At 40.1% G+C, this 251003-nt stretch overlaps 1 protein-coding gene and 1 long non-coding RNA gene across 8 annotated transcripts; one reads left to right on the top strand and one right to left on the bottom strand.

The window, feature by feature from the left end:
- Positions 1-20628: 20628 nt before the first annotated feature.
- Positions 20629-29053, bottom strand: LOC135175512 (uncharacterized). 2 transcript variants are annotated; one of them, XR_010302376.1, is made up of 3 exons: positions 28916-29053; positions 24183-24259; positions 20629-22203 (listed from the first exon to the last, which is right to left on the bottom strand). It is a non-coding gene; the product is annotated as an uncharacterized LOC135175512 (long non-coding RNA). The 2 variants fall into 2 exon arrangements; XR_010302375.1 differs by lacking the exon at positions 28916-29053 and adding an exon at positions 26097-27152.
- Positions 29054-45299: 16246 nt separating this feature from the next.
- On the top strand, positions 45300-184732 carry ATP11A (ATPase phospholipid transporting 11A). Of its 6 annotated transcripts, none has more exons than XM_064143728.1 (31): positions 45300-45975; positions 114613-114735; positions 125653-125742; positions 126807-126887; positions 130246-130353; positions 133330-133458; positions 133904-134007; positions 135340-135390; positions 138065-138129; positions 141235-141316; positions 142595-142745; positions 144398-144595; positions 145785-145958; positions 148040-148203; positions 148468-148539; positions 150175-150248; positions 150469-150572; positions 153555-153736; positions 154382-154633; positions 157098-157272; positions 158984-159086; positions 159849-159994; positions 160917-160976; positions 162276-162403; positions 164600-164735; positions 166167-166190; positions 171203-171268; positions 171586-171689; positions 173513-173678; positions 180517-180623; positions 181264-184732. In XM_064143728.1, exons 1-31 carry the CDS (start codon positions 45937-45939, stop codon positions 181313-181315), a joined length of 3510 nt encoding a protein of 1169 aa, XP_063999798.1. In that variant the 5' UTR covers positions 45300-45936; the 3' UTR covers positions 181316-184732. The 6 variants fall into 6 exon arrangements, with proteins under 6 accessions (XP_063999798.1, XP_063999800.1, XP_063999799.1 ...); XM_064143730.1 differs by lacking the exon at positions 181264-184732 and adding an exon at positions 175446-175534 and having other exon boundaries at positions 180517-180593; XM_064143729.1 differs by lacking the exon at positions 181264-184732 and adding an exon at positions 178103-178207 and having other exon boundaries at positions 180517-180592.
- The last annotated feature ends 66271 nt before the right edge of the window (positions 184733-251003 follow it).

Raw genomic sequence — 251003 nt, 5'->3', positions numbered from 1 at the left:
CTAACACAGACACCAACTTTCCCCAGGTATCTGTTTTATGTTTCTTTTATTCAATAAATTTATGGCTGGGTTCTTCCCAAAATACACAATTGAGGAGTAAGTCTTCCCCCTGTTCTGCAGGAGCTCTTCCTAACCCACCACTGCCCCGTTCCTTAATAATCATAGAATCATAGAATCATAGAATCAAACAGGTTGGAAGAGACCTCCAAGATCATCCAGGCCAACCTAGCACCCAGCCCTAACCAATCAACTAGACCATGGCACTAAGTGCCTCATCCAGGCTTTTCTTGAAGACCCCCAGGGACGGTGCCTCCACCACCTCCCTGGGCAGCCCATTCCAATGCCAATCACTCTCTCTGGGAAGAACTTCTTCCTAACATCCAGCCTATACCTACCCTGGCACAACTTGAGACTGTGTCCCCTTGTTCTATTGCTGGTTGCCTGGGAGAAGAGGCCACCCCCCACCTGGCTACAATGTCCCTTCAGGTAGTTGTAGACAGTAATAAGATCACCCCTGAGCCTTCTCTTCTCCAGGCTAAACAGGCCCAGCTCCCTCAACCTCTCCTCATAGGATTTGTGCTCCAGGCCCCTCACCAGCTTTGTTGAGGTGTTTTGAAACCATGTAGCAGCTAGGTGAGCGTAGCACACTGCTGGTTGTAGGCAAATTTGTGATGTGTAACACACTTCTTTCTGGTGTCATAAATAACAGGCATAAACTTGCGTTCATGCAAAATAAGGCTTTAATAGAGTTGCAGGAATCGAGCAATGTACAGGCCTGGGTGCGCAGGGGAGGCTCTGCTCTACCCTAACACACACCTTTTGTTTTCATTTTTCTCCTTTTATATCCTATTCTATTACATAGAATCATAGAATCAACCAGGTTGGAAGCGACCTCCAAGATCATCCAGTCCAACCTAGCACGTCAACTAGACCATAGTACCGAGTGCCTCATTGAGTCTTTTCTTGAAGACCTCCAGGCATGTTCATTACTAATTCTAAGAAAAGGTTGGGGTTTCCTTATCAGTTCTAAGAATGGGAGGTGTCTCTTCCACACATGTCTCTTTTTATCCAGTGGTCCCTCTGGTGGTCTTCAGGAATGAAGTAAGGGGTCTTCCTCAAGTGTCCTTTCTGTGAACTCCAAACTAGTCCTCGGTTTGATCATGTGCAAAGGCTGTCTCTTCCACCTGCCTCACTCCTCCACCAATCTTTCTAGCTTCTAATTATTTATTGCTGTTATCTTAAGCCAAGTGTATGCTTTTGTGATGGTTGTGCAAGGAGGAGTGCAGCTCCATTCAAAACCCCCCTTCCTCCCTGTCTGTGGCCTCTTGCCATGAATTGATCGGATCAAACATATATTTCTCACACTGGCAGCTGTTGTTTGCTTCATTATCTCTGTGTGGCCGAGATTTTGCATATATGCATTACGTGGACACGCGGATGCAGGCCTTTCGTTATGAGAACATTAGATATCAACAATGTCATGTTACTGGTAGAAGCTAACCATGACAGCAAGCCAAAAACAATAGGTCATTGAGGATGTATGTGTTTTTGTTGCTTGGAATGGGGTCGGAGTGGCTGGAGAGCAGCCAGACAGAGAGGGATCTGGGGGTACTGATTGATACCCGCCTGAACATGAGCCAGCAGTGTGCCCAGGTGGCCAAGAGAGCCAGTGGCATCCTGGCCTGCATCAGGAATGGTGTGGTGAGCAGGAGCAGGGAGGTCATTCTGCCCCTGTACTCTGCACTGGTCAGACCACACCTCAAGTACTGCGTTCAGTTCTGGGCCCCCCAGTTTAGGAAGGACACTGAGATGCTTGAGCGTGTCCAGAGAAGGGCGACGAGGATGGTGAGAGGCCTCGAGCACAAGCCCTACGAGGTGAGGCTGAGGGAGCTGGGATTGTTTAGCCTGGAGAAGAGGAGGCTCAGGGGTGACCTTATTACTGTCTACAACTACCTGAGGGGTGGTTGTGGCCAGGAGGAGGTTGCTCTCTTCTCTCAGGTGGCCAGCTCCAGAACAAGAGGACACAGCCTCAGGCTGCGCCAGGGGAAATTTCGGCTCGAGGTGAGGAGAAAGTTCTTCACTGAGAGAGTCATTGGGCACTGGAATGGGCTGCCTGGGGAGGTGGTGGAGTCGTCATCCCTGGGGCAGTTCAAGGCAAGGTTGGATGTGGCACTTGGTGCCATGGTCTAGCCTTGGGCACTGTGGTAAAGGGTTGGACTTGATGATCTGTGAGGTCTCTTCCAACCTTGGTGATACTGTGATACTGTGATACTGTGATAGTCTCACCACTCACATTATGTCTTCAAATCTTAGTGATGCTTTCTTTAGTCTCTTTTGAAAATTAAAAAAGTTATCAGAATTTTGTCTCATGTTGATTCTATGATTCTATGTTGACTGGATAGGGCTGGGTGATAGGTTGGAATGGATGATCTTGGAGGTCTCTTCCAACCTGGTTGATTCTATGTGAATAAGTGGAGGTTGGAAGCTTCACCTTCTATATTTATGAAAGACTTAAAAGAAGATCACAGTATCACAGTATCACCAAGGTTGGAAGAGACCTCACAGATCATCAAGTCCAACCTGCTACCACAGAGCTCAAGGCTAGACCATGGCACCAAGTGCCACGTCCAATCCTGCCTTGAACAGCCCCAGGGACAGCAACTCCACCACCTCCTCGGGCAGCCCATTCCAGTGTCCAATGACTCTCTCAGTGAAGAACTTTCTCCTCACCTCGAGCCTGAATTTCCCCTGGCGTAGCTTGAGGCTGTGTTCTCTTGTTCTGGTGCTGGCCACCTGAGAGAAGAGAGCAACCTCCTCCTGGCTACAACCTCCCCTCAGGTAGTTGTAGACAGCAATAAGGTCTCCCCTGAGCCTCCTCTTTTCCAGGCTAAACAATCCCAGCTCCCTCAGCCACTCCTCGTAGGGCCTGTGCTCAAGGCCTCTCACCAGCCTCATCACCCTTCTCTGGACACACTCAAGCATCTCAATGTGTGACCTTTTTCATACCAAGCAATAGAAGAATCTGTTGCAGTCTTCACTCACTGTTGCTGATGGTGACTTCAGATGGGGAAGGTGTTAATCTATCAAGTAACAAATATTGTTATTTGCAGGTGTGGGAAGGCAGCAGAGGTGGGATCAGGGTACTCCCGAGATGACTCAGTCTGAGTTAGCTACAAGCAGTACACTTTATTGAGGCAGTACAGCAGCTTATATAATACTTGAAAGAGGTGTGCATAACTAACTTAGTTTGTGATTGGTACATATGGAAAGTACAGACTGGCTCAAGGTTATGTGTGTGATACAGATAGGTTAACTTAATCAACAACAACCTGTAAAGTCCGTCCCCTGCAGCTGGTAGGCTTTGCCTCCTGCAGCTGCGTGGGGGGGGTGTCAGCCACCTCCTGGTTTCCTGCCTCCGAGATGGACTCAAGGACACTTTGCAGCACGGGTTTGCTTATTTCTTATCAGCTCATGTCCTGTTAGCAAGAAATTCTTCCACAGTTGTTCACATGGGAGGGGAACAAAACAAACAAAACCAAACCCAAAACAAAACAACCCCCCCAAATTTTGACAATAATGTGATTAAGTGGTGCTCCTTTACAAAACCTTTATGTTGCAGAGGAATACAGTCGCTTATAAATAGCCTGTTACTGTAGATATTACTAATTCTTTCTAGTTGTGCTGGCTGTTTTACCTATGGCAATTGTGTCGCCATGCTGAAACCAGAGTACATTGTGTAGCAGCACAATAAGAACATACCATTAAAATGGGCTCACTTAGTGTGTGCCTGCAAACAACTAGCCTAAACTTTTCAACATCAGCAAAACCACATCCTACATTATGCTTCTGAAGTACTGCAACAGCCAACCATTCTATTACATTACTGGGCAGGGAAGGAAATTAGGTTTATGTAGTTATCCTGTGTGTCAGATCCGCCTCAAGACTATTGAATCTCTTCACCAATTTTTAATAATTTTTGTAGAGGGATTGAGTTATTAAAGGATATTAACTTAAAAACTCTGTGGAATTCGGTGGCCAGGGGTCCAGGTTAGTGCGCCCTTGAAGAGAAAGATAAGGAGAACTTAGTTCTATTGTTTGCTTAACAAGCCAAATGATTGGTAGGCACACTCTGGACAGCTATATATACCTTGCTCTGGAACAAATAAAGTGTCAGCTACTTCTTGTCCAGCCTGGTAAATAGATGATACTGGAACTGAAGGTATAAGGGACAGAGAAGTCTTGAAATAATGTGAAAAGTAGTCAGAAAGAGGCAGGAGAGATGTAAGTTGCTGTAAAATAGAGGAAACTAAGCTTTATTATCTCTGCTGCTCACAGAACTCCTTGCTTTTTTACTTAATTAAACAAACAAACAAAAAAAAAGTAATCCTATAATCTTATCTAAGAAATACTAATTCTCATGAGGCATATGCCAGTTATTGTGGCTCTACCAATTTCAGTACAGCTATGATCACATTAATCAGGTTAGGATATCACATTTTTTTATGGACATGCAGGATCACATCTGAATTTATTTCATTTTTGAAAAGCAAGCAAGAAAAAAAGTGCCACTCAGATTTTTCATAATGCATAAAATCCATTAGCACAATTAAATGCATACTTCAAAGAATGTGAGAATATTGCGGTTTAACCCCAGCAAGCAATTTAAGCCCCACACAGCTGCTCAATCACTCTCATCCAGGTATTCAGCCAACTCCAAGAATCAAAGATTCCATGACCCATACTGCTTACTTAGAAAGGTAAAATTCTGTAACTTCAGATGTCCCCTCCTTTCCTTTTTCTCTCAGGGTTGTATCCTGTCATTTGGTACAGAATATTCTTTGGTCAGTTGGGGTCAGCACTCCCAGCTGTGTTGCCTCTCATTTTCTTGTGAACCCTCAGCTTACTTGCTGGTGGGGTGGTGCTGGTGGGGAGAAGCAGAAAGGCTTTGATTCTGTGTAAGCACTGCTCAGCAATAACTAAATCATCCCTGTATTATCAACACTGTTTCTAACACAAATCAAAAACTTATCCCCGTACAAGCTCTACCTCAACCAAACACAATACAAACAGTAACTTACATTGCCTTACAATACCTTCTAGCTGCTGGTGGGCCATACCAAAATCAGTAGAGCATCATGCTGACATCTCCAGCATTTCAGTGAGGCAGACAAATCCTTTTTCTTTTTCATGTCTTATAACCAATATCAAGAATTATAGCAGCTGTAGACAGTCACAATGTACTGAGCTCTCTCAGCCTTCTATATTTCAAAACTTCATCTCTTCCATCCTCCTACACCTTTACAGATAACTTTTCTTGTACCAGTTTCAGGAAGCAGACTGAGATGTATCTTTATGAAGTGGTCCAGCAAAAAGGAGGGGGCCAGAAAGGTGGCCTGGGAGCCATCCTCCTAATGTGGCCCAGGGAGTGTGTGTGTAGGGTGTTGTCAGTACCACCACAAGGAGCAGCAGATGGGTCTCTTCTGGCTCCAGCAGCAGCTGGCTTTAAGCATGTATTTTCCATGTAGGCAGCACTAGAAGGGCCTAGAGTCCTGCTATGCTGAGCCTGCAGTCCTATATTCTAGGATGAGGTGCTGTGACTTGATCCCTGTGCACAAGCAGGGCTCAAATGAAGAGAGAATTTGATCCAAACAGTGTAACCATCTTGAGTGTGTTAGTTCAGCATTGCAGACTATTTCCTGTAACTTTTACAATACTGCTACCAGTTTCAAAAACTCTTAATTTAATCTGTTTTTCTATTGACTGAGAAGCCTAAAGTGAGTTCCATAATACCATAGACCTATCTATGTTGAATTGGCATGTATATCAAGAAAGAAAACTTAGTTTTTAAATACTTGAGAGATGCCAGATGCTATGATTTGAGATATTTAAGAGCAAAACTAATGATGTTTTTTCCCCCCACTACTTACAGTAAAATAACAATTTTAGATTAATAATATCAGCTATTCTATAAACTGGAAGTATCACAGAATCACAGAAGGTTAGGGACTGGAAGGGACCTCAAAAGATTATCTAGATCATCTAGTCCAACTAATGTTTCACTTCTTTAAACAGTTGAGCTTTTTTTTGTGCCCCTTTCTTTTTCCTGGTGTTGCCTCCACTATCTCGTAAGTTTAATTTATATTACTCCAGTGCTTCTTAGCCATAAACAGAATTTCTTTCCAATATGAAAATATACAGTATCACAGTATCACCAAGGTTGGAAGAGACCTCACAGATCATCAAGTCCAACCTGCTACCACAGAGCTCAAGGCTAGACCATGGCACCAAGTGCCACGTCCAATCCTGCCTTGAACAGCTCCAGGGACGGCGACTCCACCACCTCCCCGGGCAGCCCATTCCAGTGTCCAATGACTCTCTCAGTGAAGAACTTTCTCCTCACCTCCAGCCTAAATTTCCCCTGGCGCAGCTTGAGGCTGTGTCCTCTCGTTCTGGTGCTGGCCACCTGAGAGAAGAGAGCAACCTCCTCCTGGCCACAACCACCCCTCAGGTAGCTGTAGACAGCAATAAGATCACCCCTGAGTCTCCTCCAGGCTAAACAATCCCAGCTCCCTCAGCCTCTCCTCGTAGGGCTGTGCTCAAGGCCTCTCACCAGCCTCGTCGCCCTTCTCTGGACATGCTCAAGCATCTCAATGTCCCTCCTAAACTGGGGGGCCCAGAACTGAACACAGCACTCAAGGTGAGGTCTAACCAGTGCAGAGTACAGGGGCAGAATGACCTCCCTGCTCCTGCTGACCACACCATTCCTGATGCAGGCCAGGATGCCATTGGCCCTCTGGCACAGCAAGTATACAGACACATGCTCATTGAAGCCCACTCATTATTAAGTGTTATTGGTCACATAGGGGTGCACAGCATTAGATATCTTTCTAATGACTGTTGTAACTGCAGACAGCTAACAGGCATTCCAATAAACTTCATAAAACTACCTGATATTTTCTAAGTTCCTGTAACCTTTTCTAAGATCCTGTAGTATCTCAATCATGTTACATACATGGTGCTGCAGTAATGAAATCACATTAGATTGTCTTCTACCAAAAATAGAAGACTTTGCAAGACTGCTTCTATTTTGTCAAAATCCCTCAAAACTCTGTCAAAATATTTTTGGAAGTTGAAGTCACATTGTGACAACTGCTTAATTTTAAGAAGCAGAACAATAATTTTGGAAGGGATCCTGGAGAATGAAGCTCTGTACCAAAACTGAATTAATATTAGGAGGAAGTTCTTCACAGAGAGAGTGGTTTGCCATTGGAATGGGCTGCCCAGGGAGGTGGTGGAGGCACCGTCCGTGAGATGTTCAAGAAAAGCCTGGATGAGGCACTCGGTGCCATGGTCTAGTTGACTGGATAGGGCTGGGTGATAGGTTGGACTGGATGATCTTGGAGGTCTCTTCCAACCTGGTTGATTCTATGAAATATATGTTTCAACATGTATACAACATCAGCTTTTCAGTAGGAGTTTTAACTGTATATCTGGTTTCAGTACTTCAGAGCAAAGGCTTTTGATCTTTTGCAAACCTAGAAAAAAGAGGGAGTGATGAACTATCAAGACACTGAATACAAAAATGGTGTGTAGCAGATCAATCAAAAAAGATGTATTCATGTATTTGTGAGGCAGTTATTTCTATGAATGTGAAAGAATCACTAGGCAAAAGTAACGCATTAAACATAGCATAAGTCAACAACAAAGTTCTACGTATCATTGCAGTACTGTGCAAGGAGGAATGACAATGTAATTGGAGTTTTTTTGCCTTTGTGTGTGTGCAGTGTTGTTTCAGCTTATTTCACTGTAAAGCAAGAAGGTCAGAGATTCTTAATTTTTTAAAAAAGTATTAAATTTGCATTGTTTATTTACTTCCCCAGGTATGTATTTCTCATGCCAATAGAAACGCTCACATCTGTGTGAGCTGAAAGCCTGAAAGTTAAGATTTGGGGGTTTCCTTACATCACAGGGCAGAAGAGACAGCAACCAGTTGGCAAAGGAGGAACTAAGTCTTTCTGTGCTACCAAGTCTTTCCATGCTTCTGTTTTAAATGCCAAAAATATTCATACACTGATAAGCAAATGTCATCTTGTCATTACATTTGGACTAGCTGTATTTAGGTAGTTTTCTGACAGTGTACTCTTTAAGGAGTCAGTCTGAAGATTTCACTCTTTAAAGGTTTTTAAAGTGTTTATTGATTATTCTGTTCTCCTATCAGTGGAGAGTTTTTCTGATGCTGATTTCTTTTCTTCCCATTGAACTAGTCAAAAAAAAAAAAAAAAAAAGAAAGAAAAAAAAGGAAGAAAAAAAAAGATGAACCCTGCTATATCTTCAGTGGTGTATAGGCTAAACAATTTTAAAAATAGAGCCAGATGTTTCCTTTTTTTTTTCCTGCAGTTTTTTTGTTTGTTTTGTTTTGTGGTTTGTTCATTTGTTTTTTCAAGTATTGCTATTAGTCATTTTGTAACAGTATGTACCATACTTCCAGACAAAAGTGACTGTCGAGGTAACAATATCTCTTGCAGAATACATTTTGAGCCTCATCTTCCTATAAATATTGAAACAAAAATTGCCATTCACTTTAGCGAACCATTCATATTCCTGAAGCTATTCATCCATCTCGTAAAGTCCACTTGATACCAGCCTAAGATTTTTTTTCCATTGCAGTTCTCAAATATTACTGTCTTTATTCAAAGTATTAGGAGGCATCTTTCACAGTATCACAGTATCATCAGGGTTGGAAGAGACCTCACAGATCATCAAGTCCAACCCTTTACCACAGAGCTCAAGGCTAGACCATGGCATCAAGTCTTTGTATATTACTATATATTTGTAAGGAAATACATAAACAAACTCCAATTTATAGCCTTCTTAGGAGAATAAGAACAGCTCCTAATGTTCCTGCCTGCCACATTCTAGCCTGATGATTAATATCCCCTGTAACTAAATCTGTGAATACAGCATTGTTCTTTGCTTCCTCCATTAAACTAGTGAATACTTATGCTATGCCTAGTTAAAAAGTTACCACATTCTATGAAGAAGCACAATAAATCTGTTTAACAAAGTGGTGTTTCAGTCCTGAATTTACAAAGACATGTAGGAATGCATGTCCCCATGGCTGTTACAACATTGGTGGGTTTTAAGCTTGTAAACACCTCTGTGTATCTAAGTCTACATTACATGCTCCCAGATGCACAGATTAGAGGATACTATAGAATTTCAAAGTATAGCTGATTGTTACCACTGTTGAACTGGTAGCAACAGAGAAGCTAGAGACAAAAAATGAGAGTTACAAAGACTTGACAGCTTTTAGATGTACAGTTTAACAGGGGCATCATGTTTGGTTCCAAACTGCAGGAAAATTTCTTTGTCCTGTATCAGGGTAGGTTTTCTGTAAGTAACTTCTATCATGTTATATTGTTCAAAGATTTCTTAAATGTGCTAGCTGGTGGATTGGAAACTGATCTCAACACGTCCTCTCTCCTGAAAATCTGTGGCAGTTAAAAGCATATTCTAGGAGAGTCAGGCTCCCAGAAACAGACATAAATACATGAGAAATACAATCAAATAGTAACTGGAGCCTTTGAGAATGAGGTTTGTTGGCTGTATTTCTCGGGTTTCGTCTGTATGATTAGATCAGCTCTTAACTGAGAGCCTATGTAGGCATATCCTGTGTTTCCATTTATAATAGCAGTCAGATAACACCTTCTATCTCAGGATATCCATCACTGCAAAAACATTTTTAGTATTCTCTGAGGCAGAAAAGGGTTAGCATTCCCATTTTATAAAGAACAAAGTATGGAAATGTAGACAGGAACATATTAAATATTTTGTCCAAGGTTTTAAAGGAAATATCTACCCAGCCTAGGAATATCACCCATATAGACTCTTTTTTCTTATGCTCTAAACACAGAACCACGTTGCCTTCCCACTTAGAATGCTTTCAATGTTTTTAAATACTGCAATTATCCTTTGACTGCTTTCTGTTTAGAGACAGGGATGTGTACTTGGCACGTCTCTGGAAGACACACCAGCAACCTGTTCATTTGTTATGAACAGATTGTTCAGGCTTCCTAAACTTGAAGAAAATTATTATCTTTCTAATGCTGAAAGCATTTTAAAAGTCAGAAATCCCTTTTATTGTCCTCAAGAAAAAGTAAGAAACGCTATATTCCAAATAATTTTAAAGTAATAGTTTTCTCATGAAAATTGGAATTCACTGGATTATTATTACAGTCATTGTTTTATCAAGAAATTTATTATAATGGTGGCATATTTTTTGTGTAAAAATATTCTAATAATCTTGCTCAGAAATGTCTTTTCTCCAAGATGAGTTGCTGTTAATTTGAACAATGGAGATTTGGCAAACCGAATAGCAAGGACTATTGTCCTGGATTATACAGACACAATGAAAACATATGTGATCAAATAATCAGAAAAAGCAGAGTCTAGTCCAGGATACCATGCAGGTTTATTTCATTTCCCAGTCCAGCTTCCTCTGCTGGACAGAAACACAATATAAACCAGACAGGGGTGTTTATCAGTTAAGATGAAAAACATGACACTGAGTAATTCCAACACAGTCTACTTTACTGCATGGAGAAAGAATTTCCACAACAAACTTTACATGAGCTAATGCTCGATAAATCAGCTGGAAATCACAAACTCTTCTGAATTGTCTAACATAACATGAGCATCTAAATTTATTTGTGGGCACCACATGCCTAGTTATGTCTGCCTGAAAGAAAGGTAGTCATGTTTATTGTGGGAGGATGTCACAGCATCTGAAGCTGTTGGGGGAAAAAAGCAATTTTGTGGCTGTGTAATTATAGACTACCCTGCATTTGTGAGGCAGGAGTTAGTGCCACACACTCAGCCTCGAAGAGTTCTCAATTTCTCATTGGCAGTTAGTATGTAATGTTATAGGGAGCTACAGCAAAGCTGTCAACAAAGACAATACAATACCACCACCGCATTCATCTACCCCACATTTATTACCTGTGCTGCACTGGTGTTGACTCCTTAAAATGTTAGGCAAGTAGGAGAAGAAACCTGTTCCTTTATGATGTACCACAATATTACATTGGGGTGGCGTTCAATAGCTCCAAGTGCCGGGTGCTGCACTTTGGCCACAACAACCCCATGCAGAGATACAGGCTGGGGTTGGAGTGGCTGGAGAGCAGCCAAACAGAAAGGGATCTGGGGGTGCTGATCAATACCCACCTGAGCATGAGCCAGCAGTGTGCCCAGGTGGCCAAGAGAGCCAGTGGCATATTGGCTTGCATCAGGAATGATGTGGTCAGCAGGAGCAGGGAGGTCATTCTGCCCCTGTACTCTGCACTGGTTAGACCACACCTTGATTATTGTGTTCAGTTCTGGGCCCCCCAGTTTAGGAGGGACATTGAGGTGCTTGAGCGTGTCCAGAGAAGGGCAACGAGGCTGGCGAGAGGCCTTGAGCACAGCCCTATGAGGAGAGGCTGAGGGAGCTGGGATTGTTTAGCCTGGAGAAGAGGAGGCTCAGGGGAGACCTTATTGCTGTCTACAACTACCTGAGGGGTGGCTGTGGCCAGGAGGAGGTTGCTCTCTTCTCTCAGGTGGCCAGCACCAGAACAAGAGGACACAGCTTCAAGCTACGTCAGGGGAAATTCAGGCTTGAGGTGAGGGGAAAGTTCTTCACTGAGAGAGTCATTGGACACTGGAATGGGCTGCCTGGGGAGGTGGTGGAGTCGCCGTCCCTGGAGCAGTTCAAGGCAAGGTTGGATGTGGCACTTGGTGCCATGGTCTAGCCTTGAGCTCTGTGGTAGCAGGTTGGACTTGATGATCTATGAGGTCTCTTCCAACCTTGGTGATACTGTGATATTGTGATACTGTGATATATACTGTGGGTAGGAGGAGGTGCACCCAGGGCTTGCTGCAGTGTGGAGCTGGGAACCTGGAAACTTATTCTTGTGAGAAGTGACTCTAGGTTTTGTATGTTAATGTAGTTCTAACTCCAGATTGCCTTCCAGAGAAGGGCAACAAAGCTGGTGAGGGGCCTGGAGCACAAACCCTATGAGGAGAGGTTGAGGGAGCTGGGCCTGTTTAGCCTGGAGAAGAGGAGGCTCAGGGGTGATCTTATTACTGTCTACATCTACCTGAAGGGGCATTGTAGCCAGGTGGGGGGTGGCCTCTTCTCCCAGGCAACCAGCAATAGAACAAGGGGACACAGTCTCAAGTTGTGCCAGGGTAGGTATAGGCTGGATATTAGGAAGAAGTTCTTCCCAGAGAGAGTGATTTCCCATTGGAATGGGCTGCCCAGGGAGGTGGTGGAGGCACCGTCCCTGGGGGTCTTCAAGAAAAGACTGGCTGAGGCACTCAGTGCCATGGTCTGGTTGACTGGCTAGGGCTGGGTGCTAGGTTGGACTGGATGATCTTGGAGGTCTCTTCCAACCTGGTTGATTCTATGATTCTATGATTATAGACTTCACATATTTTCTTGTAGAGGTGTGGAAAGAAGTTCTGAGCAAGGCTGTTTGAAAAAAAAAATGTAGTGAGAAAATTTCCTATATTAATAAGTATTGGGTCAGTTTTGTGTGCATCTGCTAATTATAATTTTTCTCTCATTTTAATCACCTGTTACACTTTAAGGACAAGCAAATCATTGTTTGGAAACAGGCAGGTTTGTGTAGTGAAAGCTAACATATTTTAAACTACAAATTTCAGCTGGCAATTATGAGAAAAACAACAAATAATCATCAAACTCTGGGTTTCTGATGTCTTCTTTAATGTGATCCAATAAAAACATGAGCCCATTTGGCTGCATGATAAGAACAAGTTATAGATTGCTGGGAGAGGACTGTCCTGATGAGCTCTCCAGATTATATTTCTATCCAAGCTAGTTTCAGAAGATGCAGCTGAACAACTGCAACCTGAGATCGCAAGAGTGCCAGGGCAGAGAGGAAATGGGACAAGTAAAACACGAACACTGAGACAGGATATTTGATAGAACCAGCACAAGGATCTGAATGTAATATTCTCCCACTTTAGGAAACAGAACAACACTAAAACAGATCAGAGCTCACGTCTGCATCAAACCCTTTTTTCTGCTTGACACAGCAACTTAGAGTAATCTGTGTTACAAACTGCTGCTACTTATAAGCATGAAACAGTAAGATCTGTAACATTAATATTAGAAAGTTTTGTAGTAAGGGGGATGGTTTAAGAACCTGAAAGCAGATTTATTTGGAATAGCCAGAGGAAGTTACCTGTCTGTCAAAAAGAAGCAGAACCACGTGCTTTTCCCTCAAACACTGGGAATCGCTAGTTAGCTGTGTGTCTGCAATAACAGTGGGAAACGATGCTTGCATCGCAAGGCCCAGGAGGGTGCCCTCAAAAATCCGCATACTAAAGATCAGAGGGCCTTGTGAGAGGAGTTTGAAATGCGTGCCCGTTGAAGGAAGGGACGCCAGGTGGCACTGCAGAAGGCAAACAACGTAGCAGTCGGCGACGCACAGTTGCCTACTCGGGCACCGGTGCCTGTGGCGGCAGCACAGGAAGCCTCCGGCAGATGCAGGGGCGTCAGCTCAGTGGTACTGCCCAGCTGGTGGCCACCATCAGTGACATCATTTATCTCAAACAGCTGTTGCACATAAACAGAGATTAAGAGCACATAGCATTTACTTAACAAAAGGGTCGGTATGATTTTAGTTTAGTTGTGGGGGTTTTGTTTGTTTGGGGTTTTGTGATTTTTTTTTTAGTTTGTTTTAGGGTTTTTTTTTGGGGGGGTTGGTTTGGTTTTGGTTGGGTTTGTTTTGTTCTGTTTGGTTTGGGTTCGTTGGTTTTGTTTTTAAGCAGACTGCATCTCTCGTGTGGAAGAGGGCTGCTCAGTATTGCTTTGCTGTTACAGGGTGCATCAACTGTTCACCACACATTCCTGGTTTCTGTCCACTGTCGGAGGCTGCTACTCTTTGTTGCCTACTCTAGAGAGAGTTCAGACTCGTCCAGACTAACCTCCCTACGTATACTGCACGGCAAGGGCTCTTTCCACAGCTTTTCTGCTTCTGCTTGGGCAAACACCACAGCAGCAGCAGCTTAGCTTTGCAGGCTCACATTTAATCATCTCAGCTGTTAATAAAACAAACAAACAAACAAACAACCCACACCCCCCCCCCAAAGCATTTTTGAAATATCAATCCCAAAAGAAACCCCAAAAGCCCACATGTAGAGCAGCAGACAGATGCCTTTCCTTTCAGCTCTTTTTCATCTGAGGGAGGAATACATGTGATCCCTTCATGGCTGGCCCAAAAGCTAAGTCCTTTGCTTTTCTTCTACCAAGTGAAGCTATCCAGGCAGAGCAGATTAAAAACCCTGCAAAAGTTCTATTTACTGTGAGACTGCTTTGAAAGTTGGAGAAGAGTATATTGGAAGAGGAAAAGGTTTTCCATCTGTACAGCTTGCTCAGGGTTCTGCATTACACTGTTGCACCAGCCAAATCACTGCTTTTAAGGGAAAAGACAGATGTTGTGCTGATGACTAAACAATGCAGCTAGGGACAAGCGATATATGAACAAAACAAAGCAGATCGTTATACAAATTGTGCAACTCTCAGGATCTCTGTAAATAAGTACATAGATTACATTGAATTGCAGCTTCAAAAAGTCAATATAACCATGATCTAGTTTATGTATTGTTAGTGTCCATCAACTGTATGACCTCCCAGCATGGGATAAACAGGGATATGATGGTATCCCTCTTCACATGCTTGGCCTTTCAAATCTTCCTCAGCCTTCTGAGCAAAATCTCTGAATCACAAAACATCAGATTAAATACTTCATAAGCTCATTACAGAATAGTGAGATTTCTTGCACCAGAAGTCTGGTTCTTTAAGCTGTTCTATTTGACTCTCCCCATTGGGGTACCAGCTTGCCACGGTTCTCAGGATTTGACTTGACAGACCACTGTTGGAGCACACATGTGCTCTGCATGCTCTTGCATTCTTTTTCTCCCCAAAGGCAAAAAAATACAGAGAGGTCCCATCTGCCATTTTGTTCTTAATACAGACTAACAGGATTCCATAGCAGTGAGGGGAGGAGAACAGGCTATGAAAAGAGAATGAGCACAAAAACAAAATTTGAAGGATTAAAATTTGTTCAAGGTCCAATAGTCAGTGCCATTTCAGGAGGTATCTGAGATTTCAGTCTGTGACATCAGTGCTGATCAGGAGACACAAAACATTCAGACTTTAAATAGAAAGAAGAGGCTCACTTTTAGACACAAAGAAAGGGTTTGCAGAAGTCAGAGCTAACTATAGAAAATGGAAAACTGTACATCTACATCTGTTTCCTTAGGTGTCTGATAAAATGACATATTGCTTGGACTGGGTTTATCTGTTGAACTTAACACGTCATGTCCCAGCCCTTTGGGGATATTCAGGGGTGCTATGGACAATAAATGTTTCACATTTTTTTATTTGTCCTGGATAAAAAAAAATGCTCAACTTAACGAGAAGACAGTGTCAGACATGTCAAAGGAACGATGCCAAATTAAAAAGGCACAATGTCATATTAGACTGACCAAGACAAGGTGCTCAGAGAACCTGCTTTCACGGCTCTGGTGCACAAGAGCCTGAGGTTGAGGTGATAACCTTCAGGGCACTCTACAAGATTCAGCTGCTTAATCAACTCTTTTCTGCAGGTGTAAAGAAGAGTTGTATGATTTATTGCATATGTTTTGTTGAAGTTGGTAGTTTTTTGGTGTGTGTAACTCACTCACAGGACAGAAATAGGTCTATGAAAAGGCAAAGTGCACTGCTGCATGCACAGTTGTAATGAGTTCCATGTTGTAATTTGTAGGAATTTTTTTTCCTCCTAAAGGTAAAGATATAAGCCAGAAATTCCTTTTGTAACTTCTGGGATGTTATTCAAAAACTTATTTTTGTTTTTTGTGGGTTTGTACATACTTCTTACAAACATGAATACAGCTATGGAAAACTCTTGATAATATATTGGAATAGAATTTGCAGGGTCATACTTAAGTAAATACCTTTATAGTTTTACTAATAATAGAGGAGATATTAAATAAAAGCAGATAATTCAGTTGGCTGCTGTTACTTACACTAATCTATAAGTTTCCAAGAGTGGTCATAAATTCCAGAAAAATCATAAAGCTCGATACAAGGAAGGAAATTAATACAGGAATCTAATGTGAATATGCATTATTTATGATGCACTTTATTGTTTCCTTTTTTGAAAGTGTATCATCTGGTCAGGAGGCAAAGCACATCGCTTAGACGATTAACCACGTATGTCAAAGAATGGACATCAAGATATAGAGTATAAGAATATTCATATACTAATGCCTATTTGGTAGGGAGTCTAAAGCACCAATATTAAAACCTTTGGTATTATAGGAGGATGATTGTGAGCTTCCAGAGCTCATTGCAGAAAAGCACTAAGCAACAGTTAGCTTCATTAACAACAATATGGATAATTAACATTCATTTTGGACAGGTCTATTTTGCCATTATTCACTCAACCACATAATAGATATATTTGAATTCAGAAGCGCATTTAACTGTGACATTTCACACAGAACTAAATGCATATGTCCATTAAACAGTCTTTTAAAACATCTTATGCCAGCATAATTGAGATTAATTTTAGGTATAGCTGTCAGCTAAATAAAGGAATCGAATTTATTGACAGTTTTTACTTTGTAGTTCATGCAAGTTCATTTTCCAATGACTTTCCTGTCATCTGTGCATCATTGCTGCTTTTCTTTTCCAGAAGAGGCCTGTTTTGTTGCAACATCTTTTGTGCTGTAAGACGTCATCATAGCACCTCAGTATTCCTTCTAGTAAACAGATTCCTCCAACTCAATAACACTTTTCTCTTGGTTTGTTTGATGGGGCCGAGGTCAGGAAACAAAAGGATTTTGTTCTCCTGATACTGGATATTGCATTGCTAGAGTTGCTTTCAGCAGTCTACACTGCTCTCCTATTTCAGAGTTGGACGAAATAAAAACACTCCCACTGTCATTCACAGGCACATTCTCCTCAACAATACTCTATAGCATTTCTCCACGTAAATTATGTTCTTTCCTGGTATCAATTTGCAGAAGTTCAGCAGGACTTTTAATAATAAATGAAATAAGATCTATCTGGCCTGTACCAGAGGGGAAATGAAGGCTGTTCAGACCTTGTTTGGTTTTCATTTGCTTCTTTGCTTTTGTCTAGTGACACACATTTCACAAAGGAACATAGACACCTCAGCTGTCTTTAGCCCATGCAACTTTAAAGGCACTTTCAGGCCTTTTACCTTTCCTTATCATGGAAATATAAGCTTTCAGGAAACAAATAGGACACAGAGACGCAGAAACTGTTTAACTGTTTTACCATAATCCTCCCCACATTCAATAGTATCTCAATTCAGAGTTCTGTATTGTGGGCACATGCTTCTGACACAGCTCAGACCATAACACACAGACTCCAGTGAGTGCTTAAAATCTGACTCCCTGTGATATCTGATTTGCCAAGTACTTTTGAAAACTGATGCAATATTTTCCACACCCTGAATCTTTAATAACAAATGGACTATTAGGAGAGGTAGAACCAGATTTTCACCAGGGTGATGCACAAAATGAAACCTGTAATAGCTTTGAACATTTTAATTACATTTCCTGTACTTTTGTAGCTTAATGCTAACTAAAAAAAAGTCAAAGGCAACACCACCAACCACAGCATTTTTATGTTGCTTGCTTTAATTTTTTATACATGTGAGAACACTCACCAGGTGATACTTCATTTCTCTTCACAAATACTGTCTTCTTTTCCCATTACAGTTTGACAGTAATGTGCTCTCTGTTGCAAGTAATCACTGATTATAGCCTTTTATCAGCTAATAGCAAGCAAACCCTTGCTTAAAATTCTTTCCAGGAATTCTGCCCAGGGAAGCTGTTGTAGCAACCGTGCCAGGTTTAGCTGCCTGCTAACAGAATTGTTCAAGGCAGAGTATGTATCACTGTATGTGCTGACAAACAGCTACATGCATCTCAGTAGAGATCACAAATCTAGACAGCACAGACATTGTCACAGTGAGCTCCAGGAGCAATTCTCATGCTTCCTGCAGGCTAACTGGTGGTCATGTCCCAAACTGTTGATACAGTGAGGTACTCTGACAGCACATTTCCTTTACATTCAACAAGCTTGCTACACACTTGGAAATCTGCCAGGTATGCATTTCTGCAGAAACATTCTACTGTTTGTGATGTGATGTGATCAGGAGAAAACAAACTTAAGCAAACAATCACAGTAATTCATTACCATTTTTCAGAACTTTTAGGAATGATACTTTCCCATAAGTTTTTCAAAACAAAACAGTCACTGCCCTGTGGGCAAAGAAATTTTGGCTGAAAAACAGCCCTGGCTTTCAACTGGGGAAGCAAACAGGAAATAAAGGAACATTTTAGTTCCCTTTTGTAACATACCATGTCTTTGTGCCAGTCTTGAGTTGGAGAATGTGTCCTTTCATACCATCATCAGCTTCTCCATCACAAGGTTTGTGGTCTTCACCCCCAGTCTCTGCAGCTGAAGCAGTGTTAACCTTTCATCTACATCAGTGTGTAAATATGGTGCACAATTGGCTAAAAATAATTTCTTGGAAATCTAACAGCACAAGAGGAGCCTTTTGGTTTTCTCAGCCCTTTACTCTGTTATGTATGCTTACCCATAGTATAAGCATCTCAGTATTCAGCATAGCCAGAAATGTGCTTCTTATATGAGTTTTCAGAGTGCTGTGCTGAATAACATAGGTGAAATGTTATTTTAAGATCTGAAATGATTGTGTTGTGAAGAGCAGTTGTGTGCACACGTGAGGAAAAGTAAAAAGCTGACCAATAACAATATCATTGCAGATAAAATCTCAGAAGGGATTCTTTTGTCAGATTCTCCCTGTAAAAATAGGAATTATTTATGTATGTCACATTTCACTAAACGGAATGTAGGTGAGAACAAGGACAGAGGGTTACATGTCCTTTAACTAGAGGGCACTGACAAGTTTTGATGACTCAGAAACAAAATAAGCAAGTTTATTTACTGCTAGGAAGAGGTTCTCATCTGTTTTGCGTAGTCGAGAGATGTCCTTACAAAGTCCTTGGCCATTTTCCTGGGATGTATAGCTGCTGCCATAAAGACTCTAGGTACACCACACATAAGTCTGTTCTAACTTTTTATGGTACTGGTACTCTACTTTTACATTCTACGTTTAACCCTGAACCAAGTACATGGACTTCAGCATAGTTTTTCTCACTTATGTACAGGACAGACATAGGTCATTCTGTTTGGTTAAAATGCTGCTGTGACATATTCCTCCTGTAAGGACACCTCATGTGTCCTGGAGTCTCAACCTGCATTCTGGCCCCTCTGCAGTCTGGCATTTGCTGCTCCCAGATGGTACTGCTTAAGGACTAGTCACTAGTAGAACACTGTAGTTACTCTAAGGACAGTGAAAATGCTTGCAAAACTCATTCTGAATAATACATTGCTGGGAACCCTTCCAAAACCAGCCTTATAATGGTTGTAAAGACACTGCCATCCTCCCTAGCATTATGAAAGCATCACACAATGTCAAGCAAAGACTGAATTTCTGCTGTCCCTACACACTGCTCATCTGATAAAGTGTGGTCATACTTTCTTCTTGTCAGAGCTAAGAAAAGGCTGGGAGAGGTATCATAGACTGGCCTTTAACAAAATTAAGAGTGTTTTGAACAAATAACAAGGCATTGTTATGTGTAGGCTTTAACTGTCATGATGGGAGAAACATTGTACAGGTATTTTTTTCACCATCATAATGAAGGTTGATAGTGCTAATGGGGTAGACTGAGGAGAGAATAAAGAAATTAAATGTACTTTGGCCCATCCCAACAAATCTGGTTTTGACAGATGATGAACAAACAATCTCTAACTTAAAGACTTAATAAAGTACACTGTGAAAATGCTTATGTATTTACAATATGCCATGCTTGCAGCTGCAAGCTTTGTAAAGTCAAATAATTATTCAAACTGCTAACAGAAGAACCTTTGCTCAATCTCATTTTTGAAACACATCTGAAAATGCTCAGTACCAGCTAGGATTCCTTAACTGCAGAGGTGACAGGTATTTATCATTTATGGAAAAGGTGACCTGTGGCAAAACCTTCTCTTAATATGGAATGTCAATCTGTATTCCATTCACTTAGAAGGAGAATTGCTCATTCAAAATGAAAATGTCCTGCTCCAGCTGCTACAAGTCTGAAACTAGTAAGAAAGAGTTGGCATTAAATTAATTCTGAATGTCTTCCCATTACTATGATGATAGGATTTTGAAGGAGCATGTATTTGGTTTATATATTTTGGAAGAACACGTTAAGTCCACATGCCACACACACACACAAATCAGAAATTGTGATCTCAGCCTGAAAATGCATGAAAGAAAGCCTATCAGTGAGAAAACCTTATTTTATGATTAAAATATAGAAAAAAATATGTAACATGCCTCATACAGTTCTTCCTATATGTCAATCTAGTAGAGATTTTTATCTTTCTATCATTCAATGTGAAAATATAAGTAACAAAATAGTTGTATTTTGAAAATTTTATTATAGCAATACATCAGAATCATAGAATCACAAAAACATTCAGGTTGAAAAAGACCCTCAGGATCATCAAGTTCAAGTGAGAACCCTAGTCTACAAAGTTCACCTCTAAACCATATCCCTGAGCACCACATCTAAATGACAGAGCTGGTGACTCAACCACCTCCCTGGGCAGCCATTCCAATGCCTGACCACTCTTTCTGTTGCAGCTTGAGGCCATTCCCTCTTATACTATTGTTAATTACCTGTGAGAAGAGACCAGCACCAACCTCTTCACTACGTCCTTTCATGTGGCTGTAGACAGTGAGGAGGTCTCCCCTCAGCCTCCTCTTTTTCAAACGAAACAGCCCCAGCTCTCCCAGTTGTTTTTCATAACATTTACTCTCCAGGCTCTTCTCCAAGCTTCACTGCCCTCCTCTGCACTCACTCCTGCACCTCAATGTCTCTCTTGTATTGAGGTGCCCAAAACTGAGCACAATACTTGAGGTGTGGCCTCACCAGAGCAGAGTACAAGGGGACAATCACCTCCCTACTTCTGCTGCACACAGCATTTCTAATACAAGCCAGGATGCCATTGGCTTTCTTGGCCACCTGGCCACACTACTTGCTCATATTCAGCTGCTTGTCAATTAGAACTCCCAGGTTCTTTTCACCAGACAGCTTTCCAGACATACTTCCCCAAGCCTGTAGTGTTGATGGGGGTTGTTGTGGCCCAAGTTTAGGACTTTGTGTTTGGCCTTATTGGAGGTCATCCCATTAACACTGGCCCATTGATCCAATCTATCCAAGGCCCTCTGTAGGGCCTCCCTACCCTCACACAGATCAACAATGCCACCTAACTTGGTGTCCTCTGTGAACTTACTGATGACATACTCTATGTCTTCATCAAGATCATCAATAAAGATGTTAAACAGAAGTGGTCCCAATACTGAGCTGTAGGGGACTCAACTTGTGACCAGCTGCCAGCTGAATTAACACTGACCACCACTCTTTGAGCCCCTTCATCCAGCCAGTGCTTTATCCAGTAGACACATGCTCATCCCAGCCAGGAGCAGCCAGTTTTTCCATGAGAATTCTATGGAAAATAGTGTCAAAAGCTCTTCAAAAGCCTAGGTAGACAATATCCAGCCTTTCCCTCACCCAATAGTTGGGTCATCTTGTCATAGAAGGAGATCACATGAGCCAGGCCTTCAAGGCAAGCACATCTGCCAACTCCTTCAGCACACTTGGGTGCAGTCCATCCAGCCCTACAGACTTGTGTTAACTTACCTTAACACCAGTTCAGTTGAGAACCATATCATGTTAACATTAATATCTTCACACAAAGCCAATGTGAATTTCAGTTGAGATGCTTCTTTGACATGTTGTGTATAAAATAATTATGCTACTGCAACTCTAACATAATTTGTATTCCATTTGCAATCAAGATTTTAATGACTTGTATTTAAAAGATGTATAGATTTGGTACTCAGTGACACAGTTCAGTGTTGGACTTGGTAGTGTTAGGTTGTGGCTGCCAGGAGTCTGGCAGATGCAACAAACACACATTGGGTTGAAGCAGGTGCTCTTTATTCCAGGCCAGAGTAAGCGTCAAACCTGTTCAGGACAGAAAACCAAAAGCATAAGACCAAAAGAGCCCCAAAAAGGCCTTCATCATTCTCATGGTGACTCCTTTTATCCCATCATACAAACAACACATTAGCATAATTTAGGCAAGTACAGCCCAGTCTTTTACATACATCATGTCTGGTTTTCCCTCCAGGCCAGATGTCTGACTATCTTTTCCTCCCCTGTGAGAGGCAACCTGAAGCTGTGGGGACAAGGTCAAGTGTTCATACACTGCTCGTTGTTTTTCTTTCTTATATCGGATTCCCACACTAGGTTAAAAGTTAGACTTGATGATTTAAGGGTCTTTTCCAACCCAAATGTTCCTGTGACTCTATGATTTGATTACAGTTAGTACAATTTCAGGGATGCTCAGCCTTACCTCTAGGAGTTACAAAGATTTACAGAAATATTCTTTGATTGCGTTAGTCTTTAAGCTAACCAAGATTTGAAGAGTTTCTTCATGCAAAGAAATAAATGTTGCCTGAAACATCATGCAGGAGCACTAACCAGGGCAAGAGTGTATCATAAAGTGGAACCAAGACAATAACTTAAAGCTATTTGATCTGTAAACCAATGTCTTGATCATAAATCTGTATGATCATATGCAGCTCAGTGATATAGAACACAAATCTTGATGATACACAGGGAAACAAGATAAGTTGAGAGGCCTTGAGCACAAGCCCTACGAGGAGAGGCTGAGGGAGCTGGGATTGTTTAGCCTGGAGAAGAGGAGGCTCAGGGGAGACCTTATTGCTGTCTACAACTACCTGAGGGGTGGTTGTGGCCAGGAGGAGGTTGCTGTCTTCTCTCAGGTGGCCAGCACCAGAACAAGAGGACACAGCCTCAGGCTGCGCCAGGGGAAATTTAGGCTGGAGGTGAGGAGAAAGTTCTTCACTGAGAGAGTCATTGGACACTGGAATGGGCTGCCTGGGGAGGTGGTGGAGTCGCCGTCCCTGGAGCTGTTCAAGGCAGGATTGGACGTGGCACTTGGTGCCATGGTCTAGCCTTGAGCTCTGTGGTAAAGAGTTGGACTTGATGATCTATGAGGTCTCTTCCAACCTTGGTGATACTGTGATATTAGGAAAAAGGCTAAAGTAGCAAAGATCAGATAAAATACCACATAGTAGACTGGCATTTAGCATGAAATAAAATGCAAGATAAAAAATTCTCCTTGAAATATAGTTACAGCAGAGCAAATATTTTAAAGGCTGTTTTACTTCTATAAACACCTGAACATATAGTCATATGAAATTCCAAGTAAAAAATGAGCACTCAGTTAAAATGCATAGTCAAATTGTCACTTGTCATTACATTATTACATAAAATGAATTAAGACTCCACAAGTTTCACCATTTTGGCATAACTTCCATAATTCTTAGATTTTTTTTAACTTATACAGATGTCTGTAGAATATTATTCATGCTAAGCAGCTGCATATCACCTGCACAGGACAAAAAACTTTAATAATTGTCCTGCATTGTTAATTTTGTTGCAGTTTTCACCTCCAGGGACAGTGACTCCACCACCTCCCTGGGCAGCCCATTCCAAAGGCAAATCACTCTCTCTGGGAAGAACTTCCTCCTGACATCCAGTCTATACTTCCCCCAGCACAACTTGAGACTGTGTCCCCTTGTTCTGTTGCTGGTTGCCTGGGAGAAGAGACCAACCCCCACCTGGCTACAACCTCCCTTCAGGTAGTTGTAGACAGCAGTGAGATCACCCCTGAGCCTCCTCTTCTCCAGGCTAAACAACCCCAGCTCCCCCAACCTCTCATCATGGGGCTCAATCTCAAATGTCAGTATATATTTGATAGTACAAAACTATGCTGATTTTAATGGAGAACTACATTTTACATTAGATACAAAACTAATTTTACATTACATAATAATAGATGTGGTTCTTTCCTACTCTGTTACATACCACAGCTCAAATATAATCCTTTTCAAATATTAGAAAAATAAGCTTACCCATCTGTAACATGCTTGGTCTCAGTCTTTACAATGGCTCAGATGACACATTTCTTTAGCAACAATATAAATGTTTTCTACCAAAAAAAAAAAAAAAAAAGTGATTCATATAGCAAATAAAATCCAGATGCTTTGGTCCCAGACTCTATGGAAATACTTTGTTATGCATATTATAGAGCTTCTATCACATTAAACTGATTTTAAACACAGTCTCTCTTGGTCTAAATAACTGGTGACTCTTGACATAAACAGAAAACTTAACACTGACAGCATGAAGTTACTTTGAAAATGAATTTAACCCAAACTTGCTCTAAAGGTTTATACCTCTTTGGGATTTAGCCCTTTCCAAAATAATGCAGAGCAAATATGATAGCCTCAGTCTTCTAATTATAACCAGACAAGCAACCCACGAAATAATAGTTTCCACACTTATCCCCACATCTTATCCATCTGTAACTGGAGACTGGGAACTCGGTGTTCTTAGTACTAAGTGAAGACAATATTTCCTCTTCTGCAAAAATCAATTAGCCTTGATTGTGAGAGTAAGGATGCATCTATGTAGGAAAAAACCCACAAATATTATGAGTGGTTTAAGATCTCTCAATAATTAGGGCATTAATACATGATTAAAATAATTTACCAAAGATAAAGATGAAGACTGTAAGAATGTTGACCTAAAATGCCTTTAAACTGACAAAGATTGAGTTTGTTAAATAGAGGATGATGAGACAGGTTCACACACAGAGTGTTATTAGCAAGGGCAGCTGATGGCATAAACTATCTCTCGTGTTGAATGCTACTTCTGGGGAAAGAGAGAGTGGAGAAGAGGGAGAAAAAGAGCTCCCAGTTGCCAGCTAAGGATGCAAGGTATGTCAGACCCTCTGAAAAGCATTCTCTGATGAGCAGGGACCGCCTACTCACTTTCCCTGCAATAACACTCCAGGTGACCTCAGGACCAGCTTTAAGCTGTGTTGGTTATTTCTGCATACAATGTCATCATTGATTAGAGCCTGCACTGAGTGCAGTGTGATGAACAGTTGGTAAGCTGTGTGCAGTCAGTCATGGGTCTCTTCAGGTCAGTTAGCCACTACAACTAAGAGGTAGGAGACAGAGATGTGAAAGGGTCCATTTCGGATAGTGCTGGTCACTCCCCAGGAGCATCTGCTACCATCACAGCAGCAAGTTCACTGGATGAGGCTCAGGGAATAAAAGCAGTGGAACAACCATGTGGGGACATCAAGGGAAAAGAATGAAGGCTGTGGAGAAGCTTGGAGGCAGGAACACCTGGGAGGAAAAGGTAGGATCCAGAAAGGCCAGCAGGAGACAGCTGGTGAAACAGAACAAGAAAGGTATCTAAGGCACTACGCTAGAGAAAAAAGATCACATGAAATAACACAAATCACTTCCAAGATCTCTCTCCACATTGCTGCATATTTTAACTCTAAGACCGTGAAACTTTTTTTACATCTGCCTTACATTATATAATGCATATGAAATAAACTTTACAAACCACACATGTCATCTTCTTCTGCACTGAATTCACACATCCCATTCACAGGCTTCTTTCCATGCCCCTCCCATGCTAAGCTGGGGGCATACCCTTTTTCTGCCTACCTATGTTACAACCAGGATATAATATGTTGCTTATTTTATCTAGATTGAGCAGAATTAGCACGTTTACTTAGAGGCATAAAGAACACGTAACGCTCATTTGTCTCTTCTAATTATATCTCCTGGAAGCATTAAAATGCAATGCAATTTTTTACTCAATTTAAACTCAAGCAACATCTTTGATGCAAACACCATGGTGTCCACAGCAAACATATGGCAAGTATCTTACCCTGTACTTCAGATTAGAGTCTTAGGTACTTCATACATCAGAGGTAAGGTTAGGTTAGGTAAGGTACCTCTTACCTGCATCTTTTTGTTTAGGAGATCTTGATGATTTTTCATCAATTATTTTCATATGCTTTTTAAATCCTTCTTGAATCAGTTTTTCAATCTAAATTTTTGGTCTCTGCATCAGCCTGTGAAGATGATTTCCTTTGGTACATTATACACTTTGTGAAAAGGTGAGCTTTGAACTTACTGTTGGGTACCATCATCTGCTGTCACTTGGCTCTTGTATCATGAGGAGGTAAGTACAAAATTACTGTTGTCATGCATGGTACTTAGAAAAATTTACTACTGAGTCATCTGTCATGCAAGCTGAGGTGTCCTGAAAGCAGAGGTGTCCTGCTCTGTTTTCACAGTTTCTTCCATGTGGTGGATCAATCTTGCCACTCTTCTTCATGTCTTTTCTAATACTCTTTCTGAAATGCAGGAACTAGAAATGCTGAAGTATTCAAGCCCATTAAAACACACTTCCAGACTTGTTCAGATAAGTAAGAAAATCACACAACACTGAGAATAAATCAGCAATTCCACCTTTCTTAACCTCTTCTAAAGTTTCAGGTATATCCTAATAGTCTTCTGTTTAGGCACAATATAAGATACTTTCCCAGTAGAAATTAAGCTGAAATTGCCAATAATTTTGTCTCTCTTCCCTCTCCTTTATCCAGTATTTTCTTTTTGGCAGATCAGAGCTTCTAAATAAACAGTAGAACTGGTTCAATGAAAACAGAAATAAACAGTTAACAGCCAGTTCAAGTTTTGTTTCGTTTTCTCATGTTGGTTTATTAAATTAATGTTCTTCAGGGAATGAAAAAAGTATTCATGTGACACTTCAACATGGATGATCTAGCTGCCAAAACATTAGACCAAGATTTGTCAGGGCAGTTAAATCACTGAGCCAGTTCGGTCAAAAACATGTACAGATTTTATCTCATAGTAAACACATTCGGCCAGCTGAAGACTCCTGTGTTCCCTGCCTGCACTGAGTAGCAGCTCTCCCTTGACTATAGGAGGAGTTCAGAAAACATTGTTCAGGTGGAGACACTTACAATTAGAGCAAATCAAACTTCACTCCTAGATTTCGTGCCATGGTGTACACTTGCATTTAAATAATACGGAAAGTCTGAGCTAAAATCAAGACGTAGAATAACACAGGAAATGCACCATGGATGTTTGTTCCCAGTTTTCTTAATCAAGTGAGGAGAAAATATTTTCTCTGCCTCATGGAGATATTCTGAGACAAAATATATTACAATTAGTGGTACAAAAAAACCCCACACCAAAATTATGATCCATTAAAATACTTCTTTATAGACAATAAAGGTAAGTATTTCAGGAAGCCATTGAAATTTCCAGTATATGTTCCTGGTCTTTGCATGTTAAATAAAAGCTCCTATAATGTCTATTTGGATGAACACTTACTGGTTACCATTTGTCAGTTTGTCCGTTAAAAGTCTAATCTCATGCAGCTAGCACAGAACATAGTATTAAAGTGATCTTGCTTGTCACTGCAGAGACAAAGTCAGCAATCTAGTAAATTTCAGTGCATTCCTGAAAGTATTTTTAGCATAATATCCTGCATTAGGGCTGTTTAAACCCTTATTTATGTTCTTTAGCCCACGTTGTTGCAACATGATACTGAACAATGAGCACTATTTTTTGTCTACTGCATTCTTGTCTAATGCCACGTGGGACACACCACAGTTTAGCATCCAAGATTTTAAGGTTTAATGTTTTAAAGTCTAATCCTGTTGAAAATCGAGTGCAGTTTCAACCCTGAAACTGTTGTACTTGTGAATCCAAACTACAAGAAAAGAATTCAAATGCTTTGTTCAAGAGAATGTTTATAAAGACTGTTAGCTTAGAAGAAAGAGTAAACCAAATATACCTATTATAAGCTCCATAACAATTGAATAGCTCAATCAAAATGTTGGTAATTTCTAATACAAAAACATTTGTCTTATTTCCCTGTGTGTCTCTCTTGGTGGTCTCTCAACCCTATTTTTTTAAGGTAGCTTTCAGACTTAATATTGTAATTGCCTAGGACATGTAGTACCAACTAAAAGAAAGAGCCTATGGAATCCAAAGACCCTTATATCCCAATCCTTTATCTTCTGTGAATAATTTCCAAGACGACGTTGTGAGGGACCTCTTCACCATATCAAATAAGTCAGTATTTCATAAATGCAATGTCAAATAAGAAATATACTTTGATTGAAGAAAAAGGAGTCTTTTTTTATTATTACTGTGTCCTTTGGATTCTTGTCTATTTCTGCTCAGGGTCCTCTCTAACCTTCTGTAAGCTCTGGGCAACTTTTTCAATTTCCCCTCAATAAAATCAAAGGTTTTAGAGGCTTCTTTGATCTTGCCTGAACCTGGCTAAGCATAAAAGAGCAAACATTTTGGATCCTGATTTGCATGTCAGCTATTCCAGCCTGACATATCAAACAGTATCAAGCTCATTCTGCCTTTGAAGCAATAGGATTTGAAATTTTTTCATACTGTAACTAGATATAAGCTGACAGACTAAAGTCTATCTGTCACAGCAGGGCAATGGTTAGGATATAAATGCTTTAGACCTCCACTTCTTTGTGCTTGGACAGTGTGGCCTGATTGACTTTAAGAATTCCTTCCAGCTGGGCCTTACCTGCATTAGAATGCAGAGGTGTGCCTTAATTCTTTGTGTTAGTCTGCAGTTTTGCAAGGAAAAGCAGTTCTTGGTCCTGCTTTTTCAGGCAGTCCTTTACAGAATTACAAATCGTCTATGTCAGAGGATAAAGGTCAAGAAAACAAGAGACTCTGGTTCACAAATACCAAACTAATTACAAGCTTGACCCCACCTGATTTCCTGCAGCTTTCACTGGCTACAGTCCATGATTCTTGCTCCCTCTCTCTCTCTCTCTCTGGGCTTTTAGGCTGCTGTGTTCCATGCTCAACTCTAGCATCTTCAGCCTTTCTAACATGCATTTGGTTCCTCCAGCTTGCTTTTCACTGGAAGATAAGACAGCAGTAAACATTATATTTAGCATTTATAAGTAATGGAGCATGGTGAGGAAAGAACTGTGTAAGAAAAAAGATTTTACACTAATGAAAATTTTGCACAGGTCATAGGTATCTTCCCACATGAAGAGGCTTCTGGGCTCTGTCTTTCCTGCATCTTTCAGACCCTCCCCCTGGTCAGACCCCTAAAGGTCTGGGCAGCATAATCAGTTCTCTTAGCACATAAACTAATTACCTCTCTATCTATGTAGACCTACAAGGCACTGAAAGAGCATTAACCCACAACAAAGTTAGTAATTGCCTTAGTAGCTCTTCTGTTTTTCTTTACTAAAACTAGGCATATTTAGTAATGACAAAGACTACTTGTAAAATTGTTACTTGTTTAAGCCAAAGTGGAAAAATACATAAATACCCAAGGATTTTTACTCTGAGTTTCCTGAAGCATCTCTGTGTTGTATGACATCAATTTAATCCTGGCAAACATACAAAATTATACCCAGCTGAAAGAGGCATGACGTGGGAAAGTAAAAAAAAGTTTGAATTACAGCCAAAAAAAATACAAGTGAAGAGCCTCAGCAGTATCCAGAGCAGTAAAGATACTCTGATTTTGCTGGCAGTAGAATCATAATTTAAAGTCAGTTTCTCTGTGCTCTAGTTTGGCTGCAAAAGCAGAAAATTCTGAATTTAATTCAGTGATCTATGTTGAGTCAAATGTGGTTGAAACTGAGTCACATATATTAAACAACCAAAATTTGTGGGTTTGCTACATCTGGACTCATGGATTCAATATGAGACACTACAAAATAAATTACCTCAAAGTAATGGTCCCCTAATAATCATAGAATAATAAAATCATTTAGGTCAGAAAAGACCCTTAATATAATTGAGTTCAACTATTAACCTACCATTGTCAAGTACATCACTAAACTATGTCCCCATGTGCCACATCTATGTGTCTTTTACATACCTGCCTGGGAAACCTGTTCCAATGCTTTACAGCTCATTTGGTGAAGAATTTTTATCTCCTACCCAGTCTAAACCTCCCTGTTATGGATTGAATTGAACCTGCTGTTGTTATTCATACCATGCCACAGTCATGCCAGCTTCAGAAATGGAAGTGCTAAGTGGAGCAAAGTATTACAGGGCTTGAAGTTCAGATTGCAACATGGGAGGCTTCCTGATCCAGTTGCTGCTTCTGAGTTCCACATTCCTGGGTGTGGGCTTTTTGTTTTTCTGCATACATGACAGTGTAATGGGTGGGAGTTGGGCAGCTGCTGTTTTATGCTGGTTTTTTTCCCCCCTGTATTTCACTGCACTTCTTCCACAAATAGGCTAAGCTAAAGTAATTGCGCATTGTATTACTCAATTAATTAGATTATTAATAGCTAGGGTAATTATGCATGTTGATTATGTTATCTTACGTTATATTCAACTCTTATCCCTTTATCTCAACCCTGAGTTGTGTGAATCACTCTTCCCCTCACTTTTGTGTTGGGGGAGCACGCAGGTCAGCCCTTGGGCTAAACCACTACACTCTCCTAGCACAACTTTGAGATGTTTCCTCTTGTCCTGTCACTTGTTACTTGGGAAAAGAAACCAACATCCACCTCACTACAACCTCCTTTCAGGTAGTTGTAGGGAGTGATAAGGTTTCCCTTCATCCTGCATTTCTCTGTTCTTTGAGGGAACTCCAGTTCCCTCAGCTGCTCCTTGTAAGACTTGTGCTCTAGACCCTTCGCTAGCTTCATTGTCCTTTGGGCACTTTCCAGCACATCAATCTCTTTCTTGTAGTGAGGGGCCCAAAACTGGACACAGTATTTATGGTAGAAGTTCACCAGCGCTGAGTACAGGGGCACAATCACTTCCCTACTCCTAATCTACACCTAATTACTACCCTAATGGCCATGCTATTTCTAATACAACCCAGAATGCTCTTGGCTTTCTTGGCCACCTGAGCACACTCATGGCTCATATTCAGCCAGCTGTCATCAACACTTTCAGGTCTTTCTCTGCCAGGTATCTTTTCAGCCACTCTTCCCCAGGATTATAACATTGCATGGGGTTGTTTTAACTCAAGTGCGGCACATGGTATTTGGCCTTGTTGAACCTCGTACCATTGGCCTTGGCCCATCTGTTCAGCCTATCCAGATACCTCCATAGCTCCTACTCTCAAGCACATCAACACTCCCATCCAGCTTAGCATCATCTGCAAGTTCACTCGATCCCTTCATACAGATCATTGATAGATATTAAACGATACTGGCCCAAGTACTGAGCCCACCTGTGACTGTCCACCACCTGGAATTAATTCCACTGGCCACCACTCTTTGAGTTCAGCCACCCAAACATATTTTTACCCTATTTTTAACACTTTAATATCTAAGGTATCAGAGAATACAGAGAATGTGAAAGTTACAGTTATGTACTTAGTCTGAAATCTACAGAAACAGGAGTAAAACTGGGTACAAATATTTCTAAACCAATGGAATCACTGACATACAAACTAATTTGAGCAGACACAGGCATGTTTCCTAAAGCTGCACAGAAAGGAAAAGAACTGTCTTTTATATTTATAAATTTGTTGTGTTTTTATGTAGAACAGTTACTTTTAAAACCTATTTCTTATGGAAAATAATTGGTTTTATGGTTGCCTTCTCTAATCTCTACATTTTTCCTTGATCTGGAGGTTTTCATAAGGGAAAGAACCTCAAATAAGATGAAAGACAAAAAGTGAAACTGAATTCAAAGGTTGAAAAATTATGTATATTCCTTATCCTCTGTCTTCTTCAGGAAGACTCACAACCTCCACTCTTCAGAAAGCAAGTTACTTTCAGGTTTTTGTACCTCCAGCTTTGATCGCTGACAAAGCCTTGATAACATCACATATGGGAAGCAAAGTAAAAGCAAGGAAATTTTGTCTCTTCACTGCATGCTATAATATTCTTATCAGACAGCCAACATGCTATTTAACCACTTATGATTACACCTGCCTCTTTCTTCTAAACAGAACTAGAGTGTTCATTCTGGACAAAGCACAGTAGCATTTTCCAGTGATCTTTTTGCACAAGATTAATCAAAATGTACTTGTATTTCTAGAATATTGTTATACAATCAACTCTTTTCTGTTTATTGACCTAAATATATGGATGCATTTTTAATCTGCCTTTCGACTCTTCCTGTCACATCACAACTTTATCATCAGATTTTCTAGCATACAGTAGCAGTCTTGATGGCATTCTACAAAATGTATTACCACAAAAAAATTTCCAAGGATTGTAGTGCCTACTAGATGCCAGGAGACTGATTTTGCTGCCTTGGCGTTTCCTTCCATTAGAAATTTACTTTCAGTAAGTGATTCTGGCCAAGCTCTTTGATGTTTCATTGAGCTGGTATTCCTGGCTCTCTAATGCTTCCCAAGTCTATGATCTCAAACTAAAAGCATCCTAGAAAGTCACTGCATTCCTTTGTCTACTCTGGAGACATACTCTGTTTATAATCCTTTTTCACAAATAGCATCAAAATAGTCCTTTTGAAGTATTTCTGGTGTCTCTTTTCTTGTTACCTAACAATTCAGATGATTTTGCTAACACAAAACTTTTACTGGACAGATTTAGGGAAGTCATTTTCATATATTTGATTGCCCTTACTGCCCCTTCCATTTCAGTTTACCACTGTAGATTAGGACACAGGCTATCTTCACCTCTTGAATGGAAGCTAAGAAATAATGCAGCATGCTATCTGACATACTCTGCAGCTGCTACAAGCGGAGTACTCTATCTCTGCCTTGTCAGGTTGGTGCTGAATTCTGCCCCAAAGCTGATTATTAAAAAAGTAATCTGAGTGTAATCAGCATGAAAATATGGTATTGTTGATATCTACCTAGGCAGAAACAGTAAGTGTTCAGAGTCTTAAGTACAGCAAATAAATTAGAAGAGTGTTACTCTTCTCTTTACCTGTAATCTGCTTTAACACTTTTTGCCCCTTATCATTAAACCCATACTAAGTAACTGAAGTCTGCAGGGTAACACCTCCTTTTTTACAACCAAATGCTGTGCAATTCCAAGTTGTTTGTATTTTAAGATATAATTGTCAAGGACACAAAAAACTTAAGCATGTTACATTAGTTGCCTCCTATGTGCCTGCATCAGACATATGAACAATCCACTCAGATCTGAGGGGAAGCCATGAGAATTTTTCAAGTTTTTAATAAAAATCCTTGGCAACCTATCAGTGTAGGAAGAGTAACATGCAAGCTTATTGAAAAAGGAAAGGATATTTCCTCAGAAAGCACTTATTTTTTGCCTTAGTCATGGAGGAAATGTCATTGTCTTCACTTTTCCCTGGCAAACTTAGTAGACTACATTAAAAAAAAAAATTGACATGTTTTGTCAGTAGTGGCTGGAATACCTGGAAACCATTTACAGTGCAGGATGTTTTGCAGAATAGAATAGAACAGAATCAACCAGGTTGGAAGAGATCATCCAGTCCAACCTATCACCCAGCCCTATCCAATCAACTAGATCACGGCACTAAGTGCCTCATCTAGGCTTTTCTAAAACCATATCACTGTACCACAAAAGAAGGAAAATTACTGGGCAAAAAGGAAGCATAGTTATGCTTTTCTTGGTCAAAATAATACTTAAATAAAACCAGAAGTAAGTATGGTTTATTTAAAGTATATCATAAAAGTATTGTAGTTTCAATCCATATTTACCTGATCTTTGCTAATTTTTGTACACTAATTAACATTTAAAAAAAAAATCTGGACTTCTAGACTAGGATTTCTAAGTGCATTTGTATAACACTAAAGGCATATATACTACCTCAATACTTCTTTTGGCCTTTGACCATGACTATAGTTTTATTATTAAATATTATTCAGTAAAACTACTTTTATAGTATTTTGGGGTTTGTGATGGGCACAAGAATAAACCAACTCAATGCTCATATTTCTAGCAGTTTCCAATCTCATGCACTAAAAATGCCCAATCATTCTTTCATGTTTCTTTAAAAAACATCCCATCAGAGTACTTCACTGATTCTTGCTGAAGTCAAATTACCTGTTTACTTTCTGCATAAACACAGCTAAATGTCCTGCTGATAGCAGCAGACACACAGCCGTGAGATAAAATTCTGTTTGTTTGCTTTTTAGAAGTTTCTGAGTGTAACATAGTATTCCCACAGCCTTCTTTTGCCTGCTGAGTATGAGACTGAATAGAGAGTACTATGACTTAACAAATGCTTTTATTATCCAGGGTTTCAGTGCCATTAAGGGCTTGTCTAAATACTACAGAGCTGTAATGGAGCCATTCAAATTCTCTTTACACTCACTAGCTTGGGTACCGGCAACAGTCTAGCCATGGAACTCAGACAACATATACAGCTTCTTGACTAAAATTAGCTTATATGTCCCATAACTCCAATACTTAAAAGAAATAATAAACCTGTTGTAACACAATATACAGTAACATAATGTAGTGATGCAGTTTCAGCTACTGTATTCCAAATTTCCTTTTAGCAACAAGTGCTTTTATGGACACTGTGTAATGCCTATGTATATACATTACATTATGCTCTATATGTGCTATACATGCATCTATGTAATGCATCAACCATTGGGTTAAGCATTATTAGTAAGGTGCTGTGATTTTGTATCTCCACACGAGTGTACATAAACTGACCAGTACTAAAGGGCCTCACTGTAATCAAAATGTTAAATAGAAACAAATACTCTCTACGCATGTGGCTGTACACATTTATAAATGATTAGGTCAGGAATCAATTGATAAAATAAAGAGCTATCAAATACTCTTTCCTCTTGTGTTCATGTCCTCCCTTCCTCTCATCTGTCTTCTCTCTAGCTAAGTTACCCATTTTTTTGACAACTCTTTTCCTAAGACTTTGTTTCATTCTCTACCATCACCACCCTTTGCTCTTGAAGTGGCTCCTCAGAAATCCAAGAAGCCATTCTGACTGATAACGTGCTAAACTGCAGGAGCAAATTAATTCCAGTTACACTCATGCCATACCACTGATGTCAGTGGGGCTACACAGTAGCAGGCAAAGGATGGGAAGGGAGCCTAAGGGCTAAGTATTTCAAGGAAGGAATTCCTGACTTGTGACCTTAAAGCACAGAAGCCTTCATAAATTATTTCTGAGTAGCCACCTTCTTTTTCCAAAGCAAGAGGAAGGGAAGAGTGGAACAAGTCCTTCCTTTCCCTTCCTCCCTTCTTTAAGCAACATGCAAAACTAAGGTAAAAATTTGAAATTGCTCTTTGCTCATGTACTTCTCAGTATAGATGAGGCAAAATGGTGGCTAATTGATAGAATTCAATTTCAACATCAGAATGAAACCCTCCCACGTCCAGTTACAAATCAATACCCATTATACAACTCATTCTGCCAGGATAATTAGTTCTGGAAATGTCACACTTGCACATACACTTCCCAGCTTAGGCACGTCAAGGCAGGTCTGTGTGATCCAGGATAGCACTGATACTCCACATAGGTTTGAATCACAGTGTTAACTTCATGTATAGGAAATTCATCTTTTTGCAGTAACACTGAAGAACATTCATGATCGTGGCATAATTCGAGGCAATAAACTGCCTGTAAATTATTTCAGGAAGCAAAAGAAAGAGGCATACTTAAGAAGCAAAATATTTTGTATTCTCTCCTTTCACCTGAGGATGTTACAGCACTAGTTGTGGAGGATATAAATCATTAACTTGTTACAGCTTGGCCCTTCCTTGTTACAGTTGGCCCTTCCAACTGTGCAGAAGCAGATCAAAATGGGGCAAAGCAACAGCAGCCTTGACTGTCACAGTGAATGGCTGCTGCAGGACTGCCCTAGAACACACGTCTATTTATAGAGCATCAAATACCATTGGTGGCACTTAATCATAGTATTTAGCTTACTAATCATAGTATTTAGCTTACTACTACATATACTCCTCTTAAATGGTTTCAGGTAGTATTATCCACCTCCATTGGGAGTTCACTATTACGCACCAGTTCCCCTAAAACAATTTCCAGCTAAGGATTATTTTATTGTGTCCCACACTTCTGGAAATTGGAAAGTCAAATTCCCTCTTTTAGCAGTCTCTATCTGGGTCCAGCAGAGACTTTTACCTGCTGACAGGGAGATAACTCATTTCCCTTGACAGGACAGCCTACTCCAGCAGATCTCACAGGCTAGAATTAGTATAAACACCAAGTCAGACAAAATGTGGTTTGCCTAACCAGAACTTAAGGCCAGTTACACAGAAACTTGAGCTCCCTCAGAACAAGTAATCTGAGTCTGCACAGGCTTAACACCTCAGAAGAAACGGGTACTTTGCAAACCACAGCTTCTTGATAATATCTGTCCCTTGCCAGGCTTTTCACACTGTGTAGATGTTGACTGTTTCTCCTTCCTGCACAGCTGTAGAGGATTTCCTGCTTTCAGAACTGACAGCTTTGGGAAGTATCATGACAAAGCATGGAAGTTGTCACCATGGTTTACCAATACTTTTCTAGATAGCATGGAATCCATACTTTCATTACGTGAAATAATGGTATGGAATAAATCAAACTTCCAGTACAACAAAAGCACACATGCATAGAAGCAAGCTATTTCCATAGTCAACAAATCTACCTCTGCACTCTCAGCAAGCTACACAAATTTCCTACTGTTTATGAAACTTGTGAAGAGACCAGAAGATCTCTCACATTTGCTAGATTTGCCAGTTAATACTTCAGTCCACAAACAATACCAGCCCCTGTACCAGCCTGGCTCCCATTCCCACTCCTCTCCACAGGATTTAAGCTTCTGTAATTCTCTATAAAACAGAGATATTTTACAAGCCAACATGCCTTGCTCTTGAAAGGAAAGATGAGACAATGAAAATGCTGATATAATTTTTATTTTTAGCTTTCATGCAACTCTTTCATTTTTATAAGCTCTTTTATAAGGATGTAAAGGCTTGTTTTAGTACACCTCTGTCAGTAGGAAACGTTCTTCCCAGAATTACTGCCCACTTAACTAAAATAATTTCTAGTAACACACAAATAACAAGTAGGAACAAACTTGTAACAGCAACTGTACTGAAATTAAAGTCAAACTCCCACAGGAAAAAAAAAGCAGTGGCTGTAGCCATTACACATTTCACAGCAAGCGACGTGATGGAATTGAATGTTGTCATGGTTGAAAGCTTCAGGGATCTCATACATTTCATTGAGTCTGTATACAAAATGCTAAGTCTCACCATGTTCCCTCACAGCAAGATTCCCAGTCCACACAATGCTCATCATGCCAAGCCTCTGCAGTGCTCAAGACGGTGAGCCAGACAGAGCTGCAGCAAGAGAAAACATAGCAGCATCTTAAATAAACACTTTTCAAGCCAGTAAGCTGTGGCCATAGAAGCAGGTTTAAATACTTGCTACATGCAGATGAAAAAGGCATGTATAAAGCAGTCATATAGAAAGCATTGTCAAAAAATTATTTTGACAAGAAATTATTGGAATACTGCTAGCTTTACCAATCTGAGAGAAAATGCTCATGTCTTTTGGACAAAAGAAATTAAAGAGGTGCAGTATGTCTCACTCTCATCTGAGATTTACCTACAGGAAAGAAAAGAATATGATCTGCATTCTCTATGTTTCCATCCCTACTGGATGTGGGGGTCACCAGGAAACCCAGAGGGGTGTAGAAAGGACCTCCTCCCAGACACCATCCTCCCACCATCACTCCACCCCCTGAAAGTGTCCACTTTCAGTAGATGAGAATGCAGATTCTAAGAATAACCACGAGGGAGGGGAAGAGCAGAGCTATGCAAAGGTATGTGGGACGTTTTCTATGGGACAAGACAGACTGCCCTGGACTGCAATGCTGAATCCCTCTCTTAGGAATTTGTCCTCCATCTGGTCATAACTTTCAAACTGGAGAATCTGATGACTGTATCACTGCATCATTTTTTAAGCACAAGATTAGTGTTTAATATTTCTGGTACTTAATGTATTGATTTGTAACTACCCACACTTCCTAAATAAACAGCTCTCAAACAAATGGAACACAGGAGAAAAAGCAGATATTCTTGAGAAACCTGAACCATGGCTTTTTTGAAGCCCAGAATGCTGATAGTGCTATATTTAGTGTCTTATTTGCTGGGAAAGAACAAACCACTAAAAGATTTCTTCTATCTTTGATTGAATAGTACATCAGAACAAGAGTATTTTACAGATGACATTAAAGTAGCCAGAAAGTTATATCCTTTTTATTTACTGTCCATTTGAAGGATCAGCTGCTTGCTTTTATTGCTAGAAAATGTTGCTGAAAAGCTTTTCCTAACCTGGAAACAGATTATAATGAACACTAGTTGTAATAACTAGTCCATCTGATTATTATGGAAGATGATAAGAATTTTTGTGTGCTTAAAAAAATGAATCTGTTTTTTCTTGGTATTTTGGAGGGGGAAAAGTAGCCCCAAGCCATGTAATGTACTTGGAATTTGACAATTTTACAGTGTAGAACTGTTACATAGACTGATCAGAAAAATGAAAAAGACTGAAACCAAAATGTAAAGGTTTGAATCAGATCTGTGAAGTGCTACCAAAACAAAAATTAAATAGGAAAACACAATTCTGTTCCTTTAAGATATAAAAAATAAACTAGAATAATGCCCTCATCTAGATCCTGATACTGCACTCAACTCTACAGTCACACGAGTCTGACTGTGGGGAGTTCATTGCTGAATTGAGGCACTGAAGTGTAAAATAGAGACATAAGGCAAGACAAACATTAATGCAAATCCAAAGTGAAGAGAACACAAAGTTCAAACAGCAGAAAGGACAGAATATTATTTGCAATACCTATAGATTACAGCACTTTTCTTTCTTCTGCTTATTCACTGCTCATTTTTATCTTTTTCCACATCCCCCTCTTTGGTTATGCATAGCTAGCACTAATGAGGTTTGTCACTATTCCAGCAACAAATATCTCTGAAGGTACTTGTGTGTGGTGTTTGAATGAGCAAGCAGGTAAGTTAACAAGGGAGTAAATGGAAGACCAGGTTAGTAACCATAGCAGCCAACAGCATTCCATCCCAGGAAAAGCTTTTTCTGGTGGATGCGAGCTTCCTTTTAATGAGTTTAATAACCTGCTTCACAAGTGTTCTAAATGGTCCACCTGACAGGACCTTCTAATGTTTTGTGTCACCAGAAAGACCTTCCTGAATGCTGTGCCTTTCCTGATGAAAAGGATTACTTTGCAGCAGCCAGGGACTGGGATTTCTTGCAAAGATGTATTATGCTAGTGGCCAAAATTTCCCTGTGATTCATTAAGTTACATACACAGAGGTAATGCAGATGAACAAATCCTTGTTGTAATTGCAGGGAAATGTCTGATATGACAGATTAGGACACATTATTTTAACTGATGTGCATTTTTTTTTATCATGTCAGATACTTGAAAATCAAACTCTGTTCTTTCAGAGGATTTTGTTAAGAAACTAGATAACTGGCTCACTAGAGAGGTCCCCAGAGACTGGAAGCTGGCCAATGTGATGCCCATCCACAAGAGAGGCTGGAAGGAGGAACTGGGAAATTATAGACCTGTCAGCCTGACCTCAGGGCCAGGCAAGGTGATGGAACAGGTCATCCTGAGTGCCATCGCAAAGCACCTACGGGATGGCCAAGGGGTCAGGCCCAGCCAGCATGGGCTTAGGAAGGGCAGATCCTGCCTGAGCAACCTGACCTCCTTTTATGATCAGGTTACCTGCCTGGTGAATGTGGGGAAGGCTGTGGATGTAGTCTGCCTGGACTTCAGCAAAGCCTTTGACACTGACTGACAGAACAAGCTCCTGGCCAAGCTGGCAGCTTGTGGCTTGGACAGATTCACTCTAACATCGCTCAACAATCGGCTGGAGGGCCAGACCCAGAGAGTGGTGGTGAATGGTGCCACATCCAGTTGGCAGCTGTCACTAGTGAGGTCCCCCAGGGACCTGTGCTGGTCCCAGTCCTGTTCAATACCTTTGTTGAGAATCTGGGCCAGGAGATCGAGTCTATCATCAGTAAGTTTGCAGACGACACCAGCTAGGAACAGGTAGGTGTTGACCTGTTGGAGGGTAGGAGAGCCCTGCAGAGGGACCTGGACAGGCTGGATGGGTGGGCAGAGGCCAATGGGATGAGATTTAACAAGGCCAAGTGCAAGGTTCTACACTTTGGCCACAACAACCCCAAGCAGCACTACAGGCTGGGGACAGAGTGTCTGCAGAGCAGCCAGGAAGAAAGGGACCTGGGGGTACTGGTAGATAGCAGGCTGAAGATGAGCCAGCAGTGTGCCCAGGTGGCCAAGAGAGCCAATGGCATCCTGGCCTGGGTCAGGAACAGTGTGGCCAGTAGGACAAGGGAGGTTATTCTTCCCCTGTACTTAACACTGGTCAGGCCACACCTTGAGTACTGTGTCCAGTTCTGAGCCCCTTAATTTAAGAGAGATGTTGAGGTGCTGGAATATGTCCAGAGAAGAGCAATGAAGCTGGTGAGAGGCTGAGAGAGCTGGGGTTGTTTAGCTTGGAAAAGAGGCTCAGGGGTGACCTCACTGCTCTCTACAACTACCTGAAGGGAGACTGTAGCCAGGTGGGAGGCAGTCTCTTCTCCCAGGCAACCAGCAACAGAACAAGGGGACACTCGAGTTGTGCTGGGAGTGGTATATGCTGGATTTTAGGAGGAAGTTCTTCCCAGAGAGAGTGATTTGGCATTGGAATGGGCTGCCCAGGCAGGTGGTGGAGTCATCGTCCCTGGAAGTGTTCAAGAAAAGTCTGGATGAGGCACTTAGTACCATGGTCTGGTTGACTGGATAGGGCTGGGTGCTAGGTTGGACTGGATGTTCTTGGAGGTCTCTTCCAACCTGGTTGACTCTATGATTCTATTCGATGAAAGGTGACCTTTGTCAGCAAGGAAGTAGGAATTACATTTTGTCATAATGACAGTGCATTTAGCTTTTGAGTATAACAGAAATCATGCGTTATTGCCAGAGGTTAGAAACAGAGAGGTCAAAGCATCAGAAATATGTCTCATTTTCACATGTAATTTCTGGAGAAAATAGAACTAGACTAAGAAATGTCAAGCAAGAGTGATCTTCAATCCTCAGTGCTTAATCCTCTGTCGTTTGGGGCACTCTGCATCTAATGTGATCATCATCACAGCAGTTTAATGCTGGCCATTTTACTTCAGCTTCATGCTTTGGCTTCACTTTCTAATTGTTAACTCTCCTGGGTAGGTAAATCTGCAGAGTAAATCTACAATAACCATAAATGACATTATTTTTCAAATGAAGTACATCTATCACAAACACCAGGCAGTGAATGTTTTTGACATAAAGAAAAAGACTTCAAAATTAGTGTTGGCATCTCTTTTCACAAACAATAATCAGAAGGATCTGAGAAACTACTATTTGCAATAGATAAAAGCACAGACATCTGTTCCACTGAAGGAATAATTTCCCTTGTTAACACAAATTAAACAGTTTAGCTACATGGTATAGATGGAAGAAAGAGAAGTTGCTCTTTTGATTAGCTTTTCAGTAATGTAATAGAGGGAGGGATGCAATTAAGGAGTTTTATATTAGTAGGGGGAAAGCTAAGAACACTGCAGGATAAGCTATTTCACTCAAAGCATACACTAGTTTCTCAAGCAGATGAGATGTATATAATTAATAGCTTTTCAGTCTCTGTCACTCCCTTCTCCTTGTACTATTTTCCTATGTCCCCAAGTCAACTGTTACCACTTAAAAGAGTTTTTTCAAGAAGTATTCAGTCACTTTGGCCAAACTACTATAAGTAAGTAGCTCTAAGTTATAGGAAGCAGGAATCTAAACGGATGTGAAACACCTTAAAATTTATAGCTCTAATGACTCGGATGTCTACCGTATTATCAATGTAGACTACAACAGCACTGTGGAACTTTATTGAACTCAGCTTTAAATCTCACCTTTCCACCTTCCAAAGCTGAGGTGAACTAAGCTACAGAGTAGCACTGCCTCAAGGAAGAAAACGTAGAATGAAGTGAGCTTCAGCCTGTGGACCAGTCTCTCAGCATGTTGAATGCAATTATAAAACAAGGTAACTCAATAAGGATTGCAAAGAAGCAAAACCCACAGCTGTACGTAAATCTTTTGCACATTATGTATTCACCTTGATGTTTAATGTTAAACAAGGAGCAGGATGTTTCAAACAGAGCTGTACTGACATGGTAGGTAAATGAGAAGGGATGTGATACTTTGTAAGAAGTAGCATTTGGTAATTTGGGCAGGTACAAGTACCGAATCAGAAGGAATCATTCAGTAAGCATGGGAAAGAGAAATGGAGAGAAATAGAACAGGAGGTCTAATCTAGAGTCTGAAAAGGAGCAATGAATTTAGAAATGACAGCATACAGGTGATTTAAAGACAAAGACAATTAGTTCAATAAATTGCTTAAAAGTGAAACACTGCATAATAGGCAGAACATATCAGTGACTGATATGATCAAGGTTCCTCTCAGTTCTCACAAACTGACCTTTAGCAAAGGCTAGTGGGAATAAAAGACTTAGGCACCCTAAGCCTGACTTCAACAGATTTGAGGTACCTAAGTCTAAAAGTATGACCTAAACATCCTGCTCAGTTGCATACTGACCCTAGAGAAGCTTGCCACCTCAAAAAAGGTATCCATATTTGCTGTTCAGACCTCTGCACAAATGCTGCTCAGTCAGCAAGGGTATACTGTGGTAACTTTCAGTGGTCTACTGGTGCTCTTTCATGGGTCTTTTTTGGGTGGAAACAGGGGAACAAAGTACAACTAACTTAGGCTGGATTTTCACCTCATTATCTGCATGGAATCTTGCTGTGCTCCTTTTCTTTTTCTTGGCAGCATAGTACCACAAGTTCAATGGCAAGGGCAGAAAAATGGCTCAGTTTAGCTTGAGCAGTAGCCTAGAAATAGCGAGTATGTGTCTGAGTGTGTGTGTCACTTTCCCCTGCCCTTGACTGAGCAAGTCAGTGAGAGTTGTGGTCCCCTTTTCACTTTGGAGAATACAGACAGCTTTTTCACCCATGTGAGACCCACACCCATAAGTAGGCTCCAGCCTCTGGATCAAAGGAAAATGTGTCTTGCTGCCTTGTCTGTTACCCAAGCTCAGGAGACATCAAGGAGGTCAGAAATATTCCAGTCAAGGTCACAATCTGCACTGAGCTGTCTTTAACACGTTCTGGCTCACCAGTCAAACATCCTTCCCTTTGGAAGCACTCTGTGTGCTCTAGTGGAAAGAGCATACAGATATGGCAGGTTTCAACCTCCCGTAGGAGGTTCTATGCCTCTATGAAAAAATTACACTTTACTATGTGGAAAAGATACTGCAGTACTGGAATGAAAGAAACTACTGAAGGTATTAAAGAAAACTATAAAAAGCAGTTGTTTGCATAACTTGAAAATCTGCTTTCATTCAAAATCTGGGTATGAAGCAATGGCATTAAAGACACTGGAATAACTAAATAGCACACTTTGACTGAAAGTGGGATAACCTAAAGTATGACTATTCCACAGATACAGAGAAGTATCCTAAAAAAAACAACTGAAATAATTTCCTGTTTCAGTTTCACAATCTGTGTATCATGAATTAAATCCTACCTTTTTTTTTTTTTTGCTGGTAATAAACTAGTTTCTTAAAGACTGATGATATACATGATATTTTGACATGCAATAATGAAAATAAACGGGTAAGAAAGTAGTTTTGCGTTAACCTATGCAGAATTAGTGATCTGAAGAAAAATTCCTGTCATTTCATAGCTCTTTTAATTCCTTTCCCCAATCAATTTCAGTGATAATTTCCTGAAAGTGAAATACAAGGATTAAACTTCTTATGTTAGGCCTGTAAACAGGAGCACGAAAGTGGGAGGTGCTGCAAAATAAACTATTAGTAGTAACCAAGACAAAGAAAACTGGGGTCTAGACCAATATCACTTTAGACTCTGAATAGCAACATTAGCTTGACCACACTGCACTTACTGTGCATTACACATTTTGCAATCTAACCAGTAATAAAAAATGCTGAACGTATATAATACATCCAAATTAAAGGTGACCTGTACAGATCAGTCATATGTCCTTCCTCTTAGTATTTATGTGGTAGATCAAAAATAGTGCAATCTCTGTTTCCCCCTGCACGTTAGATGCATTAGAAACTTAAGTATTCTGTGGGATAGATTTCATGCTGAACAACTGAGTTGTGACAACAGAAAAAACAGAGCTATGATTGCCCACTTTCAGCCAGGAGCTATGCGATAAAAGGCAACTTACATGATTGGTGCTTAAGATGAGACTGGATTTTTGCAGGTATAAAATGCTTTTGATTTTGCTTGCTTTTGGTTTTGTTTGCTTTTGGTTTTGTTATTTTCCTCAGTAAAATGTGGAATTTCACAGAATGAGCAAGTTCCAGGTTATTTTGGAGAAAGTATTTAACTTTTTAGTTCTATGTTAAGTTGTACAGAGTAACACACGAATGATTTGAGACTACCTACAAGACTGCACACTTTGAGTCCTTCATCATGAATGGCATGAAAACACAACAGCTGAAAACAAAGGCCTTTAGAAGTGTTCCTTCCGACGGAAAGTAATTTCTATTGCTTACAGGCTTATTGAGGCTGTAAAATGACATTCTTTCAACTGCTTTTGCTGCGCTGTACAAATGAAGATGTTTCCACCTATTGTATCCAGACCCTATGCTGCGCCTCTCCACCGCCGTCCCTTAAGCAATGCCCGGCCTCAGATACCTGGGCGTGAACGCATACGCGCCGGGCTACGCCAAAGACTTGACCTCTAATACAATTTAGACCCGCAGGGTGGTTTCCATGACAGTTATTTAAACGTATTTAAAGTCTAACAAGAAGTGCATGACACTCAGGCGGCAGCTGGGCTGCCACAGCAGGGAGAGCCTCCCCTCAACTCCGACCACGGACGGGAGGGCACCTCGCGCCTCGGTAGTGCTCAACGCCGGCGGGCCGCCAACACCTGGGCCTTGGCGGTGTCCGGAAGGGCGCGGCGGCCGTTCCTTGTTACTCTCTGCTACCTCACTTTTCCCCTTGCCCTGGCGTGGTGCGCCTGCCGCGCTTCTCCCACCTGGCCTCTCGCTCTGCCGCGATCCGCGCCAGGCAGCGCTGCCGGGAAGGGGAATCAGTGGGGCAGTCGAATGCACAGAGGAGATTTGTTACAGATTTCTTCCTCTCGGAAGGCTTCGCGCTGACCCCCGGGCCAAGCGCCGGCGCGGGCAGTCCCCCAGCAAGCGGATGTCAACGGCAGACACCAAAGCTCACCGCCGCCGCGCGCCGCACCGTGTGTAGAAGCGGGGGCGGAGGGGGAGGGGTCGCCAGCGCGCGCATGCCCGCCCGCCCGCCCCGCGTGACGTGCGCCGCCGGGGCCGCCCGACGAGATCAAAGTGGGAGCGGCGCGAGGCGGGTCGGGTCGGTACCGGTCGGTGTGCGCGAGAGGCAGGGGCGCGGGGGTGGCCTCCTCCCGCCCACGGGGTAGAGATCTGGGCGGCTCGCGCCGGAGGTTGTTGGCCAGGCGGCTCGGCGGCTGTTGGTGGCAGTTTATCTTGCCCGCTTCCCTTCCGTCAGAGTGTTGTGGCAGCAGCGTGGGGCATGAGGGGCCGTGGGTCGCCGCGCCGCAGTGGCGGTGGCCAGCACGTGGCATAGCCGGGGACGGCGGCAAGCTCCGGGCCGGGATAACAGCGGTGTGGCCGGCCGAGCGCGGCTCCCTGCATGTGGAAAGTGAGGCGAGCCAGGGAGCCCGGTGGCACCGGCGAGCACCCGGCCGCGCGGTCCTGACTGCCCGGGCAGCGGCGGCCGCCCGCCATGGATTGCAGCCTTCTCCGGACCCTCGTGAGCAGATACGTGAGTACCGCTGGCCGACCCCGTCCCGGCGGGGCCCCGCCAGCCCCAGAGCTCTCTCTCTAGGGCTTGTTCTGAAAGTGCAGCTCGTACACCTGGCGTATGGCAGAGCCCTCGCTGAGGCGGAGCTGTGAGGCTGGAAACACCGCCGAGGCGTGCGAATGTCGGTGGGGTAGCTGCGTCGCGCTTTGGCCCCAGGCTTGCAGAAAGGGCTGGGTCAGGAGTTTGGCGGTCCCATGACTTGCAAAGCGGCTGGGGGAGCCTCAGGGGTTACCGCACATGATTCCCTCTGTAAACGGAGGGTGCAACGGTGGTTGATGGGTTCCCTGTCGTCCTCTCCCCGGATAGCCGGCTGCGGGGCTGGCTTTCTCTAAACCAGAACGGACTGACCTAAGTTCAGAACAATGTAGTTTACAGCATGCTGAGATACGTAGTTATCAGGACAGATAAAAACTCTAAGATAAAGCTTCCCCCCCCCCCCCCCCTTTCAATTCTGTCACTTCCCTGTTTAGATTGATTCAAGCTATGTTTTGTATCTAGATACACTGACGAGTAGTGAGAACAGTCCCAAGTTCTTTGTAATTGTGCGTGGTAAGATTCAAACACGCTGAACTTGCTGTATTTTGAGGAAAGCGAGCAGAGCTGGTCAGTATGTTTCTCACAACCCATGCCATCTGAAAGAGCAGATCAGTAAGTAGTACATTAGAGTGGGTCCAAGTGTAACTTTAGGTCTGTCAGTGAGTGTGAATGTGGTTTTAATTAACCCTTAATTCAGGGAAATGTTTTTAGTAATCTGATGGTTTGTCAGAAAGTTTGGGGTTATACATTTCTTAGGAACCACCAGTACGAGGAAACTGCAGATGTCTGCTCTTGAGTGTAGAAGAAACGGAAGATTGGGACACATAATTGACATTTACAAATACGTTTATCTTCTTAAGCAAGAAGTACTGTGAGAAAACTTTTGTACTCTGACCAAGCAAAAATATATACTCAATTTTGTGCATGTCAGGAGGTATCTATCTCCACATTGTATAGGCCGAAGTCTTCTTTCAGAGAAAGAATAGCAGAGGTAAAAGAAACAACTGTGAATTACTCTCCTCCCTCTCCGCCTCCTCTTTACAACTGGGTATTATGTGTAATGAGGTGAGAATGGAGAGGTGAACATTGGAAGCAGCTATGTGTATATGGATCCTTAGAAAGTGTCCCTTGAGGAATGAGGAGAATTCTCAAAATATGATGAGGTATAAGAGAAGCAGTAGTCTCTGGGGATACGCAAAACTCAGGTGAGCTGTGCTGAAGTCTGTTTGGAAGCGTGCAGGATCAGTTTGGGTGTAGTGATCTGTCAGTGCCGATTAACGGTCAGATTCAAGATGTTTGCACGTGCTCCCATCTGGAGCCTGTACAAATAGTGCATTCATTGTGCACAGAGCATACTGGAGCCTATCTTCTGTGTAATGTTGAAAACTTCCCTTCCAAAATAGGCTTAAGCATCAATCGTGAAAGAAGCAGGCTTGAGAGTATCTACAGTAGTTCTTTTAAGAGATAAAGATGTAAATGAGAAAACAGTATCTTGAAAATAAGGCACTTAAAAGCTCAAGCTGGGGACTGTCATCACCCTCTGGCGCTGCTGTTGAGAGTATTCAGCAGTCTAAGAGCTAGATGAAACATTCTGTCCCATGCATGGAAGCATTTCTGCTTCCTAGATCAGAGTTTTCTATATCATATGTGTGCTGGTGGGCTACATCTAGTTAATTGCCTAGCTGTTCCTGGCTGCCTTGTATATTTTCACCTGTTGCTTCTTGTACTTCTGCATTCCTTCAGTTTCTTAATTTTAAATCCTTTCTTTCAAGGAAAGACAATTTTGAAGAAAAGTTTCTGTGAGTAAATGTGTTCATCATTTCAGTAAACCCATCAAAATCTGGCAAGCTGTTGCACATGTGTTGTAGGATTTTTTCTTTTTTAAATTTAAGTGTCCATGGTTTGAGTACTTTTGTACGACTACAGCAGTGAAAAAGGATGCTGAGCCTGAAATTGACTACCATACGTGAGCAGCGGGTGCATGTGTCAGCAGTATTGCTCCGTAGTTGTTCCCCCAAGCTCCGTATGCTCCAGCCAGGCTTCACATGTGTAGATGTGCTTGTCTCTTGCTAAATTGCTTTCAAATAAGGGAAATGAGGCTGTGATGCATCTATAGAACAGTCAGAGAGGATAGGTATATCTTATGCTTATATCAAAGGAAATGTAGGCTTGGGTTTAATGAAAACCTGTACAGAAACTTTTTAAGGGTAGATGTCCTAGAACAGTGAACTTTTGTTTTGCAAATTGTGTCCAGAGCAGGCTGGTCCCTGGATTATTCTGAGAACCCTAGCTGGTACAGGCTGGAGATGAAGTATCTGGGAGATCTTATGGTGGTATGGTATGATCTTGGGATAACAAACAGTTGCTATGTGATTTCTAATAGGGTGGTTTCTAAGAGTGATGCATAGTTATTCTTACTCCATCCTCTATGTTGTAGGACATAAAGGCCTAAGTTAAATAGCAGAGCCCTTGTCCTAACTGTGAAGGTCCTCCCATTCCCATTTCCCTTACTGTTGCAGTTGTACTTAACACAAAATAGAGGTGTCTCGAAGGCCCTGTGGAAACGTAACAATGACCAAGTGCTGTCAGTTCAAGTTGAAGTCAGATTCCTGGTTAGCATTTTCCATTATTTGTCTTCTGTTTTACCTACACTGAGTGTTGTCACTGAACTGTTCCAATGCCTGGAAGATAAAAAGACATGGCTTGAATAAGATACACACTAGTGATGCTATAGTTCCTGTCTCTTCAAGAGATAGTGTAGCTTCTTGGAAAGACAGAGGCAATGATGTGTCTTTCTTACTAAATTTATAAATTGGAGTTCTGTTTTTCTGGCTTTATCCTGCAAATTTTATTTATTTGTTTTTACTTCAGCTCTTATTTCCCCTTACCATTACTGCAGCTGTACACAATTTATAAGACTGTTGGTGAAAAATAACTTTCTATATAAAAGGTGTTTGTTTCATTGAAGTTCAGTGTAGTTTTCAAAAAGCTTCTTTATCTTGCAAGCTGAAATAGAGCAGTATAACTTTTCTTAATTGAATATAATGAGATTCTTTTGTACATTTTACTGGTTCAAGGTGTGTGAGCTACCTTAAGCGGCAAAATAAAAACATCCCTATAGATGGCCTTTACTGCTAGTGAAACCACAGAATCTGAAAAAACTTTCTACGATAAGTTAAATTTTAGCAACTATATTGTTTAATTTCCATAGCCAAATAATGGAAAAAATGGTTATGTGCAGGTAGTATGAAAATTGCCTTTGGGAGGGTATGCTGTTTGTCACATACTCTAGAACGTAACCTCTTTTTCTGGACGTTGCTTCTCCATCAGCCAACAAGTTTCTCTGTCGTCTTCTTGGATTACTTGTGCATTCCTCAGAGGTTGTGTGCAACCCTGGGGAGGGCCCAAGAATAGCAAACTGATGCGTACTGTGTCGTGCAAAGCCTGCCCTGTGCTCAGTAGTGAGAGAAACTTGTTAGATTAATATTAAACAGTACACTAGTTTGGGGAAAAAGCATACAATGGTAATTAAAACCATGTCCATACATGGTTTTATAGTTAGATTATATGGGACACTGTGTATTAAGCAGTGTGTTCTGCATGTATAATTGCATCTGCATTAGTTTCCTCCAGTAACTTATTTCTTGCAAGTCTTGGGACATCTGAAGTTCTTCCTCATTATAGTTAAGAGATGGCTGGTAGTCTTAAAAAAAATCTTGATGGCATCTTACCTTTCATAAACTGACTATTTACTTACTGTAGAATGTATGTCTTCTGTATGTTCATGATAACTGTTTCTGGCTGATTGTGAGTTTGTGTATTCCTGAATATTGTGACTATTTTGAATTTGGATATATATGGGCAATCTGGAAAAAACGTCACTCTTCAGCATATGTGTGTTTGGGCAGTAAATGGTTGGTAAACATCTTGGAGCCTATGGTGACAGTCTGTTACGTATTTATAAGGCAGCTGGCCCTAGTCAGTAAATGCTCCTGCTCAGGTTAATGGCTTTGGGCTGTGCAATAAATACTACCAGATCAGAGGTCTGTATTACTGAACAGTTTTGCATGTATTATATAGTATATTTACAGATCCTGCCACTTCATTGCTTCTCCTCTTTCAGATTTATCTATTACTTCAGGATAACAAATTTGGATGCTAAGTATTTGTTGCTTGTGTAATGGTCTATAAATGCATGTAACAACAGATAAGATTTACATCCAGAAGGAACAGTAATTTAATAAAGGTATAGACTACTAGTTCTGCAGATATTTCTGAAAACAAACAAGTTTTGAGGAGTTGAAATACACAAGCTCACAAATAAATGCTTTATTTTTCATTTTTGTAGAAGTGGGCCAACTTGAATAATAGCTTGTGTTTGACATTTTTAGCAAGTTCTCCACTAAAATTCAAAGCAGCCTGTGGCTTTCGATCATTGCTTTAGATAATTTTATGGTTGTCATTGGCAGGACAACTCTGAAACTTTTCTGATTAGATTTCCTTATGTATTTTACTTGTATATGTTGCCTTGTATATGAATAGTGAGCTTCAAAAGTTTTTTTCTACTGATCTTGCTTTGATACAGCAAAATTTGATAACTTCTTTGACCCGAAAGTTGGCAAAATTGTTTCGGTACTCTGGAATTGTTTGTGTCTGAAAGGACCATCTCTCAGGTTGCAGCTGAGGGTACCTTTGTATTCCACTTCTTGCTTTTGCTCACAGTTAGCTTTCTCTCCACCCTTGTGGAGTTTTCTGGTGGTTTGCTGTGTTTGGTTTGTGTGGGTTTTGTTAGTTAGCTTGTTTGTTTTTAATTCCAAGGATAAAATTTGACAAAACCTTAAGGTCTTTTAAAAGTCATGTAAACATGGTTATATACAGACTTTGTCTACAAACCATCCTGATTATACATAGCATGTTCTTCATAGAAGCTATGTGTGTATCCACAGGTCAGTAGTTAGTATCTTGCGTTTTTAAGTGTTTGTTTCTGTCCCAGGTGCGTTTTTGTCCTTTCCTGTGGAAGTTAGCGTGTCACAACTTTTCTTTTTTTTTTCTTTTGGAAACCTGAGATGCCTCTCATCTCGCCCTTGCTGTGGGCACCTGGGCACCAGTTCTTCCCGGTGTGGAAGATGTGACAGACTTCCTCTACCAGGAAGAGTGACTTCTGAATTCCTTTCCTTCCCTAAGCGCCTTTGCTTTGTTGTTCTCCTAATTGCCTTTTTTTGTCTTTATTTTGGGGGGAAGAGTCTGTATGAAGTGCTGCCTGCATACTTTTCAGCCTTTTACTTAAAAAAGCAAAGTTTGAAAGCTTTAGTTACCTCAGAAGTTAATTCTCCTGAACATTCAATGTGGCTGACAGGATTTAGCCCTCCTGTAAATCTACCTCTTGCATACTGGTAGTGAATCGTGTTCACTCTTATTTTGTAATGTACTATTAAGAAGTTTCATTATAATCCGAGACTCTAAAAACCCCCAGACACTCGCTCTTTTCCTCATAAATTATTTATTGCTGAGGGGGAAATAAACATGGAGAATTGCATGGTCTTTGTTTTTCCCCCCTCTCCATCAATTAGATAATTTACTATTTCCTTTTTCTTTTGAGAATAAGCAAATGAAAACAGGACATCATGTATGTAAAATAGCTCACTCGCAGGAAGCCAGAGTGCATATTACAAGCTGGTTGCTATTGACTACAAAATATTGCTCATCTGCACTCGTGAAATGGTTTCTGATAGTAGAAAACATCACTTTTGGAGCATTTAAATAGTGAAGTATGTTAGTGACTTAAAATAGATCAGGAACTTCTAACCTTGCCATTTTTAGCATGGATGATACATGTCTTTTCTGAGATGAGAACTGCATAGTTACTTTTGTCTTTCAAAAGCAATTTTAAAATTATATAAATATGTTTCTGCTTTTATGCCTTTCTTAAAGCACTACAATAGCAATACTGAAAGTGGAAGGCCTCACTTTTTTGGGGAATGGAAGTGGGCAACTTAGTATTTTTATAGCTTAATATCTCTGATGACTGATTCTTTGCTCCTGTCACACAATAGAATTTGAGACATGTTAAGTGGCAAGTAGGAGTGGGATTTTCTAATGAGGACTTTAAAACCTAAACCACATAGAAAACAGTAACTACGCTGACAGGTAAAATGCTCCGTAAACACTATAGCTGGCTACTGGTCGTGCTGTCTAGATGGGTTTAATGAATTTGCTAACTAGGTGTAAGTGTGACTCACACAGTTCTGTGGTTTTTTTTTTGAGGAGCTGCAACCTAATTAATAGTGAGATACTACCTTCCTGTCACTTGCAGGTGTGGCAGGGAGTGGAAACTAACAGAAAATCATGCCACAGAAAAGACTGAGCAGATGTTTTAGCACCTGTTACTCAACTGGATTTAAATTCACTGTTTGTCTTTTTGTGTGTGTTTGTTCTGAGCAAAACTGCCTGCCTCTCCTCATGTAAATATTCAGGCAGATGAAACTTTTCCAGAAAAATGTTTCTTATTCTACTATTTTACCGTTTTACAGAATAATGTAGTATTTCTATTTGCATAGTTGTCAAGGGACATTTCAGTTGAGGTTCATCCTGAGCTGTGAGACAGACTGGCGCTGGAATGCTGTTATCTGCTCTGCTGTAATTGCCATGGCAACAGCTTCAGGTAGACAAGGCAAACCAAGGTTTCTTTTCCTATATTACACAAACACTTGAGCTTGTGGTACAAATGTCCCCTGAGTCATGAGAAGTGTTTCAGGGTTGGGGTGTTTGTGTGGTGTGGGTTTTTGTGTTTGGTGGTGGGTGTGGGTGTTGTTGTTGTTTTTTTTTTTTTTTTTTTTTTTTTTTTTTCTTGGTGTGGGTTTTTTTTTTTTTCAGTTTAACTTGGATTTTGATTTTGTGAGTATTTGTGATTAAAAACACCACTTCTAAGAGGAAACTGGCAGCCTAGGCTGAATTGTTCTAGGAGACTGAGATGAGCCCAGTGGCTGGGTAGCTTGCTTAGAGCATTGCTGAAGACCACAGACTGGTAAAACATGTAAATACCTTTGCAGATCAGGATGTGATTTCTGTGCACGTTCAACTTTTCTTAAGACAAAGATGAAAGTATTACCAGAAAGGATTAAACTACCCTTACAACTTTTCTCTATGGAAGGGCTGGATAATAAAGTTACTATGTTGCAAGAAAACGAGGTGTGAACATAAGCCTATAATGACTGTGTCTTAGGTTTGGATTTTTTTGCTATCGCTCCAGTGCTCTGCAATGCTTTTCCTGCTAATCATGGTTGCCTCCCTTTATTCTTTCTGTAAACATGCATGCACAATTACATGCAGATGTGCATGTATACTGCCTGAAATTTTATGCAGTTAACTGGCAATGTCAAGAGTTGTGCCAAGATTCACCAAGCTTCTCTGTCTGGTAGCTGAGATACTGTGAAACTGTTCTTAGTTGTTTGTTCTTACTTATATTTATCATGGCAGTTACTATAAGCATGAAAACTTAAGAGTTTGGAGTTTTTGTAGAGGTGCATTTCCATTTATTCTGTGCTTCCCTGTAGATTATTTTTTCTTTTTGAAATAGGAGTCTGGTTAATTTGTTTCCATCATTAAATTCATTTAGATATGAGGCATGGTGAGGGGGGAATAGTGTTTCTTTTTCCTGGTGGCACCGACTAATCTCTTTGCTTCAGTCGAAAGAGGATTTCATCTAACCTATTTTACATAGAGGATTAAGGACAATTAGGCTCTTCCTCTATTTCACCACTAAGATAGGATGTTGTGAAATCCTCTGAAAAGCACATCTGTTGATGCTCTAGTGAAGTTATGTACAGAAAAAGAAACTTGTGTGTGAGGTGCTTGTCTGGAGAGAATTACATGGATGAACTGGGGACAGAGAGTTAAACTATTTCTCCAGTAGTTTTCTTTATCTAATGCTTGTAATTTATGTTTTGAAGTAGACATGTAGATGAACTGAAATAGATTCCTTTGTCTGAATTGCATTAGCAATTTCAGTTCATGCTTAATATTTTACATAGCCCTTTACATCTTTTCATCAGGAAAAAGCTTTTCACCTAAAAGGCCATCAAGGATTGGAACAGGCTTCCCGAAGAAGCAGAATCACCATCTCTGGATACATTTAGGACACACTGATGTAGCAGCATTAGCTTAACAGTTGAACTTGGTGATCTTGAGGGTCTTTTCCAACCCTAATATTTCTGATTCAAAGTACTATTAATTAGTTGCTTGCAGAAATTGTTGTAATAGGTAATGTGTAGCATTTGTACTTTGTGTTCATGTAACTATTTTATGTCACTGTAATGAATATGTGGCCTCTCTTAAAGTGGTGTAGAATCGGTAGTGGCATTTGATGTAGAGCAGTTTAGTGCTAGCTGTTTTGAGAGGTCATTCCGAACTAAACCTATGAAAAATAACTGCTGTTGGAATGTTTGATGTGTAATGTATATCATATGTATGTATATATATATATACATATGTATAATAATTAGTATGAGGGGGAGGAAAAGTGGCTGTGTGCATTTGTAAATGGTAGAACTGGCTGACTTCCATGAATTGTGGATAGTATACTGTGAAGCTACAAAGACAATTGTTGAATGACACTTGCTTCAGAAACTGCTCTTGCAGTCTTAAGTTTATTACTAGTGGTTACTGGTAATCGTAGTTTCTTTTGTTTCCTGCAGAATGCTAGTCTGGAGAGTTAAAACTAATCTTAGTTTTGGATTATAATACTCCTGAAGTATGGTTGTCCAGAAAAAGGTGTAGTCTATCTCATCTTATTCATGTGTTGACTTGAAGTTAAATAAACTTGGATTTCTCAGGCATAAACAGAGTTTCCTGAATGAGCAGTGTCCAGCTCCAGGATTGTGAAGACCATTTCAAGGAGAGTTGTGGTCTTCATTTGTAGTATCCCTGATGTCTTGGTGCCTTTTGCTTGATGCTCTGCCTTTGCACACCTATCTTCAGGTGTTTTAATCCTTGTACCTCTTAGGCTATCATTATGACTTTAGCTGCATAAATGGGCCAAGTACCAAATTCTACTGGTGAGCAACTGAAATGGCATACCAAACACTGGATGCATTTTGAGGAAAGTGATAACAAACGTGGAAAAAATGTTATTTGGAAGGTTGATGTCCTTATGCTGTAGGAGGTTTTTTTTTTCAATCCCCTCCCTAGAGGGGGAGGACATTTAAAATATAATTGCCATGAAGGCTCCTAGAAACAAGGCTGCTGTTTAATCTTACTACAAAATGTGCCTCTGTAGAAAGGCCTACATTATGTGAAATATATGTATGAGAGAGGATACTGCAAAGGTAGGCTAAAAACAGTTTATTGATTCTGACAAAACTGAAATTATTAACTTTTATGGTGATGTTAGCAGGAACACATTTTAAGTGAGTTCAGGATGAACTTTCTGCTTTGGTTAAAAAGGCTCTTTACATGATAAGCAGATTTTGATTGATTAATGTTAGTGCTTTTCTTCAGTTTAATGCTTTGCATTTTCTTCATGGAATATACTTAATGTTACTGTTGTGTGTATGTTCCAACTCCTTTCTAGTAAATTCTGTAGTTTATTTTTCCTTCAATTTTCAGTGGAATTACCTTAACAGTGTGATTTTCAAGAGTTATCTTAATCTTTCAAATTCTAGCCTCCTGACCTCCAGTATGGAATCTGGAAAGCTTAACTCTAAAAATCTACCGTTCATCTATGCTTAATACACATATCAAAGATTTCTCAGATAACCACAGCTATTACAAACTATATGAAGTTAATGTTTAAAAAACAATATATGGATGTTTTAAAATTTCTTGTAGTATCTAATCTATTTATTCTTTTGTATCAGATTCTGAATACCTCACTACCTTAAACAATTATAGGTCTTCTAATGAAATCCAGTCTTTCGTGTTGACTTTCAAGTTCTGTGCAGGAATTTCTCCTTTGTACAACAGATATGTAGCCACTTAGATACATAGATGGTCTTAAATATCTTAGTGGGCTGAGTGAGGGCAGAACTGTTAAAATTCTTAGCTTTAGTGACAGTCGCTTTCTAAGATTTATAAAAAAACCCACTGACAACAAAATCCCAACCAAACAAAAAACAACCCATCACAAACCTAACCTGCAGGATTGGCATAATTTAGCCTAAGAATGCTGTGGTACAGTTAATTGCTTAAACAGTGTTAACTGACTGATTACTATTTACAGTTGTCAGATGACCAGATGTCCTAATTTGGGAGGAGGGGCTTGTGCATTGGCACTGAGAGGAGAGATGAAGGGAAAATTTAAAAAGACACACATCCCCAAAACCCAACAACAAAACAAACAAAATCCTGCATGATCACTTTAACATGATTCATGACTTCTTGATTATGTGAGCTTTTGTCTGACATAAGGAGGTTAAGCTTCTGTATTTAATGAATAGAAGCAATAGGAAAGTTTCATATGCTTTTTTGAACTAGTGCACCATGAACAGTCTTTTCTAAAACTCTGTTTATCTCTTCCTACTACACTGTGGTTTTATATCTCCTCTCTTGTCTGCCCAAGAAGTTTCAAATCTGAAAGGCTTTTTTCCTTAAAAGAAGGTTCTTAAACTGCTGACTTCTTTCCTAAGTGAAACTCCTAACCTTGACCATTTTTGTTCTGTTAATGGTTTCTATTGTAACCTCTTCAAAGAGCTTTTGTTAGCATATATATAATTAAAAAAAAAAAAGTCTTGATGATAGATTTCTGATGGAAATGTTGAATTGTCAGTATTAATTTGCTATTTTCTTCCACATAACTGAAAATATTGCTTTTTCATGCATTAAAAATGATGACAAAACCCAAAGTTTGGTTGACTAAGTGATAGAAGTGCAAATACTTGCAAATCTTTAAGGCTAGTAAGACTATGGCATTGTTTTTTCTTGTCTTCTCCCTCTGCTTTCAGTCACACCACTTAATTTTACTTGTAATGACTTTTTTTGCCACAGAATAGCAGCTCCTTGGTTAAGTGGCTTTTAGCTGATATTAGAGTATTGCAATGAAGGGGAAAGTGCCACTGCATTCTTTGCTGCAGATTTGTATTAATGTCTCGGATACACAGGGGAAAAGCAAAAACGTGGTCTTTACAGCTCCCAGACTTGAGCACAGAGCTTCCCACCTGGCACTGGACAGTTAGGCCAGTGTGGAAGCATAAAGACATCTCGTGGTGCTGCTGCTGCTGCTGGTCATAGGCAGCCATATCTTGTCACATCTTACTTAAACCGATTAAAGGTGTCATGCTCTTAAGTTTCTTGTAGTATGTGGAAAAGACCAGAGCAGATATATTAAGCAGGCTGATGCAGTGGTGTGTATTTGTGGCATATATATGTCATAGTGTTAGTTTGAAGCTAGCTAGGATTCTGACAGTACAGACAGATTTACTTACTGTTTTTCCTTCTCTTTTGGACCTGTGGTTGGCTTGTTGATGGAGACAGCTGTTTTACTTCACTCTGAGTGACAAACCATTGGACAATGAGTATAAGTGAGTGCATTCCTGGAAGTCAGCTGCTCCTTTTGGTTTGAAGTTGAAATGGAGCAAATAGTAGCAAGTTTCACTGTGAGGGAAAGAGCTGCCAAGTGCTGAGATTCTACATAGTGGTTCTAACTGGGATGCAGTGATGTTCCAGGGTGATGACTGAGTCAGAGCTGATTTGACAAGTTGCAGACGTGCCTAGAACACTGACTTGTTTTGTGGGTAGCATCTGGCATCAGAGAAGGAGTTACTGGGAGAGGAGTGGGATGTAACACTTTTATATAAATGTCAAGAGACTTTAAGATTTATAGAATGAGAAGAAGCCTTTAGGGGACTACATACTGGAGGGAACGTAACCAAGCAGCCAGGCAGTAACTGCAGCCTTTCCTCTGTGAAGTAACCCTGAGATGTGCTCGTTGTTGTAGCACTCGAGTGTCCTTCTCTAAGTTCTAACTGATCACAGCATAATGACTTGGGAGAAAATGGAACAGCCATTATATGCTTAACACATTCTCCCATGTCTATATTAGAACATGTTTTATTGAAATAATGATATTAGCCATCACAGGTGTCTTTTTGTTCAAATTGTAAAAGCCTATAGCACCTTTAATTCTTTCACATGTGTCTGTGGAAGACTACAGGAAGCTTTCTTCAGTGAAGTGCAATGGTCAGTGTCAAATGCATAAAAATTAAGATTTTTATCTGCATGAAGACAAGGTGTACATGTGTCACCAAGTGTATTTGGAATTAGTTTATTCTGAAAATAATTATTTAAACTTGATGTTTCTAAAACAGGTAACAAATCCAATTTATTATCAGACTAGTCTGAAAATGCTTCACGGTTTTCAGCTCTAGAAAAAGTGAATAGATGATCTGGTGAGATCTTTTCTAGTTTGTATTTTTTTTTCAATTCTAAAATAAGAAATATTTTCTGTTAAATGTTAATTTAATGGAGAAAACATTCTCTTGCCTCTTCTGCAAGCATCTAGATTTTAATCTCCAAGCAGGTGGTAATGAGACACTGTAAGTTAAAAACAGGCTCTGTGGATAAAGCTGCATGACATCTTAAAGTGATAACCTTGGAATTTCACAGGTTGTTACACTCTGCAGTAATTATACTGCATTTGTGCATTCATGCTTTAAGATTGCCATAATAGAGGTTCACAGCAAATTCCCTGTGTTTGTCTGCTCGTTAAAAACTACTGACCAGGTTCAAGTATTTCCCCTAGCTGTTCCCAGTTCAAATTATTGCAGTCAACCTATACCCAGTTGTTGTCATTACTCCTTATGGGCTTTAATTGTTCACGTGTCTATTCTGAAACCTTTTTCCATTATTTTTTTCAAGCTGAGTAATTTGTTGATCTGATTCATGCTCTTTAATTCTGATTTTGATATATGAGGAAGCCCTAGCCTTTATGGAAGAGGATGCTAATGAGTAGCTAATTGAGCAGGGAGCTGTGAATGGGACACTCTTGGAGCCTAAAGTGGCTACATGTTTATAACTTAATTTGGAAGCTGCTCATGTGTGACTTGAAAGGCTGGAAAAGAAAAGCTGCTGGACTTGAGCAAAAAATAGTGTGCAAATGCATGTGCCCTTGAGACTTAAGCTGGCCTACCTTAGCTTTGGTAACCAAATAGGTGTGTCGCCATGGAGCACTGACTGTGGGTGCGGGTGCATATGCTCTGAGAAGTTATTCTGAAACTGCATTTGGGTATTGAAACTACACAGGTGTTCAGTTTGGGGCATATGGGAACAGTAGAAAAATCAAAAATAGCATCTGTCTCTATAAACTTGCTTTAAGACTGACTTAGTGCCATTACTGCAGAAAAAAATCTGGATTGTGATAATGGACTGTAAGCTGCTCTAGAAAGACTTCTTACTCTGTTATGAGCCGACTAGCTCTGGAAAGGTTCTGAGGCCATAAGTTGAGTAAAAATTAGTGAAGTTTATGTAACTGGAAGGAAAGTATGGAAGTAAAATGTCCTTGATTTCATCATACATGACTTAGGTTTTCTTAAAATAGTTTGTAACATGTTAATGCAATGGGTTTCTATCTCTGTTTAAAATATCAAAGAGAGAAGGAAGGTGAAAGAATATTCCATAGAAGAGAGGGAGTCCTTGGCTGAAAGACGAGCTGGAGCACTTGATAGCATGTGTTTGAAGTCATGTGTTGTATTGTGTCCTGTGGTTTGTGAGCTGGTGGCTGATGGAGATCAAGCTATAAATACTTCACTGTTTTCCAGTTATGTGGTCAGTTGAAGCTTGCTGGAACTTTTACTTAGAGTTTAACCACCAAATTGATAAATTAGACCAGAATTCCTGCTTCTCATTGAAGCTTGCTCTTAAAAAGGCAAAGTGAATCTGTTAGCTTAAGTGGTTTAAACTGTGGGATATACTCTCTTAAAAGGCTTTTTCAAAAAGAGGATCTGGCAGCTTGGACCGTCTGCCCCACGAGGATGATTTGAAGCATAATTCTGCAGAAGAAGGTTGAAAGAATTCCTTCCATGCTAGGCTCAGCCTATCAGTGTACATAAAACAAGTGAGTTGTGGTTCTTCAATAAAAATGTTTATCTTCATTATCAAATGTGTTAAAACATCTGATCTCACCTTGCCAGGTTCATGGGTGTGCAGTCTGTTAACAGCAGCCTTTCAAACACCGGAGGCATTCCTGAAAAGGCTTAAATTCTGAGTCTGGGCTCTTGCTGTAATCAGTACCAGAAAACATAATACTGGAACTTCATCCTGCTACTATAGTGAAAAAATTATGATAAAATGTTTCCATAAATACACAATGGAACAAAAGGAGAGCTAAGGAGAGCCTCCATGCTTTATTTGATGCAGGATCTCCATAGTAGCAAAGGATGAGGAAAAGACGAGGTACTCAATATCTTCTTCGCTTCAGTCTGTAATAGCAATCATAGAATCAACCAGATTGGAAGACACCTTCAAGATCATTCAGCCCAACGTATCACCCAGCCCTGTCCAATCAACTGGACCATGGCACTAAGTGCCAAGCGAGATCCTTAAGCTGGAAGACAGGGAGCAGTATGAAACCCCCATAATGCAAGGGTCAGCCTGACCTCTTTGCTAGGGAAGGTTATAGAACAGTTGCATCTTGAATGCCATCACATGACATGTAAAGGACAACCAGGCATTCAGGCCCAGTCACCATGAGTTTGAGGCAGGTCCTGCTTGACTAGCTTAATATTCTTCCATAACAAGGTGACCTGCTTAGTGGATGAGGGAAAGGCTGCAGGTGTCTTCTTGGACTTCAGTAGAGCACAAGACTCTTTCTCACAGCATTCCACTTGAAAAACTGTCTGCTTATGGCTTGCATAGGCGTATATTGGGTAGAAAACTGGCTGGGTTGCCTATGCCAAGGAGTTGTGGTAATAGAGTTGAGTCCAGTTGTCAACCAGTCACAAATGGTGTTCCTCAGGGCTCAGTATGGGGGTAGGTTCTGTCAGTCATTTGGGTGAGGAGATTGAGTGCACCCTCAGTAGACTTGCAGGTGATGCCAAATTAGATGGGAGTGTTGATCTGCTTGAGGATAGGGAGGCTCTGCAGAGGGATCTGGACAGGTTGGATTGATGGGCTGAGTCTGGTGATAAGGGGTTCAGCAAGGCTGGGTGCCAAGTCATGCTATTGGGTTGCAACAATCCCATGCAGTGCTACAAACTTCTAGCCATGAGTGGTTTAAAAGTTGCCAGACAGAAATGGTCCTGAGGGTGTTGATTGACTGTTGGCTAAATATGACCCATTAGTATACTCTGGTAGCCAGGAAACTCAACAGCATCCTGGCCTGTGTCAGGAGTATGGAAGGGTGCTTGGCACTTGTGCGGCTGTGCCTTGAGTACTATGTTCAGTTTTGTGTCCTGACTACAAGAAAGATACTGAGATGCTGGAGTGTCTGAAGATTTGCAGTGAAGCTAGTGAAGGATCTGGAGAATGAGTCCTATGAGAAGTGGCTGAGGGAGTTGGGGTTGCTTAGTCTGGAGAAAAGGAGGCTGAGAGGAGACCTTATTGTTCTTTTCAACTACCTGAAAGGTTGTAGGAATGTGGGTGTCAGTCTCTTCTTCCCAGTATCAAGTGATAGGACAAGGGGAAAAGGTTTCAAGTTGTGCCAGGGGAGATTTAGACAGGATATGTGGAAATATTTCTTCACCAAAAGGATTGTCAAACATTGGAACAGGCTGCCTAGGGAAGTAATTGCATCATTATTCCTAGAGAGGACATATTGATATGGCAAACAGTGATGTGGTTTAGTGGCAGACTTCACAGTGCTAGGTTAATGGTTGGACGTAGTGATATTGAAGGTCTTTATCTCAGTATAATATACTGGTATTTGTCTGGACACATCCAATTCCACTGCCGTGGTTTTCCTTAGTGCCCCTTCAGCTAATTCTACTATGGCTCCCATCTCTCTGGAAAGCCTTTCTGATGGGTCTTTTTCTTACCAGGCCTCCTGGTTCATTGCTCCTCAGCTATCCTCCTCAAACCTGTGTTCTTACCCTACCAGGGTTTCTCTGTGGTTATCTACTCCTAGGTTATCTGTTTTCTCAAATGTCTGCCTTTTAAGAAGTTACAGGGAAAAATGTAACTCCAAATGAATTCTCTTGCCTGATAGAAATTGCTTACCTCCTTCCCACAGTCTGATGTGGATCATCTGATTTCCAGCTGATCAAATCAGTTGCTGTGTGGTTGGCTCTTTTGCAGGAGGGACAAATTGACCCTTATTTTCTTTGAAGATCCAACTGCCTTTGGAAAACTACAGCCATAAAAACATGCTCTTGTTATCCACCTCAAACTAAACTGAACCATATGATTGAAAGCATCATGCCATGCTACTAGGTTACTAAATATATTTTTGCATGATTCTGTAGTACTAAAATCACCATGATCACAATCTCCTGTAGTGTTGGGAATACCTTCTCTCTTGGTGGACATCAGTGCCAAAACTTTATTTTAGTGCCTTCTCAAGTTATTACAGAAAACAATCCAGCTGTCTTGGCATGCTGTGCTAGGAAGAAGTGCAGTTCTTAACTTAGTGGGTATCTGATTGATGCATGTGAAAGTAGCAGTTCAGACTGGCAGCAAAAGAGGATTGAAAGCTGGCGCTGAGCACAGTAGCAATTAGCCTACAGTAGCTCAGGGTTATTTCATTCTTAAGAGTGAGGAAATATTAGTGTGTTCACCCTATGTTCTCCTAGAAACAGATTGCAGAATGGTAGGTATTGCAGCCTGGTTGCTTGTTACTAGGAGTGCTCTTAGAATGTAAAGGTATCTTTTGAAATGGGTGTCTTACTGTCCTAATGCTGAAGGCCTTAAAACTTTGACCTGGCCTGCTAGCCAGAAAGTAAGCTTTAACTCTGAGAATCACCTCAAGACACTCCCTCTCAACGTTGTTTTGGTCTTGTCCAGGTCTGTTTTGGAAGATTTTCCTTTATTTAAATAATGGTCTGCTGGTAAGGTTGGGAAGCTTTTGTGAGTGCAGTGGTTGTGACTACTTCACTTGAAGCAAATCTTAATCTAAGAGTTTATCCACTAGCATGTGGTTTTCAGAAGTCTGCAGTAGTTCATGTTTTCTTTTATTAGTTTTGTAGAGAGATCAGATGGCTATGGAAGGCATGTTCCTTTGGCCTTCTGCTGGAGCTTCTCTGGGAAAAAATCTTTGTGTTAGTGCATGCTGAGTCCTGTCTGAAACCAGTGATTGTGGTGGTTATTGCTGCAGTGCAAGCTGTAGATCTGTTAATTGGAGTAGGCAATTGTGCTTTTGAACCCAAAAATTTCAATGAGATTGCTGTGTCTGTTGCTTTGAGATATGGTTATATATGGGTACTGCCAGGACAGCTACGTAAAAGCATGGTGGAAAAAAAAACAGATTTAAAATAAGGTTGAAACTTTCCCTTGGTGACAGTGGTTGGAATACAGAAGACAGTGTGGTACTGCAGACTTAATTGCACCTTAATAATTTTATAGGTTGCCTTGTGGAAATCACAACCCAGATTAAATTCATTAGGTTTGCTGTTCTGAAGGTAGAAATGCTGTTGTCAGAGTGGGATGGTTGTAATCAGTGCATACATGAAGTTAGTGAAGACCTGTGACCTTTCTAGGTTTGTAGCATACTCTGTATGGAGGAGCAAGTTGATTGTCTCATTGCTTTTTTTTTTTTCCAGGTAGTGACAAATGTTCACTCAATGGAAAACTGTGTGTTGACCTTAAAGAAAAGGATTAAGCTGTCTTGTGTGGCTGTTTTTTGTCCTGGATAGAATCAGCAGTGAAAGTCAGGCTGTTTTGTTAGTGTTTCCCAGGTGTTGTCTGCTTGCCAGCATCTTCTAAATGTTTTAAATGTAGCTTTTGTAGTTTTATAATGCATAACATTTGTATGCAGTAATTCTTGTGATGATGCCAAAACAGCCATATAGTAAATATTTAATAAGAGTAATAAAGATTTCTTGTTCTCAAAAGGCTAAAGTCCTCCTGATCCAAAGGAAATGAATTTGCCATTCTAAATTATTTATGGAATGCTGCACATAAGATTTGGCTTGCTTGGTTTATGATACATAGATAGCAGAGAGTAATGGCCTCCATTTAGTTAAGACATAAATTGTGAAGGTGAGTTTTAAAGCATGATAAAAATCTAAGTAATCCCACTATTATGGCAGAGGATCTTTACCCAAGATGGTACTTGTAGTACCAGTTAGATGTTGGAAATTCTGTTGCTTTGTAGTTCAGCTGACTCAATTTTAAGAGTTTCCTTTGTATTTCTTTTTCTGAAAAGCATGAATTGCTTCCTTAAGTTTTAACAATGTAACAATCACTTCTTAAAACTTTTAAGATGGCAGGTATGACTAGCAACTCTCATGGGAGCATGAATTTCCCTTGTGCCTTACCAGTATTTAAATATGACAGTGATTACTGGTATAGCTACTACTTCAGCATAAGGGAAAGTGTGTGAAGCCACTGTGATTGCTGCTTTGAATATCTTAGCATCACATGAAAAGTAGCTTTCCTTCTTGTTGCTCAAATGTAAAAGAAAAGTATTTAGACTGGGTGGAACCATGGAAGGAATGGACAGAAGTAGTGAGCTGTGTAAGGTAAAAGTCACCAAAGTTGCTATAGAAGGAAAAAAAGACCTGTGTGAGTACCCCTCTGCTCCAAGGCAAAGCATGAAGAGCAAGTCCCTTGGATGTTTGATTGGTTAAGACACCCTGTACCTGGCTCCTCTGTCCTTACTGTTACTATTCCACTTCTATTGAATACAGTAAAGAGTGATAAAATTGAGAAATGTGGAGACTGCTGAAGAAGATAGGAACTTACACTTCTCACATCAACAGCTAGCCAGTTGAAGAGGCAGCTGTATGCTGAGAAAATACTTCCTTTCAACATCACTGTTTTTTTTTTTTCTTTTGCCTCCCTGGGGATAACAGTTCCCTTTAGGGATAGTAAAATCAATTAAAAGATTTCAGAGCCTTGGGGCAACTGGTACAGGGAACAGGAGCTCAAGTTGCGTTCTCCATCCTTCTGACATCATTGATGGACAAGGAAATAATATATCGAAAGAGCTAATAGGTCAATTCCTGACTCCAGAACTTGTGCCATTGACAGGGATTTGGATTTTACAGTCACAGCTTGGTGTACAAAGCTCCAGAGCTTGCAAGCAACAAATGGGTTACACTTGTCCCAGAGGGGGATAAGGAATTTAGGGCAGGAGTTGGCAGGGCTCATTGATAAGGGTTTAAACTAGATTTGAAGGGCAAAGAGGTTAATAATCTCAGGCCTGCCTGTGACACACAGTAGGGCAGTACAACACGGGCAGAGGGATGATGTACTAGTAAGGATTCTCAACTTGTTGCCCTGAGGTGAGCTAGGGACAATGCACCAGGACCTCCCAAGGTAATCAAGGAGGATTTGCCTAAGAGAGTGACAAGGCCAGCCCAGCTGAAGCACCTCTATGCAAATGCATGCAGCTTGGGCAGAAAGCAGAACTAATTAAGGGCTACTGTGCAGCAGGAAAGCCATGACATAGTGGCTGTTACTGAGACTTGGTGGGATGATTCCCATGACTGGAAGGCAGAGATAGATTGGTACAAGCTCTTTAGAAAGGACAAGAAGAGTAGGAGGGGAAGAGTTTTTGCCCTCTAAATCAGTGACCAGCCTGAATCAGTGGAGCTTCACATGGGGAAGGATGATGAGCTGATTGAGAGCACATGGGTTAAGATTAAAGGGAAGACAGGGGAAGGTGATGTTACAGTACACCTGACCAACAGAACCAAGCAGATAAGGCCCTATGTAAGCAGAGAGAAGTGGCTTTGTGTTCACAGGCCCTGATCCTCATGGGGCTTTCAGTCGCTCTGACATCTGCTGGAGGGACACCACAGCAAGGCACCAGCTATCCAGGATGATCCTGGAATGCTTAGATGACAGCTTCCTCCTCCAAATTGTAGAAGAACCAACAAGAAAAGGTGCTATGCTGGAATTTGTTCTCACTAACAGGGAAGGGCTTGTGACGAGTATGAGACTCTGGGACAGCCTTGGATGCAGTGACCACAATGCACTACAATTTCAGATCCTCAGGGCATCTAGGAGGATGTATTCCAAGTCTATGACCCTGGACTTCAAGCATGCAGGGATCTGCTGGCCAAAGCACCATAGGACAAAGCCCTAGAGGGAAGGTGGGGCAAGACATCTGATCCATATTCAAAGGTCACCTCTGTGCATACCAACGAAGAGGAAGGCAGAAAAGGGTGTTGGGACACCTGCCTGGATGAGCAAGATGCTCCTAGACACACTGTCATGCAAAAACAAATAGAATTGGGGGGGGAGGGGGGGGGTGTGACAAAACACAGATAAGGAAGCTACAAGCAGCAGGAGACCTGGTTAGAAAAGCTAAAGCTCAGTTAGATTTAAATCTGGCCAGGGAGATCAAGTGGAATAGCAGAAGTTTCTATAGGTAAATTAATGGCAAAAAGAAGAGCAGAGAAGCTGTGGACCCCCTCAGAAAGGAAACAGGAGAACTGGTGACAAGTGATGTGGAGAATGCTCCACCAGTCTTCACCGGCAAGAGCTCCAGCCACACTGCTGAAATCACAGAAGATAATGAAGAAGGAACTGCCCATTGTAAGTGAAGATCAGGTTCATCACCATCTGAATAACCTGAGAGTGTTTAAGTCCATGGGACCCAACAGGATGCATCCATGTGTACTGAGGGAATTGGCAGATGAGGTCACTAAACCACTGTATTGTATTCCAAAAGACATGGCAGTCCAGTGAAGTCCCCACTGACTGGAAAAGGGGGAACAATTCCCATTTTCAAAAAGAGAAAGGATGATCACGGAACTGTAGGCCATCAGTCTCACCTCTGTGCCTGGTAAGATCATGAAGCAGATCCTCCTGGGGACACTGCTGAGGCAGAAGAATAATGAAGAGGTGATTTCCTACAATCAACACAGCTTCAAGTGTATACTTGCGGTCCACAAAGCCAACTGTATCCTGGGCAGTATCCAGAGAAGTGTGGGCAGCAGGTTGGCAGAGGTGATTCTCCCCCTCTGCACCTCTCTCATGAGACTCACACCTGGAGTACTGTGTCCAGTTCAGCAGCCCCTTTTACAGGAAACATTTGGGTGTGCTGGAATGTGTCCAGAGAAGGGCCACAAGAATGATTAGAGGGCTGGAGCACTTCTCCTGTGAGGACAGGTTGAGAAAGGAGTTCTTCAATTTGGAGAAGAGAAGGCTTTGGGGAGACCTTATTGCGGCCTTCCAGTACCTGAAGGGGGCCTACAGGAAAGCTGGCAAAGGACTTTCTCGGTAGCGGTAAGACTAGAGGCAATGGATCCAAGATAGACGAGGGTAGATTTAGATAAGATGTTAGAAAGAAGTTCTTCACCATGAGGGTGAGATGCTGAAGAGGTTGCCCAGGGAGGTGGTGGAAACCCCATCTCTGGATGTTTTTAAAGCTAGGCAGAATGTGGGTCTGGGCAGCCTGATTTAGTGGTAAATGTCCCTGCAACTTTTAACCTGAGTTACGCAAATCACTTTTTTTTTGCAAATGGGGGAAGACAGATACAAAACACACCATGAGAGTTAAGCTCCATAAAAATGAAGTCCCTGCTTTATATTGCATGTCAGTGGGATTACAGTACCATCTTCATTTTCCTTTCAAATAAATCCATTCTAAAGCCATTACGGTGTGTGTATATCTGGCTGTTTTCCACTTTTGTAGAAGGGAGTGCTCAAAACAGTAGTTCAAGGCACAGACACATTGCTCTTCAAGTAATAACATTTCTGAAAATGCTGGCAATAACTTTCATGAGCCTGTTGTATTTCTGTTTTGGGTAAGACAGGAAGAAAATCATTGTTATTGAGTTGTTTGGGTTTTTAAAAAAATTAGAGGCTAACTTGTTCTTAATATATACATATCAATACTATGAAGCATGTTACAGAAATATTGAAGAGGTTTTATGATTTCTTTTTATAATCATTGGCCATTAAATTTGACTGAAACCTACTGTTATTTGCTTCAGAATGTGGTGGTGAGATGTATTTAAGGGGTAGATGTTACTAGATGCAAGAAATATGATGAAATCAAATTAACCTTTTTCATGGTGATTAATCCTTCAACAGAAGAGGCATGAAAACAGCTTTTGCCAGTAGCAGGCAGCCTTTCTACCAACTGTTGATGTTTACAGGTGGACTGCTAGGTAGCATTCTAACAGTTGTGCTTCTTGTATCCTTAGTGAAAGAAGCGATACCAAATGTGTGCATGTTAGTATTGCCAAAACTGGAAAAAGTTAGAGGACTCTTTCATCTTTTGAAACATCTTAGGGAACAGACTTTATAATTTTAGGCTGCCTTTTCTTAGAGGAATAAAGATGTAGCTCTATACTTCATGTGTGTTTACTTGCACAAACACATAAAACCAGTTTTGGGAAACCAGTTGTCTTCTGCGAATACCAAGGATATAATGTTCAGAGGAGGAAGTGACATGTGACCAAAAAGAATGTTGCTGCATCTCTCAAGTCTCCACATTCCTTCTCTGAGTAGACCTTCCCATCTCCTTTATTTGAATGCACCAATTCTTTTGCTTCTGGAATAATTAGTCCTTCTGTCAAGTAACAAAATGTGTGGTTTTGTGTGGTGGGTTTCTTCTAATGCCACCTTCCATGGCTACTGCAGAAAAAGCAAATATCTTAAAACAAACAGCCAATTCACATCTGGCTGATTCCAGACTTGGGTTTTCCTGCTTCTGAGAAATGTGTTTCTTTTTATAAGAAAACATTTGCAGTTCTTTTCTGTCTTTTCCTGTCTGCATTTTGAGATCTCCTGGTTCTTTTAGCAAACTGTACTATTAGTTTGCTCTTTTGTACTGTTGTTGCTATGTTTAATTCCATGAAATGAGGAAAAAGACAAAAATAAGAGGGATGAATTACTGGCTTGGGTAGCTTTCTGATTAAGCATTATCTTTGAGAAAGAGTAACAAAGCAGATTCTTCCAAAATAGTTAATGATCAGCAAGTTAAGCTCTCAGTAGAAAGACAGGCTTGAAACATGTTGTCCATTGAGCAGTTACTTTCCTTTTAGAAGGTTTTAATAATCTTAAATTTCTGGTTGATTAGTTGACAGTGACTTCAGACTTCTGTGCTATTCTTGAACTCTACATGCTTTTAGTGGTCATGCAGTTTTCTAATTCTGGTACTATAAAGATAATTCTCGTGGGAAAGTGGTAGGCAAGTGAAGAACTGCAGTTTGATGTAGAGGAGAAGCAGGGAAAGAGTAAAACTTCCAAAATTACATTAAACAAAGTATATCATATTGTGGACTGGGACGCTAGTTTCATACTAAAGTAATTTAAGATGTTTGAAAAAATAAACATCTGTCAGTGTTAATCAGTTTAAGTGGAAAATGAAAAAATTGAATGCCAGTGAATTCTTAGACCCAGTTCCACAGGTTGTTAGGATGCTGTTCCCTGCATGAAAAGAATTCTCTCTAATATGTAGGTATCTGGAAAATATCAGGAGTTGTGAAGCACGCAAAACTTCAGTAAGCATTGGTTTTTTTTTGGTTGTTTCTAAAGAAGTCTCTTAAGGTTTCTATTGCAGCACAGTTTGTTTGAAAGACAGCTCCCTGGTGAATACAGTCTAAAGTATGCTTTGTTCTCTTGATTAGCAATATTACTGTGTATCGTAGTGCTAACATTAGACTCATCTACTATTACAGAGATGTTGATAAGTCTAATTGGTAGAGGCAACTGCTCAGGTCCGACAGTGCCATATTTATAACATTGACTACGTAGAGTAATGTGACTCTTGGTCTGTTGCTGCTGCAGAAGTTGACTGCACAAAGTTACAAAATGTTTTCTAAAATTGATTTAAGGTTTCCTTCTCTTTGTATTTTCTGAACCTGCTGCTATTGCATACTACCGCACCATTTAGTAAAAAGTAACTTCATTTAAGTATGGTTAACTAAATTGTTTGGACTTGGAATGAAGCTTCATTAATTTGGTTAACAATTACTGCTCTTTTTTCATTGTTGCACTCTTAAAGTTGTGTTTTAATCTTAGAGGATAAATCTTTCACGGTGTGCCCTGGTGGTTCATATAGATGATACACTACTACAGTGTCTTTTAACAAAAAATCCCATTTTCACAGTCGCAGAACGTTAGGGGTCAGAAGCGACCTCAAAAGATAATCTAATCCAACTCCTGCCAGAGCAGAGATCACCTAGAGTAGATCACACAGGAAGACATCCATCCAGGATGGTTTTTAATGGGAGAGAGGGAAACTCCACACCACCTCCACCCCGGGCAGCCTGGTCCAGTGTTTTGTCACCCTCACAGAGGAAAATTTACACATTTCCTATGCCTCAGCTTCCACCCGTTGCCCCATGTTCTTGTCATTGGGCATCATGAACAGAAGCATGACTCCATCCTCTTGACACTTAACTCTTTCATATTTATAAACACTAAAGAGGTCACCTCTTAGTCTCCTCCAAGCTAAAGAACCACAGCTCCCTTAGTCTCTCCTTGTAGGGAAGATGTTCCACTCCCTTAATCATTTTTGTGGCTCTGCTGGACTCTCTCAAGCAGTTCCCTGTCTTTGAGCTGAGGGACCCAGAACTGGACACAATATTCTAGATGCAGCCTCACCAGAGCAGAGTAGAGGGGAAGGAGAACCTCTCTCAACATACTAACCACAGCCCTTCTAATACACACCAAAATGACATTGACCTTCTTGGCCACCAGAGTTCATTGCTGCCTAATGGTCAACTTTTTGCTCACTAGGACCCTCACACCCTTTTCCCCTTCACTGCTCTCCAGCAGGTCAGTCCCAAACCTATACTGGCACCTGGGGTTGTTCTTTCCCAGCTGCAAGACTCTAACGTGTCCTAAATTTCTCCCCACCCAGCCCTCCAGTCTGTCCAAGTCTCACTGAATGGCAGCACAACCTTCTAGTGTGTCAGCCACTCCAAGTTCAGTGTCATCAGCAAACTTAATGACAGTGCACTCTGTGCCCTCATCCAGCTTGTTGGTGAGTATATTGACCAGAACTGGTCCTGATACTGACCCCTGAGAGGCTCCAGTAGTTATAGGCCTCCAGCTAGACTCCATCCCTCTGACCACAGCTCTCTGACTTCTTTCCTTCAACCATGTCACAGTCCACCTCACTACCTGATCATCCAGACCACACTGCTTCAGTTTAGCTGTGAAGATACTGTGGGAGACAGTGTCAAATGCTTTATTGACATCAAGATAAACTACATCCATTGCTCTACTATCATCTATCTACCTGGTTATGTTCTCATAAAAGGCTATCAGGCTGGCCAAACATGACTTCCCTTTGATAGAATCAATGTTGATTGCTCCTAGTGACCCTCTTGTCCTTGATATGCCAAAGGATATCACTGGGAACAGGCTGGAGATGAGGCTGACTGGTCTATAGTTACCCGAGTCATCCTCCTTAGCCTTTTTGAAGACTGAAGTGACGTTTGGCCTCCTCCAGGGCTCAGGCACCTCTCATGTCTGCCATGACTTACCAAAGACATTGGAGAGTGGACTGGCAATGACCTCCACCAGCTCCTTCATTACCTGCAGGTGTATCCCATCAGGACTCATGGATTTATGGATGTTCAAATTCCTTAACAGTTCCCTAGCACAGTCCTCAGCCAAGGAAAACTCCTCCGTTGTCTTCCTCTGGGGTCTGGGGCTTCTGAGGACAGTCTCCATCAGTATAGATGGAGACAAAGGCAGCATTTGGTAACTCTGCCTTCTTTGTATCATCTGTTGCCAGGGCACCCACCTCATTCAGCAGTGGGCCTACACTGGCCGTGCTTTTCTTGCAATGTATTTGAAGAAGCCCTTTCTCTTGTCCTTGGCCTCCCTTCAAGGTTGAGGCAAGGAGGCCTTAGCTTTCCTAGTTGTCTCCCTCCATCCTCTGACAGCTGGCCTATACTCCTCCCAAGTGGCCAGCCCCTCCTTCTATGAGCTGTGGACTCTCTTCTTCCACTTGAGCTTGTTCAGCAGTTGCCTACTTAACCATGCAAGTCTCCTGTTTCTCTTTCTCAATTTCCTACTCACTGGAATGCTCTGATCTTGAGCTTGGAACAAGACACTTGGTCCTTGAATATTGGCTGACTATTCTGGGCCTCTTTGCCTGCTAGTATCCTGTCCCATGAGATTTCTACTAGCAATTGCTTGAAAAGGCCAAAGTTGTCCCTGCTGAAGTCCAAGGTTGTGGTACTGATACTCTTCATACCGCGCAAGATCCTGAACTCCACCACTTAATGATTACTACAGTCAAGACTGCCCTCGACCTTTGCTGCTTCAACCAGACTCTCCTTGTTAGTGAGTATCAGGTCCAGTAGTGCTCCTCTCCTACTTGGCTCATCTACCGTTTGCATCAAGAAGTTATCATCAGTGCACTGGAGAGAAATTTCAGGCTGTGCTTCTAATGTAATTTCTGCTCCTTGTGTGTGCACAATGTAGTGCATCCTATACACTACTCTTCCTTGCAACTAATCTAAATCTGCCTTCTTTCAGTTGAAAGTGTTTACGCCTTCTCCTATTACTATGTGCCCTTGCCAAAAGTCCTCCTCCAGCTTTCTATAGGCCCCCTTTTAAGTACTGGTAGGCTCTCCCCAGAACCTTCTCTTCTCTAGGCTGACCAATCCCCCACTCTCAGTCAGCCTTCACAAGAGGGGTGTTCCAGCCCTCTTATTGTCTTTGTGGCCCTTCTGAAGACTCACTCTAATAGATCCCTGTACTTTTTATGTTGGGGACCGCAAGGCTGGATGCAGTACTCCAAGTGGGTTTTCATGAGAGTGGCATAGAGGGACATAATCACCTCCCTCAAACTGCTGGTAACACTTCTCCTGATGCAGTCAGACTATGGTTGTCTTTCCAGCATCCAGGTGCACATTGCCAGGTCATGTTCAGCATCCTTCCTTCTGACTAGTAGTATACACTGAGTATGCTCTAAGGGAAAAAATGTTGCTTTAAATTTTCTGGCTGTTTTTGTTATAAGGCAAGGAAAGTTATTAATCTTCTTCAGTTTGGTATTTTGGTTGTGTCACAGTTGATGGATTCATACAATCAACCAGGTTGGAGACACCTCCAAGATCATCCAGTCCAACCTAGCACCCAGTCCCATCCAGTCAACTAGACCATGGCACTAAGGGCCTCATCCGGACTTTTCTTGAACACCTCCAGGGATGGTGACTCCACCTTCCTGGGCAGCCAATTCCAATGGCAAATAGCTCTCTCTGTGAAGACTTTCCTCCTAACATCCAGCCTACACCTTCCCCCAGCAAAACTTGAGTCTCTGTCCCCTTGTTCTATTGCTGATTGCCTGGCAGAAGAGACCAACCCCACCTGGCTACAACCTCCCTTCAGGTAGTTGTAGGCAGCAATGAGGTTCCCCCCTGAGCCTCCTCTTCTCCAGGGTAAACAAACCCAGCTCCCACAACTTCTCCTCATAGGGCTGTGTTCCAGGCCCCTCACCAGCTTTGTCACCCTTCTCTGGACATGTTCCAGTATCTCAACATCTCAGTTGAATTGTAAGAAGGCAGATATTAATGTATGCAATTACAATCAGATTAGTTCAAGTTTTTTTTAGAAACAAACACTCCTCCTCAAATACATTCTCATTCAATACATTCAACAATTACTGTAGTTTTGTCTTTGGGAGATTAGTGAGGTCAGTACTGGCCATGCTTGAGGACTTAAGAGTTATGTGCTGTTGACTTGCTGTTTCCAGATCTGGGTAAGGTAGACAAGTTTGTTTCATTCACAATGTGAATACTGAGTTCTAAACACAGTGTGTCCCAAATTTAGTGGTGACAGTGGAAACTGGAGTTTGCCTAGTTAAGTGGTTTCTTGAGACTGAGCTTTCTGATAAAACCTCCATTTTAGCTGACCAATTTTAATTTTTCATCACCATGTGTTCAGCAGGGCACCAGCAGTTGGTCTGTTCACAGAGGGCCAAAAGTGGCTTCTTGTGCTGCAGGTTAGGTGAAACAAATAGGTAGTTCCACAGTGCTTTCATTGACATGTAATCACTTTGTTTCCATTTAGCCATTAGGCTGGCATTAGCACTGTGATTTCTGTACTTCAAAGACAAGTTAAGAGAAAGCATGCATCTGCCTAATGTTTTAAAGTAATTTGTGTTCAACCTGAGATTTCACATCAACAGTAGGTAACTTAATTTTTCCCTGTTTACCTCTGTTTGCTTGCTCTAAAAGGGGAACTAAATCATATAGCTCAAGCTTAGGATGCCTGGATTTAAATTGCAAGATTTAAACAAACTATGTGATATCCTAATCACTTTGCACTTGCATGAATGTACCAAAACTCTTACACGGTTCTAATCTGACACATCCTTTCAGTTTCTAAGTGCTCAAAGGTGAGCAAAGAGTTAGTTTATGTGATAAAAACTTGTCTGCACACTCATGGAGAAGTGCAGAGAAGCAATGCTAGTTGGAGACATTCCTGAATAAATACTTTGGTTGTATTTAGAGACCCATTTCAGAAGGCATCAGCCACTCGAAGGCTTATCTCTGAAAGCCAGTGGAGGATCACAGTCATGTAAAGATTTTAAAAGAGAAACAAAATTAGGGACTTGGAGGAAAGGAAAAGCTTGCCCTGGCTGCCCTGTTCAGGTCTATCCCAGAAGACATTTGGTTATGTTGTCCAAGATAGAAACAAAAAAACATGGATCACTGCTTTTCAGGATAGCACAGGACTTGCTGTGTTACGTTTAGGGCTCTGGGTCTTTTGGGGAGGAGCAAGTGTGAGGATAATAGAGGGATAAAGGGATACATAAGATTCTTATTTGTATGCTTATCTGTTCATGCCCTTCACCTGTTCAGTGAAGCTATCTCTTCCTTAAATTACACATCCATGAAAAGCAAAAACAATGTGGGTTTGAGTGTAGTAACTAGAGTTGGGATCACAGGTGGAAAGGCTTTGTATGCCTGTGGAGTCAGCAACTACAGACAATGCAATGACTAGAAAGTGCCAGCGAGCGGAGTGGAACCTCAGGTCACAGGTTCTATGTCTATGCTGCTAGTAGCTGCAGTGTGTGGGATTACTGGTGCATGGGTGAGCACTAGCTAAGGTCAAGCCTGGAAAACAGGAGAGTGTGTGTATATATCTAAGAATGATATGATGGGAGAAGCTGACTATCAGGGGAGGCTTTCCAGCTGCAGAGTAAGTGGGGTCTGAGTGTCTTTAAGAACAAGGCATACATGTATGCTTATTTTTTAAGGTTGAGGCAGTGGGGATTTGGCTACTGAGGAACTGGCCATGTTTGCATTTGTTCTGGGCATGCTTTTGTTTAAAAAGACATTTGCCTTTTGTGATCTTGGTATTTTATCTAACTGTTGCAGAGATAGGTACCTATAATGCTGACTTTGGCAAAAAGCCTGTAGTATTGATTGGAGAAAAAAATATAGCAAGAGATAACAAATCATACCTACCCTTTCAAAAAGCTGATTTTCCTGGTGTTGCTGAGTTACACTGGATAAAGTGAAACCCAAAGTGCCACCATCCAAGATGATATATTTCAAGCCAAAGATTATTCAGATTTGGCCTCCTGCCTAATGGGTATGCTGCTCCAAGTGCACTTTATTTCCTAAATGTCCTTTTAACATCTGTCTGGAACTTTGTATTTTAATTTATATTCATGCCAGTGACTAGCACGTTATAAGAAGAAGAAAAAAACAGACGTGGGTTATGTTGCCTCAGTGGCAAGGAGAAAAGATGTGCTGGCAAGACATACACCTTGGACCTTCCCAGTTTGTCTGCCTACTTAAACGGTATTTCAAAACTGCTGAGCATTTACTCTCAGCATCTCAGCTGTAGCTTTATGCTATGCAGCTGTATTTTTGAGAGAATCATAAGTTTTTGATAACTTAGAATCATTTAAGATCATCAAGTCCAGTTGTAACCTACTACTAAACCATGTCTCAGCACCATGCCTACACATCTTTTAAATATGTCCAGGGGTCACAGGATCACACAATGTTAAGAGTTGGAAGGGACCCAAGGAGATTGAGTACAGCCCCTCTACCAGAGCAGGACAACACAATCTAGCACAGATCACAGAGAAACACATCCAGACAGGATTTGAAAGTCTCCAGAGAAGGATGGTGCGTATCTTTGGTTTTATTGGTTTCCTTAGGAGACCTTGCTGATGGGTGCACGCCTAGAAGGCCAGTCACATCCTGGGCTGCATCAAAAGACGTGTGGCCAGCAGATTGATTGAGGTGATTCTGCCGCTTTGCTCTGGTGTAGTGCATCCGGGTCTGGAGCCCTTATTATAGGAAAGACATGGACCTGATAGAGCGGGTTCAGAGAAGGGCCACAATAGTAATCGGGGGTTGGAGCACCTCTGCTGTGAAGATAGGCTGAGGGAGCTGGGGTTGTTCAATCTGGAGAAGAGAAGGCTCCAGGGAGACCTAATAGCAACCTTACAGCACCTGAAAGAGGCCTCTAGGTAGCATGGAGAGAGGCTGTTTATGAAGGCCTGCAGTGATAAAATCAAGGGCAATGGCTTCAAACTAGAGAAGAGTAGTTTTAGATTGGATTTTAGGAACAAGTTCTTCAATATGAGGGTGGTGGAATGCTGGAACAGGTTACCCAGGGAGGTGGTTGATATTCAAGGTGACACTCAACAGGGCTTTCGGCAGCCTGCTCTATTGGAAGATGCCCCTGCTCACTGCAAACGGGGTTGGACTAGATGACCTTTGGAGATCCCTTCCAACCTAGACCATTCTATGATTCCAAGGTTCATTTGATTGTGGTTTTAATATCTACAATAGAGGAGCCTGTGTGGATGAGAGGGCAGTCCTCTGCTACAGTCACTATGCAGAGTTTGTGAGCAGTCCTTGACATTATTCAATTACTAGGTAGTTGAATTTGGTCTTTGCCTTTTCTCTTGTGACAGTTCATGATTTCTCACACTCAGATTTTATATGTTAACATATGCCAAAGTGTGTGTGTCACCATCCATGCATGCAAAGGTATTTTTTCCCTAAAAGGGGGAGGAGAGATGGTGCAGAAACTGGTGGGATTGAGCACTGTGACAAGAATAGTGGAACTCTTCTAATTTTGAATTTGAGAGTTCTGTTTGACTACTTTCTAGGCCTTTTAATAATTTCTTCTAGTCATAATAGTAGGTTGCAACAGAATGAGAATAAAAAATTGTGATTAAACAGTTTAGTTCTGGTTTAATTTTATCATGCTTAAAAAGTGAGACAAAAATTCTAATTCTCTGTCCTCTTAGAAGCAATGTCTATATAATCTGACAAAAAAATGAGCATACGGTAATTTAATATGTCATTGTTAGTGTAATAAGAAAGCTATTCCATGCTCTACTTGCTTTCATGCTGTTAATAAAAGGCTGCCACTTTTTATTACTTAGTTTCATGTAACTTAAATTTTTCACCCTTTAAGCAGGCCAGTTTGGCATCTGATGCTCTCTACGTTATTGCATATATAAAGTCAGGCAATGTGACAGAGCAGCTGCAGTTATCTTCGTTTCAGGAAGCTTCAACAAAAGGCATCAAGAGACTTTTGATAGCTGCTGAGCTACCTCAGAAATACCTGAAGGAATTGAAATGTTGCACTATAGTTCAGTTTGATGTGGTGATAAATGAAACATCACTGCTCTGCTGTATGCTAATATTTTTTTTAATAGAAGCGTACATCTAAATATGTAGAGGCCATACTCAGAGTATCTGAGCTGAAATTAGTTGAAGACTGTAATTAAGGATTGTTGTTTGTCATATTCTTGCCCAACCTTATGCATTTGCTAGCACTTGTTGTTAGCATAGCAAGTTACTTGTCTATTGATTTGTTTCAACCAAGTCTAGTTTTCTCTGGACTGTTATGGTATCTGCTGTGGAAACTTTCCAGTTGGCAAAGACCATAGAGTCTAGCTGTTGACACTGCCAAGTTGACTGCTAAACAGTAGTATGTGTGGATGTAGTAATGCCACACTCTTAGTAACTTCAAGCACCAACAAAGTTTATACAGATCTTAAAACTGACTAGTCTCAGCTGGCTAATGAGAAAGGCCAAACAGTGATGACCAAAAAGGGAAATTAAAAGACAAATCTTTAAACAGGAGCAAAAATAAAACAAGGCATTCTTCACTCTAGTTTCCTATTCTGTTTTTTGACTTGCTTGGGTGTAGCATGCTGGTGGAAATGCTAAAATGGTGAATAAAAAGGAGTGGCTGAGAAGGAGCTCTGTCATAAGCCAGTACCTGAGAGGCAGTGTTACTAAAGGAAAGTGTGCTGAGCTGTTAGACATCCCAGGAACTTCCAAAGGGGCTAAATGTGGTGTGGGGTGGTGGTGTGTTGTTTTTTTTTTTTTTTTGTCCTTCCAGTTGAGAACTACAGGGAAGTGTTGGAGGGGCAGTGAAAGTGAGCAAGTCAATGAAAAATGCAATGATTCCTTTTTAGATCCTGGGACTGGAAGCACACTTTACCTGCTCTCAAAATGTGCTCTAATAAATTATAAAAATAACAGTAGCAAATTTTTATAATTCCTTGAACTGAAAATGGAAGACTGAAAGCTATAGAAGAAAGGTTTATTTGGATAATATTTCACTGGCTGATGAGTGCCCACAGGAAAACCTTTTTGTCATTCTCTCTTGTTGTCCCTTTCTTGAATTATATCAGCAAGTTATGTCCTCTTAAATGATGTGTGTAAAAATAGACAAGCTGATTAAGCACAGTCTTTTGTGCCTCTATTAAAATGTTGTGTACCTTTTAAAACAGGTAGTAGACAGAAATAACTGTTTAAATATGAACATAGTGATGCTGTAAGTGTTTTCAGAAACGTGATAACAAGATTGCAGTATTTAGGTGCAGTTATGTAGGAATTGGGTTATAGATGAGTTGCTTTAGTAGAAAGGTGCCACATGATTAAGGAGAATGAGACAAAGTAAGATGTGTTAATTGATAAGAATTGAGATACACCTTAAAGGGAGATGGAGGAGTTCAATAATGTAGCTAGGCTACTGACCACATAATCAGAAGACTGATAATTTTGTAAAACCCCAGAAGATGTGAAAGAATGTAAGGAAAGTTTCAGACACCAAACTTATTTTGCTCTTGAGAGGGAGGAGGAACAACAAATCTCACAACTGAATGTGAAGCCTATTTTGTCAATTGTCAAGGATGTTCTCTGATCATCTGCCTCAATGTGTATAGAGGAAATGTTAATGTTAATCAATGCAGGAGGCTATCGTCTTATGAATGTTACCTGGTTTGTACTTTTGTTTGACATTGCTGTATGAATACCCCTCCCCCACCCCTTAAACTTAAAGACTTATCTTCCCCTTTCGTTTTAATTAAGCCACATAGACTCTGTGAAGCCACATAAGAAGCAGTGAAGAGATGTAGCTGTGAAGGTGAGTCTTGTGTATGTCACAGAGGCCAGAGAGAGAGAGCAAATTGGAGACTTAGAAGTAACATATATCAAAAAGAGATTTTTAAAAAACCCAGCAGAATCTGCTGTTTAAGTAGAGCGAAGAAAGCCCATCACAGTAGTGCTTCAGAGAGCAGAACTCCTACATTGGAAAATAGCAGGAAGAAGAGAGTGGCGAACTTAAAATCCTAAGATAATAACTTTGTGTGAATTGTGTGAGAGGCTGTAATCTGTTAAGTGATCAGCATGCCAGGGAGTTGTCAAGAAAGGTGCTGCTACAGCAGACAAGGCACAGGAGTTCTTTGTAGTACTGTACACTGCAGAGGACTGTAGAGAAATTATCAGAGAAACTGTCTCTTAATTATTCAGAGTGGTCAGTAAAATGGAGGGTGTCATGCAGACCAGGTGATACTCACTCAGGTTTTAAAATGTACTGGATATGGAAGTGTCAGATTTTTTTTATCATAAGTATGTAATCCATCCCTTACATCAAACTGTGTGTCTCTGAGTGCAGGTGTGATAAGGGCTGAGAAGTTGAACTGGGAGTTTCAAGGCAGTAAGGCATCTGGAAAATTCTGTGGATGCATACATACTGTAAAAAGATTATGGCTTTTCTTAGCTAGAAGTTGTGCTCCACAAAGCAGTTAAATCCTTTGAAGGGGGAACAAGAATATGGCCAGTATAATGCACTTCGATTTATAAAAAGCATTTGACAAGACGTCCTGCCAAAAGCTTTTAAAGGAAGTCAGCTGTTGTGGATTAAGAACAATCACTTCCTGATGTATTAATAACTGACCAGAGGATGAGGGTAAATGAGCAGTTTCCACAAAGGTCTTTCCAGTGGAATATTCAAGGATACGTGCCCTCAGCAGATTCGTGCATGTTCAAGACAAAGGAACAAAGTATGCTGGTATTTAGCAAGGAATAAGAAATCACATAATCCAGGAATTAATTGTTTGAGAAGAATTAGAAATAGGAACTGGACAATGAGCAGCTGCTGAGATTCAGCATTGCCAGATGAAAGATAATGCATACAGCAGGAAGAGAATGAAAACAGCTCTACTTAAACAGCTGCCTTAGCAGAGTCCAAGTTATGGTCCTTTGGGAGAAATTTTGTTACTATGGGTAATTCTTTCAAGGCATAAACTTTGGCTTAGCTGTGAGGGAGAGAGGTAAAAATAAAGGAAACAGAGACAGAAGTGTTTAGGAAAAGAGCAGAAGATGAAACAAAGCATCATTTCTGCTTGATATATGTGGTATGCATCTTTAGTCACTGCCTCAGACCTTGAGCAATTCTAGTAGTGATGGCTGAGATTATCACTATGGTGTGACTCCCATTTGAAGGAAAGCTACGTATGATTGAGTGGTGAGAGTAAAGTTTGTGGATAAAATCTAAGGAGATTTTTCTAGAAAAGGGAACCAAAGGATGTCCTCCCATGCTTTTTTTTTTTCCTAATGAGTCCCACCACTTTATGCCAAGGGAATTAATATTACACAGATTCCTGTGTGAGTACAGAACTATACTTCATTGGGTGGGTTTTATGGTGTGGGTTACAGAAGGTCTTAGAGGAAGAGTCCTCATCAGTTGATGCTAAATACAGGACTATAGAACTAGCTATATAGAAAAGAGCTAATTTTTCAAGGCAGTCATGTAAAATACCAGTAATTCTTCTGTCTGTGAATGATTGCCTCCTTTGTAAAATTGTAGTTTCCATTGTCTACCTGTAGGAATACAAATGTGGGTTAACTTGAGCACAACTTCACTTATAGGAATTTTTTCTCTGTCACGTTGAAAGACTCATCAAATGGACAAGCTGAATATTCTCCTCCCTGTAGGTTATGTTGGTTGATAAGCACCTATCATAAATTGCTGTCAGATATTATGAGTAGAAGTGAAAGCTGATCAACTGCTGTAAGCTGCCAGAAACTAACTTTGAATGAAAACTGGATGTAAGGAAGTGAGGGTATGAACCCTTCCTTTGACTTCCCCAGACATTAGCAAAAAACTAACACGATTTCTTGGGTATTTTCCCCACTGTCACTACAAGATGAGTAAAAAAAAAAATTAGGTAACTTCTTCCATGGACAGGATAGGCCTGAGAAACAGTTCTCTTTAAAGGTCTGTATGTAATGCTGTCTCCACTTGCGTTTAAGTGCCATGCCACATAGAAAAAATGTAGTTTATGCATTGAAAAAATAGGGCAAGTGGAACTTGCAAATATTGTTTTGTGTTATTCTGAACGGAATAGATAAAATATAAAGCATCTTGGCTTGTAACCAACTAAGCAGATGGTTCAAGGTAGCAACAAAATTCTCAAAGCTTTCAGACAAGGAGCAATGGGTCTAAGTTTCACAAGAAGTTCCAGCTCAACACAAGGGGGAACTTCTTTAATGTAAGGGTCATAGAGCACTGGAACAGGCTCCCCAGAGAGGTTGTTGAGTCTCCTTCCCTGGAGACTTTTCAAGGCCTGTCTGGATATGTTCTGTAGTCTGTGCTAGGTTGTGTGGTCCTGCTCTGGCAGAGGGGTTGGACTCAATGATCTCCTTGGGTCCGTTCCAACCCTTAACATCCTGTGATTGACTTCTTTATTTTAATAACATCAGTATCTCATTCAAATGCAAACTTTTTTTTCCCCTGAGCTGTATGTGAGCATTAATCTTTTTTTTCTCTTTACTCCTACGTGATACTTTATAATCAAAATGTGAAGCCCACTAACAGCATGTAACTCCATAATATAACAAGATACTGTGAGTTTTGAAATGGAGTGGGCTAGTTATCACAAATGTCAAAAAACAGTGCTGTCCTGTGTTTTGTTTCATGGTTTTATCAGCTCATCTCCTCCACTTTTATGTGATTTACTCCATTTTGGATGTCATTTAACTGAGCCTTTCTTCTTCCTTTGTCTGATTTTTTTTCTTGTCACATACACAAGCAGTTCTTTATGTCATCTTCTTCCCAAAACTCAGCTGGGGTCTGAAGTGGTGGTAAAAGTTGTAAAATAACTCTGAATGTAAGTACTAACTGTGAGAAGAGAGCTGTTTTTTTGCATGTAATATGAAAAGTGTGTATGCTCACTGTTGCTGGTCTAGGAATAGGACTTTTCTGATGCGCTTTTTACTTCACTATATTGTTTCCTGATTGCATTTTACTCTTTCTGATAAGTATGACAACCTGAGAATAATAAGTATATATGTAGATGGCTTCCACTGCATCTCTCACTACATTTTGATTGATATAGGTTTGTCAAACAAAACCCACCACAATAGAAAAACACCCAACCAAAACATTTTGGAGACTGACAAGTGCAAGGAGGAACACTTTGTAAAGCAGGAGGCTATAGTTACTGAGTAATATCAACAAGACAGTAGTTACCCAGTAGCTATAGTACATAAACATCAAAACAATATGGATAGTGACTGAAAGCTTAAAAATGTCCTACTGCAAGCTGCTACAGAGACAGCTGAAAACAACTGTCTTTAGTCTCCATGGTTTGGTATTACTTCTCTTTGCTTTTTGCTGATGTCTTTTGAGGGAGCTTTTTAGGGTAGCTTTGTTTGCTATCAATTTAGTACTTCTTTTTGCAGGTCTTACAGTTACATTTAGAGTAAAAGTTCTGTTTGAAAATAAAAAAGTCAGATCTTTCAGAATCTTACTCTGGTTTTTTAGGCCCTGCTTTTAGGAGAGAGGAGCAGCAGAGAGGGCAGCAAACAATGAAGTCAGTTACATTTTTAATTTATATAACCTTAATGGCTTGAAAATGTGTGGAAGTTGTCTTTATTTTCAATGTTTTGTGCAGCTGATTATTTAAAGCAGATGCCATTAAGTAACTAATATACTGGAAAAGATTTCTGAGCAGTCTTTACTGCAGTGTATGAAGTGAGGTAAAATGGAGATAAATTTTAGCTAAGTTTAAAACCTAACTTTAGTGGGGATAGTCTGTTTAAAACAATTATATATTTAGAGCCACATGCTGCAAACTAAGGCAAAATGATAGAGACAGGATTTTTTGAATGAAAATGAGTTTTTTCAGACTTCATATCAATTGTGTTTTCTGCAGAAGTGATCTGCAAATGTTTCTGATCTTCAGTTCAAATACCTTATTGCTATCCTGCTGTTACAAATTTAAAAGAAATTTTAAAAAGCAAAGATTCTATTAGTTTGTATAAGAATTCATGTGGAAATTAGCTATGACAGGATTAAGATTGCGGAGGGTTTGAACAAATTTTCTTTTGGGGACTATCAACTGTTGGAAATCCTTTTATTTAAGGGCAGAAATGTTTGGCTCTATAGTTTATTTGCACCAGTCTTATCTGTAGGCAAAATGCTTCATGAAATCAACCTCCGATACTTTGGCATTTGAAAGAAATTAGGAATTATTTGTTTAATCAGGAATGAAATTATTTATTTTGTTTGCCAAGTCTGACACTATACTGAAACATGACCACTAAACTGCTTTTTTTTGTGGTTTAAAATTCACAGGGTAAACCTACTTAATCCCTTTTCCTACTTAAGTATTATTAAAGCAGCTAATGCTATGTAATGTGGGCCACTGGCTAAGTGGTAAAGGGTTGAACTTGATGATCTGTGAGGTCTCTTCCAACCCTGATGATACTGTGATACAAGTTTGTTATCTGAACAGAAGAAACAGCATATGAAGAGGGGAAGATGTATATACTTCATGAAAAGTAGGTTTTCAAAAGTTCCTCCATTCTTCATGCTTGGATTTCTTTTCTTTGTCTTAAGGCACTAGATGCATTGACGAGGTGATTTTTAAACTAAAAACGTTTTCCTGTAAGCACAAGGTTCAGACTGTTCTCTTTTTTTCAACTCAGAATAAATGTTGGTGATTCTGTCACTTTTTATGTAGCTGTATTATTATTAGCAAAAATATTTCTGCATAGTTTCTACTGCACTGGCATGAGCAGAAAGTCATCTGGAGAACTGTGTGGCTCACAGAAGGGTGTTTCACAGTCAGAAAACATCCTCTCAAAGCTGAAGTCATCACTCTTCTGTCATTAATGTGTGGAAAAAATGTGGATTTGTACTATTCTGATGTAGCTTCTAGGGCCCCTTTTCAAAATCAATATACAGAAACATCAGTGCAAATGGCTTGCAGTATTTGTAGCAGCACTTATAAAAGGAAAACCTCTTCAGTTGAGACAGATGTTGCTCTCTGTTTACTGCCATAATAAAAAAAGTCCTTGGAAAAGGATAATTTTATTGATGCTTATAGAATATGAATACCTTTATCCACGTGTTGAGTGTCAGTGTCACTTAGAAATTTACTAGTAGAGCAGATCTTTCTTAAATGGATTCCTGTCAAGATTAGAAGAGCTTCTGTATTTGTGTTGTGTGTCTATTAAGGTTTTAATGTTGCATCATATTTACCATGAACTTTATTTCACTTTATTTCCGTTATATTTAAATTTGTGCCAGATTTCAATTAGAAGAAACACATTTTCTTGAAGAATTTCTAATAATTTTCTGGTTTCCCTTCTTGGCTCTTCCTTTCAGCAATTTTTGCCCTTCATTCCAGCCTCTCTTGCTGTTGGGATTTAGTAATATGGTGCTATTTCACAGATTATTACTGTTGCCTGGAAGGGCACAGGAATTGCATAGAGAATATGGATGCTGGGCCTATTGATCTTCATATGTTCACAGTGCATTTCATCTCTTGATGATTCCCTTTGTGACGTTAGTTCTTTGGCTCACTCTGTGCGTGACATATTGTTGTGCCTATGCCCATGCTAACCTGCTTTCTTTGTTCAGAATGTATTTTGTTGAAGCTTGATTTGAATGTCACATTTCATCTTGTTTCAGATATGCAAACCTCTTCTCTCTGACAGCCATATAGTTATATGCCAATAAAACTAAATTAACAAGAAATCAACTGTGCTGATAAAGTTAGGTAGTGTTTCATAAACTTTGTCTTATTTGACAGATTATAGGATGTTAGGAGTTGGAAGAGGAGATCTGGAGATTGTCAATTCCAAGCTCCCATTGATTACTAAATCTTTGGTGGAAATCTTTAATTTTTGTATTTATTACCCCGTTCTCACAGTGAACTTCCCAGATGTTCATACTATCTTCCCAGCTCCCTTTGTGATACGTGCTGGTATTGTGCCTGGACGTTGGGTGTATTTTGTGCACCTATTTGTGTGTGTGGTTAAGACACAGTTTAAAGCCTTATTTACACTTCAGGGCAAGTTCTGACCAGGCTATTTTGCAGAGCAGGTGTGTAGTCAGCCTCATGTTAGGTAATCCTTTGGTGTAAACCCACTTTTCTTAATCTTCTGGCCTTCTTGTCCACTCACTTTCTATGACCCAAGAGTTACCTGCCTTCCAGTGTTGAACACAGTTCAAACCCCAGCAGAGGCTTGTGGCAGGTTGATTCTGTTAATCTTGATCTGACAGCTCTCCAGAATGTTACCTGTGGTATAGAATCACAGAATGTAAGGGGTTGGAAGGAACCTTGAAATATTATCTGGTCTAGCCCCCTTGCCAGAGCAGGATCACCCAGAGCAGATCACACCGGAACACATCCAGACAGTTCTTGAATATCTCCAGAGACGAAGACTCCACAACCTCCCTGGGTACCCTGTTCCAGTGCTCTATCACACTCACAGGGAAAAAATTCTTCCTCAGGTTCACATGGAACCTCCTATGCCTCAACTTGCCCCTTATCCTGTCACTGAGCATCACTGAGAAGAGGATGGATCCATCCTCCTGGCACTCACTCCTTACTGACAAAGTAGGCAGCTTTCTGTTAGCCACAACTTAGCAAGTTTAGACAGGTATGCCATTTTTTGCTCCCATTTGCTTTACCAGAACAATCTGCTATACTTGCAAAATGCAGTGACTACCTCATGCACAAAATATCTCCTCCAAGAGGCACCATCACCTTCTGAGGTATAAGAAATGTGTGGAGTTACCTTTGGCTTCTCATTCCTTTCTCTGTGTCTTGCAGCTGTGTAGTCGGAAGCAGAAGCACTTTGTGTATTTATACTGACTCCATGACACAATGTTGCCTTGATCATATATGAGCAAGAAAAGAGCTTCATTTATCTGTGTTGTAGGCTGTAAATGCTAGTAACAGGGAGTTGGGAGGGAATGTCAGATTGCCTTACAGGTAGTGATGAATAATTTCAGAGTGCTTCTCATTCATTGCCTTCGTAACTGAAAATATTTGGTAGAAATCCTATTACAAAACCAAGGTAATTACAGTGTAAGTCTAATTACAGGAAGATATTTATGAGACTTGTGACATCATCCCCATGCGATACTGTGGAGATGCTCTCAGTCACTGTTTTCTTGGGCAGGAATCCATGGATAGCTTTTTATTTAAGCAAAGAAAAGCCATGTAATTTGCACTTGATTTTAACTCCAGGCCTTGCTGTTACAGTTGAATATTGCCACTCATCCAGGAATGCAGAAATAATTTCTAGAAAATGATACATTTTGCTGTGGTGGCTCTCATTACAAGGGAGTATCCTCACTGTTATCCAGTGATATTCTAGTAACTGTACTTACTGTTCTGCAGCTTAAATTCTGAGACTGTGGTATTCCCTTCCTTTATTTTGCTTTTGTGGGGGATTTTTGTAGTGTTCAAGACTGTGCTATAGCAGCTTGAAGAGGCTGTGCTACTACTTAGTGTGGAGGTGATGTTGATTAAGTGTTCTGAGCTTGAGCTCTGATACTACACCCTGCTAACTTATTTCAGTTACTGTAGATAACAGTTACATTTCAGTTTCATGTAACCAAAATAAGCAAAATTTGAACTACTTCCTTTTGAGGAGTATGTTCATTTTCAGTTCTGACTCGCTGCCAGTTCTGTTGACTGCAAGATAAGTATATATGTGATAAATATAGATGTGATGGTTTGGATGTTACCTGCCACCACTACACTTAAGAAAATCACCCAGACTAGACTCAGCTGATCTGGAAATTGAATGAAACTTTATATTTACAGCTTAGCACATTATACAAGCAGATATTTACAATACATACAACTATATACAGAAATATACAAGTTAAAATGGTAACACAGAAACACAACACCCCTCCCAAAACCAGAGTTCCCAGGAGGGCTCTCAACCACCCTTCCACCTTCTCACCCCTCTACCTTACCCCAGACTTTGCCTTACATTTAAGGTGAGTTTGGAGGGTTAGCCAGGGTAGTTAGGAAGCAGAAGGATTAGTCACACAGATGGCAGGTTAGAGAGAGAGAGAGAAAAGTGCAGCTCAAAAGCCGGAGAGAGACTTGGTTATCTATGTTTGTGTTCTTGTTCTTATACATCTCAGCAAGCCTATGAGTGAAGCAGGCATCACCATTGTTTCCTTTTCACAGCCTATAATCTAATTCTTCTCACCAACATATTCTAGCTAGCACAATAGGTTTATAGGTGAAGTCATCTGTGGACTCTCATTTCATAAAGTGTTACATTATTTCAAGTAAAAATATTTCTATAATTAAAAATATTTTGAAAGTGTAATATTTTTCTAGTATCTGCTTTTGGCTTTTACTCTTCCAGAATAAAGATTTTATTTCAGGCAGCCACCATTTGTTTGTGAGTCTCCCAGGCATTTATCAAGTTCAAAAACTGCTAAATTGCTAGACCTCTATTTCCTTGTTGGAAAGAGTAGGTTTTTTTAACCACTCCCCATGCCAGCCCTGACAAACAAACAAAGCAACACAAAAACAACAGAAAAAATGCAACCAACCAACTTTGGAAGCCTTCTTTTAACTGCCAGTCAAACTTTACAGACCGTTTATATACATCTCTTCATAAAATCAGTTTTTGCTTAGTATTGATGCCTTCTTATTTCAATGTATTTTAGAGGATAACCACACTTTTTTCCATGCTTTCCTAGGTTCACTAGATTTTCCTAGACTAGGATGGTTTAGTTTCTCCTCACCAAAAAGGCTCTCTGATAGCTGATACAGACTCATCTGTCATTATTGCTGTAATCTCCATCAATAATGAGCTGATTTTTTTAATAAAAAGAGTCAGTATTATAAATGTTGTTTTTTTTAACCCACTCATACCTTGTATATAGTTGTCAGTGCATGACTTCCTCTGCTGGCAGCATCTCATTCTCTAACCTTTTCCCAACTGATGAACTGCCAGTTGATAGCCATAACTCTTGCTGTTAGTCCTTTAAAGTGCTTCAGCTTGTACTGTGTACAACTAAATTTTACTACTTTTTTACTGTGGTTGTTGAGGTGTTCTAGTACAATATTCCAGTCCTCATTTGGTTCCCAACTTTGTGTCATCATAAAAATTCAACAGTACTCTGTAAAACATCTCTGTAATCCCTTGTGAGCAGTGGTGTTGGATGGCTTTCATTTCACTCAGGCCCTAGCCCTATTTTATAGATTCATAAGAACGTTTGGGTTGGAAGGACCTTAAAGATCATCTAGTCCAAGGACCCCTGCTGTGGGTGGGGACACCTTCCACTAGACCAGATTTGCTTAAGGCCTGTTTTGTCTGCTGCTATAGGCACAGTCTTTGTTTTACTGACTGTTCTGCCTGCTTGCCATGCTGAATGTCCACCAGTTACATCACAGCTTCCAGACTTTCATTATCAGCCAGTTCTCCACAGAAAACTGAATTTGTTGTTCTATTCTGAATTTCATTTTGTCTGCTGTATTAAAATGCAGGGCAATAGGCTGTAATTCTCTTCTTGCTCTGATTCAGAAGAAGAGACAATAGATTTGAGTGTCTGTATTTATAGAATTGAAAAAATCTCACATACACAAAACAGTTCCTGCAGCACCCTTAAGTTTTTGGAGGCTGATAGAAAAATAATATAATATTACAGTATAATATGTAGTCTGATCTTGGAATTAGTTTGTGGTTCTGTTAATCTTTATTAAATGATACCATAAATGCCTGTTTGAGAACATGGGTTTCTGCCTTTTTATCTGTGAATAAACTGGCTGAAGGAATGCTACATGGGCACCAAGTCCTATGAGTAAAGGATGGATTTATGTAGCTTGTGTAGACTCATTCAATTCTTTAATGGGAAGAGTCGCAAGAGAAACCTCTTGTTGTGGTCAGGTTTTTTGACCTTCTGGTAGTCACATCAGCAAAGAACAGGATGAGCTCAGTTTCAAGAACACTGTGACGGAGTTTTTGGTAGAAGCTTTTTGTCAATATGTTTGCAGAGAAGTGGTTTCACAATAGAAATATTTAGTAACTCAAACGAGTAATGTAAATAGTGGAAAACTGAGGAAGATTTTATTAAAACACTGGTGCTCTTTATGTTAAAAGACTCCACGTGTGGCAGCCTTGAGAAAAAACCTGTAGAGATTAAAGTGCAAGTAATGTTTAGAGATCTTTTCATATGTCTTACAAAGAAACCTTTTCTGTTTAGATTGTGCTGTATGTTTTATTTCCCTTTCCAGGTATCTAGGTTTTGGCAATTTAAACTTTATTATAGATTGAGCAAGTGACACACTGCATAAGAGGATGCTGCTTATTGTATCTGTGCTTAACAGCTTTTGCTATGGCTTTCTTTTCCTTCACAGAAGAGGAACCAGTTTTGTTAATAAAAGCTTTCTTCTAGAGTAATCCTGAGTAATTCCCACTGCAGCTACTTAGATCGTGCTGCTTTGAATGCAGTCAGGAATGAAACTGTACAGGAAACTTAAACCCCTGTTTGTTTTTGGTTTTGTTTTTTTTAACTTGACACTGTGTAGCACTATATTTAGCATGCTGATCTGATTCAGAAGTTTTAATTACTAATACCTAAAGTAAAACCTGCAGTATTTGCAGTTTGTTTTTGCAGACATTGTTTTTTCTCGTTCTGCAAATGTTTGTCACATGTTTGTGCGTTAACAGTAGTAGGTAAATTGTTTATTCCAATAAGTCTTACTGTACGTAACAGTTGGCGCATTGTTAACTTCTAATCTCTTATGTGATTACTAGCAGAGCACAAAAACTGAAGTTTAAAATTCCAAGGGCTTTGCTTTCCCAAGAAGAAAAAAGCCAGCATAGTCCTGTCGCAAAGCATTTTAATGGAATGAAGGGATAGAAAAATTCCTTTAGGTCTCTAGATAGAACAATATCTAGAAAATAGTCTGTACACAAGAAAATAAGACTGCCAGTATCTTGAAATTGAGAGTATAGACTCTTGCTGTTTTATCTAAAAAGAAACTAGCTGAAGAAGTGTTATGTGGACACTAAGTCTTATGAATGAAGGATGGATTTACATAGCTTTGTGTCAAAGCCTCCCAGGAAAAAAAAACCCATGGCTTTTTCTATAATATCATCATATACATAAAAATAAGGTGCTGCATTGTAAAAATAATTATGAATGAAATCTTTACTGCTTCACTCTTAGTAATTTAACTGTTGAGTGAGGGGATTAAAACCAGAAATCTGAGCTGCAGGTAGCATTCCATCAATACAGGTAAGGTTGGGCACACTGAGAGTGTCACTTACTGTTCTGGAATGATTTTGTTTTTTTCATGACATGTTTACATGAAGACAGTTACAACTGGGAGTGATAACATGTTACAGAGAAAGAAGTTATGATGAGGGTGGAAAAGTTGATGTGCTCTTTTTTATTCTATATAATTCAATTGAGATATGTAAGATTCTGAAGTTCTTGCATACCTGACCTTGAGAGTGAAGTATTTTTCTAGTTGCTGTGTGTCTCATGAGGAAATAAGGTTTTGCTGATAAAGAAAGTGGTTTCCAAGTCATTCTTCATCCTAAAATTACTTGGTTTTCTGTCTCTTTAGCTTATAGACTTAGATATGATGTGGTATGAAAATCATGTCAGTTATATTGCCTATTTTTTGCCTGGGTGATGTGCAGTGAAAAGCTGTCTATGCTGATTTGATTTGTGGAAATGGCATTGCATAGGTAAGTTGTTCTGGTCCAGTAAGGAGTTAATATTGTGTCATTGACTGTTTTTACAGTAAAGTGAAGAGTATTGGACTAAGTTTTGTCCAGTGATATCTAGATCCCTATTAGAAAATAGAAGCCATGCTGATGAGCATGAGGAAACCTCAGAAACATTTGTCTGTGCTTGATGCTACTTTTATTTTGGTCTTTTCTTTGTTGTTTTCTCCTATTTTGTGGTAATACGTCCAATACAAGGACCTTGTGGAAGCATGAACTAAAACATCCTTCTGTCTGTGTATGCAAAGTCTTTATTCTTGATATGTAGTGAAAGTTGCCTGTGTTTTGTCATCCATGAATGTGTTCATGTTACTGTGCCTAACATGAACTTTAAAACCTGGAGCAGAAATAGTCGCTGAGCAGAGAGGTTTCATGTGACTGCATAGCATTTAGTTCAGCAAAGTCTGACAACCTGCTACATTTATAAGGTTAGCTGTGTTTTTGTAAAATGTCTGTGGCTAAACAACCTTTTCCCCAGATATGATTCCCTTTCCTGTTTCCTGCTGGTCTTCTGTTTGTTTGAAGATTGGATATTGAATGTCCTCTAACCTTGGAAATTCATCCACTTGAATTCTGCAGGGGCTTAGCTAGGTAACCTTTACATCCTACTCTGAGGTTTGCTAGCTCAGGATGCATAATTCTTTTTGGGTTTTGTTTTGACTTAATTTCTCTTTAGTTGTCTGTCTTTTTTGTATTGGATATAGTTAAGGAAATATATTTAAGCTGATTACAGTAAATACTCTCTACAGAAATGGAATATGCCGTGTTTGTACTTGGCTGTGTCTGATAGTGGGAGAAACACAGAAAAATATCTTTAGCCAAATGTGGTGTTGAAATGGAAGGATTTTTTTCGTAGAGCAAAACAGATATCATATGTTTGCCTCAGTTGCAGTAATTACTAAAGCTCAGAAATCTTACTGGTGTTTAAATGATCAGTAGAAAACACTTGTAAAACTTAATTTGGATATCTCTGAAATGAAGAAGCAGCAATAGAGACCTTGTGTGTGTAAACATGTCTAAGTATTGTATTTGGACTACAAGACAGTGGTGGCCTGTAATCTTGGTGTATTGATACTGAATGTTCACCTAGGGAAATTTGAACCTTACTAGAGGACTTGAGCAGGGAGAGGAAGTATGTGGAGAAAGAGGGTGTAAGTTTTGAAATGTCCCAATAGACATCTCTTAGTCAATTTTTCAATTCTGAGGCTTAGACAACTAGTAATAATCTATTTAAAGCAGCATCACAGAAGTTTAGATTGCTCTTCTTTTCATAAGGAAAATAAATGTAGTCAGAACTAATTTTGAAAAGCTGTGATATGTTATTTCAGTACCAAAGAAAGAGAAAAAATAAAGACAATAATAGATTTAGTGGGTATTGTTCCTTACTTCTTGCATATTTATTAATTCTAAGGAATTGCCAAGGTGATTTCTTTTCTTAGTCTAACCTAGAGAATTTTTGCACTAAGATGATGGGACAATCCAATAAATGTAATCATTTGTCTGAATTTAATGTGAGTTCCCTGGAGCACAACATCGCAAATCAATAGGTTTTAGTGCTACTTATTTTTGAAGGAAATTGGCACCAGCCAATAATGACAAGCTAGCAATAAAAGAAGAACAGCCTTTTTGGAGAGTTTTCAAAAGAATAAGTATGTTCCTAAATCTTGGTGTGTGATCATTTCAGAAACACTGTAACTAATTAACTCATGTCAAGCAGACCAAAACAGAATGCTGGCTAAATGTTTGCTTTCTGCAAAATGGGAGAGATGTAAATTTTTTTGCAAGATGATCACAGATACTATCTGCAGTTAGGGCTACAGTACTTTAAAATACAGTATTAGAACACTTCCAAACTTCAATTTAGGGAGCTCATTAACTTGTGGCAATGTAAGTACCAGCATAAAGGACAAAGTTAATGCAGAAACAGTGAGTTTTGCATGACTATGAATACTGGTTAATTTTTTTAAAACCATTTTGGTTGAAAAATACCTTTGAAGTTGAGGCCAACCATTATCTCTTAAGTCTGGTGCTAAACCATGCCCACTTCTATGCATCTTTAAACACCTTCAGGGAAGAGGATTCAACCACCTTCATGGAGAGCAGTGAAGAAATTTCTTCTAATACCCATTTTAAATGTCCTCTGATGCAACTTGAGGCCATTTCCTCATATCCTGTCATTTTTTACTAAGAAGAAACTGACCCTATAGTGATTTGGGCCCAGCTGGGGGCCAGATGCCCACCAAAGCCACTCTAATCACTCTCCTTCTTAGATGGGCAGGAGGGAGGGAAAATAAAACCATAGGCCCGTGAGTCAAGATAGAAGCAATTTAATAGGATGAAAAGTGATGGTCATATTTGGAAGCAGGAGTCATAGAATCATAGAATGTAAGGGGATGGAAGGGACCTCAAAAGATGATCAGGTCCAGCTGCCCTGCCAGAGAAGGATGACCTAGAACAGATCACACTCGAATGCATCCAGATGGTTCTTGAATATCTCCAGAGAGGGAGACTCCATAGCCTTCCTGGGCAGCCTCTTCCAGTGCTCTGTCACCCTCATAGTGGGAAAAAAAAATTCCTCAGGTTCACATGGAACCTCCTATGCCTCACCTTCCACCCATTGCCCCTTGTCTGGTCACTGAGCATCACTGAGAAGATGCTGGCTCCATCCTCCTGGCACTCGCCCCTTACATCTTTATAAACATTAATCAAGTTACCCTTTAGTCTTCTCCAAGCTAAAAAGTCCCAGCTCCCTCAGTGTCTCCTGATAGTCAAATTCCTTAATAACTTTTGTGGCTCTATGCTGGCCTCTCTCAAGTATCTCCCTGTCCTCCTTGAACTGGGGGGCCCAGAACTGGACACAATATTTCAGATGAGGCCTCTGCAGGGCACAGTAAAGGGGAAAGAGAACCTCCCTTGACCTTCTAACCACAGCTTTTCTAACACACCCCAGAATGGCATTGGCCTTCCTGGCCACAAGAGCACATTGCTGGTTCATGACCATCCTTCCATCCACCAGGACTCTCAAGTCCCTCCCCCCTTCATTGCTCTCTAGCAGGTCAGTCCCCAACCTATACTGATACATGGGATTGTTCTTTCCTAGATGCTTGACTCTCTATTTGCCCCTGTTGAACTTCATTCAATTTCTCCCTGCCTGTTTAAGTCTCTCTGAATGGCAGCACAGCTCCCTGGTGTGTCAGCCACTCCACCCAGCTTGGTGTCATCAGCAGGCTTGCTGACAGTGCATTCCATGCCCTCATCTAGGTCGTTAATGAATACATTGAATAATGCTGGTCCCAGTATCAACCACTGAGGAACTCCACTAATTACAGGCCTCCAGCTAGACTCTGTCCCATTGACCACAACTTTCTGACTTCTTTCCTTTAGTTCCTAATCCACCTCACTAATCCATCACCCAGACCACACTTCCTCAGTTTAGCTATGAGGATGCTGTGAGAGACAGTGTCAAATGCTTTACTGAAATCAAAGTAAAGCACATCCACCACTCTTCCATCATCTATCTACCTGGTGATGCCAGAACAAAAAAAAAGATGTTATTCTCTACTTCACATCAGCAGACAATATTCAGAGCTTCAGTACACGCAGTGATTGCTCCAGAGGACAGACACCATCAGTGACTGTCCCCATGCTTACTGCTTTTTGCTTAGCTTTTACGTCTTTAGTTGACATCATATGGCATGGAATATCCCTTTGCCCAACTGTGTTCCTTCTCAGGATCTTGGCTATCTCTCAGCCTACTGTCAGGAGGAAAATCTGGATAAGCACAACCTTGGGGCTTGGCTCAGCTGTAGCCAAAACACTAGTGTGTTGTCAACATCCAGCTACAGCACTGCAAAAACATGGCACTAGAAGATGCTCTGGGGAGGATTAACTTTCGCTCAGGTAAACCAAATACAGAACTCCACTTCAGTACAACCCCCTATCAGGTGGTTATTTTAAGATCTAAGACCAAATTATCCAGTTGTCACTTAACTGTGAACAGAGTTAAACCCAGTTGGTATCTGTTCACAAGTGGTGTTCTGCAGGGCTCAGTTTTGGGGCCAGTCTTGTTTAATCTTCATCAATGATCTGGGTGAGGGGTTTGAGTGCACCCTCAGTAAGTTTGCAGATGACAGGAAGTTGCAAGGGAGGTTTGATCTGCTTAAAGGTAGAAAGGCTTTGCATGGGCTGGATTGATGGGCTGAGGTCAATTGTATAAGTTTTAACAAGGCTGAGTGGCCAGGCCTGCACTTAGGTCACAATGACCCGTAGCAACGCTACAGGCTTGGGGAAGAGTGTCTGGAAAGCTGCCCAACAGAGAAGGACCTAGAGGGTGCTGATTGGCAGCCGTCTGAATATGAGCCAGCAGTGTGCTCAGGTAGCAAAGAAGGCCAACAGCATCCTGGCCTGCCTCAGGAATTAGTGAGGCCAGCAGGAGTAGGGACGTGATCTTGCCTTTGTATTTGGCACTGGTGAGGCTGCACCACAAATACTGTTTGGTTTTGGGCCACTCACTCCCAAGTGTTCCTGGAGCATGTCTGGAGATGCACAACAAAGCTGGTGAGGAATGTGGAGAGCAAATCTTATGAGGAGGGTCTGAGGGAACTGGGATTGTTTAGTTTGGAGGCTGAGGGAAAGCCTTGCTGCTCTCTGCAACTCCCTGAAAGAAGGTTGTATTGAGGTGGCTGTTGGACTCTTCTCACTATTATGAAGTGATAAGACAAGAGGAAATTACCTCAAGTTGTGCCAGGGGATTATGGATTGGATATTAGGAAAATTTCTTTACTGAAAGAGTGGCCATGCATTGAAACAGGCTGCCTGGTGAAGTGGTGGAGTCATTAACCTTGAAGGTGTTTAAAGTGTGTAGACATGGCACTTTCTGACGTGGTTTGATGGCCATGGTGGTGTGATTTTGATAGTTGGCCTCAATGACTTTGGAGATCTTTACCAGCTGAAAGCAGTAGTTACTGATTTATTTATCCTCTCCTCGTTCCAGGGTACTACATGAAATAGAAAGTGAGGGAATCAGTGCAACATCTCTTACTGGCATCCTCTTTTTCAGATGCTGAGAGGGAATGCACTGTTTCCTGTTACAGTGTAACTGTTCAGTGCTAGGAAGTGATCCACAGTATTGAGAAAGTTTAGAACTGAAAACACTAGTAGAAGTTTGAGAGATTAAGAGTAGCAACATAAGACTGTTTAACATATACCTGAGGTATACTAAAACTCTACCTCAGAAGACATCAATAAAAAACTTTGTATTTGTCATGAGTATTCTTAACTATAGAGTATTTGGCAAATCAAATGCTTTATTTACAACATTTAAAAATGCCCAGGCTTTTCAGAGTGGCAATGTCAGTAGAGAGGTTGGTATTAAAGTGAGGGGTTAACAGGGAAAAATACTCACTTTCATCTTAAAACCAAAATATTTATGAACAGATGGAATTTGGCTTGCTTTTGTTTTACCCATAATGTTTCCAACTAGCATCACATTTGAGGAAAATTCTTTCCCATCTGTCCAGTTTTTCTATCTGTGTAGACATATAAACAAAGCACAAAAATATTTCTAAATATTTTCCTTTATGTACCATTGAACATTAGGAGAATGTAGATTTCTGTACATTAAGAGCGAGGTTGTGCTCTTTATTCTCTGTCCTGGTGTCTGCATTGCAAGAAATCTGCTTACATGTTGGAAGACTGCATCAAAAAGCCAAAGATAACATCTGAGAATTAGAAGGATTACCTTACACTGATGAAACTGAGAGAATCGTAGAAACTATTATTTCATGGCTTGGAACCACAGACTGCTGAGACACTGTATGTTCGTTATGATGGTTAATAGCATAAAGCAAATAGCATCACAGTTATGACACTACTAAAATTCACATGCCATTTTAAAATCCAGACCTGATCATTTTTTTAGACTTATTCTGTGTACTGCATCATGATATGAAATTTAAATACCTTGAAGAGTTAAAAGCAATCTTCACAATATTTGTTCTTTAAGATTAAAAAAAAGAAAAAATCCTGAAATCCCGAAATTTTTTTCTGAAGTCATAACACATTAGCATAAAAATGCATGGCTTTCAGTGCATTGAGTCTTCCTATTTTGAAATGAAAGTTTATATGCTTACTATTTGTTTTATTGTGTGTATGCATGAAGAGAAAGCTTTCTTCTCAAGTTCATTCGATTTCAGCTTGCTGAGCAAATGCACGAGAGGTCTCTGAGGGTGACACTGTGGGGTGGGTTTGTGCTGTGAACCTAAAAAGAAAATAGAAAACACATTTCTAACCTATGTACACGCTTTCAATAGATGTGAAGCAATCACCTTCATTGTTTGGACATAAATAACACTGTCGGTATTGAGTCAAATCCAGGAGTTGTTTCACAAGTACTCAAATTTAGACGTTTCCTACATCAACTAATGTTGATACTAAATTTACAAATTTGCAGTGAAGTGACTTGTAAGAATAATTACTACTACAGAAATCTAAGCAGCTTTTAAAGAATAATTCCACACCTTTTTACAGAGCTGCTAGACCATTGCAACTCATATTTGGGACATGGGACATAGCAAGCCTATCTCTTCACAATATTTCCAAGTCTTTCAGTTGTAACCCTGGAATAAATAAAAGCAGATAGTTTGTTATTTTGCTTTCAACAATATTAGCAGTTACTTCCACAGACAAACCTTCTATCTAATGCTATAGCTTCATGATTTTCAAAAGAGTGTATTGAGAGTTAAGATCTAATAGAGGTGATTTAACATGTTTTACGTTTTCTGCTTTGTTGTCTCTGAAAGTGTTTTAACTCTACTTCACAGGTACAGTGACTCAAAGGCTGCTTTGTATGTGGTATGATGTATGTGCCTTGCAAACAATGTCTGTCTAGGATTTGTCTCCAGGAAGTGTTTTTGTACCATCTTAAGATTATGTAGAGGTACAGTTTTTTTGACAAGACTTTTTGGTAGGACTTCGACATTTTTCCTGTGGAAGGATCCATTAAGTGCAAATGTGTTTTAGCTAATTTCTATACTTCTTTTATTGTTTTTGTAAATGAAAAAAATTACCCTGCAGATGAACCTATTATCTGCTTAATAGTTTTCTGTCAGCGTCCTCACAAAAAAGTCTAGAGATCTTGTTTCCAGAAGTTTGCAGATGAAGTAAGCTTTCTTCGTTCTGTAGTGTTACATCCTCACTGGAGGAAAAACAAAACAAAACAAAACAAAACAAAGGTCAACCAAAAAAAAACACCACAAAACAATGTTCTCAACTATTTGAATCTTGTCCCTAACACATCTTTCTTTTTATTCCAAACAATAGCACATTTAGCTTACTTCTGATAGAACTTGCCAGGTAATATCCTTATTCCTTGTATGTGCCAGAACTTGTCAAACTGGTGTGAACATGACTTAACAGAGAGAAGGAAAGTCCAGTGCCATTTCCACCTCACAGTGCCTCATTGACTAGAGGCAGTGGCTCAGCTGAAGGAAAATGTTCCAGCTGCCACCAGACAACCTCTTGCATAAGTACATAATCAACTTACATTGAGAAACTAATTATCACTTACAGTCAGAATACTTACTCCATTTGAACTCAACTTACAGCCCCTATATGTACCAGGAAAAAAAACAAACCAAACAACAAGACAGGATAGCTGTTAGAATCATGATAATTCTCTGCCCTAGAATTAGAGCAGCTGTCCTCTTCCCAGAGCATGGTTGTTGGATGTGGTAACTGATGCTACTACTGTGGAATACACCTCAGTCAGATTGCTAAAAGTAAAATTAGTGTGAAAATATTTTCTGTTTTCCTTAGTTTTACTCATAGCTGCCTATTTATAAGCCAAAACAATGAGTTTCCTATTTTTGTTTATACTATGCCTCCAATTCAAGGTTGGGGCTGTGCCTGTGATTCCTATATGCTTTTACTGAACATAATTGTGTTCTATTTCCAAACAATCATCCAATAGAATGATTCCTGAAACTAAGTTTTCTAGTGTTTCTAGAAGGCAAAAGTAAATTACTTTCCCCATCTGAAATTACCTCTCTTATTTATGGATTAAATCTTCTTATATCTAGAGGGGTGGGGGAGGAAAGTATTAGGAAGTAGACAGAAATAACTCCAGTAAGATATTGTACTATGGGCCAGGGCACTGCCAAGGATTAGTTATCTCATTACCTAAAGCTTTGTTTTTTGGTATCTTGCCCAATCTTTGCCTGCAGGAGAGTTGATCCTGCCTGTAAGACAAATGTTCTAATGTGTGCAGTATGGAATGGGAAAAGTGTCTCCATTTAGAAACATGTAGATTTTACAAAACTGTTGATATGCACTTCTGTATGAGCTAAACATATGGCATTCATTGTGTATTTGTGATATGGCTGAAGTAGGGTTTGTGGAATCTTGTCGTTTAACTGCATTTTTGGGGGAATAAAGAAGTTTATAACAGTGATTTGTGACTTGATTTAGGTTTTGTATTTGGCTTTCATTGTTCTTAAAGGCTTATGTTTAAAAAAAAAAGGTACCTTAGAGAATAAATGTCTTAAATGGTCAGGCTTGTGTTTACAGACACAGTTGTTAACTGAAATTAGCCTGGTAGTCAATAAACTCGTGTTAGCTGGGTTCAGTTGTAGCATAAAATTACCTCTCCTAAAGTCACTAAATTTGAAGGCATTTGTTTGGCAGTTCTACACAGTCAATTAAATGTGTCTGTGGAAGTTGTTTGTTTGTATTCTGAGTGAAGATTTGGAAAAAATGTATAATTTGATAGACCTGTAAATTGCATCGTATTGCTCATTATATATCTTTTGAGATGGTTATGAATAAGGAAGTGTGAATTGTAAGTACAAATTATTTGCAGCTACATCTTTTCCAAATAAGCAATATTTGTAATGTGTGTTGCAGTATAAGACTATTGAATATTCACTTTAGACTTAATTTCTACAGGGATGCAAAAAAAAAAAAAGGAAAAAAAAAGGCATGGCAGGCTAGTTCATAATTCCTCATTGCTTTTGCTAATTCAATTTTGCAACAATTGAGTATTTACAGTTGGGTGTTTTCTTCCTTTGTCTGGTGCTGGGATTTTCTAGCCAAAGGGTTTGGAGGGCACAGTGTTTCCTGTCTGTAGTATTGCTTTGAAAAACATCACACTAAGGAAGGAAAAACAATTCTTTAAAGTATTTTCTTTGCTGCTGTTGTAACTCAATTTCTTAAGTATATAAACTTTAAGTAAAATGTTAAAGGAACAAATAGAAGTATTTCCCCCTCTTCATGATTACATACCCATTTCAGTTTGTAAGTTATTTAGCCTGTTATGCACAGCAAATCAATTTAAGTAATCACAATGTTTTCTGGTTTAAAGATTTTTGTGGGGGTTTTGGGGAGTTTTTTTTTTGTTAATGATTTTGTAGTTGAAGTAACACGTCTTGGGTGCCTTTCTTCTAATTAAGATACATTGTTGGTGGCTTGTGGTTTTTTTTCCAAGATAACCTACCATACAGGCTATACACAAGCTTGTTTCTTGTTTCTATTCTCAAATGGTTCTTGAAGGGCCTGTGAGGTCCTCAACTACATATATGTTTTTTAAAGTTTGCTAAATAAAGGTGCTTCCTTCTAGCACATACTTTCTACTGAGAGTTCATTTATGGTAGGGGTTCCAAATATGTCTCTAGTATATGGGAGAATGTCAACCTGTAAGCTTCTCTTGGTTGAATGCTGGTTTTCTTTGTGATCTTCTCTTGAGCCGTGTATTTAGTGTGTGGATTTTTGTTTGTTTGTTTTTTCTTATTTATTCTTTGCATATTGTCAACAAAGGGAAGGGATAGCAGATCACCTTTCAAAGTCTGAGAAATATTTCTCTAGGGAGCAGTTCAGCAACATGTAGAAGATATGAGTTAATGCTGTGGAGTATGTTTATCCATGGAGGAAAGGGAAAAATTTTTTTGATTGGTAAGAGTCTCCAAGTTTTCTATGGCAAAGAGACTGTCCCATCACATGTTCATTTTAGGAGGCAATGCATGTTAGCTTACATCTTTCTCCATATCAAAGAGATCATAGCAGTAAATCAAAGACAGAGACCAGGCACCTTATCTTGTGCTTTTTTATGCTTCTGCTTCTGAATGGAAATGCATGTCAAAACATTGTTTAACCTTTTCTGTATCAGTGACTGGCAGGCATGTGGAGGTTGAGATTACACTTATTGTATCATCCCAGACAAATCTACATAACCTCCTCTGCCTTTTATTATCAAAATCTTTCTTTTAAAATACCTCTTTTCCTGCATGAAGGACACAGAAAAAAATGGAAGATGGACCTTTTTTCTTCTATGTATAAATAATAGGAGATACATGGAGCATATTCCACATGTTCTATAGTTACAATGACACTGGCCTCATAGTGTTATTCAGGACCTTGCTTGTGGAGCTACAGATAAATTCTGGAGTGTGTGATTTATATTTTAAAGTGGTGAGTAGATATAGTTTTTACTGAAGTAAAATAATTGTTACCTTCTCTACTTTTGATTAAGAAATGGTCGTTGATGAATTGCTGAGTAAACAGGAACTGTACTAGTAGTATTTTACAAGTATGCAATGCTTATTCACAGTGGCCAGTCATTTGGGGGATCAACTTCTAGTATTTCACAGGTCATCAAATACATCTTGGGGAACAGTGTTTAAGTGTTCCTCAACTTTATTTCATCAGAGGAAGTTCCCTTTGAGTTATTAGTGGTATTTTGGTTTAAACTTCACTCAGTCTTAACTGAACTATTTGAGATGGGGGAAAAAAAGTCTGTCCTTGATTTCGATGCCTTGTCTTGTCCAGTGAGTAATTAAGTATTGGAGTTTGAATTTACTTACCAAAGAGTTTAGTTACAGAACTTTCTTTTCACAGATCTGACTACTAATCATTGGCTATTTTGATTTCTGAAGCTTGCCTGTACAATGTATGTTCTGGACTTGAGCTGGTTTTGGATAGCTACTGGCATTAGCATCTAACTTACTGGTCAACCTAACTTCATTTATTCTGTGTTGCAGTGTTGTCTTTTTATCTTGTTTGTTTTTCTGAGACAATATATGATGAAGGAAATAGCTGTGATGTAGAGTACAGCTAATAGTAGCAAATAGTGTTAAGAGTTTACTTTTAATGAATATTTGACTAGTTACTGCAGAAGTGTTCTTGAAGTAAATCGTTTGATGTTTGTAAAAGCAGGAAGTTGTGAAATATCTACTGTTTTTCATACTATTCAGTAGCAAATCTGTGAATCTTTGAGAATAAAAGTAAATACCAAAAAGCTCATTGCTTCAAAGGAATAGTCAATATTTAATTTTGGTGGAATTCATGTTCCTCAAGCAGTGGGTTCTGAAATGTGGATGTGGATGTTGTTGTCACAAAAGGTTTTTGTGTATCATGAGTAAGGTTTACTCATGCTCCTAACATAAGTGCTCTAGGGTAATGAATGTTCTTCATGCCATTTTCTAAGTTTAAAGTTCTTGGTTTTTTTTCAACCACTATAGACTTTATCTGGAATCAGATATATGATTTGATACCTGTTACTTTTGGAAAATTTAAAAGATGTTAACCATCATGCATGGGGATTGAATGTGGTATTTCATCAGCAACACCTATATGATAATAGGTAAAACCATAAAATAAGAGTTTGTTAGCTGTTACTTGAATTTGTGTCTGCCCTTTTCCTTCAAATACTTCAACACATGGCATTGCTTTGCAGTGTTGGAAGAAGTAATAGGTGTATTTTATATTCCTTTAATGTGCCATACCTGTACTGGAATACTGTTGTATAAGATTTTGAAGTTGTTTGAAAGTAAGTTATTTGAATAGCTCCAAATAAATGATATATTAACCTGTAGTTAAGGTACTTCCATGTATCAAAGTGCATATGTGTCTGTGTGTTGGTGTATTTGCATAACATGGGATTTGGTGCTGGTGTGCAGTAACAGTTAGGATGAAGGAAAATGCTAGATAGCTTGTAATGTTATGTAGTTAATCAGCTATCTGAAACAGCCATGTTTATTTTCTAAATACAATGTTTCTTCAAGATAAGGTACAGATACACTATGACTTTTAAAGTAGTTTTCAAAACCAGTTACATAGTGAGAAAGGTACAGTGAAGGGTATATAGCAAAATACAAATGCGCATAGTGGAAATTTGGTTATTAATGTTGTAACTTTGAATAATGCTAGAGCTTCCAGGCTGTGGGTAAATTTACCACATTGTCATTTATAGCTTACCTTTTTGCTTTTCCTGACTAGCAGTCAGGCATTGGGGGATATAAGTTGCAGACTGGAATAGGTGAGCAAGATTTTAATATAAAAATTAGTCAAAACATAATACCTGTGGGAGACATAACAGCTATTAACTACCTTTTTTATCACTTTCAGCAACACACATGATACCTTTTTCCCTCTCATTTTTCTTAAGATATTTGTTTCTTGATAAATTTGTAGCCAGAGCGCAAGCATAACTACAGGCACAAATTGGGAAGTTGGTTTGTTGTTTTCTAATTAGTCTTTTTGTAGCAACCCCCTCTGCAAAGAGGTGTTAAATAGTAGGTCATTTGTAAACTGTACTTGTAAAATATAAATAAGTAGATATGTAAAGGTGTCTAGGGATAGGAGTTAACAATAAATATTGTGATTAATCGGAATTACAAGTTTAGCCTAGATCTTTAGTCTTTAGATTACTGTTACAGGAACTCTTCCATGCAGGTTTGGATGTTCTTGGCCACTTAGGTGATAGCCAGCAAGATCAACATTCTACACATTGATAGACTTTTTAGAATATATGATGATAACATGAGAAAGCCCCATCTTTCTGCCAGAATCATAGTTTTGCCAGCTCTGTATGCACTTGGGAATGAAAATCTTTTTAAACCACAACAAGAACTGGCCATCAACACAGTTCACCTAGAGTAAACCCATGTTTGAACATATAATGTGATGACAATGGTTATCAAAGGAAGATGTTTTCTTGGTGGGAAAACTACATTATATTTCCCTACTGAAAGTACAAATGGAGAGGTCTCCTGCACAGCTGTGGGTCAGTAGGTTGCTGAGTGCAAGAGGTATTTATTTAGTCAATAGCTAATCTGAGACATTTTGACAGCCCTTGTATTAAGTGTAAACAAGCATATGGATACTCACGTCTTAATTATCTTTGTTCTGGAATGCAGGCCAGAAATATTACTCTTACCCTTGTTTTAGGCATAGCCATAGCATAATTTGGGCCTGGAGGTTCAACAAAATGGCACTGTTGCAGGTAGGGTAGGTATAGTACAAACCAGGTTTTGTGCTTACTTGAAGAAACACAGCACTTAGGAGAGTGAATCAAAGATATGGAAATAAAATGAATGTTGAGTTAATTTGCAAAATCCTTGTATAAAGTGTTGTCACTCTGTCCAGTTCTGATCATGTCTACATGAAGACTGATGGTAGAGCAATTTACTGTTCTGAATTTGAAGTGTAGTATAAAAGTATATCCCTGTTTGAACAACTTGAAGCTTCTCTAAGTAAACAGCTTTTAGAAATAACTTTGTTGCATCTGCTCTTGTCAGTCTTGCCCATGCGTGTTTTCTCCGTGTGAATTAACTTGTGTTTTTGAAAAGGTTGACAGCAGGTGGTTTTGGGTTTAATTTTTGGTAATAATTTAGGAGCTTCATACAAAAACAAACAAAACACTACCAAAAGAGAAGAATTATTTCCTGGTAAACTAAGAGGGTAAAAAACTCCTGAAATCTGAAGTATATGTAGAGCTCTCTTTTGAAAATCATCTCCTGAAAGGTATCCTCATCAGACTCCTGAGTTTGGCAATGCGTGCAAATCTTAGAGGTGTTTAGTTGCCTTACAGGAAGTAGAATTTCTGTTGGTATTATGTATCTTTTGTTAGCACCTAAGGAAGCTGTAAGTTTTCTACACAAACCTTAATTTCAGCTGTTGGTCTGAAGCTACTTAGATATAAACTTGATTTATAATTAATTAAAGGGCTTAAGACACATGATATTTCACAGCCTATTGTGATACTCTCCTTCCAGCATCTCTTATCACTTCTATTGCAGTATAGGTTATTTCTCATTTGCCTTTCTAATTGCAAATGAGACACTCCTGAAAGGATTTCCATACAGCAATTCCTGACTGGGGCTGGAGAGACACTAAGGGAGGCACATTCAGTCACACAGGCACCAAGAAGCAAAATAGTCAGAACTTCTACAGTGGAAGGAAGGAAAAGAAATGAAGCCAAAGTGTGTTTCCAGCTGTCCAGTAATTCACATATTCCACAGACTGACCTTTTTACTGTCATCCCAGTGATTACTTTAAATTGATTGAAGATAACATGTGTGAAAGGAATAGATTTTTCTCTGTATCACTTTTATCACTAATCATAGAAATTAAAAAAGGAAGTTAAACAAGATTCTTTAAGAGGAAGCTCAGACATCACAAATAGCACATTGGTCCATTTGGTATAGCTAGCAGTATCTTGTGCTATTCAGCATCTTCATTGGTGACATAAATGAGGGTACAGTGTATCTGCTCAGCAAGTTTTCTGATGACACCAAACTGGGAGGCTTGACTGATACAGCTGAAGGCTGTGTGGCCATCCAGTGAGACTTGGACAGATTGGAGAGCAGGGCACAGAGGAACCAGATGAAGTTCAACAAGAACAAGTGCAGAGTCTGCGCCTGGGGACTGGGAGCACCAGTACAGGCTGGGAGGTGATCTGCTGGAGAGCAGCCCTGTGGAAAGGGACCTGGGAGTGCTGGTGGGTAACAAGGTATCCATGGGACAGCGATGTGCCCTTGTGGCTAAGAAGGCCAATGGGATCCTGGGGTGTGTTAAGAACAGCGTGTCCAGCAGATCAAGGGAGATTTTCCTCCCCCTCTACTCTGCTCTGGTGAGAACTCATCTTGAGTACTGCCTTCAGTTTTGAGCTCCCCAGTTGAAGAGGGACAAGGATCTGCTTGGAGAGGGTCCAGCAGAGGGCTGCAAAGATTAGGGGACCGTAGCACATGGCATATAAGGAGAGGCTGAGGGACCTGGGGCTTTTTAGTCTGGAGAGGAGAAGACTGAGAGGGGATTTAATAAATGTCCCAAAATAGCTGAGGGCTGAGGGTCAAGAAGGGGGGATGACAGGCTCTTCTCATTTCCTCTCTGTGATAGGACAAGGAGCAGTGGATGCAAATTGCAGCACAAGAGGTTCCACCTCAACACAAGGGGGAACTTCTTTACTGTAAGACTCACAGAGCACAGGAAAAGGCTCCCCAGAGTGGCTGTGGAGTCCCCTTCTCTAGAGACTTTCAAGACCCATCTGGATGCATTCCGCTGTGACCTGAGCTAGATTGTATGGTCCTGCTCTGGCAGGGGGGTTGGACTCAAATGATCTCTTTGGGTCCCTTCCAACTCCTCACATTCTGTAATCCTGTAGTAGTTGGAGTTTAAATTGACCATTTATGGAAGATCTTGATCTTACTTGAATAACTTGGGTTATATTTTTATGTATTTGAAACAAAAAAATATGTAACTCATCTAGGAGGAGAACAAATCACTGACTTTGTTGTCAGTGAAGTTGAATAATTCACTCAAGTGCAGTGTATGTGGAATTCAATTAAAGGTGATGCTCTAAACTGAAAACCAGAAAGAAAAATTGGACTACCCACTGAGTGTAATATTAGAATGTTCTGTGCAAGGTAATGTGACATGGTTGGAATGAAACTGTACTAGGATAGGTTCAGAAACCTTTTATTCTAAGTGTACTGCTCAGTAAGGCATGAAATGGAAGGCTGACATAAATTTCTATTAAGTACTCCTATAGAAATGTTAGGTATTTTACAGAAACTGGAATTCATGTCACGTCAGAACATTTGTTCTGGTGTGGACTGTGGCACTTGGTGATTCCATTGCTGTATTTCTCCATTTCCTCTTTCCAGCTTCAAGCCACAATATTTTATGTAGCCTGTTGCTAGAGGGCCACTTCCTCTTCTGTCTACATGTACAAGGCTTTTACAAGAGATAGAAAGAAGGACCAGAAAATTAGGATACAGCAGATCGTATAGGAATGGTTTGGTCAGGAAATTTTCTGGACTTAGCACCATTTTCTGTAGTAAGGATGCACCTGGCTCTGCTTCTAAATTGTATGCCTTGAGTTTATAAATAAATGCTATTTTTGGTGAAAATATGTGTTCAGAGATTTGTGTGTGTGTTTACTAAAAAGAAAGACAATAGTAAATACTGTGTAGCAACATTGAGGCAAGAGATCTCATGACAGTGACATCTCTCATAGGAAATGTGTTAATTAGTCATTAGAACTACTGGGAGAGCATTCTGGGTGGTTTTTGTTGCCTCTGAAGTGCTGCATTTTGCTAGTCCATTAAATTAGTGACTTAATGGCATCTGTCCATATAGTTTATAGATGCATGAAATAGTTTACTTTCTGGCACCTAAAATGGATGTAGTCCTTTTTCAGATTATAAAACATGGTAGAGAATTTATCATTTTAAAATTTCTTTCAAAGGATTCTGCATTTTATGGTCAGATCTACCTTTAAAAGGACATTGGATTGGATTTGGAGAGATTAGGTAAAGATTTGCACACTGCGCCACTGTTTGTATAGGGAGGTGGCTGCAAGATCACTTGCAGAATGGTGCTGAGTCAAGTATAAAAGAACAGGTACTCACTACATTAGACAAATAAAGACAAAGATGAGCTTATATGATCTTGTGGTTTGGAAAATAATGATAGCTTGGTTAAGACATTGGAAAGAAGATGTTTTAAGTTCTGTTCTTGTTTTCATCACTTCAGTAAATTACAGGTTTCTGAGATGAGATAAAGAAACATTCTCTCCATGGAATGGAGCAATAGAAACTGACATTGCTTTAGCATAGAGCTGTTGTAAGGTATTTAACTGGATATGAGCAAAATACTCTGCATGTGAAAGTTTTTCACACTGTGCACCATTAGTTATTCATGCAGATTTTGAGTGATAATAGCTTCTCAATTATCATGAAACTCTAAAGTGATTGAGCAGCTGTGTATTCACTGGGAAATTTCAAGAGTGGCTAGTTGTTAAAAAGCAATTTTAGCAATTGCTCTACTGAGGTCAAGTTGTAGTGTTCTATCGAAACACCAGGCTGTTGCCAAAGCCTGCCTCTAGGAGCATAAAGTATTTCTGTGTGGAAAGAATATGAGTTACAACCTGGGAAAGTGAGGCTGTCAGATCGATGTTTAATGTGTACTATACGCTTATGACTCTCTTTTCACTCAGAGCTTTCTCAAAAGTAGGAGAGACTGTTGTTCAGCAAAACATACAGCCTGACCATGGATGATTTTACCTGAGTTTTTTCAGCTCTATTTAATTCACAGTATCACCAAGGTTGGAAGAGACCTCACAGATCATCAAGTCCAACCCCAATTCATATTGATTTATTTCAGTACTGTATGTATACATTATTTGGAGAGAGAATATAATTTTGAACCAAAGATCGTTGCTGCTAATTATGCCCAAATTACTAGTTTAAATGGAGAATCAGGAAATGTCATACAATGTTTCCACTGATTTCCAAATTAAAAAAACTCTTTACTTAGACTTACAATCTTTCAAGGTCAGTCACTTTTTCAAGACCTACCACAAGAATCTGCCTATCATCCTTTTGCTGCCACCTGTTGAATACTAAACTCTTTGTCTTTATAGTTAATATATTAGCAGAGTAATATGAAGGTGAATCTAAAGCTAATTTCAGTTTGCCTTTTTTATATCAGAAAAAATAAGCTGCATTATTGTTTGAACTCATACATGCATTAAAGTATAATCCTGTTAACTGGCAGTACTTAGTGTTACATAAAACTGACTTAGTCTTTCGTTCGTCTTTGCTTTCCATATTACTCATCCTGCTTTAAAGGGTAAAAGCTAAGCAATGCATCTTCATTTATGTGCTAATGAAACTAGGTCTCATTACATTGACCTTAATATTATTAATAGAAAGTTTGCTAAGATTTATGGTTTCTTGGACATATCCTTAATGTGCTTAGTTATAGCTTAAAATATTAATAACAAAAAAAAAGTTAATAGACTTAATTATTCTGTCAGCAGCAGCAGGTGTCTTCAGCAGGTGTCCATGGGACCAGATGGGATCCATCCCAGGGTGCTGAGAGAGCTGGCAGCTGAGCTGGCCAAGCCACTCTCCATCATTTTCCAGCAGTCCTGGCTCACCGGAGAGGTCCCAGGAGACTGGAAAATGGTCAACGTGGTCCCCATCCACAAGAAGGGTCGGATGGAGGAACCTGGGAACTACAGACACGTCAGCCTGACCTCAGTGCCAGGGAAACTGATGGAACAGGTTATCTTGGGGGTAATAAGAGCGCACCTAAGGGATGGCAAAGAGCTCAGGTCCAGCCAGCATGGGTTTAGGAAGGGCAGATCCTGCCTTTCTAACCTGATCTCCTTCTATGATCAGGTGACCCGCTTGGTGGATGTGGGGAGGCCTGTGGATGTGGTCTATCTGGACTTCAGCAAGGCAAGGCCTTTGACACTGTCCCCCACAGCAAACTGCTGGCTAAGCTGTCAGCCCATGGCTTGGATGGTAACACTCTGTGCTGGGTTAGGAACTGGCTGGAGGGCCGGACCCAGAGAGTGGTGGTGAATGGTGCCACATCCAGCTGGCAGCTGTCACTAGTGGTGTCCCTCAGGGATCTGTGCTGGGCCCCATCCTCTTTAACATCTTCATAGATGATCTGGATGAGGGCATGGAGTCAGTCATCAGCAAGTTTGCAGATGACACCAAGCTGGGGGCAGATGTGACTGATTTGGAAGGCAGAAGGGCTCTGCAGCGGGACCTTGACCACCTGGACAGATGGGCAGAGTCCAATGGGATGGAGTTCAATAGCTCCAAGTGCAGGGTGCTGCACTTTGGCTACAACAATCCCATGGAGAGATACAGGCTGGGGTCGGAGTGGCTGGAGAGCAGCCAGACAGAGAGGGATCTGGGGGTGCTGATTGATACCCGCCTGAACATGAGCCAGCAGTGTGCCCAGGTGGCCAGGAGAGCCAGTGGCATCCTGGCCTGCATCAGGAATGGTGTGGTCAGCAGGAGCAGGGAGGTCATTCTGCCCCTGTACTCTGCACTGGTTAGACCACACCTTGAGTATTGTGTTCGGTTCTGGGCCCCCCAGTTTAAAAGGGACGCTGAGATGCTTGAGCGTGTCCAGAGAAGGGCAACGAGGCTGGTGAGAGGCCTTGAGCACAAGCCCTATGAGGAGAGGCTGAGGGAGCTGGGATTGTTTAGCTTGGAGAAGAAGAGGCTCAGGGGTGACCTTATTGCTGTCTACAACTACCTGAGGGGTGGTTGTGGCCAGGAGGAGGTTGCTCTCTTCTCTCAGGTGGCCAGCACCAGAACGAGAGGACACAGCCTCAGGCTGCGCCAGGGGAGATTTAGGCTGGAGGTGAGGAGAAAGTTCTTTACTGAGAGAGTCATTGGACACTGGAATGGGTTGCCCGAGGAGGTGGTGGAGTCGCCGTCTCTGGGGCACTTCAAGGCAAGGTTGGACGTGGCACTTGGTGCCATGGTCTAGCCTTGAGCTCTGTGGTAAAGGGTTGGACTTGATGATCTGTGAGGTCTCTTCCAACCCTAATGATACTGTGATACAGTTACCTTCCGTTACCATTTTGCAAATGATCTCTCAAGTGCAGTACCTGAACATTAAAATAGTTGTTGGATGAATGTGTTTGACTTTGCAGATGAGCCTTAGAAGCTACTCGGTGTGTTGTGATTTAAGTGGCACACACCTTTGCTTCGGCTATTCTGATAGCATCTACTTTATTTTCTGGTTTTCATGCAAGTCAGTGTGTCCTTGTGGTTGTGCTGAATAATACATGGTACTTTTAGTATTGTACTTTTACCTCACTGAAAAAATTGACCTTACTTTTCCCTACTTAAATTTTCATACATTTAAGTTTAAAAAAAAAAAAAAGAAGAAAGCAAACACAAACTGTGCTAGCAGGTAGTTAAATTAGAAGTGCCTTTGTGCCATTGTGTTGAATTTATCAATTCATGGTAAAAAACAGATCCAGTTAAGCTAATAGAGTTTGTCTTGATTTTTATATCCCTGCTTAAAGTAAATTTTATAGAACCTTTTTTTAGAGAAACAAATGTCAGATTGTGACATTAAGTTGGCTTGCTTAGTGTTAACGCAATACTCCAGGGCTGTCAGACCTTTGAAGACTAATAGTAATACAGGAGAATTCCTTTTAGAGCTCTTGTCATTTCTACTTCCTAGCTTGATGGGTGATTTCAGAGAGGACTGTTTTAACTGAACATCAGTTTGTACTGTTTTTGTAATGTTCTTTTGAACTGTAATAATATGCTTGTCAAGCTGTCTTCAGTCAGCACAAAAAAAATGAGTTTTGAGGCTGGGCCTGTGCAGAGGGAAAGAGAAGCAGAGGGATTTCTTTTTGATGTTTGAAAGTTTGTGTGTTTAATTATACTGGTCAAGAATATCTCATGCTCTTGTGTTTTGAGAAGTATCACTTGACGGAAGTATCAAAAAATCATTTGTGTATTGTACATTCAAATATACTTGACAAGGTAAAATATATTGTGTTCCAACAAAATATACATTTTGTTCTTAGCAGGGAAGGAAGGTAGAAAGAATATGGAAGTACTTTCATTGCTTTACCTTCCTATCAAAATATTTCAGCTTGCTGAAAGAATCCTGCCTGATCTTCAAAAGTGAGCTGAATGATAGCCTTTTTTTTTTGACTTTTGGCAAGTCCAGTAAGTGATGTGGGGTTGTCTGGCTGGAAAATCAGTGTAAGTCTTAAACTAATCCACATAATAATTTTAGGTTGGAGGGATCTGATGTGTGAGGAATGTTGTATGTGCACTAACACTGAGTCAAGGGCAGTTATGGAGATTAGCATGTAATGTTGTCTAGGCCATTGTTATGTCTTCAGAACTATTGGCACTTCTATTTCCTTATATGAAGACAGTGATTCTTTCAAATTATTGAATATTAAATACAGTTTTAAAATAGCTAAGAAAAAAATGCTTTTACCTTTAGTTTTAAATTTGTTTTACCTTTAGCTTAGAATTGTTATTTTGGCCTTTTTTAGTGTCCTAGTTTTTAAAGAGAGCTGACAGAGATTAAACTCTCAAGTCAAATTGGAGAGAAAATACAGAATTATATTTAGAGAGAGAGAGAAATACAGCGATAGACACTACAAAGCAATTACTATGGCAAACCCCCTTGAAGTTCTCCCCATCCCCAAAAAAACCTAAATCTGCACTCCCCAGTGCTCTAATCCTCCCCCTGCCAACGCCTCTGCCATCCAAGAGGCCTACTGCTTACATGGTCTTCCGCATAAATTGGCTCCCGCCACACACACAGGGCAGTAGGAGGAGGAAAGGAGAACGAACTGTCCTTGTTGTGAGTCTGTAAAGAGATAGCAGAATTATGGGATTAAATAACAATCTTCTAGTCCCCTGAAAATTTTTTTAACCCTATAGGCTCAACCTGGGACATTTAGTTTCGAAATAGATCGCCTTATTTTTTCTGTGATGTGGTAGAATTAGTATCGAATTAGATCCTTTTTAAATAGTTTTAGGATAAACATCTGGGACAGCCAAAATTGCTTTTCTTTAAGCCTCCTCTTTATGTTTTACTGCATGACTACTCAGCTATTCTGTATGTAATAATCTGAGTTAATTAGGTTTTCTATCCATATTTTTGATGGTCTCTCCCACTCTCAAGAAAGTTATGTGCATCACAGATAATTGTTTTATAAGCATAACTGTTCCAAATTTTCAGAATATTGCAAAATTTTATAGACTCCAGTTTCTGTTGAAAACTTGTTTTTGTGCATACGTTGCAAAGCAGTGGAATAATGCTAATGAACCAGTGAGGGAGATGCTGGGTGTTTAAGTTTGAGAATTGAATTTTATTTTAGATGTATCTTCTGTATTGCTGAAGCAAATGGTCCCTGTACAATTGACATTGAGATGAACCTAGAAAAGAAAGATACCATGTCTATGGGATGAAACTTTCTTCCAGTGTCCATAAGTGCATGACTACATCAGTCTGCTTTGGGTGGTGATGCTTTGCTGGGTTAACTATTAAACTGTTCCCGATACTTGCCTGGTGGTAGTTTGATAAGTAGTAGCCTGCCAGTTCACTCTTAAAGACAGACAATTGAGCATCAGTGCCCAGGTGTACTTTTGGGATGTATTTAATACACTAAATAGATGTAGGAGGTGCAGGAAAAAAGCTTCCTTCTAATATGCACAGTGAAGATGTGTGTAAATGCATCATTGCAGCATAAATGGAGTTTTTCAGTTGAAATTTATTACATATTTTGATATTACACCAAATTTAACCTAGTGATGTTAAAAGAGCTGCTGATAGAGCTTCTCTGGGAATGTATTCTGTAGTTGAGATACTATTTTTCATCTACCACATGAAAAATCTATAAAACTACCAACTCAGGGATGAGCCCTTGGTAATCCAAATCTTTAACAAAATACATACTTCTGAAAAAAACAGAAGATTGTTTGTATGTCAATACTTGTATCCAACAATATGCACTTTTTAAAAAACAGTGAACAATAAGCGTAGACCTTCTAATGTTGGACAAGCTTTAAGTGTGGTGAGGTTTCATGATGTAAATATACGAACATACTTTTGGTCACCTACTTTTTTGTTTTTCTAGACAGAGCTTTTATTAAAGCACAAGGGATATGAATTGACATGCTGAGGTCTTTTCCTGACAATTTAGGAATCCATAAGTTCATTTATGGTTGGGGAAATGGAGAATGCCACAAACAAAAGGCCAAGTTTTGGCTGGCTAGTCTTAAAAATGAGCTATGCTTATAGTTTAACTACATTTTATCAGTGATAAAATTAGTAGTAACCACAAAAACTCTCAGTCAAATTTGATATTTAGTGACTCTATTTTTTGTCACAGTTCTAAAACTGAGAAGTCAGAATAGTGATTTTCATGGATTCTCTTTTATTGCCTTAAGGGTGGGCACAGTTTTGACTATTGATTTCGATTTATATGTTTCAGTGGTCTTGAGATTATACAGAAAAGTGAGGGTCACCAACCAGTGTCTAAGTGTGTGTTCAAGATCAGATGCATCATTAGTTAATTCAATATGTGCTTTGTCTTACCACAATAATACTGAGCCAACTGTGACACAATCACTTTTTTCCTCCATAGTGTGCTGGAGAAGAGAATTGGGTGGACAGTCGGACTGTTTATGTTGGGCATCGTGAACCACCTCCAGGCACCGAAGCGTACATTCCACAGAGATTTCCAGATAACCGAATAGTCTCATCAAAGGTAGTAGCATTTTCTTTCATTCATTTACATAAATCAACTTCAGTTATTCGTTGTGTATTTATCTATTTCCTCCCAAGATGGTCTTACTACACTTCTCCTTTACTGGCTGGCAAAGGGGAAAAAGAAGGTATCTCAAATTTCTTCCACAGAAACAAATTTCTAAATTACCTCTTACATGGAGAGGAATATAGTGACTTCTTCAGCATTTACCTTAGTACACAGTAAAGTCTTAAAATGACACTGTGAGTGAGAAAGCAATTTTCATTTGGGGCAAACCTGGAATAAAGAAAAACTTCCCAAGGAAAGACCACATCCCTTGTAGTCTAAGGGAATACCTCAAATGCTTACATTGATCCATTTCAAGTAATCAACAGTTGAAGCTGTCTCCACAGTAATAGTGCCATTCCCCTCAAAATCTTACCTTGACAAATTAAAGTAATTCTTAAACTCTTAATATTGTGATACATTTGTGCCCTTCAAAAACCTACCAGTTGCCCCTCGCTGTTACTAGCAAATCCTTTTGTAAGCTTCAGCATCACTGAGCAGTTGGGTTGTTGGTACTTTCCATCTGGCCTGCTTCAGCCAAAGGTCTGTACTGCAGTGACATGGAAAACTGAATGTTGATGGTTTATTGTATGGCTAACAGCTCAAGAACTTAAAAGTTTAATATACTTAGGCTTCAGTCATCACATGCCACACACTTTCAACCACTTGTGAAATAATGACTTCAGTAGCATTGTCAGCTCAAGGAACCAAGTACTTGCTTTCACGGATCTGAACACTTGCCATCCAGTAATGTAATGGCAAAGCTGCAATAAACCCCACTTTTCTCAAACTGTATCTCGTTTCTTACATGAAATTTTATGTTTTACTACCTCCCTTCCCTGCTGTTTTTACTACCTGCTTTCTATGCTTCTTTCAATGACAGTATAATAAAAAACAGTATAGCATCTAGGCATCTTTATTTAGGTAGAAAAGGTACTGCAGTAAGTAGTCCAAATGGAATAGAGTCAGACTAGCACAATGAGAAATCCTGTGCTCTACACATTAATTTATATTGCCTTTTGGATTGTTAGAGTAATGTATAGAAAGTTTTTGTGTCACTTCTGTGACAGTTGTGTTGTAGTTTTTTATCTTGTACATCTCATCCTGGAAATACGTAAATAAAACCATTAGAAGTTAGTGCTGATGCTTTTTGAAATGAAAACATCCTCGACTCTGCAAGATGTTGGACATCTTTTTTGTAATGGTGAAGTTAGTGGAAGTTTCAAGTTGCTGTGCTTCTCAGAGTAAGATTTTTAAGTGGCACTTAAGCCTGGACTGAGATGAGGATACCTGTCAGCGATACATATGTATGTTTTCAACTAGTTGAAAGAGACTTCACTGTGGTTTTATTTGGTGGCCACAACAACCCCATGCAGCGCTATAGGCTGGGGACTGAGTGGCTGGAGAGCAGCCAGGAGGAAAGGAACCTGGGGGTACTGATAGATAACATCAGGAGCAGTGTGGCCAGTAGGACAAGGGAGGTTATTCTTTCCCTGTACTCAGCACTGGTCAGACCACACCTTGAGTACTGTGTCCAGTTCTAGGCCCCTCAGTTCATGGAAGATGTTGAGGTGCTGGAGCATGTCCAGAGAAGGGCAACAAAGCTGGTGAAGGGCCTGGAACACAAACCCTATGAGGAGAGGCTGAGGGAGCTGGGGTTGTTTAGCCTGGACAAGAGGAGGCTCAAGGGTGATCTTATTACTGTCTACAACTACCTGAAGGGATATTGTAGCCAAGTGGGGGGTTGCCTCTTCTCCCAGGCAACCAGCAATAGAACAAGGAGACACAGTCTCAAGGTGTGCCGGGGTAGGTATAGGCTGGATGTTAGGAGGAAGTTCTTCCCAGAGAGAGTGATTTCCCATTGGAATGGGCTGCCCAGGGAGGTGGTGGAGGCACTGTCCCTGGGGGTGTTCAGAAAAAGCCTGGCTGAGGCACTTAGTGCCATGGTCTAGTTGATTGGGTAGGGCTGGGTGCTAGGTTGGACTGGATGATCTTGGAGGTCTCTTCCAACGTGGTTGATTCTGTGATTCTATGTATCTGTCTATATTTTTACATGAATGAAACACTGGAAATGTTTTTTATATATATGCAGTGTTTCTGAAGTTTTCTGTTTATTGATTAAACTTTTCACACTTTTACCAAGTAGTTTTTGTGAAAGTAAATACAGTGTAGGTGTTTCAGGAGGGAATACAATGCACATAAATGCTTTCTAGTATTAAACAGTTCCTTAGACTGTGTTAAGTTCAGTACTAATGACAGCTGTCTTTACATGAGATCTTTCCATGCTTTCTTACCAGTACTATCCCTTTTAAATAAAGTATTATTCACATGCTGCATCTCAAACAGCCCAAGCAAAGTGCCATCATGACTTGCATTCATTCTGGTTCTGTGAGCTAGCTAACCAGTAACCTTTTGCTCTGTCCTTGTCACTTCACTCCTTTATGAATGCTTTGGAAGGGCCACCTTGCATGTCTTAGGAAACACAAACCTAAGCTACCTGACAAATGGTGTACCAAATGAAGATGGGAAATCCATAGTTCTCAGAGTAAAATAAAAATAATGTGTGTCCAAGCACACTGTATAATGTTACCTCAGCCATGAAGGATATTTAACCTCGTGTTTCATCAGTAAAACCGACAGTAACTTTCAGCTGTGATTTCATAGTTCTTTAGTGCTTATGTAAGTACATGATTGCTCTTCAAGGGTGAAGAACTCTGAACTTGCAAGTACATTTTACCAATTTAAGACAAAACGAATTTCTAAAAAGGGTGGCTTAAAATCACAAGGAAAGCTTATAAATTAAACTGTACCTGAGTGCTGCTATGCTAACAAATATCTTTTTGTAAGCCCTAAAAAAATATTGTAGCTTTAAATAACTAGGAAAATCTAATGTTATTGCTTCCGAAGGTAAACTTTATTGTGTGTCACCAAAGATTTCATGGTGCTAGCAAGATGATAATTTGATTCTGGAACAGAGGAATATTTCTTTTATATTGCAGTGTCACTGTAAAATGTGGTTAATGCTCTGTCCGCCTAATGATATGTTCCTGGTCATGAAAAATATCTAGGTGGACAAAAATGCCTTTGGATTTTTTTGGTGTTAATTCAATAATTGTTTTTAACAATGCATCATAATAATGCAAAAAAAATGTTGTTTGGATTGGACATGCAGTTTGCTTATGTTCTGGAGATAGTGACCTTTGTAAGGTGGGTGCTTATGTTGACCTTACTTTTAGCTACTTCAGCTACTTTGGGTGTTAGCTATTGTGTAGCCTCTGAATTTATCATATGACAATGACGTAGCATGGCAAAGTATCAGCTAGTGGAAAATCCTGATGTGTCAAAGTAGTAGTAATTGAATTGGCAGGGAGTTTGCTGCCTATTTTTTTTTTTCTCATGAGTTAAGACATGCAGCAATAGCATTTATCAGAACATGGTGGGAAACAAATTTGTTTTTCCTTCTTCTGAAACAGGGTAACAAAAGCTTTTTGTTGTAGTGTTATTGTCTTGGGTTTTGTTGGGTTTTGATTGGTTTTGCTTGTGTTGGGGGTTTATTTGTTTTTAAGACTGAATTACAACCATAACTTCTTAATATGAGACTTCCTTAAAGTCCAAACTTTGCATTTTTATGCTGGCAGTATCCCAAGCAGTATGCTAAACAGATTCTCCTTACCTGAGTAGTACTGTGTGGGTGTGCCTGACCAGCTAAGGTATGTCAGATGTCCACCTGGCACAATATGTTGTCATCAGCAGTAGATGCCTAGGGAAGAATGCAAGAACAAATAAGCATGGAGTGATAGCTTCCCAAAATACTCTTAGTATTTGCTTGCTTATGACTTAGACATTTATGGGTCAAAAGTGATGTTTTTTGTATATAATAATTCTTTCACTGATTTCTCCTTTGAATTTTTTTGAATACTTTCTGGGACCATGTACATTTTCTGATTGCATATCTAAGGCTCAGTTAAACTCTAGAACTATTTGCTGAAAGAAACAATGAACCATCATTTTGAAACTTGCAAATTTTCATTTTTCAAGTCCTTGACTGAATCTGAGAACTGTTTGTCTCCTTGTTTCTGTTAGTGATCTTCCTCCACATTGTTCATCAGGCTGAATAACTGTAGTCTGTTCAATAGCTGCTTATGTGGAAGCTAGTTTTAAATTTTCCAAAGCCAGATAGGGGTTTAAGATGGAGAACTGCACAAAGCATTCATTGTATAAAACGATGGATTTAAATAATGGCATCATGATGTTTTTAGTGCTTTAATAATTTGTGAATAATTTCTAATATTCAAATTCGGTTTTGCTGGTGCTAAGAAGATATCTATACAGAACTGCTATACTTCAGGGGTCTTATTAGTAGAAAAGGAGAGAGTTGCATCTGCTGTTCTAGCTGAATTGGTCAACTGAAGACTAATTGAATGTGTATTTCTCTTGAGCAAAGAGGAATGTCCTATAGAAAACAAAATCTATTTTGAAGCAACAATATGGAGTTCTGTAAGAGCATGTTTAATCATAGCTGCTTACTGCTTTTGACAGACCCTAAAGAATGAACCATATGAAAAAAAAATCAGAGGTGCCAGGATAGCAACAGCCTCTCAAATGAGAGATCAGAGACTTGTTAATGTGACAGAGACAACTGTCATCGTCAGAAGCTCCAGGATCATTCTGCACGAGGACTGACATTTTTGTGTACCACTGAGAGAAAGCTGGATTAGAGAGACTTACCAAGTCTTTTATTCTTTCTTTTAGTCTGTGGGTAATCAATACATATTATTTTGCCTTGATGATCCTGCCTAGCTGCAAACTTTTACTGTCTTAGATCCATAAAGAGAATTTTTTCTGCTAAAAAGCTGCTTGTGCCTGGGCCACTAATATAACTGGAGCCAGTAAGGTCTAAACTCCCAGAAGATGGTACTGAAGAGTTGCAAGATTGAATCTACTGTGAATGCAGAACTGTTGCTTGAACTTGCTCTAGAGAGATTTCATTCAAACTAATTCATGATATGAAATTATGAAATACTGACTTGCACTGTAGCTTTATTTCTGTTTTTCTTAGGAAGAAGCAGTAGAGTGAGCTTGGATGGGATAACAGTGCTATTATTAACTTCTGCTTTGAAATGCTGAATGAATATATTCATGGACCAGAACAGTTCCTATGTTTTTTTCACAAGTAATATGATGTTCTGTTGTCTGCATGTTTCTGTAGAATTTCTTATCAAATACTGATTCAAACATTGATTTGTATGAAAATGGCCTGAAACAATAATGCTGCATGTTGAGAAGCCCTATAAATTGTAAGGGAAACCCTGTCTATCTTCACTGCTAATCTAATTAACTGTGAGTCATTTCAGTCACAGTGACTAATAGTTGTTGAAGCATTCTTCCCTCAGAAGTTCATGCTGTTGTGCTATACCTCTTCCCTTCAGTACTCACTCTTAGTGTTATTATAACAATACAAGGATGGAGAGGGCTCTGATTTATCATTTTGTTGCCATATTTAGAAGAAATGTTAACACTGAAACTTAAGGAAGTATTAAAATACCCCTACTAAGATGAGCTACTTTGAAATCCCACACCTCTCCAATGTGGTGCTTTGTAGATGGTGGGATTTCTCTAGCCTCTCATGGACCGTGATATAGCAGTTTGAGGAGTTCAAACACAGCCTCAAGCAATGGCATTTGAAAGTCAGAAAAGCATCCAAAGCCCAGAAGCAGATGGCGTGCTCATGTGTTTGTGAAGCTGATAAGTAGATAGGTGTAGCATGCTATGTGGGGGCAGTGAGGATGAGTAGACACAAATGTGTATGGGACAGGTACCAGTACACAGTAAGATGTGTGTGCCTCTTAGTGTGCACATGCAATCTGCTCTAAAAGCAGTTGTAACACAGAGCTCCTAATTTGTGCCCAGGTAACCCACTTACCCTCATCCACACTGGCTGAAGCAGAAAGTCAGATCTGATGCTATGAATGTTAAATAGTCTGATTTGCTCAGCCATGCCAAGGGGGCAGGAGTTGTTCGTGATGGAGAGTAAATGGGTTTAATAGTCTCTGTCTGGTGCCAGCTCAGGGACTGCAATACCTGTGATGGTATGGAAATGCATGGGCATGCAATTCTCCTTCCAGGCATGATAATACAGTTTCATTCTGTGGACAACTGCCAGTGCCTAGAGAGAGCAAAGAGTTGTTAGATCTTGATTCTGCCTGGCATGGAATTTCCTGGGCAAAAGCTTTCTACAGCATCCCCTACGTTCACAGAAGAAGCCATCTACTCTTTACCTGACTCAGCCTGGGATTAACAGCAATATTCTATTATCTGCTGGTACTGCCTTGGACACCATTTAAGTCAAGTTGGTATGGAGGCTGCATGCAGTAAGAAAGAAGCAAAAGAAAGGAATAAAAGCAAGCTAGTTCAGACCCCACACTAGGGAGGGACAGGTTGCTCTCTCACACTCTTTCTTCTGTTTTCCTAATGGTCTCTATGACTTCTGTCTTTATTCATCCTAGCAATAAGTTGATTTATCTTTTAAATTGTAATTAGATTATCTTCCAGATGCTAGGGCATGTCTTTGTCAGAGCTGTTCCTGGAGCTATAGCCCTTGTTAGCTATCAGACTTGCTGAACAATGCTGCAGATAAAGTTCTCACTTTGCAGCTGCAATCCAGTTTTACCAATGACTATTATTAGGGAAGCATATGACAAAATATATATGCTTGTATATCCATTTGCATTATCTGAACTGATTTCAACATATTGGTTTCATTTTTGCACTCTGAGTGTGCAAGTGGCTTTTAGTCACATGCAAAAGCCTTTACACATTAGAGCTTACAGTGATTCCTGTGTTGTGAAACCACCTCATTTCATGTGGTGTGGAGAAAGTAGTCTCTCACTCGGTGGATTGATAAATGCTGTGTGGGTTACAAGTGTGTGAATACTTTCATTAAAATATATGTATTTCTAAATTCATCCTAAACTGTCCTAAATGCTATAGAGTGCTTTTCGAAATTTCATGGATATTACTATTCCAGTCATAAATAAGCACAGAAGTTCAGAGTTTTTTGTTGGAAGAAGTTAGACTTGAAACTGATTTAATACATCAAAAACACAGAGTAGTTCTGCTACAAGCTTCCTATGTGGTCATAAGGAAGTTACTTACACTGGACAAACCACACTCTCACTTCAGGTGTTAGGATTTTAGCTAATTGTTTATTTCTTTTACACAGGCTTTACTGTAGTTTCTCAACTGTTATTAGAGTTCAACAAATTGTTTCAGTGAAGTGGCTTTTTCACAAGTAGAGCTAATCTTAAAGAAATTGCTAAGCTTTTGATTGGACCTTTTCAGCTATTCTGTTGGAGGGGAATAACTATGTAGTATCTGTAACTCATCAATTGTTTCACTAGCATAATAATATATAAGGATTTCTTATATCTGTTACATGCATGCATATACCTACACTCCAGTTGTTAAGCTGGTAACTTTGTATTGCCTTTTGGTAATTTATTGGAGCTTTTATATGTTTTTCAGGGCAGAACGGATGATATTATCCTCAAGAAGGATTCTGTTTTGTAGAAAGGATGAGAATCAGCGTAGCAAGATGTCTACAAACCAGGGCTGATGTAGTAGATATTTTTGTTGGAATGTTTTTGAGCATTTACAAGAAACAGCTGAAAATCTTGAGGGAAAGGAGTGAAATCAGAGCAGAGAGATGGTGACTGCTGTAAGAAACTGAGATGTTGACAGAGCTCAGTAATGCAATGTGAAGTGCTTTTTTCTTACACTTTCAGCTTTTGAAGTCAAGTGATTACTTAAGGTCTCCTGTTACTTAAGAAAATATCTGCCTTTTAAGACAGAAAGAGGCACTTGAAACATGAGCCAGAATTCTGGCTTACAGGTATCAAATGAAAAGGTCACAGTACAGTGCTTAGAAAAAATGACTGTTGTTAAGAACACTTTTTTTTTTAAGTTCATGAGATTGGCTCTAGCAAGTGTTGGAGCTGGAAGCAGACCAGCGTTAGCAAACAGTATGCAAGAACTGGTGAGATGGAGTCAGGGTCATGAGGGGAAATATGGCAGAGGTGTGTATAAGTTGTCCAAGTAAACGATTACAGAAACACCAGCACTGCAGATACTGTGATACTGTGAAAATCTAGTTCAATTATGCGGTTTTGAGTTGAGGCAGGCTGATTTTACAGTCCTTTGTTTCACAGTGCTTCCAGTGCACCTCTTCACACTGTGTTCATCTCTTGAATGAACATATAACTCTGCTGCTAGCTGTCTGACATAGGCTGTATGCAAAAGGCATGTCTGTGCTCTGGCCTCCAAGTCTTTTATGGCAGTTGAAAAAGATGCATTAAGCTTTCCCCAACTTAAGCTTAAGTTGTGTAACTATTTGGACATCCTTATTTCATTCAAGTGAGTTACAGTGAAAAATGAAGGTCAAATATACATATACTGCTTTTCAAGGTTCTCAAAGACTGATAAGAAATTATTTGAATAAAAGAAATGGTATTAACTCTATATGGGCACTCTTGCATTCAATATCTTAATTTGTAATGTCTTTTCTTCAAAGACTTTTTGTTCTTGTGTAAGTAGAACAGAGAAACTGCCTTAAATACAGTCATGAGATAAATCTTGAGAGGTAGCCACTGTTTTTCCTCCTGGGAGTAATTATGTTGGTTAAACATTAGTCATCAATTTGTAGATACTGCTGTGAGCAACTGATGGCTGGGGAAGGTCTGTCTAGACACTTTAGTAATCTGTCTGTCTTGCCTAAACTCCTTCAAAAATTATTGCTTTACCTTTGATGTATATCCAAAGATGTACTTTGTATGTCCCACGCCCAGTGTAACAAAGTGCTAAAAGTCTGTCAGGCTGATTGAAAACAAAGTCTTAAAGTCTCTGTGTTAAAGCATCCATTTTAAGTTAATATCTCTCAGACCATTTAAAAAGAATTTTAAAATTTACCTCCTTCCAGGTTATTTACATGGGTCAGCATTTGCCTTACCTGAGTAAAAGGTGGAGTTGCAGGAAGGATTGCTGCTTGATAGGGCATGCAGTGAACTGAGGTTGGAATGCGATGAGGGTAAAGGCAAATGTTTAGCCTTTTAATCGTTTGCTTTAAGTAATTTAACCTCCTTATTCAGGTGTTCTAAATATCTAATCTGACAACAGTGTGCTGTTGTCACACATTGAGTCAGTCCTTTAGGAGATTTTAATGGGAAGTTGCTGTTGTTGTTTATTTATGAATTATCATTGAAGGAGCTTGTAAAAATCAACTTTAACAGTCACAAAACCCCTTTACCATCGGAAAAAACCTCATGCTGTCAAAATAGCCAACCAAAAATGTTAACAAAAGTGTTTCACTAGAACTTCTATTATTTTTTTCCTTTTTTCTTGTGGAGATTCACAAAAAACATGGGATTAGAAAATGTCATGTCGTTGATAATTATTGTCACTCTCATCAATATCATGTGCATTGTTACATAGCACAACAGCAGCTTTGGATGATTTGGGCTGTTGTGCAAGGAAAAGTAATCAAGCCTAACCAGTTCTGTTTTGAAATTCCAAGATAAGTAGCTGGGTAGTGGGCAGTGCAAGCAACATTCCATCCTGATGAAAAGTATTCTGATTGCAGGATGAGAGCACTTGACTTTCGAGCTGTTGCATATATGCCTGCCTGAGTTTTGAGTTGCTCACAAGTGGTTTAATATTGAGAATTCTTAAGCAGGATGAGTATTTAAGACATATTTAGAATAGGTACTGATGTTGAGTACCTGATAGCAAAAGAATGTTTTGTTCCCATACCTTAAACATGTACGAGCTTTAACCTCTAACAAGTGAAAAAAAATACGTAAGAGTTTCACATACAGCTCAGGTGTGCACCTTGGGGATCCTTTTCATCTGCAAATAGAGGTATTTTCCTTCTACAGCTGTCTGTCTTTGCTTTCAGAGCTAAATTCAGAAGACGTTTTACTCATGGCATAATTTGCGTATCAGTATGTATCAGTGCAGTCTGCCAGGAAGAGACAAAGCACATTTGCAGCAGGGCAAATCAAGAGAAACTTCCTAACTCATCTCCTTTGAAATGGAAGTTACACTGGAGTTGTCATTTTATGTGTCAAATGATAATTTAGATAATAAGGTGATACAGTGTTAGTTTTCTGAAGGCATTTTTCACAACTTTCCAGTTTCAGCTGACATTTTTAGCTGCTTTGGTAAGCAGTTTTTAGTTATAGAGTGAGCTGTGTTAAGTGAGTATGGTTAAACCTGCTGCAGGGCAGGGGGAACGACTAGATGATGCAAGCTCCTTTTTCTCTCACCTTTATATGATTCATTTTTTCCTTTGAGTGTTTTACATTTTCTGTTTGTAGTTTGATATGCTGTTTCTCACTGGTATGGTTTGAGAAGTGGGTTTATGTCTAAGCAAAGTAAAAGAAGATGGACTGGCAGCCTTTAGTTAGCTTGCTATGACTGCATTAGTTCTCAAAGTGCCACCTACCTTTTCAAGTCATACATACAAAGTGGAATTAATTAAAACTGCTCTTTGAAGTGACTAGGATGTTTTTAAAATCTATTAATGGCTTGAAATAAATTGTTGTGTAACTGAATCTCTGACTGAGACTTATTGCTAGTAAAAAACTATTTCATTCCCTGCTACCAAGATTATTACAATTCAGAAGATTAATATGATTCCAAGAATATATCCTTGCCAATTTAAGGTTCAGTAAATTATTAAACAAAGTAACAAAATATTACTGCTCCTTGTTTAATCTTGAATTGTAAATCAGGAGTATGTTGAATCTTTAGGTTATGGAATCCAAATAATATGTCTGTGATAACCACTCATACTCTGTGGTGTTTTTTTTTCCCCAGTACACCTTTTGGAACTTTGTACCAAAAAATTTGTTTGAACAATTCAGAAGAATAGCTAACTTCTATTTTCTCATCATTTTCCTTGTTCAGGTAAGCTATCCATGCTTCAATGAATTTCTAGACTTTTCCTAAAAAATCCCAAGGATTTGAAAAATGTTTGAACAGAGCACTAGTTTTGATGACTATTGGTTGAGCCTGGACAGCCTTTTTCACTGATGATGTGACAAAAGGTTTTTCATATCACTTCCAGGTTGTAACTCTGAAACTAAGCTAAAGAGAAATTTACACCATCACTGGTTTGATGGCAAGATATCTCTTGATAAAGTTGACAAGAACAAGTATATTTTTTTGTATAATAAGCATCCTGATTAGTAAAACCATTGTTATAAATTACATTGATTAAAAAACTTTTGTTCATTTTGCTAAATATTATACTTTCATAGCAGAGTGGTACATCAGCAGAAATTTTCCAACTACACTGACATCAAAGCCTATAGAGAACCCAAAATAGCACAATGCTTACTTTGGGCAGTACATGAATAGTTGGTTTTATCATAATGAGCTTGCTGCTTTCTAGGTGTCTTTGTTCTGAACCTTTTAAAGTCACTTAAGTTAAAAAATAGAAGTGTCACTAGATGAAGTGAAAAGCTGTACAACTTTGCTTACTAGGTTGCATAGAAAGAAAAGCTGCTTATTTCCAGGACAGTTAAGATTTTCTCCTTGTTTGAATTCCTTCTCTGAGTTTTCTACATCTTTGTTTATAATTGCAGAAGCCACAGTTCAGTATTTCAGGATTACTCTTTCAGTTCATAAGAACAGCTGTGTTGTACGATTCATTAAACCAGTGACATGCTAATTTATAATGCTGCTTAGTAATTTTTCTGCAAAGCTGAAGCTTTCCAGTCTGGCACTTAAACTCTTGCATCTGAATATAAATGTGATCTAAACAGAGTATTATCACATGTAGTTATCTTTAGATTTCACTGTCATGGTATATGTTAATCAAACTGTGTAAAAGTACTGTTACTTAATTAAAATTCCATAGCATATTGTAGTGCATTGATGAAATATTAACTTGAAACACTTTGCTTGAAAAACTGAATGCTTAGACTCATGAAAATAAAACCAGTAAATATTTGTTCTTTTTGTTTCAGTTAATTATTGATACACCAACTAGTCCAGTTACAAGTGGACTTCCACTTTTATTTGTCATCACTGTAACAGCTATCAAACAGGTGAGTAAATCAATGAGGAAAAAATGGAACTAAAAAGAATATTGTTATTTGGCTTGCATTTCATTTTTCCCTGCCTTTTTTTGTGCTAGACATACAGAGTAATTACAGTGAATTTTGACAGACTCATTTTATCTTTGCTTCTGTGGTTAAAGTAGAATGAGTTGCTGTATGGTATGTCCCAGTAATTCAACACAAGCTTCTAAATTTTCATAAGTCCGATGATCATGTGTTCTAAGGAATCATTTATGTTCTTGTGTTAACTCAGCACACTTTGACTTCTGTTCATTTTTAAACAGCAGTCTACATTCTATTATGGTTTTTTTTCACAGAAACTCAAAAAATAAAAATTCACTCCTACTGTTGAGATAGCCTTAGCCTTTACAGTATGGACAGATAATAATTATTTTACTTCAAGTCTTCAGTATATGCCAATTACTGTTTACAGCTCATAATGACAGTTGCAGTACCTTTTAATGTGAAAATGAACACATGAAACAGAACTGTATTTTAGAAATCAGTTCTTACCCCATCACAGAGCATAAAAGATCCAAAGAAAAGTTGCTCTGTTGAAAAAGAATGACTTAATACAAGTAAGAAATTGTGAACACTTAGGAAAGTACTAAGATAGTTTTTCACCTACCTCCTTCATGCTGTAGTGGTTCAGCTAGCATGAGCACTTTAGTGTAGATGAGATCTTACTGAAATTAGTGGGATCACAGGTGAATATAGAATTTTTTTGACTCATGTGGAGATACTTTGATCAGATTTGCTTGTTACCGCAGTATCTGATATTACAAATTTGATGTGGATCAGGAATGAGCTTCTGATTGCTCTTTTGTTGATTTAGCCAGAGCTGAATTTGTTGACTGTTGAAGTTCTGGCCAGCTGCAGGATGACAGAAAGTACCTGATCTGGCACAAATGTTGCTAGTGCAAATTTTGCTAAATTTGAACTAGGACATGAGTTTATGAAGAACTTTGCATGTAGTTCATGCAACACTATTCTGTATTTGCTGTACCATCTTAAACATAGCCACAGAGTAGCTTCTAAATATATGGGCTCCTAAAGTAATAGTCACAAATTACAGTCTTCTCAAGGATTCAGTTGTGGTTTGACTTTTTGCCTTCAGCTCCTGTAGGACGGCAGTCAGCATAGAACTGAGCAGCAGAGGGTTGCCGTTCGTGGTTCAGTTGTTCTTAGGTCTGGGCACCAGCTATTTCTTCTCTTTGTTTTAGTGGGTGGGCTGCCAGTGTGAAAGAATTTTGTGCAAGCAGCTTGATGTTCAGCACCTTTTCCTGGCTACTTTTCGGGATTGTAAGAGTGCTCTCTCACATTCTTTTTGGGGGAAAACAAGCGTTCATCAGATAGTTGAACATCAAGAAAGTGTCTAAGTCAGAATGCTTACTTCAGCTCAAAACTTGTTGGGAAAGTGTCTGTATTTCTTATGTGAGTATGGTGATTAAATCAGTGATTGACTAAAGTGAAGATATGGTGGATTGACCAGCAACCAAACACCCATCCAGCCTCTCACCTCTCTTTTGGGATGGAGAGAAAATAGACAGAAGGTTAAAAGACTCACATGTCATGTTAGTAACACTTTGATAGGCAACACAACAGCCACTTACACAAGCTAAGCAAAAAGAGAAATTCATTCACTACTTCCATCGGAAGGCGGATGTCCAGCCACTTCCTGGGAAGCAGAGCCTCAGCACATGCTAATGCTTGCTTAGGAGGACCCATCACCACAAATAACCCCCATCTGCCTGCCTTGCATTGAACTTTTCTGCTAAGCACCACATCGTACTGTATGGAGTATCTCCTGGATCAGTTTGGGCCCCTTCCAGCCTCTTGCCTATGCAGAGTCTACAGGTCTCTTGGGTTATATTGATTATGAGGGGAGGTTGGAGAGAAAGTCTTCATGCTGGTCCAGCACTCTTCATCAATAGCCAAAACACTGGAGGGTAACTATGATTGTTTTAGCCCCAAGTACAAAACACAGCAGCAGCCCCGTTTCAGCAAGACCCATAACAAAGCATAATTTTTTAATAGATATACGATCACTTTCAAAGTCTTTATATTAAATATAGCCTTTTCTTTCATTAATTGTCAAAGAAGCTATGGACAACAGTGTTTCCATTTCTTTAGAGTGCTAACTATACACAGTTGGGTATATTGTATAATAGAATTCAGCTAGTATTTAAGCTGTGTTTTTTCCACTCTAAAATATTACACTTTAGAATCTTACTGTGGTTTAGTAGTGATGCACCAAAGCCAGGATTATGAAATACTTTGTCTAGTTCTGCAGTTCTATCTCCCTGAGTCATTTTCCCAACATCTAATATAGATTTTGGGATCTCCTTGAGCTGCTGTACCAGTCCCTGAAACCATACTACACTAAAGTTACAAAGACCAAATTCCCAGATTATCCAAGGTGGTGATACTAGTGTTCTGCACTTTTTATCAAGTGAGTTGATTAAAAATGCTATGGAATGCAAGTGATATTTTCCACCTTTTAACCACTGGTGTCATTGTCAGTCGCAATCTTCATCCCACATCAGGATCTTTTGAATAGGAAGTTGCAAATTTTCCTGTCCTTTACTTCGTGTAGAACAGATTTGCAGGATAATTGAACAGTCAAAATAGGTTATTCCACAGAGTCTCTTGAAACAAAATTCTTAATAGTTATATATTTTGTGTGGTTGAAACGTTTGATACAGTTGTATTATAATCAGGAGATATAACCACCTTCAGTCATGTTGTCACTTTATCATCTTTCGATATGTAGTCCCAGTCTTCTGGAATACATTTTCTATGTTTCCATCTTCTCAGCAACTACTTTTCTAAGTACCTTGCACATACTCAAGAGCCAACAGAGCATGAGCAAGAGATGGTCACTTAAATAGCAGAAATTGTTTTGCATATTGTAAACATCCCTATTCATTAAAATATTTTCACCAAAATTTTGTTGACTAACTGTAACTTTAATGCTCTCTTTTGTATGTGTCCAACATGTCCGTATTACTGGCATGTATCACAGTTTCCTTTGTTCTATTGAGAATATTTTTTTCCCTATCCTCATCAATAGTGATTTGCCATTGAGATGGGCTGACCAGGGAGGTGGTGGAGTCGCTGTCCCTGGAAGTGTTCAAGAAAAGCCTGGATGAGGCACTTACTGCCATGGTCTAGTTGACTGGACAGGGCTGGGTGCCAGGTTGGACTGGATGATCTTGGAGGTCTCTTCCAACCTGGTTGATTCTAGGAGTAGAAATTATTTAAAATTATCCTTGTAAGCTAGAGCTTCTTCTGTCTTTATAGTCAAATGTGCATCACTTCATCATGCCATATCTCTGTTTTCCAGGGTTATGAAGATTGGCTTCGGCATAAAGCTGACAATGCAATGAACCAATGCCCTGTTCATTTCATTCAACATGGTAAACTGGTTAGAAAGCAAAGTCGAAAATTGAGAGTAAGTAACTATGTCTTGATGGATTTTTAGGACTTCATAAATCAATGGATTTTTAGACTTCATTTCAAATTATACCAAAATGTGGTGCAGTAGTGTAGCATTTATTATATTTAACAGAGGTTAGAAATTTGTAATTGAACAACTGAGAAAAATTTTAGAAGCTAGATATGTACTACTTCAACTCCTCATAACTGTGCCTTTCATTTTCCATTTTTTAACTTGGAATTTCACCTATATTTGTCTTTTGTGTTTTCTCCATTTTCAGTCCTTTATGGCTATGCACATTAATAATTTATTTGAGCCTGATTATGGTAGTCAGTGCTATTGATTTATTCCATGTACGCAATGTGTATGCATACACATCTATACAACACATGTTCCATTATTACCCAACAAATCACAGCCTCTTTATTTGCCTGCTGCATGCTGCTACATCTTCTTCCTGTTTTGAAGATTATTTTCACAAATTAATTTCTACTAGTTGCTTTTCTTTTGGTTTTTGGAGTGGTTTTTATGGGTTTTCATATTCTCTTAAGAACTCAGCAAAGTTAACAGATACTTCTTTTGAATGCCTTCAGAAACTACACAAGCTCCCTGAGCAACCTGTGCTCAGTGAAAAAATGCTTCCTGATGTTCAGAGGGAACTGTCTGTGTTTTGGGTTGTTTCTAGTCCTGTCACTGGGCATCTCTTAAAAGATCCTGGCTCTGTTCTGTTTGCACCTTTAGGTGACACAGTGGCAAATGTTATCAGAACATCTTTTACATTTTACTTAAAAGATGCTCCTTGCTAGTATTTTGAATTGGTTTGTTGGGATTTTAGAGTTTTGGTCAGTTGATTTGCTTTTCCTCGCTCTCATTCCTGCCTTCTGTTCTTTTGCAAATTGTTTTAGATTATTAACTTCTACTTTAACAGACTATTGTATTACTCCTGGCTTGCAGGATGACTTGTGTGCAATGTCTTACAGAGAGAATCTTGCTAGATTTATTTAATAAATGTTAAAAGATGATTCAATGCTATGATCTGTGAAAATCAAAAGTAATAGGACTCTTCTGTATTCATGAGTTGGACCTAAAAACTCTCTTTCTGATGTGTAGATGTTTTCATTGGCAGCTTGAGCTCCAGATGCAGGAGACACTATTTTTTTTCTCAGATTTGTTTTTGTAGTAGCACTTCACTGTCAGGAGAGGTTCATTTGCTAAACTGGCCTCCCAACTTTGTCTGGCCCAAGTCAATGTTATGAAGAATTCTGATTTTTTAATTTTTATGGCATCTGTAGATTAAATTTGCAGTAGTATTGCTGGTGGCTGGTAATTAAATTAATTTTGTTTTCAGTGGTAAAGAGAGCTAGTAAAATATTTATATGGTGTTCTTAGAGTACTAGGAATAGGTTGGTTTTCTGTCACGTCCCAGTTTATTCAAGATGATTCCCTAATAGTATTGTCTGCTTTTGGTAATAATATTACTGTGAGGACATTATTGTGATTTATCATATCACTGTTCTTTGTAATTAATGGTTTCATGCAAAAAAGGCATGTCCTTTTAAAAACACATTCTGGAAGGATAATGCAACTTGAGTAATAGTCTTGTCTGTTGGTCTTCACTGTTCTTCAAGACAAAGTCTCCATATTGTTCAGGCTTGCTTCTTCCAGTACGTTCACAGCCACAGGTTCCAAACTTACCTGTTCACTCTTTTGGTATGTATCTTGACTTCCCTGTGTCTGCACAGTGAAACATGAGTAGTCTTAATCCAGAGAAAATGTGTAAGGAAATTCAGGTTAAAATTCTTTAGTAGTTTGAAATATAGTGTGGTTTTTTTTCTTCCCTATAAATGGAATAGCCAATTGTCGTTATGTTGTGGGGTTTTTAATGTCTCTAATTTTTGTTTGGAGACTGAAAATTAGTAAAACTGTACAGGTCCACTACTACACTGGAAGTCATGATCTATGTAATCTGCAATTTTTCATTGCTGTCGTTTAAAAAAAAAAAAGCCTAAAAACCTTTTTCATATCTACAATAAGTTGTTTCATTTATTATCATTATCAGTGGCATCCTGGCCTGCATCAGGAATGGTGTGCTCAGCAGGAGCAGGGAGGTCATTCTGCCCCTGTACTCTGCACTGGTTAGACCACACCTTGAGTACTGTGTTCAGTTCTGGGCCCCCCAGTTTAGGAGGGACATTGAGATGCTTGAGCGTGTCCAGAGAAGGGCGACGAGGCTGGTGAGAGGCCTTGAGCACAGCCCTACGAGGAGAGGCTGAGGGAGCTGGGATTGGTTAGCCTGGAGAAGAGGAGGCTCAGGGGTGACCTTATTGCTGTCTACAACTACCTGAGGGGAGGTTGTGGCCAGGAGGAGGTTGCTCTCTTCTCTCAGGTGGCCAGCGCCAGAACAAGAGGACACAGCCTTAGGCTGCGCCAGGGGAAATTTAGGCTTGAGGTGAGGAGAAAGTTCTTCATTGAGAGAGTCATTGGACACTGGAATGGGCTGCCCGGGGAGGTGGTGGAGTCGCCGTCCCTGGAGCTGTTCAAGGCAAGGTTGGATGTGGCACTTGGTGCCATGGTCTAGCCTTGAGCTCTGTGGTAAAGGGTTGGACTTGATGAGGTCTCTTCCAACCTTGGTGATACTGTGATATTATCCTAGTTCTGCAGTACATACTAGTAAATCCTAGCTAGGCTGTCAAAATTTTATTTTGAACTTAAATCATGTAGTACTTGCAAAATTATTATTCTGAGAGGAAAAATACTACACAGTAGGCCTCAGTCATTCTGCAGGATGTTACTCCATTTTTCTGGTATTTTTGTAGTTCTTTACTCCAGTGATAAAATCCTGGTGTAAATAAAATGTGATAAACTTTCAACATACTTGAGTTTTTGTTTTCAAGTTGGAAATTTGGGATGCTACATAAATCATGAATATGTTTTATCTTGTTGTGTGTTTCTGTTGTTGAGATTTTTTGTTTTTTTTTTTTTTTTTTGTAGGTTGGAGATATTGTGATGGTAAAAGAAGATGAAACATTCCCGTGTGACTTAATATTTTTGTCAAGTAGCAGAGGAGATGGAACTTGTTTTGTTACGACAGCTAGTTTGGATGGTGAATCCAGTCATAAAGTAATAAAATGTTGCACATTTTCTTTTTAAAGCAAAGTTTGCATGTAGATCACCATTGTGACTTCATGTTCACATGTGCGAGCAAATAGAGGAAGTTGTGTAACCTACATTTTTACCAGTTGACTCTAATATATCTTAAAGTATGATTATTTTATGGAAAGGTTTTAAATGTATTTATGATTTTGTCTGTGGCCAGCGTAGGCATGCAGATTACAGAGATAATGCAGAAACATATTTAAATGCATTCACAGTGTTCTGATTTGTGAGGACACTGGGAGGTAGTTGCATACGGTGTAAGAAGATGCCCAGTTAGGAGCTTCTTCTTTAAACTGGGAGTTCTTAAGTAAAAGCTAGTAAATTTAGTTTGTACTCAAGTGTGTGTGCAGGTTAGTGTCTTTTATATCTGTCCTTAACTGCTTTTTTAACACGTTTTTATTCATTTCAGACGTACTATGCTGTTCAAGATACGAAGGCATTTCACAGTGAACAAGAAATCGATGCACTGCATGCTACCATTGAATGTGAACAACCTCAGCCTGACCTTTATAAGTAAGAAAATAATTCTTACCCATTTTATCTAAAGTATCAAACCAGTAAAGTCTAGGAATATCATAATGAAAAGATAATGGCTGCATCTGCCTGGTGAGTGTGGGCCCCAGGGTGAGCCTGAAGTCAGGTTAGTCTTCCATCCATGCTGTTTTCTTGCAGACAGATCACTCCAGGGAGTGGTCTCCAGAGAGGGGTGCACAAGGTGATCTGTTGGAATGCATGACAAAAATTGCAGAACTTCTATTTACTTTTATATTTTTAAAACTTAAGAGGAAAAAAAAATTTACTAATGTCCAACATTGATGCTAATCATCTCTAATAATTTGAAATTGTCAAGACTTTTGGAAATGGGAATTTACATCTGCTGTCATTAATGATTAACTTCACTTAACATGCTTTGAGATATTAGCTAATGATAGTATGAAACCATCATGTTCAGCAAGATGCATCTCATTCTGCCCCTCCAGCAAGTAGGCTGGAAGTGAATGCAGTCAGAATGGCTGACCTCAGCTGACTCAAAGGATACTCTATGCCATATAATGTCATGCTCAGCAGTAAAGTTTAAGGAGGGTAGTCTTTCCAAAGTAGCTGTTGCTTGGAGACTGGCTGGGCATTGATCTGCTTGGAGGAGGTGGAGAGTGGTTGCTTTTGAGTCTCTTGAGTTTTTGGTTTTTTTTTTCCCATTGCTTATTAAACTTTCATTATCTCACTTCCACCTTTCCAATTGTCTCTCCTATCCTGCATCAGAGGGAACAAGCAGGAGGCTAGGGGATGCCTAGTCGCTTTCCAGGATCCCAACTCACCACCTAGAGAAACTGTATTGAGGATATCCAGAGGGAAAGTTGATTACTGACTTGATGCTTTTATTTTGCTTTGAGCTCAGTTGTAGGTTTTAGGTTGTGTAAAGGATAGTTGTTACACTGGCTAATTTCAGGCAGTTTAGGGAAAGAGATTTCCTGTTATTTCCTGATAATAGGTCTGCTTAGAAGGATTTAATCCTGGTTTATAGTATCCTTTTTTTGATGCAAATTTTACATTTACTTCTGTGTATTTTTGCATTTATGTATTTTAAATATATCTATATGTTTCTTGTTTATGTTCAGCTGGAAACTCATCACTAGTCACTGCAATAAATGCTTTCTAGAAAGTATTTCTTACCTATTATCATATATATTTTTAGAAGTGAGAGTAGTGTGTTTGTAAACATGTGTATATATATGTGAGAATATTATGCCCTTATAATGTTCATTAAAATAACTGGCTTTTGTGCCCATATATGCATGTATCCTTACACAAATTAGCAGAACTATTTTTTTTATGTTTCCCTTGCAGATTTGTTGGTCGAATAAATGTTTACCATGACAGGAATGAGCCTATTGCAAGGTAGGGATAATACTTGTGTATTTCTCTCGTGTTCTTCTTTAAAGTTTAGGAGTTTGAATGTGCCAAATAATGTGTTTAATTTTACTAAAGGAGTTTGTACATTTGTCTAAAATGTTCTCAATGCTGTGTGTCTTCAGGAAAGCAACATCCAGGGATGGGGTGTAGGAGACAGTATCTTGTTACCCTGGGTCTGGAACCTATGAGGGTCTGCCTCTTGTACAAGTAGGTAGGCTGCATTTTGGAGGGGGAGTATGGTGCTTTCTGCTTGGGAAGCACTTTGTAGCCCAGGATGTTTTGTCCAGCAAAGAGGGAAGAAAAATGAAGCAGTACAATAGAGGGATGAGTCTTTTGCCCTTTCTGCCTAGGAACTTATGTCTACCAGCAAGGAAGAAGCTTGCAGTACCTGCTTTTGTCCAGGTCCTTGCCACAAAGAGGACAAAGCATTAGAATGGAAAACTTCTCACTTGGGTGATATCCTAGACCTCAGCATGTAGGGAGGTGCTCTGTTCTGGCTGAGACCCTTCCTAATCTCATTGTGACTGTTAGATACATGATTTTCTATCAGTCTGCTATGAAAAACTTCTTTTGCCTTTTTACTTAAAAGATTCTTTTTGTCAATAAATAATCTGATAGCCTTCTATGATACCATGACCAGACAGGTAGACAAAGGAAGAGCTGTGGATGTCATATACCTTGTCTTCAGCAAGGCTTTTCATACTGTCTCACATCTTCCTAGAAAAGCTCAGGAGATGTGGCATAGACAGTTGGTCTGTGAGGTGGATCAAAAACTGGTTCCACAATAGAGTTCAGAGGGTTGTCATCAGTGGCACAGAATCAAATTGGAGGCCTGCAGCCAGTGGTGTTCCCCAGGGATCAGTACTGTGTCCAGTTTTGTTCGATATCTTTATTAGCTACCTGGATGAGGGCATTGAGTGCACTCTCAGCAAATTCCCTGATGGTACTGGTGGAGTCACTGATGGCTTATCAGGCTGTGCTGCCATCCAGTGAGATCTGGAGTGCTGGACCAAGGCTAACCACATGAAATTCAATAAGGACAAGTGCAAGGTCCTCCAACTGAGGAGGAATGACAACAGGCACCAGTACAGGCTGGGGGCTGCCCTGCTGGAAAGCAACTCCATGGAGAAAGACCTTGGAGTCAGGGTGGACAGCAAGTTCTGCATGGGCCAGCAATGTGCCCTTATGGCCAAGACAGCCAATGCCATCCTGGAGTGCATCAAGAAAAGTGTGTCCAGCAGGTCTAGGGAGGCTCTTCTTCCCCTCTACTCTGCCCTGGTGAGACCACATCTAGAATACTGTGTCAAGTGTTGGGCTCGTCAGTTCAAGAGAGATGGGCACCTGCTGGAGAGACTCCATCAGAGAGCCATGAGGATGAGTGGGGAACTTGAGCATCTCTCCTACAGAGAGACAGTGAGAAACATGAAGCTGTTTAGTCTGGAGATGAGAAGGCTGAGAGGAGATCTTATCTATGTGTACAATATCTGAGGGGTGAGTGTCAAGTGGATGGGGCCAATCTCAATGGCTACAAACTGGAACTAGAAGGTTTCACCTCAACATGAGGAGGAACTTCTTTACAGTGAGAGTGACAGAGCACTGGAACAGGCTGCCCAGAGAGGTTGTGGTGTCTCCTTCTCTGAAGAATTTCAAAACCCACCTGGATGCATTGCTATGCAGACTACCCTAGGTAATCCTGCTTTGGCAGGGAGGTTGGACTGGATGATCTCTGGAGGTCCCATCCAACCTCTAATGTTCTGTGATAAAGTTGGTTGGACATGAACTTGTGTGGGAGAGGAGAATAATCAGAAAATAATTTTAATCTTAACAGCAATAGATCTGTTTATAAGATGAGAAGAAAATCTGTGGCATTAAGTCTCAGGTTCCACATGCAGCACTCTGAATCATGTAACATTGTTCTACTGGTTTAAATGAAACTAATTTAATGTTTTGCAGCAGAGTTAGGGCCCTGAGATTTTCATTTGTTCACAGTTTACTGGTTTTGAGGAGTTTCATACCACAAAGACAATTTGAAAAACACTCAAATATATTGAGGTTGCTTCTTGTTTTGTTTTTTTTCCATTGCTGTATAGAAAGTCTGACAATTCTGCATGCTGCCTGTCAGTAAAGTAGTCTTTGTTTTACAGGATTTGTGTTACATATGCTGCAAAATATTATTTTCAGCTGCATGGGGATCTTCACATTAATCCTTAATAAATTATTTTACCTACATTCGTTTTCATGCTTTGAAGTGTATGAAGTATTAAGCAATGCTTGTATGCCTTCTGTACTTAAAATAGAAGAGTATATTGTCCTTAAAGTAATTTGAATGTTCAGAATGCTATAGTTTAGATAAGGCTGAAAAAGACTTCAATCAGTATTTTAAAAGATAAGAACCTTTTAACTAGAATGATAAATATTTGGGTACCTACATAAGTAGTTTTTAGGTTTGTTGGTTTAAGACTTGATTGATGAAGTTATGAGCTTAAAAAGGCATCTTTTTTTTTTTAAAGTCCCTGTAAAGCTTTAAATGTGCTTAGTAATTTTGCTACATGAAATTAAAATGCTGTAGTAAAACTAATGTCCTGTTTTATGTGGCTTCCACTGGTGTCTGCTCTTTTCTTTCTAAATATTTATGTTTTGTCATGCTTGTGTTTTGCAGGCCATTAGGATCTGAAAATCTGCTTCTTAGAGGAGCCACTTTAAAGAATACAGAAAAAATATTTGGTAAATATTTATATTTGTTATTTAGGTGGACACTGAGGTAAGAAGCAAACATACAACAAAGGTTATAACGTACATTTATTACTGAGCATATGATTTCTATTGATCACTTGACAACTTTCTAGGAAGATGTACTGTTGCTATAATTGCAGCAAGTAACTATTACATACAATAACTATAGTAATTTTTGATAGTGGGATTTTATACTTTAGTCTTGGAAGATGAGTGAAGATGACTCATCTTATAAAAGTAAATATATGCATTTTGAGCAAGCACTGTGAATTAATATTGTTGTCCCAAAGCAGTTAATGAGCCCATTGAAAAATGTTAAATCTGCTTTGTTCGTTCGCTAAAACTGATACTCCAAACAGATATAAATATGCCTGATGAACCAAACCTCAAACACTTAAAACAGTTCCTGATAGAAATTAGAGATTCTTTTGGACTTTGACCGCTATGGTTTTGTGTGTTTGATTAGTTTAGCTGGAACAGGAAGTACAAACTGAGATGCATGTTTTTGAACATTCTTCAAGAGAAGGCCAACAAAGCTGGCGAAAGGCCTGGAACACAAACCCTGTGTGGAGAGGCTGAGGGAGCTGGGGTTGTTTAGCCTGGAGAAGAGGAGGCTCAGGGCTGACCTCATTGCTGTCTACAACTACCTGAAGGGAGGTTGTAGCCAGGTGGGGGGTGGTCTCTCCTCCCAGGCAACCAGCAACAGAACAAGGGGACACAGTCTCAAGTTGTGCCGGGGGAAGTGTAGGCTGGATGTTAGGAGGAAGTTCTTCCCAGAGAGAGTGATTGGCATTGGAATGGGCTGCCCAGGGAGGTGGTGGAGTCACCATCCCTGGAGGTGTTCAAGAAAAGCCTGGATGAGGCACTTAGTGCCATGGTCTAGATGACTGGCTAAGGCTGGGTGCTAGGTTGGACTGGATGATCTTGGAGGTCTCTTCCAACCTGGTTGATTCTATGAAAACATAGGAGGAGTTATATATACTTGTATAATTCACAGTTTCACAGTATTTCACAGTATCACCAGGGTTGGAAGAGACCTCATAGGTCATCAAGTCCAACCCTTTACCACAGAGCTCAAGGCTAGACCATGGCACCAAGTGCCACGTCCAATCCTGCCTTGAACAGCCCCAGGGACGGTGACTCCACCACCTTCCCGGGCAGCCCATTCCAGTGTCCAATGACTCTCTCAATGAAGAACTTTCTCCTCACCTCAAGCCTAAATTTCCCCTGGCATAGCTTGAGGCTGTGTCCTCTCGTTCTGGTGCTGGCTGCCTGAGAGAGGAGAGCAACCTCCTCCTGGCGACAACCACCCCTCAGGCAGTTGTAGACAGCAATGAGGTCACCCCTGAGCCTCCTCTTCTCCGGGCTAACCAATCCCAGCTCCCTCAGCCTCTCCTTGTAAGCTTTTTTCCAAAAAGAATGTAAGAATGCATGTTAGTTTAAACTTGCTGTCTGTACTTCTAATTGTGATCTAAACCAGGTGAACTAATAGAATTATTATGTAATAAGTATTTCTGTACTTCCCAAGATGGGTTTAGTATTTCTGTGAACTTGTGTATCGAACTAGTGGTGTTCCTAACATGAGTGGTTGTTTTTGATCTGCCTGACGCATGCAGTGTTTGCCATTAGCTCAGCACAATCCATATCCTACTCAGTTCTTTTTTTTAACACTGTACGAGTATGCTGGTTTCAAAAGCACTTTAAATCCATCTTCTCAGAATCACTGAATCACAGAATTCTGTGTCTGGGAGAAGAGACCAACTCCCACCTGGCTACAATGTCCCTTCAGGTAGTTGTAGACAGCAGTGAGGACACCCCTGAGCCTCCTCTTCTCCAGGCTAAACAGCCCCAACTCCCTCAGCCTCTCCTCATAGGGTTTGTGTTCCAGGCCCCTCACCAGCTTTGCCACCCTTCTCTGGGCACCTTCCAGCACCTCAACATCTCTCTTGAATTGAAGAGCCCAAAACTGGACACAGTACTCAAGGTGTGCCCTGACCAGTGTTGAGTACAGGGTCTGAATAACCTCCCTTGTCCTACTGTCCACACTGTTCCTGATGCAGGCCAGGATGCCATTGGCTCTCTTGGCCTCCTGGGCACACTGCTGGCTCATCTTTAGCCTACTCTCTACCAGTACCCCCAGGTCCCTTTCTTCCTGGCTGCTCTCCATCCACTCTGTTCCCAGCCTGTAGTGCTGCTTGGGGTTGTTGTGGCCAAAGTGCAGAACCCTGCACTTGGTCTTGTTAAATCTCATCCCATTGGCCTCTGCCCACCCATCCAGCCTGTCCAGGTCCCTCTGCAGGGCTCTTCTACCTTCCAACAGATCAACACCTGCTCCTAGTTTGGTGTCATCTGCAAACTTACTAATGCTGGACTCAATCCCCTTGTCCAGATCATCAATAAAGATATTGAACAGGACTGGGCCCAGCACTGACCCCTGGGGAACACCACTAGTGACAGCTGCCAACTGGATGTGGCACCATTCACCACCACTCGCTGGGCTCTGCCATCCAGCCAGTTCTTGATCCAGCACAGAGTGAATCTGTCTAAGCCATGAGCTGCCAGCTTGGCTTGGAGCTTCTTGTTTACGGCTTCTCTAATTGTTGTATTTAACCTTCTGAAGCTTAGTCTCTCAATTTGTGTTATCAACCACAAATTGTTAATATCAAAACATCAGCCCTTTTAATTTTCCTGAAGTGAGCAAAATTAATGTATGCCTTACATTCTTCTTAGATGTATCCCATAGGATAACCCTATACAACTTAGGATGTAGATTTTTGAAACTGAAGCAAAGAAAAATTTTGAAAACACAAGGGAATTTATTCATAACTCAGCTCTGGTTTGGCTTTGATACATAGCAACATTTTAGCAATTGGGAATTACAGTTCTGGAATGGTTTGTAAATGCTGACTATCAAGCTTTACCTCCAGGTACCAATATATTGAAGTAATTTCCAGTTTTTTAATATCATCCAAATATTTGTTCTTTTTCTTCAGCCTACAGAGAATTAAAGGAATGACAAGAGTAATGTAACAAATTGTGCTGTTTTGAAATTACTGTACTGTGCGATCTTTAGTAAAACAGGTTGTCTAATTACAGGTGTTGCTATCTACACTGGCATGGAGACTAAAATGGCATTAAATTACCAGTCAAAATCACAGAAGCGATCTGCTGTAGAAAAGTAAACTTTATAATACTTATTTTGGGGGTGGGCATTTTTGAGATGGAAATTTGCAGGTTTTAATGTTGAACAAAAGGGAACTTCTTTCAAGTCAATTAAATACACGCTCTGAGAATTTTAAACAGGGGTAGAGCAACTTTAAATTTTCCCTTCTTAATTATTTTATTTACAAAATCAGTCATGTACTGAGATAAAAGCCATCTTAATGCAATGCTTACCTTTTCAACATACATTGTTTTGCTCTTCTGTAAGATATTTTTTTTCTTGCACTGGTTAGAGTACCCTACTGACAGTTTTCTGAGGCTATGTGCTTCAATATCCTAACAGCACTTTTCATTGCAGTTAAGACTTGAATTCAGCAAAAGTAACTTTTTTGATGCACTTTACTTTTGGATCTACAGTAACTACAGTAACACAAAGTCTGCCTGTCTGTAGGTTTTCCATAGTTTAGGTAAAGACATTCCATACAGGCATATATGATGGGAAAAGAAGACAGCTATCCTCAGTGGATGAGCTGACACTTGCTTATTTGGTAAAAATAGATTAATTTCCAGTCCTACTCTGCTATCTGAAATTATCAGCACTGTGTAAGGTGTCCAACTTTGTCAAAAACAAGGAGAGTGTCACTGGTTAAGATGAGATTGGTTAGTGACCAGCAGAGACCCTTATGCAGTGACTGAGCAACGATGATGCATTGTTTTCTATTGTTATTGGTGTAAGACACATGGCTTCTGGCTTAGGCCTATCATTACTGAAGGTGTTATCTTTCATGTAAAGTGTTCTTGTTCTTGTATTTCATATTTTCTAGAGATTACACTTACACTGTAATGTTTTTTACATATATTATAAATGTTTTAAGTTTATAAAATGATATACATTGAAAAACTAACAGCTATGTGGCAAAATGGTTTGGATTGATTTATATTTCTATAAAAGTAGTTAGGTGAGTGTTTTTTGTATTGCCTCAGAGATGGCATCAAAAAGTCTGCAGATATAAGCCCATTTATTCTCTTATGATTCCATCTGTGCTGTTATTAAATTAATATGCTAGATTTGGTAGTGTATTTCATATAGTTTGGATACAATTATAGCAGTTACCATTTTAAATAGAAAATTGTCCTCATTTTTCTTCATTAGGAAAACACTGTAGAAAATTGATTAACATCATAGCATTGGTAGACTTGCAGTAAATGTTGGATTGAAGCACAAGTCTAACGTTTTTTATTAAACTGTAGTTTATATGCTAATGAAATTCTTATTTTGACTTTCCTTTCATAGATCTATGAATGTATTCCTTATTGTATACCTCTGTATACTCATCAGTAAAGCACTAATAAATACTGTCCTGAAGTATGTCTGGCAGAGTGAACCATTTCGTGATGAACCATGGTATAATCAGAAAACAGAACCAGAAAGGAAAAGAAATTTGGTATGAAAATAAATCAAAAATACCACAGAAATATCACTAAACCCTTAATTTATAACAATCCTACTGAAAACAGTATACAGCCTGCTTACTTATCAACAATAAATTGTTGCCTTTTTTTATGCTAAGAGTGGTGACAGTATATTTTTAGAAAGCTCATATGTTAAATGTTTGTACTGAAATTGTATGTGTGAATTTAATGAGGAAAAGGTCTGGTTTAGTATGAAAAGCCTCATGAAAGTGTTTGGGAGTTTCCTGTCATTTATGTGAATTGCTGGAGAACTGCCCTCTTGCAGACCAAAAGGAATCCCACGACTGTTGTCAATATGTTCAAAAGAATCCTCTGTAGGAGTCTCTGTAAAAATACACCTGAAAAGCTTCATTTTTTACAGTTATGTAACTCTGCCATGAGTGCTAGAGACCAGTAACAGCTGTCAGTGTCAGATACCCTTATGGGAGCAAGGACATAGCCCAGAACAAACACCCAAGGTGATCCAAAGTAGCGAACTGAACATAGGACCAAAGAAAGCATAACATTGTATCATTGAGTCTTCCTGATCAGACATGAGGGACACTTCCTTTTTTTACCTTAAATGAATCATGAGCACACAATAGCCAGGCGTGTTCTAGATACCTCATTGTCACCAGTAACACTATCTCAACCTGCTCAGCAGGCTGACTATACCTCCAACAGTCTCCATCACTGAAAAAAAGTTAGGCCAGGTTACTCTCCTTGTGTTGAGAGAAGAAAGGGAAGCTTTGTATTTGTTAATGAAATGCTGCCTGAAAGTTATTGTGATGGTTTGGGTGTTCCCCGCACTCCCACACTTTGAAAATCACCCAGACTAGACTTAGCCAGCTCTGGAAATTGAATGAAGCTATTTATTTACAGCTTAGTACAATATACAAGCAGATATTAACAGTATATACAGTTATAGACAGAAATATACAAGGTAAAAAGGTAATACAGAAACACAACTCCCCTCCCAGAAACCTGAGTCCTCAGGAGGGGCTCCCAACCACCCTTCCACCTTCTCCCACCCCTCTCAACCTCACCCCAGTCCCAAGGAAGAATGGAGGTTTGGCCAGGAGGTTAGGAAGCAAAGTGGATTAGTCAAAGAAATGGCAGAGAGGTGAGGTTAGAGATACAACTCAGCCAGTTCCCCAGCAGAAGTGCTGAGTGTGTTATCTATGTTTTGATTTTTGTTTTCATAGATGTCAGCAAGCCTATGAGGGAAGTAGACTTCACCAATGTTTTCCTTTCACAGCCTGTAATCTAGTTCTTCTCACCAAAACATTCTAGCTAGCTTCAAACTAGCACAGTTATGTAATTTGGTAATCCTTGAAAGAGTAACTGTAGTTTTGTGGTATTTCTCTGTTAAATTAAGAATGCACATCTTATCATTTTCCATGTTACATCCAGTACTACTTGCTCTAGAACTTTGTGACAATATAAATTTAAAACAAGTTTATTTTTCTTCATGCCACGTTAGTTGTTACAAATCAGGAAGGTGTACATCCTGTGCTGAGCTGTGAAAGGTGTTGCTTCCTGTTTGAAAGTTATTAGAAAAAATTGGTATACAAATGTATGTAGTCATATTTTGGGGGTTGATAGTACATGAAAAATCATTATGTTCATCTTGTTCCTTTGGCAGTTCCTTCGAGCTTTTACAGACTTCCTTGCATTCATGGTTCTTTTCAACTACATTATTCCTGTATCCATGTATGTCACTGTGGAAATGCAGAAATTTCTAGGTTCTTATTTCCTTACATGGGATGAGGAAATGTTTGATGAGGACACAGGTGAAGGACCACTGGTGAATACTTCTGATCTCAATGAAGAGTTGGGACAGGTAAATTTTGTCAATTGCTTTTTGGTTTTTTTTTTCCCCTACCATATTTTTTTTTTTTTAGTGCTGATTAATTTTTAAATTTGAGATCTTGGGATTTTCAGAATTAAAAATTCTCATTTCTCAACCAGTCAGAGGAATTCAATTACTATTACTGTATTCGTAAAGGATAAATGCTTTAAGACAGTAGTGATTTCTCTCAATTGACCATAGAGGGAGAATTTACAAGGATCTAACTTCCTGAGAATTAAAAGTCAGATAAAAAGAAAAAAGCACACACAAAAAAAATCCTCAAAAAGACAACCAAAACAAATCAACCAAACAAAAAAGCCCAACTTGTAATCTGGCTATATTGACACCAAATCTTCAGACACAAGTTTGTTTTGTCCTGTAAAATGGTTAACTGTCAGTCTAATTTTAAAAAGATAAAATTCTTTAGTGTTCTGTGTTGAGAAAATCATCACTGACACAGATACTTATGCATGTTTTCAGAAGATTTTTGTAGGTTTTCAAGTAAACTAATATGATGGTGGCTTTCTTTATTATTCCACATCCAAACTTGGTAATTAAGCTTTCAGGGACATACATCTATTTGGATAAGTGGGATGAAGTTCTTACTAGCACTGTCTCACGTAAGATCCTCGTAGAGAAATGGATGAATTATGGGCTGGATGGGCAAAACAAAAGCTGCTTGAACAGACATGTACAGAGTGTGGTGCTCAGCAGAGCAAAAGTCTAGTGGTGTACATTAAGAGATCAATGCAATCAATCAATACAATCCAGTCTTGAGGGTCATTCTGACAGTAACTCTAGCCAAATCCAAGCATATATATAAAATAAAGATCCCTGGGAAATGGAATTTGTGTGGATTGTTTCAATATCTGTCTTGCAGCAAGACAGACATTATAAAAGAGCTTAAGAGAAGAATGAAAGTAGATTAAAGACAAAATTTAGATGTGTCATAAGGCAAAAGATAGTTTTGCTAATACTCTGTATGATAAAAATATTTCAGAACCCAAATATCTGTGGAAGATGTCTCCCAAAAGAAATATTTGTCTTCCTTTTCTGAAAGAGCCTGCCTAAGTATCTTTGTGGGAAGGTGCAAACCAGTAATCATTTTTAGTTATGTTAAGAGATCTTGGAATAATCTCTGTTCATCTTCCTGCTGTTTTTAATTTGTGCTCATTTGCAGATTGAGTATGTCTTCACAGATAAAACAGGAACATTAACTGAGAACAACATGGAATTTGTAGAATGTTGCATTGAAGGGCACATTTATATACCACATGTTATCTGCAATGGCCAAATTCTCCATGACTGTACAGGCATTGATATGATCGATTCTTCTCCAGGAGGAAGCGGAAAGGTATGATCATAGAATCAGCCAGGTTGGAAGAGACCCCTAAGATCATGATGTCTCTTTCTGTGTTCTTGGTCTTTATAGTGAAACATGAAAATTGAACTGTGCTGATGAAGGGAATACTAGAAATAAAACATCTCTGAATTTCACTAATCAAAGTAGATAACTGCTGAAAATGCATCACAACACTGACATTTTCCTTTCCTAGTTTAGAGTAAGATTTACAGACCTTTTTCTGGTTAATAGCTAAAGAAGGATAATACATGGTTTCTGTTTAGTAATAGCCACAATAGGGAAATGAAGGCAGGAAACTCCTCAAGGGGAAAAATGAGTGCTCAATGCACTTACTTAGTCATTGCTAAGTGAAGATATGACCAAAGAATGATTTATGGTCAAATTAAATTGCTTTTAAATGTCACTTAATATAGCCGTATCTGAAGTGTGCTACACACAGCATTTATGTGCTGTGGCTTTTTTCTGTGTGTAAAGCAAAGTTAGCTGAAAGTTAAGACTTCAACCATCAACTGATGAGCAGAGAAATGATAGCCATAGGACATTATATTTTCTACTATATCAGTCCATTCTTAAATCATACTTTGGCAAGACCCTTCACTATGGCAAAACAAGGCCTCTTAAGATACATTGGTGTAATTCCATGGCCTCGCTGCTCTCACTTGTGGCTCTCAGAATGTGGTCCCAAGGTACATTGTGTTTTTATCTTGCAATTACAATGACACAGTTTGCCTTGAACAGTACAGAAGAGTAAGGTTCAGACACAAAGAAACAAGTAGAACACATCTGGGTATCTACAAAATAGAAATCTCTTTCTGATGTCAGAAGCTATCTTTGTAAGCTGTCTGAAACTTTATAGAAATTATTGGTCTCAGCTGCCAAAATGTCCACACTTGTTTTAAACACATCTGAGAGGTGTTTAAGGAACTGAAATGTGTGAACGCTGTTAACCTTTTGCTCCAGGTGCTGTGCCCTTCTCTCTGAACTTAAAACTCCTGAAATTGTCCTTGGCTAGTATTTAATACAGGTTGTTCAAGTTTAATCAAAGTAGAAAAAAAAAAACCAACAACCCTTCAGCCACATCTAGACAGTCAGGAAGCAAAAGATACATGCTGACTTTTCTGGGCATCAGAAGTGTGCTAGTTTGAAGCAAGAAATAACCAATTTGATCTTTGATCCAATTGTACACAAAAAACCAGAAAACAGGCCACACAGCAATCCCCACCAAGTACAATAGCTGCTTGATTAGCTTCATCTTAATTCCCAGAGCTAATTTCCACTCACTCAAAAATCTCTAGCCCCACGTTGGGAAAGCCAATTGAAAAATGTGATGGTTTGGGGGTTACCCCGCCCCCCCACACTTTTGTATTTGCCCCAGCTAACTCAGATGGCCTCTGGGAATATAGATGAAGCAATTTATTTACAGCTAGCAGAATTTACAAGCAGCTATTTACAATATTTACAGTTATATACAATTATATACAGAAATATACAAAGGATAAACAATACAAAAGCACAACTCCCCTCCCAGAAACCTGAGTCCCCAGGAGGGGCTCTCAAACCACCCCAACACCTCCCCCGGCCCTCTCAACCTTATCCCAGTTCTCAGGAAGAAAAGAGGTGCAGCCAAGAGGTTAGGGAGCAAGGTTAGTAGGAGTAGGGTTAATGAGATGTGACCAGGTCTAAGGCAAAAGCAAGAGTGAGAAACAAAATGGAGAAAAAGTCTTTCTTCTTCCCAGAGTTCTCAGTGAGACTGTGAGAGAAGTTGACATCAATTGTTTTCATTTCACTGCCCGTTATCTAGTTCTGTTACCAAAACATTCCAGCTTGCTTCAAACTAGCACAAGAAGCTTGACCTGCATGGTAATACCAGTAAGAGTAGCAGCTATTAGGCACTTGTGTAGATACAACAGGGAAAGTCTTGGCTCCCCTTAAGAGGCAGGTGACCTGTGACACTGCTTTTATTTGATAACAAATAGTAGTAATCAGTGCCTTTGATAACCTTCCAAAAGAGAAGTTTTCAGAGGGATACTTGGAACTGATGGTGTGATGACAACCATTCTCTTTATTTTCAGGAGAGAGAGGAACTGTTTTTCCGAGCTCTTTGTCTCTGCCATACTGTTCAGGTAAAAGATGATGACAGCGTTGATGGAGTGAAGAAAAACCATCTCTCAAGAAGGTCTTGTATATATATTTCATCATCACCTGATGAAGTTGCTTTGGTTGAGGGAATACAGAGGTATGTGTGTAATTTACGCTTTTTTAACCTAGAGATCTAATCACTGAAGTCTGAAATAGTTTTCAGCACAAAAAGTCATAGTAACAAACAACCGAATCATCTAGAGCTGCTGACTTTAACATAGTCAAGGTATTTTATATTCATAAATCAAGGTAAAACAGTGGTTTGGGGTTTTTCAGAAGATACACTTGGTCTTAAATCCATATGATACACTTCAGATGGGTAATGATGTATTTGTTGTGTTCGTTCTCTTTCGTTTTACAGACTTGGTTACACTTATCTAAGGCTGAAGGACAATTTTATGGAGATCTTAAATCGGGAAAATAACATAGAGAAGTGAGTGGTTTAAATACAACAAAATAGAATGATGAGAAGTTTCTACTGATGTGTTTATTAATAAATCATCATTTCCCTATACATTAATTTTTAATTCAGAAAAGTCCAAAATAGTACATTATAGTAGAAAAGTAAATGGTCTGCTGATATTTATAATTTGCATCAACCTTATACTTCAGTATTTTCACTAAGTCTGTTAGTTTGACAGTATATGCAATATGAAACATTAATAGAAAAACAAAGTACTGTGGGTTTCATGACCTTATCTAATGGTTCCTAAGAGCTTTGGGAACTACAGATATTTTTTCTTTTGTTATATGTTAAATAACATTTTCTTAATTGAAGAAGGTATGTACACCATTTGTTGTTCACCAGTAATCCATATAATTTACATGAGAGTAATACCTATAGAATGTTTTTTTTTATAGTGGATTCAAAGAAAATTTTAAATGATGCCTTTTTTGGTCATTTTGCTTTGACATATAGAGTAAGTCTTTCAGTCCACAATATGAGAAAAGAAGTCATTAAAATTTAACTAGTATAGCTGTTTAATGGATGTACATACTTCTGAAAATCTAATCCTACACTTCTGTAGATGTCTAATGATTAAGGGCATTGTGTATCTGTGTTTTCCTGCATGTGAAGTAACCCAAAGGTTACTTCTGACTTTTGTAGCTCAACTCACAAGAACTGGAGTCAGTATTGGTCATTTATGAGAGCATTGTAATTACTAGGAATTTTCTCCAAAATGCATCACAGTCTGTAGACAAAGGCTTCATCCAGCTCCTTGTTAGAATCTGTTGTAGGTCTTAATGAAATAAATATTGTGACCTTGCACAGGTTTGAACCTCAGGCTGTTGTGAGGCCTTGGAACTGAATGATCTAATTAAATAAGCAGGTATATTTTATAAACAAAATATTAACAGAGATGAATCCTGAGGAGATGGAAATTAGTGAGTGAGATATGCTTGTGTCTGTACTGGAAAAGGGAATCTTTCTTAGATAAAAATATGTAGGTAAGACAGTAAATAATAAAAGTATGCAAGCTGATGAGTTATCCAGAAACAGTACAACAGAAGCTTGTGCTCATTTTTCCTCCTAGAGAGGAAAGGAATGTAGGATAAAGTCAAATCATAAAACCAATCACAACTGTAAACCCAGTAAAAAGCTGTTTTTTTTCACTTGAAAAACTTGTTAGTCAGCACTTGAGCAAGCTTCATGAAAATAGGTGAGCACTTCTGTAAGACAGGAATAATCAAAATAAGAGTTTTAAATAAAGACTTCTGGGTAAACACCTACTCATTTCAAGTTCCAAGGCTATGCCTAGCTATTATAGGTAGGAATTTACCTGTTTCATAAGCAGTATAATGTCCTATTGCAAGATTTCTGGTCTTGTGATTATATTGCCTATATTTCCAAAATTCTTGGGAGCATCACACAAACAAATTCTGCTGCAAGTAGTTAGGAGCTGTGGGCTTCATAATTATTGTTTGTAACCTGTTATTTCATTCTTTACTAGTTCCATATTCTGTAGTACCTAATTTGCCATGTTAGAAGTTTTAACTGATATATCTGAAGTTGTTCAGGGATCTGGAAAAGCAGAGTTGTTTAGAAAATATTTTGTCTCTGTTTCAGGTTTGAATTATTAGAGGTTTTGAGTTTTGATTCTGTGCGACGACGCATGAGTGTAATTGTTAAATCTTCAACAGGTAGGGATGCCACATTCTGTTTCCTCTCATGATGTTTTGTTTCACTTGGATTTATTTTGGATTTATCAGAGAGTTAATTATTGATCACAGCTTCTGTGCCTTTCCAAATGAAAAAAGGGGACCGTGCAGTAGTGTAAATATCATAAAGCAGCCGGAAGAAGTCTTTTTGAAGACTCATATTTGGTGATTTTTAATTTCCTATGTTGTCTCTCTTTTTTAGGTGATATATTTCTGTTTTGTAAGGGAGCAGATTCTTCCATATTTCCTAGAGTTAAAGAAGGCAAAATTGAACAAATACGATCCAGAGTTGAACGCAATGCAGTGGTAAGATTTTGTTTTATCTGTTTACGTGATGTGAGAGTGCTGGTGGACAAAAAATTCTCCATGAACCGCTAATGTGCCCTCATATCCAAGAAGGCAAAGAGTATTCTGGAGTGCATAAAAACGATGTGGTTAGCATGTTGAGGGAGGTTCTTCCCTACTCTGCTCCCGTAAAGCTGCACCTGGAGTATTGTGTCCAGTTCTGGGCTCCCCAGTTTAAGAGGGACAGAGAGTTACTGGAAAGAGTACAACAGAGGGCCACAAGAATGATGAGAGGACTGGAACATCTCTGAGAAGGAAAGGCTGAAAGAACTGTGGCTTTTCATTCTGGAAGAGAAGACTGAGAGGGGATATTATAAATGCATATAAATATCTAAAGGGAGGAAGACATGAGGATGAGGCAATGGAACAAGGGGACACAGTCTCAAGTTATGCCAGGGGAGGTATAGGCTGGATGTTAGGAGAAAGTTCTTCATAGAGCAAGTGACATGCCATTGGAATGGGCTGCCCAGTGAGGTGGTGGAGTCACTGTCCTGGAGGCATTCAAGAAGAGACTGACTGAGGCACTTAGTGCCATGGTCTAGTTGATTGGATAGGGCTGGGTGATAGGCTGGGCTGGATAATCTTGGAAGTCTCTTCCAACCTGCTTGATTCTTCTTAGCAGTGGCCAGTGATAGGACAAGGACAAAAAGGCACAGAAGGTTTCACTTGAACTTATGGAGAACCTTCTTTATTTAGAGGGTGATGGAGCACTGGAAGAGGCTGCCCAGAGAGGTTGTGGAATCACCTTCTCTGGAGACTTCAAAACTCTCCCAGACACATTGCTGTGCAGCCTGGTATCAAGCAGGGTTGGACTCGGTGATCTCTGGAGGTCCCTTCCAACTCCTACTATTGCGTGATTCTATGATATCAGTGTCAAAAACACCCACTAAGTGTTCTAACCTCCTGCTTAATATAGTAACAGACTTGTCTTCTCAGGCACCAAGATACTGTATGCCAAAGTGCACAGCCTGTCCATATAGCAGACTGTGTTACTCCCTTGTTTGAATCTCATCTTGCAGATGGCAGTTGTGGTGAGATGAAGGCATTAGATGAGCACAACTGTCTGTTATAGCAGAAGTAATCAATTAGCTTTTTAGTATGGCACTGTGGGGCTTTGAATTAACTTGAGTAAAAGAAAAGTGAAAAAATTCACTGAAAATATAATCTCTGCTTTCAGTCCCTAGCCTTAACAGTTTTACAAACTGTTAAAGAGAAAATCCATTGGAACAGTAAGGCAACAAATACACTTGTTATATGGAAACAGTGCAGTGATCATCTTTATACTTACATTTTTGCCTGCTAAAAATTAGCCTTGAACTGCATCATCACCTTTAAAAGAAATTCAGAATGATTTTTGTGTTTAGAGTTGTAAAATACTGAGATTTGGTCTAAAAATACGCAGACACTTTGCAGTGGAATATGAGTACCAGTTTTATAAACAGGGTAACATTTGCTTACAGACAGTACTTGAACCGAAACCAAATTATTATTAACAGGCATGTGAAAAAGTATCTGCAATACTTTCATGAGAGAGCTTTGCAAAGTTTTACTATATGAAACAGCTGTCTGATAGTTACAAGTCAAGGAGGCTAATGAAACTGAAACAAGTGTTTGCATAGTATATCTATCCAATGTCTGTCAAGAGGGAGATCCAGATCAACAGCGAATTCTTCATCCTGCATAACTTCAGAATAGGGCTGGCTTCTTAAAGAAGACACAGACAGACACCTGGCACGTGTCCCTATCAATAGCAAGACTGAAGGAACTTTCCACAGAATCACAAAATACTAGGGGTTGGAAGAGACCTCCAGAGATCAAGTCCAACCCCTCTGCCAAAGCAAGATCACCTTGGCCAGGCTGCACAGGAAAGCATCCAGGCGGGTCTTATAATTCTCCAGAAAAGGAAACTCCACAACCTCTCTGGGCAGCCTGTTCCAGTGCTCTGTCTCCCTCACTGTAGTTTTCCTTTGTGTTGAGGTGGAACCTCCTGTATTCTAGCTCCTGTGTTCTAGCTTGTACCTGTTCCTTGTCCTGTCACTGGGCACCACCAAAAGGAGATGATCACCTTCATTCTGACACTCAACCCTCAGATATTTATAAATGTTGATAAAATTCACTCTCAGCCTTCTCTTCACAAGACTTAAACAGTCTCCCTTTGTAGGAGAGACTCTCAGTCTCTCTTTGTAGGAGAGAATTTCAAGTCCTGCAATCATCCTCATAGCTCTTTTTTAATACTTCTTCTTGGACAGATAATAAATAACTATACTTTCTGGATTAAAGTTTATGAGGGTAAAGTGCCAGTTAAATGGTATTATGAGAGGTGATATATTTGAGATGACAAGACTTCTTTTTAGTGTTACAGCAGCTTTTCCCTTCCTTGCACAGACTATACATTCCCTTATTTTACTGATCACATAGTCCAAAAGTCCGGTCTGAAATGCCCACAGCTAAGCTCTAGTTTTCAGCTGACTGAAATGACACAGTTAAGATTTTCACTTTCACTACTCTATGATGTTTTATCCCTTTTTCTAGTACAAGAAGACAGCAAAATTAGACTCTGCAGAACTACTGTTTGTATTATTGGCATTTATTCTGACTCACCTTGCCTAAGTACACACATAGGAAAGGGAAACTTTACCTTCACTCTTCTTTCTCTAGTGATCTCATACAACCAATTCGGTCACTGGGCTGTTTCTGTTCTGGAGGATGTAGTCTTGTTCATGTTGTAACTGCTTCCAGGCCAGCACAGAATCAATCTGACTCATATTCTAATCTATAGTCTACTGTACTATACTAGCTTCATAATAAAAGTGAGTAATGATAATCTTCGTTTTAATAGTAAATTCATTCAGTTTTTCCAAATCTTCCAGCATAAAACACCAGCAAGAAATCTGAGAAGAGTTTTGTAAGCAGCATTTTGTTTCTTTTGATTACATTCTTTAGGAGGGACTGCGAACATTGTGTGTGGCGTATAAAAAGCTCACAGCAGAAGAATATAGCTATGCACAGAAGCTGCTTCAGAACGCAAAGTTGGCTCTTCAAGACAGGGAAAAGAAATTGGCAGAGGCGTATGAGAAGATAGAAAGAGATTTTATTTTACTTGGTGCTACAGCTGTTGAAGATAGGTTAGTACTTTTCTGAGTTTCCTATGTATAGTGATGTTACCAAAGTAGATGAAGGCTCTCTTGTAACTTTTTATGGATTAGAGATTGATTTGAAAAGGCCTTTGTTTGAATCAGGTCCATACCTTTGGCTTACTATAGTTACAAAACTTTAGCATGTAGTAAGCTAACAACAATAGTGAAGTGTACAAAAATCAGTATATTCAAGCTATTTGCATGCAATTCATGTTATTGATCAAATTGTAGGGAAATGTTTTTGAGGAGAGGACTACAAAATGATAATTAGTGTGTTAAAACTAAAAAATGGTGTGTTAAGATTGGGAAGTAACTTTAAGTCATCAGTACTTCAGTGTTTGATGGCATTAGCTGGAAACACTGAAATTGAAATGCTTCTCTGAGGATTGAAGCATCTTGTCTTGTAGGTGATACACATAAAAGGTGAAACTGAGCACTTCAGAGGTGTTAAATTTAGTTCCTGATAATGTACTACTCCCTTAAGCATGTTTAGATTTACACCTTGGGAAGATTCTTATATCTGATAACTTCTAGTGAATTTTTTTAATTTGGTTGTGGAAGTGTTTCTCTAAGGAGCTCTAAATTTCTCATTTCCGAGCAATCTCAATGCATGTTGTCCCTTGACTTCCACAGATTACAAGAAAAAGCTGCTGACACAATTGAATCTCTCCAGAAAGCTGGGATTAAAGTTTGGGTTCTCACAGGAGACAAAATGGAGACTGCTGCAGCTACTTGCTATGCTTGCAAGCTATTCCGGAGAAATACGCAAATACTTGAGCTAACCACGAAGAAAATTGAGGAACAGAGTTTACATGATGTGCTTTTTGACTTAAGCAAAACTGTTCTAAGACACAATGGCAGCTTAACCAGGGATACTTTCTCAGGGTAAGGAAAAAAGTTGCAAGCCAGGAATGGGGTTCTATGCATTTCATAATCAATTAAATGACTGATCGATTACCTTCAGAGGAGCAACATATCATGTTTCAGTTTCTGTTAGTGTAAGCTATTGTATGATAACTAATTATAAGCTTGTTTTTCATATAACTTGAAAATTTCACAGTCACATGTTTTTCTCTAACTTCTGGTACTGTTTTTTCATGTTAAAAGAAAAGTCAAAACTGACATTGTAAATAGGTATGTTTTTCTGCTGAGAAAAAAACTTATTGTTGGGGAAAGTGATGATAAAGCAAAATAGTGTTTCTGACTTTTAAAAGGAAGCAGATATGGTATACTCCTGTAATCAGAGTTAGTATGTGATTTGATTTTCTTGTTAATTCTGAGACCACAGAGTGTAACAATGTATGACCCTTTTTCTAGTGAAGATTATGCTACATTTACAGACAAGTGATAAGCAACAGCATAGCACCAAATCTTCTGGTGGGCATAAAAGTACTTTAAGTGCCCTAAATTATAAATCCTTGACTCGTGTGCATTTCCAGAATCTTTACAAGTATCATGTATGCAGAAGTAACATAACATGGAACAGTATACAAATTACAGAAGAAATTTAACATGGAATACGATGCAAAATAGCACTAGAAAGGTGTAAGTTACACCTCATACATGCATTAAATTAGGCTATTCATTCAAAGCTTCATAGCTGGTACACATTACTCTGTTTTTCCACTGTAAAAATGGAAGAGTTGGACTAAAACATTTTTACTATCTCAAGATATCAAGAAGTTACTGGTCTTCTGGGCGTAATGGTGCCCACTTGTTATGGAGCAAGGTAGCAAGTATATTTTATCTGCATTTGTAATATGTTTCCAGTAAAGGAACAACAAGCTAACAAGCATTTGTGATACTAGTGTTGCAGCTTGAAACACTGTGCCAGAGTGCTTTTCTTAGCTCTCCTTACACTTTAAACCCCACTGGTCTGATCAGGAACATTTGTGTATTTAGTTAAATTATATTTCTATATCTCATCTGTACCATGTTTAGCTTAGGTCCCACTAGTCTTACGTGGTATGTTTAAACATATTTGGTTAACTCCTTGTGCAACGGACATTGAGACTCATCAGAAGTTTTTGTTGTTGACTCTAGAGTTGTGCTAAGGAAGTAATAGCCAGATTCTGGCTGAATGTTCAAATTCAGGCTAAAAATCTTTCATTAGAATTCATCAAACATTCAATATACTGCCTGAACCTAATAATACGTTTTTGGTTGGTGTTATGGTATGTGAATGGCACTGTTCTATTTGTGCCAATGGCAGCAAAGTGCTGAAAATGCTTGTGAAGCATTTGCTAAGTGTAGCTTACAGTACTTCATATTATCTGTCAAAACCACCTTGTATTCTAACAATGATGATAGAGATGCTTAAAATACATTAATATTATAAAATATAGTGTTTGCCTCACAAACATTAGTCCTGGTGAAACCATGTTTATTGAAAACAGGTATAATCTTGGAACACAGAAACCGGAGTGCAAATGAACCTCAGTGTATGTTTATGCAACACTTATTACTGAATTGGAGCCTGAGGCTGCTATGTAATGAAAGGGTGCTCTGAAATAACTGGTTCAGATGCCCCAGAAAACTACTCTTGTAGTGCAGACCATTTCCTCCATTGCACAGCATATGTCGTTGTGGTAAACTGTGCTTCATGTGCCCATGTCTGTGCTTTAAGTGATGCCCAAACTATTACAAGTATGCCAGTACCTTGATAGTGTATATAATAGTATTTTCAGGTATCAAATATAAGATAGATAATTATTACATCTTTATATTATAATTGCAAGTATACCTGTATCAGTTGTGGCTGCCACAGTAAATGCAAAGTATACATACTGTACGTGTAGGTGGTGGCCTTATCTCTTCAAGCCAAAAAGGGCACTTCCTTCAAAGCATTACTTACTTAGATATAGACTTTTAGAAGGAAAAAAAAACGTAACAACAAAAAACCCTCACAGAAAATCCCACAAAACTCAGTCTCCTCATCAAAGTAGATTTCAGCATGCCAAAGGCCTTTTCCATCCTCTTTTTTCTGTTCTATGAAATGTGCTACAAAATGAACTGTACTCCTGCAACTCAATTTACCTCACTTGCAGAGTTTTGGGAGGCATTTCTAACCACACTGAAAGGTCATTAATAATACTCTCTCACTCACTGCTGAAGTCTCCAAAGTTATAAGTATTTTGTGTTTGAAATGGTGGAGCACTAAATATTCTCAAGAATGCTGAATCTTAAAATGTCATTAGGAGCGATACTATATAAGGAATCCCCCACAGAAGTATATTATTTCTGCAGTCTTGCACACTCATTCTTTTATTCGTTAATTTTCACTGTTGCCAAATTCAAAATATGTCTGAGAATGTTACACTGACTCAGTTTATATTTTATCTCTGAGCAGACTTTCAACTGATATGCAAGATTACGGATTAATTATTGATGGAGCAGCTTTATCATTAATAATGAAACCAAGACAAGATGGGAGCTCTGGTAACTATAGAGAGCTCTTCCTTGAAATTTGCAGGAATTGCAGTGCAGTGTTGTGCTGTCGAATGGCACCTCTGCAAAAAGCACAGGTTTGTATTTCATTGTGCTCGTTAGATGTGTACACCTGTAAATATTGAAAGTTCATATTCTGTATGACTTACTGTGATAGCTTGAAATAGTAGAATTACCATTCCCTTTTGTCAAAAAGAGAGGCACATGGGAAAAATTTCTACTGGCAAGCAATTTAGATAATGGCATGTTAAAATAGCACCCAGCTGTGCACCTGAATTTGAGTTATGTACATATTGTGCAAATTTTATGGTTGGTACATGCTGATAAATGAACATATTTAATGAACTGAACTAATTGTGTCCTTTTTAATCTAATGTGCTTTGAATGGTCTACTATCTCTTGATACTACAAGAACCTACATAATTCATTATTTCTGTGTTTTTAACGTAAGTGGGGAAGCCAAGAAAGAGTAATTCCAACAGAAAAATCTGTGCATTCTAATTTTAAGTACTTCTTGACTATGATAGTTTGTATCAAGTGAAAACATATCCTTCCGTTAATGAAACATCTCAGTCTAGCTGATGAACTTTTAATGGAAACAAACATTGGAATATATACTTAATTTGTTTTCCTTTCAAATTAGTCATGTCTTTCTCAGGGCTGAGCTATAGCATACTGTGTTGGGCTGAAGTTACCCTCAAAATAGATCACCAGACTTAGCTCAGAGGCAAAATAAAGCTGTATTTACAAAAGCAAGTTAAAAATCTGAAAGTATAAAATACAGTTAATATGTACATCATATATATCTTTTTTATAATTCAGAAACGACACAAGGACTCCCTTGAATTGTTCCTCACCCCTTCTGGACAAGCCCAGAGGGGGCTACCAGCAGCCTACTCCCTTTCCTTCCCTTCCCAGTACTTCACAGACACAATATGCCAACCAGGTTAGGAAAGAGAGCAGGGAGTAATGCAGAGCAAATTGACAGAGAGAAGAAACTAAAAGGAGGAGAAACAGCTAGAATAGTTTATGCAGCAAACTTTGTCCTTATCAGCAAGCAAATGGAATGATGAAGACTCATTATTCTTTTGTATCCAATCCCCTGTTTTATTTACTTTTACTATTTTCCACTCAACAGCTCTGGAATTTTCCTATTGTTTATAATTAATGACTGGAATTTAGTGTTAGTTCTAAACTACCACACATGTAACTCTTAATCATTTTAATGAATGTATTTAGCTGGCACTTAACTGTTAAGAAGTTTGTAGAAGTTTGGTACTGTGTCAGCTGCAAATACAAAATTGTGGAGTGGTCATTTATAACAGATTTGAAGTCTCATTATTGGACAGTTTCAATGTCAGTGGTGTTTAGATATATGCAGAATCCTATTATCTTCTTAAATAGTAAGAAAAATAAGTTAGCACAGTTAAAGCAGAATCTTTCAGTTTTTAGTTTCAGTATTTCTTTGAAATTGTATGCTCTGAACCATTTTAATTTACTAATGAACTTGCACAGCATTAAGCAATCTCAACATCTTCCTTTCTTCTGCTCTTCCTTCCTCCTCTCAGTCTCTCTCAACATAGTTTAGAAGCATTTGAAAAAGTACTATTTTGTATTTGGAACAATGTGAAGAAACTACTGTGATTTTTGTGTATAGTAGTTGCATTAGTTAACAGATTTGTGTCCTTTCACAGACTGACATGATTGTGGTTGATAGTTCTTAATTGCATATTAATGCAAAAGAAGCAAACCGTTCCAGTTAAGAGTTTTTAACATTTTTTTTTCCAGGTTGTAAAACTGATTAAGTTATCAAAGGAGCATCCTATCACATTAGCAATTGGTGATGGAGCAAATGATGTCAGTATGATACTAGAAGCACATGTTGGTATAGGTAAGTGTGCTTTTCATAATGATAATTCAAGTGAAATGACAAAAAAAAGATTTCCTTTTTAAGAACTGGAGGTCTCAGAGAACCAGGTTATATGTGTGTAGACCAAATTTAGTGAATATATCACAGTATCACAGTATCATCAGGGTTGGAAGAGACCTCACAGATCATCAAGTCCAACCCTTTACCACAGAGCTCAAGGCTAGACCATGGCACCAAGTGCCATGTCCAAACCTGCCTTGAAGTGCCTCAGGGACGGCGACTCCACCACCTCCCCGGGCAGCCCATTCCAGTGTCCAATGACTCTCTCAGTAAAGAACTTTCTCCTCACCTCAAGCCTAAATCTCCCCTGGCACAGCCTGAGGTTGTGTCCTCTTGTTCTGGTGCTGGCCACCTGAGAGAAGAGAGCAACCTCCTCCTGGCTACAACCACCCCTCAGGTAGTTGTAGACAGCAATAAGGTCACCCCTGAGCCTCCTCTTCTCCAGGCTAAACAATCCCAGCTCCCTCAGCCTCTCCTCGTAGGGCTGTGCTCAAGGCCTCTCACCAGCCTTGTCGCCCTTCTCTGGACATGCTCAAGCATCTCAACGTCCCTTCTAAACTGGGGGGCCCAGAACTGAACACAATATCCCAGGAATTTTATGAGATACAGTGGTGCTCTCTTCTTAGATCTCTTATATTATTACTATTTTTTTTTTTTCAAATAGTTGTGCCTTTGAAATAGTTTTTCAATTATTAAACAGCTTTGTCACCGTTTTTTTAATAGGAATTATTGGTAAAGAAGGTCGTCAAGCAGCAAGAAACAGTGACTATGCAATACCTAAATTTAAACATTTGAAAAAAATGTTACTTGTTCATGGGCACTTTTATTACATTAGGATATCTGAACTTGTGCAATACTTCTTTTATAAGGTAAGAGAATATTTATTCTAATTATGTAAATCTGAAAAACTTGCACAGTAATATCTGATTGTGTACAATGGTACAAAATAAAGCAATAATTCCATAAAGAGATCTTGTTGAGTGTCAGATGCAATGCTAAAAAGGGATTATTGTTTTGTTTTTTTCCAGACCATGAAGTGAAATAGCTTTTGCATAGTTATATTGCATAATCTATACCTATTTAGAAGTAAAATCTGTTTTGTCTTTGTTTTCCTCTTCTCTCTTAAAAATTCCAGCACAGACTGTTCTACTTACTTGCAATACTTTCTGGGTCCTCTCTGTAGTTAGAAAAATTACTTGAAAACTTATAACTAAATGTACTTGAGTTTCTAAATTCTCTAGGATAGTGTAGGTGGAGGAATTTCATTATGCTTATACAGTTTTATGTTCAAATGTTGGGATCCAAAGTTCTTTCAGTGAGTAATGGAGATTACTGAAGGCAATGTTTGAAAGAGAATTCAAGGTCTTAGTGTTTGACTTCATGTAGCTAGGATGAAATCTGGGGCTACAGCTACAACTGTCTTAAAAATACTATGGTGGGAAACAAGCTAACTGAAGTATCTATGCTTGGTTTTCATAGTGTTTGTCCTACTGCGGATTGTACCTTATTTAGCTTGCTTTAACTTAGCTGTGCTCCTAGATTGCAAGATTCATTGTGCTTGAATTTTGAGCGATAGCCTTTTAAATTTGCTTAAAAAATATTTTGTATACTTTTTCATAAGAGTTCTACTGAAAGATGAGACTGTTTACATTTATTGTATGCAGCTCTTTCTACTGTTCCCTCAATGTTTAGTACTACTAGTATTATAAAACTATATGTAGCTGTAGTACTTTGCAGCATATAAATCAGTGCTTGTGTTTCACTTGACAGCTATATCTCTTTGTCTTTCAGAATGTCTGCTTCATTTTTCCTCAGTTTTTATATCAGTTCTTCTGTGGATTTTCACAACAGGTTAGTTTTCCTTTTTATCCTCACTGCCACATTTCCTCTTTGGCACTTCTTGTTGAAAAAATGGAACCTTTAATACTGTACCAGAAAATATCTAGATGATAATAAAAAGAAGAGCATCACTTCTGGTTCATACAATTTGCTGTGGCAATTCGTTTTGCTCAATTGTCATAAAAGCTATGTTATTTTCTAAGTCAGGAACCCAAAATTTTGAAATAGCAGTAGAAAGTGAATTGTCTGTGGAAAATGTGGATTTTGTTAGGCTTAAGGTAATATGGACAGAAACAATTGTGAAGGATAAGTCATTGAACTAACTATTCATTACAGAATGTAGAATGAAAGTGGAAGAGTGAAGTAGTCACCCCTGATGTGCACCAGTATGAATTGCAAACTTCAGTCAAATAACAGCATTCAATTAGTTGAAAAGAAAAAATATACACAAAGTGAACTGCTATACATCAGAAAAATGTCATCATTCAAGAGAAGATCCAGAATTCCCCTTCCTACATTTTTGTTTATTTAGTTTTTTCCTCTTGTTCTCATCTACTTTGTGCAGAAAAATCTCTTCTTTCTTCTGATGGAAGGAGATAAAAACAAAGAAATAGATTATCAAACTTAGACAAAAAGAGGATTAAGCCTTCAGGATAAAATTGGGCAAGGGGAGGATTTGATTGGGATAAAATAGTACTACTGCTTTGAATTTTTGGAGCATCTCAAAAGAAAGCTCCAGAATGGGTAAAATCAACATTTTGATTTCAAATGACTGCTGAAAACTTCTTAGGTTTTTATCAAACATTATTAGGATTTAGATATGAAGGCATGTGTTGGTAAAAATTGTACTTTAGTTTCCCATTCTTTTAAATGCTAAGTGTAATTCTGAACCAAAAAGGAAGTTTAGAGAACAATTTTTATGGCATGAAGGATCAGGATCACCAAATCAGTTTTGGGAAGAAAACTACTTCTTTTATGGAAGTTGTTATGATGTGGTAAGTATGAGTGCCAGTTACAATGATGGAAAAGTACTTTAGAGGGAAGAAGGATCAAAGACATGTTGATCTTAGAGTGGAAGTGATAATAGGAGGGGCTGATACATGTATTAAATTAATCTTTAGTTGACCTTTTGTCTTCCAGATGAACAGAAATGCTGAATTTTGGCTTATATCAGTTAGCAGCTGTTCAAGGATATTTGCCTCCATTATGAAGTTGATATAGCTTTGTTTAATTTTGAAGTTGACTCCTTTTAAAATCAAGTGTCATGTAGTGGTTTTAAATTAAAACTGATTTTAATTTTTTCATCTACAGACTTTATATGATACTGCGTATCTAACACTGTACAATATCAGCTTCACTTCTCTTCCTATCCTCTTGTATGGTCTAATGGAACAACATGTCAGTGCAGACACACTCAAAAGAGAGCCTTCCCTGTACAGGTAAAATTGATATATTATGCCCAAAGTCTGACTGTTCAGTGACAAAATACATCTATGTTTGTGATGGTTTGGGTGTTCCCCACCACACTTTAGAAATTGGCCAGACTAGGCTCAGTCAGCTCTGGAAATGTGAATGAAGCTTGTATTTACAGCTGGCACAATGTACAAGCAGATATTTACAGTATATACAGTTATAGACAGAAATACACAAGGTAAAAGGTAATACAGAAACACAACTCCCCTCCCAGAAACCTGAGTCCCCAGGAGGGGCTCTCAAGCAACCCTGCACCTTCCCCCTGCCCCTCTCAACCTTACCTCAGTCCCAAGGAAGAATAGAGGTTTGGCCAAGAGGTTAAGAAGCAAAGTGGGTTAGGCCAAATGGAAGGTGAGGTTAGGGAGTAAGATGTTGCTCAGTCAGCAGCCCAGCCAGAGAGTGAGACAAAATGGTGAGAGTGTTATCTAATGTTTTTGTTTCTTCTTCAGCAAGACTCTGAGGGAAGTTGACATCACCATTATTTTCCTTTCACAGCCTATAATCTAGTTCTTCTCACCAAAACATTCTAGCTAGCTTCAAACTAGCACAATGTTATAACCAAAGTCTTAAGGATTTCTATGCAGGGTTGCAGTAGAAAATCAGGTGCAATGCATCAGAGGTTGATGGCCAGGTGCAGTTTCTAGAACCGCAGTAGGTGCATGTGTATTTTTGTATGTGTATTTACAGACTGCAATGCACACCATTCGTTTGCTACATTAATGAGTGAGAGCTAAATATAAATTACTGTTTTTCAAATCAAAATGTGATTTATTTTAGTAGTCTCTGTTTCCTCCAGCTATGGAGAAAAAAGTCACTTAAAAAACTTGAAAGCATACTGTTTCAGAATAAAACATGTATATAGAAGAAAGAAAAGTGGAGTGTCACATCATATAGGATGTGTTCTGTACGGTGTTCACTCCTGTTATCTGCATGGTGTTGACTCACTTCTGTACACCAAAATGGTGATTAGTTCAGATTCTTAGCCGCTTGAAATGCGATTCCTGCCTATTAAAGGATGTGACCATCTAAATTGGGAACAATGCCCAGTTTTGATTCTTAAACAAAACTAGGCAGTGGAAGCAGTAGTAGTTAGTGTGAAAATGTTTTTTGAGATATAATGCAAAGTGCTCAAAGGTTAATCAATACAGTGATATGTTTTTAACCTATGAAATTAAAATGGAATGTGAGGTATTACTGTTGAAGCCCAAATACACTTCTGTATTTTAAATATTTTTTTGTTTAGAAGTGGTCATTCACTTTTTGCTTTTTGAAAACTAGCAGAGGTTGGTTGTTCAGAAACATTTGATTTTTGATATCCAACAGAGTTTATTGCTAAGCCGTTTTGGGCAGTAGTGCAGTTCTGGGATAGACAAGGTTATTGTTAGCCATATATGGGCTTGCACTGTATATTGCTTATCTGTGGGAAGATGTATGTCGTCATCAGATGGTTTTTAAAGTACATATGGTGAAAGTACTGGTGGTAGTAAAAGTTTCTATCATTCAAGGTTTTCATTTAACTGTGTTCTGATTTACTCTGGTATGTATTATGATATATGCCTTGTTATATACTCATGATGTAGGCAAGAACTGAATCAGTAATATTTTAATTTTATTGTAGTCAGAAAATGCACAGGTCTGTTGTTGACCAGCCCTTGCTTTTGTGGGAAAACATTGAAGAAATACAATTCAGTTTCAACTCAACTGCAAAATCCATATTCACATGTTCCACGTAAATTTGTTATTTTGTTTTGTTACAATATTCTGTATAAAACTACCTCATGAGAAATGAAGCAAAGTCTCCAGAGACCTCTAGTGTTACCATTTAAAATCTGCAGTGGATCATTACATGCACAGCAAATGCTGGAAAACAGATATCTTCTCTAAAATAAGTGAAAAATAAATGGGAGCAAGACAGAGGAGTTTTCTATACAGTTGAAATAACTAGAGTTACAGTCAGCAGTTAAAAAGACTTAGTGAAAATCAAATAAGGTAAAAAAGAAAGAGGGCAGATGTTCAGGAAGGACACAGTTGTCATGTGGAAATGCAATGGGTTTCCATGCAATCTCTTAATTGTTTTTTCCTTCAAAAAACCATGTAAGTGACATCATTTGTCTGTTTTATAAATATGCTGATATCAAATGCACGTATCTTGTTTTACACAGAGATGTTGCCAAGAATGCTTTGCTGCGCTGGCGTGTATTTATTTATTGGACATTCCTAGGAGTGTTTGATGCTGTGGTATTTTTCTTTGGTGCCTATTTCCTGTTTGAAAACTCAATTGTGACCAGCAATGGACAGGTTAGTGTCAGATTTGATCAGTCATTCAAAGGTAATTGTTTTGTTTTTTTTAATGTTGATTCTGCTGTGAACAGAATTTTAATTGTTTTCTTCAAAATTTCCAGCAGAGATGAGAAGTGTTTTATGAGTTACAGTGAGATAGATGGGTTATCTGTTACAGCAAAGTCTGCATGCTGTAAGAATTCAGTATCAGTACACAAAGGTACAGGGGTAGAGACAAGTTAGGAGATGAAAAAAAGGTACTGCAAATTCCAAACATTTCTTCATAGAATCAACCAGGTTGGAAGAGACCTCCAAGATCATCCAGTCCAACCTAGCACCCAGCCCTAGCCAGTCAACTAGACCATGGCACTAAGTGCCTCAGCCAGGCTTTTCTTGAACACCTCCAGGGACGGTGCCTCCACCACCTCCCTGGGCAGCCCATTCCAATGCCAATCACTCTCTCTGGGAAGAACTTCCTCCTAACATCCAGCCTAGACCTACCCCGGCACAACTTGAGACTGTGTCCCCTTGTTCTGTTGCTGGTTGCCTGGGAGAAGAGGCCACTCCCCACCTGGCTACAGTGTGCTTTCAGGTAGTTGTAGACAGTAATAAGATCACCCCTGAGCCTCCTCTTCTCCAGGCTAAACAGGCCCAGCTCCCTCAGCCTCTCCTCACAGGGTTTGTGTTCCAGGCCCTTCACCAGCTTTATTGCCCTTCTCTGGACACGCTCCAGCACCTCAACATCTCTCTTGAATTGAGGGGCCCAGAACTGGACACAGGACTCAAGGTGTGGTCTGACCAGTGCTGAGCACAGGGGAAGAATAACCTCCCTTGTCCTACTGGCCACACTGTTCCTGATGCAGGCCAGGATGCCATTGGCTCTCTTGGCCACCTGGGCACACTGCTGGCTCATCTTCACCCTACTATCTATCAGTACTCCCAGGTCCCTTTCCTCCTGGCTGCTCTCCAGCCACTCAGTCCCCAGTCTGTAGCGCTGCTTGGGGTTGTTGTGGCCAAAGTACAGAACCCTGCACTTGGCCTTGTTAAATCTCATCCCATTGGCCTCTGCCCACCCATCCAGCCTGTCCAGCTCCCTCTGCAGGGCTCTCCTACCTTCCAACAGATCAACACCTGCTCCCAGCTTGTTGTCAGAATTTACATAGTAACTCTGTTTCATGCTTAACATGCATCCAGTGAGTCTCTGATTAGTATATCAAGAGTCTTGGTAGAATAGTTGTAAATGATCATTTTTAAAAATTACATATTACAAGCTTCTTACTTTTTACCTATAGCAGCTTAAAATAATCTATGTCTACTTGCTTTGCAGTCATATGAATGCAAATTTTTAGAACTTTTGCATTTTATTTATTTTACCCATTGATATTTTGGTCTGTTTTATTTGTGTGCCTTTTTTTTCCTTTTGCTACTTGCTTCTCTTCCTATCCTCAGCTAATGACAACCAGCACTCACATGGTAAGACTATTGTGGATTTGTCATTATATCCATTTCATCTTTCACTGTTCTTTAATGAAGCTGTTAAAGAGCAGTTAAGTGCTTCCTATAGTTATTTCAAAATACCAGTTAAACCTGTAGATAGAAATGTTTTTTAGTGCTACTTTATACATACTTTAATATACTTGGAACTTTATGTAGGGTATAAGGTATTTGAGGTGTGATAAAGAGCCAAGAAATTTTAAAAATAAGTGAGCTTTTTGCTTCTTTGCATTTTGTTATTTTGTTTTATGTTTTTCTGTAGCCTGTGTTTTGTTGCTGCCTCTTCTCTGCTATAGAAGATTTATTACAGTATACACTGTGAAGTGCTTGAATGGCTTTAAACAAAACCATTGAAATGAGAGAGAAAATAAACTGCACAGTTCTGTTGCCTGCATATAACCTACATGTTTGCTAGATTGCAGTATTCAAATATCATTCAATGCTGTCTTTGTGACACCTGTCAAGGAGATGAACTTCTATAGTGTGAGAGAACACTTGTTAGAGCTTTTCTAAGGGCAGAATGCCTTGGGCTTAACTGTACAGTGCAGCACTTCTTTTCCTGGTATCATTATGGTCTTTGTTAGGATGTTTGCATCAGGATATTAGACTTCTCATAACTGCACACATTTTGTAAAAGGTTTGTATTGCAGATATTCTTACTGGGTCCCTTTCTGGAATTTGAATCTACTTTTCTTGCAAACATTCAATCAAATTCTTCTTGCTAAAGCTCTGAAGCCAGGCTAGTGCCTAATTTCCACATTTTGAATGTTTATGTCTACACATAGCCATGTTAATGTCTCATGTTAAAATGTGTTGTTTGAGGCATTCTGAATCTGACTGTCAGTGTGGATGTGAAAATTAATCATTATTCACCATGCATGGTTGTGTGTATGAATAAAACACATATTGAGTTGCAATTTTAAATTGAAAGGCTTGAAAGTGCTAGAGTTCAGGAATAGTCAGAAAGATGTATGTGGGTTCATAGGTATGTGAATACTAGTTGGTGCACTTAGTGCACATACGTATGTGAATGCTAGTTGGTGCTGATGGTTATTGCCAAGTACTTAAATTATGGTCACATCTGGAAAAAGTCAGGGAAGGCTTTGAAGATTGGAAAGGTTTACTGCAGCAGCATGGATTTGTGGAACAGGGAAAAGGTAGAAAGCTGGAAAGGGGATAAAAGGGCTGAAGGTAACACTGATATCATAAATGATGTAAAATGATGAAGGTCAGGTGCTAGTTTGGTAAAATGGGTGCTGAAGCAGAAAATATTTCTGTCTTTTCTTGAATGAACTAATAGCCAATGTTGCAAAACTAGTAAGAAATTAAGAGAATAAATCTGTTTAGCTTAGACTGATGCCTATGTCAGACTAAAATTTGCATACCATTAAGCTTGCTTCTCTCAAGATTCTTCTCAGTATTTAAAGAATTGGTTGAAACATTTTACATGCTATAGGGTGATGTTACCAGAATAATGGGGAAGTGTACTTCTAATCACTGAGTTTTACTTCATAAATGCCTACATCAGTCATTTCTTGGTAAATAAAACTAAGATGCCAAGAATTTATCTGTAATTGTTATTAATTTGTGATATTACTTGTGCATGGTGTTGTTCTACTTTTGGTATGACATCATGACCAGTGTTGTGAAAACATAGATATATAAGGAAGGCAAGAAGAAGAGAAGGCATTGTAGAAGTAATTGCAGATTGTAAATGTCATCTTTGTTTACCCATATAATGTATTTCCTGTGTGTTGTGGTTTTTTTTTCCTTTAACATTTAGTGTGGAGTGGATTAATATAATTAAGGTGTGTTCAGAGATAGGTGGGAGAAACTGAGTTAAAAGGAATAACAGAATGAGAAAACCAAAATAGCAGAATGGAAGATGAGTGAATAGAATGGTCAATTGAAACATGGAAGAGATCACTAAGTGAATTTGTACAAGGAAGGAGGCAAGTCTCAGGTAGACTGGGAGCAGAGCACATGAAAATACTTCTTAATAAACTGGATGATGACAGACTTTCAAAATCACAGCTGGCAGACAGGAGTAGTACCTTGAGATACTGAGTACTGAAAATAAATTGTGGGGGTCTATAATTCACACCATCCGTTATTGCTCTGCTTAACTTCCTCTGTACCAAATCAGCAGTCTGTGCTATGGCTTTGTTTTCTGAGCCAGAAAGACAGGTAGGTGAAGGATTTGGTTGAAGCTGATGCTTTGTATCTAGCCTAAAAAACAGGGACAGAGGAAGGTTGTTTCAACATGTATATTTAATCTATCTGCTTTGATTGGAAATACATCAGAAACATCTGTTCAGTACACAGAAAGGGACAGTAGGCTCTGTGGCAGATACCAGATAGGACTTGAGTGTCGTAAAGTGCACCTGCAAGAATAAAGTCAGTAAACAACATAATCTGAAGTTCTAGAACCAAATTCCTGCACTGATTTCGTTTTAAGGTACACAAAATATTGTAGCAAAAGCATGATCCTGTAATATTATTACATTACATATCAAAGTAAAAGGTCAAAATGCTGAAGGCTTTCTTGTACACTTCTTGTATTCTCTGCATTTGGTCACACATGGAATACTTCTAAAATAATGAAATGGTTGCTCAGAATAATGAAATTTTGGTTTTGTTTGCTTTTTAAAATGATTCTCCATTCACAGTCAATCATATATTTCAGCCTAGTTTCCTGCACATTTCTGTCTTGTGGCTGGCTATGGTCTCAATTCAGAGGTTTTCCCACATTTGGGTCATCACTTCTCCTTGTGAATCCTCTGTCATCTAATACTAGGCAAGCTCACAGAGTAATGTAGATGGAAAGGGAACCAGGAGGTCATCCAGTTGAACTCACGGCTTTGTGCAGGGCCAGTTAAAATCAAGTTGCTAGGCTTCATCCAGGTGTGTTGTGGTTTGGGGTTTTTTTTTTGATGTTTTAATATGCCTGAGGATGGAGATTCCATAACCTTTCTGGGCAAGCTATTCCAATGTTTTTCTGCCTTCATGGTTAAAAATGTTCTAATACCTAAGCATATTTTTTTTCCTTGATGCTGAAGAGAGATCTTCATCTTTGTTACTGTTCTTCAGATGTTTGCAGGCAACTACTAGGTTGTTCCTTAACATGCCCCTCAACCAACAAAATCATTCCTTCCACCACTCTTCCAGGAGAGCTATAGATTGCTAACCACCTCAGGGTGGGTGGTTGCCTCCCACTTGATCTCTTCCAATCTTTTTCACATCCCTCTTGAGCTGAGAGGCTTAAAACTAGACACGGTGTTCCATGTTCAGTCTCACTACGGATGAGTAGATGAGAGTAATAACCTTTCTCCAGAGGCCGTGTTCCTCCTAATACATGCCAGATTGCAGTTTGTCATATGCAGAGAGCACAGTGTTAGGCTTTTAAGTGCTTGGAGTCGCTAACCCCACTGCAGCTTCCTTTTGAGCGGGGCTGTTGTTCAGCCAGTCAGTTCCAATATGTGGTGTTACTTCTCCGTAAGTGTAAAACTTTGTGCTTTTCCTTATCTTCATAAGATGTCTTATCTCACCTCTGAAATTAATAGAGGTCCTTCTGGATGCAACTCTGCCATTCATTATGTCAGCTATTATTTATTTTTGTGTCACCTGACAATTTGCTCTAGATGTTCTTGATGTCATCACCTAGGGCACTGACAGATACTCAGCAATGTCAGCTCCAGTATCAGTCCCTGGTGTAGCTCACTGATTAACACTCTTGAGTTCAGTGTTCAGACAGTTTTCAACTCAGGTAATAGTCTAACTACCCTTGGCTTCTTTCCCAATGAGAATCCTGTCTGAGTTAAAGATCAAGTGCCTTGCTAAGTTAAAAATAGACTGCATCTCCCTCCTTAACCTGTTGCTCTCATGTATTTGTCTGCTCCTTCTCTTCCCAAACTTTGTTAAATGTAAGGAGCTGGGTTTGCTCATGAAGATTAGTATCCAGAATATTCAATATTTCAGCATTTCCTTGAACACTTTCTGCTAAGCTGCCTTACCAGTCTATTAGTAGACTCATATTTTTTGCTTTGAAACTAGGATACCAGTAAATATTCTTTTTGTTAGCTTCAGCATCTCCCACTACTTTTAGTTTGAACAGCCTGTTCCCAAGTATCCATTTGCTGCTAGTCCATATTGTCATCTCTTGTATGTTCCCATTTTTGTCTTTTTATTTGTTGAGGAATGTCCTGGTTGGCCACTGGGTCTTCTGTTTTAATTTCATGTCTTTTCTCTTTCAAAGTCATTAATTTCTTGGGCACCCTTCTCCTTCATGGATGCAATGCTCTGAATAAACCAAAATATTTTCTCTTACAATGCAGTGCCCTAACTGCTGCTTATTTCCAAATATTTCTTTGGATGCAGAACTTGCTAACCTCATCGTTGTGGCAGTCCACACAAACTTTACGATCGTGTTCACCACCAGTTCTTCCTTTCATCAGCATTAATCATCATTTCTGCTCATTTGAGAAGCTGAAGTGTTCTTTAATTCATTATGGAAGAAAATCAACCACAACTTAAGTGTTTTTATCTTAAAATGTTTGTAGAACATTTACATGGCTTTGAGTACCACATTCTTCCTTCTACTGTTACTCATCTGTATAACATGCTGTTGATCCTATAAGAAATTGTGGAGTGCCAAGGACAGCAGAGAAGGGAGATCAGGGAAAAGGTGATGTCCAAGAAGACTGCTGAAAATACTTCAGTTTGTTTATAAACCTCAGTGACTTGTCAACTATGCCAAACTTGATTTTTATTAGTAGACATGCCTCTGAGCTTCAGTTTGCGTGCATTGTTTGCAGTTTTCTTCCTGTGCATATCAAATCTGAGGTGAAACTAAATCACTTTGTACTGAACAGATCATGTGAGAATAGAGCAGTTTTGCTTATGTGTCAGTTCCTCATATGAAATAATGCATAGCTTTAAGAGGTTTACTCTGGACAATTTTATCTATAACTGCTTTGGACCATTTTTTATAGATGTTTGGAAACTGGACTTTTGGAACACTGGTGTTTACTGTGCTTGTATTCACGGTTACACTGAAGGTAAGATACGCTGTATTCTATCCATTGAACCTTTCTTGGAGCTGGCATTCTAAATGATGTTTACTTGTATCACTTTATGACCACACACTCTCATATTAAATTAGTTTAAATATGGATGTAAATTAATTTATATACAGATTTTGTTATATATGTTCCTTGTATTCAAAATTGAAAAAATGGTGTAAATTAATTCTGTGTAGAATCCTCCTCCATTTTCAAAGGCTGTCATTTTATTTCCTCTCCTGCTGAGTATTCTGTTGTTGCTAGATAGTAATAACACCATATAATCTCATTTGGCTTTTTTTTTGTTGTTGCAGCTTGCACTAGATACACACTATTGGACATGGATAAATCACTTCATGATCTGGGGGTCACTGGTATTCTACATTATCTTTTCTCTGCTCTGGGGAGGAATTATTTGGTATGAATCCTAATATGAATTGCATCACAAATATTACTTCAGAAATAGTTTTTATAAAGTAGTTACTTATTTCACTTTTTATCTCAAACAGAACTAAATTTAGCTTTTTTGTATTGCAGAACTCCCAACCACAGTCATATTTTAAGTACATCAGTGATGGTAATCACAGAGTGCTCAGCTCTTCTTTCACTGACGGTTGCTAAAATATTGTTGGAGAAGGCTGTGAAGAACTGTCAGACCTCAGACCACCACTGAGGCTATTTCAGTAGTATTGGTCAAAAAGCAATCCAAGGATTAGTTCAAGGAGATGAGGCTGCATGTCTGAGGCAAAACCACACCCATGCATCTTGAGGCTAGTCACCTACCTGCAAGATTTGTTTTAGGGAAATCTAGCTTGTAGCAGTCTAAACTGGAGCTGGAGAGTGGAACTCACATTGAAGTTGTGTGGGTGACCATGAGTCCTGTGTTTAAGCTCATTATTTCCCCCCTTATTTAGCAAAGTAGATTTACTGTAGATACCTGAGCATCTGTTTGTTCCACTGGTGGTAAGAAGCTTTATAAGAATTAGTATAACTCTTGTACGTAGCTGACAGGAAGCATTGGGTCGTTGTGGGTTTTTTTGGTTGCTTCGTTGTTTGTTTTTTTCAGCTAAAAAATCTGCTTATATGAAACTGAAAGTTTTGGGAAGGAGATAATTTGAAACAGGTTCCAGTTCTTACTATGCCTCTTTTCCATCTGGAACCTGAAATTTGTGTTTCTTCCCTTCAGAGTGCTCAGTTACAAGGTTATCTTTACTAACCTCTTCAGCTGGAACTGTTCTATATATATGTAAACATTTGGAGATACCAGAGAAAAAGCAGAGGCTAAGTGTTGCATGGCGATTAAGGTGACATTTGGGGTAAGGCTTTGGATTTCAGTGTGTCCTTTGCAAATGAGTACCTGCCTGGCAACATCTTGGATATTCAGTAGCCTCTTCTTTTCAGTAAGATCAGATCTCCCTTTCTGCAGCATTGGCACTGAAAACAGTTTGCAGAAGTGTCATTTTCCCTGCTAATGTTTTACAGGCAGCCAGCACTGCTGTGTGTCAGAGACATAACTATTTAGATACAGCAATGGAGTTTTTTCAGATTACATTATTAGATTGCAAAAACTTCTGCCCAACTTTGGATACATTGCAGTGTTACTACTAACTGTCCTTTGACCTTCGCTCTTGGTGTACATGATCTCTGGTTGAGGTTATCATACGGTGATGACATTTCAACAACCAGACAACTGCCATGGAGGTATAGGGAAATGCAGAAACAAAAGCAGTGAAATTGGTGGCAGATAATGTAGTGAATGGGTTAGGGTGAATAATGTGGAACCATCAGAAGCTTAGAGGAGCTTGAGAGGTATGATGAAAGGTGTGCTGAGTGAGCTCTAGTTTGAGGAAACATACAAGCAAGTGTGTGATAAAGAAGAGGAGGAAAGTAATAGGTGGGACACTGAGAAGAAAGGTGGAAAATATCTGGGGTGAGATAAGGAAGAGATGGAAGAACATGAATAGAATAAGAGTGTAACTTAGTTTATCTTTGCAAGGGAAAGACAGCTTGGGAGAAAGGACAGCATGGTATTTCCTGCAGCCTGGAAGGCAAATGTAAAGCAATTCTCTCTACTTAGCAAACGTTTAGATCTTTAGAGAAAACTGAGCTCAATGAACTCCCACAAACTGAGAAGCTGAACATGCAACAATTCATCTGTGTCACCATTTTTGTACTTAACATTGCCAGTCTTTCTTTTGTGTATTTGTGTGCAATATCTGTTGTTTATTTTTTTTCTACTAGGCCTTTTTTCAATTATCAGAGGATGTATTACGTGTTCATGCAAATGCTGACTAGTGGTCCTGCATGGCTGGGTATAATTCTGCTCATAACTGTCAGCCTTCTTCCTGATGTTCTCAAGAAGGTCTTATGCAGACAGTTGTGGCCTACAGCAACAGAAAGAATCCAGGTAACAATATTTTTTGTGAAATTAGTTTGTGTATCACAAGGGTCTAACAATTATACCTCTTTCAAGCTTGGAGACAAGATTAGAACAGGGGTTCCCAATCTGTGGTGTATATCACTGGTTTTAAAACAGCCACTTCTGGGTACTGTGGTGAAAGAAGTTGCCTGTTACTTACATGGTGGTATTTACCTGAACCCTGGGGCAAACTCTGTGCCTCCTTACCAGCAACCAAGAGGAGATAGCTGCTGAGGATGGTGGGAGACAAGTACAGAGTTCAACCTGATTGCTGATTTGAGAAAATAAGAATGATTACAGAGGATTGGGATTTTGGTGAGGGGGTAGATAGGAGGCATTTACAGTGGCCTGGACAACAGATGTTCTGCTGTTGTGGAGTATTCAGAGGCACTGAATTGTGGTCATTACCTTTCATTCAGAGTCCACTCTATAGTGTGAATGTTTTAGCATGTACTGTGTAAGCTGAGTATAGTTGCAGAGCACCAGCTAAACTAATCTAAACTCAAAATAAGACCAGTAGGAAAGAAGCATACATTGCCATCCTATACCAAGAGACTCTACAGCTCTCTGTGTGTTCATTATTGAGTAAATCCTGAATTTCTACATACAGAATAAATGTGAATATTACATCGTTTTTGGTAAATTCATGCCAACATTTATTATACATGATCTATGCTATTGAATGCTTCCTTAGCAACCTGTGCCTATTACTACAAAAATGTGTATTAAAACTAATAAATTTTTCCCCTTTTATATTTCAACTTATATTTTGCCTGTTCTGATACATTATCTCTTCTAATGTGCCTTGCTGTGCCAGTGGGAAGAGTATTTGAAAAATCTATTGTTGCCTCTCTACTGATAAGCCCAAAAGGAGAAACTATTGTGTAAATAAAGACTTGTTCTGATGAGGCTGAAAGCAAAGTCAGGTTCTGTGGGATGCTTGGTACTGTTCTGAGGTCAACAAACCAGTCCCAGTAGATAATTTTACCTATATTTTTGACACCAACAAACTTTCATATATGTGTTTGAAGGTGAAGGGCAGTACTTTCACCTTCAGCCTTGAACCTGAAACTTAAATGTTACTGCTCTTGCCTTTTTCAGCCCAAGTGCCACTGGTGGGCTAAACTAATGAGTTACCAGTGACCATGTTAGCATTTTGTTAGCATTCTGATGTTTATTCAAGAAGATACTTTGCATTAAGAGGAAAGAAATAAAGGAACTTTACTTTGTCCTTTGGCAAAGGTAAAACATTCTTTTCTCATACTTGCCAAAGTAAAAGGCTTTGCCGTTGTTTTATATTGAGTGTACAGCTGTGAACGTGCCCTGCTTCAGGAAGACAGTTAAAAATAAAGAAGGGCAGAAAAGCATTCCTAGGCAGCTCAGCATTTAGAATCTTTCTATTTAAATGTCTTTAATGGATGTCTCTCACATTATATGTTACTTGAAGAAGTTGCTCTCAATACAGGTTCTGCTGTATGGAAAGAAACAAGCTAGGAAACAAAAGCCTCAATCAGACATTGTATGTTAGTGCTGGAAAATGAATCAGTTGTAGAGCAGACTTTGGGCTTAACAGTGGCAATACTCATTTTTAACAGATCATAGAAAACCTGACTTTTAACCAGATATATTCCTTGTGTTTCTTCTTCTCTCTCTTTGTTTCTTCCTGTCTTCCAATCTGCTTTGTCTAAATAACTGCTACCTTGCTTTACACATAACCGTGCACGGTTACATCCTACCATCTTCTGGGGAAATCAGACTAAACATCAGTGCCTTTCTGTTGAGCAGTCCACCATCTTTATGCTTTCTCAGACTTCAAGCAGTCTAAGTTTCTAATGGAACAAAAGGTGACTCTTTTTCTGCCTTTCTGCATGCTTGGCCATTTCATTCAAAGGACAGTACAAGTCAGAAGTTATTTAACATACTCATCTCCATTTCCAATTCATGCCAATGCTTTTTAACATACTTTTTTCCATCTGTTATCCCAAAGATTTTGTGAATCGTTGTCACAGTCCATCACTTTCATTTTTGTCACTGCTGATACTGAATTTTACATGATGTTTCTGTCTCAAGAGTCTAGGATACTTCGATCCTCATTTTAATCATTGATCTTTCTGTAGATGGATGCATGTCATGCTTGTGTTATACCCGAGTAAATGGAATACACTTTGCCACACAAAGGAGTACCAACTCTGATTATGCTGATTTTTCTAGTGTAATACAGAAAAATGCAGTACTGGAAGCCATTTCAGTAATCTTTGGAATATATTCATACTTCTGCTCTGCCGTAATGGAAGAAAATCCAACTTTTTCATTAAGAAGTTACTTCCAGCATGCATTCTGAAACTGAGCATTCCTTATATTCCTTATATTATATTTTACAAAATGCTGTGTTGCATAAGAAATGCTAGTAAATCTTGGCTTCCCTACAGTCTGCAAGAAAGGTCCTTTTGACTTACTTAATACTAGGAGAATGTTTCTGTTGTAGATTGTCTATCTTTATTTCTTAACTGGGCAAGATAAAAAAATACACTTCCTCTTTCTTTCCTCCCTTCATGGTCTAGTTGACTGGTTAGGGCTGGGTGCTAGGTTGGACTGGATGATCTTGGAGGTCTCTTCCAACCTGGTTGATTCTTTGATTCTATGTACAGTCAATACAAATCACTGTAATTATGTAAGTCACAGAGAAAACACACCAAGTTGTTTTCATTACTGAGAATTCTGTCTAAAACTGGCTTTTAAGCGCTTTAGGATTGGTTGGAACTGAGCTTGAACCAATCACTTTGTAAACTTACTGCATTCCTGTAAGCTATGTTGCCTTCTTTATATTAAAAGGACTTCTGGAACAGTTTAAAAGCTTAACACAGGGCTTGTTGCCACTTCCCAAGGTGACTGAATTCTCTTCAGGCAGTAATCATGTAAAGCCTTGGAAGCAACTCTTATGGTTCTAAATTTTTCAGTTGTCTGAGTCACTCCATTGTGTGGTGGGTGATTGTTTACAGCATCATTATTCAGAGGTTTTTACATATGCCAGATCCAGTTCTGAGTTTTTCTGAAAGCACTTTTCAGTGATATATATATATATATATATATATATATACACACACAAGTGTATATACATACATAGAAGTATATGTATGTATATTTATATATATACACACATATCTGAACTGTTGTCTTGGGCTAAAAATGCTAATTCTGCAAAAGCTTTGGAGGAATCTGTTGCCTTTTGGTAATTTCAATCAAATTCTGCTCAGATATGCCAGTGACTCTTCGGCTCAATGAAACAAGCTGAATTTCATGCTTTAAATGGAAATTGTGCAGCTGTGAGGTTTCTTTCAGCCTTTACTGTAAAAAGAAATGGGATTTTTTAAAAATATATTCAATCTACATTAATTCATTATGTTTCCTTTTTCTTTATTCTTTCATTAATAGCAGAAGCTCAGTAGCTCTGTTATGGAAAATACAAATTAACTTCAAATTATCCTCTTTTCGTTTCTGTAATTTTCCCTTTGATTGGCAGTGTTTCATCAATCCCAAATATTTCACAACTGAAAATCAGGTGTTTTGATTCTGAGCTGTAAATAACTTATGTGCCTTCATCCCTTTTTAAGAAGTATTTTTCTTTTTCTCTTTGCTTCTGACTGATGTTTTTCACTTCGCTTTCACTTCAGTCACAAGATGGGCCCATCAACCTCATTATGAGATCTCTACCTTTTGCTGCGCTTGGGGAAACCCAAAGTGGTACTTTTGCCTGGGGAAGCTTCTCTGGGGATTCATCATTCCTCTCTTCCTTAATGGGCTTAGCTGCTATTGAAAAACTGCACAAGGCTCTTAGAAGACTTGTCACCAGCAAACCATTTCCTTTGTCATGTGCTGGGAACGTCTTCCATCGAAAACAAAGAAATGGATCTTGCTGTTACAATATTTGAATCTCATGGAAGAAGTTACACTGCCTTTTGTCCCCATGGTGCAAAGACTAAGCTGTAAGTGCCCCATCGTCTCCATGTGTAGCACTCCTTTCAGGGTGTCTGCTCCTTAATATGGAATCAATTTGTCCTTATATCACGGGGACCTCTCCCATTCAGTATGGGTTATTGTCAGAGGAGCGGGACACAAAGCCCACAGTACTTAGTCATGGTACAACTAAGTGCTTGTGAGAGTAATTAAGTATTTTTAACAAGTTTGAAATAGAATTAAAAACATTCACAGATTGAGTGAAAGGATTAACCTCAGGACCAAGAAATAGAAGCCTTGCCCTACACTGGATAGTCTTTCTTTTTTCCAATCCATCAAAATTTCCGTCACTGTAGGAGGACTTTGCTAAAATAGTTGTTTGTGCCGAATGGTGCAATTCATTCACATTTCCCTCATGTATTCAGCAAGAGTCTCACTGTTTTTCCTCATCCTTGCAGAAGAGTTTGAGACATAAAACAGCCCTAAATACACTGGTGAGCAGCGATGGGCCGCTTCTTGAAGGAAATGTTTCAGCTTCCGAGCCGTAATTAGATCAAAGCTAGGTAACAGTACTATACATGTTGGCAGTTTGGATTGATTTCTCTTTGTGAACTGTGCTATTTACAAATCAGCTGTTTCCTCCAGAGTTTTTGGTGTGCTTTGTCAGTATTGACACAAAATTATTATGTTTCACTTGGAGAGCATAGTCTTGGCAAGAGATGTTCCGTGCCACAGGTAAGATCTTTTTTGTCTCAGACCCTTACTCATGTAAGGCAAAATAATGACTCTAACACCCATATTAAAGCACTATAAATATGTTATAGGTGTCATTTCTTGTATAAGACTTGCAGTAGTTGTTGTAGAGTCCACAAATTACACCATGGCGTAGCATAATTCTCACAAGCAGTTTATCCGTCACTTCTCATGTTCTTGAATACATGCACAGGCCAAATACAAGCAGTAACAGAGGAAGATAACCATATGAAAAGAATTAACTACATTCATAAGTAGCCACTTAGGAATAGGACCTTGGGTCAGGAGACTGGGGCTGTCTGACAGTGTGTACCACAGTAGTGCCTGTATAGACCAGTGCATTGCTGCATCATTGGCTTGCCAAATACCTGAGACAGCAGCATGAATGGTGAGCTCCTAAATCCTCTAAATGTTAGGGCAGCAGAATGAAGTTTTCTGCTTCACATCATTTCCTTGCCACGCCACTGATTACATGAACAAGTATGAGTAAGAAGTACACTTTTTACTTGGATACATTCCCACATGGATGCTGCATAGTCTTCTGACCCCAAGAACAGCACATGAAGAGTTAAGTGAAGGTACAAAGTACCAGTATGTGAAGAGGACAGATGCAGTGTGATGTGCTGGTGTGGGCTGTAGGGCATCAAAGTAGTTGAGAAGTGCTTTTGATTTGTTCTGACTACTAAAGAAATAGTAGAACCTCCAGATTTCTTGAGTAGCTTCAGGCGTGGCAGACTGAAAGAGTTTGCCTTGGAACTGTGTGTAGAAAAAAAGCATTTTTATTTTTAGAAATACATATGTTAATTAAAATGCTTCACTTTCTAGTTAGAACAATAGGCAAATAGTTATTGTGTGGTGTATGGCTACTCCCTGGGAGATTTTCAAAGCAAAGTGCTAATTTGTTAGCTGCTTATCTACATTCTTCTGTGTGAATGTTTGTATTTGGCCTATATGTATATTGAAGGGAATCCAGGCCTCCATGTCAGTCAGCACTTTGGTGAAGCTTGCTGACTTACCCAAATTTAATTCCTGGAAGAGAGCTTTCTGATTGCTGTTAGGCAAGAGCAGTGTTTCACACTTGTGACTGTCACTGAAAATGTAATACTAAATCTCAACCAAGCTTTTATAAGCTGCATCATCAACATTGTACCTTTTGCCTGGGGAAGGAGCAAGGGAATGATTAAAAATAGAGGCTCATATACTGTTTGTGGATAGAGCAATTGATACCACTGACTTGAAGCATGCTTATAAAGCATTTGTATCTTAAGTACCATCACAGAGCCTCCATACCTCTATACCTGGAAATTATATGTGTGTGTAGTAAGAATAATTAGATAAACTCCTCAAGGAAAGTCCTGTGCTAATTTTCTTCCGGTTTGAATGTTCCAGGGTCTTGTCATACCACAGGGTCTTGTGATCTTACAGTAGTCCTGTGTGTTTCCTGAGTGCAAGTGCTGATTCTGCCAGACTGTGGAGTTATTACATAGTACAGATAAATTTTAATGGACAGGTAGATCAAGATAGTGTTGTGATGGGTAGTATAAATAGCCCATACAGCTGCTACATGTAACCTACACAAGTACAAAATCAGGTCCTGCTTAGAAGTACGAAGCAAGTGCATTAAACCCCTGGAACTTTAATCTATTAGCACAAACCTACTGTAAAGAATTTCCTGTCTTTGAGAGTACAGGGCAAAGTACTTGAATCTGTTCTGTGTTGAAATTCCCCATAAGTCTTGACTAAAGAAGTTCAGAGATAGACATGTACAAGGAGAGATTGCAAACTGAAATGTAAATAAACTTGTTTTAAAACAATTCAACTTGAAAACAATACTCAGTGTCTTCATCTGTTCTCTAAAGAACCTGCAGTGAAGGTTTAGGTATTATGTATAAAATTATGCCTGGTTCTGTGAGTCTTAGTATAAGACTAATCATGTTGAAAGAGGTTGAGTGCTGAACAACATGAGGGGTTATACCTTTACATGAAGCAAACAGGCAGAGTGGTGATCTAGTGAAAAGCTTTGTTGCACCAAGGGTAGAAAAGCCTCATGAAAGAACACAATTGCACACTTGGAGCATCATCTGTTTACTGTGTATTTTGTGTTTTTCCCCTTTAACAGAATGCATCGAGGCACTGTCGGGAGCACATCTCAGAATTCACACCTCTTGCCTGTCTGAAAAGCCCAAGATACAGGAGTAGTGACTGCAGCAATTCCCCGGCAAGAAGGTCTAATTCTCGTTCTAAAAAAATGCTGTTTACGCACTGGAGGGGCATTGATTATTCCGTACTTCCATCTGTCTTTGGCAGTTCAAGTAAGAATTGCCGTTCCAGTGCAGGCTACGGCTACAGTGGGTCAGGTTTGGAGACGTCTGTATGACAGAACACCGAGTCAAGCCTTTAAAAACTGTAATTTTGTTTATTTCCTTTTTCAGTAAATGAAACATGTCACAGAATAGACTGAACTGTACTTGGGTTTTACCGTCTGAGGTAGCGTTCAGGCAAACAGGATCCAGAGCTAGAAGTATGAACCCTTCCAGGCTGATAGGTCTCTTTTTATGTTTTGAACTGTTGGAGCAATGAACAAAATCTGCACAGTCTGGTACTGTGAGACTGGTAGCACTAAAAATTATCTTCATCCTGTGTCAAGACTTCTGTGCATTTACTGCTTGTGTCATCTTTAGTCATTTTCTTTATTACTTGAAGTGTATAGTTTCAGTCGGTGACCGACATCTTGATATCAATGGTTTTAATTTCAGCCAGGAGTAGTGACCTCAGTTATCTCCCATGAAAGTCTCCTACAGCATATTTAACACATCCTTTTCCTGATGTTTATTCTGTCCTTTTTCTTTCTTTGCTCTTTCTGTAGAACAAACTGGTGTTTCCTCTGTGCAAATCTGCTTTCAAGAAATACTCTCTAATGTTCACCTCCTTGTAAGTGGCCAAATCAGGGCAATGTCTGGTTTCCAGTTAGTTTTCTGGTGTAGAAGGAAAGGCAAAACAATCCTTGAGTACAGTACATACAGGCTGTGTGAAGTCAAGTTGGCTGTCAAATAGGTATCTACTCAAACTGAATGTAAGCATTTTGCCTACAAAGTCTTTCTGAGTTGTTCAAGTTGCAGATACCTGGTGTTTCCATTTCCTATCTCTCTGAATGTAAAATATGCATAGCTGAAAGTATTGCACATTACACTTTTTGGACTCTCTTCTTTTTCCCCTTAGCAGAAAAAAACACTGGTTTCCCAAATAAGTGTCAGATACTGTCTGAATTAATTTCCTTGATTTTGATTTTCCTGTGTGCATGGTTACTACTGGCTTGGCAGATGTGTTGCAAAGCACACAACTGGTGACTTTTGCAATCAAACCACGAGGTGGCACATGGCAGTTTACTAACAGTTGGACCTTTGTTGTGATACAGAAACTAGTCTGACTGCAAGGATTCTGTTCAAATCACTTCAGGAGTGACAGCCAACTTGCACTTCTCTCTTCTCTGCTACATTTGTGTTTCCTTGCACTGATTCAGCTATTAGCTGTGTCCTTGTCCTGTTTCTTTAGTCCAGTGTTTTATTTTGGGGTACAAAATTATCTGAAGGAGTAATCCGATTCCAGTCAAGTTTAGCCTGCTATTTAGAACTGGTTTATAACCTCAGTCATTAAATACCTCTGAGGAGGACATCAGCTAAAAAATTATTTCAATGTGAAAACACAATGTTTGGAATCAGAGCTGCAGATGTTACTGGAAGGTGGGGCCAAGACACTGTTAGTTGCCTTTTGAAAGCACGAGGGTGGCACAGGAAAAACTTGCGTTAAAAACCCAAAGAACAAAAAAAAAAACCCAAACAAAAAACATAACAGAGGCAAAACAGTTTAGTTGCTGATTTACTTTTTAATAAAAGAAAAACTAACATAGCAGGAAATATTCTTCATAATCCAAGTAAATTTCACAGTAAACAGTGAAATGATATTAAAATGCCCTAGGACAAAGAGACTGTAAAGAGAGTGTTGCATTTTCAGTATACCAAAGATAAGAGAGTTGTATAAAGTCTATGGGTGAGCACCACCAATGAAGGTATCTTAGACATTTCCCATGTAGCACTTTTAAGTTTCAAAGAATGTCTGCATACCAGTAACATTTTGAGATCCATACCTGTGGGGGTGTGCACATATACTTGCCATTACAGACTTGAATGTTGGTCAGTTGGAACCGTCCCCTACATAAAACACTGGTGTATATATTTTTAAAGAGTTAATATGGGTATAAATTTTATACCAGTAGCAGTGACAAATTTCTTGTGTGTAGTTAACAAATTATTTGTAATGTATTTTTTAGAAATCTTTAAAATTGCCTTTGCACTGAAATATTTTTCATACTGTAGCTATTTATAACTCTGGTTTACGCATACATTTGTTAACACACCATTTCTATTTAAGTATATGTTTTGAAGGCTTTTTTTTTTATACCTATGAGTTTTGGCCACTTGAATTTAGCTTCCAGTGGAGTTGTGGCTGAATGTGAAAATCCTGATGAATGTCAGATTAGAGATACAGGTCTATTGCTCTGTCAGTCTCACCCAGACTTGATACTTTGTTGGTATTTGTGATAGCGGTGGTTAGGGCGCTGTATTTTCAGTGCTAAACCATTCTTGCTAGCTTTTTTACTCTGTAAAGCCTCCTGCTTTTTTACTTTTCTGATTTCCATCTTTTAGCCTTAAATAAGGAAATTTTTGCTTGATGTTTTTGAAAATGCTGCATTCCTGTTCTGCCTACTAACAAAGCAGTTCACTGCAAATTTTGTGTAGCCCTGCACCTAGAAATTGACACTTTTATTCAGGCTGAAACATCTACGTAAGTGCTTGAGAAATTTTAGTTGAACATGTCAAATTTTGGAGGAGAAGGAATGCTTGTATTTAGATGGGAGTTTCTGCTTTGATTTAGCAATACTTTTCTCTTTAAAAGTTGGTACTGTTTGTTAAAATAGACTGTTTAATGGAGGAAAAAAAAACCAAACAAACCATAAACCATGAACTCAAGTTTCACTTGATGTGCTTTTGCTTCAGTCTTTGTTACTGTTGCCATGCAAACCTAGTCCACTGCAGCAGGGTTAACTTGAAGTTTCATTGTTAATGGATCAGACTATATAAAGACTATAAAAAGTAGAAATTAGATCAAAACGCAGTAGAATGCTTTATTATGGATGGGACATGGAAAGGAGACAGATTACTGTGTCCTAAAAATAAGAAGAAATTAAAGGGGGAAAGTATAAAGATCTATACAACTTCCTAACTTGCCTTGTTTGAATTGTTGCAGCTTTAACAGCATAGTGTCTCCATAACTGCTTCTATAAATGTCTTGAAACTGGTAAGCACTAACCAAATGTATGTGAAGACTTAGAAAGTATTTCAAGCTTTTCAGCCACTGAAGTTCATATATTCCTGCAGTGGCTTGTGGCAAAAGATCTCTTTTGGTTTACCGCGTACAATATTTGTTTGTCCAGCCACTTAATGTAAAAGCTTACAGTTTACTTTCTCGCTTGCTTTAGCCTGTTTGTCTTGACCCAACTGGCTTGCAAATATAAAAACGAGTTTCACTGAGCAACTGCACTACTTTTCTTTTGGAAGCCAGTGGGATCATTGTGCTCATGCTACTGTCTCTGTTAAAGAAAGCTTTAATGGAAATTTGTGCAAGTATTCTGAAGGTGAAGAAGTGTGTGGTTCTACTTTACAGAGTAATCAAAATATCAGTTCATACAGCTTTAAATTTTTGTACCTTCTGAAAATCCACAGAATTTTAATCTGCACTGTGGCTGACGTCGATTCCGTGCTAGGTACAGACTGCATTTTAAATTCCCTTGCAGGAGCTCCTCATGTAAAGTAGAATCCGTGAACGCTGGTGTATGGGGGCTGGGGGTAGTTATCTGTGCATTACACATTAAAGATGTCTGTAGCCATCAGCACCAAATACCAACGCTGCTTTCTCATTGTACAACTAGAGGTGCATTTATTTGAAAATAAATCAGCCTTCAACTCTAACGTTTAGATTATCCTATACCACTTCACTTATTTGATTTGAAGAGTCATTGTGTGAATACATTACTGTAAGGTTTCTTTTCAGTGCTATTTTTAAACTTTCGTTTCTGTAGATAAGCAAATGTTACTTGTTTATATTCAGTCACTTTTTGGATCCTTAGGTAGAATATATAAGCAGGATACATGAATCTGCTTGCAATAAATATAAACAAACAAGACTGGTTTAAGTTTGCTCACGAGTAATTAAAATAATTCTACTGTTAATATGGTTTCATATTAGTCTGTAATAAAATGTAAGTAGACAACAGAAAATGGTATTTGATTCTGTTATTGAACATGCTTGTAGTCACATTTATTTTCAGCGAGTCTATGTAAGCCAGCCAAAGGAGCAAGCTAACACAGAGGGAAATTCAGAGAAAGCTGGGACATGAGCAGCGTGTGGGGCTTGTTGGAAAGTGAATAGAAATTGGTACCAGTCTAGGAGAGCTTTGTCCCTCCTGCACAGATTGGGTAAGTGCTATAGTTCTTTCCAAACTAAACTTGCAAGCTGCAAGAGAGAAGACCTATGTTTGCTCATGGTTCTGCTGTGCAAGGGAAATTTCTCCTCTCTTTTTCGTGGTGTTGGCCATTTAAAGAAAATGAATGAAAGGTGAACACTGTGTTTGGACATCTGAGTTGGTAGCAACGTTCACAGATCTTACAGAAGAGGCAGAGTACACAAGAATACGTATCATCTTTTATGGTTAGGGAGTTTCTCCCCGCCCTCTACTCTGCCCTGGAGAGACCACGTCTGTCTAGTACTAGGCTCCCCATTTCTACAGAGGAAGGAAAATACCAGAGAGGGTCCAATAGGGGGCTCTGAGGATAATGAAGGGACTGAGACATTTGTATTATGAGAAAAGGCTGAGAGACCTGGGACTGTTTAACCTGGAGAAGACTGAGAGGGAATCTTATTAATGTTTACAAATATCTGAATGGTGTCAAGAAGGGGACAGTCTCATTTCAGTGGCACCCTCTGATATGACATGGGGCAGTGGATACAAACAAATGCAGGAAGTTCCACCTCAACGTCAGGGAAAGCTTCCTTACTTTGAGGGTGACGGAGCACTGGAGCAGGCTCCCTAGAGAGATTGTGGAGTGACCTTCTCTGGAGACTTTCAAAACCCATCTGAATGTATTCCTATGTGGCCTGCCCTGGGTGATCCTGCTTTGGCAAGGGGTTGGACTTGATGATCTCCAGAGGTCCCTTCCAACCCCTACTATTCTAAGATTTTCTTTCACTTGATGCTACAATATTACAGGACTGTGCATAGCTTCAAAACCATTTCAGACTATAGAGTACATCAGTGCAGTCATCAGACCGAAGGTACCCTAGACACCCTCCACAAAACAATTCCAAGCATTAAGTTGGGAGCCTTCCTCTTTCACTCCAAGGCTGCACAGAATGACTAAGCACTTTGTTTTGATTTTGCACTTTCCATAATAAAGATTTTAGTAATGGAGGTTTGTTTATATGAACATCTTATCCAAACAATACAAGCATATTGTACCAGTCTCCCTTTTGTACGTTAAGAAATCTTTTTCTACTGAATGAGCTTCTGAAGAAGGTACTTTGAAGTGAAAAGGTAAATATGGAAGATGGTTTTCTTTTGTTCACACAATGAAGAAAAAAAGCATAAATTGCAATCAATAGAAACACTATATTGAAACTTTGTTGAAAGAAATGTGATGGTATATCTGGATTTCAGAAGGAACGCTGTAACAAGAGGAACAAACTACCTCATAACGAGACAACTTTTATTTTGCATGCAAAAGTATGTTTACTTAAAGGAAAAAATGATGGAAATTCAGTGGTTTCTGAACAACAGTCTAAATGAATACTTCATTTTAGAATCATAGAATTTTGCTCTTTAAATTCTGCTGCCTTGGGAAGTTTCATTGTAGAATGGAAACTATTTCTTCCATTCTGCAATGAGGCTACGTTATTTTTCTGCAATATATGTGATACTGCTGTGTGAAATCTTCCCTGATGAAGGCTATTTTGATGAGGTGAAAGAGGTTGAAGACTGAAATTTTCTACATATTCCTGTTTCCTCAGGTGATAGTCTACAGAAATTTTAAAATAGTATTTGATCATTCTATTAAAGCTTTGTTATGTGTTTCCATTACACATGCTTACAGGTCTTCTCATTTGAATTTCATTCAAAGCTAAAGCAAAATCTATAGCCATTCAAAGGCTTCACTTGCACCCTGAAGTGATAGGACAGGCATGAAAATATAGCTATCAACCCCTTCCAATATATGGAACCATTTATCAGATGCCTAATGTGGCCCATCCGTGGTTTAGATGTGTTTATCAGGAAATTACAGTGTGTGATCAGTACTTCGAACTGGTGAGTCTGCAGTAAAGTAATAGTGATTCTTAATAATGTGTTTATTTTCCATTGGAAAGAGACAAATAGGAGTAGTATCAATTTTAAGCTACCAAAAGACTTGTTGTTTTCAATTATTCATTTCAATTAAGAAATCTCATGGTGCACTAAGCTTTTAAAAAGACATATGATGCAGTGTCCTGCTAGGCTGCCTATTTAGATTATATCAGGAAGAACTGTTAACATCCAGTGCCCGTGTTTAATGTGGGAAAAACTGAAGTGGTGCTTGTTCTTAACAAGGAAAGCAACGTTAATAGCTGTTCCAAAAGCACATCAATACTTGCCTTGAGGTTTTAAACATATTATGTGAAAATACAACATACTGCAACGTTAATGGGTTTGGAAAGCTACATCTTGCAATCTAATAAGCACTGTGTTTTAGAAAAGAAGGGAAACAAATCCTGGCCAATGGTTGAAGACCAGCAGGTGGTGTTAGGCTGACTTTTATTTCAGAAAATATTTCAAGTAGCTAGTCTGGGAATATTCTTCTAGGAAGTGCTAAGCAGCATACTCCTAAAATGATTATAAATTTCATAGCTAGAGAAAGTTGTCAATAATTAGGTTGAAGTTTAATAGTTTATTCCCAGCTAAGAAGACTCTGCTGTGCTTCCTTTGATGAAACTCTAGCCCAGAGAAATACCTCACCTGCTAAGCTTAACACTGGTGGCAGTGATACAGCTCAGTTAACGCTTGACTTTTAAGTGAACTCTTAGAAAATCCAGATTGTGTGCTAGTGCAACCAAAAAGCAGTGTTTGTGCATCATTATGCTAAAAGAACCATAGAATCAACCAGGTTGGAAGAGACCTCCAAGATCAGTCCAACCTATCCCCCAGCCCTATCCAGTCAACTAGACCATGGCACTAAGTGCCTCATCCAGTCTTTTCTTGAACACCTCCAGGGACAGTGACTCCACCTCCCTGGGCAGCCCATTCCAATGGCAAATCACTCTCTCTGTGAAGAGAAACTATGGTCCAGGTTGGTGCATCATTATGCTAAAAGAAACTATGGTCCAGGTTGGGGGGTGGGGTGGTGGAGATTAAAACAAAATACACCCTGAGGGTCCTCACTTTGTACTACACCACAAGTCAGGCTTCTTTCAGTTGTACTGGGTAAGGCCCACAGCAGATGCTTTGGAATCCACCTTCCTTGGAGGCTCTGGACTTCTGCATGCTGACAGAAAATGTTCAGCTACCTCACACACTATAGTCTCACCAGGTGGTTATTAAAGCAACATCTCAGAAAGTGCATTTCTCTCTGGTGTAATGTGTGTGCAAGAAAACATTCCTACCATTAACAGGCTTGAGTCCGAGATTGTCTTACTATAAGTAGTGTATGTTGGTTAATGTATAAAATAGTGCTTGCTGCAAACGCTGAGCTGTTGGAGGTTTGGGACTTCATTTAAAATCTACTTTTCTGGGGGTAAGTTTACAGGTCTGTTGCCAGCCTAGAAATAGGAGGTTTCATTTATCTAAACAAGTAATCTACTTTCCTGGGGGTAAGTTTACAGGTCTGTTGCCAGCCTAGAAATAGGAGGTTTCATTTATCTAAACAAGTATTCTATTCAGTTACTTCTGTTTTCCATTCTGACAATAGCAAACCAAGGAACCAAAAAGCCACAACATTACCACTTTACCCTATAATAAAATGAAATCTATCAGTTTAACTCCCTGCCCTGCCACGTTGCTCACTGCCTTAAAATTATTTTAATCTTTCGATTACATGTTATACTAAGACTTTCCACTAGCAGCTCCTGTGCTCTGTACAACCTTCAGGTAAAACTTTGGAGAACATAATGTTTATTAACATGTGGTTTTACTTCTAAAGCTGACTGTTTAGTTGAAATCTTTGTAATTGTACTCACCTCACAGTCTTCTGCTGCCATCTGCACACTGAAGTGGAATTCATGACGTTGCAGCAAATAGCTTTTAGTATGCAGCAATTAGAAAGATGATTCTGTAACTTGTAGCACCAGTGTTGGCTGAAGCAGCTGACTTAAATCTATAGTGAGTCAGACTACAGCCCTTTCCAGAGTATTCAGGAGGTTGGGCTTTGTGTGTTGTTTGGTTTTTAATGTTTCTGACCTTGTTTTGTTTTCATAAAACTAAGTGAATGTGACCCCAGTCTGTCATGTACAATGAGCTATCTGTGGAATCATAGAATATCCTGAGCTGGAAGGGACCCACAAGGATCACCAAGTCCAGCTCCTGACTCCAGGCAGAGTAACCTAAGAGTTATTAACATAGAGCTAAAAGTGTTCCTAAGAAGCCTGGGGCCATGGCTGCTTCCCTGGGGAGCTTGTTCCAGTTCCTTTGACTAACCTCTCCACAAAGAACTTTTTTCTAATGTACAACTGCAACTTCCACTAATACAACTTTAAGGCATTCCCCTCTGCTGCACCAGACAGCAGAGAGATCAGCACTGCCTCCTCTGCTCCTCCTTGTGAGGTATTGGTAGACAGCAGTGAGGTTACTCTTCAAAGAGGAGGCTCCTCTAAGCTTTAAAAAAAAAGTCTCCTCAGATGCTGTTCAGAAGTCATGCCCTCTAATCATCTCACCACCTTCACTGCCCTCCTCTAGGCACATTCTAGGATTTTCACATCATTCTTGTGCCATGAGGCCCAAAACTCTACACAGTGCTTTAGGGAGGCCACAGCAGTGTTGCACTGTATGCAGTCTGATGTGCTGAGGGATAGCAAGGAGCTTGAGGGAATTTGGAGAACAGCAGTTACTTTGACCAACAGGAAGAACGAAACTGTGCACATTCCCTTCTGTTTATTTTTTTAAGAGATGGCTAATTGGGCACACACATTTGGGTAAGTAAAAAATGTGTACATGCAAAAAACCAAAATATGAATTGAAAATTGTCCATCTCCTGCTCAACTCTTGTTCTTCCTCTAGGTAGGAAATGAGATACCTACATTTGTATCTCCTCTTTCATGCCTCTCTTCTACTACCTGACATGCTGGGGTACCATCCTTTCCTGAAGAACTCTATTTAAGCACTCCATGCTTCATTCTGAAGGCAAGCAACAATTCCTTCCACTTTCAAGCAAATTATACCATGTAAAGAGATCTCTCATGCTGCCTAAGAGGACCACTCAGCAGACCTGGAGCAATATGGTCACCACCTCAACGGTAACTGCCCTGGTCACTTCTATACAAGAAATACTTGAGCGTGTGCACGAATACACCACAAGCCTGCTCTGTCAGAGTTTCACATGGTGAATAATCTCTCGCACACCTTCCTCATGCATACAGCTCTGTTGCTTTTCCCAGTTTCCTTTGTAAGTAAGGCACAAGCTTATCTGTTTTGTTGGGTTTTTTTTTCCTCCACTAAAATTGTGCTTATTTGGGAAATTAACCCTCTCCCTCTTGAGACCGTTTATGCTGGTTGCTCCAAATGGGTATATAGTGTCATGGGACTTCTTCCAATCAGTTAGTTTGGGGTTTTTTTCTTATAAAAATTGTGATTTGAAAGTATTGGGGGGAAAGTATTTTGTCTAGAGTGACACATTACTTAGCCACTCATATTTGAGTGGGTTGTGGTTTGGTTTGGGTTTTTTTTGGTTTTTTTTTTTTTTTTTTTTTTTTGGGGGGGGGGGGGGGGAGGGATTTAAGGGAAAATATTTGTAAGACAAAATATTTGTTTTCATATATACCCAAAACTGTGAAGGTAACAGAAAGCAAATGGCCATTTGAATAAATTCTAACATGTACCCACCCCTACTCCCCAGGGAAATTCTTACCCATACCTGAAAGGTACATTTCCCTCATACTTGATCCAGTTCTGCATCAATCATTATATCCTTCAAGTGACTGTGGGCAGTATGCCACTATCTTGAGCCCATGAATCTTTCCATCGTAGCCTATATGAATAATACTTGTGCTTTGGCGTCTCGTATTTCCAGCTGTATCACTTGCTAATCCCTTGTTTTTAATTATGTGTGAACACTGAAATATAGAAAGCTGAGAGATTATCTTAATTTCACTGATAATCTGCTTATTTGAGAAGTCTCCACCCTTGCTCATTGTTTAAGAGCTGTTGCTGGTTTAGAACAGTAAATAATCAGGTTCTAGAAGGTACTCTTCTTTTTCATGAGGTCAATCTACAACCACTCTATTAATTTAACTGCTACAGTTTATTAAGATTCACTTTCCCCCTTACATTTCAGAGATGCACACTCACCAATTCTGATTTATTATAATTAATTTTATATCCAGGTGTTGAGCCAAGATGGAATTCTGCTGATTTGGAGAGGAAAGTGCATGTCTGGCAAAAAAAACCCACACTACTGCTGCTAGGCACTATAGGTTCCATGACACTCTTGTCACTGATCTGCTTTCTCATCTATTTGTGGACACTACAGATGTTATATTAAAATATATGGGCTTGAGAGCTAGGAAAGTATTTGAGTAGCATTAAAAAAAATTGTCGCTGCTCCCCAGCAGAGTTCAGGCATCCTTTCAGATGGAATGATTTGTCAATCTGATGAATGTCCATTTTGAATATTTGCCTCATCCTGCACATTACTGTTTCACAGACATTTCACCTTACTGCACCTTACACCACTTTTCTAACAGGATTGATGGGTTGCAGATTCATTTATTCTGTGCCACCACATTGGATGTAGTCAAAACTAACATGTTCTTCATTAAATATCTTTTTAAGTTTAGTCCCAAGCAGTTTACTTCCTTAGCTACTAGCCTTCATCATTACATTTCAGCCCCACACCCTGACCTGCAGTTAGTGCTTCCCCCAGAAAAAGTTAGCATGTCAGCAGTGTGCCCAGGTGGCCAAGAGAGCCAGTGGCATTCCTGGCCTGCATCAGGAATGGTGTGGTCAGCAGGAGCAGGGAGGTCATTCTGCCCCTGTACTCTGCACTGCTTAGACCACACCTTGAGTCCTGTGTTCAGTTCTGGGACCCCCAGTTTAGGAGGGACATTGAGATGCTTGAGCGTGTCCAGAGAAGGGCGACGAGGCTGGTGAGAGGCCTTGAGCACAGCCCTACGAGGAGAGGCTGAGGGAGCTGGGATTGTTTAGCCTGGAGAAGAGGAGGCTCAGGGGAGACCTTATTGCTGTCTACAACTACCTGAGGGGTGGTTGTGGCCAGGAGGAGGTTGCTCTCTTCTCTCAGGTGGCCAGCACCAGGCTGTGCCAGGGGAGATTTAGGCTGGAGGTGAGGAGAAAGTTCTTCACTGAGAGAGTCATTGGACACTGGAATGGGCTGCCCGGGGAGGTGGTGGAGTTGCCTTCCCTGGAGCTGTTCAAGGCAGGATTGGACGTGGCACTTGGTGCCATGGTCTAGCCTTGGGCTCTGTGCTAAAGGGTTGGACTTGATGATCTGTGAGGTCTCTTCCAACCTTGGTGATACTGTGATACTGTGTGATACTTTGAAATCTCTTCCTTACACACTGTAGACCAAAGTGCACTATGTTTCTAGTTTCAGGAACTTTTCTACTCTCCCTCTCTTCCTCTGAGTCTCTGCCTAAGCCAAGGCAGGAATTAAGTGGGAGCTCTGTATCTGAAAAATTCAACATCAAAGTAAGATCTGAGAATCCAAGTGTGAGGTTCCGCCGCAGGCACCTACAGCTATGTGCGTACAGTGCTGGTGTGTAAGTTCCCGTTACAGCCAGCAGAAGATTCTCTGTTGCATAGTACACTGAACAAGAAGAAGAAATAGTACCTACAACAACTTCTGAATCGTGCCATTTATCTCATGTCCTTTAGCACATACTGTGTGTGTCTGTCAGATGTAAAAATGTATTTACTCTAATGGTACCAGATGTAATAACCACAGTGAACTCTATTAGCAGTTCCAGTTCTTTTTTAAACTCTTCGGACAGCCAGGAATAAAGCTGATGAGGATGGAAAGAAAATGTATGGCAAAGGATGTTTTGTACCATCCCCCAGAAAAAAAAAAGATAAAAGTACTCCTGGTGCCTTCTGTCACTATGACAATGGCAACTCAGAGATGTGCAAAATCTGAAGGCAGAATTTGGGGCTCTTACACAAGTCATTAACAGGATGGGCTTGCAGCTTTGTCCTCCCACACGATTTTTGTTGCTTGTGGCCTTGTCCCCAATACACAGATTAGGACTAATCTTATTTAGTTGACAAGGTCTGGACCTTGCAGTTTGAAGCTGTGGGGTTTTGTAGGACCTAAGCATCTTTAGAATTCCAAGTCTCTAGCCAGGGAATCTTCCTCCTTCCATTTAGATGTATTCCACACTCAAAGTTACAGGCAGAGTGTCCTCTCAACACCTTTAATGGCTGTGGAACTGCTAACAGGACACCTGCCCTGACTCTTAAAACCCAGGAAGGAAGGGAGGAGAGGAAAGAGAATCATATGCTCCACACAACACATTTGCTTTAGAGGCACCAGAAGTTGGAAGAATCTGATTCTGTGCCAGCCTCTGAGGTAAACAACAGGACAGATTTTCCATGGCCACTTCCAGTATGAATTTGCTAGAAATCTCACCTATTTGCTAAATCAGCATACAGGGAGTGCTTGCCCTCCAGCTTTACCCTTGTCCATAAGAAGCCACATTCTGTCCTGTGGTAGTGATTTGAGATTGTGTTGTTCAGAGAGACATACCCAGCCCTTCCAGGCCCTTTCTGAAAGCTCTGCTACCCAGGGAAGGTATGGCAAGCACCCACTGCAGGAGAACTGCGTGCCGTGCACTGCTGGCGCTTTCCACAGTGAATGATAAAGCACAGAAAAACCCTTGCTGGATTTCAGATGAGTTCACACTTTTTAACCTACCTTTGTAGAACAATATAAATTAAGAGTCTTCCACATAAGCTGCTGTTTCCCTTACTCCCTGGACTTGCCACAGATTTCTCAACAATTTCCCCTTTATCAGCTGGCTCCTTGGAGGTACTGCTCTTTCTGGTTTATTAATTCCTCTTACATCTTACAAGATCAGGGTGTATCTTAATTTTTGTTCCAGTGACTAGCTCAGGGAATCATGGCAAGAAATGGTAGGAGCCTCATAGTGAATGACTTCATAACTCTGTGTGTCTTCACACAGGTGACTGTTTAGGAAGTCTCCCATCCTGCCATCTGGGTTTTAAAGCCCAAGCTGTACACTGGTTTTTTGATCAAAATTAGTCCAGGAAGGCCATCAAAGAGCACTTGGTGTGCATGTTTCTTTTTCCTGGTAGCTCATTGGTTTTCTTCCTATTTGATGCACATACTTGAGTGTCTTGTCCATTTGATTCTTCCTTAAGTCAATTCCTTTCAATACCCTCCCATCTGTTATGGCAGTCATCTTGTGTTTCATCTGGTGGGGCACAAAAAGATCATCCAGCCATAAAAAGCTAAATCTTCAGCAGTGCCCTTTCAATAAAATCTAACTATAGGCTACCAAGGCTATAATGGGGTACATTGGCATTTCTAGCACGTTCTGCTTGAATTTTCAGCCACAGAATGACCCTGAAATCAAGAGACTTTCTATTATTTATGGGAAGACTGCTGTTATTTTTAGTGAGTCCTTAGGATTTGCGTTAAGGTAAATATTTCATACCAGAGAAGGAGGAATTTCTGGAGATACTTTTACACCATCAGAAAGCAGAGTTTGATTGCAGAGTGTCCCCTGAGCCTATGAGTCAAGTTTGTTAATGTTCACAGCATAAGAAGAAGACAGGATAGATTTTACATTAACGTATTTTGCTCACATCTTGCAAAAACGTGGAATTGTGCAGCCTGCCAATGGGATCCTTTCAAGTCTAGACTCTTCCTTTTCCCAGTTTATCACATTTCCATTTTATTTGCCACCAATAAATCTGTCAGCCCAGTGCATTATTACATGTATCTCGATTGCTCTTAGTTTATTTTTTTGTTCAGATGGCCTTGGTTTTAACCAAAATTGTTCTACAACATTCGCTAATAACTGCCACAATTACAAAAACAAAAATAATGACTTTTTTAAAAGTTCAATTCCCTGTTCCCTTCAACAATCTTCCTAATGTATTCTGGAGAACTTCTCCAAATAACAGCTTTGAGGCTTAGTTTTCTGCAGATTTGTCCTCAGTAGATTACTGTGATTTTTACAGTTTCTGACTCAGCACAAGACATAGAATAATAGAATCATAGAATCAACCAGGTTGGAAGAGACCTCCAAGATCATCCAGTCCAACCTAGCACCCAGCCCTAGCCAGTCAACTAGACCATGGCACTAAGTGCCTCAGCCAGGCATTTCTTGAACACCTCCAGGGATGATGACTCCACCACCTCCCTGGGCAGCCCATTCCAATGCCAATCACTCTCTCTGGCAAGAACTTCCTCCTAACATCCAGCCTATACTTTCCCTGGCACAACTTGAGACTGTGTCCCCTTGTTCTGTTGCTGGTTGCCTGGGAGAAGAGGCCACCCCCCACCTGGCTACAGCCTCCCTTCAGGTCGTTGTAGACAGTAACGAAGTCACCCCTGACCTAGGCTTAGCCTAGTTGCTCAATAAAGTTGCTCAGATATTTGATAGACACAATTCATGTAATCTCTCACTGAAAGCCAACCTGTTGTCATTTTTCAGCTCTTGCCAGACTTCATAACAGGCAGAAATATGTATTGCCTATACTAGGATAACTCCTTCCTGTAGCACCATAGTGAGTTCTGCTCTAATTTAAAATGCATGCACATAGAATCACACCAGACCACGCAGGGCACACGGCAATTCCCTCTTTAGATACCTCTGTACACGGATTCTTACTTCTTACAATAGTGTTCTTCTGGATAACTTTGGCAACAGGCATGGGGCATTAGATCAAGAGAAATTAACACCTTGAGCTAAAGGCCCCCAAAATACTGTCCCCTCTTCCCAATGCACAGCATGTCTCACATACCTTGCAGAGTCTGTCCGTAGTCTGCAATGTCTGTGCAACAGATGAGCATATCCAGCACCTCAGGATTTTTTAGATCCTTCTGGACTTTCTCATCCCAGCTTTCATTTGAGCTGAAAAGTTATTTAAAAAAAAAAATACATCAGCAAAACTACTCCCATACACTGACAGGGCACCAGAAATACAATGTCCATGCATTTGAAGGAGGTACAGTTTTTGCCAAAGCCTTAATGATTCATTGGTTTACAATTCTTAAGAATCTCACTCTAGTCCTCCTATTTAGAACAGATATCCTAAGATATCTCAATCTCATTCCAATTCACTTTTCTCTTTATCTGTTGTAATGTGAAAGCACAGATTTGGACTAGTGGCTTACTTTCTTTATTAATTTCTTCAGAACTCCTAAATGCCATCTGTTCTTGACATTTGCTCCAAATGTAACTGCTTCCCTGCCGAAATTCACCCCAGCTTCTTTGCAAAGCTAGAAATGAAGTGTTATCCATGGAATACTGCATTCTTATGACAGCCAATATTTGTGAGTATACTTTGCTTAATTCAAAAGAAATAGCTTTTGTGAGGAAACAAATGAAAAACTATTTGTAAAGAGATACATTTCTTCTGTAAACTCTGATAGTACTGGCCAACACAATCGTGTTTTCTTCTGAGCAAAGACTTGTGCAGAAATCCTGCTTGGTCAAAAAAAGCTCAGATATTCTTGTCTGACTTCTCAATGCTTGAAACCAACCAGTTCCTAAGGCTCTGCTTTGACTCGGAACACAGTGGGGATCACAAAAGTCAAAGCCTTCTTGTTTCTGCTAGCAAATAAAGCAGGTCAGGAACTGTCCTTTGGCACAGGAACCAGCTGGCACAACCTAGCTTGCATACACGCAACTACTGTCTCTTATCTCCTGAAATAGGTCAGCTACATGCAGACGATCTGCTGGGAATGGCCCCTGGCCCGCACTGAAACATGAGCATTGATGGAAATTGTTTTGGAGACTGCTAGCTTGCTAGGACAGAACCATGCTGAGGACCCCACTACCTGCAAGGAAACAGTATGGAGGTTGATCATGTGCCACAGCTTAAACTTGAACCCCAGGACCTACTCAGTTTGCTGCCCTAGGGCAAGCTATAGAGATTAAAAAGTGCCTGCAACATGAATCATAGAATGGTTTACATTGGAAGTGACCTCAAAGGTCATCTAGTTCCAACCTCTCACCATAGGGAGGGACACCTCCCACTGGAACAGGTCACTCAAGGCCTCATCTAACTTAGCTTTGAACACTTCCAGGGAGAGAGCATCCACAACCTCCCTGGGCAACCTGTTTCACTCTTTCACCATCCTCACTGTAAAGAAACATAACTCAAATACAATTTGTTTTATCAATGTCTCCCCTATACTTCACAGACTCTTTTGAAAGTTACTGTTTGATAGTGTCTTCCAATTGAGGCATCCTTTCTGCCTTCTCATGTCATCATTAATTGCCCCTTTTCCCTGGACAATCAGATTTCTTCAGTCAACACTGAAAATACCCTGTGAAGTACTCAAAAAAAAACCAAAAAAACAAACCACCAACCAAGCCACCCCAAACAACAACAAAAAAACCAAAACCCAAACAAAATCCCCCAACCAACCAAAAAACAAAAGCCTAACCCAAAACCTAAACAAAAACCCCAGTGATTTTTCCAAATCTGCACTTTCTCTCTGCAGAGTACCCTGTTTTGAAGTGAGGTGTCACAGGGTCACTCTTTTCCATGACATACTCATGGAGATCATAGCATGGATGCTGCTAAGGCAACTTGATTACCTATCTACATCATAGGATCTGTTTGACCCACATTTTGGGTTAAGCTGCTACAAGAGGTAGGTAGGTACAGAAACCTTGTTACTGTAAGCCATCTCCTGACACTATCTTGGGTCACGGGGCTTTAAGAAAGAGCATTTCAGGTTATTAAGACAAGTGTACATAGCATGTATCTGCCACCTGATGCATTTCCAAAAATCAGATGCTTTTGAAGTAGACACACAGATAAAAAGAAATGGATTTTGTTACCTGAATTGTATTAGCAATTTTAATTCATGCTTAACATTTTATGTAGCCCTTCACATCTTTTCATTAGGAAGAACTTTTTCATTCGAAGGGTTGTGAAGCACAAGAACAGGCTTCCCAGGGAAGCTGAATCACCATCCCTTGAGGAATTTAGGACACACAGATCTAGCCCTTAGGGACATGGTTTAGTGGTGGATTTGACAGTGTTAGGTTAACAGCTGAACTTGCTGGTTAGATTAGCTGTCAGTTTAACATTTGAACTTGTAGGGACATGGTTTAGTGGTGGATTTGACAGTGTTAGGTTAACAGCTGAACTTGCTGGTTAGATTAGCTGTCAGTTTAACATTTGAACTTGATGATCTTAAAGGTCTTTTCCAACCTAAATATTCCTATGACTCCAAGAAAGAGAACGTGCCAAGAAATAATGTGGTAACCTCATCTGCCAGTCCTAAAATACTCTCCCTGAAAAATTTAGTTTCTGACATTAGCAATTTGGTTATCATGACTGCAAGCACCACCACTATTGCAGCAGGGGTGTAAAGAGTAGCGTGGAAGGCTGCCGAGAGCAGAAGGGATTGGAAAGTCTGGGATTAGTCAGAGCCACACACGCGCCCTTGATGCGCGCACATTGTCTGCAGCCCCTGTTTGCCATGTGTTGATACATCCAGCACTTGGAAGCACACACTGCAAACTGTTTTGCTTACAGGCAGCATTTTTACTGTTTAGGGATATACCTGAAAAGAAAGCAAACCCATGCTGTTGGTTGCTTTGTTGCCCTTTCCCTCCTCTTTTGTAAGAGAAAAACAAATCCACCTCCAGCTGTTGAATAGTCTGATCAAGATGTAAACACTAAAAGTGCTGTTATCTTCCTATGTTCATTGCTACAAAAGCAGAATGAACTACTGGAAGCCAAACAACTGAAATACCAGGAAATACCAGACTCGAAAACTTTGTGTGGCACAGCAAGAGCACATCTCTGTGCCAGTACCGTAGCTGTCCCAAGGACAAGGCAATACTCCTGCAGGCGGTAACAGCCTTCCTAGCAATAACCTCTTTCCCAAGAAAACAGCACTTGACAGACCCTAACTTCCATATTCCTTTTTCCTGCCTGGTGAACACACACCGTTTGGAAGCCAGGCTTTTGGCTGGGAGGCGGTGGCGGCGCCTCACCAGCTTTTGAAGCAGCTGCTCCACAGGTCCTCACATCAAAGCCCACCCAGCCGCCTCCCCACACGCTCTAAACCTGGCCGCTCGGCCCCAGTATGTCGGTAGCCGCGAAGGGCAAAGGCAATTCAACTCTCAAGTTAACTGTCCCGCTTCAAACAAGCCGGTAACGGACCAGCTGGGTGTGGCGCGAAATGAGGTGCTGCCGCCGGCCTCGCCTCAGCCGGACCCGCCTCCGCCGGACCCTGGGCCGCCGTTGAGACCGCGCTGAAGCGGGAGTCTTCGCGGGTCACCCCGGTGCCCTCTTGGCAGCCCGCGTTTTCGCTCGGGCACAAGCCAGCCCCTGGCAGCGGGGCGGGCGAGGTGTTACAGGTGCTTGAGAGGAGCGCGGCCGGCGAGGCTGGGGCAGGGAGGAGCGCACCGCTGCGCTCCCCTTCCCCGCCCCGCCACACAAAGGGCTTTGTGGCCGCCTCCCTCGGGAGCACGCACGGGGTGCGGGGGTGCCGGTGCCGAAGAGGAGCGGGGCTCTGACAAAAGGCAGCCCCTCTCCACACCCCCCGGCTGCGGGCGGGGCCCCGCGGCGCCACCCCCGCGCTACCAGCCAGCCTGCTGGCCCCCAGCGGAGGCGCTGCCCCACTAACCCGGGCGAGGTGCTGAGGGCAGGCGACAGCGGCCACCTGGCTCTCCGGGCAGGGCTCCGAGGTGAGTGCAGGCGGGCGCCTCGTGGCCCGCGGGTAGCACCGCTCCGCCCGGCCGGTTCCTGCTCGCCCGCGGGAGAGCGCCTCCATCTTGCCCAGGGCAGCGCTTCCCCGCCGGCAGAGGGTGAGGAGCCCCCGGGCAGGAGCACAGCCAGCCGGGCCGGGTCCGCGCCGCGCAGCGCCAGCCGGGTAAGGGGCATGGGTGTGCGGGCGCGCCCCGTGCTGCTGGCGGCAGCTGCGGGCTCTCCTCACCGGCAACCGGTGGTGGGACTTCGCCGCTGGTCACCCCGATTCGTCGGTGGGGTTGTTGTGTGTGTGAGGGTTCCCTTTCTTAATTTATTTTCCTCCTTTTTTCCCCCTCCTCAGTTTCGGTGGCGATAGGTCCCAGCTTAGGGGAGGAAGGGAGACAAAGGCAAGCACGGTAACCTGCTTGGAAACGAAGGGATGGATAAACCGATACAGTGGGCGCCACGGGATGCCCTCTTGATTGGTGGGGAGCGGCCGGGGGTGCCCCGCCGCAGCCCGCGCTGCGCCTTGGTGATGCAAGCAGGGCTCGTAGTAGCTTAATTAAACACCCTAGAATTAGAGAAACAAAGCGGTCCTCCTGCGAAGAAGATGCTGTAGATACGGGCTCTTGTTGGCTGGTGTTACCTGCAGTGGTAAATCACACGGACCGTAAAATAGGATGTTTATGCCGTCGGCGGTGTTTATTTACTTTTTTGTGTGTGTTTCACTGGGGCTGGACTCTGAAAATAAATTCACCAGCTGCGTCGTCTGTAGATTTGTTGGCTTGGTTTTGTTTGTTGTTGGGTTTTTTTCCCTTACTCTTTTTGTATCTGCAAAAGGAAGGAGACTTCAATGTTTGTGATCCGAAAGCCAGAAGGCACGTTTAAAGATATTTTTAGCTGAAAACCTTGAAAAAATAATGTAAAGCTTGATGGAGTTGGCAGTCCATTTGCTGTTGCAAACCCTCAATTTGATTTTTTAAAGCCAGTTTGACTTAGTTCTGAGTAACTACGAGGGTGAATAATAAAGACTGGGAAAGCATGTAAAAGGAACATGAATTTATTTTCTAAAAGATCTCCTACACCTTGCTTTTTAAATTAAAACCTTAAGATGCTTTTCAGAGTTTATCAGGAAGTATGCAGCTTTTATAGTTTGGGGCGTGTAAGAATCAAAATAATGTTCAGTCACGGGTCTGTGGACTTACCCAGTGCAAGTTTGGGTAGCTTATTGAAAAGTAAAGAATACTGTCCTAAACAAAAGGACACATCTTGTCATTTAAAGAGGAGAGAAGAGGAAAGAAATCAGGGAAGATGCTGGAGGACATGCCTAAAAAGGCACAGTTGTAGGGTAGAGAATTGAGCCTTGTTGATGTTGTATGTAATTTCTTGTGTTTCAGGCCTGGCTAATACCACACAGCCCTCTTTTCTGTCTTTGTATCTCCTGTAGGGACATCTGGGCTGCATCCACGTGGTTTATATGCTGTTGAACTTTTAAATTCTTGTGTTTCAGGTGACTTCCAGAGGTGGTATGCTTCACTGATTCAGGACTGGACTATACAACAATAATTATGGAAGTTGCATAGAAAGACTTTTTTTTTTACATGACAAGGATGTCTGTAAAATGGTTCTTGAAGGCAGCCACCACTGTGCACTGTTGAGACTTTGCAGTAGCTTCAGAATAGACACCAGGTTTAAACATCTTAAAATGCACATCTGCTTGGAACTGTTAATACAGTGCTCCTTTCAAGATGCAAGTTGAATTTAAGTGCTATTTCTAATAAAATTACCCTGCTGGATAAATCCATAACAACTTCATTAGAAAGTATTCAGCATGGTTACCTAACAAAATTAAATCCCAAATAGATCAGAAGAGAACTTACCCCTTCTTTTCTAAAGGATCTCCCTTGCACTTCTGTTCAATGAATTCTGCAGGCACAGGACATTGACAGTGCTCTCTGTTTCTGTAGGAAAGGGGGGATTTGAGCCTCGGGAAACCTCAGCCCATGTGTGTTGTGGCAAAGAGCTGAATACTGAAGCTGTGAGTGTTGAGAGTTTTTGTGAGTTATTGCAAATGGGGTTGGGAGGGAGGAGGAAGAGAAGGAACTTGTAGAGTAGATGTTCTGTGAGCCCTTTGAAACTGGACACCTATTGTATGTTTGTCAGCAAGTCGGTGGGATGAAGTGACCCAAGTGATCTCTCGGGGACCTGTGTCCTCTAAGCTGAGTAAAGCATGTACTCCTGTTATGGTCACTGAACAGAGCTGCTTTCCTGGGAGCTTTCTGTGGAGAAAGGTCTTTGACATTCCAAGTTCTGACTTCAAGAGAAACTGATAATATTTTAATGCTTGTTTCTATGATAAATAAACTAAAAATAAGCAGAACATGCCATGTGTTCACTGACCCTCAGAAAGTAGCAAAGCTTCTTTTAACTGAGCTGGCATGGGGTACCTCTGAGTTAAGCAAATGGTATTTGCATAGTGCCTTCGTGCTGATGGCAGTGTCATTTGTTTGTCATGGCTTGGCTTTCTTTGCATGTGCAGTAATAACACAGTGGTGAGATGAGAGTTGGGCTTTATCATGAGAAGAGCATGTCTGTGAGGAGATTTATCAAGACCGAGGGTCAAGCACATAACCACCTCATTCTTCACAGAATGTGGCATGGTGCTATCGATTTCTATTGTGTTTCAGGTTTAATTTCAAAATGAAACCAAGCTTGGCGTTCTTTGGGGTCTTCAGAAAACTGTCTGAAACCTGATCCAAGATGAAACAGATACAGATGGTGAACAGTTTTAACAAAATGTAAACTCTTGCCCATGCTATTTCAGAGGACACCGCATTCAAGCAAGTATAATGCTTTGATTTCTCATGGACAGAAGCAGAAATGAGTGGGAGAGAAAACTAATGTGTGGGTGCAGTATGAGGAGGCTGGAGGAGAAGTTTAGATACTTCATTCCAAAAGCTCAGTTTTCAGGAGTGTAGGTGGTTGGGGAGTTGTAAAGACTGAGGGAATTATGCCTTTGCTAATAATGATCCCTTAGCAACTAGAATTCTGTAATATGGTGCTTTTCTTTCACATTAACACTCGTCAAACTCTGACTTTCTTTGGATGTAGTCACTTCATTAGACATGCAGTTTGTACAAACCAGGCAGCAAGCTACTTTACAAATCCAGTACCATCTCAAAGTGGAGGGTCTCTCTTTTTATTTTCTGTGGTGGATCCCAAGTAGAACTAATGTATGTGTAGCAAGAGATTTCAGAAGGACTTCGAATGCAACGCAGGTTAGCATGATTACAGCTGGCAGGGCAGGAAGAGGAACCTCAGGCTTTTTCCATGTCTCAATTCATACCTGCAAGAAACTGTCCTCTTGTGCTCTGTTCTGGCAGTCTGTGGGCAGCTTCGTCTGCACTGGGCCTATAGTTCTGAAAAGAGAGAGAAATTTGACACTGGACTTGAAGCTATTCCTGTGCTTATGTGCAGAGTGGTGTATGCAGGCAGTAGGGAAGGTTGCTTGAGGCTTGGGAGCACTTAGCTATCCTCTGATGTGCGTATGTTTACCTTTTCTTTTTGTTAGATGTCTTAAAACATAATGTATGGTTCAGAGTTAACTAGCTAAAGATAAAATTCTCTTGCATGGTGGAAGGAGGAAAGAAGACAGCTGAGGAGCTTCATTGAAACTTTTAAGTGTTCCTCAAAGTAGCAGCTACATATAATATGAGAAGTTGAGTAAATAAGGAAACATTTGTTCTATGAAACGTGTTTGACTTGATTTTTCCCCCTTCCTTTGATGAGGCCTTACTTTAGCTCTTGCCTAATAGTCTTGCAATTTCATTGAAATTAGTATTTCCCACATAGATTTGTTGGTGATTTCCAATGCTTTGTGAAGGGCTTTTAAATAAAAAATGAGAACATTTCTCTCGAAAGACTACTTAATACTCAAGTTAAATGTTGATCACAGTAAAGTTCCAGATGATCTTGTCTTTAAATTGATTTTGATTAAAAACATGTAAGGGCATTCTGCATGCCCTAGGGAGAGACACGAGACTGTCTGGGGCTTTGTTGCTGCTGGGTTTTTTTTTTGCCTCTGTCTTTCTGAGCAAAATGTGAAAGGACTTTTGGGGGAGGGGCAAGATCAGAAACACAATATCTCTGTAGGCAGAACTTGAGTAGTTTAATAGGCTTTACTAGAATCCTAAAATGCTTTATTGTTGTTATTACATGACTCATTCTTTGTGGCACTCTATTGGTAACGCATACAAAAGTAGGACTTGACATCATACAAACTCAAGTTCATTCACAGTTGCCTTGGGCTCTCTCACGTCAGTGTGAGGGGCCAGTGAGCCTCAGGAGATGCACATCTCTTTTACTCCAGTGAATTCGGAAGGCACATGAATCAAGTAGGTCCTTAGCTTAGACCTCTCAGTTTAAGATCTTAAATTAAGTGGAGGGAACCTGAGCTACAATGTGTGTATGTCTTATGAGTTTTGCACTTTCCCAGTGTATTGTGCAATGGGGAGAATGACCAGTGTTGCAAAGGACAAGAAGTGGAAAGAATGTTAGAGCATTTATCTACTTGTACTTTTAAAATAATAATCTCATCAGAACAACAGTGATGGTTTTAAATACTGTTCAGTGTATTTTAGTCCATAAAGAAACATTAATACTGTACAGATATTGGTGTGTGGGGTACACAGATGAGCTTGCTCTTACTCAGATGGGTTATGCTGTGGGTGTACTGGTCTTGCTGAATTGCAGAGTTAAAGCTTGCCTTGTTCAGGCAGGCTGGGTAACATTAAACTTCTCTTAAGAATATTGGAAGAAGTGTCATTATGTCTGTGGAAAATAAGTGTGAAATCTTAGTATGTGCTAAGTGACGAATTTCCCCCACATAAATACGTGGTTTTTTTCCCAGCAACTTATATGGAACAATGATGGAAGCATGGTGAAACACTGCTGTGATTAGATGCCAAGTGAGGTAATTCACAGAACAATATGAAAATATTGGACAAATGGTCTTAGAAGGGAGGTATGTTTAAATGTCTCTGTTATACCTGACTAGGAACAATGACCTGCCTAAATAACCAGGGACATATCCGAGGAAATGGCACCATGTGGCAGCAACAGAGATCCAGTAACAGTGTGCTGACTCAGAGCAATGGAGACCCTATGAGTAAGGTTTAACTGTCGTGGTGAAGTGGTTGCCAAGTATCAATTTCAGTTTCTGAGATAACTGGATGCCTTACATAATTTGGTTACTTTTGAAGATAATTATTAACTAGTCTCTTTGTAGTGCAATACTTGATTTAAAGGAGGATTTTGGATGGGAAGTGTGTAAATTCAGTGAAGTGTGTGTGTGGAGTAAAATAAGAGGAATCTTGCTTTCAAAGTCTGTTCCTTTGTCTCAATTCCATAAGATATGTTTCAGACAGTGTTTGCACCTTAAGTGGTGTGGATTGCTAAGTAAAAATACTGTGTATTACTTCTTGTACATTAATGCATTATTGGCCCCATATGAAATTACTGTTTCAATGTTAAGTCCTCACCATTTAGCACACTGCTGGACCTTGCAGATTAAGCATACAGGTACCTAATTGATATCAGAACAGCTGGGAACTATTTGTAGTAAATGGTGGGGATGATGACTCCTACCCAGCGTTTCCTCAGGCAATGACTGCCATCCCAGGAAGAACAGAGCTTTTGCATGAGGGCTGTGAATTCACAGTTTGAGACTCCCTCCTTCCCAACCTGCAGCACATGCCAAAGCTGTACCATACCTGTGCCTGCTGTCGTACAGAAGGAACTGTCACATTCCTCAGAGGCTCTCTGCCATTAGAATCATATTTTGATAAAACTTCACTGAGCTGGAAAGCAGATCTTTATGTGGGTTTGTGTACCTTAACTGGTGTCAGAGAGCAGCAAGAGCAGGGTAGCTGCATGAGAGGTGCCAAGGCAGGAGGCAAGGGTGGCCCCAGCACAGACTTGCTAGCCAGGGCACTGCTTGAGGGGGCCTGAACACTAGAACCAGGCACTGGGCAACAGGCCCTACCAGTGAGCTGTGAATCTGGCCCCTCCAGGGAGTCCAGAGCCAGAACTCAAAGCATGGCTGTGATGTAGGCATATGCAGGGGACAGGGCTGTAGACCGCTGTGCCAGTGGCATAACTTAAATAGGGACTGAACTTGTGCTCTTGGGCCCATGGATAGATGTCCTGTCAGAGGCTGGTAAGCACCTGTGAAGTCTGCCCTGACAAATGGATTCAAATTCAGTCCAGCCTTTTCCTTGGGTATTTCACCAACTTTCCATGCAATCTGGTTTAAAACAAACCAGAAAAAGCCAAACTCACAAGCAGTATTTGCTTTACCATGTGAAACTGAGATTCACAAGCTGTTGTTTAGACCTGTAAATGTCAAATGGAGTTTTCTCCCCTGGTACATCAGCCTAGGTTTTGTGCTGGTTGAGGACATTAGTTTATATTTGGATGTTTTGAAATAATAAAACAAATTATGTGTCTTTGCAGTATCATTGCAATGATCCAAGAGAGACCTACAAGAAGGCTGGGGAAGGACTGTTAGTAGTGATAGGACAAGGGGCAGTAGTTTCAAAATGGAGCAGGGTAGATTGTGATTGGATGTAAGGAAGAAGTTCTTTACAATGAGAGTGGTAAAATACTGGAACAGGCTGCCTCAGGATGTGGTTGAGGCCCTGTCCCTGGAGACATTCAAGATCAGACTCAGTGTGGCCCTGATCTAGCTGGAAGAGTCTGTGCACACTGCAGGGGGTTTGGACAAGATAACCTTTGAGGGTCCCTTCCAACCCAATGCAATCTGTGGATTTATGTCAGGGATGCTGTGACTATTTGAACACTTCTGTAATTTCTCTTAAGATCAAAGAAGTTAGGTTTGGGGGCATTGGGTGGGATGAGGTGTGCTTCCTCTCCTCTTTTATGTTTTTCTTGTTATAGGCAGTCTTACAGAATCATAGAATGGTTTAGGTTGGAAGGGACCTCAAAGATCATCCTCCTGCCATAGGCAGGGACACCTCCCACTAGAATAGGCTGCCCAAGGGCTCATCCAACCTGGCCTTGAACACCTCTAGGGAGGGAGCATCCACAACCTCCCTGTGCAACCTGTTCCACTGTCTCACAACCCTCACTGTAAAGAACTTCTTCCTAACATCTAGTTTGAATCTCCCTTCTTCCAGTTTAAACCCTTTACCCCTATGTCTTGGTCAAGTCAGTTCTGCCAATGTCTCTATGAGTTCTTCATGAAAAAAGTACACGTTGATTATGTCTCAGCCCTTCCATTTTTTTTTCCTCTCAAGTTCTTTGCCTTCCTTGAGCTGTTGGCTTAAAAGCATATTATGGCTTTTAAAAATCAAAATAAAGATGAGGAGTCAGTCAGAAAGCTAATTAATTTAAGTAGAATTAAGGTCATAAATATGTGGCTCTAACTTCATATTTGGATCTAAGTACTTCTGGTTATCTTCAGGAGTTTCTATTCCTTAAGGAAATATGATAAATTAAAAAAACATACTTGTAGAGAAATCTGCTGACTACAGAAGTATAGATCCAGCTGCTTCTGCAGTTCACCTTGCACAGGAGTGGGGGAATAACTCCTGGAAGTTTCAGGGATTTCTGTCTCCTTCAGAGGTGACTTCCCCATCTCCACCCTAATCATTGGGGTTTAAAAAAAACACCCTGAAGTTCTGGATAGGAAAACTTTTAAACTTTGCTATGTGCCTTCAAGAATTAAAATCTATTTTTTACTGTCTGAAATGTAAAGATGATTGAAAGAACCCTACCCTGCTCCCACAGAACTAAAACAACCCAACAAACATATTTTAGCCCTCTGAAACCCTTTTTTCCTTTAAAGCCCTCTGCATGTGCTGCTTAGAATCATAGAATAGTCTGAGTTGGAAGGGACCTTCCAAGTCCATCTAGTCCAACCTCCTCTGCAGTCAGCAAGAATATTCTCAACTAGGTCAGGTTGCCCAGAACCTTGGTGAGTCTCACCTTGAATATCTTCAGGAATGGGGCCCCAAACATCTCCCTGGGCAACCTGTTCCAGTGTTTCACTACCCTCATGGTAAATAACTTGTTCATAACATCCAATCTAAATATACTCTTCTGCAGTCTGAAGTCGTTCTGTCACTGCAGGCCCCTGTAAATAGTCTCTCTACATCCTTCTTGTAGGCTCCCTTCAGGTACTGGAAGGTCATTATTAGGTCTTCTTGGAGTCTTCTCTTCTCCAGGCTGAACAGCTCCAGCTCCCTCAGCCTGTCTTTGTAGCGGAGGTGCTCCAACCCGCTGATCATTTTCATGGCCCTCCTCTGGACCTGCTCCATTAGGTACCCGCATGAGCACACTTGTGCACGTCATTGCATGTGGTCTGTCAGACAGCTGCAGTGGTAGATGCAACTTTAAAGTACATACTATGTACTACAAGCATTATTTAGCACAGCTGTGACTGTTTCCTGCTACCTGTGTGGCAAGAAGGGTGTGTGCAGTGAACCTGTGGGGTTCAGTAGTTCTAGAAAGAGTTGAGTGATTTGCTTGTAACTGCATTACCCATTCTCTGATAAATGTTGCAAAGCCTAAAGGCCTGGAAAGAAGTGAAAATGGATCTGAGGAAACTAGCAGAACGTTGGCTAAAATAGAAGAGAAATTGCTGTCTTTAAAGTGGGAAGATGATGCTTCTTGCAGTCATATTTGAAGAGTGTTTATCCAGAAATCCTCTTTTCGGTTGAAGTAATGTAGTAAGTGATGGGCAGAGAGTGTTTTATCCTTCAGCCTTTCATGCTTGATTTTTGGGACATCTGGCACTAAAGAAAGTGAGAGCCGCCTTTAATTTTTTAAACTGATAACCCTTATGTATTAAGAAGGCTTTAGGCTGGATGTTAGGAGGAAGTTCTTCACAGAGAGAGTGATTTGCCATTGGAATGGGCTGCCCAGGGAGGTGGTGGAGTTGTTGTCCATGGAGGTGTTCAAGAAAAGACTGGATGGGGCACTTAGTGCCATGGTCTAGTTGGTTGGACAGGGCTGAGTGATAGGTTGGGCTGGATGATCTTGGAGGTCTCGTTCAACCTGATTGACTCTATGAATTTACTTTCATCAGGTCTATTTGCCTGACTTCTTTAAATGTAATCCCTATGCTTTTACTCAAGCTCACAAGCAGCTAGAAACAGATACACTAGAAACACTTGGACTTAGATGCACGTGGAGCAAATGGAGATTGTGCATCTCTTCCATGTACAAAAAGTGTTAACTTTACCTGAGAGATGCACATCTCCCATGCCTGAGATGGCATCTCAGATAGAATTGGAAAAGCTTATTCAGGTGTGTTATGCTTGGAGGTTTGGGCCATTTTTTTTGTTGCCCACTTACCCTCTGGAGGAGAGCAGGAACAAATCCTTCTCTAGATGTGGTGTAATTTCCTGAAACTAGCACTTTGCACGATTCCCAAATACCTTTTAGCAACTATATTTGGAAAGCTTGAGCTGTTTGCTCATCTGGAAGAAATTTTTTACTGTTAAGGGTGATTTAGCTGTAACTTGAAGAAGGGAGTTGTTTTAGTGTTTTTTCTTCCTTTATGCATTTGTTATTAAAACTGTAAGTAATTTGATACTTGTGTATTGCTTCAGGGTTATTGTAATTAGCTTCCTGACCTACAGTATAAGCATTTTGAGCAACTACAGGGGACTCTTGACGTTTTTATTTTGGATACCTGTCATGGATTGAGTTGAATCTGCTGCTGATATTCAATACCATGCTGCTGGCTATTATGGACTGCTTGTGATACCATAAATGGCTATTACAGCTTTAAAAAGGCTGGTGAAGGGCCTGGAGCACAAACCCTATGAGGAGAGGCTGAGGGAGCTGGGATTGGTTAGCCTGGAGAAGAGGAGACTCGGGGGGACCTCATTGCTGTCTACAGCTACCTGAAGGGACATTGTAGCCAGGTGGGGATTGGTCTCTTCTCCCAGGCAACCAGCAACAGAACAAGGGGACACAGTCTCAAGTCGTGCTGGGGGAAGTATAGGCTGGATGTTAGGAGGAAGTTCTTCCCAGAGAGAGTGATTGGCATTGGAATGGGCTGCCCAGGGAGGTAGTGGAGTCACCATCCCTGGAGGTGTTCAAGAAGAGGCTGGATGAGGCACCTGGTGCCATGGTCTGGTTGACTGGATGGAGCTGGGTGCTAGGTTTGACTTGGATGATCTTGGAGGTCTCTTCCAACCTGGTTGATTCTATGAAAACACGCTCTATGAAATAATTGAATCAAATACCCCTGTATGTGACTCTCAGTCTATGCATTAATTGAACGTACTCTTCCAAGTAGCTAAATTCTTTTTCTTCTTGCAAAAAAAAAAATTTGTGTTTGTTTTTAAATTTCAGTAATCGACATTTGAGCATTTTCATGTCTGACTACTGGTATTGGAGATTGATCCTGTGCAAAGAAACTGGAAGCTGCAACTGTTTTGCAACAAGCAACCAGTGTAATGAAGAGACAGAAGAAGACACAGACCATCGGGTTGTGGTGTCAGATATCATGCAGCTTGTGCAAGATGAACTGGAGGTGCCAGCAAACACAGCAGGTGAGAAAAATACAGTATGTTTTGGAAATTGTCCAGCTAGCTGCTGAACTGCATTAAGAGCAGGACTAGTGACTTCCAGAATGTTAGCAATGCTTCTAATTACTAGTAATGACAGTAAGGCTGGGAGCACAAATAAGCTGAGTATTTACTTAGAGGAGGGTGATGTCACAAGAAATACACATTTAGTAGCAGACAGTAAAGAATGAAGACTCTTACTCTGGAGGACTGATGCTTGTTATAAGAAATTAAAATAGTTCAGTAAATTAATTGATTAGCAAAAAATAGCCATCCCAGAGAAACCTGACCTACCTTCTTGCAGTTTTTAGATAATTCTCTAGGGAAAACTGCCAGGAAGCAAGCACAAAATACCTCTGCACCTAGCTACGTGGATTTTGTTGTGGTGGTCCATAAGCAGAAAACTAGTGAGTGCTAGTTTATAGTTACTAAGACTTAAGAATACATTTTTTTTCCTGTACCATCTGATCTTATATTTACCCATGCTGGAGGTTGTTATATTAATTTATGAACTATGTGACCTCTGCCTTGGCGCTACTGCAGATGGACTATAATTCTGTAATTTGATTAGAAGCTGATCTTCATTAACACATCTTCATTTCATTTTTGCTAAATAAAAATGTTCAAAGCCTCCCAGGTAATTTAAAAAAAAAATCTACACATGGTCATGCAAACCTCTCTATGCTGGAAGGATGATCCAAACCAGGAAAAATTGAATTCATTAAAATGAAGCTTTCCATTTAACATATACAATTACAAAGCAGGATATGACTTCATTGTCATGAAAGAAAAAAAGCTCATTCTTTTAGCCTGGATGAGCTGATGATGTCAGTGCTACTACAGAATGATTCATATTCTACTGTCTTAACAGGAAGTAGTTATTAGAGTAATCATTTTGTTTGTGTATTAGTGAGGCCTCAGTCAGAACCACGATTTATTTTGAGGGCAACAAGGAAAGATGCAAAAACCCCTGCAGAAGCTTAAGAGAAGGATATTGGTATTGGTCAAGAGTTACAAAATACAACTTCTGTGGAAATAAGGAGGCTGTTTCTGGACTGCAAGAGAGACCACAAGGGAGAGCACACACTTTCTGACTTACTAGAGAACATCTTTGTTAAATTATGGAAGAAGGTGGGCATCTGCTTGTTTTAATTTTCTAGTTGTCTGTATCTAATAGAATAAGAACACAAAATGTGATTTCTGCACTAAAGACTTAAACCTAATTGTGGAAACTACTAAAAAGACTACTTACCAGCTTGCACACTCTGTAGTTTGTTTTTAATGAAACCTCTAGTAAAACAAAAAGCTACTGGAAGTGAGCTGGGTGTACTTGATTCCAGTTCAGTGCTTTAAGCTAGGCTATGAGATTTCAGGTGGTCTTTTTTGTACAATGATTCTGTGGAGGAAGAAGCAAACAAGTCTTGGGAAGGTGGCCCTGGAGTGTGAAGTCAGAGGAAGGATAGTTCTATCTTCTGAAGGATTTTAAATGGGAAATTTCTACACCTTCTCTCCAGAAATTCTGGGAAGATAGATTAGGTTCAGGCCAAAGTGCAAGTGAGTGTGTGCATTCTTGTTGACATGACACTGAATCAAAAGTCTGATCTACAAAGAAAGCTTAGTAAGCTGCACAGATCAGAACAAAAGCAGGGAAGGTGGATGAGGAACTTAATAGGCAAGATCTTGACTGATGATAATAACCTGCACATACATGGCAATATTAATTTCACCTTTTAGCTGTAGTTGTTTGCCTTCTGTCCCTGGAGTCCATATGAAAGGAATATGAGGTTTAGTTAAAGAAGTTATGGACTAAGTTTCCTGGCCCAAGATGTAGCAGATTTTTCATTGATTTTGCATCCATGCCTGGCTGGACAGCTGAATTACAATCCATGAATCAAAACTGAAAAGCACCTGATAATGCTCTTTGTGCCTGGAAAGAGTGGGGCATAGTTTTCAAAAACAATGTTTGGGGTTTTTTTTTGACTCGAAGAGAACTTTCCCAGAGCTAAGCATAAGAAACTTATTTGCAGATAATTTTCTGGTAAAGTTATTAAACTTTAATTTTAACATAAAAGCTCTTTCTTTGTCGTAACTTGCACTGTTGCTAGTATTGAGGACTGAATGAATTATTGCTTGTAGCTGTTTTACCAGGTTTTGATTTTTAACAAATGATTACTCTTAATTGATGCCATCTGCATGTTAATGTTTTCTGACTTTATAAAGAGACTGCTACAAGGAATCTGCTCTGAAAAGCGCTACAGTAGTGTAAAACAGTGAATGTTTAAAAATGGGCAATTAATATGTTGGGTATGTGTTGGGGAGAGCAGTTTTGTTCAAGTTCTAATACTCCTTCAAAAACTTTATTTTGGGAAAAGAAGGGAGTGTTTTTGTGGCTGGTAAAGGCAGCTGTAGTGCTTTGTCTGTGAATCTAAGCCTTGGTGTCTTTGAGTGAGAAAAGGCAGAAAGATAAATACTGCTGTGAAAAATTAAACTCAGGCAATGTTGTTGGAGTTTTTTCCCTCCTCTTATTTTCATCTTCTGCAAGCAAATGTGAGAGGTCTTAGTCTCTCATGGAGATTAGTAATGCTATAGGATGCAGGGCATCTTGCTGCTCTTCTTAGTTAAACCATATGCTACTATTGCTGAAGTTTTGGATGCCTCTGTTCCCTCCTCAGAAACTCATCTGCTGTGCTATTGATACCATATTAATAGCAATATTTTTACTACAGTGTTTTCCTAGAAGTTATAATTAAGATCAGATCTCCATTGTGTCTGTGAGTTTACAGAGAGAGATCATGTTGCATTTTGGAAGGCTTAAGAGCCTAGCTTGAAAGCAATAGATAAAGAAGCATGCAAAATTCAGCCTGAGACAGAACACACATGAAATGTTAGGATGATATTGTCCAACTGGCTTGCTTGTGCTCTTGCCTCGTTTCAAATGGTGCGTGTAACACATCCTTCCTCGCCTCTTGTCATCAGAAGATGCTGGGAAATGGAAAGATCATAGAATCATAAAATCAACCAGGTTGGAAGAGACCTCCAAGATCATCCAGGCCAACCTATCACCCAGCCCTAACCAATCAACTAGACCATGGCACTAAGTGCCTCATCCAGGCTTTTCTTGAAGACCCCCAGGGATGGTGCCTCCACCACCTCCCTGGGCAGCCCATTCCAATGCCAATCACTCTCTCTGTGAAGAACTTCTTCCTAATATCCAGCCTATACCTACCCTGGCACAACTTGAGACTGTGTCCCCTTGTTCTATTGCTGGTTGCCTGGGAGAAGAGGCCACCCCCCACCTGGCTACAATGCCCCTTCAGGTAGTTGTAGACAGTAATAAGATCACCCCTGAGCCTCCTCTTCTCCAGGCTAAACAGGCCCAGCTCCCTCAACCTCTCCTCATAGGGTTTGTGCTCCAGGCCCCTCACCAGCTTTGTTGCCCTTCTCTGGACATGTTCCAGCACCTCAACATCTTTCTTGAATTGAGGGGCCCAGAACTGGACACAGTACTCAAGGTGTGGCCTGAGCAGTGCTGAGTACAGGGGAAGAATAACCTCCCTTGTCCTACTGGCCACACTGTTCCTGACCCAGGCCAGGATGCCATTGGCTCTCTTGGCCACCTGGGCACACTGCTGGCTCATCTTCAGCTTACTATCTATCAGTACCCCCAGGTTTCTTTCCTCCTGGCTGCTCTCCAGACACTCACAGTCATGAGTCCTTAAAAATAATTGAAGATATATAAAATCCAAGATCTCCATATTTTCTCAGCGCCTGTTAAGTTGTGCTCCCTGATTGTGATTGAAATTCAGGAGTGTCTCTTTACATAGCAATGTGTTTTTTTCTTTTTTAATGGGACTTTCTGGAGATGGTCCCCTCTAAAAATAAAAATCAAGGAGAAAAGGTGTCAATTTTTTTAACTTATTTTTTTCCCCTCTCTGCTCAGTGCAGACATATTTGGAATACATTTTTTTTCCACACAGGGCTTTTTATTCAGCCTCCTGCCATGATGCTAAAGCAATAGGGAAGCAGAGGAAACCTGCTGTGGTGTCAAGGTTTGCTAGAGCAACATCTTAGGAGCTGTAATTGCTGATATTGTAGCAAATAGCCATGAGGATGTTGGTCAAAGCCTTTACGGAACTAAGAAGACTGTCATGAATCTGTCAAGATACAGGTGACTGCTGCCTGAAGTCAGAAGTCACCTTGGTCCAGACTTAACTGAGAAGGCACACTTCATAAGTAGAAAATGTTTTTAAAAAACATTTTAAAGTATAAAATGGGTGGTTTGGGTTTTCTTTACCATTTTATACTACTGTTGTTAAGATTTTTGCATGAGAAATTTGAAACAGGTGAAAATGTAGTCAAGTGGCTGTGATGTGCCGCTTGTAATGGTGCTGCACAACAGACTGCTTGAAGTGGTCATCTGTTATAACACACACTCTTGGAAAGCAACGTGCTTGGTGTCATCTCAAAATGTCAAAGTGCTTTGTTTTCCATACCTGAATGCTTTCTAGGCACTAATCAATGGCATTACTGAAGCTGACAGCTTGGAATTATGTACCTGCTACAGCATCACTGTCCGGAACAGTGTGGTCAGATTATGCTCTCAGGATGAGGGGAAAAAAACCCAACATGCTGTCCCTTAAACACCCTGATAACTCCAGTTATACTCTGAGCCCAGAATATAACTTCATGTATAATCATGAGCCGGTAGCTTCCACTAGTCACCACTGTATAAATGTAAGATTTCAGTAGTAATGTGTAAGTGAAACACTGTAGGCGTTCATTGTTATAATAATTACACTGTTTCAAGCTAAACCACTTCTCAGAAAAACAGCAGTTAATCCTGTTTTGATCAAGTCCATTCTATTCCTTGATGTCTACAAACAAAACCTTTTAAAAAATCTTAATAAGAAGAAACTTAATTTAATCTCTTAGAAGATGCTTTTGTTGGTAGCTAAAAGGATGCCAGCATATTTTTTGGGAGTAGTCTGTGATTGACGCAGGACATTTTGAAGGTTCCATGCTTCTTGGTGTTGGTTTATGTTTTCTGAGAAGCTTTATCATACTCAGTATCTCACTAGAAGTTTAATTTTCATTGGCAAAGCTGTGCATATTACAGCATGGCTCAAATTAAAACTTGAAATAGATTTTTTTCAAGGGACTGTTTATGAACCAGATTATTACTGCTAGCAGGTGTGTATACATGTATATAAAACTATTTTTAAGAGGTTGATTGCACACTGTCTTGGCTTAAGGAGCAAGAAGACAGAGCTCTTTAACTCTTTTGAGAAGAGTTAAAGAAAACACTTCACACAAGATTGATTACAATTGGAAAGTTTAAATGGAAATGCTATTCATAGCTACAAACTACAGTGCAAAGCATATAAAACACACAAAAAAGCTATAGTCCATCTCAGCCACTGTTCTCCAAGAACCTCCATAGGGAAAAGCTTCACACAACCTCCCTCCAATCCAGGCCAAAACCCAGGCCTCTGATGCACCCACCCCGTACCTCCCTGCCTTTCCTCCCCATCACACCTGAATGATGCAGGAAAAATAAGCTTGCCAGCTCCAGGGCAAGCCAGGCCACTTCAGGCCCCAATTGGCAGCATTGCCTGGCCTTGCTCCCCCTAACCAAACTTGAGATAGGGGAGCCTGTGCCACCAGGAAGAAAGAGGAGGGGAAGAATTGACTCTGCAGTCAATCTATATATGAAGGATGCAGGCATTATGGGATGAAATAACAAAAGAATACATTTTCCCATGTGCAACTTCCAGACTGTCTAGTCCTCCTGGAAGACTTCTTTATGGTTGTTAAAGGCATCTAAAGCCATAACACACACACACATTAAAAAATAATCAAAATGTCAAGTCCAACATTTGTGAAGCAGAGAGATTTCTTCTGTGTTAGGATTCCATATTCAACAAGACCACTGTTTTTATGGGACCAACAGCATCATGCTGCCATCTGATTAACATTTGTACATCCTCTGTGGAACGAAGATGGTGTTGTGGATTTCTCAGCCTATCTGTACAGATACTAAATAGCCCATGACCTTTTTTGCCTTTAGAAACAAACTAGTTTGGGCAAGAGTCACTTAGCTGTAATACACAAACCACTTACTGCAATGTGGTCCAGCACAGAGCTGGGAGCTATTGCTGTCTCTGATGGTATCTGTCATGATGCTGAAGGAGGTGGTGCTTGGGATGTGTTTTTCTTCTTTTATGAACATATAACTGAGATCACCATTACTAATGGTGGAGAAGATTATTTGTTTTGATGTACACTTCTCTTTGTCTGCTTAGTGTCAGTGAGTTGTCCCCAGTGGCTGGATTTTACTGTGGGAGCTTTTAAGTGGTGAGCTTTCTGTTTGGTACTAATTGATTGATGTGAACTGCATGCAGAAGTTAAGAGATAGCAGATACTATGTGTGCACAGTTAGTATTTCACAGTGTTTAAGGCTTTTTGCTTACAGTGTTAGGAGGAATTTCTTCAGTATGAGAGTGGTGAGAGCCTGGAATGGGTTGCCCAGGCAGGTGGTTGAGGCCCCATCCCTGGAGGTGTTTAAGGCAGGCTGGATGAGGCTCTGGCCAGCCTGATCTAGAGTGGGGTGTCCCTGGCTATGGCAGGGGGGTTGGAACTAGATGATCCTTGTGGTCTCTTCCCACCCTGACTGATTCTGTGATTCTATACTCTGTGCTGCAATGGCTTATACAGATCCATTGCAACTTGTAATGGTGTATTAGTTGTATTGTATTGTACTTTCTTCTGTTTTTTTCCCATTTTCTGTTGTAATAGCATCTGTTGTTTTTGCTTTTCTGTACTCCCATTTCCTAGAGAGTCTTTTGCTTTCCAGAAAGAGTTTGGCTGAGGTTCCATGTTAGCTGGGAGGTCACATGAACCTGAGAACTACAGCTGGAGCTCTGCCAGCCTGTCTGCCTTCATTTCACTGCCTGTTCTGTCCTTGGAGAGATCTTCACTAATGGAGAGGTGTACACCAATACTTGGTACAAAGAAGCAAGGAGGAAACTTTACCTGCCTCATTGTGCATAGTGTTAAGAACAGTTTCATGATATGATGCATGTAAACTAAAATTTGGGGTTTCCTTGTAATACTGTAATTTTTATGTTGAGAAGGGTGGTAAGAAATTATTCTCTAACAATATTAGAGGGTTGGGTCGTGTGTTGGGGTCAGATGGTGGCTTTGCAGTTAAAAAGGCAAGCAGGATCCTGTATGTTCCTCCAGCAGGACAACTGGATCTCAAGACCACATGAGACTGACATGACTCTGAGTGGCTAGGGAAGGACCCAGGACAGGCCATGTGAACACCTTGGGGAGCTACCCAGAAGGTAGGCAAACTGGATGGGCATGGTGCGGCAAGAAGAGTGTGGTGTGTCAGTGCATTTGGGCAGGGCAAAGTCTCTCTCGCCAAGGAGACCAACTCCAGTGCAGGAAATATGCACTGGAGTAGGGGACTGTGGCATAAGAGATCTCTGTTCTACAGCCAGGGATGACAAGGAAGGAAGGGAGACCTACTGGGCTCCCCATCTCTGCCCATAGACAGATGACTTGTTACACCAGGTGACCAATTTACAGGAAGCGATTCATAGAATCAACCAGGTTGGAAGAGACCTCCAAGATCATCCAGGCCAACCTAGCACCCAGCCCTAGCCAGTCAACTAGACCATGGCACTAAGTGCCTCATCCAGTCTTTTCTTGAACACCTCCAGGGATGGTGACTCCACCACCTCTCTGGGCAGCCCATTCCAATGCCAATCACTCTCTCTGGGAAGAACTTCCTCCTAACATCCAGCCTATACTTTCCCCAGCACAACTTGAGACTGTGTCCCCTTGTTCTGTTGCTGGTTGCCTGGGAGAAGAGACCAACCCCCACCTGGCTACAATGTCTCTTCAGGTAGTTGTAGACAGCCATGAGGTCACCCCTGAGCCTCTTCTTCTGCAGGCTAAACAACCCCAGCTCCCTCAGCCTCTCCTCATAGGGTTTGTGTTCCAGGCCCTTCATCAGCTTTGTTGCAAGGTTACACAGCATTAGAGATGCTGAGACTGAGATACTTGGTTCCAAAATCACAATCACTTACCAAAACCACTAACAGTGAGCCACCTTGCTCTCTGTTCACCCATGAAAGACAGACCAAACATCATTCCTCATCTCCCAAATTCAGTGTCAAGAATAGATACAGTGTTTTAATATCTCTTGACACTCAAGAGCAAGTACAACAAACTGAAAATACAGCAGGAAAACACAGTGGTTATCATAAAGAGAGTGCTTGTAGCAGGAGACTCTTAAAAGGCACTGGGGCACTCATCTGCCCACCTGTTAAAGACTCACAAGAAGTTTGCTGCCTCCCAGGAGCTAAAATCTGTGCCATTGCTGAAAGGGAGCCTCAACATGTGAAGACCGCTGACTAATACCTGTTAATACTCTTCCATGTGGGCATGAATGACACTGAGAGCATGAACCTGAGCAAAATAAAGGCAGACTACAAAACTCTGAGGCCACAAGTTAATGTGGGCCCCAGTGTTTTTAATGTTTTCTTTTGTCTTGCCAGTTAGAGGGAGAGGGGCAGCAAGGTGAATAATGTAGTTGAATAATGAACGTAGATTTCTGACTGTGCAGTTGGTGCCATCATGAAGGTTTTGGCTTCTATGACAACAGGACAGTTTATGGTGACTGCAAGCTACTAGGGAGGGCTGGAACACACTTGTCTCAAAGAGGCAATGGAATCTTTGGGAATAGGCTAGCCAGCTTAATCAAGAGGGCTTTAAACTGCGGTTCTTAGCAGGCAGAGTCCAACACAGCAATGTGTGTACCCTTGCGGCTAGTAGGAAAATAGACGAGACTAATCACAATGGTAGCAGGTATGACCATGGTGGTTCCTCTTCTCCAGGGTCACCTTCTTACTCCATTATTCCCCATGCAAGAAGCATGAGGAATAAACAGGATGAACTAGAAATCTGGGTGTAGACAAAGGGCTACAATCTCATCACAATTACAGAGACATGTTGGGATAGCACTCATGAGTGGAATGTAGATGATTATGTACTTTTAGTACTGATGAGGTAGTGGAGTTGCCCTGTACGTGAGTAAGAAGCTAGAATGAGGTTGGCTTAACTTTGTGGGGAAGTAGGGCGTGTATGTGTGAAGAAAGTGTTGAAAACTTATGGGTAAGAGCTAAAAGACATGCAAACATGGGTGATACTGTTATGGGTGTCTACTACAGACCACCAAACCAAGAGAAAGTTGTCAATGAGGCCTTTTATAGGCAGCTAAGAGTAGGCACACAGGTGCTCGTGGGTGACTTCAGTCACCCTGATATTGGAAATAGCACAGAGTCAGGCATACTCAGTCCAGAAAGTTCCTGCTGTGTATTGATGACAACTTTCTCATGCACATGGTTGAAGAACTAGTAAGGAGAGGTATGATGATAAACCTTGTATTAACAAACAAAGAAGGCCTAGTCAAGGACCTTAAGGTAGGAGGCAACCTTGATTGTAGTGACAATGAAATTATAAGAGTTTAGTATTGTTAGGGAAAGAAGTAAGGCAAATAGTAAAACTTCTACCCTAGAGTTTAAGAGGGCTGATTCTGTCCTGTTTAAAGGACTACTTAAAAGTATCCCATGGACTAAGGCTCCAGATAGTAAGGGCATCCTAGAGAGATGGTTAATATTTAAACACCACCTCCTCCAAGCTCCAGAAAAATCTAGTAGAGGAGGCAGGAGACCTGCATGTATAAGCAAAAAAAACCCAAGAAGCTGATAGAAAACTTCAAATGGAAGAGGCAAGTCAACTATAAGTGGAAGAGGGGTCTGGGCAGTTGGTAGGATTATAGAAATACTGTCAAAGCATGTTTAGATGCAACCATGAAGGCCAAGGCTCTCTTGGAACTAAATCTGGCTAGGGAAGTGAAAGATAACAAGAGGGACTTCTCCAAACACATTAACAGTAAAAGGAAGAGGAGAGGGAAAGTGTGTCCATTGTCCAGGCATCAGTCCTGGGTCCAGTTTTGTTCAGTGTATTCATTAATGTCCTGGATGAGTGTACCCTCAGGAAATGTGCTGATACAGAACTGTGGGGGTGGCTGACACACTGGAAGTCTGTGCTGCCATCCAGTGAGATCTGGACAAGCCAGAATGCTGAGTGATTGTGAACCTCGTGGAATTCAGTAAGTTCAGAGTCCTGCATCTGAGGAGGAATGACACCAGGCACCAGTACAGACTAGGGGTTGTCATGCTGGAAAGCAGCTCCATGGAATGGAGGTTCTTCTCCTTGGACTCCTAGTGGACAGTGAGCTATCCATGGGACAGCAATGTGCCCTTGGGACCAAGAGAGCCAATGCCATCAAGAAAAGTGTGTCCAGCAAGTCTAGGGAGGTTTTCCTCCCCCTCTACTCTGCCCTGGTGAGATCACACCTGGAATACTGTGTCCAGTTTTGGGCTCCCCAGTTCAAGAGAGACAGGGATCTGCTGTAGAGAGTCCAACGGAGATCTACAAGGATGACTGCAGTACTGAAATTCTCTCCTCTGAGGAAAGTCTGAGACCTAAGGCTTTTCAGTCTTGAGAAGAGAAGGAGGCTGAGAGGGGATCATGTCAATGGCTATACATATCTGATGGGTGGGTGTCAAGATGAAGATGCCAGCCTCTTTTTTAACTGGTGCCCAGTGGTAGTGCAAGGAACAATGGATACAAGCTAGAACATAGGAGGTTCCACCTCAACACCAGGAGACACTTCATTGCAGTGAGGGTGAGGGAGCACTGGCACAAGCTGCCCAGAGAGATTGTGGAGAATCCTTCTCTGGATATTTTCAAAACCCACCTGGGTTTATTCCTGTGTGACCTGCTGTAAGTGACCCTGCTTTGGCAGGGGAGTTGGGCTTGATCTCTAGAGGTCCTTTCCATTCCCTAACATTCTGTGATTCTGTGACTAAACTAGTAAAAGTGAATACAACTTTATTGAGTTATGTATTTCAATATTACATAGTTTTTGATGTCCTCTCCATTTACAACTTACTTGAAATATATAGCTATTTAATCAGAAGAGACAGAATCATAGAATCAACCAGGTTGGAAGCAATAAGGTTTAGTTTATTATGAAAATGAACATCTTTAGTGATACCTCTGAATGTAATCAGTCTTTTGATTTAAATCAGGCTTCAAATTTCAGATATTCTCTATGTAGGATGAAACATTAGATACTTGATGAAACTGAAAGAGGAAAGATTTATCAAGTCTATTTAGTCTTTGACATGAATACCTTTGTGCTTCTGTTGCCTCAGGTGGCTCCAGAGAGACTGGAAAAGTGCCTAAGCAGCAGTGTAATTGAGATTCAGAAGGGGTTGCATGTCTAACCTGTTTAGGCATTCTGTAAATCCTATTTTTCTGCATCTGCAGGTAGTGGATATCTTTGTGAATCTGTTTGATTATCATATCTAAACAGGACAGACCGAATTCTGTTCCAGAAACTGGCTTATTTCTCTGACAGGGTAGTGCAAGACTTAGACACCTTATGCCTCTGATATGCCCCCTGTGTATGGAAAAGCAGTTGCACTGCAAGGTCAGAGAAAAATTTTCCTTGTGTGCTGCCATAAAATCTTTTCAGCGTCACCTGCACATCTCTAGGGTAAAAAGTGGTGGGTTAGACTGACTCACTGGCTTCCAGCTGGACCGTTTGTCATGGAAATGAGTTGCTCTGCCTCTGTTCCAGCCAATAGGAAGATGAGGTGCTGAGTGCAGTTGCTGCCTCTGTCACTGAGGAATTGCTCAGGGCTATTTCATGCAAATGCAGAGATTTGCTGGGGTTAATCAATGCACTCTTTGAATGTTTGGAAAGTGAAACCATCACTACAGAGGAGAGCCTTCATAACAGAAATATTGGGAAATAAAGGAATAGCTTATTTAAGGTTTGTTTCAAGTCTAGTTTTGCGTTTTGCTATAGCAGGTATTTATGTCCATAAGTAAGGTGTACAGAAATCTTCCTACCACTAAAAATAGCTATCTAGGAACATCTTTTGTGTGTTATTCACAGGTATAAACTAGAGACTAAATGCATACTGGCGTGGTTAGGTTTCTTTGGTGTTTTAAATTGTACTGTTTTAGACTTGACTGGAATTGGTTAAAGGGCCAGATGTCAACTGAAAACCTTAACCTGTTGCTAAAGATAATGTGATTTAATTGCTAGAGGCTACAGTTTATTTAATTTGGACATGCAATTGCAGTTACTTAGTGAGCCTGTTTTATTTTCTCAGCTTATCAGAGCTGCTTAAATCTATTTACTGATCACTAGAAAAACTGTCATTCTTTCAAATTATCTGTTGCACAAAATTAGAATATTGCTTGTAGTCTTAAAATGTCATCTAAACTAATTATTGAGTAGATTAATATATTTTCTATTGATCATTACTAAACAACATTTTGTAGAGAGAGGAGGGAAGTAAAATTGATACTATGTCTGGAGTCTGTCAGTTTAAGCTTTCCATTGTCAAATTTGTGTGACCTGTTTTGGAAAGGCTTACCTGTGGAAACATAACTTCTGCTTACTACTAAGTGTATGGACAGAGGGAGAGACTGCTCTGTGGTACCCTTGCAGCGTGTGTGACTTCCACCCAAGGATCCAGAGAAGGGCGACGAAGCTGGTGAGAGGCCTGGAACACAAACCCTATGAGGAGAGGCTGAGGGAGATGGGGGTGTTTAGCCTGGAGGAGGCTCAGGGGTGACCTCATTGCTGTCTACAACTACCTGAAGGGGGGTTGTAGCCAGGTGGGGGTTGGTCTCCTCTCCCAGGCAACCAGCAACAGAACAAGGGGACACAGTCTCAAGTTGTGCTGGGTAAAGTACAGGCTGGATGTTAGGAGGAAGTTCTTCTCAGAGGGAGTGATTTGCCATTGGAATGGGCTGCCCAGGGAGGTGATGGAGTCACTGTCCCTGGAATGTTCAAGAAATGCCTGGATAAGGCACTTAGTGCCATGGTCTAGTTGACTGGCTAGGGCTGGGTGCTAGGTTTGACTGGATGATCTTGGAGGCCTCTTCCAACCTGGTTGATTCTATGATGATGATTCTATGATGATCACTTTAAGAAAAAACTGAAAATGATGGATTGAGTGGAAAGTAGGCTGCCTGGCATTATGTACTGCCAAGGAGACCTATCTGAAAGATTCCAGGGAAACTACACAAGTGTCACATCTGCAGAGGTTTGTGAAGTAGGGAGAAATTATTTGAAAAACCAGGCAGTCTGGCTAGCAGCTCTGTTTCCAGTAAAGTATGTAGATACATGGATGAGGTATTAGAGATGTCTGTAATGCTGTCAAAGCTTGCCAAAAAATCCAACTGGAAGAAGGCTGATGGGCCCTGGCTCTATTAATGCTGCCTGAATCCTCTACACTAGCACTCTGTGTATAAAGGAAGGTTTTTTTCTGGGTGGAATCCTAGAAATGTCTTTTTCCACGTAGGTGAGGCTTGCAATCAAAGGACTGAAGGGGAAAAAGTAATGCAAAAAATCACAGAATCAGAATCCAAACGATATCTCTACACGGTTCACCCTAAACCATATCTCCAAGCACCACATCCAAATGACTTTTAAACACATCCAGGGTTAGTGACTCAACCACTCCCCTGGGCAACCCATTCCAATGCATGACCACTCTTTCTGGGAAAAAATGTTTCCTAACCCACCCAGTCACAGTTTGATGCCATTCCCTCCTATGCTACTGGTACTCACTTGGGAGAAGAGACCATCACCAACCTCTCTGCAATGTGACTGCTCCCACAGTCACTCCTCATATAAGATTTATTCTCCAGGCCCTTCACCAAGCTTCATTGCCCTCCTCTGCATTCATTCTAGCACCTCCACATCTCTCTTGTTTTGAAATGCCCAAAACTGAACAGCAAACTCAAGGTGTGGCATCACCAGAGCTAAGTACAAGGGGACAAACACCTCTGTACTACTGGACACAGCATTTCTGATACAAGCCAGGATGCCATTGGCTTTCTTGGCCACCAGGGCACACTGCTGGTTCATATTCAGCTGCTTGTCAACTAGAACCTCCCAGGTCCCTCTCTGCCAGCCAGCTTTCCAGCCACACTTCCTCAAACCTGTAGCGTTGCTTGGGGTTGTTGTGGTTGAAGAGCAGGACCTGGCATTTGGCCTTGCTGAAGCTCATCCCATTCACACTGGCCCATTGATCCAACCTATCCAAGTCTGTGGGAGAATTCTCCCGCTAGCAGGACATGAGCTGGTAAACATGAGAACCTGTGCTGGGAAGTGTCCTTGGGCCTGTCTCTGGCTCAGGAAACCAAGCTGTAAACAATGAGCACCCCATATACAGCTGCAGGGGGCTGAGCCTGTCAGTCCCCAGGGTGGACACCGCAGACTGTTTTGATACAGGGTAACCTATCTGTACCTCACACAACTCTGAGCCAATCTGTACAGTCCACTTGTGCCAACCCCAAACTAATCGTGCACGCCTCTTCTAAGTAGTATATAAGCCACTGTACTGCCTTAATAAAGTGTACTGCACTGCTAGCAGCTGAGTCGACTCGTCAGTACCCCGATCTCGCCTCTGCGACCACACAAGGTCCTCTGTAAAGCCTCCTTACCCTCATGCTGATCAACATTGCCACCTAACTTAGTAAGCTGAGAACTTACTGATGACACACTATATGTTTCCATCAAGATCATCAATAAAGGTGTTAAATGGAAGTGGTCCTAACACTGAGCCCTGGGGGACACCACTTATGGTGGTCCCTAGCTGGTCCCATTGGTTTACTTTTCCCTTCTCCCTATTACTGCTTCCTTTGAGAAAGACCTCTCGTTTTAGGACATTTATTCTAGAACCATACTTTATAGTGAAATTTGCTGTTCCATGCACATGCTGTGGTGTGCTTTTGTATAATTTCATCTCTGAGGAATGCTGTGATGTGGTGTATCATGTATACCCTGGCACATTTCATTCCACGTAAGTTGTCCGTGTCTGCGCTTTTTGTTGTTGCAAAACGCATTTACGTAGGAAAGCTATAAATGAGATTCTAGAAGGTATCACAGTGGCAAGTGTGTGCAGCCAGGACTTGTCCCAAAGGGTTGTTTTCCCACTTTACCAGCTGGTGAGGCCCCAGCAGGGCTGCTGGTCTTGCACTGCAAAGGAAGAGGTGCACCAGCAGCATGTGGAAGAGAACAGAACCAGTGTCTGGGGGACTCTGGTAGTCTGTAGGTTCTAAGTCCAAGAATGTGTCTCCCTCATTCTCTTCTGAATCCCCCAAATAACTTTGTTCAGTTGGGTTTTGCTGGTTGGTTGGTTTTGGGTTTGGTTGGGTTTTTTTCTGGTATTGAGCTACTTGGGTTGATGGTTCCCCTGGACTTTGCCTGGAGCTGCTGAGAAGGCTGTCTGCAGTTTGTTCTGAGCCATGCTCTTAAGCTGCTACATGTGCCCATTATACACACCACTTAGCATCCCAAAATGTAGCATGGTCAGCTTCCTGTAGGCTGGATAGAGGCACATATCATGGCAAAGTGTTTGGAGCACCTGCCCAGAAAAAGAGCCAGGTTTTTCCTCAGAAGACACTGTCTTGAAGGAATCAAGATTCATTAGACCAGAAAGGGTGGTAGCAAGAGGAAACTTGATTGTCTGCTGATTGACTGAGGCCCTAATTTGTAAAATGAGAGTCTTGAGGTTTGCTGTTTCCAGTAGCATTTATAGATCTAATAAATAATCGTTTAATATGTGACTGATAATCAGTGCTTGAGATAGGGATCCTGGCATCATCTCATTGTGTTTTAACAGAAGGAGCTGCGTAGATGGCAAAAGCCAGGCGAGGGCTGTGATTGTGAGCCCTAAGCATGATGTGTGCCTTTCAGTGGGCAGATGAAGCACCACTGTGCAGAAGAGCAGAAAGAGGGATAAAGCTGAACTGCCCCTCTGCTGTTTTGGTGTGCTTAGATGGAGCCTGCCAGAAATGTGGATTGTCCCTCGCAGTACCTTGATTCTTTTTGTGCACCACTTAGGGAATTCAGACTCTAGTAAATTCTATATGGAAGGCAAATTCAGGGTGTCATTAGGCTAGGAACAAGGGTCCCCAAAGACTCTGGCATTTAGTAGGTCCACAAGTGATCATCTTGGTATCCAAGAAGTGCTGAAGAACTTCTGCTTGGTTTGTTCTAACTGATTCTTACTCACTATTGTTTGGTGTTATAGTTAAAATCTGTGTAATTAACAAAGAGGGGAAATGGATTTAACGAGCAGAAAGATGTATAATAAACCTCTACAGTACATGAACTTGAAGACTGATTACTTTTACTGGCAGAATTCTTGTAAGCTGATTCTGTTATCCTAACATATCTAATATTCCTAGAAGATGTAATATAGGTATGTTGTCTCCAAAGGCAACCAGAAGGCACTGCTGTTCTTTTATCCACCTTATTTCTGGGTTTATTCTTCTTTTGGAAGGACAATTAGAGCACAAATACATATTTAAGAGTTTTGTTCCTTTCAGTTCTGGTTCTACAGTGAACTGGGATGCAAAAATGTCCAGATATGGATGTTCTATGAATTTTCTGCTACTGTGCCTGGTAGCCCTTTAATCTCTTTCAAGAAATTGAATCTTCCCCTTCCATGCCCAGTAGATGTTGCTGTTGAATCAGTAACAATGAAAGAGGACTTGAATAGGGGAAAATCTGTCAGATCTTGGAAGGTATGGTGAATATTCTGGTATCTTATTCAGAGTAAAGATGTCTAATTTTTAATTTTTGTTTGTTCAATGCTATGTCCATGACATTTTTAGCTTGTGTCTATCTTAGCTTGAGAATCTGTAGCATAAATGAGAAGCAAGCATTGTGTGTGCAACTTTCAGTCACAGGATTAATGTCCTGTGGAAGAACTGCAGGCAAAGTGGATTTTCTACCCTGCATATCCATGATGGTTTTACTGAATGCTTGTATTTTGCACTCTCATCCTAAGAATAAATCTTGTCAGTCATAGTTATATCTCTGCAGCACGATATGATTTTAATTGCAAAGCTATGTCATATGGTAAAAATAGGCATTCATGTTGCCTCCTAAGGTCAGTGTTGTTCCTTGGAAACCAAGGCCTTGCCAAGTTTTTGGAGAATGTTTTAGGGTGAAAAGCCGTCATACAGGATGGGTTTTGCACACTTATTGAAGGAAACAGATCACTTTGAGAGAGGGGACTGAAAGAGGATAAAGAGGAAATCATTTAATGGTGATGTGATTCCTTTAGCAGCACCTGTTCAGTAAGGCTATGTGTAGAGGAAGCACTTAAAAATTATTTTTAAATGCAGTTTAGCCTTCTAACAAAGTTTAAGGAATAGGCTGTTACAGTTAGGGAAAATGTGTGAATAAAATACTGAGTAAACAAGTAATCTCACTGCTGAGTTTTCTTTCCCTGTTACTTGGGAAAACATCTGCAGCTATTGGTTTCCTTGGAAACAAATGCACTACACAAGCTAAGTGCACTGCACTGAGCATGTCAATTTTACTGCATTTGAGAAAAGTTTAACAGGCACACATGGACTTTTTTACTGTGTCTGTCTCTTAAATGCTGTGTCAATTACACTCTTCGCCTGTAAAATAACAAAGCAAAGGAGATGTGCACTCTGCTTTGGATTTCAGACAGAGGAACAGCAAAGGTTGGTACTTACAAGGCCAAACATGGACAGTGTGTATGTGTGTGTGTAAATATATATTCCCTTACAGCATTTAATTTTCTGAACACTTATTTTTAAAGTCCTGCTTTTTGAAGCTTGGTGCTATTGTTTCCATATTGTTACAGTCTTAGCGGTATTTTGGAGATCAGAGAGGTGAGGAAAGGAATTGCTGGTATATTTGCCTCATAATAGGATTTTGGCAGGACACTGGTTGTATTTGTAGTTTATTTAAGTATTTCAATATGGGGTACATGTATGTGCTCTCACAGATTAGTGGTTTTGTTCTGGCTTTCAGACGAGTATAATTTCATATACTGTGTTAAAAGACTTTAGAGATGCTTGTGAATAGCTTTGACTGTTCAAACTAGGACTAATCATGTGCAGCAGTGTGGTTGTGTAATTAATTATATGTGGAAGAATTAATTTAAAACTTGTTTGCCTTATTGTACTTTTAAGGCAGATAAGCTCTGTGAAGCAAGAATTGCATAAGAATTAGATAGTTTTTTGGCAAATGTGTTTAAGATAGCCTGGTGTGTGTACCTGGTCATTAAGTACATGAAGTAGAAGTCACATCTGTGACCATCTTTCTGTTAGTAATCAGTTTCTCATATATATATATATATATATATATATATATGAAAAGGAACATATAGCACTGAGAAGACTATAGAAAAACACATAACACATGTTGACAAAATGTTGTCTGTAGCTTGTCAAATATATATAGAGAGACATCTGGCAGTGATTCCATGGTGGGATTGTTTGCTAAAATAGGCTTTGAAATGTTTCATAAACTCCTTTTTCTCTCTAAAAAGGGGGCAGCTGTTCACATGAAATTGCATGTAAGTTTAGTCACTATGCCCTTTGCTTTGGGGATTTTATTCATTAGTATTAAAATACCTTTGAACCTGAGACCTTACAGTGTTCCCTCCATGGATAGTCATAGTTCCAGGTGTTAAGCTGTTTATTTTTATGAATTTATGTGGTTTTACACAGTAGAGCCTTCCAGACAAAGTTACTGAGTGATTTTCACTTCTGTAGCAGGTGATGCAGTAATGCCACTAATGGCAGATCCAACTGTGCTAATAAGCACAGATGCAAAGGTGACTTTCCTTACTACCTGCTTGTTTCTCTAAAGAGTTGGTCAAGATCTTGAAGAAGCTGCTTGGTAGGGAGGATGTTTATGCAGATTAGTCTCTAGGGATCAAAGAGACTTTTTGTGTGTGTGTTGGTGTGGTTTAGCTAAAATTTCAAGTCAGGCCTTCCAGTGCATAGTATGTGACATCCTCAAGCCTGCTCTCTGTGTTGCCATGTGGAATCACAGCCTTTAAATTACATTTCATTACTCTAGACTCCCTGTTCTCCGTGCTGTTGGTCTGTGCTCTGCTGATGCATTGACAGTATTTGTTTCTGAAAGTGCTCTTCCTCTTGGATACACAGGTAGGGATGGTGAAGAGGATCAAAATGAGAGATCTAGGCACTTCCATGAAGTATACAGGAGCATGTTTGGAAACTGATCAATTTATACATTTGTTGCCTTGGAAAGGGGCATATGGTACCATAATCCTTTCATGCTATGGCAGATACTTAGCCATGTACAATCAAATAGTGGGAGATGCTGTGGGTTTTGTTTGACAACTTCATGTGTTTGTTGATTTTTTTTCCTTTACTCCCTTGGAAAATGTTATGTATTTTTTTATTTATTTTTTTAAATTTATTTCAATGTAGTCATAACATTTGACTGGAGTTGAACTGAAACTCTAGGTCTTTTCACTCAGGGCATCCATGTTGTACAACCACATTTCAGTAGGCATTCAGCTACTCGGCTTTTGAGGGAGATATGAAGCTGGTGAGAGGCCTGGAAGACAAACCCTGTGAGAGGCTGAGGGAGCTGGAGTTGTTTAGCCTGGAGGAGGCTCAGGGGTGACCTCATTGCTGTCTACAACTACCTGAAGGGGGATTGTAGCCAGGTGGGAGTTGGTCTCTTCTCCCAGGCAACCAGCAACAGAACAAGGGGACACAGTCTCAAGTTGTGCTGGGGTAGGTATAGGCTGGATGTTAGGAGGAAGTTCTTGCCAGAGAGAGTGATTGGCATTGGAATGGGCTGCCCAGGGAGGTGGTGGAGGCACTGTCCCTGGAGGTGTTCAAGAAAAGCCTGGATAAGGCACTTAGTGCCATGGTCTAGTTGTCTGGATAGGGCTGGGTGCTAGATTTGACTGGATGATCTTGGAGGCCTCTTCCAACCTGGTTGATTCTATGACTCTCTGATTTTGTATGTGCTACATTTCAGTCTTGATGCCGTACTTAGATCTGATGAGTAAACACAGGTGGATAAGTGGTGAAAGTGTGGGACAGGACAGCACTGACATTCTGCTGGCAGCTGAAGGAGCAAATTTTAGCCTGTCAAAACTGGACTGGTACAGAGAAGAACTCAGAAAGCAAAACTCCAAAGAGAGAAATCTGAGAAATGGCAAGAGTGCAGAACCTGGAATATTATGGAACTCTCACTTTGAATTTTGTTTAGGTCTCATAAGACATAACAAGACTAAATGGGCAACAGAATACAGTGCAAGCAACTATGGAGGATGCTTTGGTGCACCAGTTGGTGCATCTTGGAAGATATTAGTTCACCAATAATTGTGCAGCAAACATGACAACATTGGATAGGATTAGAAACAAACAGGAGTCTGGAATAAGAAATGCTGTACCGGGTTCTGGGGATGAGTCTCTGTGAGCTTGTCCTTCTGTGTCAAACCTTTGTGGATTTATGGAGCCAGTTCTTGGTTGCAGTTGTGATAGAGTCATATCAAAAAGATGTTTTTTGAAGTATTATAAAACTTTAAAAAATATTAATTTGAAGTCCATATAGCCTCTTATGTGTGATAGATGGTTTGTCAAAAAAGCACTTCTTTTAATGCATTTTAAAGGCAAGGAAAGTAAAAATAAACAGCATTGCATTAAGCTTGTCACTGACAGAAGAATTCTTGTTATGGATTGGAAGTAGCTGTAAGAGTGAAGGAGGCAAAATAAGAAAAAGCAGGAGCAGTACACTATTAAAATAACAAGGGAACGTGCATATGTATGCTTACAATTTTCTTTCAACAGCAGTAGCTATTCAGGACTGTGGTCTACTAACAGTAGAAGCCTATTTCAGAAGCCAATTAAAGAAAAAAAAGTCAACCTTTCTCTTTCAGGGAAGCATGGAATGGTGGTTTAGATGTGGCTTATAATGTAAAGAAACTTACATTAGATTTTCCTTGCTGATGATTTTACCACAATGAAGGCAGAGAAACTATATACTGAAGAGCAGTCATTTTCTCTCATCTGCTGAGGTTTTGAGCAGACCAGCTCCCAGCAAGATCTGTTTACTTTGGCTGGTTTGGAAAGTAGGATCTCTGAAGGTTATTAAATAGAAAAAAAAGTATTTGAAAATGTTCAATATTTCATACTCTCATTGAAGATCCCAAATAATTGTGAACTGAACATCATCATTTTTGCATGTTCAGATATTAAGAGTCCTAATTGTCTGCAAAAGCCATTTCTTAGAGGTGCTTTTTTTATCCCACCTGCCATCTCCTGACAATTTTGTCATCTCTGACCCGCCTTTTCTCTCCTGTATTAAGCATTCCTAGACACAAATAACCAGATAATGAAAGTAATACTGGTTTATTTACTGAGGATTTTAGGCAATAAAGTAGACGGGGAAGTGACTTGTTAAGGCAACACATGCACAGAAATTTTCAAGCTCTACTGTGAAAGACACAAAGGCAACACTGGGGGACCTGTGATGAGACTGAATATTCTGCAGCAAGACTGAGATCTTGTTCAGGTTTTGGCCTCTTTGGCTGCAGGCTATTTACCTTTGTGGTTGTTGGAGATTATTTTCCTATTCCTGGATGTTTTATGAGGCTTGTTAAATTTTCCTGCTCTGAATAGAGAAAAAGCCATATCCTTCAACAGTGCTTAAGGTGCAGTCCAGTAGAAAGGCCAGCACTTGGGACAGAATGGCAAGTAGCCTTGTTGGGGCACATCCGCCAGAGGTTGGCAGCTCAGCCAGACCAGTCACAAACTGCATTTTCCCATGTCCTCCATGCACTCCTTGAATACTGCACTATTTCCTGTTCTGTAAAGGGAAAAGCTGTCACCCTAAAGCTCCACTGAGTGCTACATTTTTTCAAAGATGTGCAAGTTGAAAAGGACAGTCAAATTTTAAGACACATCTCACTGAAAAAAGATCCAAATTGAAGTTGACATCCTTTTACTCTGTCCATTATCTGTGATAGAACTTGTCAGCCTGTTCCTCAGAGGTATGCACTTCAGTTTTATTCTGGACAATCAAATTGAATGGTCCTGAAAATACCCCACTTCTTTTAGTCTGAATACTCTTTAGATTGCTGATTGTAAGTAAAATTAGCAATTGTAAGTGACAGTGAAATATCACATTTTGTTACAGAGTGATTTCCTGAGAATGTTTTAAGTCAGCCCTGGCTCTGGAATGGTAGACCTGCTCAACTTTTATGTATACAACCACTTCTTTTGTAGGAGTCATTTCTACAAAGTGGGACACAGAATAAAATGTGGACTTTACTTCATACTCCAAAGCTGAATGAACACCCCACCCCAACTGATTGATTTAACGTTTAATACTTTTTAGGGTACCTTAAAAGCCTGAACTTTGAAAAATGTTGGACTTTTTGGGGGGGTGAGGGAGAGGTGAGAAATTAGTGATATGACCACATTTCTTTTGAAAAGAAAATGACCATGACAAGAGGAGACAGAAAAAAAAATAGTGTGCTTCCTGGATCGATTTGAATCCTTCATTTAAATGTGGGATATTAACTCTGAGGGACAATATGACTGTGACACATCTGCATTCAGACTCTACTGCCTATTTAATTATCATGTACCTTTCAATATCTGCTCTTCTAAAACAAGAGCTCCCTGATTTCCTCTTTTTGTATGTTTAAAGTACTATGGGGCTTTGGTGGGGTTTTTTTCTGGTTGGTTTTTTAGGGCTTAGAGTGGTTGCCTTTGTGTGGCCTGTAATTATATGTACACCTGTGAAAGTTCCCAAAGAAGAAAGGAAGACTGATGCTTCCGTTCTTTCCATATTGCTTCTGTTTGCAGCAAGTTCTTTCTGCTAAGCTGTATGCTTCCTGTCTTTGGTTTTTCTGTCTTCCTACAGAAAGTTCTTACTTTGTCTGTACAGGGATCTCAGTGAACTTGGAAAGGTAGGGTCTCACTTGGCCACTGCACTGGCAAAAAGGCAACGTTCTTTCATTGCCATTCTGCTCTTTAGGAACACAGAAGGTCAGTGGAAGAGATTCAAATGACAGTGCATTCATTTGCTTTGTGCAAGCAAGGGAGGCTGGGGAAAAAGAAGCCCTTACCTGTTAATGCTCAAAAGTATTAGAACACTAAGTTCTTGCCAGAGTGATTTGCCATTGGAATGGGCTGCCCAGGAAGGTGGTGGAGTCACCATCCCTGGAGGTGTTCAAGAAAAGCCTGGATGGAGCAGTTGATGCCATGATTTAGTTGACTGGATAGGGCTGGGTGCTAGGTTGGACTGGATGATCTTGGAGGTCTCTTCCAACCTGGTTGATTCTATGATTCTAATAGTTTTAAGTTCATTTAGGCTGAATAACCTAACTTCACAGAAGTGTGAAGGATGCTGCTTTACAGTAAAACTGAGATATGGGATATGAAAGGAATTTCTGGAAGAATTAGTGGCTAAGATAAGTTTTAGGATCTATATTAATATTATTAATTACTTTTTTAAGGGGAGGCTAGATTGCAATTGGCAAGGGAGAAAGATGTTTAGGGAAAAAGACTGAAAGTACCAGGAGCTGGACTGTGGCAAGGGTAGGCTGAAGTGGGTAAGATGCCACCAAACCAAAATAAGCATGTTGCATCTCATCCATTTTCTACTGGTTCTAAGCCATGGGCCTGAGTAATAATGGAAAAGAAGGGGAGCTCTTTTGCAGAAAGACAGCAAAGACAAAGCCTTTCCCCAGCTGGGGAGTACTTGCTCTGGATACCAACTCAGCTTGGCCCCTGTGTGTGGCTAACACATCTCCTAGACAAAGGAACCTGGTGAGCAGCTGCTAAGCCTTTTTCATCTGTATGGCACTTGCCTCAAAAGAAAAGATTCTTGAGGTTGATCAGACACTGAAGGCCTGATTAGAGATTAGGTAAATTAGTAGGATCACTAAAATAAGGCATCATTTGGAGGACTTCCTCTCTACTAAATGCTCTTGCACACCTGAAGCCTTCTTTAGTCTGTGTTCCTATATGAATCTTGCACATACTCTGGCTTTGTACAAGTGTTTGAGTCTCAAACTTTTAAGAAGAGACTTCCACTTTTAAAATTTCCTTCCTGCATGTATTTTCAGGGTAATGACTTGTACAATGGAAAGTTCTCTGTATTAGTTGAGATTGTGAATCTAGGAACAATTTTCTCCTTGTGAAAGAGTGAGGTGTTGCCAAAACCAGAATACTGCCATCTCCGCTTATGAATCCCAGTTTCAAATCCCAGATACTTTACATAATAAAGCCTAACTGGGCTGATTACCAAAAGAACTCAGTCATTCAGAAAAATAAAAGGGAAAAATCCCTTTGCTTCATGAAGGAAGAACTGATGCCAAGAGGAGGTTGAAATGTTAAAAATGCATTTTCTGTTTGGATCCTTCATATCAACTCTTCTGTCTCCCTTTTCTTTCTCCTTTTAAGACTGGGGATCAGTATTGCTTTTGTGCAGTGGGTGTATGTGGAAGTGTTTTGTAGGACCTGTGAGATTATGAAGACCACACTCAATGGGTCCCTTCCTGCTCTGTAGGAGCCCACTTTAGGTAAGTCTTTATGGCTACATGTGCAGTGCCTTAGGGCAGAGCTAGTGACACGGATGTCTGTAGCTTCATTACTTAGGAGTTTTGTGGCATGTGATGTTGGGGCTGTCCAGGAGAGAGTGGCTGTCTCTCCTGCCTGATGCTGACCATGTGGTATCACTGGAAAGCAGTATGGGATGTTTGGCAGAGGATTCAACCACATAACCATCCATATGCTCTTCCCATTCCCTTTACAGCAAGCAATGTGGTAGGGCATATGCAAAGCAGCAGGGAAACCTCCATGTGTTTCAATTTCTTCTAGTCCTACTTTATATTCTGCGTAAGTGGCCTTTCTTCTACTGCAGCTGCTCTCAGGCTCTTAGAGAAACTAAGCTCCTATGGGTTAAACGGGAAGCCCTTTTGTGGATTAACAATTGATTGGGAAACAAACAGAGTTGCTTTAGGTAGTTTTCTGCGGCTGGAGGGGAGTAAAGCAGGGATTTCTGTAAGAGCTGCAGCTATTCAACGTAATTCTAAATGAGATGGAAAGGAAAAGGAAATGTGGAAAGACAAAATATGCACATATGTGAAATTACTCAAAATAGTCAAATTCAATGCTCAATGCAAACAGTTGGAGGATAAATTTAGGATGCTAAGTAACAGGTCAGTAGAGAAGGTGAGATGAATAGTTTGTACAGAGCAATATATATGAGAAAAGACAATAAACAGTATACTGTGAGCTCACTGTTACCCTTCAGTAAGGGACCTTGACTGATTGTGGGTAGTTCTCTGAGAAGAGCAGCAGCTCAGTCGGCACTCAGTGTTGGTCTGAAAGGCAAACAGAGCATTACAAACTGCTGAGAGGGAAACTGAGAACAACAAAATCTTTATGTCGCTGTGTAATCTCTGCTGTGCCTACTTCTTGAGTGCCATGTCCAGTTTTGTTTGCTTTGTTAGGGCAGAATTAGGGTATGTGGAGGCATAGCAAAGGCAGTCAGGTATGGGGTTGCTTTTGTGCAAATAGGAACTAATTAGTGTAGGAAATTTTCTGTCTGGAAAAAGAAAAGCAATTGGAGGGGAAATAGTATCACCTCCAGTGGAGGTCTGTATAGTCATGAATGGTTTGAGGAAGTGAATAGAGAGTGTTTATTTCCTGGAGGGTTTTTTTTTTCCCCACTGCTTCACAAAAGGCAAACTGGGGCACCCAAAAAAAATTTAGGAAGGTAGTTAGGTAAAAGCTGTATTTTTACACAGTGCATCATTAAATATTGGAACTCACTGACAACCGGTATCATGGAGATCAAAGTAAAGCTAACAGAAATCTTTAGGTTTGTTGTTTCAAGTGTCTTTTTCTTAGCCAAAACTTGTTACTTGATGATATGTTAATGACTTATGGTTACTGCTTGGGTTTCTTATCTGAGAGAACTGTTGTGTATTATGTCTGGAACACTTTCAAAACATCTACAATATCTTGAAAAATCTAGGCAATCTTTTTTTTTGGCTGGAGCTGTTTGAGAATAAGAGAGGTGTGATGTCGCTGTGTCTAAACATGCTTTGGTGAAGACCACAGCCAAAACCAGGGCAGAGCAGAGTACTGAAGGAAGAAAGTAAGAATGTTGTAGTTTTCAAACTCAACAGAAGTTTAGAAAGAAATCAATAAAGCCTTGCAGAAATCAGGTCAAACATTACATCTGTGTAGCTCTGAGAACTGATTAAATTCTGCTATACATTTACTCCTAGCTTATTATCTTTGCAGCTTGACAGAAAGAAATAGGATTACAGACCATTTGACCAAAATATTTTGCTACATTGTAAATATCTAAAACAGAAGTGAAATGCTATGTTCCACAAACTTCTTTGTGAAAGTATTTTTATACAGTGCTGTACTTCAGTATGAATTTCTCTGTTGCACCAGGGGCTTGCCTGACACTACAGGAGTTGTGTTTGGTTGTTTTTTTTTTTGCTAGAAGTGATACATTAGTAGAAGTTGTAAATAAAAAGATCAAAAGCAGCTTGAATTTTCAGTAAAAAATAATACATATCTATTTTTTAAAACCACATTTTGCCTGAGAAATGAAAACATTTTTTTTTTTGTTACTTACAGACTGTTAGTGCTAGAACTAAACATCAGTCCTTATACTCTCAAATTTTAATGTAGCATGAGGTGTATGGGGCTGAAATAACCTGCAGAGGTGTGGGGTGTCAGGCACAAGACTTCAAGAGTGTGAAAAATGCAGTAGCTTATCAGTGAGCTATGCTGATGCTGTTATTTCCAGGACTGTTTTGATTACCTAGGTAGCTCGTGGTAAGATACTGGTTTGATTTTTGTTGCAAGAAACTGGCTCCCTTTGTTAAGAGCTGATTTTAATTAGTTTAAGGACTGGGCTTTTTAACTGTGACTCAAATGTTATTCATGAAAACGTGTACGATCCAGATTCAAATCATAAGGGATCCTAATCCCACATTCTGATTAAGCATATTGAAAACACTGCATCTTTATTTCCTTCAGTACAGAAGCTACCCCAAAGCTTTTTACTGTACTGAACAGCATTAATCAAATACAGGATTACAAAAAGAAAATCCACTTACAGGTAAACTCCCTTCTCAGGTAAACTAACTTTCAGTGCAGCTGAAAGTGAAACCTGTCACTTCGGTGCTCTGCTTGTGCCTTGCATGCTTTGAGTTTTTTTTTAAGGTATAGAAAGTATATATGAAGTGGTGATGTTAATGTAGCTGAGGTTTAACTACCACATTAGAGTTTTCCATTCACTTTGCACAAGTATCAATAGATATTATGTGCATGTTGTCCTGAAAGATGTCTGCCTGATCTGATAAAATTAATCAGTACAATTACGTCTTGTTATTCATTTGTTTCACTGAGAATACATTATAGAAAGATGGACCTTATGATATATGGGAGGAATAGGCAGTTTGCTGATTCTCCAAGGAAAATATGAAATTGCTATTGAATTGAGCAGGACACTCAAGGAAAAATGAAATAATTAGCATTTTCTTTTGCAGTAGATGCATGTGCATGAATCCATCTCCTGCACTTCTTGAAATAGTGCAATTTTACAAGTGAACTTGTGAAAAAAACATAATCTTTGATAGCAGTCAGATAAAGTACTTTCTGCCTACAAAGTTCCTATAGATGCCATATTTCTGTGGTAATACTTTGTTAAGTAAAAGTGCTGGACTGAAGACTTTCTTTCGTTTTTGTTAATATAAAAATGGAAATACATATCACAGTATCACTAAGGTTGGAAGAGACCTCATAGATCATCAAGTCCAACCCTTTACCACAGAGCTCAAGGCTAGACCATGGCACCAAGTGCCACGTCCAATCCTGCCTTGAACAGCTCCAGGGACGGCGACTCCACCACCTCCCTGGACAGCCCATTCCAGTGTCCAATGACTCTCTCAGTGAAGAACTTTCTCCTCACCTCAAGGAGAATACATGAAGGTGCTGTAGGCCTGTTTTACTTGGAGAGGAAATTATGTGGAACTTCTATAAATTAACATTTAAATATTATATCAATTAATTTTATTGACAGAGGAAGTCTGTATAGTTTGATGGGTCCTCTGTATATGTCCTCCCTAATAATTCTGTTGATGTTTCTGAGCAAGTCATCATAGGTATACATATATTTTCCCAGGAAGGACTGCTGCATATTTTGCCTCCTGTGTGTAATCTTTAGAAAATTAGCTTTATCCTAAGGAATGCAGCATGGTCTCTTCAAGTGTACAGGAAACCCCCATTTTCTTTTAGCCATAGATCACCTTTTGTTTATTTTAATGGCTAAAATGTAAGAGGAAATAGCTAAACCCAGTAGAATGATTAGAAGCCTGGGGACTGTGTTCAGTTCTGGGCCCCCCAGTTTAGGAGGGACATTGAGATGCTTGAGCGTGTCCAGAGAATGGCGACGAGGCTGGTGAGAGGCCTTGAGCACAGCCCTACGAGGAGAGGCTGAGGGAGCTGGGAGTGTTTAGCCTGGAGAAGAGGAGGCTCAGGGGAGACCTTATTGCTGTCTACAACTACCTGAGGGGTGGTTGTGGCCAGGAGGAGGTTGCTGTCTTCTCTCAGGTGGCCAGCACCAGAACAAGAGGACACAGCCTCAGGCTACGTAAGGGGAAATTCAGGCTGGAGGTGAGGAGAAAGTTCTTCACTGAGAGAGTCATTGGACACTGGAATGGGCTGCCCGGGGAGGTGGTGGAGTCGCCGTCCCTGGGGCTGTTCAAGGCAGGATTGGACGTGGCACTTGGTGCCATGGTCTAGCCTTGAGCTCTGTGGTAAAGGGTTGGACTTGATGGTCTATGAGGTCTCTTCCAACCTTGGTGATACTGTGAGAGTTCAGCTGACCATTAACAACAGCCGGTAATGAGATTCAGTCGGCATCAAGTTATTCTTGGAAAAGCAAAGTGTTGAAAGCCTCACCGCTTGAAGCTTGTAGGACAGTCTGTATGAAGGCACTGGCAGTCAGTTCTGAGGACAGGAGGGCATCATACTGCCTTCAGGCTTACGGAACATTCTGTCTCCCCAAAGTTTTCCAGTGGTGGCATACGTACCCTAGCTGGCTATTGAGCTTGTTTTTACTAGTTACTTTCTACAGCAGGTCTCTTGTATGTATTCCATATGACTTGGGGGAGTGCACAGATTCCAACTCTAAATGCTCTTTGCCTAAGGTGACGATTCAGATGTCATGAAAAACTGATTTCGAGGAGTTAAGGGGACTGCTGTGGTACATCAGTCCACAGAGCTTGAGCAGTCAAGCTCTCTCAACACTCCCGAAGTTGGCTGTGGTTATTTTGGTGTTTAAAGAGAATCTGCAGCCCTCGGCCGTCAGAAAGAGCCATTTCAAACGGAATGGGAAGGCATGGCGCGGGCTGATGAGCGCAGAATAGCCTTGGCGTTGTCGGTGGAAAGGCATTTTCCTCCGTGGCTCACCCTGCGGCTCACTGAGGGGCAGGTGACCAGCAGCCCGGCGCTCACGTAAGCCTGAGGATAGGGCTTGCTGCGAGCTCGCCTTTCCCGCCCCGAGCTGCGCGGCGGAGGGCAGCCCTTCCCCAGCGCTCGCTGCGGGCTGGGAGCGACGGGCGGTGCGCCGGCTCAGCAACGCTTCGCATGAGTCTGGCGTCTGAGGAGTCCACTGCGGGCGAAGCCATGCGCAGAGGAGGGGAGAGAAGTTTGGAGCGGTCCTGCCGTCACTGACATTCACGGCTTCGGCTTCAAGCAGCGCCCGCCTCACCCGGGCGCTGCCAGCAGGGAACGTGCGCCCCTGCGTCCCTTTGTGCCAAGGGGGGGATCCGTGTGGAGCAATTGAAATGCAGGGCTGCGAAGCGCTGCTGTAGTCGTCTGGTTTGGGGTTTTCCCCCTCCCTCCCTTCTTTTTTGGAGCGGGGGGGCATGCTTGCTGTGGATTCTTTTTGTTTGATCAGAGAATGAGATGCTGGCTGAAAATTGAAGAAATGGCCCTAGAAGAATTGATGCAAAGATTAAATGCGGTTTCCCAGTGTGCTGGTAGGAGGAGCTGCTGGTCTTAAGTAATGTGTTGTGTGGATGCTTTTAGTGATTTTGTAGGATTTGCAGAAAACCCTGGTAATCTGCCTGGCATTCTTTATGCATGTTCGCATTAATAGCAGTGAAAATATTGATAGCTTTTGTCACCAGGTTAAACTTCTGTTTATATATTAATACTGATTAATATTCTTAGAGCTTAGATATTCACGAGGCGAGCTTCGAAGGTCCTCTTGATTAGTTTTGGGTAGCTGCTAGCCCAGTCAAATACTCTAAATGGATCTTGACTTCTTTTTTGTCTCAGCTGTAGCTCAGAAGTGGGGGGAATTGCAGATCTGCCTGGCAGAACCGGTCCAATGTGAAGCAGTGAAAAGCTTGGCTAACTGTAAGGCACTGCTAGCCACAGTGGTCTAAATTGCACTTTGATGAAAATGAAGAGTTGAATGCATTAATCCTGGTAAATGTGGCTTTATGGATTAAAAATTGCAGCAAATGTGCTAAAAAGGTTTTAGCACTTTAGAAAGATTCTTATGATCTCTTGAGAGATTTTCTTGAAAATATTAAAGCTTATGTGTTCAAAACTTGAACTAAAGAACAGTGCACAATAAGGTGGTGATCTGTGATTAGGTATAGGAGTGTTTCCTGGCTATTGCTCATGCAGAGATGTAAACATTCTCAGAATAAAAAGTTACCTGAAAAGAGAAGAGATGTGGTTTTTTGCATCCTTTGAAACTGTTTCTTTTATTCTCAGTCTGTTGACAGATGGCAGAAGTCTTGCCTTTTCTTGTCGTCTGAGACAAACTAATGGTTTACTGGTATAGAATGTTGAAGGTGTTATTCATTGCAGTATCAAAACTTGGATTTTCTTTCTCCCCCGTTTTCCTGGCCCCCTGTTTCCTGAGGGTGACTCTTTCAGCTTTTTCAATTTCCATGTGTTGCAAGGAGATAATTAGCAAGATGGCTGATGCTGTAGTCTGATGAACAGATAGATTAAATGACAAATGTGGACAGATTAACTGCATCAATTTTTCTGCATATAGAGCAAGTAGATATTTTACCTTATTAGTAACATTTTTTGGGGTGGAGGAGGGAAGCAAGCCTTAATCTAATGAGAACAAACATTAAATCACAAGTAAAGATTACCATATATACTATTTTCTCCTTTTTTTTACTGTGCACTTTTCCCCAACTATTTTCCTGTTTTCAAAACATGTCATTTTTACATGTTAGGATATTTGTTTCACTGCCTGTTTTAATTTTTCTGAATGTTTAAGAAGTAAAGCCAGCCTATTATTTGCTAGGGCATACTGGTTTTTACAGTTCATTTTAATAATTCATATATTACTTTTCCCACACTTTTAAATTGTTGCTGTGGTTTCTCTGAAGCGAGAGAAATTTTAATAACGTATAGTAGAATTGATTTGGAATATGGGAGCCTTTTTTTCCTGAATTGAAGTGAGCCTCCAGCCTGGGGGCAGGCTCACTGCTTTGCCTGTGACACTGCCTCTCTCAGCTGTGCAGACGTAGGTACACAGTGACCTTCATGTAAGCCACTGGCAGCTCTGAGTACAGTTTTCACACTTGCCGGCAGGCTCTGACTGTGATGATATTTAGCTTGTTAAACTTGCATATTTTTTTGTCCCCAAAAAAGCAGCTGTTACTTTACTGCCAATTTTGTGTTCATGTGGTTTAGCTGGTCCCTCTCCTCCCACTTCTCTTTATTTCTCTCTGTAATACTAGTGCTGATATTCCCAAGCCAAAAGCACCTCTTTTCTAGTGCCAGTGGTTGTATTTAAAGGTGACTGTTCCAGTTTTGCCTATTTAGTTAGTTAGTTTCTTTCATTCTTCTCCCACTGATTCCTTTCAGGTTCCTTAGACTATTTCTCTGTTGATGTCTTCCATTCCTGGGTTATACTCTGTCATTGAGTCAAATTTTATCTACTGTCTGGCTTCAGACCCTGCTTTCTATTGACTCAGAAACCTTTTATAAGCAGAGATTTCCTTAACAGCTCAAGATCATGTGCAGGATCTTTCTAAGCCTATTTTTCAATAGCTCTCTGCTCAGGAGTAATTGAAATGCAAAGGTTCCCCTTGGCTGCCCTGGAGTGCAGCTATCCACCTTCTGGCCTGAAGGGATTTTCTCTTTTGTAAGATCCAAGGGAAAGGGGCAGCTATCTCCCTTCTTCTCTCTCCTTTTTTTTTTTTCTTTTTCCCCTAAAGGATACCGTGTGAGGCTGAGGTTCATCCCAGGTAGTTTTAAGCATCCAAGTCAGAACAGGAGTTCCTATAAAATCCAGGTACACTGAAAGAAGGGGGCACAATCAGAAAGGAATCCCTTCCACCTTGTTATTCCCTAGACTGGGGCGGGAGGAAGCCTGGAGTAGTTCATCTCCTGGCCTAGCATCTCCCCAGTGCCTAAAGCTAGATATGGTAAACCCGGGTTTGCCTGTAATCTTTTGCTGTTTTACTACAAGAGCCTTTCAGCTTTTGGCAGCCATCCTACTAGCAAGTCCCCTGTGTCAGGCTGGCACTGACACAGCCTTTCTTGGTCTACTTCTCCCTCACCGCCACACTAGCCAGCACTTTCTTCAGAGGTCCTTCTGCTCCCTTAGCTCAATTCTGATTTGCTCCCAGCCCCCATGGTAAGTTTTTGACCTCTCATTCCTTGCTCTCTCATGAACATGTGATTCTCTCACAGGATTCCTCAAGTGCCTTTCTCTGATACTTTTTACAATCTGGACAGCTTTCTCTGGCAACATTAATTACTTCTCTCATCTCGCTCACCTTCACTTCATCCTCTTAACTCCTGACCAATACTTTACCTTTCACATCTGGACATATTTAGCTATTAAAATCATAAAGACCACTCTCTTTAGTTTAACATTATCATCCTCTTCATATTCTTTTTCTTGAGTCTTGCTCCACAACGTTTAAAATAACCTTGTACCCTCTTGCAGCAACTAAACCATTTTTTTTGTCTCCTCAGTCTTCCCAGTCACTTCCATTCTATCAAATGGTCTCCTGGACTTGGATGACCAGCTGTTGCTTTCCCTGTTTTTCATATAACTCCTTAAGGCAGGCATGACTTAAAGAAATTATCTATTTCTGCCTAAGGCTGGTTGGTTATTTTTCCCATTAGAATTGGGTGTGGGGGAGTGGGGTGTTGGGGGGTGTTTCAGAAAAACTGTGGTTGTTAATATTAAAAAAAACCAAACCCTGTTTGTGTCTGGTTTTGGTGTGTGGTTTTTTGTTTGTTTGTTTTTGTGGCTAGTGGCATAACTTCTGTTCATTTTGCCAGTTTTTATTCTTGCTTCCTCTTTTTCAGTTCTATTGCTCTGAGAAATTAGACCCTTTTCCACAAGTTGCTGTTTATGGGCAGAACTTTCCTTCCTCATGCAGCAGTAGCTCAGAAGTTGAAGCCCCAGGTTATAAATAGTTATGGTATGGAACTTCATACATTGCCCATATTACTGTCTGCTGTGGGTTTTCTTCTTAGGACTCCCTCCATTTGCTCTATTTGATACAGAAACAGCATTAAGGCACCAGCTCTGTCAGTCGCTGCTCAGGTTTGCATTAGCACTGAGCTTGGAAGCCTTGCAGTGACAATGTTGTCTAGTTGATGCACACAGGTCAATACAAGTCTGACAATCCCAGCCTTGAGCCCCTGGTAGCCCCACTAATGGTTTCTTTCCTCCTTGAAAAGGTGCACTATTACAGCTGCCGTCTGTTTCCTCTCCTCCAACAAAGTTTTAGCTCTCTGCAAAAAGAAGAAACACCTGCAGATGAAAAGAAAATAAACTTGTATGTAGTAGTAAATGTTCAGTGCTAGTATTTTGAGTACAAGTAGCATCCTGTAGCCGTTTCATCTTGAGTCAGATTTCAGTACCTCCAGGTATTCTGTCATATGTACTGTTTGAACCAAAACTTTACACTTCATTTCCCTGACTTTGTCTTCTTGACTGCACACTCTGGAGGTTTGAAGGACAGCTCACTTGTCTTGGCAAATTAGGAAGAGATGTAGGAGGATTTCCAAACCACATGCAGGTGTTCAGCATCACTGGAAAGAGTTGGCTTACTGCAAGGAGCAATGGGGACACCTTCAGGAACACTGAAGGGACATGATAGAATTGTGGGCAGATGGAGGACCCACTCCTCCCCATTCCTGATCTCTTGTGAGCTTGCCTGCTCCTAGCCTTGTAGCACCTCTCCTCAGTTCACTTGATTTTTCCGATTTGGAACCCCCCCCAAAAAAATCTTTCTACATGTGACAGAGTACTCTGTGTGCAGGTATTAACTTGGCAGGCAGGCAGGTCTGAACTTGAAGAGCATTAAATTACTATTGGCTACTTTGCCAGCTTTCTAAAGTAGCTGCTATTGTCGAAATGATCCAGTTGAGAGCTCTGAGATCTGCAGGTCGTTAGCTCATAGGTGACACCCATGTGGCATTTAATGGTAATGGGGCATGCCCCTGCCCATTAGCTTTCTGGCCCTTCCTTTAGGTTTTCCTGCCCTCATATTGAGCTTAACCATGTAAGATGCCTCTTGATTTCCCAGGGCAGAGTACAGAGCAGGCAGGCTCTTCTGTCCTGAGGTTTAAAATTTCCAGTATAAGGATGGGAGCTTTAGTTGAACAGAAACAATGAAGCAATTAGGAGTGGTTTGCTCATGTTTTCTATGAGCATGTGGTCTTGTGGCTTCTGCATGCAGTTAATACCAATTTAAGTCAAAATCTTATTACTAACACAGCTGGATCTAGTGAAAGTGGTGGTAGTAAGGTTAAGAGTTGGCAGCAGTCTTGCCTGTATTAAAAAGAACTGCCTGAGGAAAAATATTTTGATCAACATTAAGGTGGATTAAATTTTATTTTTAACCAAACTATTATCACTTAAAAATGCATCCCAAAACATTTTTGCTTAGTAGATTTTTTTTTTTTTTTTTACATAGAACAAGGAAAAGGAGAAAAAGAAAAAGAAAATTACCACTTTTAACTTGATCCATGTGCACTTTTGGGGAGTATCAGTGACCTCTCTTGTCATACCATCTACCCCCCCATTTTTCTCTGATTTTAATGGCAGTTGCTGAACTACAGTAGGAAAGTTGCTGGGTTTGCAAACAACTTTCATCTGAAAGCAGGAGATAGGGCAGAACAGGCATTAAACAGTAATCAAGGGCACATTTGGAGAGGCTTTTCAGAGGTTAGCGGGATACATAATTGTTAGTCTCTCATTCTGTCATATATACTTAATGCTTAGAGAGCCAGGAAAGCCCTTCTTGGACTTATGTACTTAGTGGTATGAAAGAAGAAAAACTCTGTTACTCTGATGCATTTTTATTGTCTTAGTGATTCAGAACACTTTCTTGGCAAGAGTGCCTGCTGGCACAGCTGCCTGCCACGCTTACAACCACAGAGAGCCAAGCTGCAAGTTTACCTTGTGCATATCAAGTAACGGGGAACTTCTGCAGAAAAGGAACAGCAGAGTGAAGACACAGGATTGTGATATGTAACACGGGCTGCATTGTCTTAAAAGTGTTTGCTCTAAGCTGATGTGTTGAGCAAATCCAGGGAGCAGGGATGCTTGGGTCACTCAGCTTTTCTTTAATGAATCAGATAAAGCAAGTTACTTGCAATTTTGTTGCTTGAGTCAGCCCAACAGCTTCTTAATGTTTTAGGTATCTGAGGCATTGCATTTCAGCTGAAGTTTGAGACTGTTGCTCCACGGTATCTGGGAAAGCCACTTTAATTTTGTTTCTTTGTTTCTTTTGTCTTGCCCTATTAAATATGAATCAGATATGCTTTTATTTCAGGCATAAATAACATGATCTTGATGGCTGTTGTATGAATTAATAAGTTGTAGGTGTCTTGAAGGAAGCCTGCAATACTAGCTGCCTCCTTTGACTTCACTTTAAATTCTCTGGTTATCTCCATAGCTGCATATCTTGAGCATGAGCCACCTGGCTCACCACAGGTAGAAATGCTGGCATTGTGGCTGAGGCAAACTGTCTTCATTTAACAAGATTGTAGGTGCAGCCAGCTCAAGTCTTCTGGAACAGTCATCTGAAGAACACAGTCCTCGCCATAGGTAAAGAGATGTGATCCTCATCTTGGAGGCTGACTTACTGCACAGTCTTGGCAGCTTCAGAAAATAGATCCCCTGGCTTGCAGCAATCTTGAGTATTAGTTATATCTTTGGTGTGTCTCTGCTGGTCTTTGAGTTTTGGTACTAATGTTTTGAATTTCTTGATGACTAATGGAGAGTGCCATTTGAGTTGTAGTGTGCCAGGGCATGGAGATGGCTGCTGTGCTTCCTGTGTGATTTTTCTGGAGCGGTAAGGAGTCAGGCATGATGAATCCCATGCTGTGATGATGAGTTGTTAAATTTAGTGGAACCAGCTGTGAGTTTCTGCACGAGAATAAGCTGAAATGGAGAAGCCTTGTGATACCCATCCCCAAATGGTTTCTGCCTTTGTGTGAGGGCTGGTGGTGTTTGAGCTTGGAAGGAGCCCATGTGATGTGGCCTTAGGCAGTTCAGTGTCTTTGAGAACATAGAGGAAGGCAGGTTCTCAGCAGAATGTGATGCTCAAATTGTGGCAAGCTGATAAAGTACAGTGCAGGTTGGTACTGCCTGGTTTTGAGGACATAGGTGTGTAATGCTGCTTGGCACCTATGTGCCTTCTTAAAATTGATAACCTGGGCAAATGGATATTTGGTAAGCTGAAAACCACACTCCGGTGCAGTAGGAAAACTCTTCTTTTCCACATGTCCTGTTACTTCAGAGATGAGTGTGAGTGCTATCCCCCTTCATGTGCTTGAAGCATTTGTTGTGTTGGGCTCACAAAAAGTCTTTCTGTCCAGTATTTTGCGTGGCAGACGTAAAATTTGCACCAAGAAGAGACTGTCCTAGTTATGCTGCAGTCTCAGTTCTCGCTGAGCCAGAAATGTACCTTCTTTTTAAATTTAAACTCTTGCCTGTAGCCTGATGATTTTAAAGGGAGTGCAGTTTTGCATAGGAAACAACAGGATAATTGGTATAAACAGAAAATAATGAGAATGCACGTAGCTGATTTTTAAAATGGCTCTTCAGGCTACAACATTTGTTATTTAAAATATCACATGATGAATTATAGCCTGTGTCTGGCTTCTGGGCTGGCCAAAAAGCTGGGCTGGCTTTACTTTGGTCAGTATTTTGTCCTGAGTTGCTGGTTATTGCTCCATAGTGGGTACCCTGTGTTAATTAACCAGTCCTTTCAGGTTACCTCATGTCACACACCTGTGTTTTAACAGCAGCTTAGCAAACCCGGTCTTGCATCAGCTTTTGGCCCGCGGAATACACTCAGTGAACCAGTGCATTGTGTGACTCATTTGCTTCCTCTTTCCGTGTTTACCTTACATGTATCATTACAAGCATGACACCTTCCAAAGCAACTGCTGTGGAAATGCCCTGCCAGACATTAATGTGTCCTATGTGTTCTGCTGTCAGAGAGTGTCTGTAATTGAATTGATTACTCCCTATTTCCATTATCTCAACATTTGCAATTTTAGGATTTACTGCCGTGAAGAATGAAACTCACATGGTGAATTTGTGTGGTGAGATAGAAAATAGAGAGTGGGTTTGTCTGATTTCCTTGCCTGCCTCTGAGAAGTGCCTGATGTGCAGCAGGAAAAAGCTTACCTATCTTATCCCCTCTGACTGCCACATTGTGTCTTCAAACACCAGGAAATTCTTCTGGGCTTTGGTTTTCAGCTGAGTCTGTAATTTGGTCTTTATTTCCCAATGGGTTTAACAAAGGCAACTCAGTGGTTTCTTTACTTAACATTTCACCTCTTTGACACACTTTACTCAGATGTTCAGCATATTTGTAATGGCAAAGTACATTTATGGAAGATGGTCCATGCTTGTAAAAATACTTAAGAACAAAATAAAAGCTCCCACACAAACATTTGGTGAAACAAAGTAGAGAAAGAAGTATGTTTGTGTTTGGGGGAGAGATTTTTACCAGCCTACTTTGAAGACTATTGATGGTGGAAGAAAAGGAGGAACAAGATGTGATAAGGAAGTAAACCAGGTGTGTTTGGTTGTACAGCTTTGATGAGAATAGAAAGCCAGCAGAAATGAGGTGGCATGAAAAGATTTTCTGGACATTTTTCTTATAGATAGTAATGTAGCAGGATGTGAAGCTGGGCCCCCCATAATACAGTGTCTGAAACAATAGCTTTATGTTTAAGAGTTATGATGGACTATGACCTCCATATCCCCAGTCACAAGAGTGATGAAAATTCACCATCATTACTTAATTCATCCTTGCATAGATACATGCCAGGCTCTAATTATGAGACAACTCCAGTCTAGTCAGGACCCAGTCATTTACTGTGGTCCTAGCACAGCTGGTTTTGTCAAACACAGCCACAGTCAAAAATTCCCTTTCTGGGCTCTGTGCAGAGGCTGCTGAGGCTGCAAGTGACCCATGGGACGTGCTTCGGACTTCTGATACTAGAGGTTTGAATGTAAAGAGAGGCAAAGAGCATCTCAGTACAGTGAGCCACTGAAGTTGTTGATGGTGTTTGAACTGTATCGGCAGTTTACATAAAAATACGGTCATTACATCAAGCAAGTTACTTCTGAAGTAATTTATGAATTAAAGGTAAGGGAAAAAGTGAAAACTAGTGTATAGCATTCTCAACTTTCTAATAGTATACTTCTGATTTCCTTCTGCTGAGTCTCTTCAGTGTTTCTTACTCCCAGCTCATGCTTTACTTGTCTTTCAAGGACACAGCAATCTCCTTCTGACTTCAGTGCCATCGTTGTTTCACAGTCAGTTCCTTTGAAAAGGGTATACTTGAATTGCTTTGAGTGCACACAGCCTGGAGCGAGAGAGGGATATTAATAGAAACAGCATCTCTCTGTTGTTATATGAAGATAGAAGATGAATTGTGTGTGTGGCAGGTGGAGGTGTTTTTCAAAGCAATTGTTTACATTTTTGAAGTTCTAAGAGGGGAATTGGAAAGCTGTGATAAAAGCTGAATGGCACAGAAGGCTGCCATACATTGTGTATCAGGTGAGTGAAGGTATGCATTAAATATGATGATGTTAATTTTGTGCAGCATGCTGAACAGTTATCTGAGTTAAAGTGATACTAGCAGTTCCCATCCAGCCTTCAGAAAATCAAGAACAAACTTTCTGCATCCTGCTGCCTACTTCTTAACACATGGAAGCGGAACAATTACTCTCGACTATATTTTGCATTGGTTTTAAACACATTTCACACAGAGACACCAATACTTCTTTTAGAGTAATGGTCGAGGACTAAATTCAGTAAAGACTCTGCCTGATATTTATATGATGCTGTCAGAAACCCTTACAAGAGCTGGAAAGAGCAGGCAGAATTTAAATCTTTATCCCCTAAGGAGAGTGAGGGTTTAGAGATATCCAAGAGTGGTTTGAAAGGAAGTACAGGTATTTGAGGCAGTCCCAGTGTGCAACTGCCAGGGCAGGAAGTGATCTGGGTGTTACCATTTGGCACTTGCATTGTGAAGAAGCCCCTCCTGTTCCCCCACATTCCCTCAGGAGCTCCTCTCCCATCCTTTCCCATCAAGTAGCTCCTGATCTTTTGCACGTGGGCATTGCCTGTGCTGCGGCATCGCTGGTGGCTTTCTGATGTGTGTCCTGCCTGAGAGGGAGAGCAGGAGCAGGTAGAGGCACTAGAGAGAGGAGTCTCCCCACTCACTCGATACCACTACCACCCTGGATGTGGTGCCAGTTTGACAATCAGTCTACAAGTTTCCATGACGTGTGAGATGTTGCGCCTCTCTAGCCCTGTGTCACTAAACAGGGAGCAAATGCAGCATGATAGTATTCAGGTGTAAAGATATATATGGAAGAAAAGGAAGCAAAACAATTTGTACACCCAGTCTCCACTCTTTCCTAACACTTTTCACTGCGTCCTGCTCCTGGCAGGAGATCAACTGTGAGGTAGTCATACGGGGGCTGTTTTTCATTAGCCTCGCTGTGTGCGTGCTGCTGTCCTGCCTAGAGAAGCCTGGACCACACCGAGAGCTGTTCCACAGCCTTGCAGATTCTGCCCACTGCACATCCTGTCCTACTGTCTGTCCAGGTCTCCTTCGCTGTCAGGAGCCTTTCATCCAGTTGTGCTCAGAGTGCTCCATAGGCAACTGCACTGGCTGCAATCTGCTGAAGTTGGCAATACTCAGGAAGAAATTACTAAAAGTATCAGATTTAATTATGTAGCATCATTAACACTGGAGACCACAGACAATGAAAATTAACATTGCAATTACAGAATGTTTAAGGGGAAAAAAAAAATCTTAGTTTGAAGTATTTATACCTTTACAAGGGAACTTTTTGAGGGTCAAAACCTGATTTTTGAAGTGTACTGCTGATAACACATTAGGCAATTAATTAGTAAGTTATTAAGCTGTGAATAAATGACATTGTGTTTGTTTTAAAGGCTGGTCATCCCCTCTGCTCTATTTTTGTTAGTGAGTATGGCACCGTATGGGTTGCTAAGCCCTTTGCAGATGAGCTATACTGCACTCGACAGCTCCCTGCCTCAAGTAACTTGTTATCTGTATTCAACACAGTAAAAGAGGGAACATCAGACAAGCGTGGTGGAATTGATGAGGGAGGAACATTCCCACCAAGAAATAAGGTCAGGCACATCACTGCACAGTACCTTCAGTGGGCTTCAAGCGGTTCTTCTAGCTGTGCCTGTTCTTAGATGGAAGAATAGGAGGGGGGGGGGGGTGCCCCACAGTATCCCTTGGAAGGTC

This window comes from Pogoniulus pusillus, chromosome 5, assembly GCF_015220805.1.
Source record: "Pogoniulus pusillus isolate bPogPus1 chromosome 5, bPogPus1.pri, whole genome shotgun sequence".
NCBI classification, from domain to species: domain Eukaryota; kingdom Metazoa; phylum Chordata; class Aves; order Piciformes; family Lybiidae; genus Pogoniulus; species Pogoniulus pusillus.
Note: the sequence above shows the minus strand (reverse complement) of the source record. Positions and strands in the feature narration are given on the sequence as shown.

Coding starts and splice junctions, on each gene's coding strand:
- ATP11A (XM_064143726.1), top strand. CDS start 45,937: ATGGATTGCAGCCTTCTCCGGACCCTCGTGAGCAGATAC. Junction 154,634..157,097: donor ACCAGGGATACTTTCTCAGG/GTAAGGAAAAAA, acceptor ATCTCTGAGCAG/ACTTTCAACTGATATGCAAG. Junction 159,087..159,848: donor AGAAGCACATGTTGGTATAG/GTAAGTGTGCTT, acceptor TTTTTTTAATAG/GAATTATTGGTAAAGAAGGT.